The sequence below is a fragment of the Euleptes europaea genome, chromosome 3 (assembly GCF_029931775.1).
Source record: "Euleptes europaea isolate rEulEur1 chromosome 3, rEulEur1.hap1, whole genome shotgun sequence".
Taxonomy (NCBI): Eukaryota; Metazoa; Chordata; class Lepidosauria; order Squamata; family Sphaerodactylidae; genus Euleptes; species Euleptes europaea.
The window spans coordinates 91,022,350-91,293,468 of NC_079314.1; the positions used below are offsets into that span (position 1 = coordinate 91,022,350).

A 271,119-nucleotide genomic window follows, 5' to 3' on the forward strand; every position below is an offset into this window, starting at 1 on the left:
TGGTTCGGAGCCCCTGCTCTCGCGCCCGCTCACACCAGCAGCCGGGCTGCAGAGCCGGCGCGCCTGAGAGAGCGAGAGAGAGCGAGAAAGAGCAGGCGAGTGGGCGCACTGTCTCTCTCTCCCCCCCCCCCCGCCGTGGAGAATGGCCAGGTCCCCCTTTCCCTTGCCCTCAATGGTTGGAAGGCTAAAGCCTCCGCTCTAGCCGCGCGATTGCTGGGCGGGCGGCTCAGCGGTTCCTGCCCCCCCGCCCATCAGCTGTTGGGCGGGGCGGGCTTCCTTTGGTAGACCTGGCCTCTGGCTGAGTCCCATTGGGAGGCCATGTCTACCCACTGGCTTTTTTGGGGGTAGACCTGGACTCTGAGGAGGGGAAAAAGTCCCCCTTCAGAGGCCAGGTCTACCAATTGGCTTCTATGGGCCTCTGGAGGCCAGGTCTACTGCCAAGAAAGCCAATAGGTAGACCTGGCCTCCCAATGGGACTCAGCCGGAGGACAGGTCTACCAATAGGCTTTTATGGCGGTAGACCAGGCCTCCAGATGGGGAGGGGGAAATCAATAAATAAGATCACCATTAAGTATGATATCAAGTTTTATTCAGTGTACCTATAGTTTAATCAAGACTTAAAACTTTAATTAAAGTTTATTAAGTTAATAAACAGTGTACCTACCTATATAATTTAAGTTTAAGAAATTTGGCTCTCAAAAGAAATCTCAATCGTTGTACTGTTGATATTTGGCTCTTTTGACTAATGAGTTTGCCGACCCCTGGGCCAGGCCATGCCTTGCCAGCCCAGATCAAGGGAGGGGGGCTGCCTTGGTTGGCTCATGAGCCAGATAAGAGCTGTCAAGGGGCCAGATTCGGCCCTTGGGCCTTATGTTTGATTCCTCTGCCATCTAAGATACTGTCCATCACCTCATCTTGCAGTAGCGAATTCTTTAATTATGCATTGTGTATCATGTTCCTGCTGTGAATTTATCCCTGTCCAGCAAATGGCTCACGTTCTATCTCCCTCCCCCCCTTGCTCTGGCTCAGATGGGGGAGGGGGATGCTGCTGGAAGACTGGCACTAGAAAAAATCTGGAGTTTCATTGAGTTTTCCTTTTCGTACACTTTTAGATAATGGAGATGGGGGAGAATATAGCAATACAGTCCACTGAGAGAAACTATAAGAACATTTGCTTCTTTGGACACTCACCTTAAATGCATTGCCTGGAATTATGATAGCTTATATCTCTATATGATTATTTACAACCATGACATTGGAGGACATCTGTCATCGTGCAACTAATATATTTTGCACCGGCTTTTATCCTCAAGTGTCTGGACTCCCCTTCAAGCTCAAGAGGGCCCAATTCTGTACTTTAGCTGCAGTGGTGCACAGGCCTGCAGCTAAAGCAGGGCAGGTGGGCTCAAGGTTTTGCTGTATGCCAGGAGAGCCAGCAGCAGCGGGAGCTCCAGTGTCCACACCAGTGGGACCCATCAGCAATAGCTGCCAACATTGCAGCTGATGGGAGAGATTCTGGGATTCCACGATACATAACGATGCTATTTTTTGAAAAGAGCAAGAGTCCAGTAGCACCTTAAAGACTAACAACATTTCTTTAAGGTGCAACGGGACTCTTGCTCTTTTCTACTGCTACAGACAGACTAACACGGCTACCCATCGTGATCTATGCTATTTTTTGTAATGCTGCATTACACTACATCAGACGTTTGGCTCCTCTGACACAGTATCAGCTGCTGTGACTGGCTGTCTCTCTCCAGGGTCGCGGGTGGAGAAAGGTCAGTCCAATGCTGCCACCTGAGATGCATTAGCTGGAGGTGGCTGGGATTGAGTCCGGCACCTTCTGCATGCAAAGTGTGAAAGATACTGGGGGCTATCTGATGAAGGACCTCCAAGAGAGGAGGGGAAAGCAGCAATCGAGGCTGTCTTGCCTGCTGCATATGTCAGACTGTTGGTGTTACATTTAAAAAAAAAAAAATTATGATCCCTGCCAATTTATTTGTTGTTTCTCTCATTATTTTCTCTAAATAAAGATTGAAGCTGCCTAATGAGAGAAAGCTCCCTTGGCAACTCCATGAATAACAATGAATTGGCCTGCTGTTGCTTATTGAAATGGCTCTGTTCTGGGTAGCTTTTTCCACCCTGAAAAGATGCCATTGGGCAGATTAATGGTCCCTCCGGGTTCATATAGGCCCTCATTTGCCACGACTAGTCATAAGAGCTCTCCAGGTTTTAGGGAGCCTATAAACAGTGAAAACCTCAAGAAATATGCTGCATGAGGCACTGGAAACTCAGCTGGATTGTACTGCATACGATTAGCGATGTTATATTTGCCTTGGCTGCGCTTCTGTCTTACCCACTAAAGCCAAAGATAAACGTTAGCATACAGAACTGGATTATTTTGTTTTGCTGCTAATCAAATGGATTCTTCTTTAAGATGAACAGCCGTTGCAGATCTATCCTAACAACACAAAACTGACCTCTGCCCCTTTTACAAACCACAGGAGAAAGGACAAAGGTTCACTTTATTGCTTTTCCAGCTTGAAATACAAAAAGTGTGTCTGGATTGGCTCAGAATCATAAAACACACAAGGTCATTAGCTCTAGCAAAAGTGGCGATCGGTTTTAGAAAAGAAAAACCATACCTAGATCAGAGCTATCGTAATAGTTCCATCAATGCTGGCATAATTTAGGTCACAAAATTAAGCCTGATTTCTCAGAATTCCTTTGGGTCAGAATGTAGGTTTTGCCTTGCGTTATTCCAACGGTTTGGCCTAAGTCAATACAATAGCATTTACACAGCACGTCTCCTGTTCAAAATATGTCACTTGATTATTGAAGCAGTCCTCACAAACAGCCCTGTAAAACAGGCCAGTATCATATATCCCTATTGCTAATGGGTCATTGACACTAAGACTGGGGAAAGTGGCATTTGAAGCCACCAGCTACATCCTACGTTTCTAAATTCCTGGCCCTTACATGGACAAAATGCCCTCCTGGCCTGTTTTGGTTTAGAAAAATGGTGAGGGGGGAGGTAGGAGCCCCTCCTCCTTGTGCAGTCCTGATCCGGATCACACCTCTGTGGTGCTTCTAAATGGACTTGCCCCTGGGAACTCACAGCTGTATTATGGCTGCAAGTCCCCACGGTGATCTCAAGTAAATGTGTAGTTTGGCACTCAGTTGCAACTTTTCAGAGTAATTTTAGTACAGCACAAATTCTTGTAGGTTACAGCCTATTTATAGCAATTCTGGGTTTGCAGCTGAAGAAAAAAATTAACAGAGTGAATTTCTCCCCCCCCCCCAACTCGTTTGGCAAGGAACCAGTGGCACATAATACCCACAGCCCTCTGGCCTACCCATTAAAGACTCCCTGCCCTCACACTAACCAAATGCCACCATAGGAAAGGAATTCCATGCGGGCACAAGTGAGCAATCAGCCAGCATGGGGCGGACAGATGGCCAAAGAGACAGCTGGGCAGCCCACACCTCATCCCCTGCTGGGGAAGTCCAAGCATGGAAGCTGGTGCCTCTGCCCCTGGATGCCACCCCCTCCCCCAGCAGCAACACACAGGGAACTATCAGCAATCCACAGAACAGTGTGCAGACTATCACAGCAGAAGGAAAGGTCCAAACACACTGGCAACCCCATCTTGGGCAAAAACACCGCAGGGGCATCGGCTATGCTCTGCTTCTGAGTCAAACTGGCCTTCCAGTCTGCCTTTCCTCTGCCAAAGTCACAATCCACATGAGGCAGGATGGGGGAAATCCCCTGGAGGGAGGAAAATGTCACTCCCAACAGGATCCTGAAGCAGAAGAAGAGTTGGGTTTTTATATGCCGTCTTTCTCTACCACAAGGAAGAATCAAACCGGTGTACAATCACCTTCCTTTCTCCTCCCCACAACAGACACCTTGTAAGGTAGGTGAGGCTGAGGGAGCTCTAAGAGCTGTGACTAGTCCAAGGTCACCCAGCTGACTTCATGTGGAGGAGTGGGAAAACCAACCCAGTTCCCCAGATTAGTGTCCGCTACTCATGTGGAGGAGTGGGGAATCAAACCCAGTTCTCCGGATTAGAGTCCACCTCTCCAAACCATTGCTCTTAACCACTACACCTCACAGAGCATTTGGGGAACAGGTTGCAGGGTCACCAAAAGCTAGCCAGGGAAGTTAGGGGGCTTGGGCAAAACCACTCCTTTGCAGTACAAGGGGGGTTGCTCCCCACAACAGGCTGCAGAGAGAAGGTGCGAAGAGAATGGCTTACCTCCCTTCATGTTTCTGTGGCTGGCCCCTGCTCCTCTCACAATCCCCAGGAAATATGGACAGATGAGGAGCGCTGCAGGCACAGCAAAGCAGAGGAGGTCCTCTGTGGTCTGCTGGACATTGTCACGAACTGCAGACAGCAACTCATGCAGCTGACCCATCTCTGCCTGCATTGCTGCCTCCCCCTCTGCAAAACCCACAACAGACCCAATGGACGTATGATAGGATGTATGATGATTGTGTTGCCTGCTTCTCCCTCCTTTGGATGCCATGACAGAGGACTGAACAGCCACAGTCCCAGAGGAGAGGTGCTGCTTGGCCGGTGCTTATAGGAGGCTGCCAGCTGCCCCGGACCTGGCCGGGCATAGTAGATCCACAAGGAACTGTGGCAGCACCCCCCTTGCTTGCCCATTCCTTACTAGCCTTGCTGGCTGTGTTTGCCTTACCTGTCAGATGACAGGACTGCCTCCTCCCCTCTGCAATAAGGGCTGAATACATGAAGCTGCCTTATACTGAATCAGACCACTGGCCCCTCAAGGTCAGCATTGTCTACTTAGACTGGCAGCAGCTCTTGTTAAAATATAAAATACATTTTCTAAATAAGAGCCAGTGTGGTGCGGTGGTTAAGAATGTTGGACTACGATCTGGGAAACTCAGGCTTGAATCCAAGCTCGTGCCATGGAAGCATTGGGCCAGTCACACACTCTCAGTCTAACTACCTCACAGGGTTGTTGTGAGAATAAAACGGAGGAGAGAATTATGTAAGCCGCTTTGCAACCCTACTGGAGAGAAAAGTGGGGTATAAACAATTTTTAAAAGTTTAAGATAAACAATGCACATATTTAAATTTATCCAAAATTTTCGTTTTCCCTGGCTTTTGAATTTCTGGATATGTCAACTCTCTAGTATTAAGCTATCAGGCGTTTTGGGGAGTTTCTCCGAGTGTTGTGCCTCCCTCATTCTACATTCTAGAAGACAATCCTACCTATGAACCAGCATCACTTTTCAGCAGTTATTATCTCCTAACTCCTCTAGAGGGAGTAAGATGCTCATCTCTGCCATTGCATGTCAAATGGTGTTGCTGGAAGCGGGAGTACAAAATGTTGTTTTGTACAGTTGCTGCTGTTATTAATAGATTGTACTTAGGTGCTCTCTTTCCCAGGAATGGACAGACTGCTAGACTTCAGGCTTAAAAGAACTAAATAAATCTGTTTTGCTCCACAGGGATTAATGGATTCTATGTAGAATGGCAGGAGGACCAAAGCTGCGCAGACCCAAGCTCGCCAGTAGAGGGAACAGACTGGAGAGACATCTGATAGGGCAGGGGTCTCAAAACTGCGGCTCCAGAGCCGCATGCGGCTCTTTGGCCCGTTGAGTGCGGCTCTCCAAACTTGGTTCAGAGCCCCTACTCTTGCGCCCGCTCGCTCCGGCAGCTGGACTGCGGAGCCGGCGCGCCTGAGAGAGAGCGGGCAAGCGGGCACGCTGTCTCTCCCCCCCCCCCCGCCTTGGAGAATGGCCGGGTCCCCCTTTCCCTTGCCCTCAATGGTTGGGAGGCTAAAGCCTCCCCTCCCCTCCCCTCTAGCTGCATGATTGCTGGGCGAACAGCTCAGCGGTTCCTGCCCCCCCCCGCCTATCAGCTGTTGGGCAAGGCGGGCTTCCTTTGGTAGACCTGGCCTCCGGCTGAGTTCCATTGGGAGGCCATGTCTACCCACTGGCTTTCTTGGCGGTAGACCTGGACTCCGAGGAGGGGAAAAAGTCCCCCTTCAGAGGTCAGGTCTACCAATTGGCTTCTAAGGGCCTCCGGAGGCCAGGTCTACTGCCAAGAAAGCCAATGGGTAGACCTGGCCTCCCAATGGGACTCAGTCGGAGGCCAGGTCTACCAATAGGCTTTTATGGCGGTAGACCACGCCTCCAGACGAGGACTCCGGACGGGGAGGGGGAAATGGCAGGGACTTACAATTAAATTTTTATCAATAAATAAGATCACTATTAAGTATGATATCAAGTTTTATTCAGTGTACCTATAGTTTAATTAAGACTTAAAACTTTAATTAAAGTTTATTAAGTTAATAAACAGTGTACCTACCTATATAGTTTAAGTTTAAGAAATTTGGCTCTCAAAAGAAATCTCAATTGCTGTACTGTTGATATTTGGCTCTTGTGACTAATGAGTTTGCCGACCCCTGTGATAGGGCATCAGCCTGGATTGATCTAGGAAGCCTTGGCAAGGTACATCTCTGTGATGGAGTCACTGTCTGGCCCTGGGCCAAACACATCAGCCTCAGTTCCTAAACCTATACACATGACAAAGAGTTGTCTCTATTGTTGGACACAAATTAAAACTAGGCTAATACTTAGTAGTGGCCTATTAGAGGACAGACATGGCAGAAAAGCTAACGAAATACAGTTCATAGTTACCATCAATTCCCAGCTAAAGTTTCTGTGGGAATGGAAGATCCATCTGCCATCTTAGGCTGGTCCATCACCTTGTTTTTAAGATGCTTTCTCTTTAGAAGGTACACTTGGCCTCTATAAAATCTGCAGCCTTTTATGCAGAAAGACCTCACCTCTGGAAAAGTCTCAAATAACAATGTCCCTGAATACATGCCATACACTATGCAAGGCCGCATTATATTTTGTGTCAGTTTCCAAGCTTTTCTGTTTCCTTTTTCTGATTCCATGACAAGTGCTTAATTGGATGTAGACAGAATGGAATGGGTGCAGAGGAAAGCCACGAGGACGATCAGGGGCCTGGAGACTAAGCCCTATGAGGAAAGGCTGAGGGGGTTGGGAATGTTTAGTCTGAAGAAGAGGAGGATGAGAGGGGACATGATTGCTCTCTTTAAATATTTGAAGGGCTGTCACTTAGAGGAGGCAGGGAGCTGTTCCTGTTGGCAGCAGAGAATAGGACTCTCAATAATGGGTTTAAATTACAGGCAGAGAGGTACTGTCTGGATATTATGGGGAAAAATTACAGTGAGAGTAGTTCAACAGTGGAATCGGCTACCTAGGGAGGTAGTGAGCTCCCTCTCACTGACAGTCTTCAAGCAGTGGCTGGACAAACACTTGTTAGAGATGATCTAGGCTGATTCTGCATTGAGCAGGAGGTTGGACTAGATGGCCTGTATGGCCCCTTCCAACTCCATGATTCTATGTGTGGGAAGAGAGGCCAGCAAATGTGGCATTGTTGGGGGTGTGGAGAATCAGATGTCTATGAAGGCCAGTAGCTGGAGGGAAGGAGCAAAGAAAGGGACTACTGTTTGGTGATAGAGCAGCAATTCCAGCAAAGAACAGGAAAATGGAAGAACTGAAACAAATACAGAAGCTCTTGTGACTGGGGATGCTGCTGCATGCCCACAAAGAAATGTTGGGGAGAAGCAGCAGATGGATACTATAACAGTAGAAACACACACCAAATAATGAAAGAAAAGGGAAGGTAGACTGAAAGGGGGCAAAACTGGGCAGAGATGATGAAGTCGTAAGGTGTTTGTCCTCAACTGGGGAGGCCCTTCCCTTCGACAAGATGCCCATATGGTAATGACCTCAGCAGACTCCACCCCTTAGTCGAAGACCGGGTGGTCCTGAAAAGGTGCTAGGCAGGGTAAGGGAGAAATAATTTAAAAACAAACAGCAGATGCAAGGTTAAGCAGGCATACCTACATGTAGGAAACTGCAGTCCATTCATTACAAGCCAGATTTCTAGAAATTCTTAAGCTATGTGGAAAAACTGTTTTCTCTTTTGCTTTTTGTAGAATAAATGGAAATCTGGGAGAAAACTGATATAGATGCAATACTAGCTTTCTGACCAAACCCAAACTTATTTTACTGCTTTAAACATAAATAAACCATTTATAACTCTGTGAGCATACTGTATTATTTGGCATATTTATGTAATTACTATGCCAAATGACACCCAGCTTTATATTTCTTGGTCTAAGCCAATGGTTCGCAAAGTGGTGAGTACCATCTCGTGAAGGACGGGGAGATTACCTAGCGAGGGCACTAAGAGGCTAGGGGGCAGTAGGGGAGAGCCCCTTCAACTGCGTTGTTCACTTATTAATGATTGGGCAGGCTAGAGCCTAGAAAAACACCTTCCTTGCTTGGTCTTTAAAGTTTTACTGCTCTTATCACTTTCAACATTATTTTTGGTCACATTTGTTTGTATTTATGATTCTCAGTTGTCACAAGATAGCCAATTACTGGTAATAGCTTTTTTTTCTGAATTAGCTACTGTACATCTGTGATAGGTGGTAGTTTGTGCAGCTGTGAATGTTTGGTAAGTAGCTATATATAAATATTTTATGCTACAAATTTCCGTCACCCTTATGTTTTCATTAGTAAGGATGGGTAAAAATATTATTCATGAAACTCTTTGCTATATATTCATTTTCTAATTACAAGATTAGATCAGAGCATATATTTATTTTTGTGTGAAGAAATGTCACACACTCATGCCTATAAGTTTTACTAGGAACCTCTTTTTAACTGAATATGGAGATATCAAATTTACTGTGTATTTACCATGAACATATATTAGCGTGCATTCCAAAAAGCCATAGAAAAATCACCTTTAGTAGGTCATTTGGTTTGTGGAGTGTTTTTTTTCTAAAATAGCATAAGTTGAGGTTTGTTGGCTATCAAAAGGCAACTGTGTGAGATGCTTTTATGACTTTTTGACATTGTTGTAGCATTTTTTGAAGACACAAATGCTTTGCTCAGAGATGCACTCAAAGAGATCAGGCATGGCATTGCTTATTTATCAGAACTATTTGCAAAATTCAATAAAATGCATTTGTAGGTGCAAGGAAATCAGGCCAATCTTATTAAAGCCAAATCTGTTGCCTCTATGTTTATGTCAAAGTTAACTCTATTCAAATTCAGTACAGGGTGTCGCGAGCTATATCAATTTCTGAGCCTGTATGAGCTAGAAGAGAAAGGTGGAATACAAGGAGATGATCTGCAAGTTTTTTGTGACCATTTGGATATGCAGCATGAAGCAATCTGAGCAATTTGAGGATCTTCTTTCAATTGAAATTCCACATTGGTTGAGAAATCTATTTTCAGATACTGAGGAAGTTGGGGTAGCGAAGGAAGAACTAATTGAGCTGCAAAATGACAGTGAGCTGAAGCCAAAGTTTAAGAAATTGTACAAAGAGTTTTGGTTACAGAAGGAAATTTCTGATCACTATCCTGCACTATGGACAGTGGTTAAGAACTTTTTGAATAAATGAGCAATTGTTACTGTTTTGAATTTTATTGTTGTTGTCTTCCTTGGTCATGCAAACCGCTGTTCTGAATAATGCTTTTTATAGGGTATGGGGAATGACAAATATACCCAATAAGTGAAAGAGAGGTACAATCTGCTGCACCCTTTGCTACCTTATCACACATATTTTGTTGTCTGGGAAGGGTAAAAAACTAAACTAAAATCTGAAAGCAAAACTAAAATTCTGAAAGCAAAAGGAAGCTGGACAGAAACCGTCACTAATAGGCCTAATGGTACATATGGGTTTTAAATTATTTTATTTATTTACATTATTTATAGTCTGCTTTTCTCACTTGGACTCAAGACTGATCACACAGAGTGAGTCAAGACAACTGATGATGGGACATTTCAATAAACAATGCAATAGGATTAGGGTCGTAGAACCATCCAGAAAATCTAAAAACAGAACTGAAGCAAAGCATAAGTATTAACATGACACAGGAAATGATGCAAAATCCCATAGTTAAGCACTGAAAACACTGCTTAAATAATGTATGGACACACACTACAGCATATTAATTGATGCCAAAATTATTCATGCTTAAACAATGAACTTATCCTTGAAATGTTGTATATGTCCACAGTATACAAAGGCGTTATTCCTTAGTGCTGTAGCAGACGGTCTCGTATAAAATGTTTTCACGATAGCATTTCATTCATTCCAAACAAGAAAATACCCACACCTTTTCAGCTGAAAATTTCCCCTCCAAGTTTCCCTCCTCCTCCCCCCCCCATCTCTGCTGGCAGCCGTATAACACTGATTTCAATAAGCAAAAGCTCATCTAGCCTGAACTGCAGACTACAGCCAGGCTATTTGTTGCATAAGGAGCCATTTGGAGGTCTTCATTACATCGACAAACCAGAATAAAATCCTGCATTGTGATGTGTTCACGCAACAGCTGCACTGGTCTTGTGTGGCGTGCGGCTGCTTGCTCCGGGTCCTCCCTACCGAGTTCACACAGGAACAACTAGAGCCCTTTAAAAAGGCCATTTATTCATGGAAGGTTTTGCATTGGATTTGCCACTGTTTCGATGCACTTTTTACAACATAAGAAAGGCCCCGCTGGATCCGACCGAGGCCCATCAAGTCCAGCAGTCTGTTCACACGGTGGCCGACCAGGTGCCTCTAGGAAACCACAAACAGTGAATTTTCCTCCATCCCTATTCTCCAAACTCAACAATATGCCCCCATGCAGAGTTTTGAGAATTCGGATGGGGGGAAAGTGCATCCATACAGTGGCAACTCCAATGCAAAACCTTCCATGAATAAATGGCCTTTGAGAGAGGAATTAGGCAGCAACGGGGTTTGTGCCAGCACCCCAGGAAAAGCTTCACCTGCTGAACTCCTGCTTGTCCCCATCCAATCGCTGCCAGAGGCACAAGTGCCTGGAAAACAGCGGGCAAAGATTACGAACAGCAGCTTTGTTCCCTTTTCATCCTTCCCGCAATGACAGCTCGGATTTCCTAACTGTATCCAGGTCATGCTAGTCTCTCCGCCGGAAACTCGAAGGGAAAGATTTGCCTGGCGCCCCACCCTCCCTCTGCGAGAAGTGCGCAGTTAGAACCAAAAGTTTGCAAAAACTCGTTTTATTGACAAACGGACGACGTTATACTGAGCGACTGCTGTTGGCTCTGCAATAACGCAGGCAGCATACGCCACGCTTTATTTCTGGCAGTTATTCAGGAACGACAGAAACCTGCATTTATAACGCGGCTTTACCTAGACCTCCCCCCCCTCCACCCATTGCAAAAAATTGCGAGTTGCAAACCCAGCCAGCAATCGTTATGAAACTCATTATTGTCACAACCAGAAAAAACAAACAAACTGCAGCTCATATAGATAATTCACAGTGGGTCGCCGTGTTAGTCTGTCTGCAGTAGTAGAAAAAGCAAGAGTCCAGGAGCACCTTAAAGACTAACAAAAATATTTTCTGGTAGGGTAGGAGCAAAGCAAAGCTCCTACCCTACCCGAAAATATTTTTGTTAGTCTTTAAGGTGCTCCTGGGCTCTTGCCCTTTTCTACTACAGCTCATATAGTTCATCCACCTATGGGGGGGGCAAGAACCCCTACTCTTTAAAAACAAAAAAGTTGCGCCTTCAAGCAAAGGGGGCGGAGCCTCGCCCTGCAGCAACCCAAGCCGACCCCTTTACGCAACACCGAACAGCTGAAGCCAGGAAAGGAACTGGCAAGGTGGGCGGGGCGAAGGGGAAGGGGAGAACGAGGCTTTTTGTTCAAACCAGCCAATGGGTGCGGGCCCTCGCCGGAGATTGACAGCCCGGGTCAGGTGCGGCTCCTTCCAATGAGCTACTGTTTGTGCAGGGATTTGACAGAGGCACGCACAAAAAGCCCAGGCCGTGTTTTGTTACATGTTGTGTGGCTGGGGTTGGTTTGGAGGAATTTTTTTTATTATTATTTTTTGCATACCCCATTATTTTTTGCACACCCCATTTTCAAGCGGGCGGAACCGGCGGCTCCTCGCGCCTGCCACCCTCCTCGGCTGCGGATTCACTTCTTCCATTGACGGGGTCGCTGCGACTCTCCATTCTGCTGATCGCGCAGTCTGGAGGGGCGCTTTGGATGGATCCCTGCTTAATGGTTGCTGGCATCTAGCAGACGTTGGGTCGGAAATAAATGCATCGCCGCTGAAATTTGGGTGCTTCGAAGGCAAGGCTTGGAGCCAGAGGAGGGAGAAGAAGAAAGAGCTGGGGTCTCTTCTTGGCTCGCTTCTTATTCTTCGAGTACTCTTTCCCCCCCCCCCAAAAAAGCATCCCAGGTAAAGCTTTCGTCTTATCCGCGCCTTCGCATGCTTTCCTGCTTCCCCTTTTAAATGAACTCGCACGTGGGGTGGTGGTGGTGGTGGTGTTTGCTTTTCTTTTGTTTCCTTTTATCTCTTTCCCGTCAAGAAGGATGAGCCTCATGCTGCTTTTGTTATTACGGAGAAGTAAATATAGCCGCAGATTACAAGGAGCTGCTTGACAAGAGACGCTGGGAAAAGGGGAGGGAGGTCGAAGGAGATCCGGTGCAGCCTCTGCATGCTTATTCTGGACTTGCTTGCTCTGGACAGTAAATGGGACTTGCTCCCAAGTAAGCATGCAGAGGTTTACGGCCCAAGGAGCACCAGCTTGCAACTGGCAAGATTTGCAACTTCAATTGCAATTATATCTTATTTAACTTGCGATCTCTTTTGTCTCTGCTCCCTGGCTCCCGCTATCTGTTATTTATAATTTTCTCAAATGTTACAATTGGTGATTGAGACATGATTGTTACTTGTTTATTTGCTCCATTTATGCCCTGCCTTTTCTCCCCAAACGGGAGCCGAAGCGGCTCGCATCGTTCTCCTTCCCTCCACTTTATCCTCACCACAACCCCGCGAGGTAGGTTAGGGCGTGAGCGTGTGCGCCTGTCCCAAGGTCACCCGGCAAGCTTCCAAACCGGGGCCTCCAAGATCCTAATCTGACCCTCTAACCACTGCACCAGGCTGGTGGAGTATTTGCAGCGGGGGAGGGTTGCAATGGGAAATGGATACGGGACTGTCTGTTGCTGCTGGTGAGTTTTTAAGAAAGGAGAGGGGTGGGTCCTCCTACCGGGAGCGGCGGCTCTGACCTTGGGCACCCTCTCCCTTGAGCCTCGATGTGGGGAGGGGGATGACAGTGCCGGCATCCAGTTTCTTTCCTGTGTTGCAAAGCCGACTGAGCCCTCGTGTTGCAGGCAGCCGCCAGGATTGGACGCTGCTCTTTGCCCTTTCAAAAAAACCCTAACAACTCAAGGTGGTACTAGAAAAGGGCAAGAGTCCAGTAACACCTTAAAGACTAACAAAAATATTTTCTGGCAGGGTATGAGCTTTCGTGAGCCACAACTCACTTCCATCCATCTCCATTCTGTACGGCTAAATGTGGTGCCTTCCATGAAGATAATTCACAGTGGGTAGCCGTGTTAGTCTGCAGTAGTAGAAAAGAGCAAGAGTCCAGTAGCACCTTAAAGACTAACAAAAATATGTTCTGGCAGTGTATGAGCTTTCGTGAGCCACAGCTCACTTCTTCAGATACCTGATACCTGAAGAAGTGAGCTGTGGCTCACGAAAGCTCACACCCTGCCAGAAAATATTTTTGTTAGTCTTTAAGGTGCTACTGGACTCTCGCCCTTTTCTACTACTGCAGACAGACTAACACGGCGACCCACTGTGAATTATCTTCAAGGTGGTACATCTCCCTCTTTTGCGGAGTCCCCCTTCACTATGCTTGTGGGGGGGGGGGAGGATTAGCACATGCTGAAAAGAAAGGAATAAGGAGGTGGGACCTAGAAGGTACACAGGCAGTGGCTTGACACAAGCCCCCTGGGTAAGTGAGTCCTCTTTCCCTTGTTCAGTTCTGAAAGGAGGCCAAACCGGATCCCTGGAGGAGCAGGCTTGATTTCAGTCGAGTTACCCCAGGGATGGATGCGGTTTCCTAATAGGTCTGAACAGATACCTTTGTGCTTTCTTCAGCCCTTTGGGAATTTGGTGTTAATTGTCTGGTTGTTTCCTGCCTGTTCAGAGGAAGAGGAGTCTCTTGAGAGATGCTGTAAATTTATAGGGAGTGGTGTGGGACGCATAGAAAGCTATGTTAGCGGCACAGTGATAGTAAAGGATTGTAAAGGGAAGATCTAACAGCACATTTTTTGTTGCTAATGTTTTGCTACGGGATGAGATTTGGCAGGATTGGCAGAGGGGAAAGGCTCTTTTGCAGCCTGGCGTGGGCGCTGATGTTGGGCAGTTTGGCCATGTGACCAGGTAGGGGAAGAAAACCAGTGACTTTCCCCCCATTACTGTAGGAGCAGAAATGTTGCAAGTGCGGTGGTACCTCAGAGACTTAACTGGTTGGTTATCACAGCATGCACGTCCGTAAGCCGTGGCTCATTATAGCCTTGTGACTTTGGCTACGCTTTGCCCAGCTTCCTCCAGCGTGGGGGCCTCTTTCCAGCAAGGCATGGGTTTCAAAAGCGGGGCATTCTGCCCATGTGAATGGGCTTTCTTGCTGCGACTGGCAAGAAGCCCGGCAAAAACCGTATAAGGGGTGGAAGTTAAAAGCGGAGGTCAGGCTGAGTTTCTGCTGCTCAGACTGTTTTGCATCTTGGCAAGCCTCCCTGCAGGGCGGATGGTGTCGGTTGCTGAAGGGTGGGCTACCCGCATGAGTCGGACTAAACTCCCAACTGGCCTGGTGTTACTCTTGGCCGGGACTCGAGGTCTCTGGCAGTTGTTTGCCAAGTTTAGACGCATTTGGCTCCTGATGCTCTGAAAGAAGTATGTGATTCGCCCTGTCTGCTGGCTCAGTTAGAAACTCACGTGCTAATGCTAGCCAGTTGGAGGCATTCATGCTCTGGAGGAACGGATGGTCATAGCGACAGCTGCACCCACCGCTGTGCCCCCTGCTGGACCAGGAGGAATGCCCCCCCCATCCTGCTTTTTCAAGCAGAATCACTGGACCGGCGTCTTAAGAACATATGAATCAGTCATACTGTGTGTCCTCTATTGCCTGCTCTTCCCGGCAGAAAATGTCCAGGGTTTCAGGCTGAGAAAGGCATCTGCCAGCACCTGCTGCATGAGATCCTTTAACTGGAGGTACCAGGGATTAAACCTGGGGCCCTTGTGCATGAAAGTGATGTCCTTTATTGCTAAACTAACTACAGCCCCATCTCCGAAGAGAGATCCTTCAACATATCTATACCTTCCCTGCTAATCAGGTGGCAAAAGGAAGTATTTTTTCACACAACGCATAGTTAAATTGTGGAACTCCCTGTCCCAGGATGTGGTGATGGCTGCCAGCTTGGAGGGCTTTAAGAGGGGAGTGGACATGGTCATGGAGGAAAGGGGTATTCATGGCTATTAGTTGGAATGGATGCTGGTCATGCTGCATACCAGTGCTCTCTAGTATCAGAGGAGCATGTCTATTATCTTGGGTGCGGTGGAACACGGGCAGGATGGTGCTGCTGCAGTTGTCTTGCTTGTGGGCTTCCTAGAGGCGCCTGGTTGGCCACTGTGTGAACAGACTGCTGGACTTGATGGGCCTTGGTCTGATCCAGCAGGGCCTTTCTTATGTTCTTAAACCGTGCCGCCAGCAGCTTCCTGGGAAATCCCAGCCCTCCCTTTCACCCTCTGCCCCATTTAAACTGGTGTCAGTGTTTTGGCTTCGCCCAAGGAACACTGGAAACTATTATTTTGCAAGTGTGCTAAAGCAGACTGTTACGAGAGTCTCCAGTTTCTCCGCTGAACTCTCAACTCCCAGGGCTCTACAGTACTAATAACCACTTGGGATTCAAACTAATTGAAACTTGTATTGCAGGCATGTTTGGGTTGGTTGGGGCAGGTTTTAAAACAGGAGTTCTCAGAAGAAAAGGCCTGTACCACAACAGCTTACCGTGCCTCACGGACTAGTCAGCTCAGGCATATCCTGTTTGTTTACCTCATGATTTCCCAGGCACGGATTTTGAGCTGGAGAATGGAATAGGGATGAAGCAAATGGGATTTGATGTGTTAATGACTGTGACAAAAGCGTTACTTTAACTTATTTGTAGCTGCATGAGCTGGAAAAAAATCGACTTGTGTGACGAAAGAGATGGTAGTGAGTAGGCTAATTTGGTAAGATTTTAATAGATTTCTTTAGTCCGACAGGGAATTGTGATAGAGGTAGGATAAACGATTGAATGTTGGGGTAGCTGTGAGGGATGTCATATTTTGGGTGGCTGGTTCAGCCGCTTATTTATCAGTCTGGCCTAGATGAAAACCACAGCAAGTGTTGCTGAATACCAGTCCCTTTCCCTCAGATTTGAAGGCTTGTCTCATCAGATCTCAGAAGCTAAGCAGGGTCGACCCTGGCTAGTATTTGGATGGGAGACCACCAAGGAATACCAGGGTCGGAGCACGAAGGCAGACAATGGCAAAGCACCTCTAAATGTCTCTTGCCTTGAAAACCCTATGGGGTCGCCATAAGTCAGATGTGACTTGATAACAAAACAAAATGATACTGCTCTAAAACAAACCCATTCCCTGATTAGCATGTGTGTTTTGGGGAGGCTATAGAACATAAACACGTTCTAGTCCAGTGATGGGGAACCTTTTAGAGACCGAGTGCCCAAACTACAACCCAAAACCCACTTATTTATCACAAAGTGCCAACACGGCAATTTAACCTGAATCCTGAGGTTTAGAAAAAACAACTCATGCATTAACATCTTTTGTCTTAAAAGAAAAACACAACAGGGGTGTTCCACAGGTTAATTACATGCTGGGTAAGTGGGTGTTCCCCTTTTAGTAGGGGATTTCACTGAAAGGTGGGAGGCGCCGCAAAGCCCGCGCTGTGGCCCGAGCGCTCTGCTCCCCTCCAGCTATGCCACGCTGTGAGCTATGCTCCCCTCCAGCCTAGCTCCTCTCCAACCCCACCACGGGAATCACCTTCGCCACAGACTCAACAGGCTGCCGTCCGCGCCGCACCCTCACGCCGCATGTGAGCCGCCCTGCCGCATGTGACGGGAGGGAGGAAGCGCTTCCATTGGGCTGCTGGGCAGAGGGGCGAGTGATGTGAAAAAAGCCCCCAGGTGCGCGTGGAGAGGGGGAGGGGAGCAGCCCGGCCCCACGTCCCTCTGGCTTTCTAGTAACGAACTCAGGTGAACTCTGTGCTGGGGCGATGGTGTGCGTGCCCACAGAGAGGGCTCTAAGTGCTCCCTCTGGCACGCGTGCCAAAGGTTCGCCACCACTGTTCTAGTCCCTGTTAGACTCTGTTCTTAGAGGTAACTAAGAAGACCTAAGAAGGAAGGAGGCCCTGGAGTAGTCTCAAAGTATAGTATGGGTAATTGTGGATCCCCCCCCCCATTTATGCATGACAAAATGATATTTCTCAGACCTGTCCTCTGTCTTTGCCTGGTCCCAGCTGACAAATTCACGGTTCTCACTCTTCCCTTCTTTTGCTTCTTTCCCCAGGTGCCTTAGCACGAGTGGTGGCATTCCTCAACCATGTCCCGGAGAAGCCAGCGCCTTGGCACCGTCCATTATTATCGAAGCGACGATGTTGATGATGGCAGTAGCAGCAGTGGAGGGGGTTCACTGCTTAGTAGCCATCAGGCCCTGTTCAAAGACAGTTCCAACAGGTAAGTGGGAACAAAGGCAAAGAGAACCTGAACCTTTCCCTTTACCCGGAGTTCCTTACATCTTTACTTGAAACACGTGTTTTGAAGTGAAGGTCACGTAGCAAGTGCCTTGATAAAAGACACACACAACTGTATCTTGATTGGTGAGAGAACCAGCTCTGCCATCTGAGTGGAGCTCTCAGGTTTTTATTAAGAAAGACACATAATGAATAGCCAGGTTGATCAGTATTTTAGACAATGGAACTTGGGCAAGGCATACTAAGATCAATGATTAATGAGATCAAAAGAAAAGACAAATGACACATTCCTTTCTGAAGACAGCATTCCTTAAGCAAACACTGGCTGTCTGTTACATAGGATGAGTGGATTACCCGAAGCTAATCCCTTTAAGGTTACTACATTGAGGTAAGGAGGTCGCTATACAGTCAGTGAACTTTGGCCAGGAGCATTTCAGAGACCCAGAATTTGTTATGACCAATATTTCAATATGGCAAGAATCAGGGTTCTGTAGAACCAATATTAAAATGGCGAGGGTGTGATCAGCGGCCAATTAATTTGGCTTCAAAAATCCGCTACAGTGTTTGCTGTCACTCCTTTCAATATTCCTGGGCTGGCGAGCTGCAGTCTACAAGGCAGGGATAAGAAGAGGCATTCAGGGCTCTTTTGTGCTGGAGCTGTAGTTAAACTAAAAGCAGGCGGAACTATCAAATCTGATTCCATACACTGGATTTAATTCCAGCAATTTAAAAGACAACTATATTGTGGTTTTTCAGTATTTGGGTCAAAGTTTCAGCGCTGGGAGTTGAATTTGAGCCTCAGAGTCTGGATATCAGAATTTAAAATCTGGAATGTAGATATCATGGGGAAATAAGTTGTGGAACTAGTTCAGCTCAGCTTGGCTTCTCAGCAGTATTCCTCAAGGCAATATTGACTGGAATTCTGCAGACTTGTCATGAGTTGTTAGGATGCTCTTCAATATCAGCCTTGCCAGATTCTCTCGCGTCTGTCTTAAGATGACCTTCCTTGTTTCCCAGAGTCCTCCCTGTTTCTGTTTTTTGCCAAGCAGGAGCTTGGCCACACCCTGTCTGATGAAGACCTTCATTACCACATTGCTTTAATTGGACGGGTAACAATATCTGAAAAGTAGTTTCTTTGGCTCCTGTTTCTTTGGCTTCCAGAGAAAGGAGAGGGTGGGGACTTGGCAATTACAGTATGGCGGTTCTGTCCACTGCATTCCAATTCTCTGCAGTTGGAGGGGTTGCCTTGCGTTAAATGGAGCTCTTGTGCCAAGGGGAACTTGTTAGATCAGATCGCGATGGGTAGCTGTGTTAGTCTGTAGCAGTAGAAAAGAGCAAGAGTCCAGTAGTACCTTAAAGACTAACAACATTTCTGGTAGAGTGTGAGCTTTCATGAGTCACAGCTCACTTCTTCAGATAAGGTGTCTGAAGAAGTGAGCTGTGACTCATGAAAGCTCATGCCCTACCAGAAATGTTGTTAGTCTTTAAGGTGCTGCTGGACTCTTGCTCTTTTCTATTGCCAGTTCAGGCTTGTGAAAGCCTCTTGCCCTATTGCCCCAAGGCGAGTAGGAATTACCTGCAGGCAACGAAGGTTTTTCTCAAAATGGGAGAGAGCGGCTCTCTTTCTCTTCCAGACTATCAATACGCCACAGAGAATTGGTTACTTACATGTTGGCAAGTGGGCTAGTAAACGGTTTTTGTGGGCTCGTAACTTTTGCAGGCTACTTTGCAGGAATGTGCTTGCCCCGAAATAGAGGGAGCTTAATCTTTGAGTGGTAGAGGCACAACAACAGTGCAGTTGTGTGACTGAGCAGGTCCTCAATCCCCTGCTCTTCTGGGACTACAAACTATTTTGAACAGGTGTTGGTGAACGGGGTCTTTCAAGGTGTTAACAATAATTATGATTTGTGTGCAGCAGTGTGGTAGCCAGTCCCATGTGATAGAAGCAGGCTGGTTTTGTTGTCAAAGGTGATAGTTAGGTTTGTTTGTTTTTAATTCAAGGTGAACAGAGCCCATTTTGAAAGTATTTCCATTACCTTTATGAATGTCACCTTGATGCTTTTCTAAAATGAGTGTTAGCAAAGCACCCCAGAATCACGGTGGCAAAACTGGGAGCACATGCCCATAAAATGCACAATTTAAACTCCCCCAGGAATATTTGGTCACTTTACACATAAGTAGCTAGCTTCAGCTTGGATGCTATAGGGAAGCAGGGTTATTTTTCTCCCGCTTCCCCACAGCGTTGTGGTGTTTCCATGCACCTCCTGAGTTTTCCCTGAGATCTTTCCCAAACCAGCTTTGTTGTGATGTTTTGAGAAAGATGGCAGCAAAGCTGAGGTGCCCCCCATGTGGATTTTATTTATTTAAAAAAATTATGCCATGTCTCCAGGAACCTGCCCAAGGCGGCTTACAAAATAAAAATAATTAAAAAATTAAAAGAAAATTTAAAATCCAGCATTAAAAAAATCCAGCTCAGCATACAAACATAAAACATGACTGACAGCTTAAAATAACAGTTTCCAGACGAAAATGGAGTTTAAAAAATCAAATCCTTAATTAAAAACATGGGTTTACAGTAAAGTTTTGTTCTATCAACTAAAAAAAACAAGCAATGTAGATGCCAGGTGAGCCTCAAATGGGAAAGGCATTCCATAAGCAGGTTCCACCACTGAAAAAAACTGGATATAAGAGTGCCATTCACATTGGCACCATTTTTTTGCGCTCAGGCTCCTGCAGGGCTTTTTTATTATGAGCACTGAATATCATTATAACATAATAACGCGTCTGTCAGGTTCTCCAAATTTCCAGTTTTCATATTTTGTTTTTGCTTTAATTCTAGCCCCTTTCCTTATGGAGATATGCCTTTCCCCTTATATCTCTGCAAGGAAAGGGGCTACTTCTTTTTAAGCTTGAAACTCAGGAACCAAGAGAGACACATTGTTAGACATATCTGGTTGCCATTTAAAAACACAATAAAACTGGAAAAGCCCTGGGTTGGGTAGAATGGGATGGCTGCTGCAGGGAACTGGGGTAGAAAAAATGCGGGGAAACCTGCCACATGGAAACTTTGTTGCTGCTGAGTAACATGAGTCTGTCCCCATGTGGAAAACATAGCCAGAGGCACGACAGGAGGGAGTTGTGATTCTTGTCATTACTACGTTACAGAAGCTATCCAAAAAGTGCGAATGGAGACAAGCATAAGCAGGTTTTCTTAGAAGTCAGTCTGGTGTTATTCAGTGAGGCTTACTCCCAGGGAAGCACTATTCTGATGGCAGCCTGTATCACTTACCTTGGTTGCCAATATCACTTGTATTGAGTACAGCACCCTAAATAGCAGCAGGTATGGTAGCTGAGAGAAAGGAAAGCATTTTCTCATCAACAAAAAATAGCAGCAGTGAAAGACTGCTTTTTCCTTCAACAGAAGCACTTTGTTAAGGGAGCACAGCAATTTAGTTGGGGCTGCAGAGAGAAAAATGGCTTGTCTGCATTTGTGGGTGTTGCGCTATAGCTCTTGGATTGTCTTGCCCACACAGGAGAACCCAGTTCTGTGTGATTGCTATAGCATCCATAGCAGACTGTCTAACGGTGCGTGGATGCAGGCCTAGTTGACTTTAGAGGTACCCCCTCTTGAAATGAAAAACTCTAGTACCTGGGCAGACCTCAGGGCAGCACTGTCTCGGAACCAGGGCAGAGCACATTAGACTGGGGGGAGAGCAGAGGTGGGACCCGGCGATTTGGAGTGTGTCTGGCATTGGTGGTGTTGGGGCAGTGCCCAACGGCGTGGAATGGAGCCCAGTGCAAAAATGGTGTATTCACTTGAAATGTACACCTTTAAAAAAGAAAATAAAAAAGCAGCTGAGAGGAAAAACACACCTTTGTCCCCTGACTTTGCTGGCAAGAAACCCAGAGGGGGAAAAATGCCAGCCAGGATGTGTGTTCTTGTTTTTGCTGGCTAGTGGGCAACCCCCATTAGTAATGGCTTAATCTTTGGGGGGAAATAAATCTCCTCCCTTCCTGCTTCACTGTGAGCAGCCACTAAACACTGACACCATCCTGGAAACCCACATCTGCTGCAGAGGAAGCAGGCAGGAAGCAGAGTGGGCGACACCGTGGGGAACATTTGCTGTGTGCTCAAGAGCATCTCCTCTGCTTGGGTGAAGATGTGTAGGCAGCTGAAAGATGTTGCCACCCGCCTGTGATGTTCCTTTTTTTCTTTTTGCAAAGGTGGTAGTGCTGGGCAGAAATAGCTGCTTGTGCTTTTTAAAACATGTTACCCGTTCTGAACTTGAATCTCTGCAGGGTCAAAAGGTTTGCCTCTGTATCACCCACAGCTAGTGTTGCCATCCTCCAGGTACTAACTGGAGACCTCCTGCTATTACGACTGATCGCCAGCCGATAGAGATCAGTTCACCCGGAGAAAATGGCCGCTTTGGCAATTGGACTCTATGGCATTGAAGTCCCTCCCCAAACCCTGCCCTTCTCAGGCTCCACTCAAAAAACCTCCCACCGGTAGTGGGACCTGGCAACCCTACCCACAACATTGGGCCACATTCTGAACAAAAAGCAATTCTAGTTTGTTTGTTGCTGAGATGGAAATACCTGTCCCTGTGTTGGGCTTTGCAGCTGCCTGAGCATCCGTTATCTGATCAACAAATACAGCAATGAGACAGGAAGCCATCACCACCGCAGCAAATGCGAGCTATTGTGGCTAGCTCAGTGTTTCTGGAACTTTTAACACTTGGGAGCCCATGTAAGCCCACTCTGCCTTCTCCCCCGCCCAGCATGATCCATCTGTCCTGTGGGTAAACTCATGCACTGTTGCTTGTCTGCAGCCCGCTGTAGCGTGCAAGGGTATGCGGACTGGAACATTACTTCAACACCAGCATGAAAAAAATAAGAATGTGCGGTCGAGTCCCAACCGACTCATGGCAGTCCCAACCCTGAGGTGTTCAAGGCTAGAGATGAGCAGTGATGGTTTGCCATTGCCTTCCTCTGCAGAGCAACCTAGGTTGTCTATGGAGGTCTCCTAGGTTGTCTATGGAGGTCTCCTATCCAAGTACTGACCATGGCTGAACCCTGCTTAGATCCCAAGCCCTGGCAAACTCAAGCCATGCTGGGCTATTTGGGCCTCTCCAGCATGAAAAGGGAAACATAATACAAGCTTCAGCAAGGAGACATTGCTAGAACAGAGCAGCAGGTTTTCCATAGAAGGGGATGGGACAGGGTCCTTTCCTTGCCCAAAACATGAAATATGCCACACACCATCAGTTGGGAACCAGGGATGCAGTGGATCTTTGGTTCTCTCCCAACCCATCGAATCTCAGAAGGTGAGGGTAAAATAAGATAACCCAGGTGCACTGCCTCGCACTTGTGAAAGGAAGTTACGGGATACAAGTGTAATAAATAAGTGCCATTTAGTTATTATCCCACCTTCTGTTTATTAGCTAATACTTTGGCTCAGGGCAGAGTATGTCATACTAGTGTCCCTCCACCTCCCTTGATTTTATCCTCACGATGATCTTGTGAAATAGGCCAGGCTGAAAAACAGGGAGCAGTTCAAGGTCTCCCAGCAAACGTCATGGTGGAGCTGGGATTTGAACCTGGGCCTCCTTTTTCCAAGCCCGTCCCTCTAATCACTGTATGCTCCTCCCGTCTCTCCTCATAAATAGGTAAACTGCTGTCCAGCAGCAAGAGGTTTGTTATTAGCGCAGCTTTTTCTATGTCCTGCCTTTCCCCTCCCTGTTTTCCTTCCTTCTCCCATGTACATCACCACACCAGCATGTAAACTCATTCCAGTTTCCACTCCCCCAGCCGGAGCCTACGAAGGAAGTCAAGCAGCATAAAGCGACCCTCTCCGGCCCCTAGCCTGGGCTCCAACTCTGGTGCGCACACCGCCTACTACAGTGAGTCTGTGATGAGCGAGTCCTACCTGGGTGACGGCAGAGGGCTTTCTGCCCGGGCCAGTTCTGCCTTGGATGATCCACCGAGCAGCAGTTCTTACTGGAGTGAGTATTCCTCTTCCATCAAGCATAAATAGGGGAGAAGTCCTACACAAATGAGTGCCCCCCCCCCCAGTTGTACTTTATTTATTCTGCAACTCTTGCATTGCTGATCAACAGCCTGGTATGATAACGCCCTCTCTGTTGCAATAATACAGTATTGTGTCTGCAGCATTACACTGCAAGCACAATCATTTGTGGTTATTCCCTTTGGTGATAAAGAGAGCCTTTTTATCTTCTCCTTTTCCAAAACCCTGTGAGGTGGGTGCTCAGTTACAGGAGAGGATCCCAGCATGGTGCCCATGGATGCCATGATGCCCGCTGACTCCTTACCTGGTCCCCGCCCAGTGTTTTCAGATAGTGGGTGGGGCTGTTGCCCAGTATGGCTTTTGATTGGCCAGCTGAAGATCTGATCAGCCATGCAAATTAATATAACGTTGCTTTGGTGGCCCCTGCCAGCACAGTGTTCTGTTTCTCACTCTTTCCCATTGTATTGTTTAAGTTACTCCCCTCCTTTACGGCCCTTGGGCTTTGTCTGGGTGTGTGCGTGGCCCCACCTCCTGCAGCAGCCATGTTGTGATTGTGCCTACGAATTCCAAAGGTGCCCACGGGCTGAAAAAAGTTGGGGCCTCTGCTGTAGAAGTGCTTCCAATCAGTGCCTGGATGGTGGTGCTCTCAGATGCTCCAATATACAAATAGTCAGCTTCGAATAATACATTGAGATTGCATTTAAAAGGTTGAATGGTGAAGTTGTGAAATAGCAGGTGAGGATGTGTTTTGAGAATCTGTGTCGAGGTCACAGGATCACATGCAAGGAATGCCAACCGGGAGGTTTCTTGGATCCATAAATTTGTACCAAAATATTGAGGTTTTGTTAATGCAGATATATTGACTGCATTCTTGAAATGTGGAAACGGTTACAAACTTGGAAACATGTTGGGGAGGAAAGAGGGTGCACAATTTCTGAGCTACTTTATAAACTGGGGAGGTGTGTTTGAGCAAGTCCAGAATCCAGTTACACATGCTGTGGAGGAAGAGGTGAATAAGAATCTCCTAGTTTCTCTCTAAAGAGAATTCATGTTTCCTGGATAGGCGAGGAAATCTCAACTAGGAAAAGAAGAGGCACTGGAGGTACAGAGTCCAGTAAAATCAACGGGCTGGCAGAAAGGAAGACCTATGACACCTATGCTTCTTCATCGGGCTACTCCTCTGAGGATGACTATGCAGGTACATAAATGCAGCTTCCCTGAAGTTGTTAGTCTGCCCAGTTTAAAAGATAATTAAGTGACAGATGCGTATATGTTCATCCTTCACCTTGCCAAAATAAAACAATTTCAAGACTAATCTGGAGGAAGGGTGTGTGTGTGTTGTTGGTGTCACCAACACTAGCCAATATTTCCCCCTCTATTTATATATATATATACACACACACACACACACATACATACACACACACACACACACACACACACACACTGCTAGTATTTTTGGATTAAACCAGCTTGCACATTTTGGAAAACCATGTATCGAAAAACAGGATACAGTGTTTTTTCAGAGCTTGCCCTGGGATGGAAAACCATGAACTCGTGCTCAGATTTGCTATGCTGCTTTTAAAATGTCTTGTGTATCTTTGCTTTTCCAGGAGACTCATCTTAGAGCTGAATCTGTAGTGGGGGAGAGGCTGACAAATTTCTGTAAGGGATGAATAAACATGGTAAATGTTGGCCTTAAGTCAAGTAGGCCTCTTTAAATTTTCATCAGGACAAAGCAAAGAGAAACAGCATCTCTGGCGATGCTCACTGTCATCCCCTTTTGGGTACTGACAAGCCTCGGGGAAAAGGACAGGCTATGCAGATCCATTTCATACTTCATGTTTCACAATGAACAGCTCCCAGGGAAGCAAAAAGTGTACAGTTGTCCTATTGGCCTTAGGGCCAGACTCGATGTTACAGCAACCACGGATTCGAACCATGGATGCTGACACCATTTTAGAGAAGAACTTGGCCATTTAAAAATGCCTTGAACAGGCCCGATTCTGATCAGGCCCATGGTGGGACCAGGTGATCAGGTTTCCCCCCATGGCTTTTCAAGTTCCTAAACAGCTGTGGGGGGGGGCTGTTTTGACACTTGAAAAGGTGTGGAGGAGAAACAAGATTGCCTTCTCCCACTGCGCCATAGGCCTGATTAGGCTCTCATGGCATTTTTAAATAGCCAAATTCTTCTCTAAAATGGTGTCAGCTTCTGTAACGTGTAGTTTGGCTCTTTATTTGTTCAACAAGTGGGTGTACATCAAACCACTGTTAGTGTGGAATACATTAGTGCTGCCCCCTCCTGGCCTGGCCAGGGTATTCATAAGACCCAGAAAAGGTCAGCCCCTAAGTCTCCTAGCAATCCCCTCTGCCTCCTTGGGCAAGGCTCCCTCCTGCTTTTCCCTTATATTCAACACCAAAGAGTTGGGAGGGGGAGATGATGCCCTCGTCTCCTGGCTAACAGTTCTGTTTCTTGTAGGTTATACTTCTTCGGATCAGAATGCCTCTGGTTCAGTGTTCAGGAATGCAGTCTCCAAAGCAGGCTCTTTTCTGTGGCTGGTGCTTACATCACCAGGTAAAATGGAAATCTGATGTTTTATTCACTATATTGGCTTTCCTTGCACAACATAGTTCGAAAGGGATCGAATGTTTCCAAAAAGCACCTGTGTTTTCAGATGCCCCTTGAATTTTTGTCTATTTTCTGTGCATCTCCTAATCCCTGTTTTCAGTTCTGGCACGGGGTATCAAAATCTCCCAAGGCTGGTATTTAAAGCCCTGGAAAAACTATGCAGTCCCTGAGCTGGCCCATTGCTCAAGGAAGCTCAGAGCCACAAATGTCTCTGACCTAAATGTGTTGCTGTTTAACCGGAGGATGAAGGAACCTGGAAGGCGCCCGAGCCGTACTGGAATGAGCTGATTCAAGGAAGACCGAACTCTCTGGTTTGCCACGTTAAAGCTGTGGTTTGAGGCATGAATATCACTCATTTCACTGCTCAATAAATGAGTTCAGGATTGAGAAGCAAATCTCTCCATGTATCCTGAACTTCCCTCTGCATGAAAGAAGACAGCATATTGTCTATATTGTACTTCAGTGTGCATTTTATTCCAGTTTTCTCTCTGCAGAAAGCTTTCCCACATTGATTTAAGTATCTAGGAACCTACAGGGAATACTGGAGGATATTCCAGAATAGGTGCAGCCAGGGGCCCCCGCTACACGTGCCTCTTAGAACTCCATTTACTTTTTTGCACACTAAGGTATTAGGTGCCCTTGAATGCCCCCAGGATTCCCTTTAGCAGTGTTTTGGGTAATAACGGATAGTCTATCTTTAAGGGTTGCTTGTGGGGGAAGATCCCACGGATCCATTCTTCTAATGGTGGCCTTTTCCTTCAGCATCTAGTGAAACAGATCTGCAAGATCCAGCCCATTACTCCAAGGGACAGAGTATGAAAATTGCTGCTATCGTTCTTATTTTTAAATAGTGCTGCCTATCCTGAAGTTGAAAAAAACTGATCATTAAAAATCTAAACTAGTAAATGAATGGCCTTAGCCAGTGCCTTGGGTGGGCCAGCGGCAGCCCCTTTTATACTGTGTTCTGTTCTCTGCAAGGAAATGGACAAATGAATCCTGGAAAAGGCTTTTGATCATAAATGCCAGCTAAAGAGCAATTTAGGGATGGAGGGAAGGTGGCACATTAGTGCCCTGGCAGAGGACAAAAGGGGGAGGCATATCTGTTCTAATGCTGCCCTGGGGTTTTTTGCAGGTCGATTATTTGGACTGTTATACTGGTGGATTGGGACCACGTGGTACCGCCTGACGACCATGGCCTCACTCCTGGATGTCTTTGTCTTAACAAGGTTGGTGCAGAAGAGAATTTGCAACGCAATAGTTGGGGCGGTATGGGATATGGAAGGGCTCCTGAACAGATGTTGGAGGCAGGAGGTAAAACTAGTCAGCAAAGCAGAATTAGAAAACCTGGGCTGTTCACAATTCCTGCCAGAACCTGTGATCCGCCCTAGTCATACCTCCTGTCTTTGGGTGGCTGCTATTAGCTATCACCACATACAACCCAGTAGTAAGGAGACCCAAGAGTTGGCGAGAACACACATGAACCCATGAAGCTGCCTTATACTGAATCAGACCCTTGGTCCATCAAAGTCAGTATTGTCTAAGCAGCTCTCCAGAGTCTCAGGCAGAGGTCTTTCACACTACTTACTTGCCTAGTCCCTAACTGGAGATCCCGGGGATTGAACCTGGGACCTTCTACATGCCAAGCAGATGCTCTACCACGGAGTTACAGCCTTTGCTCTCTCTTTGTATCAATAAATACAACATCACATCCATCAGCCTATCCACTACATTTTTATTCTGCCCTTCGTCCAAGGAGTTCAGATTCCCCATTTTGTTCTCACAAGAACCCTGTGCAGTAGATCCAGAGAGCTTTCGTGGCTGAGTGGCGTTTTGAGCTCTGCTGTTCCCATTCCTAGCCTCTCCATTAGTCCATGCTTGCTCTCCAGGCTGTGCTGCGTGTTCATGCTCTGTATTAACTTTTTCCCTCCATCCAGTGGTGTGAGGCGGAAGTAAGAAGATGCACAATTACAATGATATCACAGCACAGTGTGTTGTAGTGGGTAATGCAAGGAAAGGGAGCAAACTGGAAAACCCTGAGCCTCTTAAACATCCAGAGTCTCTCTGGGAGAATCACATTGATGGTCATTCCCCTCTCTCTTGTTGTTTGGTGCCAGGAGCTTTCCGGTCTTGAAGAAGCTTCTCTTGCTGCTCCTTTTGCTGTTGCTATTGACTGCTGTTGGTTATGGTGAGTTTCTTAGGCATCCTTGGCCTGCACAATCTGTGTGGCTGCCTGCAAAACACAAGATCAAAGCTACCATGTGTTCCTTGGAAGAAGGAAAAAGGTGATGAATATGCATTTCCTTGCTGGTTCAGCATGTTGTTCTTTATCATGCAGTGACCAAACAAATGTAGGGTATGGTGGTGTTTCCCCCGCCCCTGCTGTTTCCAGCATCTAGTTACAAATTGGGTTATACTGCACGCAGGTTCTATCTTATGGTCACAGCTAATCACTTCTGCTGGCCAGAGTCTCCATGAATTTGCCTAATCTTTTAAAATCACCTCAGCTAATGGGCATCACCTCATCTTGTGATCAAATCCAATTCAATTAGGTGTTGGGAAAATGTTAGTGCCAGTAGTTTTTACTGGGTGGTTCTGAAAGGCAGTACTATGATATTAAGAGACAAGTCTTCCTACTTACTTCTATGGACTCTATTGTACTTTCTCCATTGGTTTTTAACCAGATTTCTTCCTCTTTCTTCCTCTCTGGTGTTAGGTGCTTGGTATTTTTATCCTTTTGGGCTTCATCCTTCTATGTTTCTTTGGGGAGCTGCAAAATTGTCCCCCCCTGTTACCAAGAAGGCGTACGAAGCTGGAGATTTGATGGCAGTCTATGAGGTGAGTGCAAGACAGATCTCTGGGATGCACTTATGGGGTACAGTGGCAGCATTTCTGTTTACCCATCATCTCCTCAAAACATCCAGAAATACAGACCAGCACTAGGGAATCCCCCTTCTAATAGTTTCCAGTTGTGCCATGCCTGGAGGTCCATAGGGCTCGTTGCTGGGTGTTGACTGTTACTGAGCTGTGATCCAGGGTGAGAAGAGACACGGCCCTCTAAGGAGAGTCACAACACCTTTGCCCATCTTGTGTACTTCACTTTGTGACTTGTGTACCAGCCCTTAGTCCAAACCTATCTCTTATGTATCATGTGGCCGCCTGTCATGTTGCTGTTATTAAAGCAACATATATGCATTCATGATTATAGTCATTCATCCACCTCACCCCCCTCTCCATCAGAAAACCCCATAAATCAAAGATTCTAAACACAGTTGCCAAATGGCTGCAAAGACTGGGGTGGGGTGTGTGCGCCTGCTACAGTTGCCATTATTTTCCTGGTGCAAAGAGAACCATGAAGAGCATCTGCAGACCTCTGCCCCCCAAAAAAACCCTGGGCTAAGCCACAAATGTTGTTCAGGTGATCGTACTACCAAATCCCCCTTTTCACTCTTCGAATCTCAATGTATCTTTGTCTCTAGAGACCAATGCACGCTCTAGCAGGTGGAGCCCGCTGGAATATATATTTTTGCTTACTTGCATTATCCTTTGTTACCATGGCCACTCCCGTTGCTTCCTACACAACTTTGCTATCAAAATTTAGATTGTAAGATCTTTGGGACAGAGGCCTGTCTTGTGTTAACACCTGTGGGCCTCAAACTTTAGCAACCTGGTCTAGCCAGAGGCTGGCTGAATATAGGTGAGAAGGGGCCTGGATAAACGTTCAAAGCTACAGAAGTAAAGCAAGTGGACCACCATTCAAAAATGCCTGTTTAAACAAAATTGTTATGCTCCCTTGTAAGAGATGGGGGCTGTGTTAGGCCTCTTTGGAGAGGGCTTTCTGCTACTGAGGAAAAGCTCTGTTCTGTCCTCTTCCTGTCTTTCTCCTTGGGGAGATACTTTACCATGTATTGCAACATTTGGGGTAGTTAACCTGGGAGAAGCCTCCCCCCCCCCAAAAAAAAATACACAGTGAGCAAAAGCTGCAAAGGCGTTGAAAGCAATCCTCAGCACCTTAAATTGGAAATGACTAAAGTCAGTGCAACTGATGCAGGATATGTCTGGTGTGTTCCCTGCTACCTGTGTCCCTCCAGCAACCCAGGCCATAGTGTCCTGTTTTGTGGTTTCAGAACAACCTTCAAGGGCAGGACTTCCGGTGGTGCTGCTGGGGAGAGCACTCCATTTCCCCAGGCTGTCCTGGGAGAAATCCAAGTTTGCGTTATTTCTGGGGTACATAGATACCCCAATCCGACCCTTGCAAGTGGGTTGGAAAGCAGGAATTCCCTGCAGCCCGCAAACGCGGTTTGACCTCCTAGGTACTCTGAGGGGGCTTTTTAAGCCCCTCGGAGTCCTGGACGCCGGTCCTGCGAGGGCACTAGGGAAGGACATCGCCAAAACGCAACTTAGGCATCAAGCTCCACCCTCCACCACCTTAATACCAACATAAGGACTACATAAAGAAAAGAACCTCACCTCTTGACACCCAAGTGAGTACAAAAGAACTCTCCGTCTACTTACTGGAAACTTGAACAGACGGGGGGCTGATAAGAATATTTCTGGGACCCCCATTCCTCCTTAATCCGATCTGAAAAAGTTTGATCTGAGTTAGCCATCGGGATTAGCGACAGGAGCCTTATCAATCCGATCAGCCTAAACCATAATAAAGAGTCGGAAGGATACCTTTTGATTGACAAGAACTATCACCAATGGGTCCAAGGGAAGGGGAGGGTGATTTTTCTTCCTGATTTTCCGGCGAAGAATATCCTGCCACGTTTGCAGTAAGGGAGCGCCTGGAACGGAAGACCCTCTATAACAACCTATCTATCATCGGAACTAAAATAACAGGAAGTAGTTGTAGGACCGATTACGCGTCGCACTCGAGTTACTTGGAAATCATTCCTGAAGGAACAACCATCGAGAAGAGGCGGTAGAAGGTCCACGGCACTAGCAACTTCCTGTATACTTCCTGATCAGCCCGACCTAGAGCGACCGAAAAAAACTCACTGGTATTTCAAAACTTTAAAACGCAATTCTAGAGCCAATTTCGACTCTTTTCAACCCGAAAAAATTATAAGGCTGATGTTTGAATTATTATCTTTTAATTAGAACTTTAAAGGCCCTGTCTGTGCACATGTATTTTACCAGCTTCTTTTGGCTTAATATATAGCCCTGCTCCTATGAAATCAAAGGGAATTTTACAGAATTCAAACATGGAAAAAAAAATACAGGACATGCTTGTTAAACATTCTGAGGCGACAATTAAACAATTAAAACAGATTTCAACACAGATGGCTCAACTGATTTCAATGATGACGACTCTTGACCAATCATCACAGGTAGGCAATCAGAAGTTGGATCTGGTTATAGAAGACATAAAAGTCTTGAAAATTCAAACGATGACCACAAATACAGACATACAAGCAATGGACTCTTCTGCCCAAAAAGTCATGGAAGAATACAAGGATACAAAGAAGAAGACAGAAGTTCAAGAAAGCAACCAGCCGGCGATAAAGAGATCAGACATACAAGAAATAGACTTTTTATTTAAAAAAGTCATGGAACGACGTGTGGATATAAGGAAGAAGAGAGCAGGTCAAGGAAAACAGATTGAAGCCACGATGGAGATGAAGCCCAGAAAGAGTTATTTTTGGATACGTATCCTGTCTGAGGAAATGAGAGAGAACAAAGAAATCCTGTTCCCATACCTGACTGGCCTATTTCAGTTACAGAAGGAAGTATTAGACCATGGTTAAAGGATTGATTTAAACATGATTGCTGGATCCAAAGGCTTTGATAGTGTGGACGGGTGGCATGGCTATTAATGATGTAGTGGAATTAAGATTAAGACATCATTTTGGGAATAAAGGGCTAGAAATTCTTGAGAAAAAAGACTGGATTGTTAAAATGTTTGAAGTGGCAGAAATGGCAAAACTCACAGCTATTCTAAATGAAGAAAATGACGTTCGGTTTCTGGGGGAATGGGAGGCGTGGATGCATTATTGTGAATATGAGTTAAAATTGGGAAGAATGGAAGAATATTTTCTAATCTGATCCAGAGGATTATTTTTGGTTTTTTTTATAATGAATAAGCATAATTATATTTACTAACAGATTATGGTTTTTTTTATACAGGATATTGATAGTTTATTAAGATTAGATTAACTACGACGAGATGAACTTTTTATTAAGAGGAAGATAGAGGTGAAGGGGAAGTCAAAATTTTCCATTTCTTTTTTTTTCTTTTTTTCCCTTTATTATATGTTATGGAACTATAACAACTTTAGGTTAGAATTGAAATTTTATATTGTCATTGATGTTGTATAATGCAATGGAAAATTTTTAGTATAAAATCCAATAAAATCTATATAAAAAAAAAAAAAAAGAACAACCTTCAAGGGCAGCCTCACACAGGCCACATAACAATATTCACCTATGGATGCTACTAAAGTAGCCTTATGAACCTAATTTTTCTATTTCTCTCTTACTATCCCCGGATGAAAAGGCACAGCAGCGGGTTTTATCTCGGCTTCAATCCCTGGAGAAGCGTTTTGAAACTCTGGAGGATGCCGTGTCAGTGCTGGAACTGCAAAAGGGAGCAGCTTCAACAGGAGCAGCTTTGCCGCAAGATGAGGTCTTGGGGCTTCTGGATGGGCTGGTGAAAAGGCGAGAAACGGCCATGAGAGAGGATTTCCACAAAGAGATGGATCTTCATCTCCAGGTAGGGCAGCTGAGGAGGTGGAAGAAACAGACTGCAGGGCTGTGTGCTTTAATTGGCGTGTGTTGCTTAGCATGTTTGATCTCCAGGTTTGAAAGCTCTCCGTTCTAACTGGGAAACGCATATAAGTTGGCCGCCTATAGCCACAGCCCCTTCAATGGACTTCTTTTCCCCCTCTCTTTCCCACCAGCCCCCATGAGTGCCTTGTGTGGTGTAGTGGTTAAGAGTGGTGGTTTGGAGCTGTGGAGTCTGATCTGGAGAACCGGGTTTCATTCCCCACTCCTCATGAGTGGCGGAGGCTAATCTGGTGAACTGGATTTGTTTCCCCACTCCTACATATGAAGCCAGCTGGGTGACTGTGGGCAAGTCACACTCTCTCAGCCCCACCTACCTCACAGGGTGTCTGTTGTGGGGAGGGGAAGGGAAGGTGATTGTAAGCCAGTTTGAGTCTCCTTTAAGTGGTAGAGAAAGTCGGCATATAAAAACCAACTCTTCTTCTTCTTGCAACTTTTTTCTTGGCTGTTCTTGGTTGCCACGAGAATCCCAGTTCTGGCAACCATGTTTCCTGTCCATTTTGCACAATGCTGTAAAAAAAAAAAAATGGAGACTAGGACTGGGGAATCAGGGCCATCAGGAAGAGCAGACGTGACGGCTTCTAAGGAAGGAGTCATTGGAATGGGATGGGTTGCACTGGCTGGAAGTGGCTGCTTCTTTGGAGGCTTAAGTTGCCTTCAAAGGTCTGAATATATTTATGTTGACGTCTCATTCTTCAAGTGAAAGAGCAGAGGAGCAGGCGTCTGTGATGCACATGGGCATTCTTGCCAACATAGGTTTTTACATCCACATTTCAGATTCAGTCGAAGCAGGAATCATTTTAAGCCACGCTCATGGGTGGGCATGCACTGTGTCCCCACCAGAATGCGGCATCACTCGGGTGGGGTGGGAAGGTTTGCATATTTCAGTAACTAGCTGCAGTTAACAGCTTCTGGAGCTTGCTGAGGTGTATGTCTAGGTGTACCTGGAAACGGGAGTGTCTGCTGTATAACTTTGCTCCTCAAGCAACACACTTAGAGGCTCCAGATGAAATGCTGGTTCTCTCTTCATTCCACTCTCAGTGCTTCAGACAGGCTACCTGCTTGAGTTGGTGATTTTTTTTTTCCTTCAGACATTTTACATGGTTATCTGCTCAATTGTTCGTTTAGCCCTTTCATTAAACCAACACACTGGAAAAGCTGCTCTGAGAATGGGAAGGAGGTGCCTTTGTGACTGACAGAACAGCCAGTCAATCAGTACAGTGCGTAGTCCTGCTCTGAGAAGGGGCTAGGTGGTTTCATGATTGACATAAGGGCCAAACTGTTAACGCAGGGAAAATCTGATTTCTAGTGGGAACTAGAAGAATTCCTGTGTGGCTACTGTGTGACATCACACTTCTGCTGTAGCTCACAACTAAAATTATACATGTCTGAATGCATTCTGAGGTGTGGGCTCCGTATTTTTATTCATGAGATCATTCATGGTTTCACTCTGGAATCTACTTCCTTTGCAGATTTGCTTTTGATGTTACTTATGTTTCCTTAGTGAAAGTTTTAACTGCTCACTTTGTTATCACTATCTTCTGCACTATTAGTGATATCTTCCCTGGAGGCTTTCATCCTCTGTTAAAACTCTTCTTATTCTGAAGGCCTTTTTTTTCAGTTAAACTCTTCAGTGCTTTGTTTTTAGATGCTGTTAATGATCATTAATCTCATTTAAAATTGGTACTTTATTTGTACTTTTTTTTTTAATTATACAGCACCTTGAGCATTCTAACTAGAAAGGCAGGGTACAAATATTCTAAAGTAAACAAAGATTGTGTTTGTGTTGCTGTACAGACTTTCTAAAAAAATCAAAACTTTAAGGGTCATTGTAAGTAAATATATGTTCAGTTTGGTTTGGAACTGATTGATCAGTTTAGTAATCAGTTAAATCAGCTGTAGGTCTCCAGTATGTTTGCAGTCCTAGTAGTCTGTAGAAAGTTGTCCCCTTTGCGCTAATTCCCATTGTTTGTTTTTCACTGCAGAGTAAGTTGGATCCTTTCCAGTCCCGGGTGCAGAAAGATTTTGACAGTCTCTTGGAGAAAGTCTCTCAGGCTTCCCAGGTAATACTTGAATTTGATTTTAGAAGTATACAAACGCTGTGCTCTTTGTGGTGGGCTGTTACACTGATGGGCTTCTTTTTGTGACAGGAATGCTTTCTCCAACTTTTAACACAACTCTGTCTTTACATTTCCCACTTTATATTTTCTACGTTTTTAACAAAACTTGAGTTTTATTTCAGTTGGCCGGGAAGAGCGGGGTAACAAATGGAAATAATAAATAAATAAATAAATAAACTTGGACAAATGGCATTGGAATTTTCATGCCTTTTCCTAGAACTGTTGCTCTGCTCTCATTATTTTTTACAGCAAATTTATCTAATGTTCTTGAGATGAGAAGGGTTTTTTCCCCTTAATGAAATTGTATATGGTTGTCTGAGTTAGTCCCATTTTACAGATGAAGAGTGAGGTTGGGAAAGAGTGAGGTACCCGTCTCTTTTCTGTAGCTCCTTGGCTGCTCTAACTCCTTGGCTGCTCTGTCACTTAAATTCAGGCCTGTCAGCCAGGTATAAGTCTAACATTGCTTGCATGTATATGGTGCTTCAAATGTGTTTCCGAAATAATCCAGTTCTGATCTACAAAATCGTTCAGTGGGTCAATAATGAAATAATCCAACAAAAACTAATTTCTTAAGTCAGCTATTCATGTATTGCTATGGCTTGCTATATTCCTCATTTTAGGAATACACATGGTGGTAATTTGTCTGCTTTTGTTCTCTTCTGTACGATATCGATGTTACCTCGCTCTGTTTCCCTTCTCTGACCGCAGAATTCAGAGGCTCGGATGGTCCAAATGACTTCACAGTGGCAAAGGTAATTTGGGCATCATTAACAAGTAGCTGCAATCCAGCATTTCCAATCTTTTGTAAATGACTGTGGTGGGAATGTGTGTAGTATGCAGGGAATATTATTTCCAAGCCAACATTATTCTTTGAAATCAAATCCATACATGTACAGAATAGGCTTATGAAGCAATACATCTGAAGTCAACACTATTCTCATCTTTTATAGCCTTTAAAAATTGTTTACAAAACATATGAATCATACAAAACATACAAAGATAAAATGCCTTAATTATAATCAGCAATCTTACACTATAGGGGTTCTCAAACTTCTTGGCCTTGTTTGGAACATTGAGAAAGGATAGAGAATGCCTCCTCCACAAAATGGCTGCTATAAGCATGTTTCCCTTTGGAAAATCATTGCACATGGCAGCAGCACTTTCCTCTCTTCTTCCTTCACCCCCCTTTTTTTCTGTATTCACAGTGAGGCCAAACGTGCCACACTCCAAAGAATTAATCCCTTTACAATCACTTGTGTGTCTGGAAACAAAGCAGTGGGCAAGATGGCACCCATGTATGCCATTTTGAGAACCACTAGCTAGTATCAATTGTCTTGTTTGGGAACAATAAGTTTAACATGGGGTTGGATCCTTTGGATCTGTTTGGGTAGCGGAGGCATTTTTGTATGGTAGAAGGAGCCTTCCCTGACACAAGAGGTTCTGCCTCTCTTATCAAAGGAAACTTCTACCAGAGGAAAGCACCTCTGCTAGCAGAATGGATCTGTGGATCTAACCCATGACTCATTACTCAGTTTTTTTAAAATTCTGTGCAGCATTCCCTTCTCGAACTTATCTATACTATGTAAGCTTTGATGTCACCATTATGTACCATGCTCTGTAGAACCATTCATTTTGTGTTCAGCAAGCTCAATAGATTGCCTTCTCCCCCAGTTCCATTAAAGTCTTTGTACCTTTTTGAATAACATACTGTAACATTCAAAAAGGTGCCCTATTTTTTTATAGCCAGAGCAAATAAAGAGCTGTACTCATTAGCTATTCCATAACCATTTTCAAGAACCATGAGGGCTAGAAATCCTAAGGCAGGTCTGCATTTCTCAGGATTCCACATTCTGTGCAGAATATCAGAGTCTGTGTATGTGTAGTGATGATACAGATAAGCTACCGTACATACTCGCGTATAAGCCGAGTTTTTCAGCCCCAAAAAAGGGCTGAAAAAGCCAAACTCGGCTTATACGCGGGTCAATACGGTAAAGGGGGGAGGGAGGAGGGAGGGGGGAACTTACCGCTGCTGCCGCCGGGCCCACGCCACTTCCTGCTGCCGAGAGTGGCCTGGGGCGGCCTCCTGCAGCTGCAGGGAGGCTGCCCCGGCCCCTGCCGGGCTGTGCTGCCGCCGCTGCCAGGCCCGCACCGCTTGCTGCCGGGAGCCCTGTCAGGTAAGCCTGCGGGGGGCGGGGGGTTATAAGCCGACCCTCGGCTTATACGTGGGTGCCTAATTTTTCCCCATTTTTGGGGAGAAATTAGGCACTTCGGCTTATACGCGGGTATATACGGTATGCTACTTTGTACAGTTTGGTTAAACAAAATTGCCATCTTGGGGTCACTTGAAAGAACTTGCTGGTGGATCTTCTCGACTGCCAAGCCTCCTTCTTGGACCATGTGACTGGAAGGAAGTTATTGTGTGCTTACTACTTCAGTTGCACATCAGGGGCATCTTCAGTCTTTCTGTTTTGCTTTTCAAGCTCTACACAACAAAGCCTGATGGATGACTTCCAAAAGGACATGGGTATGCTGGAGGCACAACTGGCAGGCCTGAAGAATGAATTTGTGACCTTGGCCGCAGATCAGAAGATCTTGGCAAAACATGTGGAGTCTGTTCCAGGACAGATCAAGAGAGTGCAAGAGGATGTGAGTTTGCAGTGTTTTTTTCCCTGTTGTGTGTCTTTGTAGTTTTATACCTGGTATGGTACAGCCAGACCCTGACCTGGATGGCCCAGGCTAGCCTGATCTCATCAGATCTCAGAAGCTAAGTAGGGTCAGCCCTGCTTAGTATTTGGATGGGAGACCACCAAGGAATACCAGGATTGCTGTGCAGAGGAAGGCACTGGCAAAACACCTCTGTTAGTCTCTTGCCATGAAACCCCCCCCCAAAAAAGGGGGTTGCCATAAGTCCGCTGTGACTTGACCGCACTTTACACACACACACACACACACACACACACACACACACACACACACGGTACAACCAGACAGCTCAGCTCTGCAGTCTGCGCTTTCCTTGCTTCTGTAGGGATTGGAGTTGCGTAAACCGTCAGCAGGTTGAATCGCTTGACTATTCGTCCTCGTTGCATTCAGACACCCGAGTCACATTCTGACGCCATAAGGATGATTCCTACATTTCTTATATATTGTGGTGCTTCTTGGCCACAATTCCTCATTGTTGCTGTGGCTGCTGATGCAAAAGCAATGGGGGTTCCACATGGTGGGCTTGCCCCAGACGCCGCAGTGGGAATTTCCCTTCCTTTCCCTGTGGCACGTGGACCTTCTTTAGTTTTTAAATCAGAAATTAACATATTGACATAGCATTACATTGATTACTGATTTTTAACTAAAATCTTTTAAAATTCCCTGGTGGTACAGGTGTCAGGGGTGAGGGGTGGCCAGTGTGGGGTCTGGGACAGGGAAAGTGATACCAGTGTGGCCGGGATCAGAGAAATCCCTGTGATCTTTCCAAAAATAAAACAGCAAAACAGGTTTGGGATAGATGGGAAATCCTGAGAAGTGCATGAAATCACCCTGATGCTGTGGGGAAACGGGGGCAATACCCACTTTCCAATAGCTTCCATGCAGTGGCAAACAACCCATGTTACAGTGACCTTATTTTGGACATTTCCAATCATACTCAACATGGCCATGTGGGAATATACATGATCATTTTTGTGAATTTCACCACATCCCAAATCACCATACAGTTTGTATCTGGCTGAAAGGAAAGTTGCACTAGTACCACTGTAATTTTCCTTTATAGTAGGCATCTCTGGAGACCTGGTGATACATGCATTATTGAGCTCATACAAGCCTGTAGGGAACTCCAGTTTCCTTTCTAAATTGGTATTCTTTAGCCTCTGAGTTACCAAATATAAGGCCTTCTTAAAAGTTGAAACCTGGCAGATCAGGCAGTCTCCACCAAAGATGCTATGCTGTTCCTTCATTCCAAGCCAAAACATGTTCAAGCTGAACCAAAAATATTTATTTAGAAAGATGGAACCAATTTAAATACAGAACATAAAGCAAAAAAACAAGTGAGCTGTTACTCTGCAATGATCAGAGGCTGTAAATCAAATTAATTGACAGGAAAATAATATTTCATTATTAAAATCAAAGCCACAGTTTCCCCCCATGGAGGTCACGTGGTCCCCTTAACATGTAGACAACATGATAGCCCCAAACACTGTGGGTCTCCAGAGGTATCCCCATCTATCATGGGCCATAGAAACAGCTGATGAATTTGAAGTTGAAGTAACATTTCTCATTCCCTGTAGTTGATTTACATGCTCTCATAAGAGGTTTGGTCTGTGGTGGGGGAGGAGAGCAATGTCTTCACCAAGCCCATTCTTCTCTCTGATGGTTTTAGGTGGAAATCCAGTTCCCCAGGTGGCTTAGTCAATTCTTGGCCCAATCTAGGCAGGATGGAGGGACCAGCATGTTCCTGCAGCATGAGGAGCTACAGGAACAGCTCCGCAAACTAGAGCACAAGATCCTGGCCAAAGTCTCTGAGGACCAACGATTGTCTGCACGGGACATTGGGGTAGCGCTCCAAATGGAAGGAGTCACAGGAGTAACACCAGAGGTGAGGATCTGCATGCCATACGTTCCAAGTGGCATCTGTCGGATTTATTTGGAGAATACTGTTCACGTGGGAGGTGCTCTTGTGTACATAAATCTAGACTGTTGGGTTGGTTTCTCTTGCTACTTATTGTCTCGTGCACCAGTGGAACTGATTTGCGTCATGTACGGCTGGTTTCCTGGCTTGAAATACCATGATTTCAGGGCAGGGCAACTTCCTTGCATCCTCGTATAGATCACAATTAACCCTGAAGGAATAGTGTGGAAGCAGCTTCTTGCCTTGCCTCATTTCCAGGAAGCTGTGATGGTAACTTTCCCCCATGGAGTAATAGCACTTAACTTCAGGCATTCCCCAGATCAAGGGAAAGAGAAGAGATTACTGTGTTCCCTTTGCCTGTTGTAAAGCTTGCAAAAGGTACCCTCCTCAGTCATTCTCCTCTCCCCCTATCTTCAACCACTTAACTATTGCTGTCACTCCTGGCCAAGTAACTGGTATTTGGGCACTCTGTTCAAAATCACATAAATCACCCCACCCTAAGTAAGGTATTATCTTCCCTGCCTCCTTCCTTCTGCCAGCGTGGTGTAGTAGTTTGGAGCAGTGGACTCTGATCTGGAGAACTGGGTTTGATTCTTCACTCCTCCACATAAGTGGTGGATGCTAATCTGGTGAATTCGATTTGTTTCCCCACTCCTACACATGGAGCCAGCTGGGTGACCGTGGGCTAGTCACAGTTCTCTGAGAGCTCTCTCAGCCTCACCTACCTCACAGGGTGTCTGTTGTGGGGAAGGGTGATTGTAAGCCGGTTTGATTCTTCCTTAAGTGGTAGAGAAAGTCAGCATATAAAAACCAACTCTTCTTCTCATTTCTTAGCCCAGATGTTCTGTGCCTTCAGCACAGTAATGCATGGCTGATGGTTTACTCCCAGGTTAATCCTGTCTCCAGAACCCAACCATACCTGGAAAGCTCCTCCCCTCAGCCACCACCCATGCCAGCCCAAGAGGTGGTCAGAGTGCCACATATGGGAAATGTTGTCCTACAGCCGTTGGCTGGCTTTTGTTTAGTCAATGACCTGTATCACAGGTGGTCTTGGGCATATTTTGCCACCCTAGAGATTAGCTCCCACTCATCCTATCCTGCTGCTTCTGCTGCCCTGAGTCTTGCTCCCATGGTGTACATTTTTGTGTGCTTGCATTTTTAAAATGGCTACTCAACGTTTTCTTTGTGGCTGCCTTTGTTTTTCTAAAATCTGTGCCTGCCCTGACACATGCACAGGGCTTGCTTTTCAAAAACATGATGATGGTGCTTGCCTCAGATTGGTGGGAACACTAGCAGGCCCCTCAGCAGGTGGACCTCTCAGCCACCCCACTGCCCCTTTCTACCTCTGCCTGTTCATTTTGGTAATATACAGATTGGGCCTGTCCCGTGGTGACTTCAGCTTAAGTCCCTTTCGTATGATCTCTTAGTCCACTTTGGCTTCTGAAGGCAGACAGTTTTCCCCCCAATGTTTCACACACCTTAAGGATGAAACACAGCTGTTACCGCACTAGGTATTCCCAGCGATGAATTAAGAGTGTGAAAACGATATAAAAAATACCGTTTGCACTTTCTATGTATTCCCATCGATGTATTAAGAGTTTGAAAACTTTTTTAAAAATACTGTTTGCACTTTGTTTGGCCCCTTTAGCTGTGAAGACGTCTTCCAACCATTTATAAGCTGTGGTATCCAAAAACCCTTTTAAAAGCGATGGGGGTTACCGCACTTTGTATTCCCAGCGATGTATTAAGAGTTTGAAAATGTTATAAAAAACATAGCTTTAAAAGGGTTTTTGGATACTACGGCTTATAAATGGTTGGAAAACGTCTTCGCAGCTAAAGGGGCCAAACAAAGTGTGAACAGTATTTTTTATAACGTTTTCAAACTCTTAATACATCGCTGGGAATACAAAGTGCGGTAACCCTGTCTTTCCACAGTTAGGGAAGTTTTATGTGGGTTTTCCAAAACCTGTTTTGCTCCAATGTATGTATGTTTGTCATTGTTACGTTTTATCCTTAAGGTGTGTGAAATCTGTAAAAAAAAAATCTGTTTGCCTTCAGAAGCTGAAGTGAAAGGGGCCTAACACATTGTGTGTGTGGTGGGGGGGGCTGGCTGGGAGGAACAGCTAAGGAACAAGCTGTGATGTCTTCAGTGAGAAGCGGGTGGCATCAGACGGTTTCATATGTTGGCCTTTGGTAAAGCTCCAGTGGTTTGGCTGTGTATTGGTGTGCTGCTAACTATACAATGAGCCTTTGGAATTTTTGTTAACATAGCTGCACAATCATTCCTACGAAAGCCCCTGTCTTTGGCATGGAGGAACCCTGACCTCTCGGGAGAAAGTCATGTTTCAGGGGTGTGTAGTGCTTGTCTTTGCAAGTCAGCTTTGTCATTTTGTTTCAGCAAGTGCACCACATCGTGAACCAGGCCCTGAAACGCTACAGCGAGGATCGCATTGGAATGGTTGATTATGCCCTTGAATCTGGAGGTATGGAGACCAGGGAAAAGTATTTTTTTATTTTAAAAAATATTATAAAAATACACTGAAAATGCTCTACAAGTACAAAAGACCAAACCTCATTCAATGTCAAAATGATCTGTAAGAATGTGTACATTATGATTGATACTCATATAATCAATGAAAGAATGTCAAACCCTGCTAGAAAGATTTTCTAGAACTGCAGTTATTCTTTGACTGCGTTACATTAGTTAAGTTTAGCCATTTCAGCCATAATTCAAGACTTTGCCTACCATCCCCTCTGTTCTGGAGAAAAATACCACTCTTCTGCAATAAGTTTTTTTTGCCCCAGTAAGGCGTTCCAGATCACAGGAAAATGAACTGATCATGTTATGCATGTAACTGGCCTATTGATCTATCGAATCATTACCATGCTGTGAGAGGGGATCGAGGGCGAAGAGCCTGAGAATCATGTTTTGTTTTGTAATAAAAGAGATCTTCTAGCACTCAAAAATAACCTGAGACTTCTTAAGGAATTTCAACTACAAGCATAAAATCCAGAGGCAGACCTTCCACCCTCTCCATCTCCTGTTGTCTCTGAATGTTTAACCACTCCCTTCCACCAGCTTGAGCATTTTCAAAGAATGACCCTAACCCCTCTCCAATTTGTCTAACCAAAATAAAGTGTGCAAATTTGCATTCAATGGTCCAGTTGCAAAATCCAGCCTTTCCTGGGCTGCTCCCACACCAAGGATTTCCCACATTTCAGCCACGTGGGTAGTGTGGGTTTTCATGTTTCCACATGACGCCATCCTCTGTACACAGACTATTAACAGCCTCTTTCTTTCACACAAAAAACCTGTTTTTATTTTAAACCTGTGAAAAAATCAGTGAAAATGAAAAATCAGTGAGTATTTCTCAGTCAGGAGCAGTTTCTTGTGTCTGAAAGGGAAGGGCAGATGCAGGACTTTGGTGAGGAGCTAGTCCATTACTCCTCATTGGTTCTTGTAGGTAATCCGGGCTGTGTGACCGTGGTCTTGGTATTTTCTTTCCTGATGTTTTGCCAGCAGCTGTGGCAGGCATCTTCAGAGGAGTAACACTAGTGTGAAAGAACACTAGTGTTACTCCTCTGAAGATGACTGCCACAGCTGCTGGAAAAACGTCAGGAAAGAAAATACCAAGACCACGGTCACACAGCCCGGATAACCTACAAGAACCAATGAACTCTGCCCGTGAAAGCCTTCGACAATTACTCCTCAGTTACTCTTTTCATTTGTTGATGATTTCAGGGGGCCAGTCCTAGCAACAGTTAGGCCATTTTTGCATGGTAATTAGCAGCTTGTTCCAGGCTGAATTGCCCCGCATATTTTTTTTGAATTTTGCTGCTAAGCCGCTGCATACCTGCTTTGCATTACAAAAGAGCCCATTTAACGCGACCTTTGGTGTTTGCCACAAAGAGTCTCGCTCAAGGAACAATGCAAACAACAGAGGCGTGTTAGCTATGCAAATGCTAATGTCTATGCAAACAGGAACAAAGGAGCAGGCGAGTGGGGAGAGTGGAACTTCTCCTTTTGTGTCAGGACCGTGAAAAGGCATTTTTAAAGTCACATTTTAAAAAAGAGCTTTGAGCGAGCATCAAAATTGACCATGCAAAAATGGCCTTAAAAAAAAAAAAGATAATTGCCTTTTAGACAGAGGGGAGGAGATCATCAGAGATGTCTGCAAATGTGTGTGTTAAGGGCCATCAAGTCTCTTCCGACTCATGGCGACCCTATGAATGAAAGTCCTCCAAAATGTCCTATCTTTGACAGAAAATACATGGAGGTTTTAAAAAAGGTTTTAAGGTATTGTATTGTTTCTGTGCAGCACTGCATTACCCATGGTTCTCAAAAAAAAAACAAAATTAAAATGGGGTAGATGGAAAATCCTGAGTGTCATGTGAGAATGCAGTGGGGGGCTTCAGTGCACATCAGGTGTGAAAGGGAAAGCACCTCAAAAATTGGAGAGAGAACTGATTTCCCAGGGCTGTCTGGAATTTCTGTTGCAAAGGCGATTTCCCACAGAATGGCATTAGCAACCAGATGACCACAGAAAATCACCCTGGCGTGGAAGCATTTCAGATTGTCTCTATTAAGGATTCTTTTAGCAGATCTTTGATCCTGTGGAATGGTTTGGGTGTCCCCTCTCTTGTTCTTTGACCTGAGGGCAACATGATGTGACTTGGCTTCATCCATCTCTTTGACTACAGGGGCCAGCGTTATCAGCACTCGGTGCTCAGAAACCTACGAGACCAAAACAGCACTGCTGAGTCTATTTGGGATCCCCCTGTGGTACCACTCTCAGTCTCCACGGGTCATTCTGCAGGTAGGGGGTCAACACAGAGGCCTTTTCCTATACTGCCTCCAATTACTCTGTTCTTCCTTTACATTTTATAAAACAAGTATTTCTGCCAAGAGGCTCAGCAGGCATGGGGGTTATCCCATTTTATCCTTGCAACAATCTTGTTAGATATATTAAGGCTGCGCGAGAAGAGCATGAGAGATTGGCTTAGTGAACAACAAAATCAGATATCAACAATATGGCGGCCGCGAATAAGGAACTATAGGTATTGATGAATTGAGTGCTAGTCTGGACCTTCTAAAAACAAAAACTTTACATATATGTTACACCACGTGGGAGCGGGCACTGAGAAACTCAGTCTTACCTTGGGGTTTAAGCCATTGTAATTGCAGAAAATTGCCTGGCCGTGCTTTCTCAGCCCTGGGTGAGGCTTTCAGTATGCTGGGGCTTCTCTGCAGGTTCACGTCCCAGCTCTGCTTCAAAGCAGAGCTGGACTAGCTCAGATCTATCGGGAGGCTAGAAATACCACTTTGAGGACCCCCCCCCCTCATTCCACATCATTGGCTGTTGTCATGAAGTAAGGTAAAAATGATGCAAAGCTGCCAGTATTAGCATAGGTGCTCTTTGTTATGAAAAGGAAAAGATTGCCTTGGACTTGGCCGTGCTATTTCCAATAGTATTTCTGTGTTGGTGGTAATGTGTAATTCCATCCTGGAATCCTGAACAATTAAAGATAAAGTGCACTCTTCCCTATTCACTTCCTAGCATAGCAAATTTGCTTTTTCAATGTGTTGAGATTAATACAGTATGTTTCCCCATTGTAAGGCGGGTTTCAAAGTGTATTTGCCCATTTTTAAGGATCGAGACACTACACAGGTTGTAGGGCCGTTTTAAATCTGGGAAATGCTACCAAGAGGTGATTCTTTTTTTTTCTTTTTTTTGCTCTTGGTAGAATGGTCTCTGAGTGTCCCTGTGCTTTAGGACAGAAGGGTAATACACGTGCTTGTTACTGTCCTCTAAAAATTGTGGGATGTGTTTCTTTTTTGCCTGCCTGCACTACAGCCAGACGTCCACCCGGGGAACTGCTGGGCATTCCAAGGCTCCCAAGGCTTTGCCGTCATCCGCCTTTCAAGCACGATCCATCCCACTGCCGTGACGCTGGAACATATCCCCAGATCCCTCTCGCCCAAAGGAACCATCCCCAGTGCCCCCAAGGACTTTGCAGTCTTAGTAAGTAATCTTTGCACGTCACAGGGCAAGTTAAAACCAGGCACATTGGAGAATGTCTTCTGATTTTTCCCTCGGATGGGGAGGAGAATTAATGAGGGAAAACAGCTGTGAGATAAGGAATTGGCAAGCGTCAACAGGCTTTTGTTCTCTACCGCACACATTTTGTGTTTCCCGCTAGTTCAGCTGTCATGGCTTCCTCCCACCCAAATCCTGGGATTTGTAGTTTGGTGAGGTTAGTGAGCCTCAGATGCCCCAGTCTCTCTTCACAGGACTATAGTTCTCCAGGTTCCTAGTTGAGAGAGAATGAGCACTAAGCCAGTGGGATTCCTTAACCGGCTCTGTTTTTGAGAGGGAAGGAAGGTTAAACATTCATAAATATCAGCCTTCTTTCCCCCCTGCTGATCCTATATTCCCCCTTGTCCCTTTACTGCTGTGTGTGTGTGTTTCAGCATGCAGCTACAAGAGTAGCATTTAACTACACTTGCATCCTTCCTCCCTCACCCCCAATCCTGTGATTGCTCTGTTCCCCCCATGGCCCTTGTCTCCCTCTCTCCAACCTTTGTTTCCACAGGGTTTAAATGAAGAAGGGCAGCAAGAGGGCGTTCACCTTGGGAAATTCACATACGACCAGGATGGGAATCCCATCCAAACATTCCCTTTGCAGGTAGGAAAGAGGACAAGAAGCAGATATGAAATTGGGGGAGGGAACTGCAGATCCCAGAGGGTGGGCTGCACCACCCAACAGCCAATTGGCGCTCCTTGGCTTCTAGGATATGGGCCACAGGGCTGGTCACTCCAGGGGGCTGTGGCAGAGAAGCCAGTCACCCCACCCCCCTGGCAAAAATAATTAATTAAATGTCTGTTTGCTAAACTTCAGGGACCCAAAAGCCTCGAATGCTAGTGCCTGGGTGACACAAAACCAAGAGATGGATTTTAAAATGAAGGCTTGGAATTACGGAAAGCTGATAAACAAATTGTTATAACAATATTCAATGGCTGAATTTTTTTTAAAAGCAAAAAAAGGCCCCAACAGCAGAATGCCCGTGAAAATGGCTGCCGTTTGTGCAGGACTGGGAAAATCTGAACTTTCAGCTTTTGTTGAGTTCTTTCCAAAAACCTTGCAGCAAAGCAGGTTTGGAAATTATCACACAAAAGCCAGGGAAACCCCAGGAGCATGAATGCACCATGATGCTGTAGGGAAGTGGGAAAAAACCCACTTTCCAACAGCATCAAACCTAAGACAAATAACTTGTGTGGTAGAGTTCTGTGACCCCTCCCCGGGAGCTCACGGCTGAGCAAGGATTTGTGTGTTCCCGATCCCCCACTGGCTTTCACAGACATACGAGTGAATCAGATTTCTCCCTACTCCCTCATTCTGACCCATCCACTGTTACATCTGCCTCCACAGGGAAAAAAAGGAGGCCTAAGCCTTCTCTGGTTCTTAGTCAACGGTATGTCATTTTTTTTACATCTTTCTATCTTCAGGATGAAGACAAGAGTGCAGCTTTCCAGCTGGTTGAACTGAGAGTTCTTAGTAACTGGGGCCACCCGGAGTATACCTGCATCTATCGTTTCCGGGTACACGGAGATCCAGTCTCTTAACCCCTCCCCGGATCCACACCCGTGCTAGCTGGCTACCTCAAGTTCTTCACCTCAAGAGTGACAACGGCAGTGCCAGAAAAAGGAGAGCAGCACTTTTTTGCCGTGTTGCTCATACATGGGGAGTGGGCACTCGACAGCCACCTCGGGGTCAATCTGTTCTCTGGGTGTGCGGAGGGAGAACAGTGGCTCCCCAATTTGGTCTTTTATAAGATGCTTTTTAAAATTTGTGTTTTTTTAAGAAGCCTATGCAGTTCATATTTTCCTTACACCCTTCCCCACCCCCCCAAAAATATTGTTTTCCTTTGGAAAGCTCTGCCATGATCCCCTTGTAGATCTAGTGCTGTTTACCCAATTATATCATTCAGCAGCTTTATCGTATGAAATTGGTCTTGCTTGAGGACAGTAGGCAGCTTCTAGGCTGTTGCTCTCCCCCTTTCTGGGGTTGATGAAGCTCATTGCTGCTTTCGCCTCATTTATAGACGCTGGCTTGGTGTCAATGGCAGTAGGGGCCTACAGTGCTGTACAGTAGGAATGGACAGATAGGCAGAAGGAAGTATGCACTTAAAGCATTTAAACATGATGCTGTGCTTTCAAAGGACATGAAAAGTCTGGTTTCAAAAGGAAAACAGTAGAAATGCAGCCTTGACTCTTCGTAAACCTCCCATTCCTGACAGGGCAGGCTACTGTCAAGACTCATTCTCATACTACAGTGTTGACTTGCTTTTTTTTTTAAACATTGGGAGTAGGGAGGAAAAACTGGGGCTCAAACCACCCTGGAAGAACTTCTTCCTAATCCCAGATAAATGGAGGCAGATTGCTATTGTTCAGGGGTGAGGTAAGGTATTCTGTTCAACCTCACAGCCGTGCTCCTTTCTTTTCACTTGTTCCACAGCAGGTTCCAGGGCTAAGGGTTGATGATGCTTGAAATTAAACTCTACCACCCTGCATTTTCATGTAGAATGTTTTAACCCAGAGGCTATTTCAGCACAAATTGTGCAATGTGGCAAATATAATCTGTGTTTATTGAGTTTATATCTGATCTCCTAAGGGCTAAAGAAGAGTCGCTATCTGACAACACATTAACTGTTGCACTAGCTAAATGCAATATTTTACCAGGCCTCAGGGCTTTCTTTGCATAGAGACTGTTTGTATAAATGCCCATTTACCACATGGAAAATGGCATGCTATCTATAGCAAGCATTTGGTCAGGGGCATTGTCCTGTTATATGGTAGGGGAAAACTTACTGTAGCGCCGCATCTGATCTCCCTGCTGTACAAATGCAGCCAAATGAGGGAGGTCAGAGTCCCAAGTAGTGAGCTACAGCAGTAGGGCATGAATTAAAAAAATACTCTCCTGTAAATAAACTGCCTGTAGAGCAGAGGACAGACTAGGCCTAGGAACCCTTTCCTCACTGCTGTTCTAGTTTTAAACTAGAGGGTGGAAAGTTAAAAAATGCCCCCCTTTGCCTTTAGTCTCCTAGGCAAGTACTAATCAGGGGCCAACCCTGCTTAGCATCCAGGACTGGGCCAGCCTGGGCCATCCAGATCAGGTCCTCTGGTAACTTACCTCTTGGTAAATGGTTGTCTGTTGAGAGCTGTATTCAGAGGGAACAGCTCTCCTGGTATGGATACCTCATGAACTAGTGCCTTCATTTCAAGGCTTCTAACGAAATGATGAGGGACAGGTAGATTGCTGATATTTTCAGCTCGGGCAGTTCCTCAGTTTTTCTTTTTAAATCATTTAGCCGCCTCTTTAGTTGTATACACTTTAGATTCAGCCTCCTTGTGCGGAAGGCACAGCTGTGGGAGGGGAGAAATCAGTTGTATATCATGGGGAAATGGATGTAAATAGTCACTGTGAAAAGCAGTGCATGCTCCTCAGAGCAATGGGGAATCAACAGTGTTTTGTACATCTTACCACTGCAGTGTTCTAGGGTTTGTGAGGGTTAATGACTGTGGCTCAAAGGATATACATAAAATAGTATTAAAAACTTGAGCAGTGCTTAGCTGGTGCAGAAAATGTGATGTAGGTCTCAAATCAGACAGAGCAGTAACAGGAATGCAAACGTAGATATAGGCTGGCTTAGTATTACTAGACCTTGTAAGTATAGAACAAGGGATATATAGAGATATATAGTCACTCTTCAAAGCATCCAAGAGAAAGCTCTTGTATGTTGGTGGTAGGAGGAAGAGTGGAAATGTACACGGAAAAATACCCAGCAAGTTAGAAAATAAAAACAGGAAATAAAAAAATTCCCCCTGCTGGACTAGTTTTTATTTGTAGGGAATTTTTAAATGCATTTTCTTTTTCTTTTTTTGACCCTCATTTGTTTTTTTAAATGATCAGCAAACTGCACATCTTTCAACAGACTGGGCACCTGTTCCTGTCAAGATTACACAGTCAGGAAATATTGTTTGCTCTATTGAAGGGATTTCAGCTGGGGCTGTAAAAATACTGGCTCGTGGGCTTTCAGCCTGCAATAAATCTTGTTTAGAATACTTTGGTATTACCTACATTCAGCATGACAGCAAAGGCCCATTGTGAAGTTACTTTTCCTGAAGAGGCACATAGGGAGGGCAATTGCAACTCGTAGCTGACCATTCAGACATTACCTACTAGGACATGCACAAGTGACAGTTCATAAAGTAACTTTCACATTGCGCAAGTCTTGTTCCTAGCTTCTATTTTTAAAAAACCCAATCCGCCATCCTTTCCTCAGCCCTTCCTACTTTTATTTTAAGACAGAAGTGGGTAAAGATTAATAGAACCAGCCCTATGACTGCAGCTTGGCTGGTGAGCAGCTCTGGGCAAACTAGAGGCTTGTATCAGCTCACCAGAAAAAGGCAGAATATAGTTTGCTTGTTCAAAGATTTTGCTTTATGTTTGTGCATTTGGGAAAAGAAATTTTTTAATAAATGTTTGGGAGGGGCCCTGGCTCAGTGGTAGAGCATCTGTTCTGCATGCAGAAGGTTCCAGGTTCAATCCCTGGCATCTCCAGTTAAAGGGACTAGGCAAGTAGGTGATGTGAAAGACCTCTGCCTGAGACCCTGGAGAGCTGCTGCTGGTCTGAGTAGACAATACTGACTTTGATGGACCAAGGGTCTGATTCAGTATAAGGCAGCTTCATGTGTTCAATATATATATAGCGAGAGCTCTGTTTATCATATCTGCAAGATTGTTTGAGTTACAGCTTAGTTCTTTGTAGTCTCCAAAAGGAGGAATGTTAAACACCGATTTTCAACATACAGATTGAGTATACCTTATCTGAAAATCTGATATCCAAAATACTCCAGAATCCAAAACTTGTGCCCACAAAGGCTAATAAAATGGTATGTGTGCAGGCCATTCACACCAACAGCAGGTTCCCCATGATGCCCATGATGCCCCACAAAATTACCTTCAGGCTAAGTGCATAAGGTGTATATATTATAAATAAATGAATTTTGTGTTTATACTTAGGTCCTTACTTAGGTCCTATCCCCGAGTTATCTCACTATGTATACGCAAATATTCCAAAATACAGAATACTTCTGGTCCTAAGCATTTTGGATAAGGGATACTCAACCTGTACTGTCTGTTGTAAAAGACAGAAAAGCTCGATTCAGCTTGGGGAAACGGTGAAAAGATGCCTGTAAGAGTGCATATATGATCACATTTTTAAAATTCAAAGTTAATTTATCTGGCATAGCAACAACTGTACTTTGGATCCATAATTAAATCACTTATGAATAGAAGTCTTTGCTTCATCATATCTGAAATGTGTGTTTAGTCACACTTTAACCTTCCTGAATGCAAGTACCAAAGGGAGATTAAAAATCAGGAGTAATTAGTCATTAATCCTGTTTGGTAAAGCGTGGTTCTTTGTCCCATCAGCAGTCATGCAGCAGTGAGCATCCCTCAGCTTTTTGATACTGTGTAATATGCAAAGCACTCCAAGAAAAAAAAAGCACCATTAATGGCCAGAAATGTCATTATACATTGATGAGCTTTGCAGGGTGGTACCATGTACAAAGCACCTTCGGGAGCATGGCTTGCTTCTCCTATGAAACAGTTATCTACACTGTAGGGAACTTCAATTTGTATCTCACTCTCCAGCCTGTTACAAATGCTGCACTGTGTTGTTCACCATTTTATATCTACAGATTGTAATTTATGACTATGCACAAAAAAACCCAAAGTAATAAAATGTAATTTTAAAAAGTGATTACCACATTAGTTCTTGCTATAGAAGTGGTATAAACAGGGAAATCAGATTGCACTGGTGTAGTCAGTACAGGATTTTGTTCTTAAAATTGACCGGGACTGTTTGCTGTTATGGGCAATAACTGTAAGATTCCATGTTAATAGTGCAAAAACTAATAGACCCAAACATCTCAAATCCATCCATTAGCGTGAACTATAATACTTACCTGAATATACAACTGCTTTTATTGTACTGGTACAAACATAGCTCTGCACAGATTTTGTTGTCCAGATCTTACACTGAGACATGACTTTATAAACATTTAAACTAGTTAAGTAATGGGATAATAGATGCGTCGGAATGCGTAGTTAATGGGTCATGGCTTTAAGTGTTTTTTTTAAAAACATTTTTAAACATTTGGGTTCACCATGTTATGAACAGGAAATATTCTCGTATTTGATGAAATGATTACCTGTTCTTCCAAATGAGTTTTTTTTTACGACGTTGTATTTCACACTTTATCTGCCCCTTTCATAGAATTTCTAGTAAGGAGTCATGAGCTTAACTGCTGTTTGACTAGAAGCAATTCTTGCAGCGTCGAGTCAGAACGTCCCACTTGCAATGATTTCCTTCCACATAGCTGAAGGAGCTGTGACTTATGAGAGCTAATATTGGAATCAGTGTTAGGTGTTTCCCACACTGGGGAGAGGCTGATGTCATTTCCTTCTTGCGGCTGCAAATACAGCGCAGCAGCAACTGGACTTCCACACAGCAGCTTATCCTGCTATTTTTTTCAATCAGCAGTTTAATAGCATTGTATGAATATATCTCATACTAAAATGTGCATCAGGATATGAGTTTCCAGTTGTGTTTTAAAGTCAGGATGTTTATAGGCAGCCCTTCCTGGATGCAGCTTTAAGACGCTTCAACTGTGTGCTCAAAGAATAAAAGACAGAAATAAAAAGTTAGAAATAACTGCTTACATTTTTTGGGAACGTTGGGGAGACAACACTGCCTTATCTATGTAACTGGGAGAATTGAAAGCAACGAGTCACCGCTTCTTAAACTTTGAATGAAACTTTTTAATATCATTACATGATGCCAGCCTCAGTCTTAACTGCTGGTCACAAAACAGAATACAGGACTCTGGCTTTTTTTGTATTAGATCTTCAGCATGGCACATACTTCTTTCAGACCGAAAGAATGAAGGGGGTGGATAAAAGGACCTCAGCACCTCTGCTCACTGGAAGCAGATGCCAGTGAAACAGAATGCACTAGGTAGGCACCGTCTCATGGCCAAAGACACCGTGTATCACAGATGGCCATCTCGTTTTTAGCCCCACTTCAATACCCTGTTGCTCTTCTCTTCTAAGGGTACAATTAATACTGTAGCTGCTGAGGACCAAGTCCAGAAGAGTCCAGGCAAGGCCGGCCTAACACCTACTGTTCTCCAACATTCCTTCTATCTTCCAAGGAACTCAGTTATTCAAAAAACAGAGTAGAGGAAATTTGAAATGACAACATGTTGAAAAAGGTAAAAAGTTACAAACCAGTGAACTACAAACCTGGTTCTGTCTTTTTTCGTGAAAGACCACCGCATACACACAGCCATGATGCGAATTAAAAAGTCAATTCAGAATGAATGTCTCGAAAAGATGCTGCAAATGTCTATCAAAAGTTATAAAACCCGACCATGTGACCAATCCAGCTCTAGGCTGACTCCACAGCCTATTTTCACAGAAAGTCCAAATTTCCATCACTGTCTATGGCAAACTTAGGATTCTGAGAAAAGGCTGAAACAAGGGAAAGGGGGGGGGGGCGCTGGCCTCTAAATGTGTCCAGTTGCAGGAGGAGACTCCTCTTCCCCAATGGGGAAGAAGCAGCATTACAGAACACACCAGCAGCAGGCACGGTTTATAGCTCTGGTCATGCAGAGGGGAAGTATGGTCTTTGAAAAAGGGGTGGGGGGAGGAAGCCACGGACAATCAATGGCCAAGTCGCTACAAGTTGATGCACACCACCTCTTTCCCTCTCCCAAACATATGAACACACATGTAAACGGGCAGAAAGGTCAAGATGTGGCATGCACCCAGAACACAGAGACAACTATGACTAGTCCGTAAGAAAAATGTTTTGAAAGCATGACCCCCCACCCACCCACCTTTACCTGCCATCAACTGACATTCTCACGATGATTATCTTCAGGGGGGAAGAAGGAAGTGCTTCTGTTTCTGCCACCCAACCATACCTCAAGCTTCTAAGCAAGCTTGCATAACTTGGAGGATCTCACTTTAAACCCATCTCTCAGGTTGATGCTGGTCATGACTTCCCTTCAGGGCAATCGGCAACAGCAGTGGCTGCCACATTACAAGTGGGAAAGGACTAGAATACATTCAGCACCATCATGGCCCAAGGAGAAGGATCGCTGCCCCTTAGAGAATATGTGCTCTTAAAGGGCTTAATGTTTTCAGTAGTTCTGGTGAATTAGTTTTTTGTTTAACTAATTTAGACACCGGGTGAATTAGTTTTTTAAAAAATGAGCGGGGCAGGGAGAGGAAAGCAGACAGGTACCTTATTCGGTATACCTGGATTTCTCCTGATTCTTCATGCACACACGCACAAACATCCACCATCATAAAAACTAATAAAAATAATGACTTAAAGAGCTCACAATGTACAAAATGTTTTGGAGCAGAGGAAGAAGGCGGCAGTTGGTCAGTCCCACATGTGCTTTGTCACCTTCATTAGCTTCAGATGCTGACACCCCTCCCCCCCACACACACACACATACATTCCCCTCCAGGAAGGGAAGAAAGTTCCACAGCAGCAGATCAGCCGAGATGGATTTTGGTTATGCTGTTTGGTGGAGGAAGGGGGATTTAAGAAAGGGGGGAGGGTGCACAAATTCCTCCGTGAACAAGATGATGATGTTCAACAGCCGCCAGCAGGAGTCACGACAGCTCCTTGAGACTTCACTTTATGGCGCTGGCCACCACGTCGCCGGCCGCCTCCACCAGCCTTTGCCTTGGGGGGGAGGGGGGGAGAGACACACAAAAAAAAAAACTGGATAAGGTGGGGTAGGATGAGGAAGAAGCCACCCTGGACCACAGTGGGCCCAAAGTGAACAAGAAGCATCTAGGACCACAGCAGAATGAGACACAGCTGTAAGAGTCAGCCCCAGAGGAAGAAAGGAAAGGTATCTGCAATGCAATAAAGCAGTCTATTGATTGCAACCTTGCCTTAGAGGGCAGGAAAGGATTAAAGAGGACTAACTTTTTAGACGTTCCGAAATATGTCAAGCTTCCTAAACAGAAGTCCAAAGGATGTTTACCTGAGCACAGAAGCCTGAAGCCCGGTTCACACATGCAGGGGAATGAGAGGGCCGAATGGACTGCACCACTCCAGACTACAGGGGAGGGATCACAGTTTGGACTACTGCCTTATGTTAGAAGCTCCCTGCAAACAGACAACCCACACTGCAAGTTCACTCCACCCAGCTGGCTAGGATTTCTGTTTGCTTAGAGTCTTGTATGTGAAGGAACATTACAAGCTGGGGCTGCTTGCAGTCTCAGGTGGTGCAGTCCATTCTCCACCGCATCGTTCTCCTGCATGCATGAAATAGGCCTTAGACTTTTAGGGGAAGAAGTCTCCCAGGTTCCCTAAGACGCGTTCCCTGAGGCTCACAAGCCAAAGCTACCAAAGATGCAGAAATACCTTATTGCCCTCTCGGTTGTGGGGCTCTTCATCCAGTGCAGGCTGAAGGAAAGCATCAGGAAAAGAAAAGCACAGGTAGGAGGGTGAGCAGAGCATGACAGACACAAGCGAGAACCTTTAAAAATAGGCCATTGTTAAAGCAGCAAAATGCTCCACACACAGGCTAGGAAGGGGGAGAAATAGGGAGGAGAGACAGCCAAGTAAACATAGAGCTATGTAACACAGGGTAAAAAGCAAGAGCTAGTCAAAACTTTTGTATCCCATCCAGAAAGCACACCTAATTACAAAGCATTTCCTTATTGAAATAGTCAAAGCTTCTGCCACTAGGACTCTGTTTTTCTTCTGCCAGCTCTAGATTATACTTGAAATTCAACACCGTATGTCTGATTTCTCCACTGTCCGAGATGGCTTATAATTATATAAAGGGTATTTAATCTTTATCCCACCTTTCCTCCAAGGAGCTGGGGAAGATCATGGCCCCTTCCTCCTATCTTTGCAACAACGCTTGTCAGGTAGGTTAGGTTAAAGAGAGTGACTGGCCCAAGGTGACGTTCACAGCAGGCTGGGATCTGAGCCAAGGTTTCCCCGGCTCCTCCTCCAGCTGCTACACCACACTGGCTCTAAGACAATATGTTTAAAATGGAACTATGCAATGAAGGTAAAAAATGGTAAAGGTCCCCTGTGCAAGCACTGGACCATTCCTGACCCATGGGGTGACATCACATCCCGACGTTTCCTAGGGAGACTTTGTTTACGGGGTGGTTTGCCAATGCCTTCCCCAGTCATCTCCCCTTTACCCCTAGCAAGCTGGGTCCTCATTTGACCAACCTCGGAAGGATGGAAGGGTGAGTCAACTTTAAGCCAGCTACCTGAAACCAACTTCTGTTGGGATTGAACTCAGGTCATGAGCAGAGTTTTTGCCTGGAGTACTGCCGCTTACCACTCTGCGCCACGAGGCCTTACCATGCAGTGAAGAACGGACATGCGAGCCATTTTGCATACCTGTGGCTGCTGGGCACCAGATGGTGCTGAGGGGGCTGCTCCCAAAGAACCAGCGTCATCCGCCACGGTCGGGCTCGCTGCTGCCAGGCCAGCCTGGGCCCCCCCATCCTCTCGCTTTATCAGGGGCCCCTTTTTGGTTGACTGCATCTTGATCTGCTGGGGCTTGGAGTTCATTGGAGAGTTATTAGTGGTCTGGAGTAACTGCCAATTAGAACAAGCAGATACAACTGTTACTTTAAAAATCCACAAAGCATCAGCTAAGCAGTTAACTTTACACTAACAGGGCCTAGAATACATTTCATTTAAAACAGTTCTGTGCTGCCTCATAACAGTTCCTGACTATTCAAGGCTCATTCTTGTCCTAGAAACAGAATGCAACCAAGAGGGAATAAGGTCACGGGCTTCAGCTCAAGAATCCCACACATAAAGCAAGGTACAAAGAACCAGAAACAAACTGGGGTATTTCTCCATCCTCTCAGGGCACCATCCGCCAAAAAGAAATATTTTTTCACACAATGCATAGTTAAATTGTGGAACTCCCTGCCCCAGGATGTGGTGATGGCTGCCAGCTTGGAGGGCTTTAAGAGGGGAGTGGACATATTCATGGAGGAGAGGGGTATTCATGGTTATTAGTTAAGAATGGAACTGGTTATGCTGCATACCTATTCTCTCTAGTATCAGAGGAGCATGCCTATTATTTTGGGTGCGGTGGAACACAGGCAGGATGGTGCTGCTGCACTCGTCTTGTTTGTGGCTTCCTAAAGGGCACCTGGTTGGCCACTGTGTGAACAGACTGCTGGACTTGATGGGCCTTGGTCTGATCCAGCAGGGCCTTTCTTATGTTCTTATGTAAACCGTTCTCGTTTCAGTAATCAGAGGGATAGGGTTGAGTCCCCCAAACCAAAAGACAAATGCAAAATGGAGACAGCAACTCTGAGCCAATCCTCACTCTCACACACACACCCACACACCATTCCCACTCCACACCCTTAGTTACCTTGGTGATGGTGCCCACGGCTTTGGTACGGCCCTCGCGGAAGACAAGCCGCTGGTCTATGTGCAGGTACTCTGGGGTCTTGATGAAGCGGAAGTGGACGGTGGCCTTGTCTCCCGTGCGCAGGCAGTCCTTGTCCATGCTGAGGATCGTCGCCGTCTGGCGGATGCTGCCACAGTGCACTGCAAACAGTTAAAGGTTCTCATGGGGACCCAGCCAGTGGCGACAGGACAAAGCCGAGCAAGTCCAGACGCCCCAAAGCGGCCACTGCTGTGCACGAGGGCATCAGGGCAGGTCAAGAGGAGCAGGCTGCCGGCGAGAGCACAGCATGTCCGGCTGCATCCTGTGGCATATTGCCCCTAGCCCGTCTCCTAGCATTACAAAAGCATCGGCAGGGTTTGCAGCAGCCACAATGCTGGCAAAGGGACAGCGAATGACGGTGATTTCATTCCGGAAGTAGGCTATGTCCCCCCCCCCCCCCCCATCAGCCTTGCTCTATAGTTTTAGATATTTATACCCTTCTCTCCCCAACACAGGCCAAAAGCGGCTTATGGTATTCATTCTTCCATCCTCCATTTTATCCTAAAAACCACACTGGGGGGGGGGGTTAGGCTGAGAAAGGGAGGCTGGCCTGAAGTCCCCCGGAAAGCAGAGCAAGGGTTTTGAAACTGGTTTCCCAAACCCTAGCCTGACATTCTAACCATTACACCGGAGGTAGGCAATCTTTTTTGTTGCAAGTGCCCCAAAATACAACCATGTTGGAAGACGTTGGCGTGCCAGCAAACAACACTGTGGGAGTGGGGGAAGTCCAAGGTTGTATTTGTCCAAGAACAGTTAAAGCAAGCCAAGCCCCAACGGCACTACCAGCATCTCATGGATTTGCCTTGCACTCTGCTGGTGGCTGCACAGGTCCCCTGCATTGAGGGCCTCAGCAGCACAGCCAGTGCCTTGGAGGATATCTGGGTAGCCCTGGGTGCCAAGCAGAATGGTCTGGTGTGCTGCTGAGGGCACACGTGCCAAGGGTTGCCCTACCCTTGGATTATACCATGCAGGTGAGACATGCTACTGAGGCAAACTGACTCTCCCACAGCTGAACTGGGAAATGGAGGTCCAACCATGGATTACAGAACTCCTCCGTGTAAATGTACACACTGGCATCTCCCTCAGCTTTGCAAACACTGATGTGCATGATTCTGCCCTTGGAGTCAGATCTTCCCCATAAAGTTATGAACTGAGTGGAGCAGCTCAACAGAAAATAAGCATCAGAAGCAGGTTCACTATAACCCAAGGCTGATACTGACACATGGACCTTCTAGTGGAGTGAAAACTGACAAAGGAAGCAACTACACACATACCCATTGCCTGATAGCGTGGACTGATGGTGGTAGGATGATGCAATACCAGAATTTCAGCTTCAAATTCCCAAGATGCTTGAGGATTCAACCGAGGAGACACCATCACCATGCCTTTCCGAATAGAGGAGCGTTTGATCTGGGGGGGGGGGAATTGAAAGGGAAATGAGGGCGCATTAAACCATGGCTTAGGGTTTGGGTCTTTAGAAGAATCCAGGTACATAATTGGCTATAGCATTACATAGAAGGATATGAGTTGCTTTCAATACAGCCTCCGTTGCACCAGTATGCAGCAATGCTGAGCAGGACCTTTACAATAAGGAAGAAAAACAGGGAGAGAAACAACTTCAGCAAGAAGCAACTGTAATCGACACTTTAGTCAGCACAAAGTTAGTACTCGCTCAAGGTTTCGGGCATGATGCAGATTATATTGTTAGGAGGTCCAATCTCCTAACATGCTGACCTTGCTTCATCCTCTACGTACAGCTCTCAAGGAACACCAGGGTCCAATAATAATCCTTGCTTTCAGTTGGAAAAAAGCAAATTTCTTACCTTCATGGATAAAGAAATGTTTGAATATGGAAAAACCTACCCAAAACATTTCTCGCCTTTCACCAACGGCTTATCCCTTAGAGGGCAGATTCTCCCACCTTTTAAAGTTTTGCTCTCTGATTTCTTGGCAATTCGTGTACAAAACCTGCTACCCATCATCAAGCGACATGCAGCTAAGTTACTGAAAAGTAATGCTCTCCCAGTAGAACAATGCTCACACTCACCTTTTTCAGAGCAAAGGAGGCAGTCTGGCCGCCCCGCACCTCTTTGACTGGCATGCGCTTGCGGTGGATGGACTTCACAGCAATGGGCAAGAAGTTACCCAGGGGATCTGGTCCTAGAAGCAAAGTGTCATTTAACTTGATCAGCCCTCTCAGCGTTGTCCCAGACACCACTGTTCCAACTCCCTACGCCAGAAAGAAGAGGAAAAAGTAACGGAGTTAAACACAGTGGGAGAGCAACAATGGAATCCAGTCATCATTCCCATTCCTTTCTCAGCTCTGCAAATATGTAAGTGACTTCCAAGCATCACTTTCCTTACTGGAACAGAGTAAGTGTCATCTATCTGGAATTCTGCAGGCTCTTCTTCTCTGTAACTGGTCCGTGGAGACAGAAGATTGAGAAACATCTTAAGCAAATCCAGGTTCTCACCAGTGACATTTGAAATCTGGAATATTGGGCACATCCTAGGGAACAAGAGCACAGGATACTCAAAGCTGTTCACTAGTTCGGCTTTAACATTTTGAGGATACCACATGTACTGAACTGGGCATGTCCCCTGAAGGAAGGGAGTTTTCATTCCAGTTACCTTTCTGAGCTGAAGTTGGAGGCAGTAACAATGACATCATCCTTGCTCTGGACCAGGACGGGGATCTTCCTGCATCCTGGAGACTTCAGAAGTCGCTGCAAGAGCTTCAGGGTTTCTTGAGTAACACAATGTACAGAGTTAGGCAAATATTCTATTCAGCACAAAGTTAACTTGTTAAGATACAATACAGCCCTAAAATTTTGGTAGTCGTACCACTTTAAAACCCAGCAATAAGAAACTTCAGCAGTCCAAAACCAGCATATTAACAAAGTGTTCATTGCACATGAGCACATGAAGCTGCTTCATGTGCTCATGTGCAATGTAGAGCTGTAAAGTATTTTACATGATTGTATGTGATTATGCAACTGTTTTTAGTTTATGTATATATCTATCGTTGATTGTCTATTAAAAGTATTTTTTAAAATCTTCACGAAAGCAGAAGAGCATCCTCTCTCCTTTCCCATAAGTCAGATAGGTGGGAGAGCAGGTAAGCAAGTCACAACATTGTGTAGGAGCTATTTTATTTACTGAAGGAATCATTTTGAAAATTGTAGACATGACAGGTTAAAGAGGAAATCTTAAGTTCCAGTGTAGAAAAGATGATTTTAAAAAAAAATGCAACAAAAATCAATCAGGAACTGGAAGACAGTTGCGGGGAAAGAATATTTTAAAATTCTTCCCTAGTTTATTTAAAGGCATGTTGCCAAAGAAGGAAAAAGCAAACATTTCAAAACTGAAAGAAATTGTTTGTGTTAACTTACCTTGGAGAATATTGGCAGGACACATGTCAATCTTAGTCACCACAACAAAGACTGGAACGTTGAGTGCTAATGCCAGACCCAGGTGCTCCTTGGTCATCCCAACGATTCCAGCATTGCTGCCAACCTGTATCAAACAAAGCACAAGCAGAAGTGAAAAACAGTGGCAGGCAAGCAGATCATCTCCATGGGCTGGCCTAGTAGTCAGGCTGGGCCTGTGCTGGACCTTAGGCAGACACTCAAACCAAAAGGAAGAATTTCAGTACATTGAAAAGGAAAGAACTGTCAACTTCAGTCAATAAAGTAATGACTTCCTTAAGGTGTTCCCTGCAGCACAAAGTCCACAAACTTCCCAGGACAATTTCAACAGCAATGACCTCCTCACAGACTCATTCCAGGAAAAGCTGTGTTGGAATAGATTATCAACGTCACTTTCCCCCACATCCTGAAGTGATACTAGCTATCTACACATGACTCATTCACACATTTAATCAATTTGTATAGCACGGGAGTAGGCAGTGGTGTCTTGTTCATATATCACTGAGGACTACTTAGTCCAGTGGCTTTCAGCCTAGAGACTAAATCCAAGGCGTATGTTTTTAAATTTGTATTTTAAGTGCACTGTATAATAAATTGATTTATTTTGCTTGATTCATTTTTATATTGTTTCTGCTCAACCTTTGTGGTACCTAACAGGTGCCAACTGCCTTACTGTCTTTGCTAGTGCTCCACACCCACACAGCTTACCATCAGCATGCAAAAATCAGGTAGGTGCCCCGTCATGCCAAAGACTGTCGTCTTCAGGTACTTCTCATGCCCAGCAAGGTCAATGAAAGTTATAACCTTTGTTGATTTCTCACAGATCTTAGTCCATTCTAGACTTCCACCATGACTGTCGGGTTTGTTTACTACATTGCCTTCGCTATCGAAGCCCAAAATGTCATTGCCCACACTGCTGGTCCGGCCCGACTCAATCTCATGCTTGTGGCGGAAGAGTTTTTGCCGGGCGAAACCACGGCCGTTGTCCAGCTCGCCGTGGGTGAGGACGCCCAGCAGGGTACTCTTCCCAGCATCCACATTGCCAACCACTGCTACCCTATAGGAAGGCAGAAGAAAGTTATTAGACCAGATACCTCTAATTCAAGACAACCATCTGTTTCCCTATGTCATTAAAGGGCAATACTCTCTAGCACAGAGGTCCCAATATGGTGCCCATCAACACCATGGTGCCCACCACCACAGGGATCCAATCTACAACTTCTAGATTACAGGCAAGGTATAGCAAAACAAGGTACTCCTAAAGCTCTAAATCAGATGAAATATTTTTTCCCAAAAAAATTCTGTTTGTGATCTTGAAAACACATTTAGCCAGGAGGTCCATCATAGAATAATTTAACACTAGAAGTGCGTCTTAAACACCACAGCTCACAAATAAGTCTAAGTTTTAGAGAATGGTCTGGCCTTATGATTACAACTTTTAAACCTCATGACTAGTATCAGATCAAAAAATACTTCTTGTACAGTACATTATGAGATCTCATGTCCAACTAAGGGCCCATTTACTGTCCCCCTCTCAGGGAGGCTCAATAGGCAGTGGGATGCACAAGAGCCTTAGCTTGACACATATGCAGCTGCCTTATGCAAAACATCATGCATGACAAAGTACATGTGTGCTGCATTAATACAACCCATCCTGCTAAATCTCTGTGTACTTTTTAAATGGTAAGAGGATCAAGAATGCATGCTGATGACGCAAAATATTTTACTGAAAGGATAGAGGATGTACAAGCCTATGATGAGTCTACAGGCTCAGAAACTTAACCAGTGCTAAGCTGGAGAAGAATCTTACATAGATTCAAGGGCCTCATATTATTGTCACTATGAATAATTGGTTATTGGATAGGCTGATTGAATTGTTCTCTATATTTTGCAGACTGCTTTGAATCTCAGTGAGAATGATATACAATAAAATAAATATACAAATTTCTAATTTTTAACTGCCAGAATAATATTTTAGGAGCCAGCACCAAAGCTGTAATGTGCTTGCTCTGAATAAAGATTTTAAAAAGCTGAAATGGTCAGTGGCCACCACATTTTAATTTAAGAAACCAAATGCCTGTAATGTTTCCATTCCTTAAAGCAAATAATTTTACATACACATTTTAACACCCAACAGAAGAACATTTGTCACTACAAAACAATGCTACAGTCAGCCTACTAACCTAGAAACTAAGATATCCACAAACTACTTATAAGCTAGACATCACACACCCAGCCCTAAACAAGATCTTTAAAACTCTACAGAGTAAGAACAGGAACAAGATTTCAGCCAACAGCGTTCCAGGCTTACAAACAAAACACCAATACAAGAAGCTGCCCAATCAGACAGCATTTGATGAGCCAAGCACGCATTTAAGAACTTAATAATCAGCTTGTATACAAAGAATAAAGGGAAAGACAGAATTTAATAACAAGGTGAGGCCAGGTGAGGCCCACAGTCAAACCAGATTTACCAGGTTCCCATCACGATTTGTGCAGGCTATGAAAACAGCTACCCTGGCTGAGCGAACCTGCCTCCAACTATATCTCTTACCTGACTTCCAGGAAGTCATTGTCGCCCACACGCTTCCGAACTAAGTAGTCACGTACTTTTCCTCCAGCTTCCTGGTGCTCCCGTAAGAGGATCACATCTGCATCTATTTGCTCAGCCATGCTCTTCACCGTGGCATAGGAGGCTTCCATGTCTGCATCACTGAGCCCATACTCAGTCCCATCTAACAGAGGGGGGGAGAGTGGAAGAAGATGAATAATGCTGAATGGCTTCTAGCTTGGGACAAGAAGCATCTATTTTGTAATTCATTTGACCCTTTCTTTAGCACTCAAAAAGGTCTGCAAACACAGACTAGACAGGATAAATGCAAGTCTCTATGGCTCTAATCTCAGTAAATTCTTAGCAAAGCTTATTGAAGAAAACACAGCAGAAGGGTCAGGTGCAAAGCCAGTTTCTTTATGATTCCTCTCTGCCCCCATCCCTTTACCCAGGAACTGAAACTCATGCGGATACAGGGGGCAAGACCTTAGATTTGCTCAGATGTCACACTGTTGAAATTCACAAATATGTATAATCAAGAACATTGCAGTAATGTATGGTAAATACATACTAAAGAAAACAAGCTTGCTCACACTCGCGCCAACAAGAACACAGGAAGGGTTTTCATTATTATTCGATTTATTTAAAACATTTATTAGCCACCTTCCTACCTTGATAAATGCAAGGTGGCTTATAAGGTAAATAGAACAACAATGATAAAAAACACTTAAAAGACCACAATTTAAAATCTCAATTAGGACTGCCAATAAATAAAAACTAAATTAGTCAAATGCAGTCCTAAATAACCAGCCTTCAACTGCCTCTTGAAGATCAAAAATGAGAGGGCTGAGGCTCCTCCATAATCAAGGGGCTGCCCTGAAAAGACCCTCTCTTGTGTGCCCACCAGATGAGCTTCTTGGTGGGAGAGGAGGATAAATACATAAGACTCTCCATGTGATCTTAATTCCTGGGTAAGAATGTATGGGGGAAGACAGTCCTTCAGATACCCTGGTCCCAAGCCATGTAGGGCTTTCTCTCCAACAGGGACCCCAAAGTGGCTCAAAATATTCTCCTCTTCTTCATAGTACCCTCACAAAAACTCTGTGAGATAAGTTAGGCTGAGAACTTGTGATTGGCCCAAGGTCATCCAGCTTCCATGGGAGAGTGGGAATCTGAACCTGGGTCTGCCCAATCCTAGTCTAAAATTCTAACTACAAGACAATGCTGGCTTTCTACAAATAAAAAATACCTTTTGGAGGTGAGTGTTTCATGGGGTACACAAGATATACTTACTAGCACCACTCCCATTATTTTGAACTTAGACTCAAGGATCTACCATCCCTTCCCCACCCATACTTCAAGAGGAAAACATCACTACTGAATCACTAACGCTTCTTAACACCAGTCTTGTGTAGCAATTAGTGTGTCGGACTAGGATCTGGTAGTATAAATAAAGCCAATACATAAATACTTCCACAACTTAAGGAGGAAATCATGCTCACCTGACCCTTGACCAATGACATAGATAGTCTCCCCACATCCTTCATCCATTCTCTCCCACATCTGCCGGAGCAAGCTATCATACTGCTCTGATGTTGGACTCACCATTACTAGCTGAACATAAAGATAAATTCCCATGTTAAGTACACTGCTTTGGGGATGGGAGAACAAGTCTCAACACTGTCTTTTCAAAGATGTCAGTCTCAGAAGCTGCTTTTGTAGGTTTTTAACAATGACATCAAAAAGATATATTTGGAAAGACTTCCTTCAAAACAAAGTGATGTCTAGACAACTGGGCAACAGTCAGTGGTGCAACGGTGATCAAAGGCCACAGAAGTAAAAAGCGACAATTCAAAAAAGAGCTCAGCAACAGAGAATGAGGAAGGATAAGAGAACATTAAAATGTTCAATGAAACATATGTCTTTAAAGTAGACTGAGAAATATCTATGATGCTATAGGAAAAAAAACCCTGGCTATTTTGCTATTGTTAAATACGTAAAATGCATATGAACTACTAATATTGTATGCCACGTTACATCACAGGCAAAGCAACTTCTTCACCATTCTGGCTGTGGATCCAAGTTTACTCAGAACCGCAGGAACCACGAAACAGGTTGATAAGTATAAGCCTCAGAAGAGGGCAGCACACCCGGCATGTCAAAAGGCCTCCATCGTCCACTTCCAAGGACACCTTTCTTTTATATTCCACCTGTTCAGAGCCTGTCATGTGATTTACTCGCCCCACCAGACAGGTGAACAGGCAGTGCTCCGGCACTGACACAACACGGTCTTGTATCTGAAAAGTGCCCCCTTCCCCAAAGCAAAACACTTCCAGAGAACAGGGTGGTTTTCATCGATTTCAGAACACCGCGATTCCTCAGCACTCCAAACAGCGCACAGCCACACTGTCACCATTCAAAACACCTTTTCAAGTCATTGAAAAGATGAACTATGTCCTGTATCTGTTCCACAGCCTTTGAGCGACGCTAGGTTGACCCAACACACATTAAAAACCTGCAACTTCAGTTTTTTAATCCAGGCACACCCCTGCCACGTACACCATATCGGGGTACCCTTGGAAACACCACCGCTGGTTAGTACATTGACATAAGTATCCCACACACACACACACACACACTTTTTAAATATTGACAAGGCTTGGAAGAGAGGGCACAGCCGTCTTATCACCTCTGAAGGCGTTGACAGAGCGGGCAGTGTGCACGTGCAAACAACTCCCTGACGCGTGTCAGTTACACTGGCCAGCCCAAAGGGCAAAGGCGGGTCACCCTCCCACACTGGGCGAGCCCGCGGGGGTGGAGGCAGGGAAGGCCGCTGAGGAGGACCAGGCACCGGCGTCCTCGGCCGGTCGCTGCCCGCCCCCCGGTGGCCTCAGCCGGGCCTACCTTGCTGGTGAGATCGAGCTCCGGCTCCCCGTTGAGCGCCTCGCCGTCCTCGCTGCAGTCCGAGTCCGGCGTGTCGCGGTGAGGCCGGGATGAAGCCGCCGCTGTCCCGATGTGCGGCGCGGGCTCGGGGGCAAACATGGAGGCCGGCACCGGCGAGCCCCCCATCGGGGAGCGACTGCGCTCGGCCGCCATCTTGCCAGCCCCTGTCTCCTTCTCCCGCCACATTAGCATAGGCCCCGCCCAGCCTCGCGTAAATTATGCAGGAGAAACCCGCAGAGGTTCTTGGCGGCGTCGGCGTCCGCAGGGCTACTTAATAATTCATTACCTTTCTCACCAATCACCATGCACCCTCATTAATAATTACTACATTTCTATGACAACGGTCGTATGGTTATTAATATTCATAAGTCACGCCTCTTTCGATTCATGTTTTTTTTTTCTCCCATTCTTCCGTTTCCTGCAGGCTGGAGTGATAAATGCGTAAGCGGCGGTGCCGCGCCACCCCTTTAATAGCCTCGGAGCCAGAACCAACCCTACATGTTTTGCACCTCGAGACCAATGGGAGAGAAGGAACCTTGATAAACAAAACTCCTCACCAATCCAGCTTAATATTTAAATAAGAGGCGGGAGCAGAGTCCTCACCAATCACAGAACAGGATCGCGGCGAGGTTAGAAAAGAAGGCTGGAAGTGTATCGTTTCGACCAATTAGAACGCGATGTGCGTTTGAAAGTCGCAATCATACGCTAATCAACTATTAAAACCTTGTTGTGGTGGCATGTGGGGATTTCCTGTGTTTATCTTTGCCTCTTTGTGGCAGAAGTATCCGGGTCCGAGACAGCCCTTGGCAATTGCTGATGACAGAGGGCCGCAATAACTTCCTTTCAGCAGTAGAAAACTGATGTAACGGAGTTGACATATGAGGCATACGGGTTGAACATGCCCGGACTAATCTCCAAACTAGCGAACTGTATAAGAGTCACTCATCAAGATGTTTTCACGCAGATTCATGGTTGCCAGAAGCTTTGGCCCATTAAAAGTAACTGTCCGACCATAATAAAGTTTATTTATATCCCCCTAAAAAACACAGGGCCGAGGGAGCGACTAGAATCTGGAAGACCCAAGTTCAAATCTCCACTCTGCCATGAAACTTACTAGTTCACCTTGGTTCAGCCACTATCTCATGGGGTTGTAGTGAAGATAAGATGGAAGAGGGGAGAATTAGGGTTGAAATATCTAAATTAATAAACATATAAAATAAGAGTTTAAAAGCAACTAACTGCTCATAATTCATCAGAGCCTGAAACAATATATGGGGGTGGGGGAACCACTTCATTTCAAATGAAGCTGTTTCAAGACTGGTTTTATATCCATGGGTTCCAGTCAACAGACAGGCTGCAAGATTTCCCGCCCCCTCAAGTGAAATTTCTGAGTTGTCTGTAAGGGAAGCCTCAGAAGACCATGTTTCAGTAGTCATCATCACCATAAAGTCTTTAATACATTAGCAAAAAAAACCGTAGCAACAACTGAGGTTCCAGTAGCATGGGTCAGCAAGGCTAGAACATCTGAGTCTAGAACGCAAGATAAGCTCTACACAAGATGTAACTGAAAGAAAAAACTTCTTGCCACAGCACCACCAACCTGCTTTTCTAAGAGCAAACCAGGAGCAAGGAACACTAATAAATCAGTTAGTGCTAAATTCACCCAATCCAAAACTTGGAAGGGGATCTCCAATATCAGCATTAACTAACCAGCATCACCTCTGTCTTGTCTGGCTACAGTTTTAGCTTGTTCTTCCTTAGCCATTTGACCACAGTATCCATGCTGATCCAGGACTGACCCATCCAGTTACTTCTGGAGGCTAATTTAATGATATATAGAGCTGGATGTTACTTGCATATTGATAGCATGCAAACACAAGGAATGGATTATCTCTAGTCTAACGTAAGGTTAAAATGCACCGGGGAAAGGAAAAAGTGCTGCATAACAACCAAACCGTTGACTACTTGTTGAGATCTGGCCAACAGGAAGGGCTCAAAACATCTGAGTGCTGCCCGCATAATGTCTCAAGAGAATTAGGTGGTCAACCGTACCAAAGGCTGCAGACAGATCTAGTAGGACCAAAAGGGATGCATTATTCAGTTCCAGTTACAAATGACAGTCATTCGGGAGAAGGCAGCTTTGCATGTTAATGAGAGACAGAGAGAGGCACTGGCCCAAGCTCACCTGGCAAGTTTTTCATGGACAACTAGGGATTGAAACCTACATTTCCCACTTCCTGCTGCACCACACTGGCTCTCTGTGCAAGTTACAGCGTAACTGACCCGTTACATTAAACTTATCCATCTACAGACCTGTGGTCTCTGTACTGTTGTAAACCACCTTGAGTCCTGCTTTGGCAGGGGGAGGGCGGCATATAAATAAAATATGATTATTGTTGTTGTTGTTGTTATCCACCAGAATGACTAATGCTGTCTTGGTCCCAAAACCAGGTCTGAAGCCAGACTGAAATAGGTCACAGGGGCTTCTGCTCTGTCATCATCTGTTCAGGCACATTTTATTTATTTACTGATTTATGTTATTTATATTCTGCAGTGCTCACTGAGACTCAAGGAGGATTACACAATGTAAGTCAATGCAATTAATAGGATGAGGCATCTAAAAAGCAATGTAATAGGGCTGGTGTTGTAGGAATCTGAAACAAAGCAGAAATCTGAGCAAAGCATAAGTATTAAATATGACATGTTAAACAAGCAGTAAATGGTATTACATGAGCAGAGATACAAGATGTGAACAAGATGCAATTCACCAAGGATAAGTGCATAGATCTGGAGGCCTCGCTTCAAAAAGGATGTGGACAGAATGGAGCAGATGCAGAGGAGAGAGAGACGAGGGTGACCAGGGGCCTCGAGACCAAGCCCTATGAGGAAAGACTGAGGGACTTGGGAATGTTCATTCTGGAGAAGAGGAGGTTGAGGGGGGACATGATTGCTCTCTTTTAAGTATTTGAAGGGCTGTCGCTTAGTGGAGGGCAGGGAGCTGTTCCTGTTGGCAGCAGAGGATGACTCACGATAATGGGTTTAAAATACAGGCAGAAAGGTACTGGCTGGATATTAGGGGGAAATTTTCTACAGTAAGAGTTGTTCAGTGGTGGAATAGGCTGCCTAGGGAGGTGATGAGTTCCCCTTCACTGATAGTCTTCAAGCAGCAGCATCAAGGCTCCAACGTCATCACTGTTTAAGATATCAAAATCTCCCAAACTATTTTGGATCCATTAATCTCCAGGGGTAGGACAGGCCAACCTGTCCACTGCCTGCAGGGAGGGTCACGATCACCAACCAGGACCTAAGCAAACAGTAATCTTGATCAAAACTAAGACCTATTCTTTAACCAGTTTACCATATGTGTGTGTGTGTTAAGTGCCGCCAAGTCGCTTCTGACTCATGGCTACCCTATGAATCAATGTCCTCCAAAACGTCCTATCCTTAATAGCCTTGCTCAGATCTTGCAAACTGAGGGCCGTGGCTTCCTTTACCATGAGCCTGCTCAATATAGACAAGCAGATCCAGAGTATGTTTTTCATGTGTTGGGCCCATAAGAACCTCAGAAACACTCACGGTTGCCATGGCTATCATAAAGTCCTGAGCCTGACCTGATAAGGCTAAGGCAGCATAGATACTGAAGTCTGTTGAGACAACACAGGGGACAATCAAACCAGATGAGATAAATGACAGCCACTTGCCCTCAGGAAAATACACACATCTGTGTCAGCCTTTGCCATAAAAAGTGAGAGGTTCGCCTAGGACAGTGATGGTGAACCTTTTAGAGACCGAGTGCCCAAACTGCAACCCCAAACCCACTTATTTATTGCAAAGTGCCAACACGGCAATTTAACCTGAATACTGAGGTTTCAGTTTAGAAAAAACAACTTCCCTGGACTCCCAGCTGGGCAACGGGGAGTGCAGGGAAGGGGGAAGGGGCTTTGAACTGCTCCGCTGCGGCGGGTCGCTCGGAACCCCGCTGGCCTTATTCCCGAGTAAACACGCAGATCATGCGGGGGGCGCAGGGGATCGTGTTCAAATGGCACCCCTGCGCAGGTTTCCTCGGAAGATTTACTGCTCTGGTCCTCCTCCTACCGTTCAGCGGCTTACCCCTGAGTAAGCATCCCCAGGCTGGTGCCGGATGGACGGCCGATCTCCTATCGTAGTGAGCACCCCTAAGTTAAATCGGGTTTGCTCGCAAGTAAGCAGGCTTAGGAACGCCCATTTAAAGACAGCGCAGTCCTTAAAAACAAACCCCTGAAGAAAACAATCCCCCCCCAACAGTCATGGGGGGGGGGACGACGGGACGATCCCCAGGCCGCGTTAACTCCGCTCCCCTTCGCCCCCCAGATCTTCTGGCGGCACATTCCCTTGCAGATCCCTGCCTTTTAAATCCCGCCTGGTCGTTTCCTTCGCCCCCGATTTTGCAAACAAAACAGTTTCTTTCTCAGATCTCTAGAGATGAAGGTTTTCTTATCAGCTTTTAAAATCGGGCTCGCCACTAGTTGTGCAAAACCCCCCCCACAAACACTTTTTTATTTTGCAAAATGCACGCGTTGCTCCATTTCCCCCCCAAACCCTGCCCCCCTTCCACCTGTTTGCAACGCGTTTGCATCGAGAGCGCGCTCGGGCGGCCCAGGCTGCCTTGCAAACGTTAAGCAGCCCGGGCTCAGGATCGCGCCATGGGAAGCAGCTGGAAGGAGCCACCACGCCGCCTGCTGCAGCTGGCCCCTCTTGCCAGTCCCTGCGCCAGCTGCCAGAGAGTTGGGACCGGGACGTGGCGGGGTGGCGGGAGAGGCTTTGCAAATGCAAAAGTAGCAGCTGAGAACGCAGCAGCCGCAGCAGCTGCCCGGGACAGAAGCCCTGGCAGACTGGAGCGGGGGGGCGGGGAGGTTGGAGGGGCTTTTCTGGCCACCAGTGGCAGCAGCAGCAACCGGCCGCGGAGGCGAAAAAAAGAAGCCGCCCGAGCGCATGCCTCCTCCCCACCGCATGCCTGGAATCCAAGAGGAGGGGGGGGGTACTAAGCCCCTGCCTCCTAAGCCCCTGCTTCCCAGCTGGGCGGCGGGGAGTGCAGGGAAGGGGGCTTTGAACTGCTCGGCGCTGCAGCGCCGAGCAGTTCAAAGTCCTCACCGCCCAGTTGAGCCACGCGTGCCGCCAGAGAGGGCTACGCGTGCCGGAGTCGGCACGCGTGCCATAGGTTCGCCAACACGGGCCTAGGAGAGGGGAAAGTAGATCATGTGTAGATTGAACAGAGCAGAGCTTGGAGTCAGAGACATTTGGTGTCACCAGAGCCAAGATGGGGCTTCATATCAGTTCAAAGTCATAAAATTCACTAGTACACAAGCTTTGTGCTTGACTGTGTTCTGGTAGGCTCTAATAAAGCCTTTTCCATTTAAGAGGTTTGAAAATGCATCGACTTCCTACTGTTTGGTGCAAGCTACCCATACATCTTTCATCTTGATGCTCCACAGACACCAAGAAGTTTAGGGGATCTATTTGGGTGGTGGCAGATTCTCTGATGGGTTCTCCAAGAACTTTTAATAAGATTTTGGGCCAGGCAGAAGAAATCTCACAAAAAGGGGTGGGATTTCTCAAAAATTTCCCCACACAAAAACTTTCCTGGGCGATTTTTCTGTTGTTTGCTGGCTTAGAGCACAGAACAGGAGGGAGGGAGAGATCCGAGAGGGGGGTTGTGCAACAGATACAACCTCTCTGGTTATATCTGCCGTACCCACTGGTAAACTATGGAACCTAACCCTAACCCTAACCCTAACCCTAACCTTGAACCAGTGAAAAGTTTCCACAAGTCATGCTTGAAATAGTTGCATCTTATCGACATTCCCTTTCAATGCAGGGGTTACCTGCGTCCCATGTGGATGAAAACCCGTGTGGAAACTGTTGTGCCTCAACACAACAGGCGGAATGGCCAAAGCAAAAAAACGTGCCTATGCTAGCCACAATGCTGGAGGCGACTCCTAAAAACCAGTAATGGGATTTTGGGCCCTATCTCTCCTCCTAAAAGTCCGGAGGGAAGCGTACACGCCTTTTTTCCCTTTTTATCCCCTCAACCAGCCCTTGCCAGCAGGGAAGGCTGTGAAGGCTAAGAGAGGGCAACTTTCAAGAGCCCTGCGAGAAGACCAGAACCGGCTTGTTAGCTTAACTCCAATAGTTTAAAAGGGCAAGAGTCCAGTAGCACCTTAAAGACTAACCAAAATATTTTCTGGTAGGGTATGAGCTTTCGTGAGCCACAGCTCACTTTGTGAGCTGCTTCCCTCACTTCGTGAGGAAATAGTGCGCAATTGCAAGGACTAAACTATTGGAGATAATTCATGGGTAGCCGTGTTAGTCTGTCTGCAGTAGTAGAAAAGGGCAAGAGCCCAGTAGCACCTTAAAGACTAACAAAAATATTTTCTGGTAGGGTATATTTTCTAGTAGGGTATGAACAATAGTTCTGTGTTCTAGCTGAAAGGAATCGCACTTTTCAATACTCTGATTCAAGTTCATGCTTCTCGAGAACGTTAGCTTTGTACAAACTGCTTTACGCAAAACCGGGCAGCAATTCCATTACCAATTTAACTGCTTGCCCTCCAAGGGAAGGTCTGTTCCTATACATCTGTGGTGTAATAAATTGTGATCTAGTAGATTTTGTTTTTAAATCCAGCCCTTCCTACAAGGAGCTGAGGTGAGTATAGATGTTTATCCCTTTCCCATTTTGTTAGTCGTGAGCTGTGGCTCACGAAAGCTCAAAAATATTTTCCATACTTTTCTGTATTGTTTTTTTTCTTTTTTGTATTATACGTATAATTTTTTTCATTTTTTGTTTTGTTTTTGTATTCTTTATTAAAAAATCAATTAAAAAATTAAATAAAAAAATAGTTTGGTTAGTCTTTAAGGTGCTACTGGACTCTTGCCCTTTTCTACTACTGCAGACAGACTAACACGGCTACACACTCTGAATTATCTCCAGTAGTTTAGCCCTTAAAATTGCGCCCTATTTCCTTAAGTTAGAGGCCGACGCTGTGCACCGTCGGGCAATGGAGAGGACCCAGGCCTGGGCTGTCCCTACAACGGGCAAAGAGCCCCACCCCCTTCCAGCCTCAGGGAGACCAACGCCACTTCTTGTGACGTCACGCTCAGGGGACGCAGCCAGGCGTGGCTCAGCGTGCGCGCGACGGGCCTGGGATGGGTGACGGGTGCGCATGTGCGGGCTGCGCGGCCAAGGTGGTCGGGGCCGCCCGCGGGTGAGTACGGGGAGGAGGCGAGTATGGCGCGGGGGGGGGTGTTCTTCTCCCCCCCCGCCGCTTGGAAAGGGGTCTCCCCCCCCTTCGCCTCTGAGGGCCCATGTAAGGTTGGCCCCGTGAGGGAGCCGCTTCCCTCACACGCCACCCTGGGCAGTTCCCCTCCCCACGGAATATCTGAGTCACCCCCAGTTGGTAGCTGTTCCAACGCTTCCTCCCCCCCCCCCCCGGTCCTCAAGAAGGGGCAGCCATAAGCAGCAACTTTCTCCCGTTACTAGTGGGTGTTGGTGGTGGAGTGTTTACAAGGCCTCGCTTTCTGCCCCGCTGCGGCTTTACAGCGCAGGCCAGAACTGCTGGGATTGCAAACACCGAATCCCCTCCCCGGGTCAGCCTTTGCTCTCGGAGCTTTTTTTTCTCGCCTCACAGCGATGGTGGGAAAGGAGAGCATCCTTGGCTCTGCAGTTCCTGGAACGGTTGCATTTGTAAGGCAAGGGAAAGCCAGCCTTCCCAAATTTGGGAGAAAGGAGGGTGTGAATCCTGGGTGGTGTAGGCCTTGGAGCTTTGTTGTTGCCTTAGGTACAGTGTAGCTGTAAAAGCCAGCTTTGAGGTGCTTATTTGTATTTTTGTACTCGGCATAGTGAAAGGGGGAAAACATGCCTAATTGGATCTGTCTTTTCTCTTATCAGGAATACAAGAAGCATTAGTGAGGTGGAGCTGCTTTTCCCTCCTGCCTTGGAAGAGGAAGTTTTCAACCTCTTGGCATCTTTGTTTCTAGGACATAGCTTCTCTCTCAAGAATGGAAAAATGCTCTTGATGCCTCTCTGGCATTCCTGTATTCCTTTTGGACAGCAGCAGGCTGGTCTTGCTTAGTTTCATGAAGTTTGTGCTTGCTTTTGTTTTTTGGAAGTGAGCATAATTTCAGACTTAGGCTGTGGATCTTTTACTTAGTGGTATCATTGACCAAAGGAAATGGAGGAAAAGGAGCGATGTGATGAATTACATCTGACAATCTGATGTTATGGCCAGGTAAATTGTAAAATATTTTTTCAAGGGGAAGCCAAGAGAAAAGGGATTATATTAAGGACAATCTCTTGAAAGCTGAGGAAGAACGAAGATGGAAGAAAAATGATTCAGATCTTTAAACGTTTCTTATGCAGTCATCCAATAAAGCCAACTCTTAAAGCCGCAACAGGTTTGCAGCTTGTGAACTGGAGTTTATAAAAAAAAAAAAAGTGGTCAGTTGCTATTTGTGTGTGGGAACAGACTACACATTTTATCTCTTCCATCTTCACTTCGTACACTACGAAAAAAATGAGTTGTGTGCCATGGAAAGGTGACAAAACCAAATCAGAATCACCAGAAACGCCACAGCTAATGCCAGTGCATATTTATCATGAAAAACAACACAGGGAGTTGTGCGCTCTCCATGCCCTCAATAATGTCTTCCAGGACAGCAATGCCTTTACACGAGACACGCTACAGGAGATTTTCCAGAGGTAGGTAGAACTTATCTTTACTGCACTCTGATAATGTTTGTGTGTGTGTATTGCTTTTTTCTTTTTTGTACTTTGGATGAGTGCCTTGGAACCAGTTTGTAGAGTGAACAAGAGAAAGAAGAAACTTACCTAGAATGTTACTACTGATTGTTGAATTGATATCTTCTACCAGCAGCTATCAAGAGTGTTTCTACAGAGACCCACCAGTGCATTTTGACTTGGAAACAAAATCCACCTAGAGCCACTTCACGTGGGACTTAAATCAATACACATTTTTAAAAACAGATATATACACATAACAAAAGGGGAGCCAAGTTTGGCTGATGTTCCCTGCTATGTTGACACAAGAGTTAAACATACATTTGCTGCCATGTTTGCTGTGTGGTCCTTAGTCCTTTGAGCTACAGCTGATAGCCTAGGCCCGTGTTGGCGAACATATGGCACGCGTGCCGCAAGCAGCACACCGAGCCCTTTCTGTGGGCACGCACGGAGCCATCGCGTCTGCCTAGGGCTGTGCCGTGGTGTGGTGCTCCTTCTCCCCAAGCCCATGCTCCCCAAGCCTGCGCTGGCGCCCTCCCTCTCCTTGCACCGGGGCAAGCCCCTCCCTCTCTCTCAGCTGAGCTGCGGGCTGCAGCTCAGCTGTTTGTTGGGCCCCCTCCCGTCTTCAGTTTCTTCCATTCTGCTTTCGTAGGTAGGTATTACCACATTGATTGCTCTGCCTTTTTTCTTTTTATCCCTGCTTACTCTGTCACCTTCTCATCATCCCTTACCATCCAACTGACTCTCTTCACCCATTCCAACTGCCTTTTCAAACATCAACATTGTTTTTTTCCCCCTTACAGAATGTTAAGCGCTGTGCTGACTCACCTATATATCTAATTCTGAACTTGGTCCCAGGGTGCAGCTGTTTTAAAAAGGCCCTTTACAGAGACAACAAGGTACTAACTTCTCAGCTGAACCCTCCCCTCCACACCAGGTACAATTATCTCCTAGCAAGGAAAGAAGAGAGAAAAAGATTTGTATACCAGGAACAATAGCCACCCAGTTGGGGAGGACATTTTTCATTGGGAAAATGAAGAAAGTTAATATCCTCCCAACCCAGTGTGGTCTGTCCCTTTGGCTGCATTTTAGAGTGAAAAAACCATGTGGAGATCTAGTAATGGATCTTCAACCTAATGTGAGGTTTGGCCTTTAGTCCTCTTGGTTTCAGTCTGAGAGCTAAATAGAAGAAAATACTTTTCTCCCTTGAAATCTATGGAATTTAGAAGTAGCTGAGGAGCTGTGGGTGGGGGACTTGGTTCAACGGTAGAACACCTGCTTTGCAGTGAGTAGACAGTACTGACCTTGATAGTCAAAAGGTCCATGAAGCTTCAGGTGTCCCATATGGCTGGTACTACAGTGGCTTTGTTCTCAGACGTGGGCCATATCTTTGACCCTCCTGTCATGCCAGGATGTATCTCTGTCTACCTAGGTTCCCCCAAGCCTCATTTCTAGAAGAAATTTCCGACTCTTTCTAGAACAAATCATCCGACAGCTGCCAGTTTTCAAATTTCACTGTGCATAGCAAAACATGGTAAGCCCCTCTCTGATGGGGATATTATCAAAACAGCCATGTTGTCTGGGAGTAATTCCCTTTTTCATGATTTCCCAAACAAGGATAAAATTATTCAACGCATCTCTGAGATGCCACTTAGCAGAAATACTGTTAAAGATCGAGTCCAGCGCATGGCAAGTGACGTTAGTCAGCAGCTCACCACTGACTTACAAAAGGCAGCCTGTTACTCCATGTGCTTGGATGAAAGCACAGATATAAATAATCATGCAAGGCTAGCAGCAATTTTGCGTTATGCTGTTGGTGACATCATGAGAGAAGAGTTGGTGAAACTGGTGTCTTTGCCTAAAAGAACACAAGGGATAGATATCTATAATGCTGTGATAGAGGCTTTTTTGTCACAAAAGACCAGAAAAAGTGGTTTCAATTACTAGTGATGGGGCACCTTCTATGGTGGGGGCAACATCTGGTTTCATACAATTCTTTGTTAAAGAAACAAAACATCAAGTCATTCAGTTCCATTGCATTATACATCAAGAAGCTCTTTGTGCCAGGGTCAGCAGCAAAAAATTTGATGATGTGCTCAAAGATGTCACAAAAATGGTGAATTACATCATGGCTTGTGCTCTGAATTGTCGACAGTTTCAAGCACTTCCTGAGGAGGTTCAGGCACAGTATAATTGTCTACTTATGTACAATAATGTCCGGTGGCTGAGCAGAGGACGAGTCCTGGAGAGATTTGTAGCCTGCCTGGATGAAATTAGGCTGTTTATGAATGAAAAAGGGCAGGAATATCCACAGCTCACTGATATGTCCTGGCTTTTACCAACCTCATGTTTTTTACAGATTTTACACAACACTTCAGTGTACTGAACAAACAACTACAAGGCGTAGGGAAAACAGCAGAAAGGATGTTTTGTGATATCAAAACATTTGAGAGAAAACTCCAGGTTTTTGAAAGATACCTTGAAAGTGGACAGCTGAAATATTTTCCAACTAAAAATGTATTTAGAAAATTCTACAACATATTGTCGAAGGCTTTCACGGTCAGAGTTCATTGGTTCTTGTAGGTTATACTCCAAGAATGAAATCAGAAGGGCCATTAAACCAAACAAAAATCAGCAAACTCAGGAAAAACAGTCTCCCATAGGAAAGGTATTCTTGCCATTTATTAAAGGAGTCACTGATAGGATGGAGAAACTTTTGAAAAAACATAACCTACAAACAGTGTTTAAACCCACCAAGAAAATACAACATATGCTACGATCAGCAAAAGACAAAAGAGACCCCCTCACTTCTGCAGGAGTATATCGTGTACCTTGCAGCTGTGGAGAAGTTTACATCGGGACCACAAAACGCAGCATACAAACAAGAATAAAAGAACATGAAAGATACTGCAGACTGGGCCAACCTGAGAAATCAGCAGTGGCTGAACATGGACTGACACAAACAGGACACAGGGTCTTATTCCAAGACACTGAAAGACTGGACAATTCTACCAACTATTTTGTCAGATTGTACAGAGAAGCCATTGAAATTCATAAACATCAGCACAACTTTAACAGAAAAGAGGAGAGTTTAAGAATGCATAAGGCTTGGCTTCCTGTTCTGAAAACCTCCAGACTAACAAAGACAACATTCAACAATAGCCATGCAGATTAGCTTTGGATTACACACATTAACAGATCACTTCAGGATACAATGGTTCCATATTAACATACCATACCCTCATTAGCACATTATCTTGATACTTACAGGACAATGATTAGCACATTACTTTTGCAGGACAGTACTCAGCTCAAACCCAACCCCTTTCTGACTATATATTACTCTTCCTACACACTTGACACTGAGAGACACTGTCCTTCAGTGTTACTACTCTGAAGATGCCTGCCACAGTTGCTGGCGAAACGTCAGGAAAGAAAATTCCACGACCACGGTTACACAGCCCTGATAACCTACAAGAACCAATTCTACAACATTTGCAGACAATCCTACAAGCCATCAGGATATCTACAAGGAATTTTCTAGTATTGTAGCAGCTGCACAGGTGAATTTTAGCAACAGGTTTTTACAGTTCCGTAAGATGAAGACAACCCTGTGTTTTCTTACTTCTCCAGATAAAGTCACATTTGAAGAACTTGATCTCTCCTGCCTACAGTGGTTAGATTGAGAAAATCTGGAAATGGAGCTAATAGAATTTCAAGAAAGCTCTTATCTGGAAAAATAAATTCTATGACCTGCGTGAAACACTTGAGAAGATAGAAGGGATGGCAAAGGATAGCACAGTTAGTTCTGAAAATGAAATCCTTAAAGTGTGGAATTCTCTGCCAAATAATTTAAAGTCAATGAAAGCACTTGGGATTGCTTTCCTTACTTTGTTTGAATCATCTTATGCTTGTGAGCAGCTGTTTTCAGCTTTGAATTATATCAAATCTGACACCAGAAACAGGCTAACAGATGACCTGAGTGCTGCATGCGTTGCTCTCAAACTTATAAAGTATGAGCCAAGGGTGGACAAATTATCAGCATGCACACAACAGCAAAAATCTCATTAATTGTTCAAAAGCATGCCAAATGCAAACTTTTACCTTTCAATAAAAAGTTGTTTGTATCATTGAAAGCTCTGTTATTGTGTTTTTCTTTCAAGGCAAAGGATGTTAACGTATGAGTTGTTTTTTTCTAAACTAAAACCTCAATATTCAGGTTAAATTGCCGCATTGGCACTCCGCGATAAATAAGTGGGTTTTGGGCTGCAGTTTGGGCACTCGGTCTCTAAAAGGTTTGCCATCACTGGCCTAGGCAGACAATCTTGTCATTGCCTATAATCTGCTGTTTGGAAATCACTGTCTTTTGCAAACACTTCTTTGTTTTCCTAACTTCCAAGTGCACAGGTTGCTTTACTGACAAAATGCTACAGTGCACCCTGTATCCCCTCTCATCCTCTAACAAAAGACTAGATAACATTCTCATAAAAATAGCATTAACACTTTGTAAGTGGTTTGAGCAAGGGAGGCTTGAGATGAAAAATATAGTAGTTGTGCTTAAATCTGCACTAGAACTTGTAACTATTTATTTGTTTTTATTAAGTATACTGTTCAGTCATTTGCAAGCTGCAGTTCTCTTCTAGCATGTGCTTTGTGTGCCTATTAGGAGTAAACCCCACTGATACAGAATGGTGCTATAAAGGCAGTCAGTTTTCAAACTTTGATTCAGAGCTTTTATTGAAAATGGGTAAAATAGTGAGTGCAATAGATCCTGTGTTGTTTGTGCAGTGTTTTCTTGGTCTTAGGGGAGTTCTCTGTGTTCCTTACAACTCTCAGGAGCCTTAATTTAAAACACAGGACATGGAACTTGATTCCCTTGAGTTCTATTTTAGGCTGGCTGGAAATGAAAAGTCAAGTTTGTGTAAAGCATCTAAAAATTTAGAAAACCTCTACATTTCTAGGTACTTGACTGAAGGTTCTGAGGTTTATGTCCTTTCAAATATAATTTCAGAAATCTTATTTTTGTAGTTTAGCCTACAGATGATTCTTACAGAAAAGTGGCCCTATACAGTCTTAATGCAGCTAATATTTCTCCTTGCCTGTTGTTTCTCTGCTTAACTAGTCTTGGATCACAGACTTCTGTGTTGCTACCAAACATCTGTGAAAGAGGTCATACCAGACCCCTTCTCCCCCATTTCAAAAATGGAGCAATTAAAAGGTACATACAGTGTGCTGTAAAAGTCACGACTGATCCATGGTTATCCTATGCAAGGGCTGTGCAGAGTGGTTTGCTATTGCCTTCCTCTGCATAGCAGCCACAGTCTCCCATCTGAGTACTAACCCTGCTTTGCTTTCAAGCTCTGATGAGATTGGGTTTGTCTGGGCTATTAAATGTCATCTAGTAGCAGAAAGGAAGGATCTGTTCCTATGCAAGAGCTGGGCAGTGGTTTGCCATTGCCTTCCTCTGCATAGCAGACTCCGTCTCCCATCTGAGTACCAACCCTGCTTTGCTTCCGAGCTCTGATGAGATTGAGTTTCTCTGGATTATTAAATGTCACCTAGTAGCAGAGAGGAAGGATCTATTCATGTTAAATGTTTGAAGATGTCGTTCCTAATGCAATCATATTGAAGCATTGCATTGTACTATTCTTGTGACTGAGGCCAAGATGACCTTCCTGTCTTGCTTCAGGTAATAGTTGATGTATGAATCTTACAGAAACTTTCTAGAACATTAGGTGGAATCTTCCAACTTTGTGCCTCTTTGAAATTCAGGATACCTGTTTCTCAAAAGCATTTCTCTGAAATTGTTTATAATGAATGTGGCTTCCATTCGATGCTGGCATCCATTGAGTATTGTTCAAGCAGTCTTTATCCTCATGTGACATGGAAGACTCGCTCCCATACTTGCGGGTTCTGCAAAGACCTTTTGAACTCCCCTTTGGAAGTCTTTTGAAGGAAGCAACTGGTGTTGGAGAAAGTGGCACTTTTTAAATGTACATGCTGGGAAGGATAGAGAGGGCAAATGTGCAGGTTCTTTTTGCTGCAAAGAGAAATAGCAAGCATTCTCATCCTCCTTTCCCTCTTTGGGAAAGTACGGTCACTGTCTTAATGTACATTTCCTTGCTTTGTTCAGGTTGTCTCCCAATACCATGGTGACCCCACACAAGAAGAGCATGCTGGGAAATGGGAACTATGATGTGAATGTCATCATGGCAGCTCTTCAAACTAAAGGCTATGAAGCAGTTTGGTGGGATAAACGTAGGTAAGGAGAAGCAGAGTATCCAGACAGGCTTGCTGTCAGAAGTTGCTGCTTTTCAGGTGGCTTTGATAACTGGATGCGAGTGCCTTACCATTCCGTTCTTTCCTAGGGATGTTAATGTAATTGCCCTCTCTAATGTGATGGGCTTCATTATGAATTTGCCCTCAAGCCTCTGCTGGGGTCCATTGAAACTTCCCCTTAAACGGCAACATTGGATCTGCGTTCGGGAAGTGGGAGGTTCTTACTACAATCTTGACTCCAAACTCAAGGTGCCTGAATGGATTGGAGGTGAAAGTGAGCTCAGGTAGGTTGTCTTCCATCCTAGCCTTCAACCAGGGGTGCTGCCTTGGCACACAGTGTGAACTAGAGTATATTTTCTGTGCAGTATGCTTGGGTTTTAATTTCCCTGAGAGGTGGAGACTGAAGTTTGACAACAGAGCTTAAAAGGGGGGAACTGTATGCATGTGTCATTCTGGATCTTGTCCTTTGCAACTGAATTAGGAAAGCTTATCAGTAGGAGATAAGATTTGGAAATAGGCTTTCATTATTCTTTGTACCATAGACTGTGCCCTTGAACTGAGGAATGAGTGTAGATTTCTAGCTTCAGTTTAAACTGCAGTGGTAAATCTTGCACTATATTAATTGTCCAGATGAGCCACTCAGGTGGAGGGGTGGCCACTTGTCTGAGGCCACAAAGTGAGTCCATGGCACAGTTGGACTTGAGTCCAGATCTCCCAGATCAAAGTCCAACTGTGTGGCTTTGGGTTGTGAGGGAGAGAAGGCTTGAGGTAATCACTTAGATATGCAGGCCCAAATATCTTAGGACTCTCTCTAGATTAATGCTAGTGTCATTAACTGTCATTTCCCTCTCCTTTTCAATATCATAGGAAGTTTTTGAGACACCAGCTGCGAGGAAAGAACTGTGAACTTCTCTTGGTAGTGCCTGAGGACGTAGAGGCACATCAAAGTTGGAGAGCAGATGCATGACCTGCAAACACCTTGTTCTTGCACTACAGTACTGGTCCTTTCCCCTCACCAACGTCTATGTTCTGTGATGTGGATAATAAGTGCTCTAACTCCTCTTCCCTGGAACTTGGGAGTTTGGGGGGATAAATTTTTTTTTAATTTTAAGGGTGCAATAAAAGCAGCCACAAGGTATTGTCAGGGCCAACATGAAGAACAGAAACTGGACACTTACTGGGAGAAGGAAGAATCAGCTCTATGCTTTATAATTAAAATGCATTAATATGCTTTAGGAGTGAGGTATTGGAATTCCCCATTTTCCTTCCTTCCATCAATCTTAAAGGGCGTTACGCGGTTACACACTAGTCTCCAGAAGTTCCCAAAGTTCCTTTTGGCTGGAGAGCGTGTCTTTCCTCTGTGGGAAGGCTGGGGCCAAGCATGCTCCCTTCATATCCACACAAAACAGTTTTGAAGAAACCTGCAAACTATATGGGTCTCTCAGGAAACTAGATACTCTTAGCAACAGTAAAGAGCTTGTGGAGTCCTAATTGTGCCAAGAGTTGAGGGACATATAGGGGGGGAAATGGGACCACCACTTTGGAACTTCTACTAGCTAATAGAAACGTGTCCTTTGTTGGTCTGAGCGTGAAAGAGTAGCCTGGTTGGAAGAGGTAAGCAACAGCTTATTGCAAAGCCTCACAGGGTTTTTTTTGTTTCTTTGGGGGTTGGGGGATGAGAGACCTGGCTGTAATCTAAATGCATTTTTCCTGTTAATCAGTCCTGTAATGCAGGGCGACATTCATTGACCAGGGAATAAAACTAGGGATGGAATCATGACATTCAAGGGAAGTCTGGCTAAATTTTAGCAACTTAAGACTAATCCTAGGAAACAGTGCTGATGGAAGGGCAAGGTTTTTTTTAATTTCCAAGAGGAGTAATGTGGAATAGGATCAAAGGGCTAGATTTCTGTGGCTCCCATAGCAGCTGGCAATACTTGGGGTAGAAGGTGTTTCAGCAAGTTGGCTGAGGAAAAGAGGGAGGTTGTTTACTGGAGGTAGACTGAGCCAGTCTTCCATTGTGGTTGGCAGGTGAACAGTCTTCTGAATTAATCAGCTTTGTGCTGTGCCACCCTCTGCCCCCACACCCCAGCAGGAAACTGAATGACGGTTTTCCTGGTCACCCCATGCAGGTGTTTTGTGTAGTATTCTTGTCGCAATCAGTAGATGAAATGGATAATTTAGGATGGACTTTTCATTATTGACCCTGGGTTATTCTATTGTTGCATTTTTTCATTACTATTGCTTTCCACCAGCATCACCTCTAGTAATATTGGAACAGCAGAAAGAGAACCCACATTTTCTGCATTTCATACTAGCGGGCAGCCTATTTATGTTAGCTCCAAATGAGGGCTGAAATTGACTTATTCACTGTTGTGGGAGTCTTGGCCCTGTTCTTCCTGATTGTGAGCACAATTTATACCGCCGGCTAATTCAGCATTCCAAGTACCTACACTCTCACAGTTTGATGCAGCATGTGGTGTCAAGATAGAATATGATCTTATCTGTTGGCCTTTGGACAACCTGCAGACAATATACTGGAAATGTGAGTGGCTCTTCTCTGCATGTACTACAGTCCAAGCCCAATACATCTATTTTTACAAAACCCTCCCCCCTTCTGGACTACACATTCCAATGACCAAAACCAGCTGGCAAAATTTGTACACACCTACCCACACTTTCCACAAGCAGAACATCAGGCTTGCAGTTCTGCTTCTGACTTGAAGCCATTTTTTTGAAGAGCGTTAAAAAAAAAACTCAGCAGAAAAGACTATGCTCTGCGCTGACTAGCACTTTGGAGAGACCCTGTTTGCATGGAAGTCAACGGACCAGTGCACAATATGCAAATATCTTTAAAAAGACTTAAGGCTGTTTCTCTTCTCTGTGTTAATGCCAATGTTCTGTTCCTAGGGGAAGTGGTGTGATACAGCTGCTCAGGAAAAGGGAACATGTGATCACACACACACACACCTCTCTGGACAAGAGTTATGGTAACAGAGAAAAGGAACCAGCCCAGTCCCATTGCTTGGGAATGGAGAAGCTCATAATCGTTTTCTTGCTTGTTTGGTTTTGTTATAGCCTTGTCTTGGGTTTGTTTACAGAGATGTATTTTGTTTAACCAAATATTAAAAATAAAAAACCCTTCTGTGTCTTGTCACTTTCTGTTGCGCTGAGTTGTCCTGTAATGATGCATATAAAGCTGAAGCTTTAAAGAAAGTCTTGCCCACCTATTCTAGTTCAGGAGGGTTCCTAGACCACTTCTCCCACCATTCTCCACTAAACATTCAAACATAAGGCTGAGGTATAACATTATATATTATCCAATCTAAAGAAGCAAACAATACATGAAATATGAAAGAAAACTCATGTTTGCACTGAAACTATTTAATACAAAAGTACTGTAGCTGACTTTGATACCAATAGATTCAGCAGAGACTTGGCAAAAATGACTTTAACCGCTTCGCTTCCCCATATTTTTAAAACAACATTTATAGGGCATGTAATTTTCCTCAAGTAGGAGCTCACTGCATAGAGTCTACTGTACACTAGATTCTTCCAGATGCTGTATGTGCAGGAATATTCACTCAATTCTTGCTGTTACTGTTCTTCAATACAGCAGGAGAGGAATACAGGAATATTTACACTGACAATATTTCTGGCTGAAGATGGCCAGAATCTTACATGTCCTGAGGTGGCTTCCTGGAGATAAGGATACCAAAACAGAAGCTATTAAAGTCTTTTCAGTTGCTTATAATAGAGGTTGAGTGGATGGAAAAGTCATGACTACCTAAAGGGGGGAGGCAGATAGCCCATTTCAGGAGATCCAGACAGTTATCCTGCCTCCACCATGAATAGGTTGATATTCCAAGGTTTATGGCAAAAATGCCCCAGCCTAACCAATCAATAGTTCCAACAAATAATTTCAAGATTGCCTTTCATGATATGGTTCCAAAGTAATTTCTCTAAATCTTTCCAGGAAGAGAAGGCAGGGCTCCTGGCATCCCTCCGGACAGCCCTGTGTTGGGTCCTAATAAAATCTGTAAGAAATGAGAAAACATGGCTGAATGCAAGAATCACATACAAGCCTCTTTATAGCTTAGCTGGGAAGGATTTTCACCTCAGACTGACATGTCTCATAGTTCTTTTGGAGAATGCAAGCCCAGCACTTGCTAATGTTCTTTGTTGCCTTTCATTATAATAATTCTGCCCAGATTGCAGTAGTGCACAAGGCCAATGTTAGAAGGTTTCTAGTAATTCAAGCAATGCAATATTTCTTATTGTCCAACACAATGCCCCAAAGTTTATATCCCTGTTAGGGTTCCCCCCCCCCTTCAGAAGGATTGTCAAGTCAATACAGAAACACTAAGGCACCACCATTAAGGGCAGATTCCAATATTTTGATCTAGTCAGATAGTCAAATATGGTTTAGTGGTTAAGAGCAAGCATTGAGAGCCAGCGCGGTGTAGTGGTTAAGAGCAATGGTTTGGAGAGATGGACTCTAATCTAGAGAACCGGGTTTGATTCACCCCCTCCACATGAACAGTGGATGCTAATCTGGTGACCCAGGTTGATTTCCTCACTCCTACACATGAAGCCAGCTGGGTGACCTTGGGCTAGTACCATTCTCTCAGCCCCACCTACCTCACGGTGTCTGTTGTGGGGAGGGGAAGAGAAAGTGATTGTAAGCCGGTTTGATTCTCCCTTAAGTGGTAGAGTAGGGTGGCATATAAAAACCAACTCTTCTTCTTCAAGGACCATATGTATTTTAATATGAATGGCATTTATTGCTGAACCCCTTAAACAAGGATGCAGCCGTGATCCACTGAATGAAGGATGGAAGACAACCAAGATCACAGTCATGCCAATGATAAGAAGAGGGTGATGCTACTCTTTTGAGAACATACATCGTTAGAGGCTAGGAAGCCCTGCGGTCACTTGCATCTTTTGCTGTAATAATGGATCCAGTACTCAGATGCCCTCTTTCTGAAAGCACCAAATATTCAATTATACCCAAGCAAACCCAGTCAGAAGAAAAGTATCCTATTCCATAGTTAAAACACAAGTATGACCAGTACTAAGGTTGGAAAGGTAGCAATGAATAGAAAAAGGAAGGGTATATGGAAGTTTCTGCCTCCTGGTGTTAGTTTAAAGGCTTGACAATCTTTATCCTACCTAAAGGGGAAAAATAAGTATGATAGGAAAGGATATGAATGTGTGTACATGGTGACAGTGTGGGCTATATGTACATCAGGGGGAAAGTGTTAACAAGTAAGTAATTGGGGTGTGTTTTGGGGTACATTATACACATGATGAGGGATTGTGAGACATTGTGTAGAAGGAACCGTACTAACAAATAACATACAAACATAATACTGTTTTTATTTCAGGGGCTAATGACGATGGGATGGGGGAGGAAGGAGAGCAACAGAAGTGCTGAAGGTCTAGAGATCAAAGATGGACATCATTTCAAAAACAGCATGAGAAGCACTAACAATGCATTCCTAAGGAGAGTTACTCCAGTCTAAGCCTATTCATTTAAATGGGCTTAGACTGGAGTAACTCTTCTTAGGAATGCACTATAAATGATCAGGACACAGAAGAGAATAATTCAGTTCTCACCTGCCGCTGCTGCAGTTGCTGCTGCTGCTCCATCTGAAGTTTTTCCGTTTCAAAAACAACAGGAAGAACTAGGATCATGAAGGAGGTAGTCCCAATCCACAAAGCTGCCCTGGAGAATCTTTAGAGGGAGAAGGACATAAGCAAAGCAATTGTTTTCCATCTCTTCTACCATGAAAAGGACTGGCCCTAAAGATATGCTATTACTTCACCTCAAATGCTTGCAATATGGTGCCAGATTTAGGAACCATTTACAAAACTCAGGAGCTATCCCAACATCATTTGCCTGCCTAAAGATCTGATACTACAGCTTTCCCCCCTTGCTTTCTCTCTCAGCTGTCCTGCTTTGAGTACCACGAGTTGAATCCTTTTCCTTGGAGAAGGGCTGTAGCTCAGTAGTAAACAATCTGCTCAGCAAGCAAAAAATCCCTCATTTAATCCCAAGCATCTCCAGTTGTGAAATACCTCTGCTTGAGACTTTGAGCAGCTGCTGCCAGCCAGAGTAGACAATACTAACCTTGACAAGCCAATGGTCTAACTGTGTATAAGGAAGCTTCATGTCTGCATTATTTCACCATTGCTTTGCACTTCAAAATTCTTCCTATTAGCCACAAATCTGAATTAACTCCAGGTCTTTCTGCTTTTCAGTTTAGTAATATTAATCTTCCATTCTAACACACCATAAGGAGCTAGTAAATATAGGGAAAAAATAAACTATACAACAGGTGGTCAATATTTAGACTTCTACTATAACAAGGTTGTCTGATCTCCGAGAAATCTTGAAAATAAGTTTACTCTTTTGACAAGAAAAACACAACTCTTATGTTTGTTATGGCTGAGGAATGCAATGGTAGTGCATTAAGAAAGCAAAGGTCTAAGATATACTTTCCAATCCTCTGATGATTTATGTTGTGGTCTTTGTCACATTGAGGGCAGGACTAGCCACTGTTTTGCCCCCCCCCTTTCGACATCACCACTACTCTGGATAAAATCCAGAGCCCTCTCTCTCCAGGGTTGTAGCCCAAAGCCACAGCTACTATATTTTAAAAGCAAGTTTATGTAAAGTGCTTGTATTGTCCATAAATGGCCTACAAGCTCAGGTCTCAGAGGGTGGCAGTTTCTATAAGGCTGCAACTGAAAAGCTCTGACACAGTGAAGCTAAATATGTGCATGATCTAATAAACACGTTTATTCTGACTTAAAAAACATTTAAAAAATGTTAACATCGTATCTTAACAGCAACATACATTTGAAATTAAATATTTCATTAGCTACAAAAAAAACAAGTGCAGTTTAAATGTTATATTCAAACAAATTCAAAGTTTTAAGTAGAAACTACTCCTATTGAAATAATACTTGTAGAAAATTAAACAGTCTAACATGAACTTCCCTTACACTGTTTAAACCTAGGGGGAAAATGGAGGAAGTGAAAACTGTTGTCACATGAATTTTAACTTTCCTTTTAATTTTTAATTGGCATTTGTCCACAAAAATAGCAAGAAGTACAAAAAGGACAAAGTATAGTAAATATAAACCATGGGTAACTGTCCATCTGATTTGCAATTTGCCTCCATATATCAATATTTTATAGATTTTTAAACAAGCCATACAAACATGTCATTTAGTTTTCTCAAACCATTACCCCCCCCTTTTTTTTTGTTGCTTCGAGAGGAATATTTAGTCCTTTGAGCTACAGCTGATAGCCTAGACCAGGGGTGGGGAACATCAGGCCCGGGGGCCATTTAAGGCCCGTGAAAGCATTTGGTCTGGCCCTTTGTGGGTCCTGGCAGATCTCTAGCTCAGAAGGATCTAAGACTGGCAATCCGCCCTCTCCCACGGACAGGAATAGCCTCTATTCAAGGCAGATGTGAGTTTGTTTTGCCCAGAAAAGGAACCTTTCCCCCCCCCTTGCAGAAAAGAGCTGCTAGGATCGCCCAATAAATTGTGTTAACCCTTTCCCACCCCAGCCATGGAGAGATGTAATCCCTCTGTACTACAAGAGGGCTGGGGGCGGAAGTGGCGACAATGGAGGGGTTAAAGGGGGCAGGGCCAGAATGCATGGGGGGGGGGGGCGTTCTTAGCCAGTGTGTCCTCATTTCATTCCTGCAGGCAGAGGTAACAGGAGCCGGCTGTAGGATCCGGCCCCGACCATGCAGAACAGGAGCAACTCCGGCGTGTGGCTGGATGGCTACGCCCGGCTGGTGCAGCAGTCCATCCTGTGCCAGCAGATGGGCGAGTGTGCCACCGGTTGGATGCCTGCCTGCTTGCCCATGTGCGGGGTGGGCAGTGTCATCTGGGGCAGCTGCCTGCTCGGGGCTTGGTCGGCTAATTTTTAAACTGATAATTTTGTATGGCCCGCGAATGATGTTATAAATATCCAAATGGCCCTTGGGGGAAAAAAGGTTCCCCACCCCTGGCAGATCATCTTCACACTGCCTACAATCTGCTGCTTGGAAATTATTGTCCAATATTTAGCAGAAACAATACAAGCAATTGTCACTGCACACAAACAGTATGGGAACCCAATACAATCCATAAAGTAAAATGCCAAGTCAGCAGATCACAATGCTTGAAAATAGAACATAAAGCAGATGACATTTTATTATGGACCGTAAGGACCAGCTATTCAGCAAGACTGGTTGGAATGCTATAGATGAATGCAGAGTATCTATATTTCCTAGTACAGTGAAAAGTATTCTCCCCAAATTTACTTCTCTCTCTTTTAGCCTTAGTTTCCAAAAATGTTCTGTTGTCTTTTTGAATCTTTTATTGAGCATAAAGTATCACATATTGCATTTTTCACAAAGCAAAATACTTTAAGTTAAAAACCATTAAAAAATGCAATTGTTTTGCAGTCTTTGGTGCAGAACAGGCCATTAACCTGATTTAGATTGTAAGCTCTTTGGGGACAAAAGATGTTTGTATTTGGGAAAACTGCAGCTGCTCCAAGTCCACGGGATAAAGGAGGATAGAAAATGAACAAATTTTTCAGCCAGTGTTCTGCAGCACTAGAATCATAAAGTTGGAAGGGATCACCAGGGCCATCTAGTCCAACCCCCTGCACAATGCAGGAATTTCACAACTACCTCCCCCTCACATCCCCAGTGACCCCTACTCCATGCCCAGAAGATGGCCAAGATGCCCTCCCTCTCATAATTTGCTTAAGGTCATAGAATCAGCACTGCTGACGGATGGCCATCTAGCCTCTGCTTAAAACCCTCCAGGGAAGGAGAGCTCACCATCTCCGAGGGAGCCTGTTCCACCGAGGAACAGTAGTAATAGCGTGTTACCACGTTCACCAACACCACACATAACACAGTTCCGGTGAGTCTCAGCTCTCACGTGATCTCCGAGGATAAAGGGGAGACGGGATTTGGTTCCCTCCATTTCTCACCTGTACATTTTGTGGGCAACAGAAAGAGACAAGTCGAAGGACGCTCCGGCTGCAGTCCGGACGCTCTCGGGGAACATCTCTGTTAAGCCCCAAAGCCTCTCTGCCAACGTCTCATCCACCTGCAATAAGAATCAGAAGAGCGATGGCTGGGCGCTGCCTGACCAGCCTTCCCTTCTTCTACCATTAGGACGACGGCTGCCAATCCACGCCTCCAACACTGCCCCTTCCATCAGTCCCAGGCACCCGCCAGCCCCAAGTCCTACCACCCCACAGCCCAGAGAAAGCGCACGGGCCCCGCCCCCCTCCCTCCAACCTCCATTACACCCCCAGGCTCAGGGCCAGCCCGCCCCCAGGGCGTGACCTCTCGCACATGGCGAGGCCCGGCAGGGCGCCCCACAAGGAGGACGAAGGCTCGCTACCTCCTCGTCGTCCTCCTCCTCCGTCATCACTTCCTCCAGCTCCTCGGCCTTGCCCGTACCGCCCTTGGGCAGGAGCAGGTCCTCGGGGGAGAGAGGCGTCGCGGCGGCCATGACTGCAACTAGGGAACGGGGACGATCGAGAGCGGAGGCCGGCAGCGGCTAGAACGTCCCCGGAAGTGGGGGGGGGGGAGTCAAAGGACGCGGCGCGGGTAGATGCGCAGCGACATCTCGCGACAGGGAGGAAGCGGTGGCGCGAATGTCAAGGGCTGTTGCTTCCAGCGAGAATTTCAGGACCCCTGCTGTTGCTATGTATGTAGAAGTTCCGCGCTGTTCCAAAGTAAAATCCGAAAATCCGTGTAATAACCTTTTAGTAAGACCAACCAAAATGACTCATAACAGTGTGCAAGCTTTTGAATTACATTTTTAAAAAGGGTGGGTAGCGTATGGAAAAAATTGTTTCAAGCCACGGCTCTCCTGCACTTTCTTGCATTTGGCTCTGAGAAATATTACCATTTCATGGGTGGAGGAAGGGAGGCTGAATAGCAGCGATTTTCCCAAGAGCAATGATAGGAGACTTTCACCCAGGTCTTTAAGATCCAAGCCCCGCCCCCCACAAGGCATGGCACTCTGAGCATACAGTCAGGATCACGGCTTCTTCCCCTCTAACCAGTTACAGTAGCACACATATAAACTGTAGTGTACACTTGGTTTTTCTTTACATGTACAATGTTCTTACAGATGAAATGTTGGATATATATGCACTCAAGGGAAAGTGTGGTGGGTAAAAGAGAAGACTGAGAGGGGATATGATAACCATCTTCAAGTACTTGAAGGGCTGTCATATAGAGGCTGGTGCCGAGTTGTTTTCTGTTGCCCCAGAAGGTCGGACCAGAACCAATAGGTTGCAATTAAATCAAAAGAGTTTCCATCTAGACATTAGGAAGCATTTTCTAACAGTTAGAGCAGTTCCTCAGTGGAACAGGCTTCCTTGGGAGGTGGTAAGTGCTCCTTCCCTGGAGGTTTTTAAGCAGATGCTAGATGGCCATCTGTCAGCAATGCTGATTCTATGACCTTAGGCAGTTCATGAGAGGGAGGGCATCTTGGCCATCTTCTGGGCATGGAGTAGGGGTCACTGGGGGTTTGGGGGAGATAGTTGTGAATTTCCTGCATTGTGCAGGGAGTTGGACTAGATGACCCTGGTGGTCCCTTCCAACTCTATGATTCTATAAAAGGAAGCTGCTTCGGCAGAACTGGAAATCACAATGATTTCACCATACCTGGGAATTGAGGCAGGGCTACTAGAGGGTGGGGTCCCAGCGGCCCTAATCACCCATGAAACTGGGCAATTCATGTGATTTAGTTTAATATGATGTTTGGGTTAGGTCTTGCTGGTATGGCATGGGTGAGGGAAAATTTTTGTCAGGGCCATTTGATGGCTATTAGTAGCCTGTTGTGCAATTTGAAGATATATTTGCATTCAGTGGAGTTTCACAAGAATTCAGACATGGGATGATGGTGCAACTGGCAGAAAGAGAGTTAAAGGGTAGCAAAATAAAGCAGAAGTCTGATGGCACCTTAAAGACCAGCAACATTTGTCTCAATATAAGCTTTCTTGAGTCACTGCTCACTTCTTCAGATGTGCATGGAAATCAAACTGAGAATTCTTATGCAGCAGGTAACAAGTAGAAGGAATTAAGGCAGAGGGTTAATTCCATCATGAGTCCTTCAAGCACAGATTCACTCTGTGTGAATCTCATCATAAAACTTCAAAATACAACCTCTCTGTATGTCTGAAACAATTAAGAATGATAAATGATGGGTGACGAGAGATCAGAGATTCAAACAGATAAGCAAGGTGATACGTTTGAGTGAAAATTAACTGATACTGAAGAAGTGAGCTGTGAGTCACAAAAGCTCATATTGAAATAAATGTTGCTGTCTTTAAGGTGCCACTGGACTTGTTTTATTTAGAAAGAGTATCAATTGATCTATGACAAAGTGAGGATGATACAGGAAGGCAAACTTGCAGGATAATAATGAAGATACACAAGATCTAATGTCAGTTGCAAAAAGAGTCACACAACCCAATTACTGGAAACATTTGTACATAGAGAACACCACATTCTAAAAAATGCATGAAAATTTATTATGAAAGACACCAAAACCAGAAACATTGAGGACCACAGCCCTGTTTCTGGGGATAAAAACTGTCAAAGTCCAAAATATGCCTCCAAACTCCAAAAAATATGCCTCCAAAATTCATGGAGTTTAAAAATACACCATTCCTGTCTTTAGCGATGACATCATTTGAAAAACATGCAACAGAAACATCAATAAAACAATCTATACTTACAAACAGAATCACTTCAATACCTTTTAAAATACAGTAGAAACACACAGAGACCAATGCACAACACCATTCTGCCTTACAACGGCATGATGGTGGTGCAGAAGCAAACACCTGAAAGAGGAAAGAATCAGCTGAAGATTTGTTTGCCAAGATAAGAGTCACAGGGAAATGCACCTGGAACCCAGAAGGCAATCTGAGTCCCATTTAACTGTTTCCCATTAATGTGCTGTACCAATTACATGAAAGAGCCCCGTGGCGCAGAGTGGTAAGCTGCAGTAATGCAGTCCAAAGCTCTGCTCACGACCTGAGTTCGATCCCAACGGAAGTTGGTTTCAGGTAGCTGGCTCAAGGTTGACTCAGCCTTCCATCCTTCCGAGGTCGGTCAAATGAGTACATAGCTTGCTGGGGGTAAAAGGAAGATGACTGGGGAAGGCACTGGCAAACCACCCCATAAAACAAAGTCTGAAGGGAAAGCACATAGCAAGTACCTTGATAGAAAACACACACAACTGTATCTGGATTGGTGAGAGGACCAGCTCTGCTATCTGAGTGGGGCTCTCAGGTTTTTATTAAGAAAGACACATAATGAATAGCAAGGTTGATCAATACTTTAGACAATGGAACTTAGGCAAGGCATACCACGATTAATGATTAACAAGATAAAGGCATAGCGAAGACAATGACACATTCCATAGGATGAGTGGACTACCCGAAACTAATCCCTTTAAGGTTACTGAGGTAAGGTCATCATATAGTTAGTGAACTTTGGCCAGGAGCATTTCCAGAGGCCTAGAGCTTGTTGCGAACCAGTATTTCAATAAGGCAAGAATCAGGGTTCTGTGGAACTAATATTAAAATGGCGAGGGTGTGGAAAACGGTTGTATGCAATGCCTTTGTGCCAAGGGCCTGCCCTGCTGCTCATGCAAAATACATACAAGAATCTTCTACAAAAGTCTGCCTAGAAAATGTCGGGATGTGACATCACCCCATGGGTCAAGAATGACCCGGTGCTTGCACAGGGGACCTTTACCTTACCAGTTACAGGGGCAGGAATAGAAATGGAGCGATTTAAATCCACACCTGTGAGGCAATGCAGCATGGTGGTGGGACAGATAATATGGCCAAGGGCTCGCACTTCCCAGCCACACCCCCACACTGTCAATCAGCTTTAGAGTCTAGCCCACATATAGGATGACCGCAAACCTCTTGTGGCATGCAGCTTTAGTAAGCCACACAGACTTCTTCAAGGTTGTTTACAATCAGATGTCAAATTATAAGCAGATGTCCTTCACTCATACATACTTCACAGCTATAGGAAGGGGGTCCAGAGTGATGTTTATCCCCAGTACTGGATCCTTGTCAGCTCATTGGCAGGAACTGAAGTCCAGACCTTATATCTCCAGATATGAAAATAAAAGGATTTAAAGGCACACAACTGAGACAGCAATGGATCTGAAACATGTTCAGAAGACAAGACTATAAGCATACCTTGGAGGTACTGCAGGTTTAGTTCCAGACCACCACAATAAAGCAAGTCACACAATTTGTTTTCATTTCCCAGTGCAAATAAAAGTTATGCTTATACTATACTGTAGTCTATAAAGTGTGTGGATGTGAGGGCAATCAGGTTGCAACATCTGTCACCCCATTGATCGCCAGGGTTGATTCAGCTGATCTGGCTGGCTATAAAGTGTGCAATAGCATTATGTCTAAAAATGTACTGCAATAATAATGAAAAAGTTTGAAATATTGCAGGAATTACCAAAATGTGCCACAAAGACATAAAGTGAGCACACACTGTTGGAAAAATGGCGCCAATAGATTTGCTCAAAAACGCAGTATCTGTGAAGCACGATAAAACAAGGTATGCCTGTATGGGGGAATCTCTGCATGCATCCCCTCTCCCCCATATCTAAATCACATTACTTTTACTGCTTTCCCCTGGGGGGGGGTGAGACAAAGAAAGAAGATGCATGAAACTCTGCAAGGAACTTTATTGGCTAGAACAAATGTGCATTGCAAAGGAATGTTAAGTGCACTTTAAAAAGAACCTTCACAAAGAATGGGGAAAAATACTAACTGTGCCCTCCTAAGCAGAGTTACATCCTTCTAAACCCAATGAATTGAATAGAATTGGAAAGGTGAAACGGTGCCTAGGATGACACTGTAGATCTGCTTCCTGACTGCACCCGACAGCTTATTAATATTTCACACTTAGGATCTTGGTTACATGTCCTATTGGGATGCAACAAGATGCGATACTGCCATCTTCCTAGGCAGATATGACTTCATCATTTCTGGGAAGTACATGTTTTTTTAAACCAGATCCTCATGCTGTTTCCTTCCTGCCATCACCTGGACACTCTTATTTCCTGCTCACTTCCTCCTCCGGCTGTAATTTTTCAGTTCCTCCAGTTCCTTCTCCATGAGATGAGATTCTGCAGTTGTTTCGGAGAGCTACAAATGGAAGGCAGCAACAGCAATAAGATAACAAATCTTTGTTTTCCCATGGTGCACTAGTGCTGGTAGGCTGACAGCACATAAGAACCTTTAGCTTAGCTCCCTGGATATGTAGATTTCATACCCGTATTCCACATTAGGAATATCTGCCAAGGAATTCTATTGCAAACTGTATGGGACTTAATGTTCAATTAATGTTCAATTAATGCAGGACAGTCTCCGGGACCTAGGTGTTCATATATGGCTGCACACAGCACGGTAAGACTCACAATAACGGACAAGCATGTTTTTGGTCATTTGTTTCTTTGCCATTACCCTGCTTCTCATAAAGGAATCCCAGGATTCCTTGAAAGCCACTGTTCTTCCTTCAGCAAGTATCTGCTCAGGAGCACGTGGATTATTTATCAATCCATATAATCCAACAGTAGAACAGATCCCAAACAAACCAGATACTGTTGTGCAGAACTGCATTCACTAGCATTTTGGGAAACTGAAGGTTAGGGAAAAGAATTACTATTTTAAGATTCAGAATTTCCAGGAACCCAGAAAGTATGGATTAGAGTTTTGACAGATATTGGGATCTGAATCCCTGCTACACCATACACCCTCTGCTGAGACATGTGGTGGCTTCCATTTCACAATTTCAGTTTCCCTGTTCTGCATTAGGAAGACGCATGAATACAGACATTGCTAGATGACCAGAGGCAAGCGAGCCATCCCATTCTCACCATATCTAACAAAAGATCCACTTTTAGCCGCAAGAGATTGTTCTCTTCCTCCAGCTGCTGGTTCCGTTTGCGCAGTCGCTGGGTCTCTCTGCGGTCTCCACTGCCCCCAAATGAATCTACAAGGGAGAAAGGGGATGGCATTAAGAATTGCCCTGCACTACAGTGGATTGTGTGGCAGAGCCCACACTGCCTACAGCCCTCCAAATGCTCAGCAGTTGTCAGATTTGGCCAGACAAGTACACTGAGCCTGGCAGGAAGTAACAATACTGCCAAGGTATAAGCATCCCACCACATGCCAAGAGACCTATAAATACCTTCTCTGCTAACAGCAGGCTAGAGAGATCAAGAGCCAGTAGCAGTGTCAGGAATGAGAGTGAGCACAGCAAATGGTACCTGAGGTTCCCCAATGGATCACCAACACCCAAGCAGACCAAAAACCACAGTATTAGTTCCACTTATGGTACAAGCCCAGGCACAATAACCAATGCCTGCAAGGGTGATTTAAGAAAAAAACCAAAGGGGAAGCCACTTGCCCTCAGTGAAAGGGTCCAGGACAGAGACCGCAGGCAGAGTCAACCCACCAGCCTAGGATGAAGGAAGCATCCCTCCAAGTTGCAACTAAGACAGTGGTAACAGAGACTCAGGATGCTCAGGGGCTACTGTCACACCAGGCTGTGTCCTCTGAGATACTGGATGTTACCCTGGCCAGGGCTTCTGTCATACCACTGCCGATGGGAGTGGTGTTCTTCCTCACCTGTAATCCACTGGCCATTCTCAAACTTCAGGCTCTGTCCAGCAAGGGTCATGGTTGGAGTGCCATAGTCTAGGCCCAGTTCAATCTCACGGGTAGATCTATCTAGCTGTAGGGAGAAAGCTGATTCAGCATGTTTAAAGAATTTCATTTCCCCCCCACCCTAATTCTCCTTCACGTTTTAATGTTTTGTACAAATGTTAACACCAAGAGTGAGTTTATATGAGAGTCGTGAGGGGGGAAATCCTTCTCCCCACTGGCCCCTGCTTCCTCCCCTCTTGTTCTGACTCCAGTTCCCTCCCCTTTGTCCACCCATCCAGCCTTTACCTCATTCAGAGTACAGATCTGAAAGGGGAGATTTAAAGCACTGTCATTTTTTCCTGCAAAGAGGGGTAAACCAGATCAATCACCTCTCCTCTATCCTCAGTGTTTCTCATCTGTAAAATGGAAATGTTAATTGGCTGCCTGCCTCCAAATATCTGTGTAGCTCATCTGGTACATTTTTAGAAGCCCTGATCTGTAACAGCTATGGGTTAATATACAGAGGTGACAGACTGGGTGCGGCATATAATCCTGACAAGTTCCACTCCTTTGAGTTGTCATTCTGTGTCTGGTGGATTTGAGGTGCTGGTTGAACAAAATAAAGCTTTATTCCACTCCTGCTGTAGATTTGAGAACTTACCGAGTGCAGGTTGGAAAGTGAAGCTGATTTTCTGGGTGGGGTTTTCTTGGGACTGAAGGTGTTCCCAAAGAGCGGCATAGTTTCTCAGCACGAAAGTCTCACTCTGGTTGCCAATATGAAAAACAGCAAAGGAAACAAAGCGCAAGAATGACACAGAGCGCATCAGAAAGAGCTGAAAAACACAGAGTCTGCTAGGAAGCAATGCTTGGCCTACATAAAAATCATGGGAAAGTCAACTATCATTTTTTCAAAAGTGAGTTTGTAGCCCTCCTGCTTTGGAGAACTTATAAAATATTGTCAGTCTCCCCTCCCCAATTGCCCTAGGTCCCACCTCCTTTGGGTTAAGGGGCAACAACTTATTGAAAAGCATAGAAAGAACTACAGAAAAATAACTGCCATTTTTAGATCCAAAATGAAGTTAATCTGTCATCTCTCTCATAATGAAAAATATCAGAGGAATGGGCAGTTCTAGTTACTTTTTAGGTCACACTTTTTCTAAGTTTTAGATATCCTAGAACCTCCTGTTTTAATGCCATTCTTGCATCACCTTACAACAAGATGCTCCCCACCTTTGCCTAGCTTAGGCACGGCCAACACATGCAATACAATTGGGGTGGTAGAGCACTGAGGAGGAAGGATCGGCTATATCACTTCAGAAGCAAGTGGAGAAATCGACATTTGAAAAAGTTCTATGCAACTTTTTTTATCCTGTTTCATCACCTCAGGATTCTACAGCCTTTCCCTATGGCATGTGTAGACCAGGCCTCAGCTACTATGAACCAGCTAGGCCGAATGTGGAAGTAATTTACTCCTTGCATATTTCAGAAACCTTATCTCCTTTCCTATCTTACACCCCCCCACCCCCCGCCGCCAACAGAACTGTCCACCTGAGAGAGGTTCAACAGGTTTAGCTACCCTCATCTTTACTAGGGGAGAAACTCTTTAAATGTGCACCTATCAGGACCCCTGGTAAAAAGGGAGGGTGCTTCACAAAGAAACCCAGCGGTTCTGGCCACATCCTAGAAGCCCTGGGTCCTCTTCCAGAGCAAAACTACCATGAGTAGGATTGCCAACCTACAGGTGGTTGGAGAAAAAAATCAGTACAACTCACTATATTCAAAAATTCATTAACAACGTGCTAACAATAAGACAACCACAATAAAGTGCAAAGATTACAAAAATACACACAGAATATATACAAATATAGTTATTTACAGGATAGTTATCACAAGCATAATAGCAAGTCCTTCATTGGACTTCTTTTGGACTTTGTGCCAATTGATTTGACATTGTCGTCCACAGTTGGATGTGAAGAATTCTTTTTTTGCCTTGGATATAGACTGTTAGGAGCCCCGTGGCGCAGAGTGTTAAGCTGCAGTATTGCAGTCAAAAGCTCTGCTCATGGCCTGTTCGATCCCGACGGAAGTTGGTTTCAGGTAGCCAGCTCAAGGTTGACTCAGCCTTCCATCCTTCCGAGGTCGGTCAAATGAGTACCCAGCTTGCTGGGGGTAAAGGGAAGATGACTGGGGAAGGCAATGGCGAACCACCCCACAAAGTCTGCCTAGAAAACGTCAGGATGTGACGTCTCCCCATGGGTCAGGAATGACCCGGTGCTTGCACAGGGGACCTTTACCTTTACCTTATATAGACTGTTGCCTGGTTAATTGGAGATTGCTGTTATGCTTGTGATAACTACCCTGTAAATAACTACATTTGTATATATTTTGTGTGTGTTTTTGTAATCTTTGCACTTTACTGTGGTTGTCTTATTGTTAGCACGTTGTTAATGAATTTTTGAATATAGTGAGTTGTACTGATTTTTTCCCCCTCCAGCTTCTTGTTATCAGTATTGTGAGTATTTTTTACATAACCTACAGGCGGTGGCTGGAGATCTCCTGGGACTACAACTGATCTCCAGAGGGAGTGGCCACTCTGGAAGGAGAGCTCTATGGCATTATACCCCACTGAAGTCCCTCCCCTCCCCAAATCCCACAGCCCCCCCTCAGGCTCCATCCCCCAAATCTCCAAGTCTTTCCTAACCCAGAGCTGGCAACCCTAACGGTGAGTAGGATTCCAGACGAAGAGAGTTCGTAGCTTCACTGGTGAAGAAAACCTGATAATCCGATCGCAGATCCGTCAACGCCGCCTGGTCCAAATCAAAACGAACCTCCCGCTCCCGAACGACCTCGCGCACCAAACCGCCAGATCTCAGTACCCCCGCCCCCACTTTTTAACGCCAATCTGCGCAGGCGCACACTTACCCGCCGTGTCCATGCTTCGCGAATGCGGGTGGGAAAAGGCCGCGTGGGTAACGGGAGCCTCGGTCAGCCCCACTTCGAGCAAAGGGATGGAGAATTTTTACCACGAGGCGGGGAGGAGGGGGGGAGGGGAGCCGGCACAAGGGTTTTACGCGGAATAGGCGACTTCCCACCGTTTTACCGAACAGCTGAAAGTGAGAGAAATGATCTTACCTAGAGGAAAGTGAAGAGGTTATCAGGGAGCATCAGAAAGTACGTTCCCCGCTTCTTTTCCTATAATGGTAGGGTCCCAAACAGCCGCGATGGGCGGAGCGAGAAACAGCGCCTCCGTCGGGACCGTACCATTGATAAACGGGAGGAGGGGGGGAGAGTTTGAGCCTAGTTGCTAGCTTGAGCCCTTCGTTCCCAGGGAGGCGAGCAAGCCCCTCCCCTCATGTGGATCCCCCGAGAGTAGCGAGTGGTCAGCGCCTCTTTTTAGAGAGGCGTAGTCGCCCGCGACGTGCTTTGCGCAGCGCGGTTGCCATGGTTATAGCGGGACGCGCGTTTCGAAGGCCAAACCTGGCCGGCGAGCGGGCTGGTTCCGGGCGAGGGCAGCAGACGGCCGCCCTGCGCGAGGCGCTGGAGGAGCAAGAGCGCTTCGCGGGCGGGCCGTGGCTTGAGGCCGCGCTAGCTAACCGCAAGGAAGCCCCACGCCCCCGCCCCCTGGGACGGAAGTAGTCCCTTTCTCCTTGCTGCTGATTGTCGAGAGTCCTGCCAAGAGCCGTGCCTATTTCTGTTCAAGTGTATCTATTGTCATGAGTCATGCCATGTGTCATGCCCATTTCTGTTCAAGTTTATCTATTGGTTCTGCTGTTCAAGTGTATCCAGTGGGTTTGTTTCTCTGAGATGTTCCAGCTGTCAGGAGTCATGCCAGACAGGCTCTTGACATGAGTTAGGCCCATTACCGTTCGCGTGTTATCCTTAGGTTTTTGTTTCTTTGAACTGTTCGAGCTATCCCTGCTCCTTGCCTCCCCCCCTGCTCTGACCTTGAGTCTCTAGCAGGCCACTTCAGTGTTTTTGTCTGTTCTTTGTCTGTTCTCTTTGTTTGTCTGTTCTCTTTGTTTGTCTGTTCTCTTTGTTCTTTGTCTGTTCTCCCTGCCCGCAGCCCTTCAGGGCTGCAACCCAGATACTTTGCCTCCTTGTGAGTAAACTCCTTACTTTTAACTTTAGATTCGGAATAAGCATGCACAGGAGGATCAGGCAGAGCAGCTTGCATAACAGTCTAACCAAAGCCTAAGGGGTGCCAGAAGGATGCTCCATTTCCCCCTCGCACTCATCGCTGGGTTTCTGGGCTTACTTGAAAGCAAGGCACTTTTCAAATACTCTGCACTGCTTTCTTTATTACTACTCAAGTAGCTAGGTACACGTTGCACACACACACACCCTCTATTCCCCTAGAGATAGTGGGGTGTAATGGTTAAGAGCTAGGGTCTGGAAGACCCAGGTTTGAATCCCAACTCATGCCAGGGAAGTTCGGTGGGTAACCTTGGGCCAGTCTGCTCTCAGCCTAACCTACCTCACAGGGTTGTGAGGGTAAAATGGAGGAGAGGGGAATGATGTAAACCATTTTGGCTGGGGAGCGAGCGGGTTATAAATCAAATAAACAATAACAATAAAAGGTGGGATATAAGTAAATAAATCTGTTTGTGAAGAAACTAGGGTGGGGAAGAGAACTTTCAGTGAGAAGATAGTGGTTAAGACCAAAAGACAGACTGTGTGTTTGTTTCTTTATTGTTGATTGTACCAGTCTAAGGCTGCAATCCTGTGCACACTTACTGTGGCAGCAAACATAGTAGGACTGCTGTTTGACTAGACATGCATAGGATTGTGCTGTCAGCTTTACCTCGTGTCTTCTAGATAAGCGTGATGAACACCTAAGCAATGCTGCCTACACTAGCCAAAGAAAAGAGTCTCTCCAAAGCTTTGAGGGTATTGTTAGCAGGAAAGGGAAAGTTAACCCGCTAGGGAGATGAGCATCTCACCTATGAGTTCAATGAAACTTGTTGCCCAATTTGATTGATGCATTTTTACTCTGAAGTTTCCATTGAGCTCAATGGGACTTAACTTGGAAGAAAGATGTGCATAGGATTGCAGGCTCAAAATGCTAGGTGATATTTTAAAAATAATAATTTCCTATCTGTTTCTTTTCCTGTAGTTTGAATAAGAAATATAAAGCAAAGCAACAGGATTCAAGAGAATGCAAATAGTGCTTCAAAACTAAGGACAAAGAGTTTCGTCTTCAAATTTTGTGTCATCCCGTTGGGCATCAGAGAAGCATAAAGGTAATATATAAGTATTTTCAGGCTTTATAGTTCTTTTACATGTATCTACAGTGCAAGCCAGCCAAGGCAGCTACCCCCTCCTCCCCCCCCCATCTGGGCTGGCAATCCCCCTGAGGCTTGTCAGCTGAGGTAGCCACCCCCTCCACACCCCTGAGGTGTCAATTATCAAAAACTATTAAATTAAAGAAAGTACTGTTATTGTGTTAAGCATGCTTGTATTTTAAGGAAAAAATAAAGTTAAAAATAATGTCATTAATTGGCTTTGCCTGCATCTTCTATAAAGTTTGTATCTCCGGTACACGGCCCGACGAAGTGACATTTATGTCATATCCGGCCCTCATAATTGAGTTGGACACCCCGGCTTAGAAGTATATAACTCTGCTTAGGATAGCACTGTTTAACTTCTTCTTTTGCATCTAGCACAATGTAATCTAAATAAGGGCCAAAATAGATTTGAAGCCAGGAGAGCCACTGATGGCTGTCTTAACACAATGTCCACTTTGGCCCAGAGTCTGCAAAACCCTTTTATTGAGAACAAAATTAGACATGTGGTGGTGTGAAGCTTATTTTGGGGTGCAGAGGACATACAGCTGTTCCAGTTCCTTATTCAAACTTTCCCAGTATAAGCTTCCCAGAGGCAACCAAAATAGAAGCTCTTGATGCCAGAACCAGTGTTTGGACTGTGCACCAGTGCATGTCCTCTTATAGGTGACAGGGTGTATAATTCAGGGTGATCCAAAGATTATCTGGGGGTACAGCTTCCCCCCAGTTTCTAATGTGCATTTGCCCCAGGCACCCCACTTTGGAACAGTAAGCTCAAAAACTGGGCTTTGGGCCAGGAAACAGCATAGCTCCAGTGTGGGGTTGTATGATATGTCATGGGTCAAGGCTCATTTTGGGGTGCAGAGCAATTTAAGTATTCTTGATATTTGTGGTTGCATTCACATATGAGGAACAAGGAAGTATGAATAAGGAACTGGGAACCAACTGGGAACTTAAAAGCTTGCTCAGTATTTTGTGACATTTTGTTTGGCCCTGATAACGGTGTTACCCCGCTATTGCTTTTGGATTCTTCCTAAACTTCTAGCACCTTATTTCTGTCTCTTTGTTGGCCGTGGCACTTGCCACAAAGAAATGGAAACAAGTCAGAAATTGCTGCAGAGTCCCTTTCCTCCCCTAAGGTGTATATGGTGGTGTCTTCCTTATAACTTTTCTACCATTGCATGAGAAATCATAAAGGAGCACTCTAGTTTAAACCAACTCTAGACAGTAATGGGTAATGTTCAAGTGGGTTCATACTGAGAGCAACACAGTGGGAAAGTATGTATGGAAATAATAAAAAATGAGTTGTTCATATTTTCCCTCCTCCTATGCAGAAGCAAGATGGAATTTATACCCACCAATTCCTTTGTGAGCCCTTTAAAGGGATTCTTGATATTGTCACCAGCATCTCAAGAAGGGAAAGGTGGCACCATGTTCTCTAAATTAGATGATGGACCACGATGTATCCTTTGGTCACATAGTAAATTGTGTGTGTATATATGGCTTTATGTACCTGCTTTACAGGATTGTAGTGTAGATAAAAATAAAGCGGTGCAGTGGTTAAGAGCGGTGGACTGTAATCTGGAGATCTGGGTTTGAGTCCCCTCCTGCACATGAGTGGCAGACTCTAATCTGGTGAGCTGGGTTTGTTTCCCCACTCCTACACATGAAGCCAGCTGGGTGACCTTGGGCCAGTCACAGTTCTCTCAGAGCTCTCTCAGCCCCACCTACCTCACAGGGTGTCTGTTATGGGGAGGGGAAGGGAAGGTGATTGTAAGCTGGTTTGAGACTCCTTAAAGGTAGAGAAAATCGGGATATAAAAACCAACTCTTCATCTTCTTACTTGTCCTAAACCTTTAGTATAGGAAATGCTATAAATTATTTTAGTATAGGGCAAGCTATAAATCAGGTAGCCCTGTTGTGCAGAGTAGTAAGCTGCAATGCTGCAGTCAAAGCTCTGCTCATGACCTGAGTTCAGTCCCATCGAAAGTCGGTTTTAGGTAGCCGGCTCAAGGTTGACTCAGCCTTCCATCCTTCCGAGTCGGTAAAGTGAGTATCCAGCTTGCTGGGGGTAATGTGTGGACGATTGGGGAAGGCCATGGCAAACCACCCCGTAAATATAGTCTGCCTAGTAAATGTTGTGATGTGATGTCACCCCATGGGTCAGTGATGACCCTGTGTTTGCACAGGGGACTACCTTTACTTTTTATACATCAGCTGTGGGCAGCAGGACATTCTTAGACCTCTAAGGCTTTTGATCTTTATCCCATGGTTATCTTACTGTTCCTTCAAGGCGTGGTGTGGCCTACATGACTTTCCCCATTTTATCTTCACAACAGCCCTGTGTGGTAGTAGGTCTGGCCGAGAGTGTGTGACTGTCACAAGGTTATGCAGTGAGCTTCATGACAATGATAGAGGATTCGAAGCTGCATCTCACCAGTCTGACATATTAACCACTACATCACACTGTTTTTTTTTTAAAAAAAAAACCTCAGAAGGCTCTGTCTTCCAAAAGAGTCCTTAACAAAGATTTGTAGTGTATGCTGTCGGAACCATGCAGAGAGTCAACCAGAAAATCGCGCATTTCAAAGGACTGCAAAAAATTGACAGTAGTGACCTGGTGAGTAAAGAGATCTCGTGTCACTTTTATGCAAAGAATCTCAGAATTCGAGAAGTGTTTTTTATGATACTGGATTTCATTCATGGTTTGGCAAACTATCCTGTGTATGTGTTGTGTGTTAAGTACTGTCAAGTCGCTTCCGACGCATGGTGACCCTATGAATCAATGTCCTCCAAAATGTCCTATCTTTGACAGCCTTGCTCAGGTCATGCAAATTGAGGGCTGTGGCTTCCTTTATTGAGTCAATCCATCTCTTGGGTCTTCCTCTTTTCCTGCTGCCCTCAATTTTTCCTAGCATGACTGTCTTTTCTAGCGACTCTTGCCTTCTCATAATGTGACCAAAATACGATAGCCTCAGTTTGGTCATTTTAGCTTCTAGGGTCAGTTCAGGCTTGATTTGATCTATAACCCACTGATTTGTTTTTTTGGCAGTCCATGGTATCCGTAACACTCTCCTCCAACACCACATTTCAAAGGAGTCTACTTTCTTCCTGTCAGCTTTCTTCATTGTCCAGCTTTCACACCCATACATAGTAATAGGGAATACAATGGCATGCATTAACCAAATCTTGGTGGCCAGTGACACATCCTTACACTTCAGAATCTTTTCTAGCTCCTTCATGGCTGCCCTTCCCAGTCTCAATCTCCTTCTGATTTCTTGGCTGCAGTCTCCCTTTTGGTTGATGATGGAGCCAGGAAATAGAAAGTCTTCAACAATTTCAATTTTCTAATTTCCTCAATGTCAACCTTAAAGTTGTGTAATTTTCCTGTAGTCATTACTTTTGTCTTCTTGACTATCCTACTTAGCCTTTTTGATAAGATGAAAATCAGCTTGGGTTCTTTTCTTTTTTATTGAAGAAGATGTTGTATATCATCCTTCATTGGGCTGTCTACAGAACAAACTTAACAGAGAGGAAATCATACAAGCTGCCTTTGAGATGGCCTTCTGTAACTGTGGAGCTAGAAAGCCCTTTCTCTTGTGGCCGCCCACCGTACCTTTGAAAAGGAAGGCTTCAGAGATGTCCTCAGTGTTTGGATTCGGGCTGCCAACCTCCAGGTGGTGGCTGGAGATGTCCCGCTATTACACTTATCTCCCACTGATAGAAATCAGTTCCCCTGGAGAAAATGGTTGCTTTGGCTATTGGACTCTATGGCATCAAAGTCCCTCCCCTCTCCAGACCCTGCCCTTATCAGACTCCAGCCCCAAAATCTCCAGGTATTTCCCAACCCGGAGCTGGCAGCCCAAGTTTGGGTAAGTCTCGTTGAGAGAAGGTTATGGTTAAAAAAATTCTGGTCCTAAATCAATTAGGGCTGTACAGGTTACAATACCAGCAATTGGGCTTATCTTTATTACCAGCTTGGCAGCAGCCTTCTCAAAACAAAAACAAAATCCGAGCAATACTTTCATTAGGACAAATCAAATTGACACAAAACGTTATGCAAGCTTTTGAGCTCACCAGAACTTTTCATCAGGTTGGGTATTACACAATTTAAAAAGATAGAAAGTTAGAAAGCAGATTCTTCACGCTGTAGGGTTAAAGATCTGATCTTGCACCCAACATGAACGATGCAAGCAGGCAGGTAATTAACATAACAACATAAGAAAGGCAGTGCTGGATCAGACCAAGGTCCATCTAGTCCAGCAGTCTGTTCACACAGTGGCCAGCCAGATGCCTCTAGGAAGCCCACAAACAATATGACTGCAGCAGCATTATCCTGCCTGTGTTCCAAAGCACCTAATATAATAGGCATGCTTCTCTGGTCCAGGAGAAAATAGGTATGCATCATGACTAGTATTAATTTTTACTAGTAGCCACGAATAGCCATGAATTTTAACTAGTAGCCAAGGGGAGGGACTGTGGCTCAATGATTGAGCATCTGCTTAGCACACAGAAGGTCCCAGGTTCCATCCCCGGCATCTCCAGTTAAAGGGACTAGGCAAGTAGGTGATGTGAAAGACTTGTGCCTGAAACCCTGGAGAGCTGCTGCCGGTCTGAGTAGATAATACTGACTTTGATGGACCATGAGTCTGATTCAGTATAAGACAGCTTCATGTGTGTTCATGTGTGAAGAGCCCTATCCTCTTAGTTCATTGCTAACATGGTGTTACCTTACTGCACATTCTCTGGGAAGCTGAATTCAGTCAAAGTCTTCCATTCTTTGTCCTTGCACTGAAACACAGAGACAATCCCACAGTAGTCTTGCCTGGATGTCATTAAGGCACGAGTAACCATGGCCACATCCTTTCTAGGGTTGCTGACAACGTGGAGAAAACAGACTTTTAATGAGATGGATAGTTGAAGCTTTTCATGGCATGGAGGTGAATAACATCCCATTAAGCCCGTTAAAAGGACGGGAATTTTTCTCTATATGCTGTTGGCAACTCTGATCCTTCTTGTCTGAGAAAGGACATAGCCGGAAAATCAGCAGAAATTGATAAAATGCATCTTTGGCAACCTCTGCTGCCTAACCATCCAGGAGTAGCAGTGGATCTAGGAGCACCCCTAAGTGGCCGTCCTGGGTTTCTTGGCGTATGAAAGCCCATCCAACATTCACCCCCAGATTAGTCATATTTCTGGCCAAGAATGCCTCCATTTTGTCTGGATGAAATTTGTTTGCCCCCATCCATGCAATCATTGGTTTCTGGTAGGCCTTCAGAGCTTCCAAAGGTTCCCCAAAAACAGATAGAAATGAGAAGGACAACAAGGTATTGTGCATATTGGTGACAGAGGACCAAATCACCGGATAACTTCCACAACCAATTTAATGTGGATGTTAAACAGCAAAAGAACAAGTTAGACACTTGTTGCACCCATCAAGTCAATGGCAGACCACCAGTCCCCTGTCACCACCCTTTGAGAACTGTACTCCAGGAAGGAATGGAGTCATGTAAGCCCAATCTGATTAGGCACTCCTGAAAGTCACTATGGTCAGTGGTATCAAAAGACTCTGAGAGATCCAGAAAAACCAACAGGAATATACTCATCCTGTCTATCTCCTGACACGGATCACCTCAGGCTAGAGTGACTAAGAGCTAAACTAGATGAGAAGTTTTTACACATGTTAGGTTGGGGTTTCGAGTGGAAACAGCTGTGGGGGGAACTCAGAACTCTGTGGGGCTGCATGTGTACTGTCTGTGGCTGTTTTGGCTCAGGAAAATGGCACAGGAGGGAGATTGAAGCCCCTCCTCCTTCCATGCCGTGCCCCCAAGCCAAATTGGGCCCCAGTGCATTCAGGAACATCAGTTTTCCATCAGCACGTATGACTGCAAATTGGCTGTCAAATGTATTGTCAAGTTGGCCGTAACGCTGTTCTGAAAACAGGCTAGAAAGCTGTCTATCATGGATCCAGGTAAGCGATATCCTCCAGGGAATGCCGTAGTTTTGCTGCTACCACATACGTACCTTGGCCAGAGAATATCTCCTTGTGGAGACTTCATTGCCACTGTCATTGCCACTCTGTATTCTCAATGGCAACATGATCAGAACAAGGGAAATCATCCCCATGTTTAAGCAACCAAAGAATTCCTCTGAGGGTGCTCTTGGCTTCCTCATTTGCCACAAAGAAAATAAACTGCAGGTGCCATTAAGCAGTGTGTAACACTAATTATTTTTATCATTGAAGGTGATTGAGGATGCAAAAAGACTTTCAGGACAAAAGAGAGCTGGACAAACATCAAGGCCAAGTAGAGGGAAAGGTAGGCATTAAATTACTGCCTACCTTTACACCGTGTTTATAAAGTTTTCAAAAACAAACTGTCATTAGCACATGTTTTTAAAATATGGATGGGTTTATACATCTTTTACCTAGAGTTGAATTCCAGCTGGCAAGCCGGGTTCGTGCCTACTTAGCTATAGGAATGTTTTAGTATCAGGTATTTACAGACTGTTCACTGGGCCAAGAGCATGCCACCATTTTCTTTGAATAAATACATATTTGGCACCTGAATGCACGCTAGGTGTGAGGGAGTGGATAGCACTTATCCACTCCCTCACATGCTGAATTTTTGTATCTCAGAAAAGTTTCTGGATCCTAGGATAAAGCCACCAAATGAGAAACATCTCATCAGTGGTCCATCTAAAGGCTGTCAGCTTGGGGAATATGTTAGGCTCTTGATAACAGAAGACCTAATGGCACAAATGCCTGCTTGATTCATGTTTGAGTCACACAATATGTTGAGGAGCCCATGTATATTCATTGGGACACAACTGAGGTGTTTCTGACTCAGTTGGAACACATTCAGTGTTTTGAGGAGCACTTTGCTGTGCAATTATTTATCATGCATCTCAGCTGGTAATGTATTGTTTTGATTTATGGAGTCTCTGTAACTTGGAACTCAGTGAAAGATTTATAACATAGCAGCTTCTCTTGGACTTTTCATCTACTTATTTTCTGATGTTGCTGTTATGGTGAGTAGGATGTGGCACAAGGAGGTCCGTGCAAGGATCCCCCATGTTTCCCTTCTTTCCCAGCAGCCGTTTCTGCCCCCTGGAAAGGTTATTCCTGGGGTTGCAGTTCCCATTTCCCCCAAATCTGTTTTGGAAAAGAGCAGCTTTTGCTTGTCTCTGAAAGAAGACTGAAGGCCATTTGATCCTCCCTTGGAGGGGGATGAATGTGCATTCGTGTGTGTGTGTGTATATGTGTGAGAGAGAAACAGAGGAAAGAGTGAAAGCAAACCTGCCTTCCCCCAGATGGAGCATGACGCAGAGTCTATGACCAAGTTCACACACCCTGCTTAAAGAGTTTTGCAGCCTTCTCCCACTGCACGCGAGAAAAAAACAAAGACAGTTTTAAATACTCTCATATCAAGTTTCTTAATCGATCTATGGCCATGCAGGAAGATTGGTTTGCAATCACATTTCAACCTGTCTGCATTTTACAATGCATTTGTGGTTTTGGTCTTCGGTGATAACTTGAACATGCAGGCAGGCTCATAGGGAGAAAGTGGTCCTTCAGGTACCCTGGATTTAAATTAAGGCTGAGATCCTAAATATTCTGACAAGGAAATAAGCTCCATTCAGATCATTAAGATTACAAAATAAGTAGGTCACTTCATTTATGTTGGTGTTGATTCGTTGATGTTGGTGTTGATTCGTTTTTTTCCTAAACAAAAATGTTCACAAGTTCACAAGGTTGGAAGAGACCACAAGGGCCATCCAGTCCAACCCCCTGCCATGCAGGATCCCACAATCAAAGCACTCCCGACAGATGGCTATCCAGCCTCTGCTTAAAGACCTCCAAAGATGGGGACTTCACCACCCTTCGAGGCAGCGCATTCCACAGTCGAACAGCCCTCACCGTCAGAAAGTTCTTCCTAATGTTTAGGTGGAATCGCTTTTCTCTTAGTTTAAATCCATTACTCCGTGACCTAGTCTCTGGAGCAACAGAGAACAAGCTAGTTCCCTCATCAACATGACATCGCTTCAAATATTTAAACATGGCTATCATGTCACCCCTTAACCTTTTCTTCTCCAGACTAAACAAACCCAGCTCCTTATGTCTCTCCTCATAGGGCATGGATTCCAGACCTTTGACCATTCTAGTTGCCGTCCTTTGGACACGCTCTAACTTGTCAACATCCTTCTTAAATTGTGGAGCCCAAAACTGGACACAGTATTCCAAGTGAGGTCTGACCAATGCAGAATACAGTGGTAGTATTACTTCCTTTGATCTAGACACAATACTCCTATTGATGCATTGGCCTTCTTAGCTGCCATATCACACTGTTGACTCATGTTCAGTTTGTGGTCCATTAAGACTCCCAGATCTCTTTCACATGTACTATTGTCAAGCCAACTCTCTCCCATCCCATACATGTGCCTTATGTTGTTTCTGCCTAGGTGAAGTACCTTACGCCTCTCCCTATTGAAATCCATTTTACTGCTTATGGCCCAGCTCTCCAGTCTATCAAGGTCATTCTGAACTCTGACCCTGTCCTCTGGGGTATTAACTACCCATCCCAACTTGGTGTCATCTGCAAATTTGATTAGCATGCTCTCTATTCCATCATCCAAGTCATTTATAAAAATATTAAATAACACCGGTCCCAGGACAGACCCCTGCGTCACCCCACTGGTCACTCCTCTCCAGGATGAAGTTGTGCCGTTAATGAGCACCCTTTGGGTTCGGTTGGTCAACCAATTACCAATCCACCACATGTGTGTATCATGATGGTATAAACTATTCTACACAGGCTTAATTAGTCTGCAGCAAACAGCTAACTTTTGTGTGATGTAAATATTTAAAGTATAGTAGGTTGCCTACTGGACTAGGGAGACATGGGTTCAAATCCCCACTCGGCCATGAAGATCACTGTATAGCCATGGCCAAGTTGCTTTTTGTCAGCTTGAGCTGTCTCACTGGGGTTCTTGTGAAGACAAGTGGGGCTCCTCCATGTGTTGCACCTGGAGCATCTTGGAGGAAGGAGTGAATTCGCTGTGATAAATAAATGTATGGGACAGGTGGCTCGCGAGCCTTCTCACCATCCTGGGATGGGAGTGACACCAATGCCGTTCACTGGCATGAAGCAAATCTAAGGGCCAAACTAGATAGTCACTTTGTTTAAAGAGTTGGCTCTGGTTTCTCTGGACCAACTCGGGTTTCCCACAGCAGCTGTGGGGAATGCCTGTTGAAAAACAAAGCAGAGCCTGTCTGGGCTCAGAATGCCACCATGAAGGGAGGAAGGGTTTCTCTCCCCCCCACAAGCCAATTCCCAAAGATGTTTTCTGTACTGAAACAGCTTGGGGAGGGGGGTTATTTCCCCATTTTTGTTGCTTCATGTGGGGTACACTATGCACATGGAGCAACAAAATCACTCTCCCAGAGCTGTTTGGGCATGGAAAATGGCCGAAGGGGGAGGCATGAGCCCTTTCTCTCCTCATGGCAGTGTTCTGAGCCCACATGAGCTTTGCTTTATTTTTTAAATAACCGTACACCACAGCTTCTGTGTGGCTGCAGGGAAGCTGGACCCAACTCTTTTTTTTTTTTAACGTCATCTAGTTTGGCCCTAAATCAACTGTGCCTGGAGAAGGGAAGTCTGTAGAACCTATTACTTGAAATCTATTTGATCCACAGTGCAGTTCAGTTATCGTAGAGTATGACTAATACAATGGATATGCACCTTGCAAAGTGCAGCACGTATGGGGAAAATACTACTTCACTTTTCTGGCTGAGCTGAAATATCTGCAAGCCAAAAACCCTGTACACTGATTTAACCAGTTCTCACGTAGGACTGTCCATTATATCATGGTAATTTGGATGCTCAGTTAGACCATTCTTTTCTTTCTGTTGCAGAGAAAGAGTGGAAGTCAATACGGGGTATACGTGCTTCCGCTGATATACGTCAGAGCAAAGTACCCCAGAAGAAGGTATGATGGGGTGTGAGAGAGCAGGAGCCATCCATGCTGTTCCTGTCTCTGGTATATTATTTAGAAGGCAGATAGTTGGATTCTAAGGGGTCAGGGAACTTCCTTTTGAGAGTAGTGCCTGTGATGATGCCGCGCTGGATCAGATTGCTATACCGTTGCTGTATTTACATACTCCTGCCTTTCTTCCCAATGGGAACCCAAAGCAGCTTCCGACATTCTTCCCTCCTCCATTTTATCATTGCCTGTGAAGTAGGTTAGGCTGGTCACCCAGCAAGCTTCTATGGTAGAGTAGGGATTTGAACCTGCATTTCCCAAATCTTTCACAGTGGGTAGCCGTGTTAGTCTGTCAATAGCAATAGAAAAGAGCAAGAGTCCAGTAGCACCTTAAAGTCTAACAAAACTTCTGGCAGGGTGTGAACTTTTGTGAGCTGGCTCACAAAAGCTCATACCGTGCCAGAAATTTTGTTAGTCTTTAAGGTGCTACTGGACTCTTGCTCTTTTCTACTTCTCAGATCTTTGTCTGACTCTCTATCTACTCTACACCATGCTTGCAACTACTATAATGACTAATTATGTCTAGTCACATATTTTGGCTGCTTCCCAACTGGATTTTACCAAAGCACCTTGTATGGGAGCCCATCAGAAGAAGAAAAAGAGTTGGTTTTTATATGCCGACTTTCTCTACCACTTAAGGAAGAATCAAACCGGCTAACAATCACCTTCCCTTCCCCTCCCCACAACAGGCACCCTGTGAAGTAGGTGGGGCTGAGAGAGTTCTAAGAGAACTGTGACTAGCCCAAGGTCACCCAGCTGGCTTCATGTGGAGGAATGGGGAAACAAATCCAGTTCACCAGATTAGCGTCCGCCGCTCATGTGGAGGAGTGGGGAATCAAACCTGGTTCTCCAGATCAGAGTCCACCACTCCAAACCACTGCTCTTAACCACTACACCACGCTGGCTCAGAAAGCTAAATGTTTTCAGAAAACCACAGGTGTTTCCCCACATAGCACTAAGGTTGCAGTCTTTCACATGGGGGATCCCACTGCAAACAGTGGTGCTTACTGCTGAGTAATCATGGTTAATATGCTTGTAAATAAGTACACAAATGCTACTAGCGCAAAACAATTTTATTGAACTTTAATTTTCTGAAACAACCCTTTATATGCAGACATAACAAGGCTTGGCTCCTTCATGCACTAAATGGACCTATTTCCAGTACATGTCCTTAACCCTGGAGTGTTAATCTCACTGAGATGATAGGACTAAACTGTTGAGCAACAAGGATTAAAGCCATAACATCATTTCTAGGTAAATAGGACAATTTTCTAAAGTGTCTAATTCTCCAGAATGCGTTCTTAAAAGCCTAGTTCACTGTCTTGAGTCTTGCATTCAAAAGTAAAAGAAAAGGAGATGGGACCAGGATTTCCCCAGTGAAGTCTAAGAAGTTTTGTCATATCAGCAGGTTCCTATTGAATTGGGAGAAGATCTGCTAGCTTTCATGTTTTACTTTCTTCTTTGATCCTAGGTGGCATCAGAAAAAGATAAGCTTGTAGAGTTGTATCAATATCCAGGGTACAATAAAGAGGAACTGACACCTCTGCCAAATGGAATTGAACTAGATGAAATTGTGGAGAAAGTGATTCGTGCGCAAGGAAGAACACCCATTGGGAAGGTACTCAGCATACTTCAAAAATGCAGGAGTATGTACCTTAGTAGTAGTAGGTGGATTGTGTTAGGTATATTCACACGTTTAGATTGTGTATGCTGATAGTTTTGCAACTGTGCGTGAGATCTAAATGTGACTGTCAGGTCTCAATCTAGGCTATTTATTCAGTTCAAATTGTGCCACAGTTAAACTGGTGAAGGCAATTAAGGTGATGTAATCCTATTGGCATCATTGCTTAAGTGGCTTCCTCAGGTAGTTGGTTCTGAGAAAAGAGGGGACAGGCTGGAAAATGCAGCCAATCAGTGATATTTTAAAAAGACATTAAACCATAATTTTACAGTTTAATTTCTTTACAGACAGCCTGGTCCCTGAAGATGCTGCGCAGGTTTCTCCATGCTCCCTGCATCCAAGCTGTTTTATTGGATAGTTTCTGGTGGCTTTTTCTACACCTGTACCATGTAAGGACAAGAGCCAAATATTGGGGTATGGGAGATGATGTTCCTCTGGATATTTCACTTCTGGTGTTGTCTTCTACTGCCCACTTTCTCCTCTGAAATGGGGCATTCCTGCTATAAGCAGTTCCGTGCCAGCTCTACCACAAACTGCACATGAGCATTAGGAATATTTATATTTATAATATAATATTTATATTATGGAGGTACATGGAGCCTTACCACTCTCCTTGGGCAGAATTCTGGTTTTAGACATCCCTCCCAACACTACTTTCAATCCCACATAGAACTTGGAGCTAAAGATATGATAGAAAGTTGTATTTGGAATGGAGCTTTGATGTGGGGATATTGCCACACCATTCAACAAATACCTCTGAATACCAAGAATGGACTCTGCATTCCTGCCTTGCTATACTAGGACAAAAGGCACACAATGCCCCTCAATATACTTATTGACCTGCCTTTGCCCTTTACAAAGGGGCTTTTTTTCCTTGTCATTTTTAAACCCCTCATGCTAGGCATATCCACCTATTCATTACATTACTAATGTATTAGGTTCGTTATCTTTAGGGGGCAGGGGTTATTTCTGGCCTTGAACAACCCTGTCGCCTTCTAGAAAGGAGCAAAAAGTAGGCCAGGGTCAACGGAGCACAATCCAAAACTTTTTTTTACAAAAATTATTATTCCATTTTAATCCTGCTCTTCTACCAAGGAGCTCAGAGTGGCACTGTAACCTCAGAACAACCCTGTGAGATAGGCTAGGCCCACAGTCACCCAGTAAGCTTCACAGCCAAACAAGGATTTGAAACCTGGGACCTCCTCCATAACCAGTACTGCAGCCACTACATACTGGCTTGTGTCCACAGTCTTGATCTTTGCAGGACTGAGGGACAGAGTGATGAAGTGTTTAGCGTATTGGACTGGGGAGACCCAGGTTCAGATCCCCACTCTTCCATGATGCTTATTGGGTGACCTTGGGCCATTCCCCCTCTCTCTCAGCCAAACCTACTTCTCAGGGTTGTTGTAAGGGTAGAATGGGGGGCAGGGTTATATATGCCACCCTGAACTTCACTGAGGAAGGACAGGATAAAAATAGAATAAATAATAAGGGGTCTGGCACTGGATGAATTTCTGTCATTGGATTTTTAAACTTCATATGTAGAAACCATCTTGGTTTAAGCTCTGTAGAAAAAGGTGTATTTGATTAGCTGAATGAAGGAAATATTTATTTTAAAGGCCTATTTAAACTAAAGACTACAGGTGATAGTTGAGTAGAGTAAACTGGCCATGGACAAATGTAGGCAGAAAATGAAAAGAAAATTGTATTAGCAGTCAGACCCCTCCTCCCGTTAAAGGGCTTCTAAGGTTGGCATCAGAGCAGGGAACTGTTCCCCCCAAAAGTGGAGGCTTCTCAGAGTTTTTGGATCTATCTTGTTGGTTTCAAGCCTGGGCAGGAAAGGGTTGACAGCTGACTTTCCCCCGGCCAAAATGTGTGCCCTGGCTTCCCAAAGAAAGGGCTAGTTAGAGCCCATTGTGTCACCTCAAGGTGCTTTAATCAGCACTCCCAGCTGACCATTTCCCACCAAATCTGCATCCAAACGATCCAGGCATTTATATTTGTGAACCATGAAAGCTATCCTACCCTTTTGGTCCAAAACCCCAGAAAAGCAATCTACTCTTTGATCTCTAGCATCCCTGCCATAATACCTCATGTCACCTCAGGTTTTAGGTTATAAAACCAGGTCCTTTGGTCCCTGTGTGTGTTGGATTCATGCTACACACCCCACTTGCGTGTGGGTTCTCTTTATTTCTGAAAATGCTGTCCGTTTTCCTCCTTCAAGTGCTGCCTCTGCGCACCTGCAAGACTGGTAATTATCACCTTTCCCTAATTTAATCGGGCTTACTCCCGATTAAGATTGCAGCCCTACTTGATGGGGTTCTCATCTAAAGACCAAGAGGAACCTATCTCATAAATCTAATTGTCTGGTGACCTGGGCAGCTTTTCTTTTTTCCCTTAACTGTGCTTGAGTCAGCTGGAAATGGCAGGCTGTCAGGGAAGGAGCAGCTTGAAGGAAAGGAAGATGACCGTAGTGGAGGGCTGGGCTAGTCCAGGAGGGAGCCAAGTGAGAATAATGTACACTCTGCACTTACTTCCTTTAGTTTCTTCATTCGGCCAAACCATCAATGTATTTCTCTCCCTACAGCCAAATCTGGAGATTCAGGGATATTTATTTGACCGCGTTGCAGAAAATTATTCCCGTATGCTACTGGGCTGTCACAAGGTTTCCAACCAGGAAAACATTCTTAAAGTGAGTGTGCAAAGATTCTTTTTAAAAGGAAGTTTACACTTCAAACAGGAAAGTAGTTATAAATAACCTGATAACAAAAAAGATACTACTTCAAGCCAGATTTCCCAAATACGGGAAGAATTTATGTAAATTAATTTCAATTAAAATGTGGGATCATAGGAATAGTTAAAATTGACCTGAATGCTATAGAAATAGCTGTGAAGAAAATGACAGTGGTACCTATCACCTTCCCTAAATCCAAACCACTCTTGGTGCTTTCTTTTAATTAGAGCCCGAGAGCCAAACTAGACATTACATTTAACTCATGGCTGCCACAAGATCCCTTTGGGAACTCAAACAGCACTGCAGGGAACAGTCAGATTAGGACTATGACATGGGGCGGGCGGGGGCTTCAGCCTTCCCCCTGCACAATTTTCCCAACCCAAAAACAACGCTGAGGGCATTATTTGCCCCATGGGGGGGTGCTACATGTCAGCTGCATATTATGCACATGGAGCCCCCTAATGGGGCAAATAATGCCTACCAGGCTGTTTACGGTCAGTAAATAGCATAGGGAGGAAGGCTGAAATCTCTCTTGCCCCCATGACCCAGTCCCCGATCTGAATCTGGCCCATGGTGCTTCAGAAATGAGTTCCCACACAGAGAAGTTGCTGTTTCTGTCTGACGGCACGTCCCTGTGGCAGCCTTGAGTCAAATATGACAGCTACTTTGGTTCTAAGAAGAGCCCTGCAGGACTGAACCAAACATCCACCTAGTCCAGGATTCTGTTTCCAACAGTAGTTGGCCATGTGCTTTTGGCAAGCTGGACATGGAGGCAACAGGCTTTCACTGTTGTTTGTCTCCAGCATCTGTTTTTCTGCTTCTGAAAACTTAGTTCCATTAAGCTATCATGAAAAATAGTTGCCAATTAGGCCTGTCCTCTGCAGATTTGTCTGAATGTTGTTTTTTAAGTCATCTTGCCCTCCAATAGCATCTCCAGTGCTTCATCTGTAGCTTCTGTGGCACACCATGTGATCCCGTCCTGTGCCGTCTTCCAGCATTGTCAGCTTTCTTTTTCAAGCAAAAGAACTGCCTTTTCCCGCTTTCTTGTCCCAGGAGTTGATAACATACCAGAGGAGATCCAAAGTTACAATGTTCTGCCATTGTCCTATCCTTTATTTTCATGTTTTCTGTGAACCAATGTCATTTTTGTCACCTTTCCCCCCATGATCAATATTCTTTCACAAATGCTGGCTTTGCAAATATTCGGTGAACAGAAATAAATGTGTTTTTTTAATTAAAACATGAACAAGAGTGTTAAGATTGTAGAAGGCTGTAGAAGGGGAGGGAGCGGATTCATGATTGCCACAAAGGCCAGCCCGTCAATATACTGTGCAACAGGACAGAGAGATGGAAAGGCAGTGCCTCCTGATTGCCACGAGAGCTAGTCATCACTGCACACCTGCTGACACAGTATCAGCCCACATGCATATTAATTCAGCAGATCAGTCAGTCCAAATAATAGACGCAAAGGCCTATAGTATGCATGTTCGTGTGAATGACCAGCTTATGCATTCTGCTATTTAGAAAGGCCAGAAGGGAGGTCCTGAAATGCAAGGAGGAGACAGTGTGATCAAGAATGAGGAACATCTGTGGTTGGCAGAAAGGACAATTACAGTTTTAAAATAGAAGAGGCAGGTTTCTGGCTGATCAACTGTGCAAGGCTGAGGTTTTTACTACCTCTGGTGCACAGGACAATGGATCTGAAAACAGACAGCCTAGCTTGTGGTTCCTTCCCATATCATTAAGGAGCTGACATACAGATTGTCTGGTCCCTGTTTTGCTGAGTCTTAGGCTTTGCAAGAGAACTTAATGGACACTGGAGTTTCTGGACAAGGACAAAAGATCAGCTACTGTAAAAAGGAAGTAATAATAATTTATTCAATTTTAGGCCGCTGTATGCCGACAAGTCGGGCTCAGAGCGGCTTACAACATTATTGTACAATTTAAACCCAATACAATGTATATGTATGTGTGTAAAGTGCCGTCAAGTCGTAGCCGACTTATGGCGACCCCTTTTTGGGGTTTTCATGGCAAGAGACTAACAGAGGTGGTTTGCCAGTGCCTTCCTCTGCACAGCAACCCTGGTATTCCTTGGTGGTCTCCCATCCAAATACTAACCAGGGCTGACCCTGCTTAGCTTCTGAGATCTGACAAGATCAGGCTAGTCTGGGCCATCCAGGTCAGGGCAATACAATGTATTATTTAAGCTAAAACATCAGTTAAAAACGACAGCACCCTTCGTTCGTAGCGATACATTAAACCGCATACACAAGTAATCATTTATACCATTCCAGCAATAGAAGAAGAAGAGGGGGAAGGAAGAGAAGGGAGGCCAGCAGGATAGAAACCTTTACTGTCCTCAGCCATACACCCGGTGGAACAACTCCGTTTTGCAGTAGGGCTGGAACTGCCTGCAAAGACTCTGCCTGTGAAGACTGGGAATGATATAGATGTGGAAGAAGTCCCCACTTCAGTAGAGACCAACAGGACAACCCTAGAGACAACAGTCAGCCAGTCTGTCAACTCCGGCCTCGTCGTCCAGTTACAGATCAACCTAGCCAGTTGATCTAGTGTGCCTGGCTAAGATCTGAATGCGAACTTACTCATAGGATGCTTAAGATGTAACATCATCCTATTGATTTAAAATAAGCGTTTCCTTTTGTTTTGTTTTGTTTGTAGTGAAGTGCTGTGGTCTCTGGGTTCCTTCTATAATGATCCACTCCCTCAAGGCCAGTGGCCTGACCACCTGCTGATCTTTGGACGTTAGTAACAATTAATAGGCAAGAAATAAGTAGCATTTTCAAATAGTTCCCCAGCAGCGCCTCATACTGCAGTGGCTCCTAGGCTTGATTCAGTTTGGAGGTTTGCACATCTGTTCCTAAAGAGGGTGAGCAAGGATCCACATCAGGCTCATCACTTAAGCTTTGTGGGGCTTTGTGGGTCATACGTGCAACATCTGAGAGGCTGAACTTTTCAGAAGAAGCTGGGAAGTGGTGGGCAGGTTGTCTTTTAAGAAAGCTTGTCCACCATTGCTAACTTTCTCACAAACCCCTGATCAGCAGACCTCAAAGTTGTGTGGAATACAGTTTGAAAAGAACTGGATTAGAGTTTTGAATGATCTGGGTACAAGATGAAACCAAGCACACAGATGCAGTAACAAACGCTCTGTTTTGTTTTTCCTCCCTTTGCTTGAGCTACAGTTTTTCCCATCATTGCTGTGTCAAACGGTGTACACCTGCTTCTGCTCCTGTTTCACAAGGTCATGGTTCAACACGCAGGAATTCAAGGCCCAGCTCTGCGATGTCTTCAGTGAGTGGCTGGGAGGTAAGAGGCCCCTTTCTTCCTGCTCCAGAAGTAAAGTCTTGGAGCAGGATTGGGTTGGCGCTTCATGTTTCTCGCAATAAAACAGGATGTGGGGGTGCCAGTTTGTCAAAATATCACCACCAGTGAAACACTTTGCTGTCTCACGGTTGTTCCTACCCCTCTGTGAGCCATGTTGAGGTGGAACCCCCCCCCCCACAAACAAACTATGGCTCCCTGACCTTTTCACGGAGGCTTTCATTACAGAGTTAGATCCAAAGTACAACTTGTTGTGTTGTATTCCTTCAACAGCTGTTCTCTGTGCCGCATTGCAAACTGTTTTTGGAAACTGAGGGGGTCTTTCAAAAGCCGTTTGAAACATGGCATAGAGTTCCAAAGAAAAAAAAGAGGTTAAGAAATCTCGCTGGGCATGACTAATACCACTTACAATGTGCCTACATCTGTCACACTTTTATTCTACCCTTGCTCTACCCTTGCTCCTAGGAGTTCATGCCACATATATTTTTCTCTCCTCCTCCCTTGTATGCTCAGAACAATCCTGCAAGGTAAGTTAGAACATGACTGACTCAAGGTAAGCTTCATAGCTGAGTTGAGCTTGGAACCCAGTTATCTATTGTACTGACTATCTGGAGCTCAGTCATACCCTTTTTATGTTGTTCTGTGTCCTAGCTTAACTTTAGTTTGTTATTTTGCTCACATTTCATTTTGCTATTTCCCAGTGTCCGCAAATCAGACATTTTAAGGAAAATAACAACGCTGGGTCTTGTTGTCTTGGAGAACCAGCAGTGTGGTTTTCAGATTTCCCCCAGTTCTTTCTTTCCAAGTGGCAGAATCACACCTCATTTTTCTCTCAAAGTAAAAGTTTTTTTTCCTTCTTCCACTTTAATCATCATACTCAAACAAGCACAACTCTTTCAAGTTACCTGCAAGTGTACATGTAGAAAATGTCACATCTGGTTAGGCCCTAATTCTTGTGCAAAGAACTCTCTGCTACCTCTCTTTTAAAATTATTTTTGTGACATCCAAACAAAACGGCTCATAGCCTTGTCCAATAAATTAAGAATTACATTGATGACAATACTACACCTGCTCTTTCTCACTGAACTGCCTTTTCTCTTCAACAGGTATGCTTCATGCTCCTGGGAAATACAATCAATGGGATTATTCCCAACTAGAACCAGAGCGATCCAGGAGAGAAGACATGTTTTCAGCAAAGGGCAAATTAGGAACTGGTAAGAGTCCTGACCAAACTGATCCCTGTCTCAGCAGCGCTGGACAAAGCAGGCACTGCTATGCAAAACGAAATGCCCCCCTATCGTTACTAGGGTAAAAAAAAAGAGAGAGAGAGAGAAAACTCCAAATTATGCACTGGCTCCTGTGGTGCCGTGGAACTGCACAGTGGAATAGCTTCATTTGTCAAGATGTTAAGAACGCTGAATCCTAGCATTAAAAATTGCCTATTGTGTTTATGTTAGGATACAATGCTTGAACACCGTGTTTAAATTTTCTTTGATAATTAATTATTATCAGCTGTCATTAAGGAAAACCAAGAAGGAATCCTGCAGCGCCATGAGGTCTAACAGCTTTCTGAAGCTTAAGCCTTTTCAGTTACAGCCCACTTCGCCAGATGTGTCAGAGGTGGATTTTAGCCCTCAAAAATGATTTCAATATATCTATTAATCTTTGAAGGTGACACAAGATACCTTTTTGGCTTTGCCAACATGACAACCCCTCTGTGAAATTACCATGTCTTGGCAAACAGGTGTTTTGTGGACAGCCTGGTGTAATATTTTTGTGGCATAAGAGGTGCTGCAGTTGCAGTTTCTAGTGTTAGGGAAAACAGCAGAGACCATGGCTGGGCTGTCTTTCATAAAAGCTAGTCTCCAGCCATGATAGAAATGTTGACTTTATTTCTTTTCCTGTCTTGATGGAATTACTTCTTCCTGGATAAGGAGAATATACAAATGTCCTCAGATGGTGTTTACCTATCTGTCTCAGAACTGGTTTTGTTCTTCTCATACAGGAAATTTTCAAATAATTGCTTTCAATGGTATTGAAAGGAGGAGTGTTTGGATGTAGTTGATCAGTCAAGGGCATAGGCTAGCCTTTCACAGGAAGAATCTTCCTAATATCATTGAGATCATAAAGAATCCCACTTAATGCAAAATGTAAAATGAATGTGCTGTTCTGAGAGTGTGCAGTGTCCTACGTAAACTGTCCTGCAAAGGAGAAACTGTGAACAGTATTATTGATTTCCATCAGATGATGAGGATGTCTTTGGTGCCTCCAAGACTTCTGACAGTTCAAAAAAGTCTATCAAGCCGCCTTCTCGAGTCCGAAAGGTAAAAAATTATTTCATGTGTGTGCATTAGTTTGGAAGAGAGAATCACTAATGCCTGATCTTTGAGACTATAGCCCCACTGTGCCTCCTCTTGCATAATCTTGCTGCATCTGTTAAATGATTATATACCCGCAATTGTAGGGTTCTGTATTACTACACATTCCTTGAACACATGAAGCTGCCTTCTACTGAATCAGACCCTTGGTCCATCAAAGTCAGTATTGTCTACTCAGACTGGCAGCGGCTCTCCAGGGTCTCAGGCAGGGGTCTTTCACATAACCTACCTGCCTAGTCCCTTTAACTGGAGATGCTGGGAACTGAACCTTCTTCATGCCAAGTAGATGCCCTACCACTGAGCCACAGCCCCTCCTTGTCTTGTAAAGACCTCAGACACAACGTGCCTCATCTCCTCCTTTCTGCCTGAGGCATACTGTAATATGGACCATCTGTTCTAATCTGTCTGGGAGATGGAGGGTGAAAGACATTGCCCAAGTGTTGGGGCTTACGTTTTATGCCAACTCACTATGTAATTTATGATTTTCTAAAAATGGCACCAGTAGATTGGCTGTCTACATGAACGGACAAATCACAGGTGATGCTGCTAGTTCAATGAACGGAGACCCTGTCATTTTTTCCTTTCTAAATAACATCAATGCAAAGCCCCAAATAAGATTGGACTGAGGGAGAAATTAACCCTATTGCTTGTGACATTTATCCACCTGGAAACAGCCTCACAGAACTGCTTTTTTGGGCCTGGTTGAAATAAACATAAGATACTCTTCGTACATGTTGCTTATATCTTTGCCCCTGGGAGGAAAGGCAGCATGGTATAGCCCGATCTTGTCAGATCTCAGAAGCTAAGCAGGGTCATCGAATCATAGAGTTGGAAGGGATCACCAGGGTCATCTAGTCCAACCCCCTGCACAATGCAGGAAATTCACAACTACCTCCCCCCCACACCACCAGTGACCAGAAGATGGCCAAGATGGCCCTGGTCAGTATTTGAATGGCAGGCCACCAAGGATTACCAGGTTGCTATACAGAGGAAGGCACTGGCAAACCACCTCTGTTAGTCTCTTGCCCTGAAAACCCCATAATGGGTCTCCGTAAGCCTGCTCCGACTTGATGGCACCTTACACACACATCTTTGCCCTTACCAGGTGAATAAGAGCTCTGTGGGGCCCTTTCAAGTCAGGGAAATGGCATGGGGGGGAAGCATTAAACCCTCACCCCATTCCATGGTCCTTATCCAGACCAGAGATCTGTGCAGTTGATATTTTAAAAGAAAAATGCTTAATTAAACCATCACAAAATTCTCAACATCACATGCAACTCTAAGCTGTTGCAACTAGAAGTATAGCCATCAGCTGGCAGAAGGGGCAGGGGGAAGGTATGGGTGTCTTTTGCAAGGATCTTGTCTGTGAACTGGAATACAGATAACCCATGGGGTTGGCAGATGCCCTGTGCCATACGAGGGCCACAAGCATGGGGAGGAGGGGGGCAGCAGGGATTAGGTATTGCAAGCGGGTGCTGCCCTCTGCCTTCTTGGGGGCAAAGGGCTGGACTGGGGCTCCAGCTGTCAAAACGGCTACCATCTCTGGTGATCCTGGCTGTGATCTTGTCACAGGTACCTATTGGATAACACCCACTGAACGTCACTGGTGAACAAGCAGTACACGTCTATCCCCTTGACAATTGCCCCTGGACAATTTCAGATGTTGATAAAGATAGTTTTTATTTTAGTAAAGGGCAAGTACTTATCCTCTTGAGCCAGTGAGTGTACATGTAGCTGTTTACACAAAGGCAGAAAAAGCAAATACCTGCTGCCACATCAGTGCCCCACCATCAATTTTTTTTCTAGTCCCCCCCCCCCCGCCCCGGTTTGCCTCTCACCTTTTGAAATGTGTCCAAGCATAATGTAGTATTAAATTTTTATTTAATCTCTCTTCTTGTGTCTCAGAGACCTCAGAGACCTGTTAGCAAGCCCGCTGATGACCTCCAGAAGCTTTCCTCCAGGAATATAGATCAGCCGTCTTCTTCAACAGGTAGCGTATTGAACAGCAAAGGAAATATACTCTGGGATTTTCTACAGGCTCTACGTTAAAAGAGATCTCCATAATGTTGTGTTGTCAAATGTTTGTAGCGGTCAGGATGTGGCATGCCACCTCCATACATGTAGGCATGTGTTTATCATACTCCTTACTTCTGAAGCCACTCCCCTGTGATAAAAATATTCGATTGACATGTTTTTTCTATAACAATTTCCAAGAGTAAGGGGCAGCCTTAAGCAGCTGGTGTACACTGGAAAAATATAATTGTGTGCTTGACCAAATGATCATGCAGAATACCCAGAGGAACCCTTGAAGCAGCGAGCGTGGGGATTGGGAAGTTAAAATGGCCCAGGAGCAAGCCTATCTGAGCAGCCTTTGCCAGCACCGCCGTTCAGCAGTGCAAGGGCCTCTCAGCTCTAGGGTTGCCAACAGCCTGGAGGGAAAAAATGTCCTGTCCCATAAACAGAGGCTTCCTGTGTAGAAATGGACAGCTGAAGCTTGTCATGTAAGTAAATAACGTCCCATTAAGCCTCTGTTAAAGAGACAGGACCCTTTTTTCTCTGGGTGGTTCTCAGTCCTACTCAGCTCAGGTCCGGCCAGTGGCACTAATGATGGGCACTGTCTCTCCTATTGCCTCCTCCCACTGTGCCAGCTGGCGACAGTGAGGCTGGCGGGGGGGTTAAAAGTAATTGTTATTGCTGCTGAATAGTCCAAACCAAGCGCCCCCCTGTGACACTGGCAAGGGTACTTGGTGCGCAACTCTGTTTACTCTTTGCTGCCAGCCGTCCAGGGCAGCAGCTTACCGGGAATGTTCCCTGCCATTTAAATGGCCGGTCCACCCTAGCAGGGAGCCCTTGTCTGAGCAAGTCCAACCGGAATGCACAAGCTCTGCTACACCCAGGCCATGTTTTGAAGTGTACAAGCAATTCCCATTTCTCCAAACAGCCCAATGTCCCATTCCTACACTTTCTCTACACCATTTTTGTAAGGTGTTGGTTCATGTGTAAGCAAGAATATGTGGGAGAAGGTGTTAGGAGGGGTATGTTTGGCTCATGTCCAACGCTACTCATAGTGTGAGAGTGAGTAAACACTACAACCCTTTGAAAATATTCTCTGGAAGTTGTACTGGTTTTTCACAGGTACCATGAGCATTACGGCAATAATGCAATAGAAAGAAATAAAATATTGATTACATGCTAAATCCAGAGATTCATACTGTGCCTGAAGTTATAAAAATAAGAGTCACATATGGAAAGACACTTATTTACATTTTGAATTAATTGTTGATTCAAGTGCCATATATAGATGTTCATTAGTATTCATGGTTGGGAACTAAGACTGCCCCGTCTTACCCCAAGCCCACTGAACATCTTACATGGAATATCATATTTACACAGTGGCCTAGGCACATGGAGCTGAATATAGGTAAGCCCAAAGCTTCCATCTGAGCACTCCGATTTGTGCAAATAGGACTCCGTTTGCATAGGCCCTATACAAACATCATAACCAGACTTTGGGCAGGCCGCAGGAGAAAAGAGGAGGGACAATCTAGTTTAATCCTGATTCCCCCAGGTTTGCATAGAGTTGCCAACTCCTTAAAATGAAATAAGTATTGTGCTGAAATAATAATATAGGGAGCAAGCCTAATCAGATCTACTCAGAAGTGTGTGCGTGTGCGCCATCAAGTCACAGCTGACTTATGGTGACCCCGTAGGGTTTTCAAGGCAGGAGGCGTTCGGAGGTGATTTGTCATCGCCTGCCTCCATGTGGGCTGAGAGAGTTCTGAGGGAACTGACTGACCCAAGATCACCCAGCAGGCTTCATGTGGAGGAGTGGGGACTCGAACCTGGTTCTCCAGATTAGAGTCCGCCACTCTTAACCAGTATACCATGCGGGCTCCAGATCCACTTTATTTGAGGCTTGTGACATATATGGAGACAGTTCTCTTTTGAGTACAAAAAAGATGTATTAAAATGTTTGCCTTTCATAGTTTGACACAATCAGATATATAATACCTGTTAAATTAAAAGATAACTTACATGATAACTGACTAGTAAGTAACAAATCACTGTGTTTCCCCCCACCCCAGAAAATACATATATTCAGTTTCAGTCAGCAATGCGCGATGACCTGTTCAGGCGGAAGGATTCAAGGAGCAAACAACGAAGCACCTTCAAAAAGAGGATAAAGATTGCTTACCTTCCCAGAGAGGTGGTGTAATTTAAGGAGAGGGGAGATTTTCAATTAGCATAATTGCCGTCGGACCTGGAGTTAGATAACCTCAGGCACCATACAAAAAAGGCTAAGATTGTTTTCAACTTTTTCAGAATAAGAATCGTGGTGTTTTGTTTTGTTTTGTTTTAGGTTGAGAGACAACACAGAAAAATCAGTTGTCCCTAAGATAGTGAAATGGAAATGGAACATTGTGAATGAACCAATGAGCAATACGAGTTCTGTAAATTAAAGAATTCACTGCCAGAGGATGTAGTGATGGCCACAAGCAGTTTTAAAAGGGGATTGGACCAGGGGGGTCAAACATACGGCCCGTGGGCCGGATCCGGCCCCTTAAGAGTTTTTATCCAGTCCACGAGCCAGCCACCCCTTCCCAGTCCCAATCTGTGCTGGTCAGGCATGGCCTGGCCTGACCAAGGGACATTTATGACATATCAACACCCCTGGATTAGACAGATTCATGGAGGACAGGTCTATGAGTGGCTACTAGCCATGGTGACTCTAGGGAACTTCTGCATTCAGAGGCAGTAAACCTCTGAATATTAGTGGCAGGAAGCAACATCAGGGGAAGGATGCGGCCCATCTATGTCCTGTTGTTGTCCCTCATAGAAACAGGTTGGCCACTGTATGAGACAAGATGTTAGACTACATAAACTACTGGTCTGATCCCACAGGGCTCTTGTGTTTTTAGAGAGCAGATCCAAATTACGAGCCAGTTGACTTCTGACAATGGCCCCCATATGAATGATCTTGGGAGTGTGCAGGATTAGAGCCTAAAAGTTCCTGCTTATTCCACAAAATGTTTACAATGTTTGGTTATTGCAGACATTTTTGACAGTGTTAATTTTAACTTTTATGCTTTCCCCCCAATTACTACAGTCTTTAACAATAACATCTTATGGCCTTTAGAGGAGGAATTGTGAATTGCGGAATTTTAAGTATTCGTCATCACCCTAGGCTTCACTGAATTTTGTTTAAAAAACTCTTCCATCTTCCTCTAGCCATGAGGGTGGGGGATTGGGAGGCGCCTCACAAGTGGAATAGCCTAGGGCCTCTCTTCATCTAAATCCAGCACTGCCTCCGTTTGGACTTGAAAGAAAAAAAACAGCCCAGGAGAAGGGCCTTACCCCCCCCCCAAAGGAAGGAGGGAGAAAGAGCCTGCCCCACTCGCTCCATGCTATGCACAGCTTGGCCAGGCATCTCTTGCGGTCTGGGGCTCAGCCAGGCTGCATGCTTCCTTCTCTCTACCCAGAACGGGGGTCGGCTGGGCCAAGTGCCTCCTTCCCCCCACTGCTTGGGGCTTGGGCGGCAGCAGCTGCCTGCTACTCCACACAGGATAAGGACCATCCCTTGCTTGGGGCCAGGGTGGCCCTGGGGGAGGGAGACCATCAGCCCACCGGGACTTTTCCTGGTGGCCTTATTGGCCGATCCACCCTTGCACCTCTCCATAAGCCCTGAGCTGAGCCTGCTCTGGTGTTTTCTCCCCTCTGCTGTCATGATGGATGTCAGGTTCCTACAAAAAGACTGTTCACCAACTAGTCAATTAATTTCTGTGCCTTTCCTACAGTATTGTGATCCTTATTGTGGAGCACCAGAAGCAATGCACTTGTCTTTTAGCAGCCACTCAAAATAAAGGTAGCCATTACAGACAGCTTTAGATGTATTAGCAAAACGAGAGTGAGATTCAGCTCACTCATGGTGGAAACTATTATGTATGCAAGGTACAGTATTCCTTCATCGGCGACCACTGCAATTGACTGCTGCTGTCCATGTCTGTCTTCCAGTCACACCCAGCCTGTCGTGGTCCTGAGTTCACCTGGCATCTCTTGAACATCAATGGACACAGCCCTGTCATTCAGCACTTCCTCCAGAGTAAGAAGTGTGAACCAAAGGCAGGATGTGACATCTTCCTGTCCAGGAGGCAGATCTGCAAGCCTGTGCCATATCTTTATAACACCAGTAGGGGGAGTGGGGTGGAAAATGATCATACAGTTGTGTTTTGTGCATAGCATAGGAGTACAGGATTTATTTCTTTACTGTGCATGAGCCGATCAGTCCGGTCTTTGAAAATACTTTTCATTCCATCATTAACAGTAGAAATTAAGTCTTGCCATGGAGCCCCAGGCATAAAGTGTATGAATAGTGAAAATGTAAAAATATTGGGATATTGTAGGAAAGTTGCTTTTCAGACTAGGATCGGAGGGAAGTATCTTGGGCTCCCTCTGAAGTGTGTCGAGGATTCCTCATAGAGAACAGGAGAGGGGAACTTCCTTGAAAACCAGAGCTTGCTTGTGGCTACAGGTAACCAGTGAGTGTATTCTAGAGCAGGGGAGACAAACTTTTGTTTCTGTGAGCTGCTTCATTTTTTTTCAGTTGCCTTGGGAGGTGTGTGTGTGTGTGTGTGTAAAGTGCCTTCAAGTCGCAGCCGACTTATGGCGATCCCTTTTGGGGTTTTCATGGCAAGAGACTAACAGAGGTGGTTTGCCAGTGCCTTCCTCTGCACAGCAACCCTGGTATTCCTTGGTGGCCTCCCATCCAAAGACTAACCAGGGCTTACCCTGCTTAGCTTCTGAGATCTGACGAGATCAGGCTATCCTGGGCCATCCAGGTCAGGGCCCTTGGGAGCTACCCATCGCAAAATAGCAGCTCAGTAGGTGCAGCCAGTCACAGAAAGATGGCTTGTACAAAAACTGCAGTGTTTAAGAGCAGGTCTGCAGCGCTTAGGTGGGGAAACTTTTCCTCTGCTGTTTTCCCAAAGCAAATCCACTACCACCCCAAACTGTTACTTGCCTTTGAGAGGAAATAACTGCTCCACTATGCTAGCTCTTAATAGTAAACTATAATAAAGGGGTGTTAAACATACAGCCCGTGGGCTGGATGCAGCTCATTTGGTGCTCTTATCCGGTCCGCCAGCCAGCCAATGCAGCCACCCACCCACCCCAGTCCTGATCTGGGCTGGTGAGACATGGCACAGCCCAACCAAATGATATTTATGTCATATCCGGCCCTCATAACAAATGAGTCTGACACCCCTGCTATAACAGATAGAGAATACGTGAAGGAATAGAATACATCTTAAGCCAACTTAATAGATATAGGATATAAATGCTTTTTGTCGATGTTGTCATTTTACTGAGTACTGTTTCCACGTCCTTCACTAATAGGCTTAAAACTTCTGTTTCCCGATTTTATTCTTTTTGTTATGGTTGATCGTAAGCAATCAGAGTAGAACTTTTCCTTTACACTTATAATCACTGCTTCTGCTGAGACATATGCACGTGTGATCAAACAAAGTTTCAGCAACCTCCGCCAGAGTGGCAAGGCTTATAGAAAGACCTTTTTGAGACACTGGAGAGAAATGAAGAATTTTGACCAGCATTGCAAGGAGACCCAAGAGCTTTTCAGGTACTTAAAGGGACTAGAAGTGCAGCTTCATTATAGCGTCATGATCTCAGAGAGGGAGACAGAAGTCCCTACGTATCTTTCCACGATCACGTTCTTGTGCAGTGAAAAGCATTGTTTCTCATTTATTCATACTGTGAACTGTCAACCAAGGCTGATGTCTCAGTTTACACACTCTTGGCATTTTCACCATTATTTACATGGTTCTGTACTCTATATTCATCGTATCTGAAGAAGTGAGCTGTGACTCACGAAAGCTCATGCCCTGCTAGAAATTTTGTTAGTCTTTAAGGTGCTACTGGACTCTTGCTGTTTTCTATACTCACGTGTTTGTAATGACCTGCAATTCAACAAACAAGCAACTTTGCATACAGACCACACGTTTCCCTCACTGTTGTGTGGATTTGGCAGTTTCCTGCAGTCAAAGCACAATATTTTGTGACCATGGGGGAAATGCCACACTTCCCTGATACCGCATTCACTGCTGTTGCACTTGCTCTGCGAAATATATTTATATAAGTGGCATAAGCTTTTGTGATAACAAAACATTATTCACTGTTTTAATGCATATTCTTTAAATATTTTGAAGTGGTGTGCTTTCCTTTTCCCATGCTAGACCACTCAGGTAGATTTCTTTCAGCAGCAGTAAGACCAACTTGCAGGGACGTGGTTGTCTTTTCCCCCATCCATTACGTGCCATGTAATTGTCATTTAAAAAAAAAAAAAAACTTGCAGTATTGCACATACTGCCAAAATGCAATCGAGATACATTTTGAATATATGGAAAGGCCTTAAGAGCCCTTTAGCTAAGGGTAGCATTAGGGTTGCCAACAGCCTGGAGAAAAATGTCCTGCCCCTTTAATAGAAGCTTCATGCATGGAATTGAGCAGCTGAAGCTTTTTATGACATGGAGGTAAATATCATCAACTGAAAAATAACATCACTATGTTAAAAGGAGAGGACATTTTGTTTCTGCGGTTTGTTGACAAGCCTAGGTAGGACTAAAGCTTTGTGCAATGTAACTACCTCTTGGATTTTTCGTTTGTTTCTTATACTGAATTAGTAGATCCTCTTTCCCTTTAAACAGTTCGGATTCATTCTAGTCCTGTTATTTCACTTTCCCCCCTTGTCATTTGCCTCCACAGACAAGAGGACCAAGAAGATATTAAGAAAAAAATGGCAGAAAAGAAGAAAGAGTTGCTTTCTCTTCGTCCAGATGGACTAGACACTTCACACAAGATTTCAAATGTACCAAAAAATCTGCATCCCGGAACCTGATTTAACATGAGTCCTTTGTAACAATTCAGAGATCTCTCTTATAGTTGGATGGGGATAGAAAAATATACTTTTTGGATTAAGTACAAATTAGATATGTTTGGTGTCAGCAGTTATAATGATCATTCCTCTCTCTGCTTTATAGAAGTTATTCTGGAAGGAAAAAATAGGTTTTGTTAAAAAAAGATGCACATACATTACTAATTACAAACACTTTCATTAAGTATCAAGGAGCCCACTGTGACTGGTTGCACCAGTGTTAAAAAACATCTTGACTTTGAATTGGAGCTTTAAAGAACATCTTCACCTTGAATTAGAGGTATAAATGACAGATAAAATCTGGCTTCAGAAATTGTGGTTTTGCTACTACTGTATACACAGCATACATAACAGTGTGCCTTAAATTAAAGTGTACATTTCAACTTTCCCCCTCCTTGTGTTCCACTTTTTTCTCATAAGAAAAATGCAGATAGTAAAATTTACTGCACTTCAAATATTGCAAAGTACAGCTTTTCTAAAAGCTAAAAATGTCAGCCTAAAACATTGTTTTTAAAACTCTACCATTTTGTATTTAATATTGAAATTACCTTCTGTTCGCTGAATCTGCATTAAACAAACTCAGAAGATTACATGTATTCACAATTGCTATTATTGTAATAATGTTTCATGCAAATATTATGGACTCAATCCAGAAAACAAGTATATCTAGAAGAGCTCAATTTGAGCCCACTAGTACCTTAGAATTACTGGATTTGGGGGGTAAACGTTTTTGAGACAAAGCATCTAGTACACCATATCTAGCTGGGTTTAAATTTGTGTTTTTCATATAGCAACCCATGTGCTGGAGAAGAAGAGTTGGTTTTTATACCCTGCCTTTCTCTACCTTAAAGCAGGGATGGGGAATCTTTTTTCTGAGAAGGGCCATTCGGATATTTATAACATCATTTGTGGGCCATACAAAATTATCAACTTAAAAATTAGCCTGCTATATTTGGTCAAGCATTTAGCCAGGGGGCACGACTGGAGACGACTCCGAGTGTCTGCCACATAGAGCGACTCGCTTTTGAGCTCTGCTGTCCCCAGCTGGGCCCAAGAGATTCAGGCAGGGCAGCATCCTTCTGAGCTAGAGATCTGCCAGGACCCATGAAGGGCCAGACCAAATGATTTCGCGGGCCTTATATGGCCCCCGGGCCTGACGTTCCCCACCCTGCCTTAAAGAGTCAAAGCAGCTCACAATCAATCCCTCTCCCCACAACAGGCACCTTTGTTATCTCTAGAAGCTCCCTCCAAAAGCAGGATCATCCGATTGGTCATATGGTGCAAAATCCCTGTGTGGAAATGGCCAGCTGACCTGTCGTGATCGAACATTGGATGTCTGATTGTCCATGTAGATTAAAATAATGTTTTGGCGGCAGCTGCCACCACAGTGATGTATTTATTCTCTCACACTCCTCTTGCCCAGCGCGCTTTTTAAAAATTGCTAGTCTTATCCTCTGCACTTGGGCTTTTCTTGTGTGACTCCATTTTGTGGTCACCACCCCATGTCAGAATTCCAAAGGTGCCCATAGGGTAAAAAAGGTTGGGGTCCCCTAGTGTGGTATATTGCAATTAGTTGACTCATCAGATCATTTCTCAGGGCTTAAATTCAGTTTTTTTATGGACTCTCAGGAGCAGACTACCACTTTGCTGCTGGAATTTTGCCAAGGCACATATAAAACTGCATTGTGCAGGGGGTTGGACTAGATGACCCTGGTGGTCCCTTCCAACTCTATGATTCTATCTAAGCATGTATAGAACCTTTCCCCCTAACCACTGAGGGAATAACCACAGCTTATCCACACAACTAGCCCTGACCTGGATGGCTCAGGCTAGCCTGATCTCGTCAGATCTCAGAAGCTAAGCAGGGTCAGCCCTGGTTAGTATTTGGATGGGAGACCCCCAAGGAATGCCAGGGTTGCTGTGCAGAGGAAGGCACTGGCAAACTACCTCTGTTAGTCTCTTGCCATGAAAACCCCCAAAAGGGATCGCCATGTCGGCTGCGATTTGAAGGCACTTTACACACGCACATCCACACAACTGACAGCTTAGGCAGAGCTGTGGCCTATGTTTTTAGAATTTACGACAAGTCCTAGAAACACTTTATTGGCAGTTAACCCCACTGAATAAAATAGGACTAGCTTCTGCATAGACCTGCTTAGGCTTCCTAAGTATTGTCCTGCCTCATAGTGAAGCTGCCCCTAGGAAAGTGAAGGGTGGCATTGGATCATTCCTCTCATCAAGTCTGAGGAACGCTCACATGTAAAATGTGGTACACATGTTCATTTAAAATATTTCCAAACAGAGCTCCACCCTTTTCCTTTCCATGGTATTTACAAACTTGTTCAGAACTCAATGAGAGGCGTGTGTATTTTATATATTTATTTATCCTGAGCACATGTAAGAATTAGACTGGTTCTCCATGCAGATGAGGCATGTTGAAGGTGTATATTTGCTGGTATGGGATTACAAAAGCCCCAAAGTATAAATATGGTTGAAACAGCAGCATAATAAGTGGTTCGTGATCTGGCCTTTGAAAAGGGAATCCTTTAACACGTTTGCTTTCTGAGATGCCTTCTTTGCGATAAATCAGTGAAAAACTCCATGCTCATTTATGCCTTCCTCAGGTGAGTGATTGTTTTCTCTTCCACACACCTTCCTCAGTCTATTCTTCCAGCCATTTCAGACTCTGGTTGGGCAGCAAGAGAGCTGGCCTAAACACTCTTGTGAGGTTATTCTTTGTCAGGTGATCAGCAAGGCTGTGAACCAACCAGGAGCTCAAAATTGGAGGCCTTTTTGGTGTGTCCTTTTAACTAGCTTCCCTCTCTTCCCACTCTGGGCCTTCAAAATGCCTATAATATGATGTAAATCCACTTGAAATACCCCCTACAATTGCCTAGGTGGCTGGTATTTTAACAGTTTGGGGCTGGAGGGTGGCATGGCATGGTGCCTAAACCCTGTGGGAAGCAAATGTAGGTAAGCAGGGTTACCTGGTCTCAGGGTAGGGTTGCCAACCTCCAGGTACTGGGGGAGAAATAGACACCACTGTACTAATATTGGGAGGATGAGGAACTCAGTACAGGAGCGAAGTGTATACAAAGTGCAAAAAACTTTATAAGCTACACTACTAAGCTGAAACACACAAGCTAAGACAAATAACATGACTGTACAAGGTGGAAAAAAGTGTCAAAATGACACAGCTAATGTTCATAGAGTCTCAATTGTAGGAGAAGTGGTATCCAAGGGATTTTCAATGAGGTTCCCAATGAGGAGACGATCGTTTCGAGTTCACAATGAACAAATCTTCATCAGTCCTTCAACGTCCTCTTGTACATTCATTCATTCAAATATTCTCCCATAACGGGTAAGATTTCAAAAAATGCCAAATCATTATTATTTCCCACGAAGGGTAAGAGACATCACTTCCCACTTGGGGTAAGGATTATAGTTCCTCAGCCTCCAGGTACTAGCTGGAGACCTCCTGCTATTACAGCTGATCTCCAGCTGATAGAGATACGTTCAAAGTGGAGACAACAGCCACTTTGGCAATTGGACTCTGTGGTGCTGAAGTCCCTCTCCAAACCCCGCCCTCAGGCTCCGCCCCAAAAGCCTCCCGCCGGTGACTAAGAAGGACCTGGCAACCCTATCTCAGGGCTTGACCTTCCGTCAGGGCCGAGCCACATGCGATGCTGGCAGTCCCACGGCTGCCGCTTCAGATGTGCAATTGGATTTAGCGTGACTAATATTGTTCCTGCTTTTAGGTTCACCTGCTGTCCCAGGTGTCATCCCTCACCCCATTTTGAGCCACTGGGTTCTGCCTCTGATCTGCCAGGTAGCACCCCTAGTTCCCGAATTCCACCTCTCAGGAGACCTGTCATATTGCGAAAGTGGATAAATTTGGAGTGTCTCCCATTTCTGGATGTGATTTCCCCCCCCCCTTGGGACCACCCCACCCCACCCCAAAGCACATTTGTCTTGTTTTGGAAGCCACGGTGGCTTCTTTTTCTCCTCAGATTTGGCATCTCTGTCCCTCACAGGATGGCCAACAACTGGGGGCGGGGGAGGGGGTTGTCCTCTCTCTTTAATAGCAACGGGCAGTATAAGCTCTTCATGGCACAGAGGTAAATAATACGATAGATAACATCCCATTAAACCTCTATTTAAAAGGCAGGACATCTTTTGCTAGGCTACACCGCAGTAAACAGGACAGATTTGCCACCTAAATACTTCAGGGACAGCCCCAGCTACATGTGGCACCAGCAGGCCTGTTTGTTTAAATCTGGGTTGATGCTGTCACATATAAAGTGGGGGTGGGGCTCCCATTTTAGAAAGGGGAATTAAAACACCCATGCTTACTGCTCACCTCCTTCAAACTTGTCTCCCAGCCAACTCTCTTCCATAGCCCAAACCAGGGCTAAATTGTGAGAAGCCACAGGCTGAGATAGTTAATCTCCCTGCACATTAGGGTTGCCAACCTCCAGATGAGGCCTGGAGATCTCCTGGCATTACAACTGATCCCCAGAGGTCAGTTCCTCTGGAGAAAATGGCTGCTTTGGAGGGTGGACATTGCTGAGGTCCCTCCCCAACCCTTGACCTCCTGCAACTCCACCTCCAAATCTCCAGGAATTTCCCAAGCTGGAGTTGGCAGCCCTACTATATATTTATCCCTTTTGCTTAAAAAATGGGGGGCCCCTACCTTCCACAATACATGACTGAGGCAGACCTGAATTTATAGAAAGGAGTCTAGCGTTCCTTGTAGGTTACATCTGATGAGAACCATTAGCAACAGGAGTGTGAAACTATCAAACAATGAAACTTTGATTCCATATGTAATGTTGAAATGAGTGGCTATTTTCTTGAAACAGGTTGTATCATCATTTATAGTTTGGATTTTATGAGAAGCTTTGCCTACAGACACAAATAAGGAGAGCCTGAGTTACGGATTCAGGTGCCTTAGCCAGAGAATGGAACTAAGTCTGTGCTATTGGTAGCTTTCTGTATGTCACTATTAATGTGGGGGTGATTGCGTTTCCTCAGGAAAATATTTTATCCTCTCTTAAAGATATTTTGAAACACAATGAGTGCAAATTAGTAGATTTTCTCTTCCTCACAGTGATTTCACCTGTCACTTCAACAGCATCTCGCTGAGATGAAATTGAGTGACGGGGTGGGAGGTGTCATTCTTTTCCTGCTGCCGCAATTTTTGGCATGAGGGAAGAACATTTGTAGAAAATCAAATCATACATTAATTCTGAGGTAGTAAAGTCCATGCATAGTGACCTTATCTCAGTTTCATATGGGAAGTTTGGAAATCGACAAATCAGAAAGGATAAAAAAACCATTCACAACGTAGCGATGTGGGGGCTTCATTAGACAATGCCTTCCATGTAGCTAGCACAAAATAGCTTGTTCACATGTTATGGTGAACACATGTACAACCTGAATTGTAATAAAAGAGCTAACACACATTCATATTACAAATGAAACCAGGCTTCAGTATCTGGATAAATGCGGGGTTTCAATCACAGGTTCAGCTGTATATGCACTGAATGTAGCATAAGATATAAAGAAAATCAAGTGTGCACTGTACATTGATACACACACACACACACAAAGTCAGGCACAATTACTCAGCTTGCAAAAACAAACAAACAATGGTATGGCTAACAGATATATATTCCCATAATTATCACTAAAGATTTGTTTTAACATATCAGTTATTCTCAAATACAGCAAATATTCTCAAATATCCAAAAACAGTGCAGATATCCCAAGAGCAATCTCTGACATGTTATTGTACTTTTTAAAAATTACAATTGTTTAGAAAATAACTTATGGAATTATACCTTTGTATACCTATCTTCCAGTTTAAAAGGGCCTATATCAATGTAAATCCCAAAATACACCCAAGAAACTCTTTCTGTCTCTGGCTTAAATACCTTTCAGCTCAAATAATCTATTTCTGGAGTTTACTTAGCCCCAGTTATAAGGGATGAAAATTACAGTCTTATGACAAGCAGTAATGACGGTATATTTCAAAACAATAACAGTGTGACATACCTGATTATTTTGTACGCTTTAACATTATCTAATTGCTTTCTGCAGGACTAATTGAAATCTCTCTTCTCTAACAATGAAATCAATGGAAGATCAGGTGGTACAGGAAGAACCAGGGTACCAAGATGATGAGGTATGGATGAGAAGTTAATTTATCAGTGGTTCTCAGCCTCTTTAGTGGTTGAGTTCTTCAGGAAGATTAAATGGAACTGAACAAAGAAGCTATGAGGGTTCTTCCTTAAGCAACAGTTATAGATAATGTGCAAATATACTATTCTATATGCTATACTATATAATATACTATAAAAACTGCTATAAAATCTTTCAAGCCATTCTAAAATAACAGATTATTAACTCTCGGCTCAAAATAAAACATAGGTGGCTGTATATCAAAATAACCAAAATGTTTTCCCCCCATTTAGGAATCCTTTTTCCAGGACATTGATCTGTTACAGAAGCATGGGATTGTAAGCATATTTTTATATATTTAACACATACTTAAATCCACCTGAACCACCTGGATTCATGCCACAGTGACACCGAGGCTAGGCTACTATAATGCACTGTACATCAGTCTCTCCTCAATATCAATTCAGAAACTCCAGTTGGTGCAGAATTCCGCAGCTTGGCTGTTATCAGGAGCTAGATGGAGCATGCATGTTACTCCCATTCTACAGTCACTCCACTGGCTTCCCATCAGTTACCAGGCTCAATTTAAAGTATTGGCTATCACATACAAAGCTCTTCATGGCCTCGGACCCTCATATCTGCGAGACCGAGCAAGGCCTTGTGGAGGTGCCAACCTGCAAATGGGCAAAGTCAACCACTGCCAGTACACATGCCTTTTTCATTGTGCCCCCCCCCCCACCTTGTGGAATGGCCTGCCTGAGGAGGTCAGGAAAGCTCCCACTATCCTGGCTTTCCCAAATTATGCAAAACTGAATTAGTCAAGAGGGCTTCTCTATGTAGGCAGTAGGGTAGCACTATTACAAAAGGCTTCACAAAGTTACTTAGATAAATTATTGGGGACGCTGGTCTGTACTAATGTGTATAGTTTGCTGTGGGTTGGCTCCCGTTGTGTAATTTTGCATCACTTAATGTGTTAACACTTATGTTTTGGTTCAGTTCTGTTTTGTAGACTTCTGGTTGGATCTACAACCTAAATCCTATTTCATTGCTTATTGAATGTCCCATCTTGTAGATTGTATTGACTCAGTGTAATCCGCCTTGAGTCCCAGTGAGAAAGGCAGACTATAAATAATGTAAATACATTGTGTTGTTCTAATTCCATGAATATGTAAGCCACCTTGAACATTTTGTTCAATATGGCACAAAGAAAGCATAAAAATGTTTAAATACTTATATAGCAGTTACAGTATTATTGACTTTTAAGAGCACTTGTAAGTATAAGGATATAAGAATGAGATGTGAATATGTCCTGTGCCATATTTTCTGCTAAGAAATAGTGAAACATGTAGTCCATTCTGAAGAAGAAACTGTATCTTTCCATCCTTGGATAGTCACACCTTTGATTATTCCCATCTGGATATAATTAGAAAATTCCATAGAAACAATACAGTTAAATGAGTCATTCTGCCCTGTTATGCAAAGGTTGCCCTGAAGTTTCTACTTCCTGGAGAAATGAGAGCCAAAACAATGTAACAGTGCATGTTTATTGTGTACACATTTATTTTATTTACTTTTAGAATTTTTGTCCAATATTTTTTTTCTGGAACAGGGTGGTAAGAAATCCATAGAATAACAACCAAAATGCAGCAACAATGTCTAATAACAATCAGATAAAATTAGGGTTGCCAGGTCCCTCTTCACCACCAGCGGGAGGTTTTGGGGGCAAAGCCTGAAGAGGAAGGGGTTCGAGAAGGGGAGGGATTTCAAGGCTATAGAGTCCAATTGCCAAAGCGGCCATTTTCTCCAGGTGAACTGATCTTTATCGGCTGGAGATCAGTTGTAATAGCAGGAGATCTCCAGCTAGTACCTGCAGGTTGGCAACCCAAGATAAAATCCAACATAATCTGAATACCAGCATCCATAATCTTTCATGAACTCTCATTATACTGGTTATTGATGATTAAACGTCCGGATTCATGAACATCAAGTGCTCAGGCCATATTTGCTTCTTTTGCAGAATGTGGCTGATATTAAAAAGCTGAAATCGGTGGGCATTTGTACAATTAAAGGAATTCAGATGACAACAAGGCGGGCACTATGCAATGTGAAGGGACTTTCAGAGGCCAAAGTGGAGAAGATTAAAGAGGCAGCCAACAAGCTTATAGTAAGCCAAAGCTACTGATTATCCTTAACCACTCTAAGTGATCCTTTGAGCATTTCCAACTGGCAGCATTAGAACAGCTAGAGGGTGGCTCCCAACTGGTCCAAATGGAACTGTCCTGCCGCCCCCACCCACTGCAACCTACTTGAGCCCTGAAATTATGGCCTGGGAGACAGTGGATCACCAAGAACAGGGTGGGGGCAAAGTTGGGGGTCTGCAGTAAGGGGAGGGAATCAACAAAATTTGCCTCCCTCTTCTACCACAGACGCAAGTGCCTTCTGCAAGCAGAAAAGGTTAGAATTCAAGCTGTATTTATTATACAATATTTAATTTATTTATACCAAGACTTTTTTCTGTATGGAATTCCAGGCAGCATAAACAGGGTTCCCAGAAGATCTCCCATTGATGCCTGACTACACAATACATTGTTCCTGGGTCCTGGGAATACCTGGTTGAAACTTAGATTCCAGGGCATGCTGGGTCTGTCATCAAGTACAAACCTCAGTCTCTTGTGATGTTTGAATGCAGTGTAATTCTTTAATCAGGTTGTTCTTCAAGTTAGAGCCATCGAAAGCCAAGTAACCCGTTTTGTATGCTTTCTGCTTCTCCCAGGAACCAGGATTTCTGACTGCGTTTGAGTACAGTGAGAAGCGCAAGAGGGTATTCCATATCACCACAGGGAGCCAGGAATTTGAGTTAGTAAACCGGAAATATTGCTGCTTAACCTTTTTCCTGCACAATTTTTGTTTGTTTGTTCGCCAGCAAGTTTTACTTTCAGACCCAATTTAACATGAATAAATCTGTTCCACAAAATAAAAGAAATAGATGCATGGGTTGCCACCTGGGACATGAGCCAAAACATGCCTAATCCACCTTTAAAGCATAATCTGCTCTTTTTATTAGTAGAGTGGAAGTGGGGGACCCGCAAGGACTTTCGGGGGGAATAGTGATTTCCTCTGTGGTCTTCTTCTTCATTTCCTTTTTGTCCCCCAACCCTTCAGTTGTGAGCTTTTCTCCCCCTCTCCCCTCTGTCAACTCGCAGTCACCCAGAAGACTACCAGCTACCGCATTGGGGTGGCTCAGGGCCCGCTGCATCTCCTCCCCACTCCCCTTCACAACCTCTTCCCCCCTCTATCCCCTACTCCTGCCCCCCCTTACATCCTAGTGGAGCCAAGTAATGTCAGGTACCATCTTGGGTAGTTAACCAATCCTCAATGCCATCTGAACACCAGTTTTGCTTCTTCCGTAATTTTTTAAAAACTTTGGGGTTTTTTACCACCCCTATTCCCACCCACCCCGCACCCAATTTTCAGATTTTTCTACAAACCTGTGGATTGCCCCAAGAGGATTGCCCCTATTCCTAGGTGGCCCCATTGGGGATTTTTTTTATCTGCATGGTGGGATGAAGTTGAAAATTCAACATATTAATTAATTTAATTCATTTGCACCCTGCCTTTCTCCCCAGTAAGGACCCAAAGTGGCTCATGTTGTTCTCCTCTCCTCCATTTTATCCTCACAACAACCCTGTGAGGTAGGTTAGGCTGCTGGCCCAGGGTCACCCAATGTGCTCCCATGGCCCACGTGGGGATTCGAACCCAGGTCTCCCAGATATTAGTCCACTAGTTTTTTAACCACTACAACATACTTTCGCCAAACAAGCTTAAAAAAAATAAACCACAGTCCAACACAGACAGGATTGAGCTCATTTATTTCAGTGGTCTTGCACTTAATTCTGTGTTGGATTGTGGCCAAAGTGTTTAAAAATAATCAGGAAAGAAGTGGAGAAACTCTAGATATAACTAGATTAAAAATTAGTCATTCTATGAGGCATCTGTAGTTACAAGCTCAGCAGTCACTTTTAGATACAAAGCTATATGGGGTCCTTCTGTCTCAGGGCCTTTCTGACACCCATCTGATTATCTCAGAGCTACATTTGTTTAATTCTGAAATCCTTCTCTGATCTACCTCTCACAGTTCCCACTAACACTCAGATCTGCTTTTAGAGTGTCTCCCCCCCCACCCCGCCTTATTCAAGCCTGTCTGCACTATTCCTCTTCCTGAGATAGGGCACTAGTGGGTGGAGGCTGCTGGGAAATGTAGTCCCTAGACTCAATGTTACTCGTGTACTCATCAAAAGAGTTTCTTTCATTTGTTGCTATAGTGATTGTTTAATTTTTTCAGTGTGCAGGGTGATTTGCAGTCCTTACTTGTATGAAGACTGTCACTTTAGGGCCCATGTTTACGAGTACAATCGAGAAATATTTCCTTATCTGAGACCATCTTTTGAGTCTGAAGATCATTCTTAGATGAATATTTACCAGGCTAGCCTGATCTCATCAGATCTCAGAAGCTAAGCAGGGTCAGCCCTGGCTAGTGTTTGGATGGGAGACCTCCAAGGAATATCAGTGTTGTGATGAGGAGGCAAGCAATGGCAAACCACCACTGAGAAAGCCTTTTGCCTTGAAAACCCCACCAGGGGTCACCATGAGTCAGCTGTGACTTGACGGCAAAAAAAAGTCACATTGAATGTACAGTAGCAACTCTACAGAATGCATTCAGTGCCTATAAAATAAGACACTTTAAAATAACAAGCAGTTTCCTGTGCACTAGGAACCAGCTAACTGTTCCAATATGCTCCAAAATTAAATTAAAAAATCATCACGGGCACATTTTTAATTAGAGCAAAAAATTCTTTCACATTGCTTTTCTTATTTTGTATCATTTTACTTACTTTCTCTTTCTCCCTCCCTTCTACTCCTCTAGCAAACTCCTAGGTGGTGGGATTGAAAGCATGGCAATCACAGAAGCCTTTGGAGGTCAGTGTTGGAATACATGGGACGGGCATGCTAATTTTAAAAGACTGTATTTGTAAAAGCACGGACTAAGATGGGTAGGGTTGCCAGGTTCCTCTTTGCCATCAATGGGACGTTTTTGGGGTGGAGCCTGAGGAGGGTGGGGTTTGGGGAGGGGAGGGACTTCAATGCCATAGAGTCCAATTGCTAAAGCGGAAATTATTCCGGAATTACAACAGACGTCCAGGCCACAGAGATCAGTTCCCCTAAATGGTAGCTTTGTATGGTGGGCTCTGTGGCATTATACCTTAATGCCCAAGTACCATCTCCCCAGTTCTACCTCCAAATCTCCAGGAATTTCCCAACCCACAGTTGGCAATTCTAGCTCAGTTACATAGAAAGTGTCACAATGAAATTTAGGGTTGCCAACTTCCAGGTTTCTTCTGCTATTACAACTGATCTCTAGCCAATAGAGATCAGTTCACCTGGAGAAAATGGCTGCTTTGGCAATTGGACTCTATGGCATTGAAGTACCTCCCCTCCACAAACCCCGCCCTCCTTAGGCTCCGCCCCAAAAACCTCCCACCAGTGGAGAGGGGGGACCTGGCAACCCTACTGAAACTACGCTTTACAATTTTTAACATGTTGTTTAAAAAAACTGGCTTTGATTTGGACAGTAAAATGCCAATGGTGAAGGAACAAGGTCAGGAGAGAGCAGCCCAGAGACAGCACATTAAAAACTGTAATGTGTAACTTGGGCCTTAGAAGTGGATGAAAATTTAAAAAACAAAATTGAAAACCATATGCAGCGAAGGGAGCTAACCCTACCTCCTCCTTATTTCACTTCATTCTATTGCTTTAAGCAATTTTTGGCAAATTTATAAATAAATATACATGGTTGCCCCCTGTAATGTCTGCTGTAACCTCTTAACCCTTAACCTCTTTAAGCTTCTTGCAGTACTCAAAAACAGATTACCTAAAGGGAGAATATGTTCAAGACTGCTTAAGTATGAGTTCACTACGACTTGTAGCTATGGTGTTCATTGTTCATGCTTGAATTAAGAGGCACTGCAGTGATGCAACTATGTTCCTAATTTTATCTTGGCCGTTAAGAACCCTACCAAATTTTGATCCAAGCACAGTTTTAAAAAATGACCATACTGTCACTAATAAGGAAAAGAAAATCAAGATAATAGAGATATTTCACACTTCAAAGTAATAGGTATCTTTTACATTTTGTATTTCACATGCATGTGGTATGTGTACAAATGTTCACATGTATACATGTGTACAAATGTATACACTATCATTATTTACATCCAACATGAGTTGAGCTCCCATAATGGGAAGCCCTTCCTCCTCGTTGGTGGCAACATTGTTAGAAATCCTGATCACTTTTGAATGCATCTGTCTCTGGCAATATATACTTCTGGCTTCTGGGCCATGGTTGAAAGAATAGAGTGGCCCCCAAGAATAGTGGGGACTGAAAGTCAAAAAATAGCTTGGATTTTTGGAAATATGTTGGGTAGGGTTGCCACCTCCAGGTTGGGCAATTCCTGTAGATGTAGGGATTGGAGCCTGGGATGGGGGGAGGGGAGGGACCTCAGCGGGATATGATGCCATATAGCCCACCCTCCAAAACAGCCACATTTTCTAGAGAAGCTGATCTCTGTAGTCTGGAGGTCAGCTGTAATTCTGGGCAATCTGCAAGTCCCACCTGGAAGTTGGCAACCCTACCTGAGTGTTGGAGAATATTCTTAGTACTCCTGTAGTTGGCAAAATTTCAGCATTAACTCTTCTTTTTTATTAGAATTCCGAACAGGGAAAACTCAACTTTCTCATACTCTTTGTGGTATGTATATAACAATCATACTGGGAATTATATATTTTGTGTTCAAAGACATTTCAGACACTTGCACTTTGATTTTAAAACAATAATATCATACTAAAATAAATATTTCTGCATCCAGATTCATCTATGGCATATTTTGATCATACAGACCTGAAACATACTTGTTTTATGTAGTAAAGGTTGAGTATCCCTAATCTGAAAATCCAACATCCAAAATCCAAAACTTTTTGAACGGCTACAAAGGGTAATAAAACGGCACGTGTGCAGGCTGGTTACACCAATGGCAGGTTCCCTACAATGCCCCCACATGCACAAAATTATCAAAATTTTGTATAAAATTACCTTCAGTCTATGTGTATAAGGTGTAAATAAAACATAAATGAATTTCGTGTTTAGACTTGGGTCCCATCCCCAAAATATTTCATTATGTATATGCAAATATTCCAAAATCCGAAAAAAATCCCAAATCCGAAACAGTTCTGGTCCCAAGCATTTGGCTAAGGGATACTCAACCTGTATTAATTTTTTTAAGGCTACCAGGTTTTATTGGTATTCCTAGAACACATATACAAACTAGGGGCTGTACGTGAAGCAAAGCAAAAGGTATAGGCCCTGGCCTCACAATTGCAAACCAAGTCGGGTGAGACACACATGGGAAGGGGAATGATGGGAAATGATAAACTTAAAAGCTCAGTCAGAGAAAGGCAAAAACACAAGTTTCGCTCTGGTGTCTACATAGGAGCACACCAGCTTTTTTCCATTTGTGACCACAGCATGAAGGGAGAAGCAGTTATAGCATTCCCCTCTCCTGTTTTCACATGCTGAAATTGTCCCATGAAGCCGCTATTGGCTCTGTGGTAAAAATAATGTTTCTCGTATAGCTATTTATAAGTTTTACAACAGAGCCAATAGCGGCTCCTTGGTGATGTGTCCCCCCATTTACATAGAGTCTAATGGAGTCAATGAGGACAAGGAGGCCGGTGTGAGCTTCACGGCTTGCTTTATTGGCCAAGGAGTCATAACCGGGTGATCCAAGATGCAGACTGATGAGCTCTGCAGTCTTGTCACACAGAGGGAGGGGCAATGCAAGAGGTTTTATAGACATTTCACATTCCAATCAACATTCAATTGCAGCTTGTCACTGCAACGTCATTAGTTTCTACTGCACGGGTGGGCATTGCTACGTTACTGAACAGAACTCTATTGTTCCCTTGCACGGAGAAATGAAACTTAAAGGAGTGGGGGGAGTAAGGCTCTTCCCTTATGTGAGAGAAAAGATTCCAGCCTTAGGAATGTTTGTGTGTGTGCCTCCTTGTTTGACTCTGAAACGAAGGAGGGGTTGGGCCACTGACAAGCGGCTTCTGTGGGTACGCGTGCAGCTTGAGTGTCTGAATGAGGTTACTCAATCACAACAATGGGGCAGTTTGAGGATGGAACAGGAGCAGAGGACAGGCTATAGCCGCTACTCCTTGCATGCTGTGGTCACAGATGTAAAGAGCCAGCATGCATCAGGGAGGCACAAAACTCCCAAAAAATATTAATATTTTGTAATATGTAAAGCACTGGCTTCCATATTTCTTAAAGACTTACCGTACTTAATTGGAACATGTTTCCAAATTGTGTAATGGCCATGTCTTTGGGAGCTTTCCATAAAGAAAATTATTTGGATTATTTCTCAGCAGGCGTGAGGATTGGGATCTGATGTGTGGAATATATATAAGATATTAAAATAACATATGGTAGGCTGATAGGGGTTGCCTGAATGTTAAATTTGTTCTTTCCTTATCATGCATTATAGTGACAGCCCAACTTCCATCAACAGATGGTTACACTGGTGGGAAGATTATCTTCATTGACACAGAAAACACCTTGTATCCTTTCTTTTAAGATTTTACTGTTTAAAATAATGGAAAGTTTTCCTCAAGTAAAACTGAATTAAAAACTGTGATAAGAAACAGAGGAGATGCTTCAGAGAGGAGGTTTGAACTATAGAGCCACCTCTGATACATCTGGTCTTGAGTTGTATAGGGGGGAAACAAATGCAGACCAAGTACTTCACTTTAGCATGTGAATAACTGACAGCGAGGTTATTTGCTTGAGTATATAGGACTTTGAGAGCCCCGTGGAGCAGAGTGGTAAGCTGCAGTACTGCAGACAAAAGCTCTGCTCACGACCTGAGTTCTATCCCGATGGAAGTCTGTTTCAGGTATCCGGCTCAAGGTTGACTTAGCCTTCCATCCTTCCGAGGTCGGTAAAATGAGTACCCAGCTTGCTGGGGGTAAAGTGTAGATGACTGGGGAAGGCAATGGCAAACATAGTCTGCCTAGTAAACGTCGGGATGTGACGTCACCCCATGGGTCAGTAATGACCTGGTGCTTGCACAGGGGACTTCCTTTACCTTTATATAGGACTTCAGCTGACACATCTCTGAAACTGGATTACACTAGAGAATCCTTGACTTCAAAATAATTTAGTCGTCCTGACCGTCTTCGTGACATTGCTGATCGCTTCAGTGTCGACCATGATGCAGTTCTGGATAATGTACTGTATGCACGAGCGTACACTAGTAAGTTTACAACTGAAGATGAAATGGAACCCTTCTTACTTTGAGGTGGCTATTTCAACCATTGTCGCTCTGTGCCAAATGTTGCAGATGGTAATTTTAAAAGAGGCTTCAGTTTTTAACTTTGTAGCTCTTCTGCTGCTAGGAATATGCCCAGGTTCTCTGTCAGTGGGCGAGGTAATACAGGTCACACCTCCCACTTTCTTTAGAGGAAGGGCTACATGAATGTCTGTGCACTTGGCCCCTTCCGATAGAAGCCCCACCCTAAAATGATGCTGCAACCGAATTCTTTGGAATATGACACTCTACTTTCTAAGTGTGGTATATCTGTACATGTTCATTTGAACTGCTTTTTGTCTTTTTTATTATTTTTATATGGCATTTCTCCCTCATTAGGTGAGCATCAAATGGAATTGCTGGACTACGTTGCTGCAAAATTCCATGAGGAAGCTGGCATTTTCAAACTATTGGTATACATTTCATTGTTATAGTCATCTGTCCTTTTTCCCCCTGGATACTTTCAGAGCCATTTCTATTCTTTCTCATATTCCCTTGCAGATCATTGATTCCATTATGGCACTGTTCCGTGTGGACTTTAGTGGTCGTGGGGAACTGGCAGAAAGGCAACAGAAACTTGCTCAGATGCTGTCAAGGCTTCAAAAAATATCAGAAGGTAGGAGAGAATAAAAGATTTTGGAATTAGCAAGAGGACTGGTGCTGATATGTAGCCGGTTGTCAATTTCCATGGCTCCAGTGTTGCCTTCAAATAAGATGTAGCCATAAGAACTAATATGTAGGGCTAAATTGTGAGGTTTGGTAGTGGAAAACCTATGCTCAAATTTCTTCTCAGCCACAAACAAAGCCTTCAGTATGTCATAGTCTCTTAGCAGAACCTACCTCACAGGGCTGTTGTGAGACTAAAATCCTCTGCACTCCTTGGAGGCAGGGTGGGATGCAATGCAACAGATAAATAATACAATTACATAGAGAAAATCTAGTAACAACGTTGTGGTGGCAGTTCATTGAAAACATGCATTGCCAGAGTAAGACTGGGAAGGCTTGGTTTCAGCTCTTCACTCTGCCATGAAGGTTAAGTTATCCTCCCTAAGTCTGAACTTCCTCACCAGGTGTTGTGGAGATCAAATGGAAAGCAGAATCCTCCACACCTTCCTGAGCTCCTTGGGTGGAAGGGCAGGATCAAAATGAGACGGATTCTTCAATGCTGTAACACCTTCCATAACCATAATTTCCCCCTATTACCTGCAATGCTAGAAAGGAAAATTAGCTGGTAAACTAGTGCGTATATTTTCCATTCCTTTCATGTGGGCCTTTTTTCTCACTGCAGAATATAACGTGGCTGTATTTGTGACCAATCAGATGACTGCTGACCCAGGAGCAACTATGAGGTAAGCAATGCATTCTTTTTTGTTGTCGTCGTTCTTTTTATAAATTATAGAAATAGGAAATAAGGTAAGGGATGGTGGTCAGAGTGGACGCAGTAAATGACACGAAATGGTCCCACTGCTGCTGCTAATTATGATAGCTACCTCTGGATCTGCCCCCTAGCTAAGGTCCCCAAAGCAGTTATACCGAAGCAGCTGCTATAATTGGTATGCAACAAGCCCTATGGCATACAGAAAGTAGTCACCCACACAAACTACACCTAATCATTATTGTTTGACTTAGCTTTCAGGTAGACCCTAAGAAGCCCATTGGGGGCCACATCCTTGCCCATGCTTCTACAACAAGGATCAGTTTGCGGAAAGGAAGAGGAGAGTTGCGTATTGCCAAGATATACGATAGGTAATATTGATGTGGAGCAGTAAAGTAGGTGCTATCAGAAGATAGAACCAGAATCTGGTTCCAAATGGTGCAGAGGGGTTGTGGCTCAGTGGTAAAGCATCTGCTTGGCATGCGGAATCTGGGCCTGGGTTCAATCCCTGGTATCTCTAGTTTTAAAGGATCAAAGAGGTAGAGCTGTGCCTGAAACCCTGGAGAGCTGCTGCCACCCTGAATAGACTATACTGACCTTGATGGACCAAGGTTTCAGTATAAAAGCAGCTTCATGTGTGTTCACTAAAGTTTATTTGGTTTCAAATTAAGGCTGATTTTGAATGCAAGTAAAGCAATACAGAATTGTTAATAAACTAACCACTCTTAATTGAAATCATTTCAATTAAAAGATTTAAGTTCCAAATAATCAGAAAAGGCATTCTCTGTCATAATTTTTACCAGACGTTTGCATTTCTATGTGTACTCATCCCTCAAGAGAACAATTTTTAAAACTCACAGTTGTCAATCAGGTAACATTCAAAAATTACTCTAGCAGTAAGTACGGTGGGCCAGTCACAGCTCACTCAGAACTCTCTCAGCCCACGCGGAGGCAGGCAATGGCAAACCACCTCTGAACGTCTCTTGCCTTGAAAACCCTACAGGGTTGCCAAAGGTCAGCTGTGACTTGACGGCACTTTCCACAACCACCAAGTACAGTTGGTCAAAATTTAGATTGCTCAGCCTTAGGGTTGCCAGGTCCCTCTTCACCACCAGTGGGAGGTTTTTGGGGTGGAGCCTGTTGAGGGTGGGGTTTGGGGAAGGGACGGACTTCAATGCCATAGAGTCCAATTGCCAAAGTGGCCATTTTCTCCAGGTGAACCAATCTCTATTGGCTGAAGATGGAGACCAGTTGTAATAGCAGGAGATTACCAGCTATTACCTGGAGGTTAGTAATCAAACACTGGCTACAAGTACAAAATAGGAGAGTAGGAAATCAAAAGTCTGCACTTGTATAAAGCTCAATAAAGCACATACACAGCACTTTGCAAGCAGTTATATTGTGAGGTGGAGCCTCACCAAAACAATATCCCAAGGATATAAATACAGAGCAGGAACTTGTTATAATGCAATAATTTACATCAGGTAAGTGTATATACACAACAAAATCAGGTGCACAAAAATTGACAATCCAGAATGGTAATGTCCAAATGAAGCACGGAACAGATTTCAAACGCAATGGGCTTCCGGTAAAATCCCCATTTCAGAGCTTTCGTCAAGCTTCAAGGAGTACCACGTGCAAATATCACCTGTAATAAAATGCATACCTACATAATATCTCAAAAAATCACAGGTTTGTACTATAATAAATAAATCATGGTTCTTAAAATATTTTGTATATACAAAAATATTTTAGCTTACAAAAATATATATCTTATTAATCTATTTTATCTTACATACCAAAGTTTGGAGAGACATCTATTCTGCCATTCTGTTTAAGAGACTAGCTGAGAGTCTGAAGTTAAACTCAATTCAATCTTTCTTAAGGTTTTCTTGATCCCACAGGTGCAAGCAATCTACTCAATAGTACAAACTCATGTTACCGTAAGTGCTTTGTATGTGCTTTATTGAGCTTTATACAAGTGCAGACTTTTGATTTCCTATTACCTGGAGGTTGGCAACCCTACTCAGCCTGTATATTTGAAACTAAAGAGAACAAAGGCAAAATTTGAGCATATATATGTTAATAGATTAATTATCATAATGGGTCAGAAATAAAGGATGGAAAATGTGTACAATGAAGTTTTTTTTAAATATCAGTGAACATGGCAGAAACAAAGAAAACCAGTCCAATGAGCATGTCTGTTTTGTGCAGCTTGGGTAAAATGTAAGACATGCACAGGAGGACTTATGTTCAGCTTTTCTTCATGTCATAAGCGTTAGGGGCAGTTCAGACAAGCAAAAAAATTAAAGGGTTTTGAAAAGTGACAGTTTTGCTGAACTCATTTTTTTGTGAAAGAAACGGTAAAAATTGTTGTATCTAGAATGCAAAGCCACTTTCTGTATTTTCTCAGCCCTGAAATGCCTGAAAATGAAGCCACGTTTGCAATAACTGCTGGAGGAATTGGAGATGCCAAAGAGTAGACAGATCTCATCAGCAAACAGTCGAGGCAATCCCACCACCTCAAGTTATTCTGTGATACCAATTCCTGGTCACTTGTGTTCATTGCACTAAACTTGGAACTTTCAGAACTGTGGCTTGTCAACGAGTTCATGCAGAGCTCTTCTGAAATTGCTAAGGATGTTGGTTCCATGCCTGTGGCAACCTGTCACGTGCAGTCAGGCTTTCTGCTTGCCACACAAATCCAGTGTGGCAACTCCATCTATTTGGTTTGCTTCAGGCAAGGTGCCAGCATGTGCAAAAACTTTAGGAAGCTGAGAACACCCAGCTGTCATGAGAATCAAGGCTTAGTGGGATGCCACAACACATTAGTGTGTGTTTGTTGCTTGAGACAGATCTTATTAGTGGTTATTTTTAAGGAACTTTTCAGTTTTAAACGTCTCAAGCTAATTAAATGAGACCATGCCTACACCTTTGCAGTTTTAGTACATATCCATGTAAAACAGAGCATGGAATGATCCCAAATATGAACTATGGTAATCAGTTACAATTTTTAAAAATATACTTGGCACTGAAGCTTCCATATATAGCACAATCTGTTATGATAAAATGGAAATTGATAGCATGTTTATCCTGGAGAAATGGTAATTGTAAAGCTTTTAAAATTAATTCCTTCTTGACAGGTTTGTTAACTGAAGTCCAAATGGTTGCCAGGTTTTAAAATCCAGATTTAAACTTTTTATTTATGGCTAGTTTTTCTATGGAAAACATAAACTACTGCCTCTCTTCCATCTGCTTGTGTCTAACCAGCAGAAGCTGGAAAAATATTCTAAGTTGTTCTAATATTAAACATCTTGTTTGTTCTCCTCCGTGTATGCATTCCTATAACAGCACATGCACATGTTTTGGGTACTTTGTTTGATTTTCCGATAACTATGCCAAGTAGTAGGTTGTCCCAGAACACAAATGATGCCAAGTTCTAAAGTCCTTAAAATCTGGCTTACAACAGAGTCCTATAAAACAAGAATTCTGACCTGGAGTCCACAATGCAGATCTTTTTCTTAACCATCTATACAATGTTGCACTAAATATCTCTATTAAAGTGTTTGAGAATTACTTCTAAATGGAATTTGATCTTGTGTGTACATACATCTGATTCGCCCTTAACTTTTGAAGGCTGGTGATGATGATGATGATATTCATGGCTATTAGTTAGAATGGATACTAGTCATGCTGCATACCTGTTCTCGCTAGTATCAGAGGAGCATGCCTATAATTTTGGGTGTGGTGGAACACAGGCTGGATGGTGCTGCTGCAGTCGTCTTGTTTGTGGCTTCCTAGAGGCACCTGGTTGGCCACTGTGTGAACAGACTGCTGGACTTGATGGGCCTTGGTCTGATCCAGCAGGGCCTTTCTTATGTTCTTAATGATAAATTGGACAGAAGATAGTTCAGCATCTTATTTCCATCAGTGGCCAGCCAGTTGGCACAGGGTTGCCCACAAGGAGGGCTCCCAGACAAGAGTCTTCATTGACTAGACTGCTCCCAAGCATCTGACAGTCAGAGGCATTCTGTCTTCACCAGCTCACACCCCATCAATGAATGTGTGAAATTAGGAATTTTGCCCCAATGTGCATCACTTTGTACTTAAAAAGGTAAAGGTCCCCTGTGCAAGCACCGGGTCATTCCTGACCCATGGGGTGATATCACATCCTGACATTTACTAGGCAGACTTCGTTTATGGGGTGGTTTGCCAGTGCCTTCCCCAGTCATCTTCCCTTTATCCCCAGCAAGCTGGGTACTCATTTTACTGTCCTCGGAAGGATGGGAAGCTGAGTCAACCTTGAGCCGGCTACCTGAAACCAACTTCTGTTGGGATCGAACTCAGGTTGTGAGCAGAGCTTGGACTGCAGGTACTGCAGCTTACCACTCTGCGCCACGGGGCAGTTTGTTGTCCACTCATCAAATCTGGAGAGATCCTTTTGAGCTCTTCCTAATTCTTTTGTGTTTTCAGGATTCTGAGCTGTTTGGTTTTAGAGGGTAGCCATGTTGGTCTTCAGCAGAAGAGCTAGATTCGAGTCCAGCAGCTCCTTAGAAACCAGCAAGATTTTCAGGGTATAAGCTTTCAAAAGTCAAAGCTCCTTTCATCAGATACAAGTAGGAATAGAGATCTCTGAGTCCTCAAAAGGTGGGAGGGGTATTGCAAAGAAAGGAGTCAGGATACAAAGGTACAATGCCAAATGTAATCAGTTTGATTAGAGCCGGGGAGAAATGCTTATTAGTTAGCATCTATAGAGATATCCCCGACCTGGATGGCCCAGGCTAGCCTGATCTCATCATATCTCAGAAGCTAAACAGGGTTGGCCCTGGTTAGTACTTGGATGGGAGACCAACACAGAATAACAGGGTCACTATGAAGAGGCAGGCAATGGCAAATCACCTCTGTAGCCTCTTGCTTTGAAAACCCTACTGTCATACTACCATATGTCAGCTGAGACTTGATGGCACTTTACACACACACATAACAGGGTCACTATGAAGAGGCAGGCAATGGCAAATCACCTCTGTAGCCTCTTGCCTTGAAAACCCTACTGACATACTACCATATGTCAGCTGAGACTTGATGGCACTTTACACACACACATAGTGAGATAAAAATCCTATGTTCCTCTTCAGTCCTGGAGGGTGGTCCATTGTTCTGACTTTGCGAATTAACTGAAATTCAGCAACTTGTCAAAATTTCCCCTTCAAGGTTGTTTGAGGACTGCCACTCTTATGTCAGCAATGGGATGTCCTGGAAGATTAAAATGTTCTCCCACTAGCTTTTGAGTGTTGTGATATTTATGTTAGATATATGTTCATTTATTCTTTTGCACTGACCTGTTTGTCCAGTGTAGAGAGCAGAAAGGCATTTGATGGCATATATAACGTTGGAAGATGAACAAGTGAATGAAACGAAGATGGTATGGCTAGTGTTATTAGGTGATTGTGCTGTCAGAGTAAATATGAGGACAGAGTTGGCATCTTGGCTTATTGCAGGCCCTGATTGCAGAGTCCATGTTAGGAAGTGCATTATTGTGAGTGAGGTTTAAGGTTAGGAGGCTGTCTGTAGGCAAGAAAGTTTTTTGCCTCCCAATGCTTGTAAGAGGAGTATCATTGTCCAGCCTAGGTTGTGGGTCATTAATGATGCGTTTAACCAGTTTGAGCCTAAAGCTTTACGTGACCACAACTGGTTTTCAGCTGTTTCTTTTGGGCCTTTCTTGTAGCAGGTTCACCCTTGGTATTATTGGGGCTTTGTTGATCTGTATCTATGCTACATCAGATGGGTCTTGTAATTCAGTTAGTGTGACATTTGCAGCTTGATACAACTTATGGTTACTTGGCAGTAAATCCTTGTTGTGTTCTGTGGGATTTGTGCATGAGAAATTGTGCAGTAAAGCAACAAGCTGGGGGTGTGATTGAGTGCTGTGGAGGGGACTTGGTCACCACAGGGGAAGGAGGTGATTAGTCACGCCCTTAGTCGGCAACCAGAGCTGCTTGGGGCCTCATGGGTGTGGCTGTGGGGCGCATTTTTCACCTCTATATGGCTGCCTATGGACTGTGCCACTTTTTTACTTGGCACAACTTGTGCCTATGTCAGGGGGCATTCCTGGACAGAAAGGCATTAGGGAGCTGACTAATTGACCACACCTTGTGATCTGTCCACAGCTATCACCACACTGGTTAAAAACAGCACCTGGATTCAGGACCAGGAACAGTCATGCAGTGGAGATCCTTAAGAACTGTGGTAATATGCTGCATGTAGTCCTTATTGAGTGGCAGTCTTGCTGCTGTATGCTGGACTGAGGTTTCTGAACTGTCTTCAGGGGAAGCCCCACATAGAATATGTTGCAGTAATCTAACCTGGAATGATGAGAATGTAGGTTTCTCTGACAACATACCACTTCTTCTGGAATTTGGGTATTTCATTGTAGATCTAACAGTACCCTCAAACTACAGATCTGCTCTTTCAGAGGTATGCAGCCCCACCCAGAATAGGTTGTAACCCAAGGAATGAAAGCACATCATCATATCCTGATGTCAATATTATCCAAGCTCAGCTCAGATTGCCTTTTATCCTTGTCATTGTCTGTTCCAATCGTACACATCAATCGTCAATCACATTTTGGGTTGAAATTTACTTGGCAGTGTATGGCAAGGATCAGGTTCCCACTTTGGCACACCATGCAAAATACATTAGCATCTCATCTAGGAAAAAAATTATAATTTTTTCCAGATGGTCCACTTAGACTGCATAGTACATTCAACATCACTAGTCAGGGTGACCAGGTCAAATATTCAGAGAGAAAAAACAACATTGTAACAGAGATATTCTTTCCACACTAAACAGTACCCACAAAGTAGACATTATTGTTACTGAATACAGAACTATACTTTAAAACAGGAACTCTGTCAACTCCTGTTCTCCCATAATTGCTGTGAACTCACAGCCTAGTCCTCTGCAGAAAAAAGGGTGTGTACAGATTTAAAAGCATTCTTGAGGAAACTTTCAGGAGGATTATAGGTTACTTGCCTTGACCAGTTCTGTTTAAGTGTGTATTTGAATCTTTATTAATTCCGGTACAGCCACACTAGGGTAATGACTGACAGATCATGTGTCTAGGGAACCATATTGTCTTCATTCAACAGTGAAACTTAAATGAAAGAGAAATAGTGAGTTGGATGCTACCTACCCCTATCATACCATTCTAGTAAGCAAAGTTTGTTTACTGAAATAGTTACACACACACACAAACCTTGCACTGGTTTTAATTGTGACTTTAATGCTAAGCAGAGTTATACCCTTCTAAACTTGTTGACTCTTATTGCTTCCGAAGGTTGTAATTCTGTTTAGGATTGCACGGTAATTGTCTTAAAAGTTGAACTATTACTGATTTTATTATTATGTGTCTGTTGATACAATCTAATGCTGCTGCTTTGCTTTACTATTTATTGGAAGAAGAAGAGTTGGTTTTTATATGCTGACTTTCTCTACCACTTAAGGCAGACTCAAACCGGCTTTGAAGCACCTTCCCTTCCCCACAACAGACACCCTGTGAGGTGGGTGAGGCTGAGAGAGCATGTCTTGCCCAAGGTCACCCAGCTGGCTTCATGTGTAGGAGTGGGGAAACAAATCCAGTTCACCAGATTAGCCTCCGCCGCTCATGTGGAGGAGTAGGGAATCAAACCCGGTTTTCCAGATCAGACTCCACCGCTCCAAACCACTGCTTTTAACCACTACACCACTCTGGCTCTCCACCACGCTTAAGGGAGAATCAAACCGGTTTACAATCACCTTCCCTCCCCCTCCCCACAACAGACACCCTGTGAGGTAGGTGAAGTTGAGTGTGTGTGATTAGCCCAAGGTCACCCAGCTGGCTTCATGTGTAGGAGTGGGGAAACCAACCCAGTTCACCAGATTAGCGTCCGCCGCTCATGTGGCGGAATGGAGAATCAAACCTGGTTCTCCAGATTAAAGTGCACCGCTCCAACCCCTTCTTAACCACTACACCACACTGGCTCTCAGCTTACGATAATTGTTTGTTTTATAGATTTTTAATCCAATTTTGGAAGCCACTTGAGTAATTCGTGTTAAAAGTGAGTATAATCCCCCAGCACCATGAAATCGAGGATAATTTTCAGTGTGGAGACTAACTCCCAGACCTGTCTTCAACACCAGGGCTTGGTCCTGGAACCTGTGGTGCCCCTTTGATAATTTGCCGAGTGTTTATTCAGGTAACTATAACTAGTTCCTACATCTCTGAGATCACACGGAGAGTTTCTGCATTCAAAGCCAGATCGGAGTCCTAACTTTCATTTCTGAAATGGGGCAACTTTAGGAAACTTTATTTTCATATATTATTATGAAGACCTTTATTGCACTACAAAGACGTATGCTGGCAAACAACAAAAATAGGAACTTTTTCGTTTCTAATCGGAGTCTCAGTATCACTCATCAGGTTTTCGGGAAAGCAGGGAAGAGCAAGCATCATGGCTGCAGCGGCAGGAGTGTAATGTAGCAACTCGCCTGTAATGTGACTATTCGCAAACGACCTGCATTTATCAATGTCCGTCCTGGTCCAACAGCGACTGAGGTCGAATTTAGGAGACTTGTATACATTTTGGAGAATCACACCTGAAAACTGGCGCTGAGACCTTAACAATTTCATTTTACAGCATATAGGAAGAGTTTATTGTCTCACTATTCCGGTACTACCTCCTCTGTGTGCAGTTGGAAGGCCCCATTCTTTAAACACAGTACGCTACAGACTATGCGTAACTCATTATTTCTCTGTAGCTTCTACGCAAGATCGAAATTTCCCGCTTCCCTACGCAAAACTTGCCCAGAAAGAGCGGTAGATACAGAAATTACGAAGGGGAGTAATTTTCCGTATTGTATTACGTAGCAAGGTTCTTCCCCAGGCTCGTTCTAACAATGTGGGATAAAGGCTTTCCGTAGACGACGTTTGCGAATGGAAACTGATTTTGCAATACAAAGAACCAACCCAGACACACTCCTACGTTCTTTCCGTAGACCGTGTGCCTCGAATCTGCTCTTTAGAGGGCGGCCAACGTACCCGACTGATTTTTGAGAATAGAGTGACGACGTTTCCCCCCGCCTCCCCGGCTATTCAAGGACGTACCTTACGCAAACATCGGGTAGACCGGCACGTAAGAAGAGGCGAGCTAGGGTGACGGCGGCCATTTTGTGCGTGGAGACCGGGCGAGAAAGACAATCCTCTCTACCGCTACACGGCTTTTGGTTTCCTTCAGCCCGTCTGACGGACGCGAAATCCAGCCTGGCCAGCTCTGCAGCTCGGCAAACACGACCGCTAAGCTTCGCTCCGTCGAGACAGAGCGGTCGCGGCAAAACCGACAGCAGCTGCGGTTGGGCCTTCTAGTCTGCGGCTCACCCGCCCGCGTCGTCTCGCGCCAGCGGCCTCCCTTCGGCCTGTGAGGATGCGGGGCTTCGGAGATCGAGGCCGCGACCGTGACCGTGGCGGGTAAGGAGGGCAGGAGGGAGAGAGGAGGGCGGGCTGCGCCGAGGCCCTTGTGGCCGCCACCCCGCCACGCGGCGCCTTCTCAGGGCCTTGGCGAGCAGGGATTAGAAATCGGATCGGGCGCTTTCTCGTGTCGGGGAATACTGACCCGTTTAAGTTCTGCCCATCACCCACCTGTCAAGGGACAAGAAAGCCTCCCAAAATTGGGGGGGGGGGAGGAGGAGAGAGAAAAGGCGCAGGCTTTGTTGGTGTTGCAAATTTAACAGTCCGGTAAGGAGGAAGCCCTGTTGAAATCGGTGTAGTGCCGGCGTGTTGAATACGGGGGGGGGGGCGGTGGAGAAATTGCATGGGGTTATGCTTGCCAGGTTTTTTATGTGTGTGTGTGGGGGGGGGGTGCTGGTAATTCAGCGATCGAAACGTTTGCTTTCGATGGGGGGGGGACACTAAACCCCGCTGACTTCTTGATTCAAGAAATCTGCTCTCCGGAAATGTGGGTATTTGAGAAATTGGATATTTTTTGAGTGAGAAATATTGTCACAATATGGAAGCGAGGGCGGGGAAGCGCCCTGTGGAAGCCGACGAAGGGCGGGGATCTGAGGACGGAAGTGAGAGGGAGGAGGAGGAGGGAACTGCTGGCACGGGGGGAGGACTGTTTTCCCCTCCCCTTTTCCTGTGGGTTTTTTTTTTTTTTTGTTCTCTTTTAATTAGCGGGTCAGAAGGCCGTCCTGACGAGCTGCTCATCGCGATCATCCCGCAGACTCTTAACATTTTCGCTTCCTCCTGACCCCTTTTCCTGTACGTGTGTTTTGTTCGCTTTTAATTAGCGGGTCATAGAACCATAGAGTTGGAAGGGACCACCAGGGTCATCTAGTCTAACCCCTTTGCACAAGGCAGGAAGTTCACAACTACCTCCCCCCCCCAACCTCCAGTGACCCCTACTCCGTGCCCAGAAGATGGCCAAGATCTTGTGGGTCAGAAGGCCGTCCGTCCTCTTGTGACGAGCTGCCCACCGCGATCATCCCGCAGACTCTACATTTTCGCTTCCTCCTGACCTCGCGCTGTCATTTTTCTCTGGGTTGGGTGGAACACCTTACAGAAGCCGGCACGGTGTTTTCCCGTGGCTGTCAAGAATCTCTCTTCGCAGAGGCCATTAAAATGGTACATGAACGTTACCCCCGAAGCCAGAATGGGTGTAATCCTGGTAAAACCAGAGGGCTGCTTTTGAATGTTTCTATTGTGATTCAAGTCCTTGCTTGTCTTTGAGAACAGTGAGAGGACTCACAGTGAGAGTATTTCATTCTGGGTCTTTTTGACTTCTAGACCTCATTGTCATATTCGTATTTGGGATGTCTAGTTAGTGTCTTAACCCAGAATAATAGTGCAGAAGCTAAATAGGTTGATTCGTATCACATTTGCTTATCTTGTAGCTTCAGTTTGTGCTGCAATTCTTTGCTTGCCAGGAAACAGTTCTGTTTACATTAAAGGGACAAATGCAGTGTGAACTTTTCTGGGATCACCTGACACATTACTGTGTTTCATATTGAGAATTAAGACACTTCTCCCTTTAAACATGGTAGCATCAGTACTAGTTAAGCTTCATCCTGGTAGTGTGGGGGTTAGCACTACAGTAGTTTTTCTGCATGCCCCTTACTGATTTTTGAACTAACTTACAGTCTTTTTGAACTATCAGTAGTCAGTGTGGGAATCAACACCATTCAGTATTTGACTTGTAAGTGTCAGGCATGCTGAATTAGAATGGCAGCTGCGCAAAGTTGCCAGGAAGCAAATTATTTCTGATAATTTTGAAATAAAAATAATTGGGTGGAAATGTGCAACTTCTTTCTTGAGATTGTTAAACCAAGTCAAGTGTCTTGCTTGACATGTTCATGTTGCTGGCTCCTTTTCTTCATTAAATTCAGAAATGATGTGTTGAAGCAAAAATGCTGCCTTAGCATTGTAGGTCTTAGGAGAGTGAGAATAGCTCCTTTGAGGAAGAAGATGGGGCATATCTTCTGAAACGGAAACCTTTTGCAGGTGCATGATAGTAAAGAGATTCTACCCTGCGACATGGTTGTGGAACTGATTAATTGCAGTGCGTGTGGTTGTAGTGGAATTAGTAACCAGTAGTCTGTTGCTGAATTAATGATGGAAACAGCTTACAAAATTACCTTTTTTATATACATGGTATTTCTTTTCAAAGTTCTGCTCTATCATTTTGAAATTTAGCTTCCATTGGAAACTATGTTAGAAAAATATTCAGCATTTCTAAATGACCATCCAAACTTAAAACAAAATGGAATAGTTTTGATTCTTTACTGTTACAGGAGAAAAAATTGCACACAATAAACACTTGGTGTTTTCAGTATCTTTTGAAGTGTTTTTGTTTTGTTTTGTGTGAATAACTGCTGGCTTGGCTTTCTCTCCCCAAATATATTTTTGTTCTTTATTTGTTAGCTGGCAATACTGTGTGGCAACTGTTAAAAGAATAAAAGCTGATGTTTTCTTTTAGGTAGTGCTTTCCCTCCATATTTGGTAGCGTTCCTAAGATTAATCTAATAAATGTTACTTAAGAAACCCACAAAATGAGATGCTTGAATATTCTTGTAAAATGCTTTCTGCAAACAGTTGATACTGTTCTCCCTCCCCTCAAGGTTTGGCAGTCCTCTTCCTCCAAAGAAATTTGGAAACCCAGGAGAACGGCTGCGTAAGAAGAAATGGGACTTAAACGAGTTGCCCAAGTTTGAGAAGAACTTCTATGTCGAACATCCAGAAGTGGCCAGACTCACTCCAGTAAGTATTTTTTGTTCTTTGCATATTTGGAAGCTTTCCTAGTCCTAATCTTTCCCACTGGATACTGTCCAAACTGTGAAAATGGCTAGGAGTTTGTGTACAGATTCGTATATACTATGCTGGTTCTCAATCATTGTAGTTTTTACATAGTTTTCCCATTCATCTTATTTAAGATTATCTGAACCAACAAAAATGTGTGATTGCAAAAGGTTACTCAGCCTCCTTTCCTAGATAAGTTAGTAATACCATCTAAATAGATTAGGAGCAAGGACAAACTCTCCTCCAGTTTGCAAAAGCTTTGCTGCTTGATCACTTAAAGACCATTCCTGCTCATCCTCAGATGAGTGGGCATGGGGCTGTTGGTTACAATAAAACATCTGCTTGGCGTGTAGAAGGTCCCAGGGAAAGACCTCTGCTTGGGACCCTGGAGAGCTGCTGCCAGTCTGTATAGACAGTACTAACTTGATAGACCAACAGTCTGACTCAGTCTAAGGCAGCTTCATGTGTTCATGTGAGTGGCTCATCTCACTGTGCAATTCAAACTTGTAATCAGTGTTCTTGCAGACTCAAAGCTGTGATGTGTTGTGATATGGTAATACTGGGAAAAATGGATGTTGGGTAGATAAATTTATTTTTCAGAGTAAGTTCTCATCTGTTTTGCAAAAAGATGATAAAACTGTGTATATAGAGTTATAAAAAATGCCAAATGTTACTACCGTTGTCTCTAGAAAAAGGTATAGGCCTCATGTATATTAAATCTTAATCATTTAACTTTTTTAAAAAATGGTTCCAAATACTTATTTATGTTTATAGCAAACAAGTGAAACCAGATTGCTTTTATACTTTAACAGGGTTATTGAGAACTTACTGTACCTTTTTAAAATGAATACATTTTAAGGGATTAGTGCCTGCCTTTGAGTATAACAGTTTTTTATTATAGTTGTATTTCCTGGCCATACGTTAACTGAAATGCAGAATGCTGTTATGGAGATGATGCAAAAGTTGAAGGATAAATATTTGAGTTTGCTGTAAAGTCTGATGAAATAAATCCAATGACTTTAATATACAAATAAATCCTCTGATGAGGAAGCCAAAGACCAGATGGAACAGCCTCAGAGGAAGTGGGGGAAACTTGTATACTGCAGGTCAGGAAATATAGCCATGGTGGTGACCTCTTGGACTTATTACTAACGGGTAAGGTGAAGGAAGCAATTAGAGAAAAAAAGTCTTCCTTCAGAGACTGGAAGGTTTGCCCAAACGAGGCGAAGCAAACACAAACTTGCACAAAGGAAATGCAAGCAGATAATTAGAGATACAAAAAAAGATTTTGAGAGGCATATTGCTAAATCAAAACAAACAATAAGAAATTCTTTAAGTATATTAGGAGTAGGAAACCAGCTAGGGAAGCGGTTGGACCATTGGATGACAATGGGAGTAAAGGAACTGTAAGGGAGAATAAAGCGATTGCTGAAAAACTAAATGAATTCTTTTCATCTGTCTTCACTGTTGAAGATACAGGGCAGATTCCTTCTCCTGAACAGAGATTTTGGAGAGGGGAAAATGAGGAACTGAGGCAAATAGTGGTAACAAGGCAGGAAGTCCTAGAACGTCTAGACACACTGCAAACTAACAAGTCACAGGGACCAGACAGTATTCACCCTAGAGTTCTTCAAGAACTCAAATGGGAAATTGCTGAACTTCTAACAAAGATATGTAATATGTCCCTTCAATCAGCCTCTGTACCAGAGGACTGGAAAATGGCCAATGTAACACCCATTTATAAAAAAGGTTCCAGGGGGGACCCAGAAAATTACAGGCCAGTTAGCTTAATGTCTGTTCCGGGTAAATTAGTGGAAAGCATTATTAAAGATAGAATTGTCAAGCATATAGAAGGGCAAGGTCTGCTGGGCAAAACCCAACATGGCTTCTGGAAGGGTAGGTCCTGTCTCACTAACCTATTAGAGTTTTTTGAAAGCGTCAGTAAGCATGTGGACAGGAATGAGCCTGTGGATATTGTGTATTTGGATTTCCAAAAAACTTTTGACAAAGTCCCCCACCAAAGACTGCTAAGCAAACTTCATAGTCACGGGATAAGAGGACAAGTCCTCTTATGGATTGAGAGCTGGCTGAAAAATAGGAAGCAGAGAGTAGGAATCAATGGTCAGTTCTCACAATGGCGGGATGTGAGCAGTGGGGTGCCTCAGGGATCTGTGTTGGGACCGGTGCTTTTCAACCTGTTCATCAATGACCTGGAGTTGGGGTTAAACAGCGAAGTAGCCAAGTTTGCAGATGACACCAAATTATTTAGGGTGGTTAAAACAAAATCTGACTGTGAAGAGCTCCAGAAGGATCCCTGCATACTGGAAGAATGGGCATTAAAATGGCAAATGAAATTCAATGTGAGTAAGTGTAAAGTGATGCATATTGGGGCAAAAAATCCCAGCTTCACATATACACTGATGGGATCTGTGCTGGCAGCGACAGACCAAGAAAGGGATCTTGGGGTGGTAGTGGATAGCTCAATGAAGATGTCAACCCAGTGTGCGGCTGCTGTAAAAAAGGCAAATTCCATGCTGGCCGTAATTAGATGAGGAATAGAGAATAAAACTGCTGATATCATACTGCCTTGTACAAATCTATGGTGAGACCACACTTGGAATACTGTGTACAGTTCTGGTCACCACACCTAAAAAAGGATATTACAGAGCTTGAAAAGCTGCAAAAAAGAGCAACCAAAATGATTAAGGGACTAGAGCAACTGTCCTATGGGGACAGTTAAGACGCTTAGGGCTGTTTAGCTTGGAAAGAAGGCGGCTGAGGGGAGACATGATAGAGGTCTGTAAAATTATGCACGGTTTGGAGAGAGTGGACAGGGAGAAGTTTTTCTCCCTCTCCCATAATACTAGAACACAGGGTCATCTGCTAAATCTGGAGGGTGAGAGATTCAAAACAGATGAAGTATTTTTTCACACAACGCATAGTTTAATTGTGGAACTCCCTGCCCCAGGATGGGGTGATGGCTGCCAGCTTGGAGGGCTTTAAGAGGGGAGTGGACATATTCATGGAGGAGAGGGGTATTCATGGCTATTAGAATGGATACTAGTCATGCTGCATACCTATTCTCTCTAGTATCAGGAGCATGCCTATTATTTTGGGTGCGGTGGAACACAGGCAGGATGGTGCTGCTGCACTCGTCTTGTTAGTGGCTTCCTAGAGGCACCTGGTTGGCCACTGTGTGAACAGACTGCTGGACTTGATGGGCCTTGGTCTGATCCAGCAGGGCCTTTCTTATGTACTTATGACCATTTGCTAGGTTTTTAATAAGCCTTGCGTTTTTTTTTTAGACAGGCGAACCATAAATACTATAAAATTTAAAACAATCCACAATCAAATATAGGCTGTTACCGCACTAGGTATTCCCAGCGATGTATTAAGAGTTTGAAAACGTTATAAAAAATACTGTTCGCACTTTGTTTGGCCCCTTTAGCTGTGAAGATGTCTTCCAACCATTTTTTAGCCGTGGCATCCAAAAACCCTTTTAAAGCGATGTTTTTATAACACTTCCAAACTCTTGATACATCGCTGGAAATACCTAGTGCAGTAACAGCCATAGATAAGCAAGAACAGGTCTTGATGTGATTATCTTGATTTGCTAGGGTCTCATTTTGGGGATTTAGTAGAATACTGAATATCTTGAAAATGTGTTCATAGTAGAGTAATATATGTCAAGACAATGACAGGAGGCTCTATTTTGAGTCGTGAACATCTGGTTAGAGCCAGCCTTCCTCGAAGAAGCATTCCTCCAACTTAAGTAGCTCTTTTATTGAAGAAAGGCACTTTAGGCTGAAAGATGGTTTCAAACTTTGCTCGCTTGAGTGGTAGGATAGTGCTAGGATCCACCCCAATAAGGCTGCACTTTTTACTTCATCGGATGTGAGCCAATATGACCTAGTACGCTGAGTTTCACATACACGTTCCTACTCGGATATGGATTCAGTAACTTTCTGGAAATGGCACTAATAGTGAAAGAACTAACCATAGTTCTCGACCACGTAGCTGTTAGATCAGAAAGAGCTAAAGACCACATAATGTATGTTCTGTTAAAGTTTGCTATGAATTATTTGCACTGATAAAAATAAAGGGACTACCAATTTGTTTGTTTCCTTAAATAGTATGAGGTTGATGAGCTGAGAAGAAAGAAAGAGATTACAGTAAGAGGATCAGATGGGTGCCCCAAGCCTGTTTTTGCCTTCCACCAGTGTAACTTCCCACGTGAGTATTCTGCTATATAGTAAAGCACAAGTATTGGGAAAGGGGAGAGACTCTTATTTATGAAAACGTTTATATGATGCTTTATGGCACCCAGCTACCCCCAAAGCAATTCATAATAGCCGTGGAGACAGTAACAGATAGAATACAACCATAGTCACAATCTGAATAGTACAATAAATACAAGCACAGAAATTATATAATTTATAACATTAACCAGCAGCAGGATAAAAATTGAACATTAGCCCATATAAATGTTCCTGTTCCTCCGAGAAAAGATAAAAGGTAATCTTAACCAAAAACTTGCAAAAGAGCTTGTTTACAATCCTCCTAAATATTAAAAGAGAAATGGCCCAGTGTTTCTTCTGTAGGAAGGCATCCACTGTGTGTGCCACCAGTGAGAAGTTCCTTTCGCATTGTCACCACCTTCCAAACCTCTCCAAAGATCTGTTATGAGAGTCCTTGTAGGCTCATATGAGAAAAGGCAGCATCATGCTATCCTGGGTCCAAACCATTCTGATAATTTTTCAGTCATCTCAAAAGATGTTTTAATAGTAATAGCGTGGAGGTCACTAAGCCATGCATAACTGTGACAAGGTTAGGTTTTCTGAGGAAAATTCGCAGTTAAGTATACCAACTTAAACTGATAAAGTGTTATTCTTGCTGCTGCTACATTTTCATCCAGGAGCATCTGGTCAGCTCAGGGAGTACTCCTGAACTGCAGACAGTCTTCAGGTATAGTCAACACAGTCCAAAACAGGTTGAATACATTCTGGTTCCCCTGGACCAGCAAAATCTGTGTTTTACCTGGAGTAAGCTTCAGTTCGTTCCCTTTCAGTTTCTTTATTAGCATATCTGGCAAAACCAGTGCCTCTTCAAGATCAGATAAAACCGTTATCTGCGTATCGATACCATACCATAAACCTTTTGACTTTCTCAAGTGGTTTCCTATTGATGTTAAAGAGAAGATGGAATATAGGACTATAGGACTGAAACCACCATAATACAGTACCTCAGTAGGGTGAAATATAGGATACCATGATTGATAGTATTGAAATCTTAGATTATTTCTTTTGATTAGTCATGTTTGGCTCCAGAAGGTAATCTTAGTATGTAGCTTTGGGGAAACTATGCTGTATTGAAGAAATTTATTTCAGTAGAACCTAATTTATATAACAAGGATTATGTATATACCTGACTGTTCTTGGTTTTTTGTTTGTGCCTTTTCTTTCAACCTTTAGAATATGTAATGGATGTCTTGATCGACCAGCATTTCACAGAACCAACCCCAATTCAGTGTCAGGGCTTCCCATTAGCCCTCAGTGGTCGTGATATGGTGGGCATTGCACAGACTGGCTCTGGGAAAACATTGGCAGTACGTTGTTTTTTTCATTTTCTGTGGGTTTACTTTATATGAGCTCTCTTCTATACCAAGGCTAGATCCTGAATTTTTCCTCACAGCTTAGTACTTCCTTTGTATGCTGTTGGGGTAAATGGGAAGATATACCTTTATAAATGAAGAAGAAACTTTAAGAGTGATATGAAATATGAGAAATTGGCTCCAGTGCCACATGGCCCAATCTGATGTATGTGTGTTCAGAAGCAAGTTTCATTTTGTTCATTGAGACAGTGGCAGGTCAGAGTGAATAGGGTTGCAGCCATAGACAGGTACCTTAATCTATATGCATTTGGACATGTCCCATTGTTAATGAAAAGTTTTACCACATATGTACTTAGGTTTAAGGCCTTGAAAATGGTAAAAGAAGCATTCAAAAGCACCTCATAGGTGCTTGAAGTTGTGAAAATTACAGAGAGGAGTATGGGTACAAGAACTTTTTATTCCTCTTTAGTATACCTCTTTAGTATACATCAGTGTGAGTGTTGTAGCAACATTCTCTGCTTGGCAAATGGTGCAGGGCTCTCCTGAACTTCAGCCTGTCACTGACACTTGCTGTTCCTCCTTCTTTACTCCGTATACCGGCATCAATACTTAGCTTGGTTCAGCAAGTGAGATCATGAAGCCTCACCATTGTAGATCTGATGTTAATGAATTTCTGCTGTCCCCTCGTTACTGCAGCCCTGTGATCAGCTTGGCTGTTCTCAGAGATTGAGAATACTTAACTGTATTTCTGAACTGGGCATAAGGCATACCTACCTCTGTTACATTGAAGTGGATGTTCTTCAAGTTAGATATCAGTTTGATTGCTGTTTTGGGGCAGGATTTTAGCATTGGATGTAAAGGGTTGTTTTTTGTTTGCTGTTAAGTCACAGCTGACTTATAACGATCGTGTAGGGTTTTCAAGGCAAGAGATGTTCGGATGTGGTTTGGCATTGCCGCCTCTACAACAATTAACTACTACCTCTTGTGTCCTCTAATGTATGCTATTTTCCCTGTTTCAGTATTTGCTACCTGCAATTGTTCACATCAATCACCAACCATATTTGGAAAGAGGGGATGGTCCTATTGTGAGTACTTTTTTGTGTTTTTGTTTTCTGTGGTGCCTTGCATTCTGCTTTGTTGTGCTGTATTTGTTAATCTTTGGGACATATACTGTATTTGTGGATCTTGGGTAAATGGCAGTTCTGTGAGCTTTCCCTCTGACGTTTAAACAGATACCGGTTTGCTTAGTACTTGTAGTGGTACTTAGTATTCTGAATGGGTTTCTTTTTGCAGTGCTTGGTTCTGGCGCCTACCCGAGAGCTGGCTCAGCAAGTCCAACAGGTAGCTGATGACTATGGTAAATGTTCCAGACTGAAGAGTACCTGTATATATGGAGGAGCACCAAAAGGTCCCCAAATCAGGGACTTGGAGAGAGGTACGTTACAGCTAGTTGAGCTCTAGCACTATCCTAAACAGTTACAGCTTTCTAAGTCCAAGAAAGTCAGTTCACCCTAGGTGAATGTTATGCAGGTATATGTACTCAATGTTATGCAGGTATATGTACGCAGTGCCAGTAAAGATGTATAATAAATCTTGTGGTCAGTTTAATATTTCATATTTTAATCTTAACATGCCTGTAATAGCCCCATTCAGAGTTATGGACTAGAAAAGGTTTATTCAACTTCACTATAAGCATAGATGAGTATATAATGCATGCTTAACAGCTTTACTTCTGTGCTTGATAGCGAGTTATCAGATAACTTTAAGAACATGAGAATGTAAGCCCAGGTGATGGCAGGCTTGACTGGTACAGTGGCCTGGATTTTTACCTTGAGGGTCTAAGTGATTTTATTCCCCCTCCCCTCCAGGTGTTGAAATTTGCATTGCTACTCCTGGACGTCTGATTGATTTTCTGGAAGCAGGAAAAACCAACCTCCGCCGTTGTACATACCTTGTACTGGATGAAGCTGACAGAATGCTGGATATGGGTTTTGAACCTCAGATTCGCAAAATTGTTGATCAGATACGAGTATGTAATTTTATTAAATTTTATTAAATTTCCTTTTGCAACAAGTTTACATTTGTCAGCCAGATAACCCCTCCTTCTTCTCAGCCTGACAGACAGACTCTCATGTGGAGTGCCACTTGGCCAAAGGAGGTACGCCAGCTGGCTGAGGACTTTTTGCATGACTATGTCCAGATCAACGTGGGCAACCTGGAGCTGAGTGCCAATCATAATATCCTGCAGATAGTGGATGTGTGCATGGAGAGCGAGAAGGACCATAAGTATGGACGCCGCTATATCTTATCCTCAGTTTTCTTGCATGTTCAGTACCTCCATTTATCTGTGATGTTGTTTGGCCAGACCAGTTGAGTCAGACCAGTGAAATTTAAGTATATATTGACTTTTTTATTCTGCTTTTTCCCCTTCCTAATGGAACACTTACAAAAAAATCCATGAAGTAGAGCAACCCATATAAATAGTTCAGTAATGCTTCAGGCCAAAGCCAGTAGCTTCTTCCATAAGCACCCACTGGCTTAAGAAAACATTTAACTCACTGTTTAAACATGGTTCATAGGTATTTGATAATTGAGTGGTATCAAAATGAGCTTTTCTGCTTACCGTTAACTCAGAATGAATAAACTTCCTGTTGTATAATATGTAGTGTTTTTGTTTATCTTTTAATAGACTTATACAACTAATGGAAGAAATTATGGCTGAAAAAGAGAATAAGACTATCATCTTTGTGGAGACAAAAAGACGATGCGATGATCTAACTCGAAGAATGCGTAGAGATGGGTAGGTCTTGAGGTCTTAATTTGAACTGATGTCTGGCAGGTGGAAAATCTTGGAGAAGTACAAATGGTCATTTTGGCAACCCCTCACAGTTGCTGTGATGGTCCACATGCTTTTTTTTTTGCTTGATTTGTAATGAAATCCAGGCAGCAAAAGAAGTGATATAGCTTCCTGTTCTAGAAATCATTGAATGCTGCTGGCTGAGTGAGAAGCTAGCATCTGGATTTCTGTAAGGCCTGTATCAAAGCAGTTTAAAAACAATTGTTAATGAAGACTACAAATAGTGGTTTGCAGAATACCTGGATAGATGAGCTACAACAGAACCATATGCATGAGTGAGGGGGTAAGTATTAGGAAAGGAAATGAGTAAGAAGTTGAAATTGTTTCTAAAATGTTCTGAACTGCTTTGGTAAAGCCATATGGTCAAAAAGCAGGATGTAAACATAATAAAAAAGGAAAGCAATGGGAAGTCAGGCTGTGAACTAAGAAATGATTAACCACTAGTATGATAGTGCACACACATCTTCAGAAATAGGCAAGCTGCAGTAGAGAGAGCATGCAGTGCTTCCCAAATGTTTATTTGGGTTCCTTCTTAGAGCACTTTCTATGAACTGAGAAACAGTTTGTAGCCTGGACAGAGAGTTTTCTCTCTCTCCTTAGTTTCTGTAGAACCACATTATCTCCCAGTGGTGTTTGGCTCTACATGTAAAAGGTTTCCGTGACCTTTTCTTACTCTGTCTTGAAGTCAGTGCAACCTCCTGTCTTGATTACTTAAATTGGTGCGGATCAGTTTGTTGTTAACTGAATATTGGCAGCATTCATGTTTTGAACTTTCTGCTTATGCTGTCTAAACCTTTTTAAATCTTTTGTTTTGGTAGGTGGCCGGCTATGTGTATTCATGGAGACAAGAGTCAGCCAGAAAGAGATTGGGTGCTTAATGGTGAGTAGGAAGAAGAATTGGTTGGCTTAACAGAACACGTTTTTTAAAAACTTGTGAATGGTGTGATTTACAAGCAGTACAGTAACGCAGGTTTGTTGATTCTATCTGTATGCTGAGCATGCTTGCCATTTAGCTTTGATGAATATTTGTTTCTGTGTTGTGTTTATTTATTTAAATTTGTAATGCACTTCCTTGATGGGACTGCTGTAACGAGCATTTTTCAGAACTAGCCAAGGGAAAATTATTTCCTGCACTCCCTAGTGTGGGTCTGATGCTAGGCATTCAGGGCTTGTTCTGGAGCCATCAGAATCAAAGAGAAATTTCTGTGTTGCATAAAACGTTGCTTTGTGATTCATAGAGGTATATCAAGATTGATTCTTTTCTTTCAGAATTCCGTTCTGGAAAGGCTCCTATCCTAATTGCTACGGATGTTGCATCTCGTGGGCTAGGTTTGTACACATGGGCTTCTCTGCCTGCTTCTCAGGTCATTTCCTTAGATTCAGATGTTCTTTTCCTAAAGAATTTAAAGCGTGACTTTCCCCCACATGTGAAATGCCTTTTTTAACCTTAATCTTTTTTTTCTTTCATATTCAAAGTCTCTTCCTGCTCCTAACGAACAGGCTTTGGTCTTCAGCAAGGCCTAGGCATGACTAATCGATCGCCAGTGGGGAGAAGAGACGCCCAATTACTCAGCCCAATCCTACCTCATCCACCTCCTTTCCAGCTCCAACTTTGTGTTCTGGATAGCTAGGCCTGGACTACATCCAATGAGCTGTTGGTTAGAATTTTTAGGTAGAAGACCGAACACCTTAAAAGACATCTGTTTTCACCCATGTGCATTACTAACGTATTTGCACCATAAAAGCCTTGCCTAAATAGACCTTCCCCTCACCCCAGTCACAGAACACTGTTTCACTTACTTGAGCATATTTGGTATTTTCCCTCACATGCATCCTTCCTCACTTGTCCTCTTGTATAGGATTACTGAGGTTATAGTGAACGTCACCAAGTGCTATCTCATAGTGAGAATGTATCTTAGTTTTCTTTGAAGGGTGCAAAGTTGTTTCTTTTGGATGCTTGAGTGAACAGTTTTTCTCCAAGGATATCTATTGTCTGATTCTCTTGGATTAAAAAAATGTCAGACCCCCTTGTACAAACTATACACGCGTGGCAGATGCCACACCTTGCAGCTATTCAGTAGTGTTGAGTTCCAGGGGGCTGTCCCATTGTGACTGATCTTAGAGGGAATCAGTGGAAATAATCCCTCAAGTGTTTTATAGGGACTTTATTTAAATGTGTGAACTTTTTGTCACTCAAAATTCTTAAGAGCTGAAAAGACAGCTTGTTTGTAATGTATCTTATGTATAGGAAACATACTAAAATAGTTGGTAATCTTTACTCTCATAACCTTCATTGTCCCACCCTGTCCCCTAAATTGTCCAATGCTTCTCTTGAGAGATGCTCATATGGACTTCAGTCTCTGTCCTCTGGGGTCATGTCTGGACCTGTGCAGGTAGAACTTGGGCCTGTTAGGAGAAGGGGTGAAGCCAGAATTGTTGTTCTTTTTTTGTTCTTTTTTTAAAAGTAAAAGACAAAATTGTTTTCTTTGGCATTCGTTTTTAAACAGGCTTGCTGTGTGCTGGTAGCTTCTTTGTGCATCTTGCCTAGACACTTAAAAAAAGCCCTACTCCTCATATATATCCCCAAAACAACTCATTTGGATACTATTTAAAGAGAACAGTCTCCCCACTCTGCTTTCTCCACTTCACTGAGGCTGTGGGGAAAAGGTACCAGAGTCTGTTTCTTGTTACTAAATAACATCTTGGCTTGTTTTGGGGCCCAGAATTTGCTGCTTTTATTAAACTAAACATAGTACCTAACCAGCAAATATCTGGACGAATTCCTCCAAGTTCCTGGAAAGTGAAGGCTTCTACCTAAAATATAGAACAGGGGCGCGCACTTTTTGGCTGAGTCACCAGGGTTTTTCCCTCTTCCCAAAGGAACACTGGTTTCAGAAAGCTCCTTCCAGGTAAGTTGAGTCCCCCGTAATGGCTTCTTTGTGAATGAACCCCGAAAGAGAAGACTTCCCTCTGCACTGTTTCTCATTAAAATTGGTTACGCTTCACTCTGTTAAAGTCAAATCATTAAATTTCTTTTTGTTTGTTTTCTTTAACAGAAACTTTGATATCAGCTGCCGATCACTCAGTGCAGGTCTGGGGACATATCTACATTGGTGGTCGAAGCAGCTCTCTAGATGATCGTGTTTGCTAATTTCAGCCCCTCCCAATTTTACGTTCAGACATTCAGTCCTTTTCCGGGGGCATCTCAGTGGGTATGCATCCCCAGATAGTCAGGTTCCTTTTTAAAAGGATCAAGAACTGAATATAGTCCCTTGGAAGAAATATTGTGATGAGCACGATTTACATCAGTGCAAACTTGATTAAGAGAAAAATCTACCTTTTACTGCATGTTTCCCCTGCCTCCCCCCCCCCATTCAGATAATGGGCATATCAGTCAGCCCCACCTGTCTAAGGTGGACATTGCCCTGCTGCCTCTCTTCCTGCTTTTCCTTGGTGTCCTTCCATGGATTTCTCATCCAAATCTACTCATTGATCCCTTCATTGTTACCCGACAGTTCCTGTGCTTTCTAACAAGAAATGCTTCCTGGAATTCATTGTGGCTATTTTGCTAATGGATGTACGCAATTGGATTGGCTGAGATCACATAGCCTGCTGTCTGTCAGACTCCAGTTAAATCCTAGATGTGAATGTATTTAGTGTTTTACCCTGCCCTTCCCTAATATCTGCCCTTTGAGATCTTTGCACCAAGCTGGAGACTCGCGCTGCCCCCTGTGAAATCTGCCTTCTCACTTTTTGGTGTGATTCAGGACTTTGGAGTCTGGAAAGATTGAGGAGCCCCCCCTTGCTGTAATAAGAAACAGACATAACACCCCTTTGCCACCTGTAACAACCCACTTTTGTCCCTCTCCCCCCAATCCTTTTATTTGAAATTGATGCAGTCTGGGCAATAGATGCAGCCTTTACCCTTTGGACATAATTTTTAACATCTTCATTTTTGACAATTGCCCCCTTTAAGCCCTGTGAGGGGACAGCAAGCGTTGGAGGACCTGAAACATTTACGTGAACCCAGGTTCTCAGGCGCTTGACAGCCAAATGGGGCAACAGAGAAGCATCTAAGCCAGTTCACAGAGCGAGCGTGTGTGGGGACTTCTCGCTGCCATGGACCCTTGATGCATGCTCCCCGCGCTCCAGTGGTCCCGTGTCAGAGGGCGGAGTTTTCGAAAGGAGGCCGCCAAAAATAAAAGGCAAAGAGACGGGATCGGCTGCAGCGATTTCCCACAGGAGGAGGGAGTGTGCATCGGTCTGGTAACAACAGGGAATGTTTCTCATTTTTAAAAGAAAAGTCAATCTGTGTTTTATCTTGGATATGATCTGAATATTCTCCTTAAAATGCAGATTTTTTTGTTCGTGAGCTGTTAATTTTGAATGTGAAATTGCTTTTCCTTAATATTATTTGGCAGGGTTTTAGCAGAGCATTGCACTAACGTTTACTGAGTTTCTACACTCCATATTTCTGAAGTTTGAGGCGCTTCCCATAGATGGTGCACCTGGGTTTTCTCCCCTTAGTTCAAATTAACAGCAAGCAGTTTTATGCTAGAAAATCTCACCTAGGCTGAACTTAGTGGTGTGATTAAATGTTAGTGTTTTGAATATTTATGGAAACTAGGATTAAAATAGTCTAGCCATCCTTTACCCAAACTGGCAATCGTTAACCACAGCTGTAACTGGGATATCTTATGGCTGTTGGGGAGGGAAAATTTTAAAATTATTTTTAGCAATTTTAAAATTTTGAAAAAGTTCTGTGTTACATTGTGACTGATGGGGAAGGTAAGTGACTTAAATGATGGTAGACTTGATAGGCTTCTCCTAACAGAGTTAAGGGTGTTTTAGCAGTTCTTGCACTCATCCCTTCCATTTTGCTGTGTTCATAAAAAAGAGTGGCACAGTTTGTTGATACAGGTAAAACTGCCTGAAGTCCACAAGTTAATGTTCAGAGAGCGATATGACATTTATGTGTTCATGGCATGTCTACAGCAAAGGATGAGTGAATTTGAGCGTGAAGAACTGTTAACTTCTGAACACAAATTTTTGATTCTTATGGGAAATCTCAATTTAGCCTTCTGCTCTGTTGGGAAAAGTCTGTGTTGTCTTTACTCCTTACAGCAACTAACTTTTTTCTTTTCTCTTGTTACTGTCACTTGCATTCGTACTCCCTACCTTCTGTTGGCACATCCTTCCTCCACTACCCTCTCCTCAACCCCTCACTGTGCTTTGGTTGCCTCACAAGATGTGGAAGATGTAAAGTTTGTGATAAACTACGACTATCCAAACAGCTCGGAGGATTATGTGCACAGAATTGGCCGTACGGCTCGTAGCACCAACAAAGGCACTGCCTACACATTCTTCACACCAGGGAATTTGAAACAAGCTAGAGAACTGATCAAAGTGCTAGAGGAAGCCAACCAGGCCATCAATCCAAAACTGATGCAGCTTGTGGACCATAGAGGTGGTGGTGGAGGTGGGGGTAAGCGTTTGCTGCTGCTGCTTCTTTTTTTTAACTAAAGATAATTTATTTCATTCTCCTCTACAACTTACTGCCTCCAAATGATAACATTGGAAAGCAAGTATGATGAGCAGATATGAACAATCTTTTTACAGACTTCTTCCATGCATTCATTCACGGATTCACAATCAGCATAGGCCCTGCCCTCTGGCTGTTTGGTAGGTTGAACAAGCAAAATTGTGTGAGACATAGCAACCCGTTGTATTTTGTTCAGGCGCGAAGCACAAATCTTCAACTACTCTTCGTAAACGTTTGCTTCACATTTGCTTCTTGTTTTGGCTGCTTACTTATTTTAATGGGTGGGTTATCAAGTGCTGAAGCAAATATCAGTCAAGGTGCTGGGTATATTTCACTATCAGTTAGTAAGCTGATGGGTATATGTAGGGTCATCCCTGCCAGAAGTCAGAGTAGGTTGTCCATCTGTTTCCTTGAGTGTGTTTGTCTGTATTAGCAAAGTGTGTAAGCCCCTTTTCATAATGTAGTGTAAACCAATACTTCAGTCACAGTAAATTCAGATGTAAATTTATTATGTATGTCTTAATGTATTCACTGCCTTGGTGGCCCTTACGAGGGCAGAAAGGCAGGGTATATGTTTTGTAAAATAATAAATACAGACATAAAAATTAAGAAGAATAATGAAATAAAAAGGAGGGTGAATAAAGATTACCAGGAAACAAATCAGCTCTGCAAAATGCTGCAGAGAGAAAAGCCAAGCAGGTTGTTCAAACAAGGGCATCGTAGAGCTCTAATGTGCCCAGTATAACTTCTGTGTAAGTTGATATCTGAAGCAAAATGGCCCCAGCTAATGTTAACGTACAGGAAGGTTCAGAGCAGAATGTAGAGAACAGTAGAGCAACTAAAAGTCTGCATTTAAACAGGAGAAGTTTAACTAATGACAGACAGTAGGAATCCAAGTCTCTTTTGACCTTGTGGCCACATTTGGAATTCTGGCACAGCATGGTGGGCGTAGCAACAAAATGGCAGCTGCAGGAGGCGGAGCCAGCCACAAAACGATTGCCTCAGCGTAACTTCAGTAACACAGTTCATTGTGCTGTAGTGGCAGCTGCTTCCAAAGCAACATTTTTTTAAAAGCTGCCCAGCCAGTCCAATAGTCAGAAGCCTTGCTGGGCAAAAGCCTTACCTGGCCCCACCCACTTCCTAAAAACAGTTGGCGGGTGCCAGAAAAGGGGTTGGCAGGCTCCATGGCGCTCACAGGCACCATATTGGAGACCCCTGGCCCAAGGAGTCTGTTCTCCGTCTGTGTAACAGAACTCCTTCCACTCCCTTCACAGGCAGGGCCATACAAATTATCCAGTGACTTTGTCCCTTCTGATAAAACTCACATTAAAATTAAATTTACTTTCACAGCCTTGCTTGTACTCTACATGAAATCTGAGATCCCCATCAGACGTCTTCCAACCCCTTTGTCCTGCTTTAACGTTTACACTAAACGGCTCAAACGTTATGCAGTCTTATAGTGTTTTATCTTAGAATTCAACGATCATATAATGTGAAGAGAGTTAACAGTTGTGTGGCAGTCTTCATGATGTCTTAATGGGTGCTGTTGGTTCTAGTATTGCAAGTATGGAAACAACATTGATGCAGAGAGCTTTTATTTGAGTGTGAGATGCTGTATTAAAGCGAATCACATCTGTCGCTAGGTGGCCGTTCTCGTTACCGAACCAGCAATTCATCCAACAACCCTAACCTGATGTACCAGGAAGAATGTGAACGAAGGCTCCGGGGTGTTAAGGATGGCCGAAGAGACTCTGGCAGCTTCAGGGATCGAGATCGCAGTGACAGCTTTGCCAATGGAGCCAACAAGGCCTATGGTGGTGCATATGGAAGTCCAAATTCTGCCTTCGGGGCACAGCAGAGCCAATATGGTTATGCCCAGGGGGCCTATGGAACTGCCGCTTATGGCACAAGTGGCTATGGGGCAGAATATGGTGCTGCTGGCTACGGTGGAGCCAACGCTACCACTGCTGGGAGAAACTCACAAAGCACCAGCCAACAGCAGTATGCAGGGATGGGCCGCTCAGGCCAGCAGCCACAGCCTCTCATGTCGCAGCAGTTTCCTCAGCCTCCAGGCACTAACGTGATGGGCTATATGGGACAGACTGCCAGCTACCAGTATCCACCTCCTCCCCCTCCCCCGCCCCCTTCACGCAAGTGAGACCATTTGGTTTACTAGCGCCAGTCAAGATTTGCAATTTAAGAACCTTCTCTTTCCTTCTTTCCCCCATCTCACCCCATTGTGACGTGTTCCAATGCAGGTTACATATAGAGGTCACCATCCAAATTCTGCCCAAGACGATGGTCCCCGGTCCACGTTACTGATTTATTTTTAAAATTAGAATTGACTGGAAAAACTGACCATGTTATAGACATATGAAGTTTGGCCTTGCATGCTTAAAGAATCTGGAATGATTTTCTCTTTTTAAAAGGAATGGGAAGGGGGAGAGACTCTGCAGGGCAGAAATGTCCCAGCCCAATTGTCTTTTGTGTCTGAGGCTTGTGTAAGAAAACTTGCTGCAGAGAGGACGTGTTCTCCATGCTGTGAACATCAAATGTGATGGTGCTACGGAGTGCTCCCCTCTGAACAGAAAATAAGAGTGTACTTTTTTCTCCAGAGTTAAGACTTCATTTTCTAAAATGAAAATTGAACACAGGTATTTGGATTTGGTATAGGTGAATTTTGAAAGTATAATTTGTCTATCTTGGCTCAGCTCATGGTGTTCAAACCCCCTCTTTTAGACATAACATAATAATTAGCACATAATTTTGGTTGGTGCTTCTGCAGCTCTTGGGTGGTAGTAGTCAAAGGGGAGGGTTGTAAATATCAGGGAATTTTTTTTATCTGTTGCAGTGTACTTTCATCCCAGGTTTAACTGCTAAAAAAAATTGGATTTTTCTGTGGCTGTTATATTACTAGCAACTGGATTCCACTCTAGAGATCACAGGTGAAATGTTGCCCACAAGTATCAGCTGCTGTGGTTAAAATTGAGTTTCGGCAGAAGACAGAAACTAACTAGACAGTTTCTGTTCACTTAGTAATATTTCTTTTAGTAAGAAGTCCATACTGGGCAGGTTCAAGATACCACTGTCGGGAATTCAGTGGTTCAGTTTTTCTGTTTTAATAAAAGGTTTATTTAGGTCCTTCTTCAGGGGGTGGGCAGAGATCTGGCTCATATTTCTCGGAGCTGCATTTGTACCCTGATCTGATTTGGGCTTTGCTTTTGAGTGAGCTGTCCTTTGCACTCCGCTTTTACAGGTAGGTAGCATTCTAGGAAATGTTAGGCAAGTATAACACTTTTATTTGATCTCTTTTTTTTCCAGTCAGAGAGGGTGGGTAGGGTGGGTGTGATAGGATTTTTTTCCTTAGTACTGGGGCTTACGTATTGTGACTATTAGCCGAATGGCTGGTGATAGCTGATCTTGTAGTGCATCGCTTGTCATGTTCAGATAACATGGCAGGAGATGACTTGTGTCCTGATTTGTGCTGCAAGATTGGTTACCTTATTTTCTGTTTGGGGGAGTACATAGATGAAACGAATAAGATTGCCCAGTTATTTTATAGGGAGTAGGGGCTGAATTATAAAAACAGGCTTTGTGTTTGTGGTCCTCAATAGAAAGCAGGATGAGGAATGATAGATCACTTTATGTGTCTGCACACAATGTACAGGTAGGTTGTTGGTACAGTCTGTGGGAGGGAAATCTTTGCCGGTTTAAATTCCTCTTGTCTCATTTGACTTACATCAGTCTAGGTCTGGAAAACCAGAGAACAGTTGCTGTGTCTGGCAGAAAGCTTCAATACAAATGAACATTCATTTACTGAACCTTAATCTACATTTCCTCCATGAAATATATCCTGGAGCTGTCTTTTTAGTTCACACAAAAATTAATCTACAGGTTTAGGGTATGGGGGGGGTGGGGAACGGGACCACATAACCTTCCCTCTCTCTTTAAAGATAAAAGGGTTTCAGGACAGTCAGGACTGCCAAGTGGTCTTTGTCGTTCTTAAGTACCTCTGCATATGCAGCATTGTTTTGGGTTTTGCAGAGCTTTATTGTAGCTTGAAGACTGCTGCAGCCTAGAGTCTCTCATGCTCAGCCAGAGTATTAACCACTGAATGCTTCATGGCATGTACTGCTTCTGTCCCACGTGGTGCTTCTTGGTTCCACATACCAGCTAGAGAGCCCTGTTGACAAAGCAGTAAAGTCCACCGTTTTCCCAGTAAGCATTTGTGGAAATAAAAATCCAATATATCTTTTTTACTGATAAGTTACTGTGTGGGCTTTGCTTAATGGAAAGGTTTAGAGGCATTTTGGGTAGGATCAGCACTTTGTTTCCACCCTGACTGGTATTTGAACACATTCCTGTTGTATTAACAAAGACTTGAATGGAGAGATTCGTAGCTCTGTGGTGTTCAGGCACAGTATACTAAAAGCTATGTTATGGTTAGTTTATAAATTGTCCTTTTGATACCATCTTGTTTTCTTTTGTAGGTATGAATAAAACACTGTTGTCAAAAGTGCAAGCTCTTGTCTTCATTCAAAAGTTTTTAATTTAAATGTTCACCTTTCCCATCTGTTCCTAGTTAAAATATAGGGGTCACGAGAAGTACCCACTTCAGTGGTGCAGGTTGTCCTGCATGGTCTCCTTCCTTCCATCAGGTCAGTTTCAAGATAAACCTTTACTTGAACATTTCTGTTTGAGCCCAAGGCAGAACCGAATAAACCCGTTGGACGACCAGTTCAGAATAATCAGTTCTGCGGCTGTCGAGGCTTCTGTGTCCAGCCTTTGGGTCGGAAGCAGCAGGCAGGATAGAGACTTGCTACTGTAACGGTGCAGTCCATAGCACCAGACTCTTGACCATAAGCTTGTGAGAAAGGGAGGAGGAGAGGGGTGGGATTTTGGCTTCCCTAATGCCATTGTGCTCATTTACTATAGCTGTGTCAATATTAAAATAGCTAAAAGTTTTGAAGTAAGGGGCGCAACTTACCTAGTTAGCCGCTCTGCGTTCCTTACAGCATTCCTTAGCAAGCCTTTAGTGGGGTCATTTTTACATGGCTGTGGCTACGGGTTGTGTGGGCCTGCATGTAAAAAGTGTTATTTTGATTTAATGCTTTATTTACACTTTTGTTCAGACCCGTTGTTTTCCCATATCAACTAGCACTGGTTTGCCAGACTGCAGCCGTTTCAATCATAACTTCAACCAAAGCAAAGATATTTAATTATTTGACCTGAGACCCACTTAGTTAGGACTAGCTGGGCGAACTTTCACCCCAAAGTCATTTGCCTGTGTCAGTACTAAAGTAAATGGAGATCAGAGCAATGTAAAGTTGAGTATTTTTATTTGTTAAAAGCAGTTTAATTACCAAAGGAATGTTCTTTTAGACAATGGAAATGCTTAAGTATTGCTCAACACTGAATAATTTCTAGCCATGCAGACTTCAGTCTTTAGGCACAGTCTGAAATTTGCTAGCCATGGTGTAGAGGAACAGGTGAGTTCTGTGAAGGATAGGTGAACCACGTGGCACACAAAAAATCTGGCAATCTTGGAGTGTCTTCAGGAATATACTTGTGCACCTCTTCAGACGGGCATTGGGAGGCTCAACTTCTTTCCTTTCAATACTAGAAGACAAAAATCTGTGCTCAGAGCAGGAAAGGAATAGCAAATTGGACAAACTTCTGTGGTGGCAGAAGTGCCCTTAGCAGTTTAAGGCTGCTTTATACATCACAAAGCTACACAGAAAGGAAACCTCCGTGTAGAGGATGACATTTCAGCTCAATAAAACCTGGGATGAGTGCCTGCCTTTCCATTTTTTACAGGTAACCTAAAGCCTGGACTTGGCAAAAGCTAAATGACTTTTGGCACTTATGGCCCTCTGATTCACCAATCCAGGATGCCCTTATGTAACTGAAGGCCTGTTAGATTGTATATTTTTTATTATAAACCATACAAATTTGGTATATTAATAATACAAGCTGCTTTGAGTCCTGTGTGGGAGGAAAGTGGGATAAAATATTTAAACAACTCATGCATGCTAGGATCCCCAAGGATATGATCGTAGTTGCAAGTTATGTTTTTTCATTGGAGGGGCTGTAGAATACGAGAAGCATGGGAATATCTGGAGTATGAGAAGCAATTTAAAATGGGTACAAAGGTAGGCACTCAATCTTTAATGTTGCATACACCATACAGCAGTGCTGTGAGATTACCCCATTTTCTTTATATGGTTAAAAGTTACAAGTATTTACATCCTTGTTTGCTTTTAGGGTTGGTATGGAGCAACACTAAGGATACAATGGTAGGCAGTAAAGTTCAGTTACCAATAAGGCAGTTTTGTTGGCCTTCAAGAAATCCATATGTCTTGCACCAACAATTTCATGTTAATAGCAATTTCATACACTGGGGTGCTTTGTAAAAACTAATGCTGACAAGTTTCTTAGGTTGGGAGAGAGCACTAATTGCCAAAATGTATCATGGAATGCTTAGGCTAGTGTTAGGGGGGAAATGGACCATGAACAGTTGTTACCCATCTGTTGCCTGCCTGATGTATTAATTTCATTCAACTATCACAACAAACGAAGGTTATTGTCTTATTCACTCCCCTCCCTCCTCCACTTGTGGGCAGAGCACACTTTGAAAGTTTGGGGTTGGGAAGCCTTCAAACATGTTTCAAGTTGTCATGATATCTAAAACTCCAGGCACCTGCATCTAGATGTCCTAGCAAATTGAAGCTTGATTGAAAGCTTCCCAATCCTAGGGTACTTTCAATTGTGAGCCAAGAGTTGGGTTATGGGAGCACCCAAGCAAACCAGCAAGCTATGCCCATAACAGTAATGGTCAAACCTGTTTTATTGGGACAGCTTAACGGAGCCTTTATCGACAATTTTCACTCTTGTGATCCTTACCTTTAGTAACATAGAGGTAAAAAAAGTCACAATAGAAGATGGTCTGTACAACTCCAGAAACTACAGCAATTTGATCATAGTAGTTTTCTGTTTGGTAGCGCCAGATCCAGTTGGCAAGATAGAGAGCACGGTAGAGGCCTAAGAAGAAAAGGTAGTGTGTAGTGATTGTCTCTGCCTCGCCTGTTTTGCTAATCATGAAAAGCTGAGGAAGGATAGCCACTGATTCCAGGTAAATGGAGAAAGTCCACAGAATCTGAGGAAGAAGGAAAATAAGATCAGATTAGTTTATCAGGCCACGGAGGGGTACAGAGAAAAACCACCCATGTTTGAGCTATATGTGGGCCTTTGTCCAAAACGTTTAGACACGAAGGAAACAGTGCTGTAATCTATATCTCCATTGTAATATGTATGGCTTCCTTACCTCTAAAGGTTTGGAATTGTGGTTTTCCAGAAACGACAGGCCTGTGACAGGGATCAAAAGGAATTCAAGGCGGAAAGAGTCATTCTCAATGTCAAAGGTTTTACGGAACCTCCCATAGATAAGGTACACAGTAACGTAGGCGCAAATTAAAAAAACAAGCTGTGGAAGGACAAGGAAAATATTAGAAAATGTTATGTCTTCTATTCGTGTTTTTAACAAATACGAGGCTTTCAAGACTGGTCTGGAATAACCTTTGAATCTGTTGTCTTCAGTGGTTTTTCAGCAGTTCAAAGACCAAACTGAAGATTAACCCTCATAAGTTCCTGTTTTACCTAAATATCTCTAATTTGGTATCTGCTTCTTGCAGCAACATCCCACTGTGTAGCTCCCCCCTCCCCGCCCTTGGGTTGTTGCAGGAGGGGCTTGGCAACGTCTCTAATTAGGGCTGCTGGATTCCAGCGAGGCTGCTGGACAGCGCAACTCTGCTCCTGATCATACCCAGGGGAACAGCATTCAGCTGGGCTGTCCAAATATAAGACCTCTTCCACCTTTATGGTGGAAATGGCTAGGCAGGAGGCAAAAGGAAGGGTCGCCTGGGCCTCATAAAAGATCCCGTTTTGCTTTGTGTTTACCTAACTAAGGGGTGTGTTGGAAAAAGAAACGCAGGGTCTTGCCCTTACCTTCATAACAGTATTGTAGATTGAGATGAAATTTGTGAATAGATCAAGGTAGCGGCTTGTGAAAACGACTGCGAAAAGGATCTGGCTCTTTCCTGAGATACCTGCAGGCCACAAGAGAAAGTTAATAAAATTAGATGAGCGGGAGAAGCATCTTTGACAGGGCCAGAAGGGTGCAGGCTTTGCTTCAGCAGATCGTTGCAATTTCAGAAGTGTTTCTGTAACTTGATTTTCTTAGAAGTAATATAAAGCACTTGTCAGTTTACGCACAGTATAAGAAGTTTCAGCTGTGAAATTTACTTTGTGAAGTGGCTCTTAGTGTTCTAGAAAACCGACTGTCCCTAGCACAAAAAAAGGGAGGTTGGGGAGTAGGAGGCTGAAATAACCCCTAGTTGGGAATGCACGGGAACCCTGATTTACAAGCATGGAAAGAGAGAGGGTGCATGGCAGAATTTGGCCCCAGAGTGAGATGTACTTGGCCTTGTCTCGCGTGGAGTCACCTCTGAGCATTTCTGAGTTTTACAAGTTGACTGCATGCTCACCCGGCTGTTCAGACCCTGAGACTCCTGCCCTGTCAACCTCACCGTCTGGTCATTCCAAATACATAATCCGATTACTTCTGTCTATAGACTCTTTTGAGCAAGCATAACTATCCATCCACATCACTCCCAAACACCCAGAACGTACGTTTGTCACAAGCAGGGAAGAGAATAAATTTGTTTCTAGAGGATATGGCACAAAAATGAACACCCAAAAAAAGGGGGGGGGACTCAACCAAATGAGTGGGCAGAGCTTCAAAGGCTGAGCTACAAACTAAACAATATAACAAATTAATTACATTTATTTCTAGGTGTACACATGGTTATTGGCCCAGGCTAGCCTGATCTCGTCAGATCTCAGAAGCTAAGCAGGGTCAGCCCTGGTTAGTATTTGGATGGGAGACCCCCAAGGAATACCAGGGTTGCTGTGCAGAGGAAGGCACTGGCAAACCACCTCTGTTAGTCTCTTCCCATGAAAACCCCAAAAGGGGTTGCCATAAGTCGGCTGCGACTTGAAGGCACTTTACACACACACACGGTTATATCAACAGTGCATAAGAATGTTATAACTGGTTTTTATATGTAGCCTGTATTCCAGGCCCTGTGATTTTAACAATTTCACTGTGTACACCTAGAAATAAATGTCATTATTTTGTTATACTGTTTAGCTTGTAGCTCAACCTTTGAAGCTCTGACAAAAATGTACACACCTATAAATACAATTTCACAGGTCACCTGAGAGTGTTGTGTAGTTGTTGCAGTGGGTATAGGATGTAGGATGCACAGGTTTGAATCATTCTGCTAAGGAAGCTCCTTGGGTGACTTTGGGCCATATTGGTCCCAAATCTTTTTGCTGGTATGCATATGAAGCCCTGACCTGGATACCCCAGGCTAGCCTGATCTTGTCAGAAGCTAAACAGGGTTGGCGCTGGTTGGTATTTGGATAGGAAACCATCAAGGAAGTACAAGGTCACAATGCAGAGGCAAGCAATGGCAAATCGCCTCTGTTCATCTCTTGCCTTGAATATCCTACAGGGTTGCCATAAGCCCCCCCACCGCCCAGTTTCAGGTAGCTGGCTCAAGGGTGACTTAGCCTTCCATCCTTCCAAGGTCGGTAAAATGAGTACCCAGCTTGCTGGGGGTAAAGGGAAGATGACTGGGGAAGGCACTGGCAAACCACCCCGTAAACAAAGTCTGCCTTGGAAACGTCGGGATGTGACGTCACCCAATGGGTCAGGAATGACCCGGTGCTTGCACAGGGGACCTTTACCATTTAAGTACTATATTTACCACAACGAGGTGTAGGTAATATACGGTTGACATGATCCTAGGCCTCAGGCTAGGGAGTGGAACAGCCTGTAGATCTCAGGACAGCCTTTCCCTCATGTGCAGGCCTGGCTGTCAGTTTCCCTGCAGGCTTACATTTCCCATGCACCCTCCAAGCCTCAGGATTGGGCCTAGGGCGAAATGGAGGAAAAAGCAGACACCAATTGCTGTCAAGGAGGCAGGAGTATAACAGAGCATATAAGGCTGTATACAGGAAGGGAGGGTGTTTGCTCCCTGAAGTTGAGGAGTAATGAAGCTCCTCCTGGAGGGTGTTGATCCCTTGCCCCACTGGGGTAAGTCTGGCCTAGTGGGATCAGGTATTGCACTAGAATAGGAACCAAGGAAGACAGTGGTGTTAAGGAGATTTGATTTTCTGTGTGAGTTTTGCTGTATGTGGTTGTTGTATCCCCATATTAATTATGCCCCATTTTTATAAAGGTTCTCCTATTTAGTGGTAGCGGACAGTGCCATCAAGTCGCTGCTGACTTATGGCCGCCTCGTAGGGTTTTCAAGGCAAGAGGTGTTCAGAGGTGGTTTGCCATTGCCTGCCTCTGCGTAGCAACCCTGGACTTCCTTGATGGTCTGCCATCCAAATACTGACCAGGGCTGACCATGCTTATCTTCTGAGATCTGCCAAGGTCAGGCTGTAACTATAATTGTTATAACATTGAATATTCTGTTTCTCATTTATTCTATCTAGATCCTTCATGCATTATATTTGGTCATATGCCAGGGCACACCAGACTGAAAAAGGAAATGCCTGGGGGGCAGGGAGGGTGCTCTGGGCCCTTTCCTGATAAAGCCCTAGAACCAGAGTGATGGCAGACAGTTAGGTCCTTGCCCGCTCCAAGACTCAAAGGGTCCTTGCCCGCTCCAAGACTCAAAGGGGTTGGAGAAAATTGGGATCCTTGGAAGGGCCATCCTGACTGCAGTAAACCTCACACAGCCCCACCCCTTTCTACAACAGCTGTAATTGGGAGCCAGGGCAATCTTATGCTCCCAGATCATACCATCAGCTGCCTCACCAGAGCTAACAGTGGTGTCATGTTGTGGCAGTCCTATGCTCAACCAGCAGCAAAGTCAGATGAGCAACAATAGCTGCGGGAACAAAAGCTTGCATAGCAACACCGGCAGGCTCTCCTACAGCATCTTTGTAAACGCTGTTGCCATCCACTAATCACACAATTGCTCATCGATGATGCCCCCACAATTAGCCAAGTGGGGAAGGCACCAGACAATTCAAGGCAAAAGCCAAATGACCCCGTGACATCACACCGTGCAGCAAACATACTGGGCAAACGACATGCAGCCTGAACACAGCTGCAAAACCTCAGTGCTGACCTCTAAGGGAAGAGGCACTGATGGTTACACCTCTAGCCAAAAACTCCAGGGCTCCTCATCAAGGGGATTGAATCTCCTGTCACAATGCACATAGTCTGCATGGAATAGGGTTGCCAGGTCCCTCTTTTCCACCGGCAAACCGGAGGGGTTTGGGGAGGGGAGGAATGCCACAGCGTCCAATTGCCAAAGTGGCCATTTTCTCCAGGTGAACTGATCTTTATTGGCTGGAGATAAGTTGTAATAGCAGGAGATCTCCAGCTACTACCTGGAGGTTGGCAACCCTAGCAAGGAAACGCCCTTCTGCCAGGATAACATGGCATCAAACGGAAGGAAAGAATGGCATTCCCAGCCAACTCCACCTCCAAGGCCCGACTGATCGGAGGCGTGCATGGAGACCCCCATTGTTTTCCTCGACCCCCACCATGGAAAAATGCTCTCAGCACATGGTTACTTTTATTTATTTTATTTTTATCCTGCCCTTTCCTGACAAAAGTCAGAACGCTCCATGCAACAATGCTCTAAAAGTTGAGGTTATGAGGGCAACACGCCTCTCAGAGGCCTCATTTAAAGGGGATGCTGGCTGAGGCAAAATCATTTCCTTGTGGGACTTTGCACTTGTGCAGCCTCTAGTTTAAACTGAATGGTGAGCAACTGCGCATGGCTGGTCTTGCCCCACATGCAGTTGAGCGAGGAATGTCCACAGCTGAGACAAGGCACCCGGCTGTCCTCCCCCCTCCCATTGTGTAGACATGTAATCTTGGGCCTCAAAGCCCTGAGTCTCCAAGAGAAAGCCCGTCGCCCAGAGCAGCCTCTGCTCTGTGAAAACGCTCCAGTTGAGAGAAACATGGGAAATAGTACTTACTCCTTTAGAGAGGCCAGTTGTAAACTGGCAGTCGCTGGCATGTCTTGAGACATATTAACACTTCTTTCCAGTGACTCTATGTCTGCTGTACAAATCAAGCTGATCACTCTAAAAGTGTTCACTCTAAAAGTGTTTCTTTGGGAAAGGAAACAATAATGTTCACCACAAAAGTCCACATTGATAGGTAACAGTGCTTTCAGTATAGCCCTCAGGGCCTTTTGTGAAGAAGTGGAGATCACATTTGTGTGGTTCTAGGGCAGCTGGGCCCTGACCTGGATGACCCAGGCCAGCCTGATCTCATCAGATCTCAGAAGCTAAGCAGATCAGCCCTGGTTAGTATTTGGATGGGAGACCACCAAGGAATACCAGGGTTGCGGGACAGAGGAAGGCACTGGCAAACCACCTCTGTTAGTCTCTTGCCATGAAAACCCCAAAAGGGGTCACCATAAGTCAGCTGCGACTTGACGGCACTTTACACACGATCACACACCCACACACACATATGGCAGCTGGAGTCCTTCAAAGAGGGTCACTTTGCTTCTGCCTCCTGTCACTGATCCAGCTTGTGTCTTCCCTTCAGCTCTGGGCTTGTGATTTGCACCTGCTGCCGCCTTTGCTTCCCTTTTCTAGGACAACTTTTTTTTTTACTCTCACCACTATGGATTGTGCCCTTTCTTCTTTCACCAAGGTTTCCTGCCCAGCCAGGGCCTCTTCTCAGTCTTCAGTCTTCTTGATCTATTTGCTTGCCCCACTATCTAAATTTCAACTGGTCTAAAATATGGCAGCCAGCTTGTTAATCAGGACTTGCAACACAGAGTGTACATGGCCAACATTAAAAGATTGTCTCTGGCTTCCAGTTTGTTTCCAGGTACTTACCATAGTCTGTTACCGCACTAGGTATTCCCAGCAATGTATTAAGAGTTTGAAAATGTTATAAAAAAACATCGCTTTAAAAGGGTTTTTGGATGCCACGGCTAAAAAATGGTTGGAAGACGTCTTCAAAGCTAAAGGGGCCAAACAAAGTGTGAACAGTATTTTTTGTAACCGTTTCAAACGCTTAATACATCGCTGGGAATACATAGAAAGTGCGAACAGTATTTTTTATAACATTTTCAAACTCTTAATACATCGCTGGGAATACCTAGTGCGGTAACAGTTGGTTTTGATCCACAGAGTCTTAAAGGTGTTGGGACCAGGATTGCCTACTCACATATGAGCCTGCCAATTCCTCAAAATCATGTCCTAATACACTGCTCCAGGGACAGGGCCTTTTTTGGTGGTGACACCCATATTCTTCCCAGAAATGTTTCCAGTTATTGTCCCTTAGATCCAAGCTTAAACAGTTTTATTTGCCCAAGCATCTGATTACTTAATGCTCTTTACTGCTCCCTGTTGGTTTGTATTTTAATTTTGAATGTTATGATATGCTTTTTAGATGGAGTGTGGTATTTTATGTTTAGTTATATGACCTCCCTTGAAGGCTTATTAAGCAGAAAGGTGGAACACAAATGTGTTAAATAAATACTGATCTGCCTTGAATTCCTTCTTTGTCAGACTTCTCGAAGTACACATTGTGTTGTCCTTGGGGACATCCCTGGTTTGGGTGGAGAGACATGCTCTAAAGGTCCACGTTTCACAGGTGTCTGCTTGACTCAAACTGGGACCATGACATGCTGAGAGGGAGGGTTTAGATCTCCCCACACCTTTTCCTGATCTGAAACAGCTTTGGAGGGTGCTATTTGGTCTGTTGTGGAAATGTGCAGACCCCAGCTGGCCATTTCAGATTGGAAAACTTGGCATGGGGAGGAGGTCTAAGCCCCCTCTATGTGCTGTGGTCCCAATCCAAATCAGGTCTGCACCTGCCTGGGAAGAGAGGAACTTCGAAACATGTCTCTCCACCCAATATTATGCCATTTATTGGATGCATTCTGTGTTAATCCCTGATTGGTCTCTTCTATTTGAAGAGGTCTATGAAATTTGACAAAAGGTGAAGAATTCTGTCTCTCTGATTAATCTCACACGTATTGTGTGGTCTTACAATTTAACAACGATGCCCCTGTGTCTCGTTGTTCAGACTCAGTGCAGAAATATAGAGAGGCAACCTGCACAGAAATAATTCTGTACAGAAGGACAGAAACTTGATCCTACGTGCTCTTTCCTCCTACTACTACAAAAGTATCCATTTATCATAATCGCACACACCCATCAGGAACTGAGATATGTTTGTACCACTTTCACTGCCACATCACAACGCCACTCCTCCCAAACACAGCCTTGATTCCTCCCCCAAAGGGGGAAAAATTAGGGTGGGACGGGCTTGCATGCAGGAAACTAGTCGTGCAGAGAGAAGTGATTAAAAGGAGCCATCCAAAGAGGGGAATGATTTTTACAGAAAAGTGGAGGTGATGACAATAAAATCATGAAAATAAGGAATTAACATTCAGTCTAGGACACTAAAAACTTCCCCCAAGTTCTCAGTTTCAGGCTTCAATGTAATTGTGTGTGCATGGGGGGGTAGGGTTGTCAGCTCTGGGTTAGGAAATACCTGGGGATTTGTGGGGGGGACTAAGGAGGGCAGGGTTTGGAGAGGGGAGGGACTTCAGTGCCATAGAGTCCAATGGCCAAAGTGGCCATTTTCTCCAGGGGAACTGATTTCTGTCACCGGGAGGTCAATTGTAATAGTGGGAGATCTCCAACCACCCCCTGGAGGTTGGCAACCCTAGTGTGGGGGGCGAGGTTCAAAGTGCTGCTCCAGGGTATTGTCTGGATTCAATTATTCAAAAGCAGTCTATGAAGAGCCCTTATTATGGGTACATTTTATGCCTAAAAATTAAACATATAGGTAGGCCTTTGAAATGTGGTGTTGGAGGAGAGAGTTACGGATTCCATGGACTGCCAAAAAAAACAAATCATTGGGTTATAGATCAAATCAAGCCTGAACTGACCCTAGAAGCTAAAATGACTAAACTGAGGCTATCGTATTTTGGCCACGTCATGAGACGACAAGAGTCACTGGAAAAGACAGTCATGCTAGGACAAGTTGAGGGCAGCAGGAAAAGAGGAAGACCCAACAAGAGATGGATTGACTCAATAAAGGATGCCACAGCCTTCCATTTGCAAGATCTGAGCAAGGCTGTCAAAGATAGGACATTTTGGAGGACTTTCATTCATAGGGTCGCCATGAGTCAGAAGCGACTTGACGGCACTTAACACACACACACAGGCCTGAAGGAAGAAACATCATTCGTGGCCCAAAACATGGGGGCTTACTGCACAACTTCTTCCCACCCCTTCTTTCTAAATGGCAGTCCTGCGTTTCCCCTTATTTTATGTATAAGGCCTATATCAGCCTGGCTTTGGCCAGATTTCCGTTCACTGAGGAGAGTTCTGAGAAGGAGTGAAGAGCTCTTCTAAACCACCATTTCTGCTGATTGTGATAAGGATTCCTAGAGTCCAGGTTTGGAGCTTGTAGTTGTCCTGCACTTTTGGGATACAAGGATTCCCTTCCCTGTTACTGGCATCCAAGTAACCCACCCTTCATACCCTTAAAAATAAATCTGACTTTGCAGAGGTTCAGGGATGTTTAAGGTAGTGAAGAGACACAGAAGGAATGCTCAGGTCACTGCAGATTCCTAGTTTACTAGAAAACCGCAGGGACCAAATCAGATTACATGGACATGCATGTAGTTTTCATGAAAGTCGACGTAGAAACATCGCTACACATTAAAATGTTATGGGGATGTGTCTGAGAGAAATCTCTGTTCCCTCATCAGAATGTCTGTTGGCAAGAGTGGGCTCTACATAAGTTATAGAATGCATGCAGTCCTATTTTCTTACTTCCCACCCTAATTTCATTTTTTAAGTCAGTTACGCTCTGTTGTTCTAGTAAGCTCTTGGCAAAGCCCAAATCGAGTATTTTGGGCAGCAAGTTTATTCATCGGCCCGGCTGCTCCCTTCTTTCCTTCTGCATCGTTTCCCCCTTGTCAGCAAGATGGAGGGAAAGGAGAACAAAGACTTACCAGCACAAGACTTTGATCTCCATATCTTCACCAGCAACATGATCATAGCTAAGAGGTGAGAGACATCCCCCAGGATCCGAAATATATTCATGGTGACCAAAGAACACTCAGTAGGGTTAGAAGGAAAACCACGTAAGTATCTTGAGGAAGAAAAGGTGTGTTTGACAGTTCTCTGAGCTTCTCTTAATAGGTTCTTTCTGGATTCCCACTCAGATCTTGGTCAAGGATGATTCCCTTCCTCAACAGCTAAATGATGCTTTTTCATTAAATTTACTTGTTCTTTTTTTTTAGCCTTTTCTTCTCCTGGTAGAACTGCATTCAGATTTCTTCTGCTAACTGAAAATCTTCTACTTGAATTTAAAGCCTTGGTATATTAGAACTAGCTTCTGCTTGGGTAAAGAAAGTTCATTTGCTCTTCTTGCGCTTTTCTTCTGTAGGAAGTTTGCTGCCTCCTCTAGGCTGATTCGTTCCCCTGACAGAGTGGTGGAGACACATCACAGTCTAAGCTTACTGAAGCGCCCCAGGACAAGCACAGGGTGACGTGGCATGGCTGCTGCTCATAATGGTAGGGTGGAGGAAGAGGCGGGGACAAGGAGGCTGAGCTGAATTTTCGCTTGCATCCCTCCAGCCTTACTTCTCAAGTTACAGCCTAAAATGTTCTTAAAGGGGGAAAGTGTGGGGGTGGGGAGACATCCCTTTTGCAAGTTCAAAGGGGAAAGCACCAGAATTGTTCCAGCCTTCCAAGGACTCCCTCCTTTCCCTCACAACAACCTCAGAGTTCTGTGCAAACTGCTTTAAATGAAGTGATTAGTTGGGGGATCAGCTCATGGGTCGCTTTCTTCACTCCCAATTGACTTCTCTTCATGTCGTTCCAGTTTTATTCTATCAGGAAACATTTCTTGGTGTTTGTGGGTGTTTGTTCCTTGCTCAGTCACTTGTGTGTGCATGCGTAGGGGGATGTGCATACTGAGAAAAAACTGGATACTCAGGGTCTTTAAGAATACACCGGTGAAGTTGAGCTTGCTCCCCTTACTGGTGTCCTAATGGAGTCCGTGTTCCTATAATATGTCTATCTGTTCATTCATGCATGCATGCTCACACACCAACATCAACATTCATCTGTTCTCCTCTACTGGGAACCTAGGTGGTGATCTTACCAAGCTGCTTTCCATTGTATTCTTCCCTCTCTACACGGTTCCCACAACACGGGCCTCCACTGGGGTGGGGAGAGAGGAGGCTGGGGTGCGCTGCTGCATTACTAGGGTTGCAGAGAACTGCACTGTGGGTACTCGTTTTCCAGATGGGCAAGGGACGAGGGGCAAAACAGCGAACCATTACAAATCATCTATGAAGGGTCTTTCAGAGCTGTTCCACACAACAACACTTTCTTTCGGAAGCCCTGTCGTCGCTGCTGCTACCGAAACAGCACAGTGGCAATGGGGCTTCCAGGTGGTGAATTGCCCACATTTTCCTTGGGAAAAATGATACACAAATAGCCTGCCCCCCCTCATTTCTCCACCAAATTCCTTCTTCCTTCTTTGCTGCACTGTGTTCCTACTAGAAAACTGTAAGGTATATAGGATCACTCCACTGAGGACTTGTGATGCTCACGGGCCTCTACTAAGTATAGAATGTTGACGGCAGCGGAGTGTCAATTAGAAAATCATGGGGGGGAGAGATTGGGGAAAGATGTTGATGGGGAGGATTCCAAATATTTTATCCCCTCTCTCTAATTCCTTGTTACTCCAAAAACTTAAAAATTTCGCTCACCACATTTGGAAAGTAAGAAAAGGATATATTTTCAGATCTTTACCGCATACCAGCTGTAGAATTTTCTAGAACAGGCCCAGAAAACACTTTGATCTGCCATGGAGACTTCAGCCAAGGTAGCCATTATCATGATTTTGGCCTAGCGGTCTAGCTAGCTCAGTAGAATCAGTTAGGCCATTAATGTCACGGCAACACCAAGAGAGAGTGTGTCTGCGGTAGGCAAGGCACCCTTCTGAGCAACCTCCCAGGGCAAGTTCTCCATTATTGATAGTCATATACCTTCCCCCTATTTTTCAGTGTGCTCATGTGTTCCTCCTCCCACCCCCACAGCTTTCCAGTAGCATAAATGAGTGTGTGAAGGGGTGTAACACAATCACAAATGCTTTTGAAAGAGCTGGAAACACGTAGGCAGTCAAACATACAAATAAATTGGGGAGTTGAAGGGGGACTTTAAAATGGTTCCCAACTCTAAGCCCCCATAAAATTAAGTTGGCTTTAAAATCATTAATTTTTAAAGATAATCATAGACAATTTACAATATCATAATTAGATTCTTCTCAACAGGCTTAAAAACTTGAGTGCCTTCCTGTTACTTAACGGGAACATGGACTCTGGCACCAAGGCCTGCAACAAACCAAGGTGCCAACTTTTCCCTCATATAGATTCTAGGAACATCATCTCTGGACCCACCAATGTCAGCCATACTATCTCAGGTTCATACTCCTGCTCATCTTCTAATGTGATTTATGCCATCACATGCCAGCAATGCCCTTCCACAATCTACATTGGACAAACAGGTCAGTCTCTTAGACAAAGATTAAATGGACATAAGTCTGACATCAGAAACCACAATATTCAAAAACCAGTGGGAAAACATTTCAACTTTCCAGGACATTCTGTTGCAGATTTAAGAGTAGCAGTTCTCTTACAAAGGAATTTCAAAGGGAGATTGGAAAGAGAAACTGCTGAATTACAGTTGATATTCAAACTAAAGACAATGCATTTACCTGGGCTGAATAAAGACCTTGCATTCATGGCTCATTACCAATGCTGATTTCTCCACACCCATCTCTCCCCTGGACATCACAGACTCTTCTGCATACCACACCTAATCCCATCACGCCTGCTATTCACATTTACATACTGTTAACATTTACATACTAATGCTTGTCTGAATTCACTCTCCTCTACTTAAAGACAGATGGATTCACATTCTAGCTGTATCTGAAGAAGTGAGCTGTGGCTCACGAAAGCTCATACCCAACCAGAAAATATTTTTGTTAGTCTTTAAGGTGCTACTGGACTCTTGCCCTTTTCTACTACTGCAGACAGACTAACAAGGCTACCCACTGTGAATTATCTTCCTTTGATACCTGAGAAAAAGTGACAGGTATGATTCTAGATCCATAATTTTGGCTCTGTCCAACATGCTATAGACATTTTGCATTTTGAGAATCCTACTAGTTCAAATAACCTGGAGGTAAGAAGGCATTGTCTGGTCCCTACTTCAGAAAACCTGGCATGACAATTACCCTCACAATAAAGGCTAATTCTCTCCATGTCTAGTCTATGCCACTTTAGATTACCAGTGGGAACACATGAAAAGGATAGCTAACTCTTGGAAAGCATGAATCTGGCATTGGGTGAGGGTAGGCCCCACTCCCCGCTAGGGCTGCCAGGTCCCTCTTCGCCACTGGCGGGAGATTTTTGGGGCGGAGCCTGAGGAGGGCGGGGTTTGGGGAGGGGAGGGACTTCAATGCCATAGCGCTCAATTGCCAAAGTGGCCATTTTTCTCCAGGTGATCTGATCTCTATCGGCTGGAGATCAGTTGAATTAGCAGGAGATCTCCTGCTACTACCTGGCAGTTGGCAACCCTACTCCCCACCCAGGGACAGAACTAGTGGGGCCAAGGGTGGTTAATGGCCAGAGCCAATAGAAAATACTAATTCATCTAAAATGCACAGCTCTCTGTCTCTCTCACACCCACACCAGGAAGGAAAGGTAATCAGAAAAGGCAGCCTAAGACAGTGGCAGTATTTTGGATAAATGCTTTTGAGGCACAGAAAAGCTGGGCCTGAAAATGAAAGGTAAAATCAGCTGCAAGCTAGTGTTGCAAAGGTCCTAAAGTCTCAACATAGCAAACTCCTTTGCCTTAAAATGCACTGTTTTTTAAAGGCCTTCTCTTAAGCTCTCCACTGCATGTTAAAAAACCTCATCTAGCAACCAGTCAGAAGTCAGACAAAACAAGTGAGACCAGCAGGAAACTTGTCAGATGGCTACCCTATACAAAATTGAATGCTTCTCCATATAAAACATTCAGTTGGCAAAGAAAGCTGGATGGCTGTCACCTAGCCTCCTCAGCACCAATTTTCTATACGTAGGGATATTTTTTTGCATTTAAGCATATGAAGGGACATCCAGTCATGTGAATCCCACCGACTCTGAAGCGGTACTGCCCAGATAGACCTTTACTGCTGTAGATACTAAAGACCTCCCTCTATTTCTATTTTTTACCTTAATACAAGCACTGGGTCACTCCAATTATCTAGAACATTTTGAAGTTGGATTCTCACTAAGGCTGATGAAAGGCAACCCCCAGCATGCATGCCGAACCGCAGCATGCCGGGCCATTTTGCCAGCACGCAGAACTGGTTTTCTGTTTAAGAAATAAAGTGAATCCTGGAGGTGTCAGTGGCACTGCTGCTGCTGAAGCGAGTGATATGAGAGAAAGATTGTCTGTGGCTTATGCCTGTCATTGTTTCCTGGACCTGGCTGGGTCACAGACAAGCCCTTGAGGCTCTGGCAGCGCTGCTTGGGCTTGGCTTGCTTCAATGTGCCTGACCAAGTACAACGTTCATCCTTCCACCCCATTGTCTGCTAGCACACCAACATCTTCACAGATAGGCAACCTCTTTGGCTGAAGTGCCAACACCCCCTCCCCCATCTTGATACTAGGGTATGGCATAGAAACTTCCCTGGCTGTTGTGAATGATAGGATTGCCAGTATCCATATGGTGGCTGGAAAACTCCCAGAATTACAACTGAAGAATAGAATCATAGAATCATAGAGCTGGAAGGGACCACCAGGGTCATCTAGTCCAACCCCCTGCACAATGCAGGAAATTCACAACTACCTCTCCCCCCATACCCCCAGTGACCCCTATTCCTGCCGGCAGAGATCAGTTCCCCTGGAAAAAATGGCTGCTTTGGAAGTTGGTCTATATGTAATTATAACCTGCTGAAGTCCCTCCCCTCCCCTCCCCAAACCTTACGTTCCCCAGTAGGGTTGCCAACCTCCAGGTACTAGCCGGAGATCTCCTGCTATTACAGCTGACCTCCAGCCGTTAGAGATCAGTTCACCTGGGGAAAATGGCCACTATGGCAATTGGACTCTATGGCATTGACATCCCTCCCATCCCTAAATCACATCCTCCTCAGGCTGCTCCCCAAAAACCTCCTGCCGGTGGCAAAGAGGGACCTGGCAACCATAATCCCCAGGCTCCAACCCCCGAATCTCCAGGAATTTCTCAACCTAGAGATGGCAACCCTACTAACAGATGGTCTGTGCTAGTTGATTGACAGAGGTGTCTATTCTGAATCTCGTGGTGGCTTTTGATGCCATCAGCTGGTATCCTTCTGCTCTGCCTAGCTGGGATGGGCCACTGTTTCTGTGTTGGTTTTTGTCTGTCTTGGTAGGTTAAAGAAGGTGGTGCTCAAGGATCCCTATTCTGTCCCTTGGTCATTGGTCTTAGGGTGCCACAAGTTTCTACCTTGTCCCCCATGCTGTTTAAATCTACACAAAACCACCGGGGGAAATAATCTGGCGATCTGGATGACGCACGCTGATGTTACCCAACTCCCTCTCTCTCCTTTCTATCTAATGCTAGTGAGGCAGTGAAACCGCTGAACCAAATGTTTGGAAAAAGGAAAGGGCTAGATAATAAGATAAAATGGAAACTCTGCAGAGAGGGAGTCAAGCTGAATCAGCAGTAGGTACATCACTTGTCCCGGATAGGGTTGTACTGCACCTGAAAGGCATATCATTTGGAGCGCTCGTGGACTTTTCTTTGTCTCTGGAAAGACAGCTGGTGGAAGTGGTTGTGAAACTTTTTACCAGCTTGGACTGGTTTGCAGATTGCAGCTGTTCCTGGGGAATGTTGATCTGGCCAGCTGCTCATGCCTTGGTAAGAGCCAGATTAGACTAATGTACTCCATGAGGGCCTGTCCTCTGAAGAAGGTATGGAAAAATCAAGTGGTACAAAATCGGGTAGCCAGAATATTGACAGTGGCTTGCTGTATCAGGTATACAAAACCAATGTTATATCAACTGCACTGGCTGCCTGTCCCACACACACCAGGGTTGCCAGCTCTGGGTTGGGAAATACCTGGATATTTTGGGGGTGGAGTCTGACGAGGGTGGGTTCGGGGAGGGACTTCAATGCCATAGAGTCCAATTGTCAAAGTGGCCATTTTCTCCAGGTGAACTGATCTCTATCGGCTGGAGATCAGTTGTAATAGCAGGAGATCTCCAGCTAGTACCTGGAGGTTGGCAACCCTAGGCCAGATGCAAGCAACAGAGGGGCAAGTTCCTTTCTAAGCTGCCTACATGAAGGAATTTCAGCTGGTGAAAGTCATCATGCCGTTGTACTGCCAAGGTAAGAAAAGTTCACCTCTGGAAATGGCCTTTTCCTCACAGGAGCTCTATCTTCTCTACAGTACCTGGGATGCCTAGGGCCCAGTCAAAGCAATGATGCCTCTCAACAATTCTTTCCAGTGTTCTTGATTTAGCTTTTCTTTTTGTATTAAGAAAATTGGGGCAAAATCCATGCCTTCATAAAACAGATACCTTGCACCGCAAGGTGAATGCATGATTCAAATTCTTAACTTTGGGGTGGTACCAGGGCTTTTAAGCAGCCGAACAACAAACACCAGTGCGGCAAGAGACAATGTCCTTATCACTGCTGTCTCCCTGCCAGGCAAAGCTTCGCCAGCTAAACCTCTGCTAGACACAGTGGCTTATAAGTGCAGGATGAGATGAGGTGAAGGGACGGGTGCACATCTGTTTCCCTTCAAAGCTACCACACAGATGTGCCCTCTTTTTCTATTGCCAGGCTGGGGCCTTCTGCAAAGGGGAGTGGCAGGGGAATGAGCAATGAAAATGCTCCGAATGTGACATCCATGCACCATCAAAATGGCTGAGGGAGGATGTGGGTGAAGCAAGGATTGGAAAAATAGGGGGAAGAGACTTCCAAATTTGGAATAACTGAAAAAGAAAAAGTTGGCACATGAAGTGGGAACAATTAAAAATAAACCTCCTTATTCCCCCACACCTCCTCCTTCTGCTGCAAAATAAGCTTGAAAAGCCTCACTCCAGGTGTCTCCCTGCCTCCTAAAATAATCCAAGATGCTGCTACTGTCTCTCTCTTTCTCTGTAATGCTCTCCCCCCCCATGCCTTGGGTTTCCATGGTGACTGCAAGCAATGTCACTAGGGTGACAAGGAAGAGAAATGTTTTAAAAATTAGAAGACATACTTGATTGTTATTTGTTCTCCTGATTTTCCAAGTTAAGAGTGTTGTTTATTCTCCTGCCCCCAACTGGGGGTAGTAATTTTCATAACATGTTACCCACTCAGGGCGAATTTTCATCATGTCAGCTGTGTCCCGATGAAAGAAATGGTGGGAAGGAGAACAGTCCCCCAGTGACTTCTTTCTACAACTCCACAGCATGGCAGGATTCAGGCACTCAAAGTGCATGTGAGCACCTCGTACGCCTTTTACTTTGAAATGATCACTGTTTTTATCTGTTATACTTGGACAATCTCACACGGGTCATTGTCTGAAAGCATTTTTTTTTTTTACACATTTCTCCCACGGTTTGACAGCATGTGTGGAAGACCGAAACATAATATGCTTGTATCAGATTTTTAAATCATGCAGAAAGGGGATTTACGATCTCATTTCAATCTCATTTCAATCTTTCTAGAATTTTTACATCACTTATGAACAAAGGTGTCTTATCTGATGTGCGTTTTTAGTCTTTCATCCATCATTTTTTCCTCATTGAGTTGTGCATACTTGGGGATAGCTTTTTATCATTTCCCTATACGGAAGTGTCTCTGTTGTCAGTATCAGTAGGCATGTAACTTTGTGTTGTGCTGTTGGGCAGCATGTTAGTGTCTTATTGTGAGTGAGCACTTCTCCAATAGGACTCAAAGTCACATAAATAGCCAAGTATTGGGGAGAAATCTCTCCTCTGCCATTTCTCATTTCCTGTCCCAGTAGGAGATAGTGACTTAGGTTTGAATAACCAGCTAGATAGTGCCCAGATCTGGACTGAAATCACAACAGCTTTATTTTAGTCATCTATGACAAAGTATCCCTGACCTGGATGGCCCAGGCTAGCCTGATCTCGTCAGATCTCAGAAGCTAAGCAGGGTCAATCCCGGAAAGTATTTGGATGGGAGACCTCCAAGGAATACCAGGGTCGCAATGCGGAGACATTGTCTGAATGTCTCTTGTCTTTTAAACCCCACCGGGGTCGCTATAAGTCAGAAGTGACTTGATGGCAAAAATAAATAAATGACAAAGTAGCAGGGCTCCAGTGCAAAGCTGGAATGAAGACAAAAACAGGGATTTAGCCGAATAATCAGATAAAATTTGTTTGAGAGGAATAGATGCAAAAGCAAATAGCCCAAGTAACGGTATGTTATATATACTAAATCCAATATGTTCTCCAAATATCCCATTCTGGTGCCCACACAATATTTATCTACACTGTACAGTATGAAGCTCAGAGAATGAAAAGGGACAAAGAAAGGAAAAGGACAGCAAGGCGGGTGAAGGAAGGCATTCCTTATCCTCTCCTGTGTGTAGATGTCAGCAGAGGAGAAGCTTATGGGTATTGTGATATTTGATGATCCAAGCTTACTTAAGTCCTACACAGATCCAGCAACAGGAATTCCAGGAGGGATAGCTTGGCAAGGGTGCCCAACAGAAATCCAGACAATCCAAATGAGATCCAGAGGGGGCAGCACATGGAGCAGGACTGGGTTTGACAAAATGAGTCATGACCCAGGGTATACAGCTGAAATCAAGAATGAATGGGGGGGGGGGCTGAGCAGCAGTTCTTGCTCCTGGGGTAGGGTTACCAATCTCTAAGTAGTGGCTGGAGATATCCTGGCATTACAACTGGTCTCCAGGTGACAGCAATCAGTTCCCCTGAAGAAAATGTCTGCTTTGGAAGGTGGACTCTATGGCCATTTATTTAGGTTCAATTTTGATGCTCGCTCAAAGCTGATTTTTTAAATCCGCCCTTTAAAATGACTATTCACGGTCCCAATGCAAGAGGAGAAATTCCATCCCCCAACGCTCGCCTTCTCCTTCGTCTGCATAGCCATTAGCAATGGTCGTTTGCATAGCTAAGCCGTGGCTGTGATTTTTCATGGTTCCTTCAGTAAACGCTTCGATGCGAGGGCGGAGCAAATACAAAAGGTTGCGTTAAAGAGGCTCTTAAGAAATGCGAAGCAGGTATGCGCTGGCTTCGCAATGATGTCTGGAATGACGGTTCAGCGTGAAGAAATCAAAAAAATATGTGGGGCACTTCAGCATGGAACGCGCTGCCCCTTACCAAGCATATACGGCCTATGGCATTATACCCCATTGTAATCCTTCCCATCCTCAAACCCTGCCTTCCCAGACTCCACCCCCCCTCAAGAGCTCCAGGAATTTCCTAACCAAGAGCTGGCAACCCTATATTGGGGCCAGAGAAGAATAGTAACAAAAGTTTGATTTACTTGGGAGGACAGAGAGGAAGGGGAAATTCAGATGAAGTCAGAGGCAAGCTTTTGGATTGGCTTGGAGAGGAGGACGGGGGAAGACTCAAGGTGGGGAGATGATGTGTCCGGAAGAAACTTTGACACAGAAGGCTTTCCAGCTCAGGAAAACAGAAAATATAGGTTAGGGCATATCTTGGAGTAACTTCCTTAAATTATCTCAAGAGTTCCTTTCATTAGGCCATACTAAGGCAAGACAATAAAGTAACAAATTGAGTAATCTCTCTCTGGGCTTTTCCTTTGTGCCAGTTTACACCTTTTCTGCACCCATGCTAGCTGGTCATTATATCTTGCAATTAAAATTCAGTCCTGCAAAGTGATATGCCCCTGCCTATTCTCCTGCTCAGCTTGGCTCCTTTTGTCCTACAAAATACCCTACAGAATAATCCTCTGACAAGGGTTTGCCAGACTGCCTTGAATTTCACAGTACTGGTGGGATGATTTTAGACCTGAGGAACTGAGACTAAAAAATGGAAGCAGAATGGAGGAGGAGGTTGGTTTTTATACCCCAATTTTCTCTACTGAAAAGAGTCTCAACCCGGCTTACAATAACCTTTCCTTCTCTCCCCCCAACAGACACCTTGTGAGGTAGGTGAGGTTGAGAGAGTTCGGAGAGAACTGTGACTAGCCCAAGGTCACCCAGCAGGTTTCATGTGGAGGAGTGGGGAAACCACCCTGGTTCACCAGATTAGAGACCGCCGCTTGTGTGGAGGAGTGGGGAATCAAACCTGGTTCACCAGATTAGAGTCCACTGCTCCTCACTATACCACACTGGCTCTCGACAACAGGCATCATATTTTAAAGATAAGAAAATTGTTCACTATGTTTTTGCCTTTCTAAAAGTGAATTTCATTGCAGTAACCCTTAAGAAGAGGTGGGGGAGTGGAGAAGGACCCTTCCCTCACAAATTTGGGAAAGGAATCCTAAAAGTAGCTACAGTAGATGCTGCCATGCTTCCCTATGCCTTTGTGAGGGTACTGCTCTTCTAAAGGAAATATGCATCAGTAATAAAGCCCAGTGGGTATGACATGTTCTTCCATGCTCGCAGTCATATAACTGGAAACCTACTTATTAGTTGTCTGTGTCCTCCCTCTCGCCTTCCTCTCTGTCTCCAGTCCCCCAGCTCTTGTGTTTGTTTGCTTAACAATCCCTGTGCATAAACCCATGCTGGAGCCCATGGCAATATTTTAATTTCAAAAAAGAAATCAACAAGGCACAAGGTGAAACTGTATCTATTCATATGTCTCAACCAAACCATCTGTTTGCAATGGGCACAAACATGCTTAATGGTTGAGCTTGTCTGCTCCCTGCCTCCCTTGCATATGAGATCGACTGAAGACTTCAGTTTATTGTGATAGTGAAATGCGAGCCCTTGTATAAACTGGATTACCGTAATCACAGTTTGTGGGCAAGTAACAAAACTCCTGTGGTATCTGAATGCATCTATTGACAAGACTTCTTATCTGTGTAGAGAAGGCAATTCATTTGCACTGTGGTGGCATGCAGGCAATGCAGAAAGGTAGGGTTAGACAGGATTATTCATTGTATTATGGAATTTAATTCAAGTGTAGTCATAGGGTCATATAGACTGATATCTGGAATAGGGGAATGTATTCTCCTGCACTGTTTTGTTATATTTTGATCCCATGCTTCCTCCAAGAAGCCTGATATCTATCATGTTCCTGTTTATATTCACTACCCTCTAATGTGGGTTAGGCTGAAAATGAATGGCCCAAGGTCATCCAAGGAGATAGATGCCTAAGTGGGGATGTGAACGCAGGCCTCCCTAAATTTTAATCTGAAACTTTAATCACTGCAGCACACTGGATTCCTCACTATATCTCACTGGGTGTGGTTATATCAATATACCTAATTCTCAACATGGCCAAATCTGTGGATACTTAATTCCAGAGACTGGAGTCATGCATGGACATGACAGAACTTTCTACCAACCTATGGAAAGCCTGTAGCTTTAAGAAGTTAATTCCCTTTGCAGTGTCCATTGTAGGGGTTGCTACTGGGTTGCCAACGTCCAGGTAACACCTGGAAATCCTCCGGAATTACAAGTGATTTCCAGTTTACAGAGATCATTTTCCCTAGGTGGGCTCTGTAGCATTATACCCTGCTGAGGTCCCTCCCCTACCCAAGCCCCACCTTCCACTCCCAAATCACCAGGAATTTCCCAAGTGGAGGCTTGCAAACATCGATCTACTTGATAGCAGTAGGGCTGTCAATTCGGTTCCATCCGACACGAAAAACAGCTGAATTTTCCCCGATTCGGCGGTTTCCAGTTCGGATGGGGGGGGAAGCAGTTTCTGTGAGTGGGGAGGAAGCCAAAGAGGGGCTTTTGCCTGTTCTGCCGGGGGGGTGCCTGCTTGCCTCTGTGGGAGTGTGCGTTCTGCCTTTTTCTGCCTGTTGCCACCCTCGCCTGGAGTTGAGTCAGTGCGGTGGTGCGGCGTGAGTCTCCCTCCGCTCGGCACCTGCGCCTCCTTCTCCTTGGTTTGTTTGTTTGGGGTTGAGCCGAGCTGTACTGGTTTGAGGGGGGGCTTTTCCTGTTCTGCCGGGGGGTGCCCGCTCACCTCTGCGGGAGTGTGCGTTCTGCCTTTTTCTGCCCGTTGCCACCCTTGTCTGGAGTTGAGTCAGTGCAGCGGTGCGGCGTGAGTCTCCCTCCTCTCTGCACCTGCGCCTCCTCCTCCTTGGTTCGTTTGTTTGGGGTTGAGCCGAGAGCTGTACTGGTTTGAGGGGGGGTTGCCTGTTCTGCCGGGGGGGGCACTCGCCTCTGCGGGAGTGCGCGTTCTGCCTTTTTTTGCCCGCTGCCACCCTCGCCTGGAGTTGAGTGCAGCTGTGCAGTCATTCCCATTGTTTCTAATGGGCTAGCCTGTCATTCGTTTTAGTACATCCCATGTCAGTGAGTCTCTCTCTGTCTGGCCCGTTCTTCTCCTTCGTTTGGAATTTGCGTCTTCTGGTTGGGGGGGGGTTGTTCTGCTGGAGGGGGCTTGATTGCCTTTGTGGAGTGGGATTTGGGGGGGTTACCTGTCCTGGGGGGGGCAGCTGATTGCCTCTTTGCGAGTGTGATTGTTGCTGTGGAAGATTTGAATCCAGCAGCATGAAATCTATCAATACTGAAGATACGGAATTTGCGCAGGTCGGCGCTAGTAGCGTTATAAGATGCACTTTGGCTGTGTTGAAATTAAAAGATACGTTACCCATGTTAGTTACGCTGTTTACTTACGCTTTGAGCATTCTAGGATGCACTTTCGGCGTAGTATGAAAGCTTTTCTTGCTTGTGTTACATCGGCTCTTAGAAGCCACGGACTGGCTTCTACTGTGTGGGGGGGGGAGCGAAAGGGGGGGTTACCCTACCTGTCCTGGTGGGGGGGCTTGATCTCCTCTTTGCGAGTGTGATTGTTGTTGGTTTCACTGGTTTCACAGTGTGGGTCGGTGAGTCTCTCTCTGGCTGCCCCAGAAACAATGGGAGGTTTTACCTTGGATTTGCCGCTCTCTAGATGCACATTAAGGATCACCGGCTCCCATTCATTCCAATGTGCGGATGGGGGGACCCCTTCCAAACCCCATAACTCGGGACCCCCTGACCCAATCTTCACCAAACTTGGGGGTTCTTGCAAGTAGGGTCCCTCCAAGTTACCCTAAAAGTTTGGGACCTCTACCTCCAAAAATGCCCACCCGGAGCCGCAGAAAGCCGTGAATGTGCTTTAAATGGCTTTATTCGGCCGAATTTATTCGGGAACGCTGAATTTCATGCCAAATTCCATTGATCCGAATAGGGGGAGTTCGGACTTCGGCATTTCCCGAATAAAAACGGGCCAAATTTTGACGAATCTGAATTTTACCGATTTTTTTTTCAACAGCCCTAGAGAGCAGATAACATTATCTGCTTCTCAGAAAGTGTCATTAGCTGTTTTATCCAGGGAATTATATATTTATTTCGTGCAATATTATTTTGTCAACTTGCTAAAACAACGTGGGCTAGGGAGTACTTGATCTGGACAAAATGGGTATTTGTGTTTTTCTGCAATATTTTTTTGTATTTCCTTTGCATCTCAGCTGAGTCTGAGACATACCTTGCCAATACAAAAGTATGTCTAAATTTATGGATTTCTAACCAGTGGAAACCAGTCGGTTTAACGCATTGTTAAATTGTGGAACTCCCTACCCCAGGATGTGGTGATGGCTGCCAACTTGGAAGAGTGGAGTGGACATGTTCACGGAGGAGAGGGCTATTCATGGCTATTAGTTAGAATGGATACTAGTCATGCTGCATACCTATTCTCTCCAGGATCACAGGAGTATGCCTATTATATTAGGTGCTGTGGAAGATAGGCAGGACAATGCTGCTGCAGTCACCTTGTTTGAGGGCTTCCTAGAGGCACCTGGTTGGCCACTGTGTGAGCAGACTGCTGGACTTGATGGACCTTGGTCTCATCTAGCATGGCCTTTCTTATGTTCTTAGATATGGAATCAAATGCCCACAAAGATCAATAAATGAAGAATATAGTACACCACCAGTTCCTCTTGTGTATTTGTTGGCCAGTGTTGATAGCATAAAGCAATGGTGCAAGCAAGAATGTTTGCCAGGAGGAGGAAAAGAGAAAATAGTGTGAGGATGGAGGAGAAAATGAGGTGTCTCCTGCTAGTAGTTGCAGTTTGACCACCATGCAATTGGACATGGCCGGGCAGCCAGCACTGGGCCCAGCCCAGCAGCTGATACTGCACAACTGAGCAATAGTTTTCCTAGGTAGAGGCAGCCAGGGAGAGGGAAGAAGGGGCAGAGGAAGATAGACTGGCTGGTGGGTGGGATTTAGAGAAGGAAACAGGAAAAGGGGAGAGGCTTTGGGGGCTTTCAGGAAAGGAAAAGAGGAAATAGTGAGGGGGGATGAGATGCCCCCTGCAAGTCCTTACATATCACCCATTTGTTGAAACATGAAAAGCATAATATTTATCTTGCAATGATCTTGCAGTTCTCATATGTCCTCTCTTGAAATCTTTTGGCAGCTTTTCCCTTCTGTTTTCCACCCCATAAATGTTCCTCTCCAGACATTACAAATGCAAATATAAGCAGCAGGGATAGGCATTTTTGTCTTTACTTTGTCGTGTCTTATAATGGTTAACAGTGTTCTAAATTTAAATAACAGCTACACTTTGCAACACATACTTAACGGTCTGCTTCCAACCCTGTGCCATCCACAGTAATACAGTGTGTATTTTTAATACAGTGTCTATATAAAATATCTGCTTTATTTACAGCTATTCAAACAGAGCATTTGTTGATGCTGCTGTCAATTCACAGCTGACTAGTGGTTTTCAAGGCAAGAGACATCCAGAGGTGGTTACCATTGCCTGCCTCTGAGTAGTGTCCCTGGTATTCCTTGAAGGTCTCTCATCCAAATACTGTTCAAGACTGACCCTGCTTAGCTTCCAAGATCTGACAAAATCAGGCTAGCCTGGGCATTCCAGGTCAGGGCAAGCAGAGCATAGGTGGAGACAACGGTCGTTTATGCATGGGTACTTTCACTCACATTTGCCCCAGGTCTGTCTCGGTTGTTCCTTGGAGTTTTGCATGAGTTTTCTGTTCATTGGAGATGACCTCGCTGCCAGCACTCACAAATCCCAGAACTTTCCATTCCTCTGTTAACCTGATTCTTCCCTCTCCCCTGAGCTCAGCCTGGGTGAAATCCCCAACAGTAAGGCAATGCACAATACACACAAGCTTGGTTTCTCTCACGGCCAATTACAAAGCAGTGTGTAAAGAGGTGGGGATTCAAATGCTTCCTGGGAGTACTTCCCGAGAAGAAGAAAGGTTTTTTTAAAAAAAAAAAACAAGGCTTCGATTTCTCCCCTCCCTTTCAGATTGCTCCGTTTTTTTGTTTTTTGTTCTTAAAATGCTTTTTTATGCAGCAATTGGGTTGGGGGGGATTTTCTCTCATGGTAAGCTCTACAAAGTAAGCCAATTACAAAGCAGCTTTTAAAGGGGTGGGACTTCATTTGAGCTTGGAGACTGCTGGTGCATAGATTCCCAACAGGAAAGTGTGGGTACACGAGCAAGGAACCTCAGATAAAACTCCCATGCATAAACGACCAAAGAGGCACTCCTACAGGACAGCAGATTCGCTACATCACAACAGATCCCCAGAGAGTGTCCCTGTAATCCAAGATGCTTTACCACAGTGATAGATCCATTAGTGTAATCAGACAACTACCATATATTTAGAATCATAGATCCATTAGTGTAATCAGACAACTACCATATATTTAGAATCATAGAATCATAGAGTTGGAAGGGACTACCAGGGTCATCTAGTCCAACCCCCTGCCCAATGCAGGAATTTCACAACTACCTCCCACCCCACACACCCAGTGACCCCTACTCCATGCCCAGAAGATGGCCAAAATGCCCTTTAATCTTAGACACATCCCCCCGCTCTGTGCAGATTTAAAAAAATCTGCAAATATAGGCCATCCTGAGATAGGGGTGATTTATCAACAAACTCCAGGTTTGTAGAAAAATCCAGAAAAAGGGGGGGGGGATGAGATGGCGGGGTTAATAATCCCTAAAACTATTGATGTGATATCTGCATGGGCTCAGACATCACAACTTAAAAGAGGGGAAAGGACACATTGTGGTTGCCTAGCAACCCAAATAAACATTGCAGAATCGTATGGTAGGAGGTTTGTGGGTGGGGAAGAGGCAGCAATAAGAGGGTATGAGGGAAAGAAGGAGAAAGCAGCAGAGATGATGGGAGAATTGGAAGGGGGAGAAAGAGATGGTGGTGGGAGGGCGGAGGGAGGAAGGAGGTGGCAGCAGCAGTGACAATGGGAAGGTTGAGGGTCTAAGTGAGAAGATGAGAAATAGGGGGGTGGGATTTCCTCTCCCCCTGTGATTTCTTCATGGGTACTGCGTTTGTTCTTAGAGAAAAGAAACAACAAACTTTTCATGTATTTAAAACATTTATATGCTGCCCCTTCAGAGGCCTGCTTGAAGCAGCTCAAAAGTGAAACAAGATCAGATCACAAAAGTATAAAATCATCAAAGCAACTGCCATTAAAAACCCAGCCAATAAAAACATGGAAACACAAACACAAAACAATATTAAACGACAAAGCATAAAAGTATGGCAGTCTCAACGATCCTTATAGCATACCCCAGGCCTGAAACTGAATTGTAAAAACAATTTAAAAGATAAACCCCTAGTTAAAACCCCTCTTCATTCCTCCTCTCTTGGGGGAAAGGGAGGGGTGTGGGCATTTGGGGCCCCCACCCAGCATGGACCCCAGGTCAGCTCTCCTAGATGCCCCATGGCTTAGACCACCCCGGCCCTGCTAGATCAGACCAATGGTCTATATAGTCCAGCATCTCAATAGTCAACCAGCTGTCCTGGAGGGCCAACAACTGGGACACAGAGGCCAAAGCCTTCTCCTGATGTTGCCTCCTTGCACTGATATTCGCAGATTTACTGCCTCTAAACATGGTGGTTCTGTTTAGACACTATGGGTCATAGCCATGGATGGACGTATTCTCCATGAATCTGTCTAATCCCCTCTTAAAGGTGTCTATGCCTGTGGCCATCACTACATCCACTGACACTGAATTCCACAATTTAATGACTAGCTGAGTAAAGAAGTACTTCTTTTTGTTTGTCCTCAATCTATGGCCCATCCTTCTCTACAGAATAACATGTTGTAGGGATAACATGAAGAACCATATATGTTGCCCTGGACTCCTTGAAAGAAGGGTGGGATAAAAATGAGAAATAATCAGTTCAGCCTGTGGCAAGTTGGCACGAGTGGACTAAAACCCATACACTTGTACGCTGAAAAGGTAATGTGACTGATTCATTGCCCCTACACCAGGAATATCGAACTCATTTGTTATGAGGGCCAGACATAAATGCCACTTGGTCGAGCTGGGCCATGCTTTACCAGCCCAGATTGGGACTGGAGGGGGTGGCTGCCTCAGCTGGCTCGCGGGCCGGATAAGAGCTCTCAAGGGGCCGGATCTGGCCTGTGGGCCTTATGTTTGACACCCCTGCCCTACACTATTATTTGGAGGGAAAGGCCTGACAGTTTAACTAGTGTCAAACAGTGGAAAGGCTGTGGCCAGAATTAAGGGGAAATGCCAGTCACCAAGCTGCCTTCGAGTTTGGGAAGCCATTAAGGATTCCTATCCTAAAGACATGGCAATTACTTTTTGGCTTGCACTTGGGATGCCTCCCAGCACTTGTTGCCTGAGTTTCTTTTCTAGATACGTCCAACTCTTAAAACTGCCATTCCCACCTGCTGCTTAACTCTTAAGAATTGTCTTCAGTCGTATGCCAAGTTGGAGGGTAGCTGTTAATTCCAGCTTGGGACAGGCTGGTGGAGAGATGATTTTCTTCATGTTCCCAGAAGCTACAAGACCTCGACTGTTCCTTCACCTCCCCCATCCCCACAACATTAGCAGCAGGAAAGGTTGGCGGAATGGGGCTATTTTTGGGAGTGTCTCCTTAGCAACGGCTGCTGCCACCGTCTGTGATGGTTTATCCATAGGTGCTAAAATATTCTATGCTTCTTAATAAAGAAAGCAGCTGGCAAAGCAAGGTTGGAGGTGGGAAGGGTTGTCCACCCGGTTACCTTGCCCGGTGGCTCCGAAGTCACTCACTGTGACTGGAAAAAAAGAGCAGCAACTGACAACATTTTTTTTAAAGTATTTTAAGCAGAATGTGCTCAGACAATCCATCCCTTAAGGTCTTGATCAAAAAGTGTGCACGCTGCCCCCTACTGGTGAAAAGCCCCTGCCTCATATCTACAATACAGGCAGTACTGTCTCTGTTGAAGTAACCGTTCATAAGAACATAAGAAAAGCCATGCTGGATGAGACCAAGGCCCATCAAGTCCAGCAGTCTGTTCACACAGTGGCCAACCAGGTGCCTTTAGGAAGCCACAAACAAGATGAGTGCAGCAGGACCATCCTGCCTGTGTTCCACCACACCCAAAATAATAGGCATGCTCCTCTGATCCTGGAGAGAACAGGCATGCATCATGACTAGTATCCATTTTAACTAGTAGCCATGAATACCCCTCTCCTCCATGAACATGTCCATTCCCCTCTTAAAGCCTTCCAAGTTGGCAGCCATCACCACATCCTGGGGCAGTTCCACAATTTAACTATGCGTTTTGTGAAAAAGTACTTCCTTTAATCTGTTTTGAATCTCTCACCCTCCAGCTTCAGCAGATGACCCCACGTTCTAGTATTATGGGAGAGGGAGAATAACTTCTCCCTGTCCACTCTCCCCAAACCATGTATAATTTTATAGACCTCTATCATGTCTCCCCTCAGCCGCCTTCTTTCCAAGCTAAACAGCCCTAAGCGTTCCTAGGTTAGTGTTTTAATTTGTTCTGGATTTCTGTGTAAGAATTGATTCACAGGTCATGTAGGAGTTCTATACTTGTGGCAGATACCTCACCTAATGTCCTTGTTGCATATCACCACAATTGCACGTCGAGGGACACCAAACCTGATGCTTCTGTACGTGGTAAAAACACTGGACGACTGATAGGATGGTGAATTACTCAGACAGCCAGTGTAGTGTAGTGGCTGGCATGTCAGAACAGGACAGAGAGATAAGGGTTCAAATCCCCACTCAGTCATGAAGCCAACTAGGTCAGCCACTGGTATCTTCCACATGGGGGATGGGATTTTGTGGTTTCCCCAATGCTGTAGGGATGCCAGCTTCCAGGGGGGATGCTTTGGAGGGTAGACTCTATGGCATTGTAGCCCACTGAGGTCCCGGTCCTCCCCAGGCTCCATCCCCAAATCTCCAGGAGTTTCCCAACCTGGATCTGGCAACCCTACCTACCCCCCACATCCCCCGCCAGTGGCAGGGAGGATCTGGCAACCCTACTGGTGCAGCTGGAGATAAAGCGCAGCAAGGAGAGAAATCAAAGCTCATTGCCTATGAAAGGGTGGATCAGGACAGAAGTCAGCACCCGCAGGAAACTGGCAAGGTTCCAGCATCCCAGAAATATTTACCTCTAACTCCTGCTCCCTTACCTGCTGATCCAGTCAAGCAAGCATCAGTGGTTGAAAAATGCAGCCACTGTGGTCTTCTTGTTCACCAACCATACAACATCAAAGAAGATGAGCAATGGCTGTCCCTACAGGCCTTCCTCTGAAGAGGAGAGTGGCCAGGGAGCTTACAGAGGGCATAGGTCTGGACAAGATTCCGCCTTCACCGGGGCTGGCCTAGAGTACAAGTATTTTCCTGCATAACAAGAATAGAGATTTACAGGTAAGTGAGGAAAATTTCAGTCAGGTCTGGGGTGGGAGGGGCATCCTGAAACAACTGGGACATAACAAAAGTAGGGGTTTCTGGGTAGGTTTCTGGGTAGCACACACTATTGTCTAAGGCCTTTACTACCTTCCCACTGAAGGCAGCATCTGTAGAAGCCCAGATGCCAACTTTACAAGACCCAATGAAAGTATGGATTCCCAGGTTGTCCTTATTGCCCTGCAAGATTCTGCCAAGCAGATGTCGCCACGAAAAGGAGCAGCTTCCACAGCAAAATAACTTCAGGAACATTTTCTTATCTGGAGCATGTCGGTGAAGTAGACAAATGTTCATTAGCAGCAAAAAATGCCGTGGTGATATTTAGGGTCCCTCCTGACTTTGAGAATATGCCATGTCTTTTCTTGAGGATGTTTAGGATCTAAGTTTTAAAGTGAGAGAGCGAGCTCCTGTGGTGTATGACTTCTCCTTAGTTAATGACAAATGATGCCCTTATGAAACACACAAAGCTTCGTAACCACAGGAAATGTCTTCAGCTCTGAGGCATCCCAGGTGAAGGGCTACCAGAAGTATAGTCTTCCAAGAAAGGAATGTTATGGGAATTTGGTCTAAAGAAGGAACTTTAGTGAGGGTTTGGAACATTAATTATTTATTTTAGTATTTTTTATCCTGCCCTTCCTCCAAGGAGCTCAGGCTGCTGTCCATTGACTCCCCTCATTTTATTCTCACAATAATCCTGTGAGGTAGCTTGGCTGAGAGTGACTAGACAAATATCACCCACTAATTTTCAAGTGGGGGTTTGAACCTGGGTGTCCCACTTGTAGTCTGACACTCTAACCACTACACAACATTCCAGTTAGGAAACTAATAGATCATGAGCAGACGCAGGGAAAGGTAATGCGTAAGGTTAGCGTGATCTGAGATGGCTTCCCACTTCTTACAGGAGAGAGTTTGAACTGATTGTGGTTCTCTGGCATTTGGGGTTACTGGCTTGGAGACGGATTCAAAAAGGGCCAGGACAAATGGAAAGCAGGAAATGCAGAGCTTCAAACTTGAAGCACTGCACTTCCCGCTTTTCATTTGTCCTGTCCCTTTTTCTGTCTCTCTTTCTACTTTGTGGACAGCTTCAGGGAGCTGAAGCCAAGACCTCTTGTCTTTGCAGAAAAAGGAAAAAAGAACTGCCTTCTCAGGAAACTGTAATTTTATTTCCATCTTTCATCCTAGAGCAAGTGGACTTCCCCATTGTTCTGGAATGTCATCTTGACTTTGACTGAGAACTGCCTGAGGGGAGGGAGGAAGGAATGCTTACTTTCACATCTGCTTCATTTTTGTACCATTTTATTTTGTCAGAACAAAGAGAAGAAGCGTTGGTCTTTATACCCCGCTTTTCTCTACAGTAAGGAGCCTCAAAGAGGCTTACAGTCACCTTTCCTTCCTGTCCCCACAACAGACACCTTGTGAGGCAGGTGGGGCTGAGAAAGTTCTGAGAGAGCTGTGACTGGCCTAAGGTCATCCAGCAGGCCTCATGTGGAAGAGTGGGGAATTAAACCCAGTCCTCCAGATTAGAGTCTGCCACTCTTAACCTCTACACCACACTGGTAGTGGGTTAAGGACTAATTAGTATAAAGTAACTAGCTGTGAAAAACTCAATATCAGTATCAGAAGAGTATGCAGTCCCTCTCCCCATCATACAGCATTGGTAGGGTTGCCAGATTTAGAAATACCTGGAGATTTTGGGGGTGGAGCCTGGGGAAGGCAGGGTTTGGGGTTAGGAGGGCAATGGGCTATAATGTATAGCCATTTTCTCCAGGTGAACTGATCTCTATCGCCTGGAAGTCACTTGTAATCCCAGGAGATCTCCAGCCACCACCTGGAGGTTGGCAACCCTAAGCATTTGCATGACTTAAAACTACATAAGCTGAGGACAAAACCAGACAGCCACTTCTTGCTTGGTGCTGCTTTAAAAAAATCCCTACAGTATCATTGGGAAGCAATTGTGTGGAGGCCTCCAGCCAGTAAGCCAATTTACCACAATTCCATAGCAGCCAGAAGCAAGAAGTGTAATAAAGCCTAAAATCTGCTGCTTATAACTGTTTGGTGACCCATGTTGTTAGACACTCCCGATGCTCTAGAAATGACATAAGCTGGAGTCACAAAGGTTAAATTAGTCCATGGTGATAGGAGGCCGTATATTTATTTCATTCTTATCCTATTGTACCTCTAAGGTAGGGTAGCCAGCTCCGGGTTGGGAAATACCTGGAGATTTTGGGGGCGGAGCCTGAGGAGGGTGGGATTGGAGAGGGGAGGGACTTCAATGCCATAGAGTCCAAGTGCCAAAGCGGCTATTTTCTGCAGGGGAACTAATCTCTATCGGCTGGAGATCAGTTGTAATGGCAGGAGAGCTCCAGCCACCACCTGGAGGTTGGCAACCCTACTCTAAGGAGCTCAGGACAGCAAGCATGGTCATTCCCCTTCTTTTTATCTTCCCCATTCCTCTATAGGGTAAATTAAGCTGAGAGGGAATGACTGGCCTCAGGTAACCCACTGGGACCTCCTAGGAACACTTTTGTGGCCGTAACCCCCATTGAATAGACTTGTGTGGGATTCTGAGTAGACCTGCTTACAATTTCTGTCTAAGTAAGCTCTGTGGCTGAGCAAGGATTTGGGCCTACATTTTCGTGATCCTAGTCTGACTACTCTAACCAGTAAACTATATCCATCCTGCATACGTGTATAAAGGCATGTAGATGTAATGTATGTGGGGTACATGCCAGCATGCGTAAATACAGAGAGAGGGATGTGGGCATATGTCTGTGTGTGTTTTGGGATGTGAGGCTACGAATCTGAATGGAATAAACATGTAACTGTGTGTGAATAAAATGTAGTGGTGTGGAAGTGTGACTGATTCAGGTGCGAGTGAATGAGGCGAAGCGGTATATAACTATGTGTTTGCATAGGTGTGCACAAATAAAGGGAGTGAAATACGAGAACAAATGCTTAGACTGGAATACATTGGGATGGGAATCCTGCCCCTCTGAAGTTTTCACTATTGGTCATCATTTCTTCAGAAGTAGTTGGCATGGGTACACAGATGGCATGTGACTGTGTAGCGGTATCACCATCACAAATTATTTGGGCTATGTTAGAATTAACAAATTGACTCGTTGAGCGTGTGGGCAGATCCACACACGGGTGCACCCAGCTTGCCATTCAGCCCACATTTTCTGCACCGTTGACTCAGCTTAGCCAGCTTTGCTGTGGAACAATAAAAAGAGTCATGACCTGAGGTGCTCACACGCACCCACTTCAGCGTGTGCCAAGTTCTGCATGAATCCACACTCTTCAGCAGGCCACTTTAATTTTTGTGACTTTACAATCAGTATCTCAGGAAGCCGTGGGACAAAAGAGGTAGCCCTATTATGAGCCAAGATGAGATATTCACTTGAGGCAGAAGATTTGGGCAGCCGATAAGCCTCTTGAACAGCTCCTCATCGATGTCCGTAAATGGCTAATAGCCATGGTGACTAAATTCAGAGGCAGGAAACCCCTGAATGCCAGTGCTAGGAGGCAACATCAGGGGACAGTGTGCTCTGTGTGGTAATCCTCCAGGTAAACTGTTTGGCCACTCTGTGAAACAGAGTGCTGGACTGGATGGACCAGTGGTCTGATCCAACAGGACTCTTATATTATTGGGCGAAAGTGCATGGTCGCTTTAGCCTCCTTTATTCCTTGTTTCAGCCAGGATTCAGCCAGGTTCAAACGCATGCGTTTCGCTGAACGTGCGTTCGATCCTGGCTGTATCCTGGCTGAAACAGGCAATAAAGGAGGCTAAAGCGACCATGTGTTTTCGCCCATAGTCTTATGTTCCCATTGTTTTCAATTAGGTTTGCAGCAGAGGACTTCCTGTGTTCCATGTTTAATGGCAAGCGGGGACATGCCATTTGAGTTTTCTGCTTCAGGCACCAAACTACCTTGTGTTGGTCCTGTGGAATGATGTCACAAAAAAAGGCACCCATGGAGAAGGTTCTGGAAGCAGTAGAATTTGAGGACTTCCCTGAAACTGACTCGGGGATGCAAATAAATCTCTGGAAGTGCATGTATACATTTTCTGGAATGGACGACAAACCTCTTAAGGCCACAGTGCTCCACACAAAGATGCCTGGGGCGCTGCAGTGCCAGCCACACGTGTTCCTATTAATGTTTCCATTGCTATGCATTGCTTCTGTCTCTCCCCATCGTTGCATCTGCAGCGTGTATCCATGGTTCTGAGATCACATGCAAGGATGGGTTAAAGTAGTGGAAGGCTGTTGGATTCTAGTGGAGTTAGTGACTTCTTAGCTACAGACTGCACAGTAATCAGAGAACGGGAGACAGACGAGCAATTTGAGAGGAAGAAGGAGGGAGAGAGGAAAAGAGAGGACGTGGAGGAGGAAAAGAGTAAAAGAAACAGCAGGAGTTTAATATAGAGGGAGGAGGAAAAAGAAGAGACAGAGGAGAAGCTGCGAAAGAAGCATCATACCAAGAGCCTGTGGCAAGAGCTGCAAATCCAAGGATCAGAACTCCACACAGAACAAAAATGTTAAAATCAGGAAAGTATCGAAACAAAGAGGAGTGGAGAAGCAGGTAGAAAAACCCGTGAAGGAAAGTTGGAGAAAGACCAACAGCCGAGAAAATTCTGGAGAGCTACGTGGAAAACAAACAAAAGAGATGGTCAAGGAGAAGGAACTATTTCGGGGGATTTAACCCAAACTGGATGGGATGCAGGCAATTCCCTCTTTGCCTTTCTCTTATAACTGGATTTGCAGGGCTCAAATGGGAAATAGCTGACCACAGACCAGGTAAGAGATCCTTAGCTGTTATTAAGTGTTGCATATGTGATTTAAGTTGCATTTAATGCATTTTTCTGGGACTGAGTATATGTATATGCAAATGAAGACCTATGCATGCATGTCTATAAGCAGGTAGGGACAATCAACGTACTTTTGGCTGCAATCCTGTGCCTAGTTAGGCTGTTCATATCCCATTGAAGAACTGACCTATACCACTCAGTCATTGTACCCAGGGACATTTACTTGCATTACTTAGAGGGTACTCTTTGAAAATTTGGCATTAGATTGTGTATTGAACTAGCTTTGTGAACGCCAGTTCTTTATATATAGGAGAGTTCTTTAACATGGCTTTCAAACTAATTTTTGTAGCAGAAGCCTGAACTTTTCAAAGTAGTCTTTCTTGAGAGGTCTCTTTTATTTCAGCAGGATAGATCTGGAGTGAGGTATTTAGGGTGGGCACAGCCATACCCCAGGATTGTGGGGAAAACAGTACATAGTGCTAGCTTTTTCAAAAACTCAAGACATGTCAAAGTTTTCTCTGGGACTGGAACAACTGAGCTTTTCTCTCCCTCGCTTTCTTCCTCCCCCGCCCCACCACCACATGCAAGCTGCCAATGTTTATATTGATACTGCTTGCCTCTTTGTTCTATCCTGTTAAGGTCACGCATTCCTTGCCTGATGAATTGACAGAAATGAGTCCTCAGCTCATATATTTTACAGCTTATAGAAAGCAGCTTCCAACTCTAGCCCTTCTTTAAAGGAACTCAAACTAACTGACACTTGTACTACAAAGCCCAGTAGAAAAGACATGTGGTATTAGACTGTCTATCCGCTCTTGCTTCTCTTACAGTTCTGATATAGAAAGGAACAGGAAAAGAGATCCTAAGTACTTAGGATCACTAATCAAGCATTCAGAGTGTTGGTAGCGGTGCTGCTCCTAACCCCACTCTTCCTCCAGTAGAGGAATGATGGGACCTTCTCTGCTTCCTATGCTTTAGGACCAATGTGATTTACTCAGTCTTTGTACTGGGTGAACGGGTTGGAAAAGTCTAACATGCTGCTATGCTTTATAGACTATTTAAATGGGAATAAAGAATGCTTTTAGGACTAAGGTCCCCAAAACGCATCTTTCAGTCAAGTATGATGTGGTACGGAGAAGCTCTAAGTGAACATCGCTAATTCCCTTGTGCAGATTGCAGGGCCACATCTGGATCCCTTACCACTCCTGTCTAGCACTGCTGACAGATGGGAACCTCTACTTGTGAAGAAACTGTATTGGGTTCCATGTGGTTTGTGGGAAATGAGATGAAAGATCTATCTAATCTAATTGGACATATTTACAGTCCCATATTATCTGGCCTGGTGGAAATCCCAAGTATAAAATACTGGCATAATTTAATTTTTTTTACTATAGAAATCTATGGACCAGGTAACAATGGCATATATATTGGGAGCTATCAACATCTGGCAAGTCCAACAATTAAGAATTCTGATTAGAAATTTATTCATGTTGCTGACATAGTATACTAAACTGAGAAGTTCGTAAACTGAAAGCAGATAACATGGAATAAATCAGCCTAGTTAGGAATCAACTTTTGACCTAGGAAACCACTGGAATTTTTTAGGGTGGAAGTCTAGAGAAAGGCCCAGGCTAGCCCAATCTCAGAAGCTAAGCAAGGACAGCTCTGGTCAGTATTTGGATGGGAGCCTAGGAATACCAAGGTTGCTACTTAGAGGCAGGCAGTGGCAAAACAACCTCTGAACATCTCTTGCCTTGAAATCTACGGGGTCGCCATAAGTCAGCTGTGACTTGACAGCATTTTCCACAGCCACCAAGAGGAGGGCTTCATATACGGGCAAATGTTGTGCATATTTGATAGCAGTATCATGTTGACATGAAGACTACTAGTATAAATTTTGTTGCATTTGGCTCAAGGTTATCTGGGTGGGAAACTATAAGCAAACCCACCTCCTTGTGGGTTGGTTGAATGCAATACTGGGAATTGGCATAGCAAAGGAAGATACACTGAGATATGGGAGGTACTTGGTTAAAATCTTACCTTTGCCATGAAGTCCTTAGGTGGCCTTAGGCAAGTTGCTCTCTCTCAGGGGGTTACCGCACTTGTATTCCCAGCGATGTATAAAGAGTTTGAAAATGTTATAAAAAATACTGTTCACACTTTGTTTAGCCCCTTTAGCTGTGAAGACGTCTTCCAACCATTTATAAGCTGTGGTATCCAAAAACCCATTTAAAGCGATGTTTTTTATAACATTTTCAAACTCTTAATATATCGCTGGGAATACAAAGTGCGGTAACCCCGTCAGTTTCAACTTCACCCTCCACAATATGGGATAATAATAATAGCGTACCATACAGATAGGGTTGCCAACTTCCTGTTAATAGCTGGAGCTCTCCTGCTATTACAACTGATCTCCAGCTGATAGAGGGCAGGTCACCTGGAGAAAATGGCCACTTTGGCAATTGGACTCTATGGCATTGAAGTCTCTCCCCTCCCCAAACACCACCCTATTCAAGCTCCACCCCAAAAACCTCCCGCCGGTGGCGAAGAGGGACCTGGCAAGCCTACATACAGAACTGTTGTAAGATATCAATTGTAAGTACTTAAAGCACTTTGAATACTGGGACCTCTTTATTATACGACTAGGAAGATTGTACAGTGGGATAAAGATAATTGTTGAGGCCACAATAAAAAGATCTGGCTTATACAAGGAAGAGGGTTTCATAATTATAACAAGGCGCAGGAAGTATTTGCTGTTCCTTTTCAAACTTTTAAAAGGAGAGATATAAAGTCAATGGAAGCACAGATACTAACTAACCTCTCTTGAAATTCCACTGATTACATTTTTACCATGTGACTTAAAATGGATTGTGCTATTGCCCTCCCAAAGTGGTCTATGGAAAGAGGGTGGCACTGTGGAGTGGAGAGCAAAGCTGTTGCTTGATGCTGTGAAATGCATGACTGAACTGGTGCCAAAAGCTACGTGAATGACAACAAGGCTCAACAATTCTGCCCTCTTCATTACCCTGCTATATACATGCACAGCTTTGGAACTGATCCATGCCCTATGAAGCAGGGTATGTCTCTGCATGGATTTAGAGTAAAGCAAGGCCAAGCAGGAGTCTAGTCATGAAGTCCCACCAAAAGAAAAATGGCTAAAGCAAGCAGTGGGGGAAGGGGGAGGGGAGGGGGGAGGTTCAGTCCCCCCCCTCCTGCCTGAGCACAGTGCCCTTTAATTCATCCCCATCCTGCTGTTTTGGGGTGATTCAGCAGCAGATCCAGTTCTGAACAGGGGCCTGACGCCATCATAGCTAATTTGGTCTGTGGAACCCAGAGTGGGAAATAGCATCATTTCTTGAGTTCGGAGCATGGCATAGCACAAAAGCAGCAATTAAGAAGTCTTCCAAGACAATTTTAAATAATTGGGCAGTTCTGACATGTAATGGTTTGCCCCCTGAAGATCTGTAGGGTGGGAAGTGAGAAAGATGGGGCTGCTCCCTTAAGATCTGGGTTGCTATTTAGCTAGGGTGGTAGAATTGCATCCTCCTCCACATGTTTCAGAGTATTCCTCAGGTGTATCTATGATTCTGGGCAATATGCTGGTTCTACACATCGAGTAAGTATTATAAACAACAAGTTGAGGGCTTGCGAGGAACTGCCATGCAGGGGACATGAATATTTGGGGGGAAATTTCCCCCAATCCGAATCTTCCCTCTGTCATGGTTGGGCCTGATAAGTCCTCATTGAAGGACAAGGATTTATCAGGCCCAACCCTGACACCCTCCAGGCTACAGCATGTTCAGGACTAGGGTTGCCAGCTCTGGGTTGGGAAATACCTGGAGATTTTGGGGGTGGAGCCTGTTGAGGGCAGGGTTTGGGGAGGGGAGGAACGTCAATGGGGTATAATGCCATAGAGTCCACCTTCCAAAGTGGCCATTTTCTCCAGGTGAACTGATCTCTGTTGACTGGAGATCAGTTGTAATAGCAGGGGATCTCTAGCTACCACCTGGAGGTTGGCAAATCCTATTTGGGACTTCAGAAGGCCCATATCCCACCCCCCATTTTCCTTTTTCCTTTTTAATGCTCAAGTGACCTCAACATTCCATGCTTACTGGAGGTCAGTGAGCCTGCTCAATCCTCATTAGATTATGATGTGTATGCATTTCTTCTATTTTAAATTTACAGGTAATGTTTGTGAATATCTGCATGCAGTGTCCTGTGCAGAAAAACCAGCTTGCCTGTGAATGGTCCCTTTTCACTGCCATACCGGAGGTCACTTAAACATGACGTTCACTGTTAGAAGCTCTCTGGGGTCACCCCTCCGACGACTTCGGGTCTTTGTTGTGATGATGCATGCCGTTTCCAACTGTCAGAGGTCGCCTCGCTTGCCCCTTCTTTTCCCTGTGTTTTGCCCGCGTTTTCATAGACCTGTTTTAACTTGAATTTGAAAACGTGGGCAAAACACGGGGAAACGCAGGGGGAGAGCGAGGCGACCCCTGACAGTTGGAAACGGCATGCATCATCACAACAAAGACCCGAAGTTGTCGGAGGGGTGACGGCGAGGGAAACAGCCATGCATGAAAGACCTGGGTATGCATGCCAAAGACATGGCTATCCTTTTATTTCAAAAGGATAGCTATTTGACCAATACTAATAATACTGCTGCACATATGATTAGATATAAAAACAGGAACTGCAAAAGCTCTTAAACTTCTGCTTTTTTTTTTTTTTTTTTTTACAATATAGTCTTAAATAAAATCCAGGACAGTGCCTTTGAAACTTATTGAGAACTTTCCCCTTTCTTCCATTGCTAAAATCTGAGATGGTGCCTCTACTGATCTGTTGACATTCATAAAAAGTTGGGAATCCTCCTTCTTCAACCTGTTTCTGTGGGATGTTTCTCGATGAATGTGAGAATGGAAACCTGATATTTAGGGGTTTATGTAAGAGTGGTTCAATCAAGTAAAAACTAGGTGCCAGATGAGGATTTAAAAGGTCCTCTCTGTTGGAGATGGTGCCTTCAGAATGGATGAGTCATCAGAGCATGAGAACTACTGTATATAGCTTCTGACAATGGTAATAATTACACAGGCGAGAACAAATATTTTAAAGAGTAATTCTGGTGGGAATGAAAAGAGGCAAGTGAAGGGAAGGAGATGGAGTGAATACAAGAAAGGGAGCTGATGGAAACATGGGCTCTCTTTCCTTCTTGGTTTCCCTTCTCTTTCTCCTTGTTTCTCCTGACATCTCTTTCCCGGTGCCAAGACTAGTGTGTACAATCTGTTGTTTCTCTTCTGAGACTGGCATAGGCAGCAAAGCTCGGCAGTTACACCAGTGGAATTTAAATTGCAACAAAATTGGTATATTTTTTAAAAATTGAGATGCTCCTTGAAATTTTAGAGGTGCTGCTTCACTTCTTACTGGCTAGTCTTCCTTTCCAGCTTGGTAGTGTGCCTTGTTCTACTGTCACCTGATGCACATAGACACGCTTAGCCATTGTTTCCCATGTCCTTCATCAACACCACAGAAATAACAACACAGTGTAAGCTGTTGTTGTTGAGGCCTTTTGAAGTACTCCCCTGCATGTGGGATTCCTTCGAGCTCTGGGGACCTTAGTGCTTATGTTCTGTGTTTTGAGATGTTCTTTTCTGAGTAACTTTGTTTTGTGGCTCTATGGGCTTCTACAATTAGCCCCATACCCACAAAATAAAATATAACTGGCACTGCTTGCTCAATCCCATAACATCCCATATTATAGAACCAGTCTTCTGTCCATCACTGCCAGCACTTAACAGTAATTCCACTCTAGTTTGATCCAAGCTGGCTAACTGTAACAAAGTACCGTAAAACTTCACTAGGATTGGTTATTGCTATCAGTAGGTTTGCCAACCTCCAGATGGTGGCTGGAGATCTCCCGCTATTACAACTGATCTCAAGGTGATAGAGATCAGTTCCTCTGGAGACAATGGGTGCTTTGGCCATTGGACTCTATGGCATTGAAGTCCCTCCCCTCTCCAAGCCCCGCTCTCCTCACGTTCTACCCTAGGGTTACCAGTTCTGGGTTGAGAAATACCTGGAGATTTTGGGGGTGGAGCCTGAGAAGGGCAGGCTTTGGAGAGGGGAGGGATTTCAATGCCATAGAGTCTAATTGCCAAAAGGGCCATTTTCTCCAGGGGAACTGATCTCTATTACCTGGAGATCAGTTATAATAGTGGGAGATCTCCAGCCACCACCTGGAGGTTGGCAACCTTATTCCACCTCCAAAATGTCCAGGTAATTCCCAACCCGGAACTGGCAACCCTAGCTATCAGCATACATGACTTTGTGTGTGTGGTGTATGTTCACATATGACTCCACCCATTGATTTCCCAGTCCAGAAGCTGTCTCCCATTTCTTTGCTGCACCCAATCACAGATAGAATGACTGACGGCATGGCTGTCTACCTTACTATAATTCTGTGAGGTTAGTTCTTACTTTCCCCATTTTATAGGTAAAGATTGAGAAATTAGAGAATGGCCTAGTGACTGTATAGCTGGGCAAGGTTTTGAATCCAAGCTCCCTGTGTCCATGAGCATTCTGTCCACTAAACTGGCAAGTGATTTACATAAGCAGTTAGTATTTACTTCTCTGAGCATGTTCTGAATAGTAATAATGAGTGCTTTGCTTTATTTAACTGTACTAGGGGAAAGGAAGGGATTGTGATGTGATGGTGAGCTGCTTTGAGACTCCTTAAGGTAGAGAAAAGTGGGGTATAAAAAACCAGCTCTTCTTATTCATAAATGTTCAGCTTCCCAGACAGTGGCTAAAACTGAATTTTGTGTGCGTTTTTAAATATATATAATAAAAATATTCCTGGCAGCACACAGCACCGCAATAACAGTCTGCCAACAGGTGATATTAATATCACGTGAACATGTTGTTGCCTCTGCATGCCTTCCAGGCAAATATAAAAAGATAGAAATTGCTTTTAAATTGTAGGTGGACAAACGTGACATGAAAATCAAATGCTGTTTTGATTAATGGAGTGCATTTATTCTGCTTTCAAACAGATTATCAGTGCTTGTGCTGAAATCTTTGGAGATTGTTCTAAGGTCAAAAGTGCCTCCGGACCATATCACTGGTAAACTACTAATAGCAATTTTAGCCTTGTAAATTCATCCTGTGAATCCTATGGGAATTCGGGGTTGTGGAGGCTGCATTCTTGCAAAGTTTTCTGAACATACAGGACGCTAACTTGGCCTCAAGGATGGGGTGAATATAGTGGATCAATCCAGAGTCAGTCTCAATGAGATTTTAGTGCTGCTCTGTCACTTACAGGGTTCCCCACCCCAATCAAAATCTGATGTCTTTTTTTGAAGACTAATTCAATAATACAAGCTGCTCATGGCTTTTAGAAAGCTCAGATTCAATGTGAGGCTTCCCCTTTCAATATATCTCCATGCTAGAAAAATATGGACTTCTTAAAATTCTGGCGTATATAGGAGGCCTACCAGAAAAAAAATATGACAACCATCAGAGAAACATTGTACTCTTTCCCCCCCCATCCCCCCCTCCCAAAGTTTGGAATTGTATGGGGTGGGATGATACTGCACAGATTCTGGTCCCGTGGCAGTGCATCTGGTGGAACTAATAATCCATTTAATGTTCCACTGCCGGACAAGTGCACAATGCACTGAATACTGCCTCGTTCATCTGTATTCGGTGCACATCTGATGTGCAGCCCATCTACGCATTTTTGCTGGAGCATACACAGTCTTATTTGTGCCTGGATGGCAATTTATGCATGGCTGTTTCCTCACGGTCATGCCACCGACTACTCTGGGGCTTTGCTTTGATTATGCTTGCATTTTCCAACCATCAGAGGTTGCCTTCTCTCCTTGCCTGCGTTTTCTGGATTCATGTTTAGCTGGCATCCAGAAAACACAGAGAAAACAAAACCTGAGAGGAGAGCAAGGTGACCTCTGATGGTCGGAAATTTGAAACATAAGCAAAGCAAAGCCAGAAGTAGTTGGCAGGGTGACTGAGGAAACAGCCATGCATAAATGGCCGATGGCTTCTTTCTTGATCCAGGTCCTCTGCCTGTTAATTTTATGTGCTGGATTATGTGGGCTATACTTCAAGGTGTGTTGTGTGATGTTTCCTTACTTGTTTCACTCATTAAATCACTACTTTGCAGTATTTGTGCAATTATGCCACATAGCATTAATTGATGCAAAAAAAACGAGATGGGGGCGGCGCTAAGCAAAGTACAAGGAAACCCTGCAAAGTGAGAATTTTGATGTTCAAGGTGCAGGGCCTGTGTGCTTTTTAAATAGTGTGATTTCTCAGGTGGAGAAGTTACTGCTAAACCTACTCCTGCTTTTAACCCATTTATATACAATGTGCCAGGTGACATGTGTTTCTTTTCAAACTGGCACAGTTTCATTTGCACTAACACTGTGCTGAAATCTGCTCACACCCAGTCCCACACGTTTTCAGTACAGATAATGCAGATCAAATTTATATTCAAGGATGCTCAATCAGCATTTGTGCATGCTCAGTTGCTAGTGTAGGTAAAACATGTCAGAATGGCCAGATTTCAGCCCAGTATCCTGTAGTGGCTAATAGTAAATGCTATAGAAGAAAGAACATAGGTTGTTCAGGAAGGTCCTTACTTTCTGTCATGGAAAGCACATTTGTAAGCATGGATCTGCTGATGTAAACCAGCATGAGTGTACCCCCAGCAGAGAATCTGGCCCTGCGTGTCTAGTCTACAGTTCTATTTTCTGTTCCTTTGGTGGATATCAAAGATAAAAAACCAGTTGTGTCATAAAAATGAAAAGGGACAACTTCTTGTGATCTCTTCCCAAACACGCAGCCTCAAAATACAAAGTCTGTTTCATGGATATTGGGATGTTGCCAAACCTGACCCCCCCCCAAAAAAAAGTAATTGTGGGTACAGTGAAGAATTTAGGCATGCCAGATGCCTGTTCTCACTTTTCTCTTTCTGTTCATAGGTTCCAACCCACTCCAAACCATCAGCTCATTTTCTCTGTCTTTTTCTCTGCCTAATTCTTCTTTTTTCCCCCTGTTTGTGTATAGGACAGCTATTTTGCCATCCTTGAAATGTACATGTGCATAAACACCCACAGATAAATAGCAGAAGCTTTCTTTATCTTTTTTCCCATCAATCAAAGTGAGTATAAAAGCTCTCCTTAACTATTACTCCCTCATCAATGTGACCTGAGTGTTTAGCTAGGGAATGAGATTTAAATTAGAGTGAGAATTATATTTAGGAAGATTACCAAGGTTTGTCTACATGTCCTGAAATCAGCTAAATGTGTGGCTAATATATCAACCCAGCCTCATCTAGGGTTGCCAACCTTTGAGTGGGCCCTGGAATACTCCTGGAATTACTACTGATCTCCACACTACAGAGATCAGTTCCTTTGGAAAAAAAATAGCAGCTTCAGAGGCAGGACTCTATGGAATCTCATCCCTGCTGAGCTCTCTTCCCAAAGTTTACCTCCCCTAGGCTCCACTCCAAAATCTCCAGGAATTTCTCTACATGCAATTAGCAATCCTAGCTTCATCAGGTAGCCTGGAAGTAAAGAAATTACTACTTATGGACCTTTTCACTTTTTTCTTTTCTTTTTAGAATTCAGTGCACACTGGCAGGTAGGGTTGCCAGGTCCCTCTTTGCCACTGGCGGGAGGTTTTTGGGGCGGAGCCTGAGGAGGGTAGGGTTTGGAGAGGGGAGGGACTTCAATGCCATAGAGTCCAATGGCCAAAGCGGCCATTTTCTCCAGGGGAACTGATCTTTATCTGCTGGAGATCAGTTGTAATAGCAGGAGAGCTCCTGCTATTACCTGGAGGTTGGCAACCCTATTGGCAGGGAATAAGGAACATCACAACGTTTGAGCACTCAAACCTGTAAAATACCTTCCCTCCAATAATACATTTATAGTCTGTGTAAATACAGCGCATATTGTGATTGCACAACTTTAGTTAGTACTTGTGGTCATCTGTGATTTAGTTTGTGACAGATAATGACATAATCCTTCCTGTCCTCCATGTCATTGCTTTCTCAAATACATGCTGAAACACGTCCTGCCATTTTATATATTTTTAAGGTTGTTCAGAAGTTGTGAGCTCTCTTAACCATGTTTTCTAATTCAGCCTCACATTTGAGCAAACTTGAGTTGTTACTAGCTCAACGACTCTACTGTGCAACCATTGTTTGGATGCACATACTTTCTTCATTAGAAAGCATTTTCAGCTTCCCTACTTCCATCACTATTCTGCCTTTCTTTATAAACTCTGTGCTATATAGTAAATACATCAGAAACGTGAACACATCAGATGAAGTGCCCCCCTTGCAGGATTTTGAAAGGAAAAAAGAGCCTGGCAAATGGCAGGAAGGTTATTCTACTCCAAAGGGAACCCAGCCTCCATGCCTATCGCCCCTTGCCACCATACAGAGAGCAAAACATGCACATGTAACTGAAACGTCACCTTTGTGTGAACTGTGAAGTAAAGACATGCGTTGCAGAATGGGAAACATGAAATTAGAGAACATTGCTGGGATGATTATGCAGATAAGCTGCATAGCAAACCATGAAATAAGGTGCAAATATTTAAGGAATAAATTGCAGTTCAAATATCCATTATTATTGTTATGATAGGGCACGGGATTGTTGCCAAAATTTGTTAGAATGGCTCAACCCTACAGTATATTCAAGGAAATGTGGAAAGCACTAGCTGTCCTCCCACACAACGTGTACCCAAACCCCATTGTTCGTCATTACTTGCTCCAAATTTGGTAGTTGGTGGCTATATAAGGAAAGGCTGAAGAGTCTGGGACTTTTCAGTTTAGAAAAGAGACAGCTAAGGGGGGACATGATAGAGTTTATAAAATTATACCTGGGGTAGAGGGAGTTGACAAAGAATTTTTTCTCCCTCTCCCAAAATACTGGAACTCAAGGGCATCTAATGAAGCTGATGGGGCAGTAGATTCAGGACGGACAAAAGGAAATACTTCTTTACATAGCGAGTGATTAAAATGTGGGATTTGCTGTCAGAGGATGTGGTGATGGCCACAGGAATAAACTGCTTTAAAGGGGGATTAGACAGGTAAATAGGATACATCTATCAGTGGCTACTAGCCATGGTGATTAAAGGGAACCTCCATACCAGAGGCAGTAAACCAGTGCCAGGAGGCAACATCAGGGGAAGGTGCCCTGTTAGTAGGGTTGCCAGGTGTCCCCTTTCCTCTGGTGGGAGATTTTTTTGGGCAGAGATTGCATGCGGGGTGCTTCAAGCAACATGATCCTGTCACTTCCGGTTCACTTCCAGAAGTGCCGCAGAACAACAGGACGATTTATCACTCAACCCCACCCCCCATTTGAGTGGTAATTTATCCCGTCGCATTGCAGTGCTTCTGGAAGTAAACTGGAAGTGACGGGATTACATTGCTCGCGGCCACACACACGCACACGATCCTTGCTTTCAGTTGGCTGATGGATTGGTGGGCAATTGCCTGCCATTCCAAGCCACTTGTCAACCCTACCTGTTGTCCATCCAGAGGAACTGGTTGGCCGCTGTGTGAGATGGGATGCCGAACTAGCTGGACCACTAGTCTGATCCTGCAGGGCTTTTCTTATGTTCTTAAATACCCTGATGCCAACTCTATCCTTTTTTAGAATCAGGCATTGAGTCTGTCTCATCAGCATGCCCACTGCTGATATTTGCCTTTCCTAGCATTATTGGATGGGTGTTGATGTTTCTGCCTTTTTTGTACAGTGTGTATGGTTTCATGTATTCATTCAGGAATAAGGTTGTCAAATGGCCAGGGGGAAAAATCCTGACCTTTTAGTAGAGGTTTAATATGCAGAAATTAGCAGTTGAGGCTTTTAATGGCAAGGAGGTACTAATATCCAATTAAGCCTTATTCAAGCGGCAGAATATTTTTCTGCAGGCAGTTGGCAACTCTAATCCAGACACTAAATAACACAGAACATTTCATTGATAGTAAAGCATTTTCAGGAAGGAAGAGTGCATGGTAAAGCCTGATCTCATCAGATATCAGAAGCTAAGCAGCATCGGTACTTGGATGGGAGACCCCCAAGGAAGACTCTGCAGAGGACGGCAATGGCAAACCAACGGCTTCTCACTTTTCTTGAAAAACCCTTGCTAGGGTTGCCGTAAGTCAGTTGTGACTTGACAGAACTTATGTATGTAAAGCATTCTCAAAGCATTGTAAACAATGTCTGTGTTATTTAAGTATGACCACAATGAGAGTATCCTTTGTGTGTGTGTGTGTGTGTGTGTGTAAAGTGCCATCAAATTGCAGCTGACTTACGGCGATCCCAGCAAGGGGCTTTCAGTGCAAATAAGAAGCAGAGGTGGTTTGCCATTGCCTTCCTCCGCTGAATCTTTCTTGGAGGTCTCCCTTCCAAATACCAACCCTGCTTAGCTTCCAAGATCTGACAAGATCAGGCTATACCATGCTGCCTTCCCTCCCAAGAGTATCCTTACTACCTAAAATGTCAACAAATACCCTTAGTATTATTATTTATTAAACTTGTACCCCACTTTCCCTGGCACCGCTGGGCTCAGGGTGGCTTCCGACAGGATGCATACAGTAATGCATAAAAATGCATCAACGTTAAAACATCTTCAATCATTGCGTATCCTTATTTATAAATGAGCAACACTGCACCCTCCTAGTACACTGCTAGTGGCTTTTTTGATGTGTGGTGTAAACAGGCAGCAGAAGGTGTTTGTGAGACCGGCAGACATATAGTGTTAATTTCACACAAACAAGAGTGTTGTTGTGCCTCTTTCCAAGGGGGAGTGTTACAGTAGTAGAACAATGTGTGAAATCATGTCTCCCAAGTCATTATCTTGCACTAGCGTTGATGGTGCTCATGGGTTTGCAGTGGTTACTGTGAATGGCTCGACCACTACAGGGCTTGATTTAAAAAAAACATTCGTGGCCCAAGAACCAGGTCCTATGGCAAAAGAAAGTTAAATTCTTCAGCAAGTGCTAATTTTTAGCAGACTGTCCCCTAAGAACTCTGTTAGGCACTCAGAAGAGTTTGGAGAGAGCACCCCCCCCCCAACTGAGTGGAGGGTAGGGTTGCCAGGTCCCTCTTTGCCACCTGCAGGAGATTTTTGGGGTGGAGCCTGAGGAGGGCAGGGTTTGGGGAAGGGAGGGACTTCAATGCCATAGAGTCCAATTGCCAAATCTGCCATTTTCTCCAGGTGAACTAATCTCTATCAGCTGGAGATCGGTTGTAATAGCAGGGGGTCTCCAGTTAGTACCTAGAGGTTGGTAACCTTAGTGGAGGAGGATAGGGTAGCCAACCTCCAAGTGGGGCCAGAAGATCTCTTGGAATTACAACTGATGTCCGGAGAACAGAGATCAGTTCCCCTGGATAAAATGGTTGCTTTGGAGGGTGGACTCTATGGCATTGTCCCCCATTGGGGTCCCTCCCCTACTCAAACTGCTCCTTCACCAGGCTCCACTCCCAAAATCTCCAGGAATTTCCCAACCCAGAGTTGGTAACCCTAAGGGGGGAAAGATGTGTTTGTATGTTGTGTGTGTGAGAAAAAAGGACTGATTTGAGTTTGGGTGACATACAAAGGTGGCTGCGAACTGGCTTAGCTCAAGCATTTGAAGCTTACTCTCCCTCAGGAGATCAGGTGTGGCACAGTGGATTTGCTGCCCGACAGGAGCACCTGTTTGCCTCCACCTGTGCTCTTCTTGTATTTTTCTAAATAAAGCAAATACGACAATAACACCATCAATGCTCACTCTCTCCTCCCAAAGGGTATCAACTAAGCACTGCTTCCCTTGGAACTTCTCCCAACTTAAGTAGGGCATGCCACCCAAATTCTTCTTTCCCCCCTAGAACGGTTAGCATAGCTGGAACCCACCAGGATATTTCCCTGTAAATTAAATGGCCAACCCATACCTGCCAGTCCGCACTGGACAAATGGAGCCCCATGCCCCTAGGGCCAGATCTGGTACTCTGATTTCTGCTACCTGGCTCCTTAGTTGGAGGTCATCAGCAAACATCATTGACTGATATTGGTTGCCTTCACTCTGCTGGGGGTGTGGGAATTGATAGAAGCTGGAGGTGGTAGGGGTTTTGTAACCTTTTTTCTTATGTCTCATGCTGGCTGTGTCATCTAGCCGGTCTTGGTGCACACATCCCTTGCTTTTCTGCATCTTGTCCCCTCCCCTCCCTCCACAATGTGGGCTGATCACGGCTCAAACTTTTAATTCAGATGGTAATTGAAATAATAATACGGGCAGAACCCTTCTGTCTCTGATGCTGCAGCTGGCTTTATAGAGCTATGAATAGCTCTGAGTCATGCTCTGAAGATGGTTTTACTTCCAACCGTTTGTTTTGTTTTGTGTGATGCTTTTTTTTTTTTACATTGCTCCTAAGACTACACAGGAAAAAAGGCTGTCACACCCCTCTTCTGCCCCAAATGTAACCAATTATAGATATGTTTATAAAAATTCTATTTAAGCATGAGGTGATCTAAAAAATCAGTCAATAAACGATCATTGGGAGGACAGATGGGGACGCTTGGCATATACTTGGTCTATTTATAATTATGTTTTAAAAGCCCATTTCATTGCATTCCCTCTTCATACCTTTCATATGCCACTTGTTGGCTAAGCAAAATGAGACCTGGTTTAGCTCATATATGACATTTTCTGCTGGTTACATGAGCTGTAATTTGATTTCCCCCTTGAACAGGTATGCATATTCCAATTTTTCTTTACGGATCCATCTGGTGAAACTTGGTATGCATAGGTCTACATTTTAAACCTGAAAACTAGTCCAGCCTATTCCCCCATCTCAGGACCAGCTAAAGGAATTTTAGTGCCTGAAAACCCAAACGGCACTTCCTCCACCATCAGTGAACATGGGGTACAACCCTCTAGGATCCCCTCCTTTGCAAGCCCCATTAAAACCAATGGGACCCTGTTGTGCTAAGAACACAAGTCCCCTGCTGGACCAGACCAGTAATCCAGCTAGTCCAGCATGCTATTTCATGCAGTGGCCAAAAAGCTGTCCTAAAGGGCCAATAAACAGGGCACAGAGTCCAAGGCATTCCCTTGATGTTGCCTCTTAGCACTGGGTTTCAGAGGTTTATAGCCTCTGAATATGAAGGTTCCTTTTACTAACCATGGCTTGTAGCTTCTGATAGACCCTCTCCTCCATGAACCAATGAACTCTGACCGTGAAAGCCTTCGACAATATCTTAAAACCTTGGGGTTGTGTGGTGTTTCCTTTTTCCAGAGATACAACCCGCCCTCTCTCTTTTGGCCTACCAGCATAACCTGAAGACATGTCCATTCCTAAGGGCCTTCAAAGTTACCTGATCAATGTTGTTTTTGTTTAGACATGACATGAGTAGTGGGTGAGGGGAGGATCCAAAGCTGCAGATTACAAAAACTAGCATTGCTAAAAGATGAGATTCTGATTGGGGTGACAGGCTGGCAGGTGTGTCCTTCATAGCAGAAGAAACAACCAGTGTGTACCTTATTTATTATTAGAGAGTGGACAGGAGATGCGCAATACAACAACAAAGACTTCAGTACAACAGGACAACACATCACACCAGTGCTATCACAGCTCAAGAAGGAAATCTTTAAATTCAGTTGGGATGACCCACTCTAAGCTGCCCTAGCCTGTTTTGTCTTCTACTTAATTACTTGCTCTGGAGATAACATGCAGTATGTGACCTATCCAAGTTTATATAAATGGATGGAATAGGGTTCTGATGTGTGTGTGTAAAGTGCTGTCAAGTTGCAGCCGACTTATGGCGACCCCTTATGGGGTTTTCATGGCAAGAGACTAGCAGAGATGGTTTGCCAGTGCCTTCCTCTGCATAGCAACCCTGGTATTCCTAGGTGTTCTCCCATCCAAGTAGTAACCAGGGCTGACCCTGCTTAGCTTCCGAGATCTGACGAGATCGGGCTGTACCATGCTGCCTTCCCTCCTAGGGTTCTGATACCAGATGTGAACTCCACTTGTGGCACTTGTCACTGGCTGAAAATACCTGTCACTGGCTGAAAATACCTGTTCTAGCTGTGTGGCTCTCCCAAGCCAGTGAAGTCACAAAATGAAGTGCAGTCATCTGATGACATCATAGATCAGGGTAACTTCTGTTTCCTCCACTATTAAAGATATACACACACATACAAGGTATAGATTCGGATGCTTCAGTAGACCATTAAATTGTGCTAAGACCAACATCAACAGTCCACAGAGCTGGCTAAACCACTGGACTAAAAGTGGGACCCAGGCCTCATGGAAGGATGCAACGTCTGTAGGATCCAACTGTGCCCCAAAATATGCCACGCCCACTTCTCGCAGGCTGCTCACATTCCCGAGGCCTGAATGAGGAGGAAGAGGAAATCCAGCACTGTTACCATCACCACCATACGCCACCTGCTCCTGATCACTTCAAGAACCTCATCAGCTCTGGAGACAATCAGCTGAAGGATTTAGACAACCCAGCCACATTTTTCTTGAAAGGGATGCCTAAAAATAAGAGCCACTGTACAGGGAGACAACACGAACCAAAAAACAGAAGTTACAGGAAAAAAATGGCTAGGCCGACACTGGCCCTTGAAGAAGTATCCCTGACTCCTGAACAACTTGGCTTGAGCTTGGAATTTCAAGGGCCATTGTACCAGGAAGCAGTAGTTGTTGAAAATCTATCGGATGACGACGACGACTGGAGAGAAAGATACCCACCGTCTGCCTATGACAAAGTTCATCTATCCAGGATGTCCAATGTGGCCCCATACAACCCCTATAGTTACAACTCACCTAGTCATGAAGGCATCGAGGCTTTCTCTTCATGGCCCTTCAGTGGAAATGAGCCACGTGATGGCTGTCCCACTCACACCAAGGTAGCTGAAAGTTACGCTCCCTGTGAAGAACCTATCGAAAACGTGGAGTATACTTCCTCACACCTGAGTTACGATGAGCTGAAGGAAGAAAATTCTATGCTGAGGAGAAAGATTAAAAGGATCCAGAACTTCTCGGAAAGTCAGACACAGATGGTGAGAAACCTTGAGAGGAAACTGCAAGCCACAGTCAATAAAGAGGAAAAAGAAGCTCAGGATTTGGAAGCTTTGGTGCAGCAGGCAGAACATAGCCTCCAGTTCATGACTCAAAGAGCTTTGAAGGCAGAGAACGATCTTGAAAAGATAAAACAGGAGATGTGTTTCCTCCAGGCTGAGCTGTCGTGCTATAAGATGGAGAATGAAAGTTTGAGATCTGGCCAGTCCAGCAACATGGGAGCCGTTAAACACCATATAGACGTTGCTTTGCAGAACCTCCTCAGGGTCACCAACCACGCACATGCTACCATCCATCAGCTGGTCTTTGGGACTGAAACACTGACACTTGTTGCTGACCTCCTTAAATCTGTAGGCAGAATGTCCGAAATTGAAACGGAAAACGAATCAGAGAAACAAACGTAGAGGACCTCTCGCCTGCGAGTGCTATGCTCCTGTAGTCCGGTTGAGACTTAAACCTTTTGCTCTCACATGTCGAGACGTTGTATGGCTTCGATTAACCTCTCTCTTTCCCCCAGAAGTACTTTTATTACATCATGGAATATTAATTTCATATACGAATGCCTTGGTTGCTCTATTTCAAAACTGCATTATAGGAGGATAGAACAAAGTGTGGGTCCCCTGATTCCTTTGTAGGGCTGAGTTTAGCTGTGGTCTAGAATTAACGGTCCACTGATGAGACACGAGGCTTTAATCACTCTTGATCTACTCTCATCCTATTTATGTCAATATCCAAGTTTTGTTCATGTGGAAGTTAGAAGGAAGCCCTCGGTACTGTGCGTGAGCATTCTGGAAGTGTAGCTTTTACATTCACATTACGGAATTCGAAGCAAGAGCCTCAGGTGACTGCTCACTGCTACTCAGAGTCGCTTGTTGGAGAACCTTTTCAAAAGTGAGCCTTACATTTATGTGTGTGGCATTTAAACTAATGTTTGATCATGGTTACTGGAGCAAAGAAATAAAAAGGGAAGGCATTTGTAATCCAAATGAGCATTCTGGAGCATTTACTCCGATGTCAAAATGCCTCACAGTTGAGGACTTTCCTCCTGGGCCCTGTACTGCCTGCCTGTTTGTGGCCTTTTGCTTCTGCTATATAGGCCAGACTCCCTGACCCTGGCAAGTATTTGGGTGGGAGACCACCAAGGAATACCAGGGTTGTGGCGCAGAGGCAGGCAATGGCAAACCACCTCTGAACATCTCTTGCCTGGAAAACTCTACAGGGTCACCATAATTCAGCTGTGACTCGACGGGCAAAAATAAAAATCTCAGACTAGCTCAAGCTCATCAGAGCTTGGACGCTAAGTAAGGCTGGCCACGTAGGGTTGCCAGGTCCCTCTTCTCAACCGGCGGGAGATTTTGGGGGCGGAGCCTGAAGAGGGCGGGGTTTGGGGAGGGGAGGGACTTCAATGCCATAGAGTTCAATTGCCAAAGCAGCCATTTTTCTCCAGGTGATCTGATCTCTATCGGCTGGAGATCAGTTGAATTAGCAGGAGATCTCCTGCTACTACCTGGCAGTTGGCAACCCTATGGCCATGGTTAGTACTTATATGGGAGACCACCAAGGAAGACCAGTGTTACTATGCAGAGGATGGCAATGGCAAAACCCGTGCTTGTCTCTTGCCTTGAAAATCCCTTGAAGGATCACAAGTTGGTTGCAACTTGAGAGCACTTAATTATTAGTAATACTATATTAGCCCTGCATCATTTATGAACTGGTCTCGTGTATTTTTAAAATCCCTGGATGCAAACCTTTTATGACTTAAATATACCCGATTTCCCCTCAGCCCTGGACTTGTTTGGATTTACATCTCTATTATGCTCAGTCTGCAGTGGGTATGTGTGTTATTTCTGTTTCTCCTATTAACATCCCTATGGCACCTCAGGAAATCAGAGACCAGTCTGGCCCTGGTTTTTAGCCTTTTTATTGAAGCATTCATAGTAACAAAACTTTTCCACACAGAACTTATCCCGGTGTTCAGCAGCTCGCATGTCCTGTGCATAGTTCTCTTAGTCTGCCGCGCACAGTCCTGGCACAGACATTGGTGAAGTCATAACTATGGTTTCCTTTTTCCTATCATGCGACTGTGATGTCACTTGCTTGCTGCTAAGTGGGTCCCACACTGCTGCCTAGCGGTTACTGGAGGATTCTGGGTATGGTAAGGCTGAAGACCACTGATCGACAGCGTTCTTGATTGTTAGGAAATTTGCCATTAACAAATTAAAATTGCACTCCTGAATAAGGGCAACCCATTGTGAATATTTTATGAATGGTCACCGGGAGAAGTGGCAGACTTAGTCTGGGAAAAGGACTGTTCCCTTCTGCCCTGTGGGACGTTTTGGAGCAGTCTTGGGCTGCTTCCACATGGTGACAATTCCCTGTATAGCTTTCATTGTCACTGCAAAAAGCAGAGGTTTTCATAGTAGCCGCAGTGTATCCACACAGCAATTTCCCCTGCACTTTTCTTGCCTTGGTGCCTACCCCAGCTGTAATTTCCACCACCACAAGTGGGCCTTTCCAGACTTTAAAAAAAATCAGCAGTTAACACATCACTGTAGCACTGTAACAATCTACCTGCTAGCTCCTCTGATTTTGTTCACATAAGTCTCTAGCCCTTTTCATTGTGAAGATGTACAGGGTGGAGATATAAGGCATATCTCTGCAACAAAAAGGGCTAGATGTACTTTTAAAAAAATGAAAGTTGGGAATTCAGAGTAAGTAATAGACAGCTTGTTAATAATGGTATAGTTCTATGACAGTTGCTGATTTTGGGAGGGTGGGGATTCCCCAAAAAGCATTCCGATGATGTAGGGAAATGGTCTCAGGAGGGTGAGTCGAGGAAAAGGGTGCCAATGTGGGTGTTATGTGCAAATATGTGCATCTTCCAGTCCATGTGGCAAACAAACTTGCTTTGGCTGTGATCTTTCCCAAAAGATTTACCAAGTCAGGCTTGGCAAAGATGGCAACAAAGTGAAGAAAAATACAGAAAGTGGAAGATGATGTGTGAATGGATGCCAAGCCAGTGCAAAACCTCTGTGTGGAAACAGTCCAGGATCCCTGAGACAGACCCTGGGTTCTTGCTAGGATGATGCAAAGTAGGCAACCTTAATATTTCAGTAGGGCAGCTTTTCTCGTCCTGTGACAAACGACACTGGTGTAATTTCCCATTCTTCTATGCCAGTATTAAAGGTACAGTGCTGTGGCTTTTGCCTGCCTGAGTTCTCACAGCTTTGAGAGTTGTGATGAACCCTCCATCATGGTTTCGTTCTGTTGTATCTCAAGAGAAAAACTCTGATAAACACCAGCAGAAATAACAATGGTTCATTAAAGGCAGTATCACCCTTCTACGCTTGATGAAAGAAGGGATAGACCACATGAGTGGGAAGATGAGTGGGAAGATGGGGAAAAAGGAATTTTGAAGAGCCAAAGAAGTCCCTCTTCCTGGTCATTTAAAGCTGCTCCCAGGTTGTCTTTTTCCCAAAGTATTTAGCAGGCACTTCCATGACTTTTTAGAACCAATGTTTCTAATCACGAGAGCTAGAAACCACAGTTATACAGGAAGTAAGACTCTTTGCATACTGTCAAATAAATGTGTGTTCCATGCAGGAGTAACCTTGGTAAGTATTCACTGGAAATTGGGATGGGATGGGGTGGAATATGCTTTTAGTCTATATCTTCTCAGAAATTTCTCATACTTTTGACATTGTTCTTCAGCATCTGTTTACACATTCAGGAAAAGTCCCTTCAGAAGGAAGAAAGTATGTCTAAAAGGGGATTGTGTACAGCAGGTAAGTGTCATGTCAAGTCCATTAAATTCCAAAACTATTATAAAGTTCCAAAGTGATATCCACAAAACTATATTAGAAAAACACTTCAAATGACTGCTGAGGTGAAGACAGTCTTCTAGAAAATTAGCTCCGTTTCGTCCGATGACTTCTTCAGTTCCTTTAATTTCTTCTTGCTATGAAGTATCCAGATTGGAACTTTGAAAATGTATAGCTGTAACAGAATGTTGCATCAGTATTACGTACTGTTTTGAGACAAGAAGGCATATACATAAGAAGAAATCAATGGAACTGAAGAAGTCATCAGACGAAACGGAGCTAATTTTCTAGAAGACTGTCTTTGCCTCAGCAGTCCAGTTTGGAGTGTTCTTCTAATATAGTTTTGTGGATATCACTTTGGAACTTTATAATAGCTTTGGAATTTAATGGACTTGACATGACACTTACCTGCTGTACACAATCCCCTTGTGGGTTATTACCCTGAGTACTTACCTGGTATTGGTTGTCTTATTGTATATTTGTCAATTTCAGACTATTAGATGCTTGCATGTTAATATATAACAGCTGGTAATTTAAGGCTGACCATTTATGTTGATTTCATTTGTTGTGTTATATTTCACATAGCAGTGCTATTTAGTTTGTATGATACTAAAAGGGGACCCGTGCATCTTCACTTGCCCACTGGATTGGCCCTATAGCCTGTCAGAAAGGGAAAGGGAAAGGGGAATCTAGTAGAAAAAATATACCGTATATACCCATGTATAAACCGACCCGCGTATAAGCCGAGGTGCCTAATTTCTGCCCAAAAATGGGGAAAAATTAGGCACCCGCGTATAAGCTGAGGGTCGGCTTATAACCCCTCCCCCCCCCCGCAGGCTTACCTTTCAGGGCTCTCCAGCGTCGAGGGTCCGGCGGCGGTGGCGGCGCGGCCCGGGAGGCGGCGGGGTAGCCTTCCTGCAGCAGCAGGAGGCTGCTCAAGGCCGCTCCCGGCGGCAGGAAGCGGCGGCGCGGGGGGGCCCGGGGCAGCCTCTCTGCAGCTGCAGGAGGCTGCCCCAGGCCGCTCCCGGTGGGGAGAAGCGGCGGCGTGGTGCGGGGGGGGGGGGCAGCCTCTCTGCAGCTGCAGGAGGCTGCCCCAGGCCGCTCCCGGCGGCAGGAAGCGGCGGCGTGGCCCGGGGGGGCCCGGGGCAGCCTCTCTGCAGCTGCAGGAGGCTGCCCCAGGCCGCTCCCAACGGGGAGAAGCGGCGGCGCGGGGGGGCCCGGGGCAGCCTTTCTGCATCTGCAGGAGGCTGCCCCAGGCCGCTCCTGGCGGCAGGAAGCGGCGGCGCGGGGGGGGGGGGGGCCGGGGCAGCCTCTTTGCAGCTGCAGGAGGCTGCCCAAGGCCGCTCCCGGCGGGGAGAAGCGGCGGCGCAGCGCAGGGGCCCCCGGGGCAGCCTCTCTACAGTTGCAGGAGGCAGCCCAAGGCCGCTCCCGGCGGCAGGAAGCGGCACGGCACGGGCGGTAAGTTTTCCCCCTTCCTCCCTCCTCTTTCCTCCCTCCCCCCGTATTGACCTGCGTATAAGCCGAGGCCGGCTTTTTCAGCCCATTTTTTGGGCTGAAAAACTCGGCTTATACGCGAGTATATACGGTATGCAGAAAACACACCTTTCTCCCCTTATAATGGGCTACTGCAGGGGTCCCCAAACTTTTTGAGCCTGTGGATACATTTGGAATTCTGACACGGCATGGAGGGCACAGCAACACAATGGCTGCCACAAAATGGCTGCTGCAGGAGGCGGAGCCAGCCTCAAAATGATTGCCACAGCTTAACTTCAGTAACACAGTGCAGATTCTTGTGCTGGGATGGCAGCTGCTGCCAAAGCAACATTAAAAAAAATCTGCACAGCCAATCAATTCTTCAATAGTCAATTAGAAGCCTTGTTGGGCAACAGCCTTACTTGCCCCACTCCCTTCCTAAAAACACTTGGCGGGTGCTAGAAAAGATGTTGGTGGGCGCCGTGGCTACTATATGACACAGAAGAGCCTCATGTTAACTTAGGTCATGTGGAAAATGCAGGTAGTGTGGATCCCATTCTGGTCCTCTTCCACCATACATAGCATGAGGGAACTCATGTGGGCTCACCACAGAGCATGGTTGGCTTGTGGGTAACATGCGCATGCTTGGAAAATGGGAAGCATGTTGTAAAGGAACCTGGCTTAGCATACTTTTGTTACTTCTGCATGCTTTAACTTTAAAAAAAATATATAATTTATTTCCTTATTACATGTATGTCATACCCTTTCACAAAGGATGTCAAAGTGGTATTCAGCCCTTACAGCTATGTGAAGCAGGTTAGGCTGAGAAACAGGGACTGACCCAAGGTCCTCAGGGAGCATCTTAGCTGAGCAAGGATTTGAGCCTGGGGTCCCCTCTCTTCAAATGGATCATTCTGGTTAGTGCACTATCTTGGTTCTACTAAGGGTTGCCAGGTGGGTGGTTTCGGCGGGCAATTGGCCGCCAATCCACCCGGCTGCTCTGAAGCGGCGACTGAGTGCTAAAGCAGCCGCAGTGATGCAGCACTTCCGGAAGAAAACCCAGAATTGACATCACATGCATGCAGCTACCCCAGCCCCGCCCCCTAAAATCTCCCACCAATCAAGAGGGGGGACCTGGCAACTCTAGTTCTACTACATTTCATTTGTGTGACCAGCAGTGCCATACTAAGCAGAGCACAGGACCACAGACTTCAGTAGATTTAGAAGTAGGATTGCCAGGTCCCTCCTCACCACCGGCGGGAGGTTTTTGGGGTGGAGCCTGAGGAGGGCAGGGTTTGGGGAGGGGAGGGACTTCAATGCCATAGAGTTCAATTGCCAAAGTGGCCATTTTCTCCAGGTGAACTGATCTCTATCAGCTGGAAATCAGTTGTAATAGCAGGAGGTTGGCAACCCTATTTAGAAGGGCAAGGGTAGTCTTATTCATTCAGAGTCAAGAATACCCCCTTTATTCCTACCATCACAAACTCGAATCACCTGGGAGTTGTTTGCTGTGGCAGCGGAGCGATAGGCAGCCTGAAGTGTGACTGGGCCCTCTCAGGGAAGGACTGGGAGTGCTGTTTGGCGCCTGTTTGCCTGCCTGCCAGCCAGCTACCTAACTAGGACTGGCTCTGCAGGGGAGCAAACAGGCAGGTGTCTCACCAGGTGTCTCACCATATATCACCCCCTCTCCCTCTGCCCTTCACCTTGACTTAGTCACTGCATGTTAGGGGCAGGAGCAGGGCAGATATATGGCGGTCAGGAGGGGGCAGACTCTGTCCCTCACCATTGACTCTCTACTCGCTTCTGCTGCTATGGCTATACCAGAGAGTGCAGCGGCAGCCAGCCAGGCAGCTGTATGGGGGTTGGGGGGATCCCCAGTGCAGCCCCCCCAGTGTGAGGCCTGGGGCAGTTGCCCCAACATAGCTAAGACCTCCAGTGTAGCAGGATATCACTCTGCTCAGGATGGCACTGTGCATATCTTAGGAATGTGTTTGGACTAGGGGACTCCTTTATTTTGGGGGCAGAGGGTTGAAACCAGTAATTGTGAATCATTTTTCTGACCCTGTTAAAGAATTCAGTGCCCCTGATCATGTGTGTGTTAAATGCTCTCAAGTCGCTTCCAATTCATGGCGACCTTATGAATCAATTTCCTCCCAAACTGCCTATCGTTAACAGCCTTGCTCAGGTCTTGCAAACTGAGGGCCGTAGCTTCCTTTATTGAGTCAATTCATCTCATGCTGGGTCTTCCTTTTTTCCTGCTGCCTTCATTTTCCCTAGCATTATTGTTTTTTCCAGTGAGTCTTGTCTTCTCATAATGTGACCAAAGTACAATAGCCTCAGTTTAGTCATTTTAGCTTCTAGGGAGAATTCAGTCCCTGACCATATGCAGAGATAGCTTCTCGTGGGAAATCATTCTCAACTGTGAGGGCAAAATAAAAGAAGGAATTGTTAGCAAACCTTTCAAAGGATGACACCTGATAATCACTCTGCTAAAGCTCTTCAGAGTGATATTTGCCTGCCAAAGCACATCAACCATAGTTAGACAAGCTAGACGTTTAGTGTAAATCCTTGTGAAAAGAAAAATCCCCCTGACTTTGAAATTTTGTAATTCTGTTCTGAGGGGAAGAAAGCCTGTAGGACATGTGCATCTTTGTCAGATCACATTTTGTTGCAGTTCAGAAGTGAAAGTACCAAAAGCCAGACAAATAATGTGATGTATAATATACCTGCCCAGAAGATAAGACTGGGCTATGGAACCTGATGTGATAGTTTGTGCTCTGGCGTGCTGTCATGCCTTCCTCGAGGTCTTGTGGAAAGTGTTACTGTAAGGCAATATTCTTTTATTGTTGATTCCTCTTTATAAGCTCCCTTTATTTCCTTCCCTGCTGGTTAGTTTGCCAGACTGCCTAAGGAAGTGTTCCCTTTGGACTGGGGATGCTTTTCTTTAGGAGGCTTGTGCTTATCTAAGATCCTAAGTTTCACACAGCTCATCTCATATAGGAGGTAAGGGGGTTTCAGGTATTTAGCCGCAAGCCCTCATGCCAATACTTGCTAATTCTAATTATCTACAAAGAATCAAAGTGACTTTAAAATCATACCAGAAGATCATTGTGGGTTACTTTTACTTTTATAATGGTTCTCTGCACCTTAGCATATACATTACAGTCATGGTTCCAAGAATTATTCCTCAGTATACGGCTGGGGTGAATTAGGCTGTTAAAACGGCAGGAGAGGATGCTGAGATAAGCATCTTCTGCAGGGACCACTCGGCTCAAACCTGGCCAGCATCAGTGATGACACCTGTCGCCTCTTTCCCTCCTGCTGCCAGCTGGGTCTGAGTTGAGCGGCCTCACAGGGAAGAAACAACAAGTGAGTCTGAGTCCATCCTTATCACTGCTGGCTAGGTCTGAGCTAGGTGGCCTGAGAAGCACCGCCATTGTTTGCTTGTTGCTTCCTACCAGTGGCCATCCAGGTCAGCAGCTTGTGTGTGTGTGTGTGTGTTAAGTGCCGTCAAGTTGCTTCCAACTCATGGTGACCCTATGAATGAAATTCCTCCAAAATGTCCTATCTTTGACAGCTTTGCTCAGATCATGCAAATTGAGGGCTGTGGCTTCCTTTATTGAGTCAATCCATCTCTTGTTGGGTCTTCCTTTTTTCCTGCTGCCCTCCACTTTTCCTATCATGATTGTCTTCTCCAGTGACTTTTGTCTTATAATGTGACCAAAATACAATAGCCTCATTTAATCATTTTAGCAAGGATTCCTCTGCCCCCATCCCCACTGGAACTGCCAGTTCTCTTCTGCGGATGTGGCCATTGATCCCTTAAGGGAGTGGATGCATCTTCGTCTGGTGTCTCAGCTATGACCATTCCGTCTTGAGTGACTCTGCTAGGATTTTAGTCTCTTGATAGAGCCTAGACCCCTTACGGCATTGCTCTCAGCTTCCCTGACACACACAAACCCCCTCACCATGATAAGGTGTGCATCCAAAAGGGGGGTCAAGCTCCTCTCTTGCTATTTATGGGATCTTCTTCTCTGACGTTTGTTCATCTGGAAGAGATAGCAAACGACAAGCACTTGTAATACAAATGGGCTATTGTTTGGCTGGGCTGAGGCTAATCTTTTTATTTGCTGTGATTTTCTTCTGCATTTTTGTCTTTCATAGGTGTCTACTCCATAAAGACTGCTAGCATGTTTGCTGCCACTGTGCACCAAGCCTGAAATGCACCCTGTGTGTACCACACACTCTCGCACTCAGCACCTATAAACCCTGACCTCTGTTGTGAGAGGTACCTCATGATAAAGCGAGTCATGGGCAGCATCAGGATAAACAGGTGAGTGACCCCCTCCATCCAGCCTCCATTATACAGTACCTGTCTTAACCTTCTGTTAGCCATATGCTTCTCCTTCAGATTAGAATATGGCTCCTTAAATCACCCCTTGATATGTTTTTGTGCCGCACACTTCCCACACTGTTTGTACCATGTGCGCTGTTGAATCCTTGAATCAGGCACCTCTGAAGCACTTGTGGTAGAGAAGTGCATAAGTGCTATGGATAATCAGATGACTGATTTGAATTATGAATAGGGAAGTAATGAGTGAATAGCAAGACATGAATAAAAATGGCTCATTGAGAACATAAGAAGAGCTCTGCTGGATGAGACCAGTCACTGGTCTAGTCTGGCATACTGTTTCCCATAGTGGCCCACAAAATGCCCCTGAAGGTTCTCTGGCAGGGCATGGAACATAAGAAAAGCCATGCTGGATCAGACCAAGGCCCATCAAGTCCACAGCGGCCAACCAGGTGCCTCTAGGAAGCCCACAAACAAGATGACTGCAGCAGCAGTATCCTGCCTGTGTTCCACAGCACCTAATATTAAAGGCATGCTCTCCTCTGATCCTAGAGAGAATAGATATGCATCATGACTAGTATCCATTTTTACTAGTAGCCATGAATATGTCCACCCTCCTCTTAAAGCCTTCCAAGTTGGCGGCCATCACCACATCCTGGGGCAGGAAGTTCTACAATTTAACTATGTGTTGTGTGAAGAAATACTTCCTTTTATCCAGCTTCAGCAGATGACCCCTCATTCTATAGAGTATTATGAGAGAGTGAGAAAAGGTATGGAAGCCAAATACTCCCGTGTTGTTGCCTCCCCAGCAACTGGTATTCAGATGTATGTAGCTTTTGCACCTGGAGGTTCCATTTAGATATCCTTTAGGGGAGGGACTGCAGCTCAGTGATAGACAACCGTCTTGGCATGCAGAAGGTCCCAGGTTCAGTCCTCGAGTTTTCTGGTTAAAGGAATCAGCCACTACCAGTCAAAGTAGACAATGATGTCCTTGATAGATCAGTGGTCTGACTCAGCAGAAGGTCGCTTTACATGTGACACTATGTCCTGTGTCCACAAATTAATTAGCTATAGTGTGAAAAAGTAGTGAAGAGATAGGTCAAGATCTTGTCTAGGTTGGATAAAAAATTGGAAGAGGGCGAGTGACTGTCTACTCTCCGTTCAAAATGTGGATCATTAGCCACCAATTCCAGATCACAATTGATTGGAACCTTACAAAGTTACCCTTTATGGTGTCATTACTCCAAAGCACAACCAGAAAAGCTCTATAGCAATTTCACCAGCAAGGTTGACTCACCCTTCCATCCTTCTGAGGTTGGTAAAATTAGTACCCAGCTTACTGGGGGTAAAGTGTAGACAACTGGGGAAGGCAATGGCAAACCACCCCGTAAACATGGTCTACCTAGTAAACGTTGGGATGTGACATCACCCCATGGATCAGGAATGACCCGGTGCTTGCACAGGGGACTACCTTTACCTACTATCCAAAAAACAAGACAACCCAAGTGAGGTATGAACACATGAAGCTGCCTTATACTGAATCAGACCCTTGGTCCATCAAAGTCAGTATAGTCTACTCAGCTGACAGCGGCTCTCCAAGGTCTCAGGCAGGGGTCTTTCACATCACCTACCTGCCTAGTCCCTTTAACTGGAGATGCTGAGGATTGAAACTAGGATCTTCTGCATGCCAAGCAGATGCTCTACCACTGAGCCACAGCCCCTCCTAGAGGTATGATTTGATCATAAAAATGTATCAGTGGATAGATAGAAAAGAAGAAGTTTTGGGTAACCAGAGTGAAGAATTCCCCTTGAAGACATAGTATTGTGGATATGTACTTTCTCGTGTCCACAGTTTTAGATGTTTGCTATGATGGCAACTTATGGAAAAAAAAGGGTGATGTCAAACTAAGCTTTCTATGATGTAACAGTAGTATCAGCTGTCATGTTAGAATGGAAAGAGACAGTGACATATTTTGTGGGGTAAATAATAGACAAAGGCAGGTCAAACTGCTCTTGGAGAGAGGGAGTTTCTTTAGGGGTATCTGCCAACCCTTTTGTCTGTTGATTTGTAAATTACACCTTTGGCTTTGGATATAGGACTCTGGGAGACCCGCTTGTTGCTGTAGCAACAGAATTGTCTAGAACTCGGGAAGTGTATAAACATTGCCACAGATGCACAATTAGATCAACCAAGAGAATGGAACAAAAAATAGAAACTTCCAGCCTTAATGCAGATCAGAGTCAAAATGCTACAAAACCACTTGCCCCAATTCTGTCCTGCTGACTGCACTCTTTGCAAGCCAGACCATGGAGCCCACTGTGTTGTGACTTCCCTTGTTTATTTTTATTTTTCAAATTCATAGCCCACCCTCATTCCCAACCAAGGCTGGGCTCAGGGCGAGTAATAACCTTTAAAATACATAAAACTATAGAACAATAATTTAAAACATCATATTAAAACCATAAACAGGTGGCCTTAAAAACAACTCAGACGCCACAGTGTAACTGGGTTTCGGCAGGTCAACCCCCATATAGTTCTTGCCGAGCACTACCGCATTGCAACATTCTCCACATAACATCCTCAACATCTACATGAAACCGCTGAGTGAGGTCATCCAGAGATTTGGGCTGGGTTGTTACCAATGTGCTTCCGGCTCATCCCAAGGACACTGTAGAAACCCTAGAAGTGTTACTGGTGAGCGGAAAGTCTGACCCTGGATTTAATGTGTCACCCATTCCGGATGGAGTTGCACTCCCCTTGAAGGAGCAGGTCTGTAGTTTGGGGGTGCTCTTGGACCCAGGTCTACTGCTGAAGAAGTAGGTGGCAGCTGGGGCCAGGAATGCCTTTTACCAGCTTTCACAGGTTAGCCAATGCAGCCTTTCCTGGAAAGAAAATATCTGGCCAATGTGGTGCATGCCCTGGCTGCATTTAGATTGGATTGCTGCAATGCACTCTACTTGGGTCTGCACTTGAAAAGCATTTGGAAACTTCAGTTGGTGTAGAATGCTTTAGCCAAGATGTTGACTGGAGTGGGTCTTAGGGACTATATCACTCCAGTCTTGACCCATCTATACTGGTTCCCAATCTGTTTCTGGGCACCATTTGAAGGTGCTGGTGTTGACATTTAAAGCCCTATATGGCTTGAGACCATCATACATGAAGGAATGCCGGCTCCCTTATGAACCTAACCAACCACTATGGTCATCTTCTGAGGCCCTGCTTTGGGTTCCCGCAATTTGTGAGATTAGGTGGGTGTCTGGGAGAGGCCTTCTCAGTTGTGGCGCCCAAACTCTGGAACTCTTTGCCCAGAGAGACTGTCCCCTGCTCTTGCCATCTTCTGCCAGCAGGTGAAGACTTTTTGTTTTGTTTTATTTGTCATCCCCTCAGTGATCCCTTCTTCCTGCCCTATGTTTTAATTATCATTTTTATGTATGTGTATTTTATTGTATTGTACGTATATTTTAACTTGGTTTTAAATGTTTTAATTATGTGTTTTTGTTCGGTTTTAGTGGTTTTTAAGATGTGTTTTTATGTATGTTTTAATCTGTTACCCACTTTTGTGGCCCTGAGGAGAGCAGAAAGGGTGTAAATTTTACATATAAACATGTAATAAATAATTGCTTTATGCTCAAGTGGCTCTACACACTCACATACACACTGGAAATTGAGTGTGACAAGAATTCCTCTCAGTCATTCTGTGTGTACTAAGAAAAAACCGGGGGTGGGGGTGGGGATTGTGTCCATTCCCAACCTATGTATGTTCCTTGGAACATATGTACAGTATTTCACCTTGCAATCATGATTCCTGCTTCTTCAGTGTTCCTGATCACCCTATGTTTGGACACTTGTACATGTGTCGGCTGTATGTGTAGGCTCCAAAGAATGCCCATAGGGTGAGGAGGAGCTTGCCATTCAATCCCACGACCCCCCCATGCACATCCATTGTACATACTTCAGATATCCGAAAAAAGCCGAGCATATTATGACAAAGTGAGGCAAAAGCTCTCTGTGCGCATGTAGTGCACAAAGACCTGTTTTCCACTTCCCACTTCTGTCTCTCTTCTCATTGAAGATGATGGCCTTGTTGACAGCAAAGCTTTGTTCCTGACACTTAATGACCGAGGTCAGGAGTAAGGGGAAGGTTCTACCCCTACCTTAACTTAGAGACTGTTTGAAGAACCTTTACTTTTCAAGAGAGTAAATACAGTCTGTGATACTGTCAGGCACATTACTTATTTAAAATAACATCTGAGCAAATCCTTAAAAAGGGGCTCAGGTAGGCAGATTGTCTCATGCCATCAAAGATCTTTCAAGGGGCCACCAGTTCTCTCTCCTGCATTTTTAAATGTAATCCTTTTTTCCTCCTCAAAAGGTACAGTATTGTCTCCACTGAAGAAGATGGGCATAAAGTCTCTTCCTTGGGCAGCCTTGATGGGCACAACCGGAATGGGAAAGGCCATGCCCCCCGACGGAAACGGCGCAACCGTTTTGTTAAGAAGAATGGCCAGTGCAATGTCTACTTTGCCAACCTAAGCAACAAGTCCCAGCGCTACATGGCCGATATCTTCACAACATGTGTGGACACTCGCTGGCGGTACATGCTCATGATCTTTTCTGCAGCCTTTTTGGTTTCCTGGTTGTTTTTTGGTCTCCTCTTCTGGATCATTGCTTTCTTTCACGGTGACTTAGAAGCTCCCAGTACAGGAAGCGGCTCCACCGCTGCAAAATTCTGCATCAGACATGTGAATGGGTTTTTGGGAGCTTTCCTTTTTTCAGTAGAAACACAGACAACTATTGGGTACGGTTTCCGATATGTGACTGAGGAATGCCCATTAGCCATTATGGTGGTGGTGGTACAATCCATTGTGGGCTGTGTTATTGACTCCTTCATGATTGGCACCATAATGGCTAAGATGGCACGCCCCAAGAAAAGGGCCCAGACTCTCCTTTTCAGTCATCATGCTGTCATCTCTTTGCGGGATGGTAAACTGTGCCTCATGTGGCGGGTAGGAAATCTGAGGAGAAGCCATATTGTAGAAGCTCATGTTCGGGCCCAGCTTATCAAGCCCTACATGACAGCTGAAGGTGAGTATCTTCCAGTAGACCAGCGGGATCTGAATGTGGGGTATGACATAGGCCTGGACCGCATCTTCTTAGTATCTCCCATTATTATTGTCCATGAGATTGATGAGGAAAGTCCACTCTATGGAATGGGCAAGGAAGAACTGGAGAGGGAGGACTTTGAGATAGTTGTCATCCTTGAAGGCATGGTGGAAGCTACAGCCATGACCACCCAGGCTCGCAGCTCCTACTTGTCTAGTGAGATCCTCTGGGGCCATCGCTTTGAGCCTGTAGTCTTTGAGGAGAAGAAACATTATAAGGTGGACTATTCACGTTTTCACAGGACCTACGAGGTGGCTGGAACCCCTTTCTGCTCTGCGCGGGAGTTGCAGGAGAGCAAGATCACCGTCCTGCCTTCACCCCCACCACCTCCCAGTGCCTTCTGCTATGAGAATGAGTTAGCTCTTGTCAGCCAGGATGAAGATGAAGATGAGGATGACTTGGATGTAGGAGTAGACTTGGGAGGAAGCCCTAAGGAGGATGCAGGAGTCATACCTATGATGGAGTTTGGGAGCCACATGGATTTGGATCGATTGCAAGTATCCATCTCCCTGGATACACTCTCATACCATAGGGAATCAGCCATCTAATCTCCATTCTGACTTTTCATCCCACGCATATTCTCCAAAGTTTCCTTACCCCTTTAGAGCCATGCTTGATTGGAAAACCCATGGTTCTTCTCTTAAAACACTGAACATGTGTAGACAGGGTACTTATCTGGTGATGAAAAGTTCAGGTTTCATGCTATGAGGTTAAAGAAATTAGTTTTCAAACCTTTGAACGCAGAAAAAAATTCAGGCCATTCCTTCTTATCCCAATAGCTCTTCTGTGGCTTGGAACTGTGAGAAGACAGCAATAGCCACAGCACTCTGGAATAATTCAGGAAGTATTCTGTTTCGACTGCCAGCAGCAAACGGACTGATGGTCGCAAAAGTGGCTGATGCTGCAGGACTAAGAAAGCTGCAGCTATCTTCCAGTTGAGGAAGGACTAGAGAATCAGGTGGTTCACAGGGACAGTGGAAGATATGATGTGGGGTGTAATTTGCATGTCTATTATTCGTTGCATACTTCAAATGCTAAATCAGGACAGAATAACCTTAGCTTTCAGCGCTCTCATACATTTACAGTTGATCTGTCTCATTTTTGTTCTTGGCATCCATGACACCTTCAGTAAATTAATACCATATCTTTTCTGATCCTTTTTGAAATGGTGGTCTTTTCCACATATAAGCAAATGAGAAGCATTTGCAAGAAGAAAGGTTCCCAACTGAGCCAGTATCAAATGACCTATCACTGGTCTTAGCTAAGCAATGGTATTTCTACATGCTCCCTCCCCCCCACCACCCATCTCCTTCTGACTCATATACTCACCTGGAAAACTGACTTTGTAATTATTTATTTTTTAATAAAGTATGGAGTTCTAGGGTAAGCCTGGAAACAAAAGGAGATCCCAAATTCACTGCATTGAGCTATGATGAGCATTTTTTTGATGTTCATTTAATTTTCATACACATACATCCTGTAGTCCAGAAATAGTTAAAAATAAAAATAACAGGAAGAAGAGGATTAGACAAGGCTAAGGAATGAAGGCAAGGAACATTAACATGGTGGTGTGGGTATTTCCAACGCAGGTGTTCAGTGTTGATTAGGTCTATAAAAAGAGGGGAATAAAGTTTTACGGAGAGACAGCACTCTCTTACCTATGACCAATACATCCCTAAATGGGGTGGTCTCTTTTTAGCCAAAATACTGCCTTCTACTACCTTCTGACGTGCCATTGGGACAGAAGTTTGAACAGGATTAAGGAACAAGCAAAGAAGTCTAAACATGAAGTGGAGAAATCTAAACAGGAAGTGCTGACAGGCCAGAAAACAAAGAAGCAAAGAGCCTAGCCTGCTTCTGGTTTTAGGCTAAAAGGTAAAGGTAGTCCCATGTGCAAGCACTGGGTCATTACTGACCCATGGGGTGTTTATGGGGTGATTTGCCATTGCCTTCCCCAGTTGACTAGACTTTACCCCCCAGCAAGCTGGGTACTCATTTTACCGACCTTGGAAGGATGGAGGGCTGAATCAACCTTGAGCCAGCTACCTGAATCCGACTTCCGTCGGGATCGAACCCAGATTGCTGTAAACTGTGATTAAAGGGACCTTGTGCAACAATTGGCAGCCCTAGAGCAAGCAGATTTCCTCATAAATCCAAATACATCTGCGAGAATTCTTTCCAAGCTGTACATAGCTACAAAAAGCCACATAGAAATGTCTACTACTGTGAGTATTCCCACTGATAGTCTGACGCATAACCTCATGTGCCAATTGTTGACTAATCTGTATGCCAGATTTGGTCTCTCACAACCTTTCTTCCTCTGTGATAATTGATGAAGTATTTTCTCTAAGGGCATGAACGAGGGCCAGTATTGACCTGGCTGTTAGTATAGCTTTCAGAGGGTAATGTCTGAGGCATTGTACTGGAAAGATAACTAATGGACTGAGAAGGAAAGGCTCTGCATGCGATGACACGGAAATCCAGGGCACGTGCCCCCTGAATGAAGAAGGTGGGCATTGGGGAGAGGAGACCAGATGGATATGCATGTGTGTGCCATGTAACAGTGCACACCAAAGGTAAGGTAAATTGGAAGCACAGACATGTGCCACATAATGATAGAAGGGTTGTGCTCAAGGTGTACACAGGTAAACAAATGTAAGGGAGTGCTTCATACTATGTGCATGAACAGAATGCTGTATGTGCAGAAATACCTGCTCCTGATGTACACAACTTTATACCTGCACTAACACAGGTATGGCAGAACAATGTCTAGCCTGAATCCAGTAAGACATATCTGATTCTAGGAGCCAGGAGACTTTTGTGTTGTTAAGCACTCAGGAAATGCCCCAATTCCTTGAAGTCGCTGGGACGTGAGCTGGTGGAGGACTATAGCCAGGTTGGAGACTGTGTGTGCATTGCCCCAGCTGGCATGCCGAAGGCAAAACAAACATGACAAAATTTATACATCTCTAAAAAGCAAATGACAAATGTGTGAAGCCCTGATTTACTTTGGGGGTTGGTCTGGGAGGGGGTTAACCCTTCAGCCCTTGCTTGGTTTTTGATTATTGGAATCACCACCCCACCCCCAATGTTAGTAGTAGAAAAGAGCAAGAGTCCAGTAGCACCTTAAAGACTAACAAAAATATTTTCTGGCAGGGTATGAGCTTTTGTGAGCCACAGCTCACTTCTTCAGATACCTTAAGATATCTGAAGAAGTGAGCCGTGGCTCACGAAAGCTCATACCCTGCCAGAAAATATTTTTGTTAGTCTTTAAGGTGCTACTGGACTCTTGCTCTTTTCTACTACTGCAGACAGACTAACACGGCTACCCACTGTAAACCACCCCCAATGTTATTAGCACTTTAAGGGGGGGGCATGGTAGGTCCTTTTTAGAAGTCTTGCCTTTAAAGAGCTAATAGCAGTGCAGGAAGGCCAACTTCGATAGACAAAACCATGTGGATTAGAAGGGCTAAATCCTTCCTCGTAGTTTTGATCTGAACTGGAGCCATGCACGTTTGCCGTTTATCTTTTGCAGACGACGACACCTGTGATGAGGCCAACCTCGTTTGTGGCATTTCTATTTAAAGAATAAGCGCTTCTTTATTAAAACAAATTTCCTGATTTTTTTTAAAAGACACCACCTCTCAAAAGTGGTAATCCTCCAAATTCCATTCACCTGATCTGCCCAATTCTAGTCATGCAGGAATTTTTCTTTTGTTTCCCCCCAATATTGCTATCACTCTTGAGTGATCCTGATAATCCCCATTTAACTATTAGGATTGAGTGTGGCAGACTGCTTAAAAGAGGGATAAAGGAGTAACTTACCAAAGCTATTATTTTTTTAAAGGGCTTCATTTTAGGGGGGCCAAACTGGCAAGTGAAAGTGTTAATGCTCAACTTTGTCAAAAGTCGTAACACCAACAGCAGTGCCTTAACATTCGCCAGTGAAGTTAAGGTGTGGTGTTTGTTTGAATGCCTGGTTGCCTGATATATATCAGTATATTTTGTACCTTCATTGTTCTGGAACTGAAAGAGTGGACTTTGTCACTTCAGAAGCAAGAATAGAAGATTTACATTCAAAAGTATATTTGCAGTCAGGAAAAGATCACTGTTTTTGACTTACAGGTTTATGAAGCCCATCTGCCCAATCAATGTTCCCCAAAGAATTACAATCAATTCTGAAAAGAAAGGAGATTCTAAAGGGCTGTCATATAAAGGTCTAAATAAACCCACATTTATTATGCAAAGTACTCATCGTTGTGGGTAAAGTATGAAAAAGGGTAGATCTTCTTGAACCCTGACAAACATTCATTGTAATGGCGGTATGATATTTTTTGTCTGTCTGAAAATTCACTGCTGTAGAATATGAGACAGTTTTAAAATCTGGATTGTGAGAAACTTTCTATAATCATACACTAACAGAAAAGTCTAAGTGGAAGAATCCTGCTCTTTGCTTACTATCAAACACATATCAGATGTGATGTCTTCACAAAACTGGCCTGCAGTCTGTATGTGAAAGCTTCCACGTTAAATGTATTTATTTAAACAATTTCTATCCACCTGCTTTCACCTTGAGCAAGTTCCTTCTGATAAGATATTAAAACAATATTAAACTGTAGTCAAACCAAAATGAGAATAAAAAAGCACAGCCCTAAAACCACTTGGTAATAAAAGCCACGATTTAAAACAGCAATACAAATCCATATTAGTTAACACCTGCACAGTATAAATGAGCAGTAACCAACAGAACACCGCTCTAGACTAGGGGGGGGGGGGGGAAACCCGCCCAAGGAAACTAAGATCTGGTGTCTATAACGCCAGGAATTAGGTGAAAATCGGCAAAGAAGGCATCCCAAAGATGAGACTCCCCCAGACAGAAGTCCCTGGCCAAAAACGCATGGTTGCTTTATCCTCCTTTTATCCCTGTTTCAGCCAGGATCGAACGCATGTGTTTCGCTTAATGTGCGTTCGATCCTGGCTAAAACAGGGAGTAAAGGAGGATAAAGCGACCGTGCGTTTTCGCCCCCTGTCGCTAAGCCAGAACTCGCAGACAAAGGGCCTCTCCAGGAGATCAGTTGCTAGCATCGCCACTTTAAAACACCTTGGAGAGCTACCGCCAGTCAAAAGAGACAATACTGAAGGAGATGGACCAATCGTCTGTGTTACAATCGTCTGTCTTGTGCTTCGTTTGAACTGACGGCAGGAGGAGACCCACTCAGCTTTCCACCCACCCACCCTCCACTCCGACTCGTCAAACATCTGCCAGAATGAGATAATAAGATGTAAATCAGCCATATAGTTAGATGTTACTTCCCACCTTTGCATTCACTGAACAAAAGCGATGCTTTATGTTTTAACATTTTGCTAACCGAGAGATCTTGGGCTCAATGATTGTTGTAATAGCACCACCTAGAGACCAAAGGGTAAAATGTAGAATAACAACAGATTTCCCCCCCCCCCCCCTAAAGCAGCGGTGTTTAGGCCATGGGTCGGGATCCCCACCTTCTGGATCATGAGCCCTGTCAGAGCCGCTTTTTTGACTGCTTTTTGGAGGGACCTGATGCTAGAGTGCACGTTTTGACAGAGGCAGATCTACTGTGCAACTAATGAAGCTTAAGCTTCAGGGCCCCTAATCCCAGAGGGGGCCCCTGAAGCAACTTTTTTAAATGAGTGAATTTCACAACAAAATCGATGGAGTTTTTTAGTGATAGAATCATATGCCAATGGGTTGAAGTACTTAATATTGACTTTAGAATATGCTCTAATACCCATTTCATATGGCCTGAAAATGTCCCTGTAATTGGTCAAATTTCAAAATTTTCTTAGGGGCTTGCAGACCTCAAACCCTCAGCTGTAAGGGCTCACTGAGCTCGCCAGAATCTATTCACAGCCTACATTTTGGCAGCTGGATCCTCAAATCCTTCATTGGTGCACAGCTTAATAGTTCTGTGGTTTTATTTCGTCACCCTATGGCCCATTTTCAAAGACTCCACCCCACCCCCCTGTTCTCCACCATTTCGGCCTCAAGGTCCACGCAAGGGCAGCAAGGCCCTTTGGACCTTGTTGGACGATGCCCTATTGTTGCTGGTTGCGAAGGGGCCCCCATAACAGTTCAAGCTTCAGGGCCCCAAAAATGTAGGTCCGCCAACTGCTTTTTGAGAGAACAGGTGCTGCGTCTCTTGCTTAGGGTTGCCAACCACCAGGTAATAGCTGGAGATCTCCTGATATTACAACTGATAATATCTGATAACTGATCCAGCCTATAGAGATCAGTTCACCTGGAGAAAGTGGACGCACTTGGACTCTATGGCACTGAAGTCCCTCCCCTCCACAAACCCCGCCCTCCTTAGGCTCCGCCCCAAAAACCTCCTGCCGGTGGAGAGGGGGGATCTGGCAACCCTACTCTTGCTTCGGTTTGCAAGCACATTGAGAGGAGTAGCAGGACAGAATGAGGTCACTCAGCAGTAGAAAGGATTCTTCTGTGTCCTGACCCTTGTCTTATTCGCCACTCTGGTACGTCACCTGATGCTTGGTTTGTGTTTCCTGTCCATGGCTCTCTTGGGCTGCTACCCATGGTCCTGGCATTGACATTGGTGAGATTATAAATTAGGTTTCCCCTTGTCATGTCATGTGACTGTTGAGGTCACATGCTTGCAGCTCAGTTGGTCCATGCTGTCACCTGGGCACTAAAGGAGTGTACAAGGTCTGTGTTCTAAAGGAATTTCTTTACACGTGGAAAATCTTATGTTTAAAAGTTCTTTCTTAACGCCTTTGACTGATATCCTTTAACTGGGAAGGCCAGGGATCAAACCTGGGATCTTGTGCAATGCAGAATGTTTGCTGTATTAATGGGCCACAGTCCTTCTAGTATTTGAAAGGCTCGGGGGGCGGGGGGGGGTTCCAGCATTGAAATGACTGTTCTGCTGGAACCGTTTGTGTGGCCGTGCATATTAAAACAGTCACTGAGCAAAGAGAAACAAGGTTGTCCATGACACCACACCACCTACAAGGTGACCAGCTGCTGCTAAGAACAGGGGGCATTATACCTTTATTTGTTGCAAAGAAGTTTGGTTGGTGGATCTTATGTAGTATAATAGCCAAAAAACTAACCTATGTCAGGTAGTACCTTCTCTCTAGGAGTATAGCTTGTTGATAATTTATAACAAATCTCTCTAAATGAAATCATCAACAAGCTAGACAGAAGGTACTACTTGACATAGGTTAGTTTTTTGGACATTTTAGTACCTTCATTCCCCTTTAGGATCATTGGTTTGTAGTATAATGGCCTGTAGTATAACAGGGATCTCAGAAGGCTTCTATCAACAAAATTTGAGGAAGGTGTTTCTCCTGTTCTGTACCTAGACAACAGGGGGAAAGGCATGTTGTCCATTGGCAGCTGAGATCAGGCTAGGCTGGAGCAGCCCTTTAGTGTAGGCACTGGATCCAAGATTAACCCTCATTGGATTGGAAAGCTGTATAACCAGTTTCATGCAGGCTTATATGAGAGCTGATACCTCTACTCCTTCCTATAGTCAGAGGTGACCCTGCAGAGATCTAGAGAATGGTGCTTTCCTCCTGCATGAGACTGGAGTGTGGGATGCCTTGAGCTTTTGGCTCTGGCTTTTCTCCTCCTTTATTTCTGGGGTCCTGGTCTGCTTGTGGAACTGTTTCGTGAACGGGAACCTGCTGTGGTAGAGAAGGTGGGAGCAGGGGATGATTGGCTGGAGACTCTGGAGCGATGCAATGTCAGAGCAAACCACAGGGGGTTCTTTGACCCTTCAGGAGTCTTTCTCCAAGGAATCTTCCAAGCCGAGGTTGGGCCAGGGCAGGCCTGACAATTTTGCAGATTAAATATGAGATGCTTTGGCATCGTTGCGTGAGCAAGAAGGACTTTTGCATATGACTTGCAGGAAACATCTAAGTGGTGTTCTGCCTGCTGCATAATCACTACAACGGTCACCTTAATATCAAGAACAGAGGGCCAACCCTATTGTGTTGACAGCGGGAGCCATCCCAGTATCCTGTCTCTCGGCACTGTACAGGTTACACAGAGCTGTTTGTAAGGGTAAACGTTCCGGGCCTTCTAAAAGGGGAAAGGATGGAACTTTGCAACCTAGATCATAGAGGAAAATGCTAGAAGGCTCTATGTGCATCAAAAGGGCTGAGCTAGAGCACTTGGTTCTAAAGCGGAACCATTAAGTTGTCATGAACAAATCTAAGTTTGTTTGTGATGGGCACAAACTGGAACATGTGCTCCTTCCTCCTTATCTTCTGGAAAGTGCTGAGACTGAAGAAGGAAATCTTCAGTCTGGCTCCTAATAGACATGATGCCTGGATGCAGGTGCCTTCACTAGTTGCAGCTTATTTCTGTCCCACTAACTGGGATTTTCAGTGAAGATTAAACTGGGAGAAGATAGGTTCTGTGGATCAATGATTGGTTAAACAAACTTGGCTGGTTCTTGCAATGGAGGGAAATAAGCAGTGGGCTCTTCCCATGGAATGGCCTTGGATCCAGTGGGATAACTATTAACTTGTTCATGAACAACTGGGGTGATCAGTGCACCAGCCAAGTTTGTGGATGACACCAAAGAATACCAAGTGGTGAAAACTTGAGCAGATTGTAAAAAGCTCTAAAAGGATTAATTCAGACTGGATCAGCAACGTGATGGCAAATTGGATTCAGTGTAAGAAGACAGCGATGTGCTTTGGGGGGGATCCTAACCACCTATACCCCAATGGGGCATGATCTGGCAGTGACTAACCTTGGAGATCATGGGGGAATGAAAATGTTGATTGAATGAAAATGAATGAAAATGTTGATTCAGGATGCAGTGACAGTGAAAAAGAAGCACCCCATGCTTGACATTATAAAGAAAGGAACTGAAAATAAAGTGGCTGGTATTGTAATGCTTTTATGCCTCTACTTCGGCTCCATTTGGAATACTGTTTACAATTCTGCTTGTCCACCTCAAAAAATATACGATACATCTGAAAAGCTACAGGAAATGGCAACAAAAATAATCCACAGTAGGGCTGCCAATGCTGGTTTGAAAAATTCCTGGAGATTTAGGGGGGGTACCTGGGGAGGATGAAGTTTAGGCAAGAGAGGAAGGTCAATGGAGATGTGATGCCACAGAGATTACCTTCCAAAGCAGCCATTTTCTCCAGGGGAAAAACCTGTGCAGTCTGGAGATCAGTTGTAACTCCAAGAGAACTCCAGGCCCCACCTGGAGGATGGCAACCCTAGCCGGGATAAAAATATGTTCTCCACAAGTGAAAGCTAAAGAATTTAGGGCTTCTTGTTTTAGAAAAGAGAGGGCCGGGCTTCAAACTAGTTGTGTCGTGGGAGATTTATTAATTATTATTTTAATTATTAATTATGTATTTATAAAAATGAGGTCTCAACCTCAGCAAGTGCATAGCTATCCTACCTACAACCCGCTCCAGTCAACATCCTGGCCGCAGCATTCAGCATCAGTTAAAGTTTCGGAACACTTCAAGTGCAGCCCCACATATGGCACATGGCAGTAATCTGATCTGGAGGTAACCAGGGCATGCACAATAGCAGATCTTTTCTGCCCAGGAAAAGACCGAGTGGGAGCTGGTCAAAGGCACTCCTGGTCACAGGTGCCACCTGCTTATCCAGCAGTATGTCTGGGTCCAAGAGCACCCCCAAACCTTGGACCTGTTTAAGGGGATGCAACATCATCTAGACAGGGTGACAGTCCCAAGTCAGACCTCTGGAATTTTTTTTACTTCAGTGCTGGTTGGAGAAGTATGTATATTGGGGGGGGGGGTTTAACCCGTTCCTGTTATGCTATTTTTCAAACCTGTATCATCCCTCCCCAAAGTTGCTTTTTGAAACTTCAGGGGAGAAACATATATAGGTACCCAGTACCTGTAATTCCCCCCCCCCCATTTGGGTCAACTAGCAGCGTCAAGAGGGTCATTGAGAGCAGGATAACAGGGGAAGGTTTAAACAGCCCTGCCTCGTACACTGCTCTCCTGATCCAAGTCGGGACACTTCTCCCATGCCGTTAAATGAAAAACAGCTATACCCGAAAGCCATGCGTATCAGGTCCTGCGAAACTGCCGTAAAGCTACCATTATCAAGCAAGCTGCTGAAAAATGCAATATAGCAACACATGAGGCATTCCTTGTCTGCGTTATGAATGACAGCAGGTTCAGCTTTCCAAGGTTTCAGGTAGAGGTCTTTGCCATCCTTCCTAGCCAGCAGTGGCTAAATGCCAGGAGTCTACAAAACAAATGTGCAGAATGAATAAACTAGAAAGAGCTGTCTCAGACAGAGACAGAGCAGCAGGTTCCCTACGACACACTGCCCTTTGAACAAGAAGCGATTAAAGAACCTGGATGAAGGAGTTCCTAATATCAGACACAAGTTATTTGGCAGGAAATGAAGCTGGAGCCTTTGGGAGGGTGCTTCTAGTATGGAGAAAACTGCAAGGATCCCCATGTGTTTGTCCTGACCCATGAAGACAGTGTGGGATGAGCAGACATCACGTTGGTTTGAATTAAATCCTCATTTCCTTTCTGGGATGTGGAAAAACTCTTCTGCAGAAAATAACTTCCTGCCCTCTCCCACCTCTGGTGCATAGTAGGACTACGTCATGTGAGGTCTTTTGTTCATCGATGCCCCCCTCCCTTGCATTTGTTTGGCTGGCCAGGACAAGCTGTCCCTTCATCAGCAACCCCCTTGCATAAGAATTAAAGCTAAGCTGGGTTGAGATACTGAACTAATCCCCTGGAGCATGCTGGGAAGCTGCGTTTTAAAACCATTCCCCACCCTCTCCTCTCACTCCATGTGTTTTTATTACTGCTGCTCTTCCCACAGAAGTATGTGAATTATCTTCATCGAGGAAGTGGTTTCATAACACCATGTGCTGCCCTTTCCAGTCCACATGGGGGCAGGCAGCGCATTGGAGTCTTTCAGGCACACTGGCCTCCTCTCTGCCTAGGAAAACAAGCCACCCTGAAGTACTGCACATCTTTGCACACCCACGCACAATGTACATGCGTGCTGCTTCTCATTATTCAGAAAGTCCACATGATCATACAGCGCGAGGCAATCGTTGTAAAAATGCACATCATCTGCTTATCGCACAGACAAACTATTCGTGCTGAATGCACGGTGCACATGCATTGTAGGGAATGCACACTCATTCAAATTCTGCAACAGTTGCATGGTCCTAAATGTTACATTTGGACACATGATGTGTGCAGTCCTTGCAAATTAACTGCCCACATTCATCACAAAGATGCCATTTTTATACAAAGTGTGCATAATCTGGGGCACAATCCAAGGGCACATATGCATGGCTTGTTAGAATAATTGTAGAGTGTTTTTTCTATCAGCAGATCTCCCAAACTGCTGCTTACATTCTTTGAGTTTGAAAAGCAGATTGGGCATTTGGCATGAGAACTATCCATAAGGATACACTCTGGGAGGATGGGGAAAACCAGCATGGCCAGACATTAGAGGCATTTGTTCCATTGGTAGTATGTGTCCTGATCTATCAGGCTGTTTTTTTAAATTCAAAGGAGTTTAAGCAGCAGTTTAGGAGGTTTCTGTAGGAAGACACTAATAAGAAAGGTCTCAAAGTCCTTTCGGTAAGCTACACGTGCATACATCTTATTAGTCATAAACCAGAAATGTGAGAAATTTTTGCCTGAAAAAGTACATCCTCTTTAATCCTGTACCAGCACAGTGAATCCATGTGAAGAATGCATGGTAACCGTCTATGGTATGAATTGCCAAAGGGGAGGTATGGCTTTAAATGAAGGGTGTGTGTGTGTTAATCTGGGAGAGCAAATGTGTGGAATGAATAGGCTGCAAAAATGTCTCACATGATCAGGACATCGATCAGCCTAGCTCAGCATTTATTCTGACTGGCTGAAGTTCATCAAAGTTTCTTGCAGAGGTCCTTCCCAACCCAGTTCCCTGAGAGCTTTAATTGGGAGCTGCCAAGGGCCACATCTGGACCTTTACCTGTGTAACATAATGGCCCTTTCATCTCACACGTATCATCACATACAATGGGAACAAGAAAAAAGTTGCAAACAGCCATATTAATCCACACAACATCCCAAAACAAGGGGGGGGATCCATGTAATACCTTTTATTGAGTGTGTAAAGTGCCGTCAAGTCACAGCCGACTTATGGCGACCCCTTTCGGGGGTTTTAATACCGTGGACTGCCAAAAAAACAAATCAGTGGGTTATAGATCAAATCAAGCCTGAACTACCCTAGAAGCTAAAATGACTAAACTGAGGCTGTCGTATTTTGGTCGCGTCATGAGACGACAAGAGTCACTGGAAAAGACAGTCATGCTAGGAAAAGTTGAGGGCAGCAGGAAAAGAGGAAGACACAACAAGAGATGGACTGATTCAATAAAGGAAGCCACAGCCCTCAATTTGCAAGATCTGAGCAAGGCTGTCAAAGATAAGACATTTTGGAGGACTTTCATTCATAGGGTCGCCATGAGTCGGAAGCGGCTTGACGGCACTTCACACACACACACAATGGCAAGAGACGAACAGAGGTGGTTTGCCAGTGCCTTCCTCTGCACAGCAACCCTGGTATTCCTTGGTGGTCTCCCATCCAAATACTAACCAGGGCTGACCCTGCTTAGCTTCTGAGATCTGACGAGATCAGGCTAGCCCAGGCAATACCTTTTATTAGGACTGACCAAATTGACGCAAAACATTTGCTTCCTTTTGCTTTCTTCCTGCAAGGGAACTGCGTGTCTCATTTGGCATTTGAGAGAAATGTGATTGGACTGTTGTTGGTTTTTATATTTCCATTGAGTGGACCATCAAATGCTGCTGCTTCTCAGAGAATGGGTTGTAACCTTACACCAGCAATACAATTCAGCTTTGTTCCTGTGTGCATTTCAGAGAGCACGCCTGTAAGATTAGGTTGTAATGTCATGGCTTTAATAATCTGCTTCCCATCTCTCTGTATGTTTAAATTTTTTAACATCCAGCCGGATGAAGAGCTCTGGCAAGCTGGAAAGCTTGCGCAATGATTTGTGTCAATTACATAGAATTTGTTCTTTTTATTTTTTATTCTTAACAAGGCAAAAGAAAAGGGAGAACAAATGCAAAAGCAAGTTACAAAAGAAACACTCATTACAAGGGTTAGGGAGGAAAACACAAAAAGAAAAAGGCCTGTTCAAGATATTTTTCAAAAACTTCTCACAGATTTTGTTCTTGAATTGGGATAAGAGCCATACATAAGAAAAAGCAGTACTCTTCTGCAATTCCTGCTGATTTTGTTGGGTCATGCAGCAGTCCCTGGTAGATTGTGCCCAGAACCATATACTGGTAGGGTTGCCAACCTCCAGGTACTAGCTGGAGATCTCCAGCTGATAGAGATCAGTTCCGCTTTGGCAATTGGACTCTATGGCTTTGAATTCTCTCCCCTCCCTAAACCCCGTCCTCCTCAGGCTCCGCCCCAAAAATCTCCAGGTATTTCCCAACCTGGAGCTGGCAACCCTATTTACTGGGCAGGTACCTTTGCTCAGATAAAGGTTAAGCCATTGATTGAGCAGACTATAGAGCCAGTGTGGAGTGTTGGACCAGGATCTGGGAGACCCAGGTTCAAATTCCCCTCTGCCATGGAAGCTTACTGGGTGATACTGGTTCAGTCAATCAGCCTATTGGGCCACTCAGTCCCGGGAGGGAGAGCCACGTAGGCTGCTCTCAGCTCCTTGGAGGAAGGGCAGGATAAAAATGGACGAGACAGAGAACTGAGGACATTCATTTATGGCCTCTCTAGAAAGTTGGGGTTCCAGTGCATTATTAAAGGGAAATGTTCAAATTGCTTTAACACCCTCGGGAGCAAAAATACTTTGTTAATGGAAGTTTAACACCCTTCAATGCAAGAAGAATCAAGAGCTCAGGTGGGAGCTACTCCACAATTGTTTTTGTTGGGGGGGAGGGACAGATGTAGTGCCGCCCTGCATGTCTGAGAAACTGGCGTCTTGTTACATTGTTGGTCGTGTCACTCTAGTATAGTAAAGGGATTTGCCTTGTATGTTCACAGAGAAACACTTGAAATCCCCCTGCTCAATGACACAGCTGGGCTGGCTGCTATTTCTAGTCCCTGCTAGCGCACAGCCTGGTGGATCAAGGCTTAAACTGATGGAGTTAGTGCCATAATCATCTTTGCCCACTAAGGGCAAAGGGAAAGGAGAGGTGGAAAAGAGGAAGACCGGGGTGAAAGCAACAGGCAGACATGAAAGGCCCTGAGGATTTTTGTCTGCCTGTGCTGACTTGTTATCATTTGAACTGTCACTTCATTTACCTGTAGGTAAAGGACAGTTTCCAGCCTCTTTTGTGATGTCTAATGTGAGACCAAGCCCTATCAGGAAAGGCTGAGGGAGTTGCGAATGTTCATTCTGGAGAAGAGGAGGTTGAGGGGGGACATGATTGCTCTCTTTAAGTATTTGAAGGGCCGTCACTTAGAGGAAGACAGGGAGCTGTTCCTGTGGGCAGCAGAGGATAGGACTTGCAATAATGGGTTTAAATTGCGGGCAGAAAAGTACCGGCTGGATATTAGGAAAACTTTTATACAGTTAAGAGTTGGTCAGTGGAGTCAGCTACCTAGGGAGGTGGTGAGCTCCCCCTGGCAGTCTTTAAGCAGAGGCTGGACAAGTACTTGTCAGGGATGCTCTAGGCTGATCCTACATTAAGCAGGGGGTTGGACTAGATGGCCTGTATTGCCCCTTCCAACTCTTTGAGTCTATGATTCTATGAGTATGTTTTTAACACATGCAAACATCTTCAAACGTTCTTAGTAGCACTCCTGAGCAAGTGGTGCTATAAATTCTGCATGTGTCCAGGAGAAATTCATTTGCACACCTTGGGTATGACCCTGAACCTCCAAAGGTTTTGATGGGCCAGGGACACTATAGCCCTTTTCAGACGTTATGTCCTTATGTTTCCAGGAGCTCAGCAACTGTGCGTAGATCCTCCTGATAAACATGGTCATCATGTTGTCTGAACAGGGGCAAGATATGTATTTTGGATGCAAGTATAGCCTTGGTACTCATGAACTGACCACTGGATTTTCCAGGGTTCTGGTTCGTGCATACCAAAGCTGTACATACATGTAAAATATGTGTGGTGCCCCGGTTCAGGCAGCATGGTGACTGCACAGATTGGGAACACTGATGATAGTATGGACTAGGGTTGCCAGCCTCCAGGTACTAGCTGGAGATCTCCTGCTAGTACAGCTGATCTCCAGCCGACAGAGATCGGTTCACCAGGAGAAAATGGCCACTTTGGCAATTGGACTCTATGGCATTGAAGTCCCTCCCCAAACCTCACCCTCCTTAGGCTTCGCCCCCAAAACCTCCTGCCAGTGGTGAAGAGGGACCTGGCAACCCTAGTATGGACTCCGGTGGTTGCTGAACTCTCAGTGCTTGTGTGGAAGTAACATCTGAAAAGGGCTTGTGAGAAATTAACAAGCTTGCAGTTAGCATTCATGCGAAGTCTCCTCCTTACCCCTCCCTCTCTCTTCTTTCCCATCCCTCCTCACAACCACCATTTCTAGAAAACCTTTGATTGCAGCCCCTTCAGCCACCTTCCCTAATGAACCTCTACCTAGGAAAGGGTAGCTCATTGTCTCCCACTCTTTATCCTCACCTCTACCTATCTCATCTCCCTCTCCCTTATGTCAAATTTCAGATTGCCCCTTCCCCACTATTTCCTCGTTCCCTTCCCTGAAAACCCCTAAAGTGTCTCCTTTTTCATTCTCTCCTTCCCACCCACCAGCCAACCTACCTTTACCTGCCCCCCCACCCCCACCCCGTCTTCAGCGTTCCCTCCCTCTGGCAGCCTCTCCCTAGGAAAATTCTGTGTGGTTCCAGGTGCTAGGCTTGGCCAGAATCAACTATGCAGTGCTGGCCACTGGGCCTAGCCTAGTTGCAGGGTGGGGAACCTGCAAGATATGCAGAGGCACCTCGCTTTTCCCTGCATTCCCCTCCCCACACAATTTCTTCTTTTCCTCCTCCTGGCAATCCCCATACCCTCACCTTTCCATCCTTCCTTTGCTCCTTGCCACCCACCAACCTTTTACCTGACCCCCATCTTAAGCTATAGTTATGGTTTATTTGCTTCGTTTATAGTATACCCTGCCTTTCTTGACAGTGGGGATCCAAAACAGTTTACAACAATCTTCTCTCCATTTTTGCTCACAACAACCCTGTGAGGTAGGTTAGGCTGCAAATGTGTAATTGGCCCAAGTTCATCCAGTGAGCTTCTATGGCAGAACAGGGATTCGAACCTGGGTCTCCTGGATCCTAATCTGAAACTCTAACCACTATACCATACTGGCTTTCTTGGGGTGACTGTTTTTGAACAGCTGCAAGCAGCCATGCCTGGGTGAGTCATGCAAGTAAGGTAGTAGCAAGTCACCCAGCGGTTGCTTCCTGCCCCATGAGTCCTCCCTCAAAGGCCAAAAAACTCTGGAAAGTGCCCTCCCCCTGTCAGAAATCAAGACTGGAAGGCTGGCAGTACTGTTGTGGTTGCCTAGCCATGGCCACTGAGAGCATTCATTTCTTAAAGCTGTAGGCACTGCTTCTATTTTTGTGGGGGGCAAAACCATATTAAAATGTAACTTAATTTAGCTCAAATTATTTAATACATCGTTTTAATTTAAATGTAATAGGGAACTTACAATGGTAAAAATGGCTCCCAATGAATACCCTTCATCTCATAATATTTCTGGCTACAAGCCTACCCCCCATGACAGATAACTAGCACACTAGTGAGAACAATAATCTAGACACATTCTTCCACATGTTCTATAAGGAAGGTTTTTTATATGGAGAAGCAGTCGAACATGGAGGTGCTGGGATTCCATGTAAAATTTCATTTTCTCCCAATTAAAAAAACCCTCCAATACAAAACACAGATACAGTCTTACTCCCAACCAGGTTTGCCAACTGCCTAGAGGGAAAAAAGTCTTATCCCTTTAACAGAAGATTCCTGTGGTGTTCTTTACTCCCATGCCATGAAAGCTTCCTCTGCTCATTTCTACAAATCAAGCCTCTGTTAAAGGGACCCTTTTCTCCAGGTTTGTTTGGCAATCCTGCTCCTAAATGATGCTGCTAGAACCAAGGTTTTTACTGTAGGTCTGATCTAACTTACTCCAGCAGTTTAAAACAGTTAAGAATGGATGGAGCCATGATGTAGAATGTGGCTACAGCAATTAACAGATTGTATATTTCTTATTTCAGCTAACAGTTTCAAAAATGTGTGTTTGAGGAGCACCCCACAGCCAGACACTGACTGGTGTATAGGTTTTTTTTTCTGTCTCCTTTCTTCTCCCCATTCCTGTCTACATTCCCTGTTCCAAAAAGGCAGATTCATGATGAGAATCACTTTCCGTTCCCCCTTGCTTATACTAGGCAGATTGAGCAAGCTCATCAGATGAGTCCTGAAATCTTTGTGATTGGACATAACATAGAGATTGCAAAGATAATTATACATGATGGTGGCCCAATTTTACCAATTTTTTAATGCATTTCTTTCCAAGAGTGGGTTTAAGATGACAGAAATGCCCAAAGAGCTTCCCTTGAATAATACAGGGATACACACATGATCATCTCCTAATTTAGCAGCACTAGACGAAACAGACATCTGTACAGCACACCCACAGTTCAGAGGGGAATGAACAATGTCCCCTGGTAGAAGGCACACTCGCTTGGAAAGTAGGCACTCTCTTTGTTACTGATACAGCCCCTGCAGTTTCCAGTTTGCTCCAAGTCCTAACTTGCTAGCAGTTTAGTGAGGTGAAGGGGGCTTCTGTACAGGAAATACCTTAATGTATCAGGTCAGGGAGTTCACATAGGAGAAAACACATATCCTTCACCATCTTGGGGTTGCCAGCTCTGGGTTGGGAAATACCTGAAGATTTTGGGGTGGAGCCTGAGGAAGGCGGGCTTTGGAGAGGGGAGGGACTTAAATGCCAGGGTCCAATTGCCAAAGCGGCCATTTTTTTTCCAGGGGAACTGATCTCTGTTGCCTGGAGATCAGTTATAATAGCAAGAGATTTCCAGCCACCACCTGGAGGTTGGCAACCCTACGTTTAAGGAAAGGAGTGGACTCCATAGGATATAATGCCATACAGTCCACCTTCCAAAGCAACCATTTTCTCCAGGAGAAATGGAATAAATGTTTTAGATAAATAATTAATAAATAAGTGATCTATGTCATCTGAAGATCAGATATAATTCTGGGAGATCTTCAGCTAGCGTTGCCAGCTCTAGGTTGGGAAATACCTGGTGATTTTGGGGGTGAAACCTGAGGAGGGCAGGGTTTGGGGAGGGGAAGGACTTCAATGGGGTATAATGCCATAGAGTCCACCTTCCAAAGCGGCCATTTTCTCCAAGTGAAATGATCTCTGTCGCCTGGAGACCAGATGTAAACCCAGGAGATCTCCAACCACCACTTGGCGGTTGACAACTCTATCTCTAGCCTCCATCTCTTTCCAGTCAGTACAGGTACCATGCAGTGTCTGGTGGGCCTTGCCCGCTGCTCGCCATCTCCTCCTCTGCATCCTTCCTGTTGCTACCTGACTCTACCCCCTATATGAGAATGGAAGTTCTTGATGTGTGCTAAGGGCACCAGATTATTAACAGCTGAACACGCCTCACAACATCTTTAACATATCCAGAAAGGAATTTTATTTGGATGCTAATGATGTGGAAGCAGACATTTTGCAATTAAGAACAGCAGGTCAAATGCTAAATCAAGACCCACCAGGGATGGTCAACTTTGTATCCTTGAGATGGATTGCTAGGCTGCTGACACTGTTGGGCTCTTGAGACATAGTCCAAAGAAGACTGAATTCTCTGTGAGGCTAATGGAAATTTTATTTATGGCTCAGCTTTGAGAAATGTTTGGGACCCTGGTTATGAGAAAATAGGTTTGTAGCTAACTATATATAAAGTGCTAGCATTCGTCACTAACATTTTGGAGGCTAGACGTTTAAAACATATATCTTCACATATGAAAACCTGAAAGAATTAGGATCCAGGGCAGGAATACGCCATGTGGCAGAGAATGTATGAAGGTATAAGGCAAACATAGGTCATGGGGGGGGGGACACTTCGGGGAAGTCTATTTAATGTTGTTTAACTGATGTGTGTACAAATTCACCAAGTAACACAGTTGCCATAGAGATTGTGTGATTGTGACTTGGAGCCTGAGTGGAAACAGGAGGGTGGTGGTCCATAAACTCTGTCTAAAGAGATAATCCCTGTTATGAGAAGCCAGGAAACCTTTGCTCTGACAAAGATAACCTGAAGTAGGAGCATCACAATCCCAGTTTGGCCTTTGGTATGATGGAAAAGCATAGGTCTTTAGAAATGAGGTCACCTCACCGATTCCTCACAAATGAAAAGCCACGTGGTCAGCTGCCAGAGGCCTAAGCTGCTGCTGAAGCACACAGCTTCTATGACACCACTTTTTCAAGGTGGAGCATTTCTTACTCACTGCTTGGATTTCTCCTGACCTCTGAGGACTACACAAAATACTGCTGAAACCAACACCCTCTTTTACAGAAGACAAAAAGGCTGGGGCAAAGGTATACAAACCCATGTTTAAAATAGAAATATTCTGAGACAAGAGGGCACTGATCCAGGATGGATGAGATAGTCCACTACCACCTGTCCGTTTGATCTTTGCCCTTCTTGACTTATTACACCGAGCCAAAGGGAAGTAACTAGGGTTGCCAACCTCCAGGTGGTGGCTGCAGATCTCCTGCTTTTACAACTGATCTGCTGCCAACAGAGAGCAGTTCACCTGGAGAAAATGGCCACTTTGGCCATTCAATATGGCATTGAAGTCCCTCCCCTCTCCAAATCCCACCCTCCTCAGAGGTATTTCCCAACCTGGACCTGGCAACCCTAAAAGTGACTGACTGGTTCTGGAAGGTTATAAATGCTTCCTTGCAAAACAAAGCTGTCCAAACTGCTGTGTAAGAGGCGGAAGCTAGGCTACTGCTGCAGAAGTCAACCCAGCAACCTCAACAATTGTTCTGTTAGCGGGTCACAAATCTCTTTTTCTGGGGAAAGTGCTCAAGTTGGTGGTAGCTATTCAATGCCAAACACTTTTGGATTAAGCTAATTATATGGACACATTTAAATGTGGCTACATGTACAGATTTGGGGTGAGATCAAGATGTTGATGACTCCCAGTTTTGCTTCTCTTTTTATCAGAATCAGATGGTGCGGTGGATGTGCTGAACAAATGCTTATATGAGAGAGTACAATGATGAGCTGAATAAAAACTAATAAACGGAAGCTTAGTCTAGATAAGACTAAGGTGTTGCTGGTGGCAAGTTCTCTGATATAGGAAGATGGTTATTTACTTGTTCAGGATGGGGTTGCATTCCTCTTAAGGATCAGGTCCATAGCTTGGGGGTGTTTTTAGATCCAACTTTATCTTTGTACGCCCAGGTGGCATTCATGGCTCAAAGCTTTAGTTATGGTTCATGTCCTATTTAAGTCTCTTTTTGGAAAAGACTGAAGGATCTTAGCACAGTTATCCATCTGGTCACATAGAAGAAAGATTATTGTTGATGTGCCCTGTGTAGGGTTGCCATTGAAGGTTTTTCAAGTGCTCCAAAATGTTGTTGGGTTTGCCAGGGATGGTGTCATAGTGAACACATTACCTCTCTCTTGGATTATCTTCAATGACTTCCTGTTTTCAGGCAGGTGGGATCCTTGCCCCATGTTTCCGGCATCATGTAATTATCTCTCAAGAGTATTTGCATCTCTGGTCTGATTGTTATAAATAATTATCATGGTTCTATGTATGCATGCCTAAGAAATCCTTTATTTATTTATTTATTTGCTTTATTTATACTCTGCCTTTCTAACACTCAAGATGTATTACAAATTATTTTTTAAATGTAATGAAAACATAAGAACATAAGAAGAGCCCTGCGGGATCAGACCAGTGGTCCATCTAGTCCAACATCCTGTCTCACACAGTGGCCAGTTTATCTGGGGGTGCAACAAAAGGTATAGAGGCCAAGGCCTTCTCCTGATGTTGCCTCCTGGCACTGGTATTCAGAGGTTGACTGCCTCTGAATGTGAAGGTTCCCTTTAGTCACCAAAGCTAATAGCCACCGATGGACCTATCCTCCATGAACCTGTCTTATCCCTTTATAATCCCCTTATAAATCCATCTATGCCTGTGGCCCCCACTACATCTTCTGGCAGCAAGTTCCTCATCTTAATCACTCATTGTGTAAAGACATATGTCCTTTTGTCTGTCCCGAACCTACTGCCCATCAGCTTCATTTGATGCCCTCAAGTTCTAGTATTTTGGGAGACGGAGAAAAAGTTCTCTTGTCAACTCCCTCCACTCTGTGCATAGTTTGATAAACCTCTATTATGTCCCTTCTTAGTCATCTCTTTTCTAAACTGAAGAGTCTCCTGATAGGAAAGGTGCTCCATTCCCCTAATCATCTTGGTTGCCCTCTTCTGTACTTTTTCCCAGCTCTGGAATTTCCTTTTTGAGATATGGTGACCTGAACTGCACACAGTATTCCAAATTAGGCTGCACCATAGATCTATACAGGAGCAGCCTAGTGGGCGCATGAAATTTGGTAACTTTGTGAAACTTTGTATTTCATCTGAAGGAGCTTTGACTCCAACTTGAATAGAGAGCCGATGAAGCTGCCCACGTGGTAGTGAAAACGCGAAGCATCCGGACGGCGTTCCTCCATTTCTCGCCAGTCTTCTTCTTCCTGCGCCTGTGGGATTTATAAGCATATGAACTGTACACAAGTCCTAAGGGATTACAAGTGATTGAATGAGATAAGAACTGAATCCTTGCCTGTTGTACATTGTTGTATCGAGTTTGTACTCCTAGCATTTTCTAAGTTTCCTTTGTTAATTTTTGTAGTTTTCACTTTGGCACTAAATTCACTTTTTCATTGAATACTTGTTTGGGTACATTTTTAGAGCCATTACTGCTCTTTTCCTTTACCTCCTGGAGGTTGGCAACCCTACCGATTGGTGACTATTAGCCCACAGCTAAATGGAATCTCTGCATAGGAGGCAGTACATCTCTGAATATTGTATTATAAATTTAGCCACTGTAACAGAAGACTGAAGAGCAGCAAATGTTACACTGCTTTTTAAAAAGGGGTCCAGAGGGGAACCAGGAAATTACAGGCTAGTTATGGTTATGGAAGAGGGGCAGGATAATGACCCACTGAAGGGACTTCTGCCATTGGTATGTCTAGATGTAAAGTAAAAGTGGAGCGCAGTAGTAGGTCTTTTAATGCATGGCTGTTTCACTTGCCGCCACCCTGTCAGACGTTGCTCTCCCCCTGCGTTTCCTCACATTTTGCCCACGTTTTCAGAGACCTGTTTTATCTCAAATTTGAAAACACTGGCAAAACGTGGGGAAATGCAGGAAGAGAGCGAGGCGACCTCTGACGGTCGGAAACGGCAGGCATAATCAAAACAAAGACCCAAAGTAGTCAGAGGGGTGACGGCAACTGAAACAGCCATGCATAAAAGACCGTAGATCCTGGGAAGGTGTGAACTCCCCCCCACTCAAGACTGGATGCATCCTGAAAATTGTGGCTTTACAGTATGATGAAAACATTTCCAAGATGTACAACTGGAAGCCCATTAGCCTCATTTAGGAACATAAGAGCCCTGGTGAATCTGACAAAGGATATTTCTAGCCATGCATCATTTTTGTATAAGTTGTATAAACTATTTCTTTATAAATAAATTGTATCACTTACTTTATACCCTGCCTTTCTCCCCAATGGGGACCCAAAGGAGCTTCGGTATATTGTTCTCTCCATGACAAATCTGTGAGGTAGGTTTCTTTATCTATTTACAGAATTTAGATCCAGCTAATGATTTAAAGCATACATGATAAAATTACATTTAAAATCAGCCTTCCCTCTCAAACATATGTCATTAAAGCAATTTTAAAACAGAGTTAAAATACATACAAAATGGAGTTAAAATACATAAAAACATTGGTTAGGAAGGAGAGATCATAGAGGGAATGCCAAAGGAAGCAAAAATGTCTTCACCCACTGGCAGAAGACAGCAACAGAAGGGGACAAATGAATCTCTCTCTGGGGAGGGAGTCAGAGCTTCGGGGCTATGACCCAGAAGGCCCTCTCCCAGGTTGCCACTAGCGTGGCCAACTCCAGGCTGGGAAATACCTGGAGATTTTTGGGGTGGAGCCTGGGGAAGGTGGGGTTTGGAGAGGGGAGGGACTTCAATGCCATAGAGTCCAATTGCCAAAGCTGCCATTTTCTCCAGGGGAACTGATCTCTGTCACCTGGAGATCAGTTGGAATAGCGAGAGATCGCCAGGCACCACGTGGAGGTTGGCAACCCTAGTTGCCACCTGCCTAATCTCAGTCTGGGGGCACCCAAAGCAGAGCCCCCAAAGATGACCTGAATTGACTGTTAATCAGTTTTACTCGGTGCCCCTGAATTTTA

At 44.5% G+C, this 271,119-nt stretch overlaps 11 protein-coding genes across 12 annotated transcripts; 7 read left to right on the forward strand and 4 right to left on the reverse strand.

Annotated features, from left to right (window-relative positions):
• The first annotated feature begins 17,507 nt into the window (after positions 1–17,507).
• Positions 17,508–47,546, forward strand: SUN2 (Sad1 and UNC84 domain containing 2). The gene is made up of 17 exons (XM_056846464.1): positions 17,508–17,643; positions 23,472–23,665; positions 24,752–24,886; positions 26,168–26,263; positions 27,450–27,543; positions 28,432–28,502; positions 29,031–29,152; positions 32,814–33,029; positions 35,086–35,163; positions 35,929–35,972; positions 37,701–37,866; positions 39,593–39,808; positions 42,240–42,324; positions 44,543–44,658; positions 45,697–45,864; positions 46,436–46,528; positions 47,350–47,546. Exons 1-17 carry the CDS (start codon positions 17,510–17,512, stop codon positions 47,464–47,466), a joined length of 2,145 nt encoding a protein of 714 aa, XP_056702442.1. The 5' UTR covers positions 17,508–17,509; the 3' UTR covers positions 47,467–47,546.
• A 7,027-nt stretch (positions 47,547–54,573) lies between these two features.
• On the reverse strand, positions 54,574–66,565 carry GTPBP1 (GTP binding protein 1). Its single transcript, XM_056846454.1, has 13 exons — positions 66,325–66,565; positions 64,923–65,034; positions 63,424–63,604; positions 61,578–61,926; positions 60,834–60,957; positions 60,073–60,187; positions 59,806–59,950; positions 59,489–59,671; positions 58,716–58,851; positions 57,364–57,542; positions 56,367–56,567; positions 55,365–55,406; positions 54,574–54,674 (listed from the first exon to the last, which is right to left on the reverse strand). Exons 1-13 carry the CDS (start codon positions 66,553–66,555, stop codon positions 54,582–54,584), a joined length of 2,091 nt encoding a protein of 696 aa, XP_056702432.1. The 5' UTR covers positions 66,556–66,565; the 3' UTR covers positions 54,574–54,581.
• An 8,110-nt stretch (positions 66,566–74,675) lies between these two features.
• On the forward strand, positions 74,676–82,493 carry JOSD1 (Josephin domain containing 1). The gene is made up of 4 exons (XM_056846461.1): positions 74,676–75,097; positions 81,270–81,398; positions 81,505–81,699; positions 82,283–82,493. Exons 1-4 carry the CDS (start codon positions 74,913–74,915, stop codon positions 82,380–82,382), a joined length of 609 nt encoding a protein of 202 aa, XP_056702439.1. The 5' UTR covers positions 74,676–74,912; the 3' UTR covers positions 82,383–82,493.
• Positions 82,494–85,191: 2,698 nt separating this feature from the next.
• On the reverse strand, positions 85,192–90,967 carry TOMM22 (translocase of outer mitochondrial membrane 22). Its single transcript, XM_056847257.1, has 4 exons — positions 90,845–90,967; positions 90,426–90,544; positions 87,035–87,152; positions 85,192–85,452 (listed from the first exon to the last, which is right to left on the reverse strand). Exons 1-4 carry the CDS (start codon positions 90,953–90,955, stop codon positions 85,378–85,380), a joined length of 423 nt encoding a protein of 140 aa, XP_056703235.1. The 5' UTR covers positions 90,956–90,967; the 3' UTR covers positions 85,192–85,377.
• Positions 90,968–95,512: 4,545 nt separating this feature from the next.
• Positions 95,513–97,927, reverse strand: CBY1 (chibby family member 1, beta catenin antagonist). Its single transcript, XM_056847390.1, has 4 exons — positions 97,816–97,927; positions 97,137–97,242; positions 96,383–96,498; positions 95,513–95,651 (listed from the first exon to the last, which is right to left on the reverse strand). The coding sequence occupies exons 1-4, from the start codon at positions 97,891–97,893 to the stop codon at positions 95,571–95,573; spliced, it is 381 nt and encodes a 126-aa protein (XP_056703368.1). The 5' UTR covers positions 97,894–97,927; the 3' UTR covers positions 95,513–95,570.
• A 5,850-nt stretch (positions 97,928–103,777) lies between these two features.
• On the forward strand, positions 103,778–131,517 carry FAM227A (family with sequence similarity 227 member A). The gene is made up of 15 exons (XM_056846298.1): positions 103,778–103,898; positions 104,974–105,056; positions 108,681–108,753; positions 112,350–112,423; positions 113,949–114,095; positions 114,446–114,547; positions 116,746–116,850; positions 120,093–120,216; positions 121,338–121,445; positions 122,476–122,555; positions 124,515–124,599; positions 126,695–126,816; positions 128,622–128,779; positions 130,093–130,242; positions 131,385–131,517. The coding sequence occupies exons 1-15, from the start codon at positions 103,778–103,780 to the stop codon at positions 131,515–131,517; spliced, it is 1,665 nt and encodes a 554-aa protein (XP_056702276.1).
• Positions 108,028–191,212, reverse strand: KDELR3 (KDEL endoplasmic reticulum protein retention receptor 3). 2 transcript variants are annotated; one of them, XM_056846303.1, is made up of 6 exons: positions 190,963–191,212; positions 182,879–182,979; positions 182,199–182,357; positions 181,778–182,030; positions 180,441–180,493; positions 108,028–108,043 (listed from the first exon to the last, which is right to left on the reverse strand). In XM_056846303.1, the coding sequence occupies exons 1-5, from the start codon at positions 191,051–191,053 to the stop codon at positions 180,453–180,455; spliced, it is 645 nt and encodes a 214-aa protein (XP_056702281.1). In that variant the 5' UTR covers positions 191,054–191,212; the 3' UTR covers positions 108,028–108,043; positions 180,441–180,452. The 2 variants fall into 2 exon arrangements, with proteins under 2 accessions (XP_056702281.1, XP_056702280.1); XM_056846302.1 differs by lacking the exon at positions 108,028–108,043 and having other exon boundaries at positions 180,348–180,493.
• Positions 137,684–151,059, forward strand: DMC1 (DNA meiotic recombinase 1). The gene is made up of 13 exons (XM_056846301.1): positions 137,684–137,740; positions 138,030–138,074; positions 139,754–139,900; positions 140,510–140,592; positions 142,661–142,713; positions 144,500–144,541; positions 146,340–146,412; positions 147,016–147,107; positions 147,501–147,574; positions 147,663–147,777; positions 148,450–148,510; positions 148,791–148,907; positions 150,950–151,059. The coding sequence occupies exons 1-13, from the start codon at positions 137,684–137,686 to the stop codon at positions 151,017–151,019; spliced, it is 1,029 nt and encodes a 342-aa protein (XP_056702279.1). The 3' UTR covers positions 151,020–151,059.
• DDX17 (DEAD-box helicase 17) lies at positions 157,942–177,588 on the forward strand. Its single transcript, XM_056846297.1, has 13 exons — positions 157,942–158,038; positions 160,687–160,825; positions 164,998–165,097; positions 166,336–166,469; positions 167,495–167,560; positions 167,769–167,910; positions 168,344–168,504; positions 168,589–168,761; positions 169,165–169,275; positions 170,151–170,212; positions 170,602–170,661; positions 174,581–174,817; positions 176,518–177,588. Exons 1-13 carry the CDS (start codon positions 157,995–157,997, stop codon positions 177,030–177,032), a joined length of 1,944 nt encoding a protein of 647 aa, XP_056702275.1. The 5' UTR covers positions 157,942–157,994; the 3' UTR covers positions 177,033–177,588.
• A 40,844-nt stretch (positions 191,213–232,056) lies between the features above and the next one.
• On the forward strand, positions 232,057–233,196 carry LOC130474859 (endosome-associated-trafficking regulator 1-like). Its single transcript, XM_056846552.1, has one exon. It carries the CDS (start codon positions 232,057–232,059, stop codon positions 233,194–233,196), a length of 1,140 nt encoding a protein of 379 aa, XP_056702530.1.
• Positions 233,197–242,365: 9,169 nt separating this feature from the next.
• KCNJ4 (potassium inwardly rectifying channel subfamily J member 4) lies at positions 242,366–248,187 on the forward strand. Its single transcript, XM_056846299.1, has 2 exons — positions 242,366–242,419; positions 246,811–248,187. The coding sequence occupies exons 1-2, from the start codon at positions 242,382–242,384 to the stop codon at positions 248,147–248,149; spliced, it is 1,377 nt and encodes a 458-aa protein (XP_056702277.1). The 5' UTR covers positions 242,366–242,381; the 3' UTR covers positions 248,150–248,187.
• Positions 248,188–271,119: the final 22,932 nt, after the last annotated feature.

Bases quoted from the DNA above. Each gene is read 5' to 3' on its own strand.
- DDX17 (XM_056846297.1), top strand. From the start codon at position 157,995: ATGCGGGGCTTCGGAGATCGAGGCCGCGACCGTGACCGTGGCGG. The intron at 167,911-168,343 runs GTACGTTACAGC...CCTCCCCTCCAG, and splicing joins AATCAGGGACTTGGAGAGAG to GTGTTGAAATTTGCATTGCT. The intron at 169,276-170,150 runs GTAGGTCTTGAG...TTGTTTTGGTAG, and splicing joins CGAAGAATGCGTAGAGATGG to GTGGCCGGCTATGTGTATTC.
- GTPBP1 (XM_056846454.1), bottom strand. From the start codon at position 66,555: ATGCTAATGTGGCGGGAGAAGGAGACAGGGGCTGGCAAGATGGCGGCC. The intron at 58,852-59,488 runs GTGAGTGTGAGC...CCCCCCCCCCAG, and splicing joins CCTCCTTTGCTCTGAAAAAG to ATCAAACGCTCCTCTATTCG. The intron at 56,568-57,363 runs GTAACTAAGGGT...TCTAATTGGCAG, and splicing joins CCGTGGGCACCATCACCAAG to TTACTCCAGACCACTAATAA.
- SUN2 (XM_056846464.1), top strand. From the start codon at position 17,510: ATGTCCCGGAGAAGCCAGCGCCTTGGCACCGTCCATTATTATCGAAGC. The intron at 29,153-32,813 runs GTGAGTGCAAGA...CCGGATGAAAAG, and splicing joins ATTTGATGGCAGTCTATGAG to GCACAGCAGCGGGTTTTATC. The intron at 35,164-35,928 runs GTAATACTTGAA...CTCTGACCGCAG, and splicing joins AAGTCTCTCAGGCTTCCCAG to AATTCAGAGGCTCGGATGGT.
- LOC130474859 (XM_056846552.1), top strand. From the start codon at position 232,057: ATGCCACGCCCACTTCTCGCAGGCTGCTCACATTCCCGAGGCCTGAAT.
- FAM227A (XM_056846298.1), top strand. From the start codon at position 103,778: ATGGAATTTATACCCACCAATTCCTTTGTGAGCCCTTTAAAGGGATTC. The intron at 108,754-112,349 runs GTAGGCATTAAA...TTTCTGTTGCAG, and splicing joins AAGGCCAAGTAGAGGGAAAG to AGAAAGAGTGGAAGTCAATA. The intron at 124,600-126,694 runs GTAGCGTATTGA...CCCCCACCCCAG, and splicing joins TCAGCCGTCTTCTTCAACAG to AAAATACATATATTCAGTTT.
- KCNJ4 (XM_056846299.1), top strand. From the start codon at position 242,382: ATGATAAAGCGAGTCATGGGCAGCATCAGGATAAACAG. The intron at 242,420-246,810 runs GTGAGTGACCCC...CCTCCTCAAAAG, and splicing joins GGCAGCATCAGGATAAACAG to GTACAGTATTGTCTCCACTG.
- JOSD1 (XM_056846461.1), top strand. From the start codon at position 74,913: ATGAGTTGTGTGCCATGGAAAGGTGACAAAACCAAATCAGAATCACCA. The intron at 75,098-81,269 runs GTAGGTAGAACT...TGCTTTGTTCAG, and splicing joins CTACAGGAGATTTTCCAGAG to GTTGTCTCCCAATACCATGG. The intron at 81,399-81,504 runs GTAAGGAGAAGC...GTTCTTTCCTAG, and splicing joins GTTTGGTGGGATAAACGTAG to GGATGTTAATGTAATTGCCC.
- TOMM22 (XM_056847257.1), bottom strand. From the start codon at position 90,955: ATGGCCGCCGCGACGCCTCTCTCCCCCGAGGACCTGCTCCTGCCCAAG. The intron at 90,545-90,844 runs GTAGCGAGCCTT...TTCTTATTGCAG, and splicing joins AGGAGGAGGACGACGAGGAG to GTGGATGAGACGTTGGCAGA. The intron at 87,153-90,425 runs GTGAGAAATGGA...CTCCCTCTAAAG, and splicing joins GTTGCCCACAAAATGTACAG to ATTCTCCAGGGCAGCTTTGT.
- DMC1 (XM_056846301.1), top strand. From the start codon at position 137,684: ATGAAATCAATGGAAGATCAGGTGGTACAGGAAGAACCAGGGTACCAA. The intron at 137,741-138,029 runs GTATGGATGAGA...CCCCCCATTTAG, and splicing joins CAGGGTACCAAGATGATGAG to GAATCCTTTTTCCAGGACAT. The intron at 140,593-142,660 runs GTTAGTAAACCG...CTACTCCTCTAG, and splicing joins ACAGGGAGCCAGGAATTTGA to CAAACTCCTAGGTGGTGGGA.
- CBY1 (XM_056847390.1), bottom strand. From the start codon at position 97,893: ATGCCGCTCTTTGGGAACACCTTCAGTCCCAAGAAAACCCCACCCAGA. The intron at 97,243-97,815 runs GTAAGTTCTCAA...TTCTCCCTACAG, and splicing joins CACTTTCCAACCTGCACTCG to CTAGATAGATCTACCCGTGA. The intron at 95,652-96,382 runs GTGAGAATGGGA...TTCCATTTGTAG, and splicing joins TGGATCTTTTGTTAGATATG to CTCTCCGAAACAACTGCAGA.
- KDELR3 (XM_056846303.1), bottom strand. From the start codon at position 191,053: ATGAATATATTTCGGATCCTGGGGGATGTCTCTCACCTCTTAGCTATG. The intron at 182,980-190,962 runs GTAAGTCTTTGT...TGTGGCCTGCAG, and splicing joins GAGATCAAAGTCTTGTGCTG to GTATCTCAGGAAAGAGCCAG. The intron at 182,031-182,198 runs GTAAGGAAGCCA...CTTCTTCCTCAG, and splicing joins ACAATTCCAAACCTTTAGAG to ATTCTGTGGACTTTCTCCAT.